The following is a 286,758-nucleotide window of genomic DNA, read 5'->3' as shown; positions in this document are numbered from 1 at the left end:
ACCTGTCGCTCCGCCGCGAAGGGACTCGGCGAATTTTCCGACCGAATTTGCTCCGACGTTTGCACGCAGCCTTCGAACATTCAGACTTACAGAAATGACACACTTGCGCTCGTCAGCGCCGGCCGAACGCGGTTAAGCGAGTCGACCGAGCGGATTCGCATCTCGAGACAATCGTTTTCTGCTGGCGTTTCCGCGGAAGAAGATTTTTCCCGCGGAAACGGCCGCGTATTTCACGGCGCATTACTCGGCGGCCGATTTGCGTAACGCAAATCGCTCGCACTCGAATGACGCGTTTTACATCGTTTCACGTCAATTCTGGGCTCGCCGAGAACTCGTTTCATTTGACGCGCTCGGGCAGAGGCGGGTGCAGCCTCCGAAGTTTCCATGGGCGTACAGGTTTTGCGCGACCGTGCATGCGAAGAAAGGTTCGTTACTCAGGGGCGTAACTGCGCCTCGCACGCACCCCGGGTCATCGGTCTCTGCATCGTTAGAAAGATGTACGCTTTTTTTTTCTTTAATGTGGGTATGACAGAATTTTTTTTTTGTTAATTTTGCGGACTTGCCGTTCGCAATTGTGCGATCTCGCAGCCTTGTGAGAATGTAATTTCACGAAACGAGAGCGTCGCATGCACGCACGCACGCACACTTTCCGCCGCACTTCCCGGCGAATTCGACCAAGAGGGAACAGACACACATAGATAGCATATACTGTTACTTTTCTTTTATTCTAATGTTATCGCTAAGATAAAATAATACGCGTGGGATGGCATTGAAGGCAGGCGCGCGCGCGCTTATTTTAATTAGCATTATTTCAAGGTTCGACCTACTTTCTTCTCGACGTGACAAACTCCCGGTCGCGTATCTCGAAGTGTCTCGTTCGTCGAAGTGTCGAGATTAATAGTTATCCTCGCATCGGGCGAGGGCAAATAACGCCAGTGTGATAAATGGCCAACGCCGGATTATCAATCTTTCGGATATCCGCCGCGAGACTTTGTCACGTATTCCCTTTTATCGCGAACGTAAAAAAAGTCGCGTCGCTTTTCACGTAAAGCATACAAAAGTTAAGATCGCGATGCTACTTGTATAAAAGGCTCAGGGGCGGTATGGTGCGCGTGTATGGGTGTGTTTATTGCGTAGGCCCGTCCCGCGTCCCGCTCCGATTCGGTCGAGTTACGGCCCTGTACCTGTCCGCGCGATAACACAGATATCGACTCGTACGCGCACGCGACGCGATGCAAAAACGACCAGCGCGCGCAGCCACACTCCACAGCGCACACGAGCGCGCACGTGTGGACGGAGAGAGAGAAAAATTAGGCTTGGTTGAATGAACCGATTTTCTAATGAAATATGAGCGAGTGAGAAATCCCGAGATCGAGAATGGCAGAACTTCGGCTCGGCTCGAGACCGCAGGTGCTGATCATTCAGGCCAGATCCCGACAACTTCAACCCGACAAGAGATCACCTCGGTGTCGTTCCGGCCGAAAATTCGTCCACTTAACCGAATCTTCATCTTCGTACACACGTAAGAGCCTGACGACGCGCGACCGGTCGACAATGAACATACTTATGCAAACGAAAAAAACCTACGTTTCGTGTCGAAAATTTGCGCAAAACTCGTCGACGCAGATCTCTCTCGCGAAATTCACAGGCTGTCCACTCTCGGCTGCGCGCGTGCGCGAGAAGGATGCTACTCCGGTCGGCGGGATAAAGCATGACTACGCACAGGACATGGCTGCTCACCCGTTTCTCCCCCGTCTCTCTCGCGCGATATAAATAATATTATACATACGTGCTTGTGGTCTCTTTGTAGCAGTCTTACGCACGGCATTGTCTGCCGGTGTTCCGATCGACATTTGTGTATTTTTCGCTTAACAATATATTAGTTCGCTCGCTAGCTCCGCACTTTCGCGGCCGCCGAGTCGCGGAAGTAACGAGTGAGGATCGCTGGCGCATTGCTATTGACGGCATTGGCAACACATGTTGTTGTAGTACTTCACCCGGCACAGGCCGTTCTTCACCACCACCGCGCAATTCGGGGACTTGTCCACGCACTTGGCTGGCTCGTGCGCTTCTAAAACGCAATGGTTCAGGTTATATCTATAAACTACAGACGGATTAGATAATTTGTTCTAGTCGATCGCAGTCGAGAGAGAGAGAGAGAGAGAGAGAGAGAGAGAGAGGGTTGAAATTGGCGTTTCAGAGACAGCCTACTCGAAAAGCCTACTTACTTTTCGGCGGTTTGTTCACCGCTGACTCCTTCTTGCACGGCTCCACGCTGCATCGTTGCTCGCCAATTGGTTTGCCGATCTCCGAGCAATTGCTGCTGCCGACACCCTCGATTATGCACCGTATGAGCCGCGTTTGCACCCCAAAACCGCACGTCGCGGAGCACTGAAAGCGAAACGTAGCGGTGTCATTTTCGGGGGAAATCCCCTTGGATGTTGATTTGAGACCGACTTCTCTTACCGTCGACCAATCCGAGGTGAACCATTCCGGCGAGCACGCCGACATCCTGCAGGCTTGTTCGCTCGCCGGCTTCGGCTCGTTGCAGTTTTTCGCCGGTAACACAGCAAACTCGTCATTCGTCCTGGACAGGCAAACGGCGCTGCGACGCTGCACGCCGACGCCGCACGAGACAGAGCACTGGAAAAGCACGAAAAATTCACGTGAGTTTGTTCAATTGCGCAACGCGTAATCTCATGTCTCGCGATTATGAGTGTTCGAGCGCTCTCCCATACAGCGCAGAAAGTCGTAGCATCATTGCTACAACGTTGCAAGAATGTTGCAATGTTGCAGCAACATTGCTACAACATTGCAGCAATGTTGCTGCAAGTTTGTTGCTGCTATGAGCTTTTTCATCGCGAGACTCGTTAACGCAAGATTCGTTAACGTTTGTCTACGGCGGTCGCTTTGACGTTTACGTGTTGCCGCGAAGCGAGCAAGTTCGGTTCTCCGAGTCATCTTGTACTAACGGAAGTCCACGGGCCGGTGAACCACTTGGCTTTGTCGCAGCTCGTGCCTCGTCCGAAACAGCGCATCTCCATGTCCGGTCTCTCTTTGGGATTGCAAAATAATTCGCTACCGTCGGCGCACGCAACTCGCCTGGTCTTCACGCCGTTCCCGCACTCCGTCGAGCACTGCGAAGCATAACGAACGGTCCGTGGTGAGCTTGGAATAGAGAGGAATATACAAAATATGCACACGGAAAAGTACATCTGCATGCAAACAAGTGCTACTTGCTTCAAGTGTTTTCAATATCAGTTCACGTATCCGCAAATCTTACATCTCTAGTGAGTTTCGAGACCTCAATCGAAAATATGAACCCTTAAAAGTTACCATCAAAGAAAATCACGTTAATGCTGCCATGGGTGAAATTTTACGATGTATATTTTTTTGTTTTAGAAATAAAAAAAGTCAAACAAATGCAATTAAATGTTCTATTATTATTATTATTAAAGATTAGATAAAAAATAGAGGAGTTATTGTTTGCAGCGGATAATTTAACACTTAATAAGATCGAGACAAAATTCGCATGGGATGAAATTTCACCTATGGTAACCTTTAAGGTTAACTTTAAGTTCACTAGTGGATCCAACATCAACGTTTTATAACCGTTTTCACCAAAATTGGTGAAAACGGATAATTTCGTATTTTATATAGAAGCTTACTTAAAAGGATCTTTTGGGTCTCTGGTAATGAATTCAGGATAGAAATGACGGACCCAATATGGCGGCCTCAAGTGGCTAACTTCCATTATGGATACGTATTAAACTCAATACGTTTTTTGCAGTTAACGGATTTAAAATATTCAATCTTTGTTGTTTAATTTTGAGTATACACTCAAGATTGGTATAATATCTTTTAAATTGTTCATTACGGAAGCAGCTTACTGTTAGTTTTTAGAAATTGCCATATTGGACCCGCCATTTTAGATTTTACCTGACTGGATTCGCCATCAGCAACCCAAAAACATAAACATATCGAATATGATCTTCATAACGAAATAATACAATGTCATATGGGATCTGCCATTTTTAATTTTGAAATTTCGACCCGAGGTCTGTCATTTTCTATAAAGAAAAATCTTCTATAAAGATTTTATAAAAATTCAAATAGGAATAGGATCAATCTTAACAAATATTCTTCAAAAACTAACAAAATTGAATATTTAGATGTCGCCATATTGAATCTGCCACGAATTTCTCGATTTTGACTCCGGATTCATAATCAACGGCCCAAAAAACATGGGTGTATCAAATTTGATGCAAATTCGTTGAAAATTGACTTCTAAAACTTTTAACGTTTAACATTTTTTTCAAAAACGTCACTCCGAGTTAATTCAGGGTATCCATCTTTCTGGCACACCATGTATATGAGTCATTATTAGTTGTGGTACTTCTTTTTCGCTCGTACATGAATCATTGCCATTAAAAGAAACATTCAGCTTGCTTTTTCTATATAAAGTATAAGATTTATAATATTCTTGTAAAGAAAATATAAATATTTCTTCTGAGCGAAGTCTTCTTTCGAGTGACAATGCAAGATTTCTTGAAATCTGCACATTTTAAATATATTTTTAGAAACTAGAATAACTCTTTCTATGTACGCTCGTTTGTATTTCGTACCTTGGAAGACCACTCCGAGTACAACCAGGGCGCGTGGTGTCTTGCGTCCATCACCATGTTACAGGCTGCTATCTCGCACGGTTTTTGGGACTCGGGCTTGTTGAGCAACGAGCAAGACTCTCCGGATGTTATGCAAGTGACCGTTCGATTTCGAATTCCGCGACCACACGTGGTCGAGCACTGAAAGGTACAATTACGTGACAAAAGCGGAAGCCGGCGGAAAGCCTTGCCGGAAGCAAGTTATTGGGACAGAATTTATATTTCCACAAAACGACGCGACGAGTTTTATTTTTTAACACGTCGACTGTCGCGGCTTTTGTATTCTCTAATGTTATCTGTCTATCTCACTTATCGGTGAAGGGAATATTACGCTTTAAAGGAATCCCTAGAAACATGTCACTTGCTTTAATTAAAATAAATAATTGTTCACAACTCCGACAATGTTGATGATTTTTCGACCTATATGTTTATCAGGACTCTTTTCCTCCATTTGGTGAATCAGCCCTTAGAGTCCTAAGCCCTTTTTTTTGAAATACCCTGTATATGCACAGTGGGATGCTTTTCAACCTTGAAATATTCAGATAACTCAAGAGGCATGTCGGCTTGCGATATACCCTACCCCGTTTTTGTGTTACATTCTTTCTGAATAAAATTTCTGTTTAACTGGAATCTTTTTCGTCCGAAAATCCTGCGCTCCAAAGAGTCAACGGACGAATAACTCACCGGGCCCCAGGCACCCACGTTCCACCTGGGCGCGTCGTGCTGCGAATGCATATGCCTCAATTCTGGACCCGTGTTAGGACACGCTGACAGGCTGCAAGCTTCCATGGTCCTTAGATCCGGCGGTTGAGCGCATGCGCTGGCTGCGACGCGCATTAACCTTCCCTCCATCTTTTGGACGCACTCCAGCTTCCGTGTCCTGATGCCGGCCCCGCAGGTGACCGAGCACTCGCTCCACGGCTCGGCTCGCCATCTAACGACGTTTCCGGCTCTTTGAATGCGAAATTGAACTTGTCCACTTACGCACATTGTGAATTACATTAGCGCCATGTGTGTCGGGATTATCGCGTGTTTCCATTCAGCTATTCAGGTTCCTCAGTGAAAGCTGCTGGAAATCGAGCGGCTTTCTTCCAAAACCGTGACTGAAGATTGTGAATTTGAGAAGCAAAGATCAGGCCTGGTAAGCCAGACCGTATTAAAAGAGCGTTTGCGATTTTATTTACGTTAATACAGCTTAATATGTTTTGGTCTCTCAATGCGGGTTGTAGAAGTTGCGTTGATTTTTAACCTCGTGAGACCGGCAAGCTGAATTTTGGCACGAGTACTTGAGGTGGTAAAAAATGGATTTTCAAGAGTTTGGCGATATCACATTAAAGTCACATTAAAATATGAACTCAACATTTTTTAAATTCAATACGACGACTAAAATCATAACTTTATTTTATCAAAATAAAACTGGACATCTGTTATGGGAAAAAGTAAATGGTAAAAATATACACAAAATTCGAAAATCTGTACACAGTTAAAAACATTTCGTACCTTGGTTAAAATTATTTGTGTGTAGAAAGTTTTGTGTTAAATTTTTTACACAGTCGTGTGTTAATTTAACATATCGCGTTGTTGTGTTACCTAGACTTTCTTGTGTTAAATTAAGATTATCTATTTTCTATCTATTTAAGTGTTGAAATAACATTTCCAGGTATTAAAATAACACAATTTATATGTAAATGCATAAATTCTTGCTATGACATATTTTATATGTTGAAGTCAACACCTAAAATGTGTTACTTCCTTCATTATAACAGTTATCTTGTGTTAAATGTAATGTAATAATTTAACATATTTGCTGTATGTTAAATTAACACATAAATGAGAGTGGATGATTTGAAACACATGAAATATGTTAAATTTAACATATCATTTCTTACAGTGTAAAGTAACCAAATATCGAAATATAACGAATAAATATAATATATAACGATAAGTTATGTAATATGTGGATAATACTTTGTTTTAGTTATCTATATTGGTTTGACGACTCGCCATTTCGAATTTCTATTTTTGAAATTCACTGTTAAAAAGAGCGACCTCGGAAACCTCAAAACCTACGACATCTTAAAGTTTTCGTAAAATTTTTACATTTCTTACAACTTGAATTTTGAATTTTCAATCTCACTGTCAAATAAAATAATCCCAGAGACCTTTGAGTGTCCAATTTTAGAAATATTCAGCTACCAGAAACATCAAAACGCGGTATTGCGTTCGCGCCAGTCAAAAGGGGTTGATTAAAGTTTGTCAGAAATCTGTCGGACAGTTCAAAACGCCCATAGCAATGCAAATTTGGCACCCTTTTTCCCTTTTTCCCGCTAAAGAAAAAAAATTATATCGCTTCAGATACCTGGGAACGCAAGGATGGTCGTTGCATCGCAACGGGGGTGGATGTTTCGGCCTTTCCAGGTTGCGGCAGCGTTTCTCGTTGACGAGCGTCTGATTATCCTCGCGGATGCACTTCAGGATCGCCGTCCGCACGCCTGCAAGCGCAAGAATGTCGCAGTGCGTCGCATAAACGCCTAACGTATCGCGTCGCGCTTCTTCTCATCCTCGGTCAATTTCGCAGGACGAATTCCCCTCCATCTGTCAGGCTGCAGCGCTGCGAGCGCGATTCGCAAAAATGATAGGAACCGGGGTGCTGGTGGATGCCTCCCGGCTATCGCATCCTGAATTATGATCGACGTGACCGTTTCGTCCCTCCCCCGTATACTTTCCGCCCGTATCGCGTCAATCTAAATTTAGGAGAAGCCTCGGACATATCGGATATATCGGATGCTGTCACGTGCAACATTCAGGCGCCGAGGAAGTGAGCGAAGACGCTGGGAGCGTGCGCCATTGACGACTTCCGGCTTCGTGTCTTAAAAACGGAAATGACCTCCCGCTTGTATGTAGGAGCTTGAATTACGTAGTTCTGAGTCCTAGCAACAGAAATTGTATTTTCAACATTCATTACTTTTTTTGTTTGATTTGAAAAAATCGACAACTGAAGCTCATGAAATGCTTGTTACAACTTATGGTGATCGAGCTCCATCGTATTCCAACTGTAAATTTTCGTTTCAACGATTCAAAAGTGGTGATTTCGATTTGAGCGATAAAGAATGTACTGATCAACCAAAAAAATTTCGAGATTCTGAATGGCAATTGGCTGAACAACTTAACGTCGATAAATCAACAATTTCTAAACGCCTACACGCCGTGGGAAAAATTCAAAAGGAAGGCAAAAATGGGTTCCATATGAATTAAGTGAAAGTGCCATTGCAAATCGTTTATCGCAATATCGCCATGGCTTTGCTTACCAGACAGAAAAGAGAGTTTTTCATGGCGAATTATATATAATATATAATTACGAGGATGTGCAAAAATGGATGTCTGCTCGGATTTCTTCGAAAGACAGATCGTTTTATCGTCGCGGAATCGCTATGTTGCCAGAAAGATGGGGGGAAAAGTCACAGCTAACAACGGAAAATATTTTGTTTGATGTGAATTCAACCATTTCTTTAAAGTAAAGATAAAAAGATTGACAAAATAAGATCAGAATTAATTCAACCTCCTAATATCTTCGCATCTACGTTTACGTCCGCGATTATTTGCGATTCGCCGGATTTCATTCGCTCGCTTTCGGTTAACTACAGGGTGAGGAAAAAAGATGGAAACCCTTAAAAATTTGGAAAGATATAAGTTTTACAGAAAAGTGTTTCAGACAAAAGTTACAAGGCTCGAAACGATGTATTTACTGATCTTATCAGTTTGACCTAAAGTGGCGTTACCAAGGTCAAGCCAAGGTCAACTTATTTTTTTTAAACAGAAACCCCCATTTTTTATTATATCATCTTTTAACATTTGACATTTGACATTTAGACATTTGACATTTAGACATTTGACATTTAGACATTTGACATTTAGATAAAAAATCGAAGCATATGCACGCCCTTGATTTGATTTATGCAAGAACGAGGGCGCAATTCGCTGTGTGTGGCAAGCCTTTAGCCTTTTCCAAGCCGGAAATTGCAACGAGATTTTTCGCGAGAGGCGTTTTCCGCGCTGCCGGAAGTCGTAATAACGCCTAGAGCGACGTCTCGTATTACGGGAAACGCCTTTTGCCGGAAATCACGCGGGCGGTCGCGATGTGCGAGAACGTTGAAAATACTTTGCCATTGATCAGGTTTTCGACTATCACGCTAAAACATTCGGTACAATAGTAGCGAAACGAACGTACGAACTCGGGTCGACCTTGCGACTTCCCACGCAACATCTCGATCGGACACAGACCAAGTCGTTCCTGTCATGACCTTTAATTGCTCGGACGCTTTTTGCCGAATTGCGCGTTTAATCGTCTCCTCACGGCGGAGCCCAAACGACGGCTCGAAATTACGCGACTTTTTATGTCGCCGGCGTTTCGGATTATGTGTGCATGTGTGTATATGTGTGTGTGTGTGTGTGTGTGTGTGATTCGACCTGGTGATTCCAAACATCGCGTGTAAAATATGAAAATGTGGAGATATAAAAACATCTTACGCGCACGAAACGATCATTCCTCTCGGACCACCTTCCTCAGTTTGCACACTTAGTTTTCAGTTCTAAACGAGGGACTCGGCTCGCGGAAAGAGCGTTGCAGGAAGGCGAGCCTCACTTCCCGTCACGCCAACGACGTATCTCTCTCGGCGAGGTGCGCTCACAGGAGGTGGACTTTCCGTCCAAGAACACACGATATCGCCGGCGGGATTTTTCCAATTGCGTGCTCACGGCACGCGATACGCGCGCCGCGAACGACGCGCGATTAATTATCGACTTACCTCCCCCGCATTCCTCCGAGCAGGGAGCGAAGTCGGCTATTTTCCAAGCGAACTTCCTCCTCTTCTTCTTCCTCGCCTTTGACTTTGGCTGATCGCCCGCCATCACCGTGGTCGGCGGATGCTTCATCTCTTCCTTCCGCCCGACGTGCTGCGTGCGCGCGGGATCGCGATCGCGACGCGTCGAAGATAAATCGCCCCGCCGATCCGATCTGGAAGGCAAGGCGAACGAGCCGTATGAACGAAGACTAATCGCGGGGCTCAGCTCCGGGGCTCGGACAAGCCGCATAGATTCCCCCGTGTCGCACAAAGGAGGAAGAGTCTCTCCATCGGCGGAATCCGAGCCGCGTGAAAAGCTCGCCCCCCCTCCCTCTCCTCCTCCCCCCCCTCCCCGGGGAGTGTATTCAACGTCGAGCAAGTTACTCCTTGAGAGTCGCGCGTTACCGTTACTCGGGAAGCAACGCGAATCGCTCTACAATCTCCGTTGCTTTTTTCTACCGGGCTTTTTTCTTGAGGGGGGGGGATGTCCGAAGAGAACGTCTCAATCTTTCGCGCACGAGAAAGAGTTCTGTACTCGTGTATCTTGCAAATAATACCGTGCGGACGTTGAGTGATCGATTGAAGAAGATTGGCGACCGGTCACGCGCGAGATGGAGCGCGCCAGGATAGTCCTTTAAATGTTAACTACAAATCGACGTAGTTATATTCGACAAGATGGCGGCGCAGCACTCTTTTTCGCTGAGTTTCGCCTGATCTACGAGCGCACGACGTTGCGGGAGTCGTGGATCGCTCGCTCGTATCGCCGATCTTCTCGAATCAATAATTCAGTGATTTCACGTGCTCGTTCGCGCGAAATGATGGGGGAACTTTTCGTTTGGTTTAATCTGATCTACATGACAGATTTGTACATGGCGGTCAGACACGCCCGGCAAAGTAACGATTATATTCGTTATCGTTACCCAGAAAATGTAACAGCTTTACCGTTACCGTTGCTAATGGGAACGAAAATAATCTCTTTGTCAAGTCGTTATCGGCAAAAAAAGTAACCTGTTGCTTCTCAGCCTTAGACGCACAACAACCGCGACGATTTTCGCGGGCGAAAATAAAACACGAGACCTAAAGAAATGTCCGAAGTATAATTATAATTGGGCTGTTTAATTAATTTTTCGATAGCCTGTCCCAAAATCGGTTTCGGATATTTTTGTTTTAGTCGAGATTGGTCGAGAACTTAAACTAACTTAGACGAGTTCCGTCTAACTGAGATCAGCTGATCACGCGCTTGAACGCCATATAGTATTTCCATTTCCAAAAATTGATATTAGCTATTAATTTTGCAATATTAGACAGAAAAATGGGCAAATTTGTTGTTACCTATTATCTTGAAAATTGACCAGCTGATCTCAATTACGGAACTCATCTAAGTTAGTTTAAGTCCTACCAACCTCATAACTGAAACCAAAATTTCCGAAACCGATTTCGGAACAGATCTGATGAGGCAGAGAGCGCATGCGTACTTACGTTCTCGTGATGGGCACTCGTATGGTCACGTGGCTCTCCGGACTAGGTATTTCATTGCCCCGATCGTTTGATCCTACAAAGAAGAACGTAACGTTACGACTTTATGGACTGTAAACAGCGATGTTTAATCGTACGTAATTGATACGGCGATAAAACAATTACCGGCGACGAGCAATGGCGGTGCGATTATCGCTTTGCCGTCCGGCACTTCCCTCATGGGCAACATATACTTGTAGAGGACGCCTGGATTTCGATCCAGCGATAAGATCTACGGCACCATGCGCGAAAAGCGATATTAACGATGTGAAGATGGGATGAAATTTCTCGAGTCAAACTTAAGTTCCAACTTCAAATCTGATCGGGCTAATTTGTTTCACCCGAAAAGTTGCGTTGAATTTATTTGGAAAACGGTTGAACTTAATTCACCATTTAATATAAACTCACGGAAAAAAAAATTTGAAAAAAAGTTCGAAAAATTAAGTTTCCAATTTCGTCGGTTTAAATCTGTTCAATTTGCGGAAAGCTGAATTCGAAAACTTCGACATGGCAGCGTGAGAGCTCGAGTCGAAAACAAAGCCAGAGAGAGAGAGAGAGAGAGAGAGAGAGAGAGAGAGAGAGAGAAATAGAGAGACAGAAACATTGCAATTATCTCAAGCCGATATACGGCTAATAAAAAACGAATAATGACGAATAAAGCAGCTCTCTATAATAAATACCTCTAGATGCAAAGACTCATTCAACGGTCCGGTTGCCAAGATGCACTCCATGCGGTTCCTATCGCCCCTCTGGTATGTTAATGTCGTACCAGCCGCTTTATAAGTGCCACTGGGACTGTAAGACCACGGTCCGTTTAGGATGTAACTGCCGTTACTGTCTCTCAACGCTGCGAGTAGATCGATCGTTTGTTAACCAGTCGTTCGCACTCTGCGTCGCGCAGTGTGTCGCGAGCGAGGAGGAAGAAAGAAAACGAAACGAGACAAGAACACGCCGCTCGTCTGGCCGACTTTCAAATGTCGAATCGTTCGCGCGAATTTCAGTCGGCAAGTGGCCGAAACGAGTGTGTCAAAATCGTCATAAATCCCACCCAAGTTCGCCGAGCGACATTCGTCACTTGTCGAACGCTGATGCCACCCGCCCTCGACACTTTCGCTTTGATCGTGCAGAAGCTGCCTCCTCGGAAGATCCCCCGAGAAGGCGTTCCTGAACACCCTGTGTACACTCGGAGAACTTTTTTACCTCGTGCATGAGACAGACGTTATCTACATTACGAGCTCGGCCCGAGAACGAAACGCGCGCGCGCGCGTCAGCTCGTCGCGCGAGCGGTGCGTGCGGTTCTAGAAGAGGCGTCCATGCGCTACCTAGAAAATTACTGCTGAACCGTAGCTCGGAAATGTTGAGCGACATGGCGCCCTTCGGAATCATGGTCACCTGCTGATGACCCTTCGGCAGAATCGGCTCCATGAAGATACCCTCGTACAATCTGCAACCTCTGCCCTGGCCACCGCACACGCCGCAGGCGTCCATCGTCGCGTCGGACCCCACCACCCCGTCGCACCCTACGGACTGAACGGCAAACATGTGAATTCCCAGCGCCACAGAGTTGCGCGCTTCTCATTCATTCATTCATTGGCCGCGTTCGGTGGAACAAAGTGATCAGAGAGCGCTCAGTGATTATTCTGTCTGTGATTGGGGCATTCTTTTAGATTCTTCATAGACCCAGAAGTATTTACCAATCAGGAGCGAGATTCAGTGGAAAATCTAGTAATGCTGTCCAAGTGTTGAGTCTGCTGAATGCAGTCATTCATGCGGAAAACATGCCCTCCGATTTCACCGAGCTCGACCTCGCTCCTGGTCCTTCGCGACGTCCTCCCTTATTCGGTGAGCTTTCCGGCTCGCGATTTTCTCTTTCTCTTTACTTCACTCGCTCGGCACTTTAGGAGGAATTAACGAGAGAGACGGGCGTTTCTCGGCTTCTTTTTGAGAAGTAACGTTTCGCAAAACGTCGTCGTCTCCGTCGGAGAGGATCCAAACCAGGAGAATTCGTCCTTTCTCGTTATTTCGTGTCATGTCGTACTCTTGAGATTTCTTAGAATGAAATTGCACTCGAGAAAGCAGAGCGCGGCTTTTCTGAGCGTCGTCGCGATTTCCCTCGCAATTGAAAAATAAATCTAAGAGCGCATTCACACCTGAGCAGAAAAGCAGAAAGCAGAACAGCAGAAGCCAAGAGAACGACAGAGAGAAAAACTCTCGCAAGAGAGAGAGAGAGAGAGAGAGACTATCAGCGCAAGTTCTGATTGGTTGCTGCCTTCCTGCTTTCTGCTTTTCTGCTCAGGTGTGAATGCGCCTTAACGCGTAGGAGCAGATTCAGACTCCACTCTGTGAGATCGAGTGAGATATTCATCTCCTCTTGCGATTTCACGAGCGGCGGTATTTTTTTATGTCGCCTCGAGCATCCAATTTCTACTCGCCTCCGAAAAACCCCGAGACAATTGACAATAACTGTTGAGCAAGTTCTTTTGCAATATAATCAAATATCAGTATTACTTTCCATCTTTTTAATGTAGATTTAAATTCGCGCCTCATTTATGACGGCTTTATGTGTTTTAGCCAACGCCATTTATATGAAAGTCCGCGCGGTACGACTTCCTTCCTTTTTTGCGCGTGCAAGCTATGCGCAAGCTATGCGCTTCTTTTGTGCGCCCCGAATAAATCATTCTTATGCATTCAGCTGTGTCCTCAAACTTTGTCAAACACACAGACTTCTATATCATACACTAGACCGATAGCATTGGCCTCCTTAACATGTCCCTTACAAGTGCGTATTTTAAAATTTCGCGCATGCGCATTGTGTACGGTCCCGAAAGGAATGTAACTGCACCGTACAGGCATTTTTGCTCCAGAAGATGTTAATATTTATCCAATATTTAATATTTCCTCTTGCAATGTCATATTCAATGACACATTCAATGTTCACGTTCAATGTTCATTCAATATATAAAGTAATTTTGCAATGCGCATGTGCGCACGATTTTATGTTTTACATAAGGGTCACTTTTATATGTGAAAACTGAAGTGAAAGAGAAAATGGAAGTTCTCAGTCTAGCTAATATATAAAAGTCTATGGTCAAACACATCGGAAGCTCGAGTGAAAATCAGAAAGGCCCGGTTCCGAGAGAGAGAGAGAGAGAGAGAGAGAGAGAGAGAGGGGGGGGGGAGGGAGAGAGAGAGAGAGAGAGAGAGAGAGAGAGAGAGAGAGAGAGAGAGAGAGAGAGAGAGAGAGAGAGCTGTTCATTGAGATAAGTGCGTATCTGACCAATGTGTCGGGCGTGCAATGAACCCCGATGCCGACAGGAAAAAGGAACGAAAGGGCCGCCGGCACCGCGCACGGCGGAGGGCCGAAAGCGTGAGCCGTGTGCACGGGTCAATAACGATCTCACCGATCGTATCGTATCGCGCGCCGGCCAACATATCGACCGTTAATTTCCGGCATCGTTTCTCTCTCGCGGGCGCGTATCACTCGCGCGCCCTATTCATGCCTACCTTGCATTGTCCGGCGACGCATAGCCACCGCTCGCCGTTGCGTTCCGTCGAAATCCCGATACCATTGCCGCCGCCGCCGCCGCCGCCGCCACGTCCGCGAAGATTCGGAGCGTCGCAGGGCGTGCCGTCTATTACTGCCGGTTCAAGCGTTGCGTAAAAACGCTCGCCGACTGCACGGCAATTGAGCGCGCATGAGTTCGGCGCTGGGGAACAGTAATCGAGATTAGGCCGCGCGGAAGTTGGCTCACCGGGAAGCGGTGTTCGCGCTTATCCGAATAGAATTGCGTATAGATGGCCGTTCAGATGAGCCTTTGCCTCCCCAACTTATCCTCCCGTCCTTACTTATGCAACAGAAAGGGTTGAGATTTGAATAAAAATTGTATATACAATTCTTATATGGATACAAATTTTTATAAATATTTATTTTATATAGATATAATTTTTGTCCATAGGAAAATTATATCTATAAAAAAACCGATATAAAATACATAAATATCTAAAAAAATTTTTATCCATATAAAAATTATATATGTAATTTAACATAATATGTGTATGTAATATATATATATATATATAAATATATAAAATTTTTACTTATACAAAAATATCTATAAAAAATCGATATAAAATACATATAAATATCTATAAAAATTTTTATCCATATAAAAATTGTATACATAATTTTTATTTTTATTATATATATGTAATTAAAAAATTATATATAAATATATGTAAAATTACATGTATATATTTTTTCACATAGGTATTTACATAGACGCGGTAGAATTATATATATATATATATAATTTTTATCTGAATCCTAACCTCTTTTGTTGCATATGTGGGATATCCATTGCTTCGCAGGTTTTTGCATATTTTTACGCACTTCATGACTGATTCGCGCGTGACATTTGGCATCATCATGTTCCTGAGACTTGTATATGTGTACATGAATATCATAAATTGTGTAATTATTTTCCCGTTGTCAGACCCTCAGTTATTCATGTAAATTAATTTGCCAGGCCTGACATTTTTCTTCAGCGTGTCCTCTTAGCGAACGAAGGTAACGTCCGGAAACGGAAGATTTTAGAAGAAATCTTTTTTCGCGTCCGAGTCTTCTTTTATCGTGCGATATTATTCTGCGATACGATATCAGACGGAAAATATGTACCTCCGAGCTGACGGTGTACAATTACAAAGCGCCCGCCGCTTTCCTTCAGAACTCACTCACCGTCTACGAAGGGCACCCAGACGTAACTGCGGCCCTTGTAGTTCCTCCTGTTGTACTTGGCGCACTGTTCCGCCCGCGGGTCTTCCGGGAAGTTCGGGCATTCCTGCACAAACGCGTAATAAATTAATTAAACTCGCGGTAATTGCAGGGTCGATCGTGAACGGAGCCGTTGCGCCGAGTCGAGAGAGAGAGAGAGAGAGAGAGAGAGAGAGAGAGAAAGAGAGAGAGAGAGAGAGAGGCGGTTCTCCGGAAGGACAAAAGAGAGAAAAACCGACGTAATCGATCGCATTCGCTTTTTACGGCACACGTCGCGCTTTTCCCAGAACGCGTGGGTAAAGGCAAAATTATTTGCGACTCGGTGAAAAACAAAAAGGGACGGACTCGCATTCCGAGCCGCCGCTGCCGAGAGGAAGTCCGTATATTCGCGCAAACATGCGAATGCCAGCACGTGTGTGGTGCTACGTGCGCGGCCGCGTTGCAATTTCCGGGTAGACTATTAATTGCCGGTGAACGAAACGGTGGTTACTTTGCCCGGGCATGTTTACGAATCACGAGTGCAGCCCGGAAATGTGGTCCCGGGTATCGGACGCGCGCGGATAAATATTTCCGCGGAAACCGCCTCTTTTTCCCAGCTAATAACGAATAACCAATGCGTGTGTTCTTCAGTCGATCTCGCTCGTAACTTGCAGCCGCGATTTTCGTTTCCCAGCTAATCGAAATCGGAAACGCGACGATCGAATATACCGGTAAAAATATCACGACAGAGGGACGACGCATTTTTTCACGGAAATACGGGATGCCCGCAAAGGCATCTCCTCGGGATGTCAAACTCACGCAGCGACGCTAACGAGGTCGAGTAGGTGAAAAAAAGCTTACGTAATTTTGCGTCCGGAAACACCCGGCAGAAAAATTATTAACGTTCAAACATTTACGAGAGTGGAATTGTTTTCCGCAACTCGTTATACAGAATCGCTGATGCGAAAAAACGCACCTTGGTGTACGTAAGGATTATATGAGTTGTTGCGGTGCTTACAAAACGCTCGAAAATTCCTCCTTCCGCGAGAATAATTTTCGTCGAACTAATAACCGCCGTTCGCCGTTCGTCGAACTAATAACCATCGAATTCCTTCGAATATTTCTACTGTACTAGAAAAGCTGGTATTCTGTTTCCATCAGATTCTTATAAACCAACCGTGGCCCCACAAAGAGGCGTCCATTCTCTGCCGGAGAACGATTTCCTCTGCAAATCTTTGTACGTCTGTAACCTCTCAATCGAGTGTTTTAGGTTATATAATTTTTTTTTCACCTACTCGACCTTGTCTAAGTTCAGCCCCGACTTTTGCGGACACCCCGTGTATTGATAATCGATCAATTTAGCTGTAAACCTTCCTTGGGTCCTTTGATTTGGGTCAAAGAGCTTCACGACCATAGACATAGTATAGACTTAGACTGCGCGTTCTCCCAAATTTCAAGGGTGGGGATAAACCTCCTGATGCACTCTGTTTTGTTTGTGCGTGTTTTCTTGCACACTCTCGATGGAGAGGGAATAGGGGAGGCAGATGTTAACCTGTACGAGCGGCTGTACCTGTATATATCTCGGGGTGAGCGGAAGGCACGGTGGTTGATCACTATATCGGAAAAAAATAAAAAAACCACGGCTATGTATTGTCGTACAGGTTAGTAATTAACTACCTCCGCCCCTTTCTCCTTCCATCTAGAGTGTACGAGAGAGAACGCACAGACAAAACAGAGTGTATCCTTTTCTACGTGACTCTACCCCCCCCCCACTCCTCGAACACGCAGTCTAGGTATAAAAAGTCTATGCTCACACCGTTTACCTGAGTTATATAACAAAATGGCCACTTGAGCCGCTCCGCTCTCGACGAGTCTCTTTCTTTCTCCCCTCGAAACCGACGACAATGTCGAATGAAAAGATGCCGAGCCCATCGTCCGGGGCCCACGATTGGGGCCCCCGCGGAGAGTAAACAGATCTTATCACGCGCTCTTTACTACCATCGAGGGCTAATCAACACCAGCAAGCCCTTCCTCCGCTCCCCTCTCGCCGACTGCAAGCGCGGCGGAGCCATCCATTAATGCGAGGGTCTTTAGTTTCGCAGGTGGTGATTATTCTTATGAATTTTAAACAACGCCACTCACACGCACGCACATCGGGATATAAATCGTCGTCGTGCGCATCCTTAATTGGCCGGCGCGATGATTTGTTCGCGACTCGTGACGCGAAGCGTCGGGAGGGAAATCCCAAAGGAGCGCGCTCTAGGTGGATATAGACGCATCCGTTGATTTATGTGGCGTCGGGGATGCTACGCGCACGAGGACGTAGTGACACGCATGAACCTGAAGAACGTGTGGATCCCCCGCGAGCCCGCGTGGCTAATTGTCGCTTCGAAGCAACTCGCCTCAACAGCCTCGCGGTGCTCGACGGGATCACTCGCCGTCGCGGGGAAACGGGAACGGACCTTCTCCGTGGGAATCAGAAGCGAATTCGGCTCCTCTCGCGAGGAGCCCGCGAGCCGCGTCTCGCTCATAGGGATGAGCATCGATAGAAAAATATCGATGTTCGTATCGTATAATGTGTCGAAAGCAAATATATCGATAACCAATATATATCGGAACAAAAATATATCGATATTATATAATATCGAAACAAAAATATCGCTAGTTTTAAATATATTGTGTAACGTTATATTTCTTTAACGTTAATATTTCTTCATCCTGTTTATTATAAACATTTTACTGCGAACTAACTTATTACGATACTTATTACGATAAATGACATTGCGATAATTACAATGACCACAGAGCTGCTCGTCTAGGAAAATGTAAAAACGATAACCTTGATAATATTTTTCCCTTTAATTTATTTCGTTGTTGAGTCCCAAAACCATTCCTCCCCGGGTCAGAAATAAAAGACTCTGATTGGGTGATTTTCTTATGCATTGTGTATTACACAGTCTGTCCCAGATACGATGAGACTGGTTCCGCCAAAGTTCTTAGCGCAGCGATATCTATGAGTGAACGATGGTAGGTGAATGTTCTACCCTTCATCTACTTAACCTCAAAATTTGAGCGAATTCGGTTGATATTTCACTGTGGTTTGACATTTTATGTAAAGTCACTTTGTGTATGCGTTATGCAAGAGTCTGTGCTCGGGCCCTTAAACTTTATACTAAATTACTAAATATTATTTATACTAAATTACTAAATATTATTGAAATTAAAAAAAAATATCGATATTCTCGATATCATATGCCCATCCCTACTCGCTCTCATCGTCTTCGCTCCCGATTCGCGTTTCCCGCGCGTCTGCCTCTTCTTTCTCCCCAACGACGTTGAATGTCGTCGGTTTACCTGAGTATTGCACGTGTGGTAGCGCCTGTACGTGCCGATGCAAATGGGCCTGACGCTGCTGGTGCCGTTCTCCGAGATGATGCTCCGTCGCCGCAAAAGCCTCCTGGAACGAATCGTCTCGCATTAGCTCGACATTGACCGCTGTGCGTTTCTCGGTAAACCTTGATCTCGATATCGAGAGATCGAGGAGAGGAGAGAGACGTTGAGCACTCTGAGAATAGTTCAGACATAATATAACAATGTAATAGAATATAAGATGTATTAGGTTTATGCAAAAGTTTTAGTCTTTCTCAGCCCTTTAGTGTAACTATTTTGAATTGAAGTATTTTCCCGCCGTTTTGTGTTTCTGTGAAGATTAATATTTGATTGAAAATACCGGCGAGAAAATATTTCAATTTAAAATAATTACATCAGAGAGCTGAAAAACAGACTAAAACTTTTGCATATACTTATATATAATAAATATAATATAATAAAAGATAATAAGAATAATATAAGAAACAGAGGGAGAGAGAGGATATAAGGATAACATAAAATATAATGATAAAATATAATGGTGAAAAAGAATAATATATGATAATAAGATAAAATAATATAAAAAAGAATGATAAAATTAAAGTGATACGAAGCAAATAAATATTACGAGTAAATGAAAATCCTTCCGTAAATTAGAAAAATATTACGCATGATTAAAGGTCAAAGTGATCAAGCTTTCCGGCAAAAGCAACTCTGTATATTTAGCTTAATATGTGCGCTATTAATTTATCAATTTATATTCACTTTACGCACGCGTCATTACCTCGTCCTAATGAGGGAGGCGACCGGGAGGCGAGTAGCTTTTTCTCTCTACTAAAATTACAGTATATAAATTATAGTGCTAAATTACAGACGCCATCTTTAGCGTCTCAACCTATGCCATTTTGTTGTCCCGACAAAAATGTAATTACGTACATATGATTAGGTATCATCGTCGTGAATCTTTCCCTCTCGCAGTGTGGTTCGTGAAAAAAAAAAAAAAGACTGAAAATTTGCCAATTCGAAAGACGCACGGAGACGTTCGCTTTTCACGAGTCTCGCGTGAAATAAACTTTCGTTCGTAGTTCTGACAGGCTTGATTTTTCCGACCTATGTTTACTTTCCTCACAATGAGCACCAGCTTACCTCGCAACCTTTCTTCCCCAACACCCCCTGCGCGTAATTCTACTAATTATATTATATAATGCGGTATAAATGTCGCTAATTGGTACATTCATCTCGCGTGACAGCGGGAGACGATTACTCAATGTTTGCTCGCGCCTCGCACGAATGACGCTGCGCATCGCGACGGTCGAGCGCACGCACTGCGCAAGTAGGTACATTCGATTATCCGGCTGCGTGAAACGAATTCGACGGGGGGGAGGGAATTCGTTCATTTTTCACCCGCTAAGTAAGTTCCTTCGTTAAGAGCCACCGTGAAGCCGTCCGGCTGTCGTTAGAGACAGAATCGCGCCGCCGAATTCAATATCGACGGCTAATCCGCGGAGGGAGAGAAAGAGAGAGAGAGAGAGAGAGAGAGAGAGAGAGAGAAACTCAGCATTCACTCGCATGCGATGTGAACTCGTCGCGAGAGATTCATACATTGCTTAGCGCGAGTCACGTAACGGCTCGCGGTAGCGCGTTACGAAGGTGTAAATGTCAGCGGCGATAACAGCACGTTTCTGCCCTCCCCGCCCCCGCCCCCTCCCGCCCCGAGAGGAGCTCGCCCGCGAGAGTCGTCGGCCTGCCGGTGTATAATCTTCTTACGCTACTGATCCGTAATTTGCACGCTGCTTTATGGTCGGCTGAGCGGGACATACAAGGTGTGCGGAACTTGCGCACTCGGCTTTTCGCTCGCCGCTCGCAACGCGAGCTTATTGTTACTGTAACAATCGGGAAATTTAAGCGTGACCGCGCTTTCAGCGAGGGTGCGGAGGTCTCTCTATGACGAAATTCCATCGGGGATGAACTCTCTCTCTCTCTCTCTCTCTCTCTCTCTCGGGGGAGGGAGAAGACACGCTCTCGATGGCGAGCGAGTGTACGACGGCCGACGAACGGCGGCGCGCGTGACAAAAGAACGCGCAAATGGCGCGCGATACGCGTGAATTGACTCGCGAACCAGCGCGTTTCCAGCGCGATATGCTGGTGCGCGATTGTCCAAGCTTCACGCTCCACCCTGCCCTTTTTGCACTCGCGTGATACGAGCGTAAGCGTCACGTAACGTCCGAGAGCGTTGCATCAATCCCGGGGCGGAGGGGGGGAAGGGGGGAGGGAGGGAGGGAGGGAGGGTAAGAAACAAGCGCGTGGACGATTGCTCGGCGCGCGAGTCACGCGAGTCGTGCCCTTTCGGCACTTAAACTTTCCTGTTTCCGGTGAAATCCATCGGAAGGCCGCCATTTCCGGTAATTTCATTAAAATTCAATATTATACGTAATTCAATTATACATAATATTAAATAAAGTAAGATATAAATGTTTGACTCGCCTCGATGGTCGCGACCATAGACATGGTATACCTAGACTGCGCGCGTCCTTCCAAATTTTAAGGTAGGGGTAGGCCTCAAGTAGAAAAGGATGCATTCTAGTTATACTATAGAAGTCTGTGGTCGCAACACTTCGTCGCCATTCGGGGACATTTCTCTCTGCTGATTTTCCTGGACGAATCCACAGCCAGCAGCCGAAGGCGATCGATCCATCGATCTCCATCGATCGGCAGATAGCTCGTAGTTCCGCGCAGTTGATGCGAAATGCAGCGACTCGCTTAGCGAGCGCCTCGCTTACGATCCAAATTGCGCGAGACCCTAACGGTACCACGAGACGTGTGATTATTGTTAGAGACGGCTGCGCATTATCGCAAGGTGCTTTGCATTCTCGCGATCGAGCCGCGACGCTCGGGGATTACCGATCCCCGGCGTGACCTCACGCGGGAGATCGCAGCCCGGCGGCCTCGCCGGGGCGAAGGTGAAGCGCGAGCCGTGGCGCGCAAAGAGTTAATCGAACGCGATGACACTCTTGGACGTCACCACGTGGCGCCTGGTGATCATCCTATCCCGCGCTAAACTTGTAGCTCAAAATTTATTTATGTGCTGTGAAAGGACGGGCTAACTTGAAAGGGGTGTTGAAAATAAAAAAGTTCTGAGAACGCGATGTACGCGTTCGTCGCGCTCCGGTCATGTTGATATTCAAATTTCAGAATCAGATGTGAACTCTTCAGTCGAATTACGCCTGCAGATCTAACGCCGCACACGTGATCGTTTATCAGATCAGACCTGACTTTCAATCCCGAGTACCTCACGTGAGGCAAGCCTCGAGCAAAATAAAGTCATACTCGTAACGGGTTTCAACGCCCATTGGAAAATAAAGTGATATCGGGACTTGCAGCAATCTCCGCCTCGCCGCGCGACCTCCATGCAACTCGATTAAGCAACAATGCTGTTGTAAGCGCCGAATCGATAGGGTGCGCGCGGCAGGATCAGAGATAATAAACACGGATAATTGCTGGGAACGCTGGCGGTGAAATTAATTGAATGAATTCGACATTTAAACGAACTCACCGTAGGGGAACGCATTCCCTAGATTGGGACTGGATACCGGTGCCGCAGGATCTGGAACACTCGCTCCACTCGCTCCACGTGCCCCAAGTGCCCCTCACTCTATTGTCACGCCCAATCCCGAACTGCGTTCTTTCTTGCAGCATGTGATACACCTGGAAAGAGGCCGTCACTCTCACATCAGTCGTCTTGCAAAATCTGGCTTTTCCAATGAGACGGCGCGGCTTCTCACGCGGAGAAATGCACATCTCACTTTCAAGCAAATCAGACTTCTTGCGGGAGAATTCATACGCAAGTTTATTAGGAGTATAATTCGATTTCGAGGGTTCCGCAAGAGATGGCATTAATGTCAGTTTTGCCGAAGACATTCCAGTCACGGCTATTGTTTCTTAATGCTCTAATATTAATCCATGATATTTTATTAGTAGTTTACTAACAATAGACGCAGTAAAAGTCGTATTAATACCATCTTAAAAATGGAGCTTCCTAAAGAGCGTCTTCGACACGCGTTGCTTTTGTTCCTTAATCGGAAGAAAATGGCGGTTAAAGGTCATAGAATTCTGAAACTTTTAGAAACTTACGGTGATGTTGTTCCATCAATTGAGACATGTGAATATTAGTTTGGACGATTCAAAAGTGGTGATTTCAATGTTAACGACAAAAATCGCTCGGGACAACCAGAAAAGCTTGAAAATGCAGATTTGCAAATATTATTGGACGAGAATCCAGCACGATCCATTTCAGAACTTGCCAGAACATTAAATGTTGATCGTGTAATGTTACTAAACGTTTATATGATATGAGAAAGATTTACAAAGAAGGAAAATAGGTTCCACACCAATTATCTGCGGAAAACTGCGAGCCGGTTGAACATTTGCATTTCGTTGATCGTCAGACGAAGATGAAGAGTTTTTTGTATCGAATTGTTAGTGGGGACGAAGAACGGATCTATTTCGATAATCCTAAACGAAAAAAATCACGGGTTGATCCAGGCTAACCAACAACATCCGTTTCGAGGCGCAATATTCACGGTTCGAAGGTATTGTTGTGTATTTGGTGGGATCAAGAAGATGTTAAGTACTATGAACTGTTAAATCCAAATAAAACTGTCACCGTCCCTGATCGTTATCGACAACAATTATACAAATTGAAGCGAGCATTGGACCAAAAACGATCACTAATCGCGAGCAAACGACGCAAAGTGATCCTTCTTCACGTCGATGCTCGACCTCGTGTTATATTATCAGTGAAGCAAACGCTATTCGAACTAGAATGGGAAGTCTTTCCGCACCCCGCGTATTCTCCAGACGTTGCTCCATCCAATTATCACTTGTTCCGGTCGATGCAACATGCTCTAGAGCAGTGGTTCCCAACCGGGAATGCTCGCACCACTCTCTAGGGGTGCGAAAAAACATTCTTGGGGCTGCGAGGAAAAGTGATTAATAATGATTAAGATGAATTCTGCAATAATCCGGCATTTTTACTATCAAATTGAAAAAAAATGTTATTAAAATTATATATTTTTTACGAATCTGTACGTATATATTCATTACCTATCACTATGCGGAGCTTGATACTATGGATAATAATTTTATAAAATTAAAATGATAGCTAATTTCTGTAAAACAATACCATGTAATAATAAATTGTTATAAATCAACTTCTTACCTTGAAATCCTAACAACTAATTTTTGCTATAAAACGTATGAATAATTTTTTTTATAAGGGGTGGGAAGATCATTAATAAATTTTTAGGGGTGCGAAATACAAAAAAGGTTAGGAAATCCTGCTCTAGAAGATATACACTTTCATAACTTGGAACAAGTGCGAAAATTTCTTGAAAATTGGATCAACTCCAAGGAAAAATCTTTTTATCGTCGCGAAATCCATCTCCAGAAAGATGGGAAATGTTATAGAAAACGAAGGAAAACATTCTGATTCAGATATTCGTTCGTTATCTTATTTAAGTAAATCAATTTTTGAAAAAAAAAAAACCCTTCAAAATCAAACTAAATCATATTTCTAATATCTGTTAATAATCTAGGATCTACCGCCATAAACGTCAGATCTGCTCAAAGTATGAATTCTGAGCCTTGGTAAAGTCTGGTACTTCAGTAGGGAATATCGATCTAATCCAGGGTTATTAAATCAAAAAGCAAAAGAGTATTAAATGAAAACGAGGCTTCTATCTGCCTCCTATAGAGTGCAAATTTTATGACATCCTCGTGCGGGAGATGAGAGCGAATTGCTCGCTCGAGTACACAACGACGAGCCTCTCTCTAAAACTTCGAGCGAGTAAATTCGAACGACCATCATCCGGAGGGGATCATCTGGCCGCAGGAGGGAAGCAAGAAACCTCTCCCGTCTCGGCGAAATGGAACGATATACTTCCCTCTGCGCGCGCGCTCTCCCGAGTCCGCCCACTCAACGACGCTGTTCGAACTGCTTTCGACGCAATTCGACACAACATCACGACCACGTCTCTCGGCTTATCTGGATTTTATTTCAGTGCCCGGTTATCGTCCCCTCGTCCGTATCGCGGGCACTTCGCGCGCGAGCACGGCGAGAGAGCGATGATGGTTTCCACGGTGGAAAAACGAAGTGCCGAGACGAGGTCTAGTACCTAGCCGGTAATTAAGCGATGAGGCTGATAATACCGCCGTCCGCTATTTCTACTCCGGTTAATCACGCGCCGGCATCATCGGGCACAGACTGTTTGTTCGGTAATTAATATCTCGCTACCGCGCGAACGAGATTCCAATTAGACCACGCGGCCACGGCGCATTTCGGTGCGTTTTGATATCGCTCGCTCTCTCTCTCTCTCTCTCTCTCTCTCTCTCTCTCTCGCTCTTCCTCCCTCTTCGGGTATCGGGGCTCTCTTGTCGTGATTAATTAAATGGCAGATCGATCGACGTATCGCACACGCGCAGTACCTACGCGCTGGATTTACGGCGCTCGATCCATCTCCGCGCGCCGCGGGCTGTCCGTGGAATTAACTTCTGCCGGAAGCTCGCCGAGGGGGTATCGTCCCGCGGGAAGAAGGGCCGCGGATTCTCACGCGAGGGCATCCCCTTCGAGGGCTCGCGCCGCCTCACATCCGATCGCCTCCTCCTGCCTACCGCCAGTCGTCCAATTAATCAAACGGACGAGTCGCGTACTCTCTCTCTCTCTCTCTCTCTCTCTCTCTCTCTCTCTCTCTCTCTCGTCTTTACGCGAGCCGCTCGCGTAATATCTCGCGTCCGGAATACAAATCGCCGATTCCGCCGGCTCGACTGCCGCCTCGGGATTGTCGCAGCGTTCCTCCGATCCTTAACGGCCTCTTAAACCCATTACTTCCCAAGCGAGCATTTTATAGTCGATTGGTTTTTGGCTCAGAAAAGTGATAAAATCACATGAAAACTAATAACAAAATATGCTTTCTCATAGTAGAAAAACCTGATCTTTCAGAATCTGGAGTCATAATTTTGGAATGATCAACTGATAATTATATATGGCGGCTCAAAGTTGAAAAGAATGTTTTCATCGACTATGAACTTTTTACTGTGGAGAATTTCGAAAAATTTTGTCGAGAGCTATCAGGGACAATTAAATTGACAGAGTTTGGCTACTCGGGGAATAAACAATGATTGTTGATTCTATTCTTCAACTGATTCAAGATGGCGGATGCAATATGGCGTCCAAATATGCGAAAATCATACTTCATTGCGATTTATATGTGTGAGTGGGCATTTCTTATGTTTTTGAAGTCGCTGAGCACGAATCTTTGTGCTCAGTTTTCAATTTTGCAAAATGGCGGATGCAATATGGCGTACGAGTGCCACGAGAATCATACTTGTGAATTCACACACTATGTGTGTGGGTACTCATTCCATATATTTTTACCAGGAACAGCGCTCGCTTTTATCTAGATAAAAGTATACAGATAATCGCCCGGATAAACTTGTCGCCAGCAACTTGGAATTATTTAGACGATGTATATATGTGTATACATTTTATCTTTGTCCGTATATTAAATTGAAAAATGTCTTCCCAAAATTATTTTTTAAGATGACGCGCATAGATAATTCAATCAAAATATTGCTGCAAATGTGTAAGATATTGTTTGCTTTTGTCTAAAGAAAATTATATATAGATGGTCAGATTCAGATAAAGTCCTGGCACTGACTTATCTCTAGATAATATATTTTAAATTGAGAAAAAGAATTATTTTCAAAAGATTGTCTAACGTGACGCTCACAGATAATTTAGTCTATGTTGCCACAAATGTGCAAAATGTAAAAATATTTGTTTTTACGTCGTGGAATTTGCATATTTCATTTTATCTTTATCTAGCTAATTTAAACATCGTCCAAGTACCTGGCTACGACATAGCAAAGAATTGTACAGATAGTGTGATAGCAATGTGATGAAAATAAAATCCCTTCCCCTCCGTTTGACCTGATCTCCCAACGCAACATAAATTTCCAGACGAAAGAGAGAGAGAGAGAGAGAGAGAGAGAGAGAGAGAGAGAGAGAAAGGAAGAATGGGACGTAAGCGGTTAATTTTTTCGCGAACACTATACGTCACTCTGTGAGAAAGTACGAATTTGGAGCTCTAGCGGGAGCTTTTAGCCGCCTTTTTGCAAGTCGTTAACCTCGAGAGCGGCGGGCTAATACTTCCTTAATGCCCGGCATTAACTCCGGAACGTTAATCACAGCGCTTATACGGTACAGCCGTGCACAAAGAAGGATATACGTACTCCGCGACGGGTATACATACTGCGCTTTTAAAGACGTTTGTGTATAATGCACCGAACAATGTGACGTTATCGAGGGGAAATTTGTGCCGGGCAACGATACCTTGCACCGAACGAGTCGCTGCTTCATGGTATACAGGGTGACTCGCGAAAGATTCAAGAAATTAATATCCCGAAGGACAATCACGCCGTCGATTTTAATCGCGCCATTCTCGAATTTCGCAGATTCTCCAGAAGTCCTCACTTTAAAAATTTAAAAACTTAATGAATTAGGAAATCACCTAGAAACGATATCGTTGTTAGCCCGATTTTTTCGGCATCACTTTTCAACACAAAAATATCTACATGCTCATTTCATGATTCAGAAAGTTTTTGGTGTAAAAAATATCGTTAAGTTGCAGCGAAGCAAAATTCCTTCATAGCCTATTCTAACTTAAAAATTAATTAATTTAATTTATGAAAAAGTAATTAAAAGTTCCTGATTCGTGAGCTTTAATAGATACAACGACATCCTCATTAATCCAATTATTTTCCGTGTCATTTTTCGGGACAAAATATTTACTTCGAATAGGAAAATTTTCTCATATAACAAATATTGTCATACAAAGCAATACTCTCTTGGCGAAATCCTATAATCTACTGCAACGTAAAAATTAATTTACTTAACTTATCAAAAAATAATTTAAAAATTCCAGATTGGTGAACTTCTTGTGCGACAACAATATTTATATATTCACTCTGCGATTCAGGGAATTTTCTTACGTAAAAATATCCTAATACATATGAAGTAGAACTCCCCTATCAAAATTTCCTGATAGCCTATTCCAACTTAAAAATTAATTATTTAATTTATTAAAAAGTAATTTAAATATTTCAGATTGATGAGTTTCAGTAGACACGACAACATCATTATTAGCCCAATGTTTTTCGCGTCATTTTCCGGGACAAAAATATTTACTTCGTGAATGAGAAAATTTTCTTATGTAAAAAATATTATCATACACACGGAGCAAGACTCTTTTGGCAAAATTCCCTGATAGTCCACTCGTTAATAATAATAAGCCTCACAGGTATACCCCGAAACGACATACCGCCTCTTTCGTGGAATCGAGACAGGGGCTCCGGCGACGCGTCCGAAACACGTCCGAAACACGTCCGGAAATACTTGCTTGCGAAGCAAAACACTCCGGCGGCGGCGAGCGGCCTTGACGGCCGGGCCGGAGGCCCGGAGGGCGATAAGGGTCGCAGGTGTGACCTCGAGTCGCAGGAATGCGTCCACGCGTTTTCTAGGGCGACCGATCTATTTTCGTGGCGGTCGTAATGCCGCAACGCTTTCCAGAACAAACGGACTCTTTAGGCATAATTATAACGTGCTGGTGACGACGACGATCGGGCCGGGGCGCCCGCGCCGCACGTGGCGCGCAGCAGCAGCAGCAGCGAGCGGAGCTCGCCTGTGTGTTTGCGCGCCTCGCACCGCGTGGCCTTGCCCGTCGCGCTCTGCGCCAGTGTAATTTAGGGACCTCCTCTCGGTGTCAATTAATTACCCTCTCGACATGCCACCCGGTATAGCGGCCACGTAATTGCGTATTAATTCCCGCAAGTGGCTCGAATTAATATGCATCGCGCGCGACGAAGCCTTCTCGTTGCGTTCTCGTCCCGAAGAGGTGAGTGTGTGTGTGTGTGAGAGAGAGAGAGAGAGAGAGAGAGATCGCCGCGATAGCCGGGAGAGCGGTCCGAGCTTGTCGCGAGCGTGATTATTTGTTGGCGTTTCATTGCTACAAACGCGGCAAACGTTCGGTGCAAATGGACGCGATATAACGCGCGGCGACTTCTCGCAGCGCCCGCCGCTTTAGCTCCGCCGCGGATCAAGTCGTTTATCTTCCGCGACTCCTCGCTCAGTGAGACGAACGTGTTTGATACCTTGTATCAAGATTCTTGGGACTTGCACTAAGATTTCGCAGCGAGACTATTTTATATTGGGACCCTTCTTACAGACAGACGTCGCGCAGGAAACTCAGGCGATTTATGACGCATTAAAGTCACTAAGGGTTGAGAAAGTTATTTTGTAATAGTATCTAGTTACCGTTACAGTTTCTTTTCTCACTGAAAAAGTTTCGAGTGAAAAAGTAGCTGAAAGTTCACAGTGACTGAAGTTACTGACCGTCAAGAATAACATGATACTGTTATAGTTATTTAGAAAGTAACGAGTCGTTACTTTTCACAATAACTCTTTTACAATAATTGTGCTATTGTTTTAAATTTCGCAATCGCGTAAATTCCTTCAATTTTACATAAAAGTAGTCTGTTGACTACTAAAAGTTTGTTAATTATAAAAGTTTGTAGATTATTACATTCCTCATATTGTATATAATTTTCGCAAATTAGATTCATTAATTTAAATAAGTAATTCATATTTATTCTTTAAGACTACTAATAACAATCGTAAGAAAGTGAATGAATTTGATGAGGATAATAAATACTAAAAGTAATCTTAAATCATCAGAAATTAGATTTTTTCACTAAAAAATATATTGATATTTTATAAATAAAGACTTACACTCGTATGTTTTCTTAAATTTGCAGTTGAAGTTCTACTTGCATGAATAATTTTTTTGCCAGCGCATATTTTGCAGAGAAATGCCCAGTTGGTCTCATTTCCAAATTTTTGTTATAACTCAAATATTTCTGCATATGCTGGCCATGGCATTTCCTTCTCCGAAGATTGAAATGTTTTATCCATTGCTTGAATTTTTTATTTAACTGAAACCACGCAGCGCAGTTCACGCTGAACGCAGGTTATGTTAACGAATAAGGATTGGCGACGTGCGACGGAAATGTCCAATAGGCGTACAATTTTTTTGAAAGAAATACAGGTTGCGTTCGGAGAGGAGACTGTCAGCGCTGTTGCGCCATTTTATCCTTATTTTACATCTAATGAACGATAAAGATAGATGACGCAATAGCACGTTTTCCAAATGCAGAATAACTTATATGCTTATTGGATATCAAACATCGCACATCGCATTATCACGCTGATCTACCAGAAACTTAAGTTTGAAATAGATAAAGTAATTATTAAAGTAACTATTAAATTAGTTACTAGTTATCAAACAAATGTAACTAAATTAAGTATTACAGTTACAGTTACAGATGGAAAAAAGCGGAACGAAGTAAAGTTATAGTTATCAAAAAAAAAATAACTTCGTAATTATAACTTCGTTACAAGTAACGAGTTACTTCCCAATCCTGAAAATTGCAAGCGACGACGACGTCAGGCAGAAGCTGCAAGGGGTAATTTTTTGCAAATTCGACGGTAGCCAAACCAAATATAATAAATTTTCAATAGATTAGATAATTTATGATAAATGAATTTTCAATAAATAATTTTTTTTTTAATTTAATCTCTTCACTGCTCGGAGACATCCAAGGCAGCCAACAATTGAGCTGCAATATTCGTAGACTAACAAACGAAGACTTACTTCCACGGGATACTTCTCGGGCATGTAGGAGGACGAGACACCGGCGGCGCTAAGCATCGTCAAGACTAGAATCGATCTGAAACAGAGATAGAGAGCAGGCATAATTGTAACCATCCATTGTAACCAACACGATGATGATCGACGGGCGCGATGAGCCGCAATTCACGCACTTTCGTGACCGAAAACCGTTCGCGCTGTGGCGAGAGCAATTGCTGCTTTATCGCGCCTGCGGTAATCATCTCCCCTCTCTCATTGGCTTAGAAATTTCAAGAATGTGATCTTAATCTTTATTGGACGACTAATGCGCACATCTCTTTCTCTACGAAATGTGCGGCGATAACGCTGCTGGATTAAGGCCGATAATGCGAGCGATAATAAATCCTCTTCGTGAAGGGCACCAACGCGCATATCTCCAGCGCGAGTAAATTAGCCGTGTGAGGAAAAACAAAGGCGCAGGGTGTTCTTCTCCTGGAGCCCTTTCGACCAGCGACAGAAGAGTGAGTACGTATGTAACACGTATGAAATATTCACAGAGGTCGGCTTATCGGCCACTGTTCAAAGTTGAACGTGCCCAACTTTGTCGCAGCGACCACTAAATGTTGCGTCTTCTAAATTTTAGACGCTAGCGAATAAAGATCAAGCGTCTGCCAGAAGTTTTTACCAGCGAATTCTAAATTTTAGAGGCTAGCGAATAAAGATCTATTGTCTAGAACGGGGGTTCCCAACTGGGGTGCGAAAAACATTCTTGGGGGTGGTAGGAAGAATGATTGCATCAATAATGATTAAGATGAATTCTGGAATAATCCGGCATTTTTCCATCAAATGAAAATAAATCTTATTAAAATTATATATATTTTTATGTATCTGTACGTAAGGAGTCCTTATTTCTCAAGGAAGGACTATGAATACGGGTATTAAGAAGCTCGCGCAGAGCGAGTAAAAGGCGCACCGTCTAAATCACCCTTAATAGTTCAAGTGTAGCGTGGCCTAGCCCGAAGGCAGAAAATGTATTTCTCGTTGACAAGCCTCGGACACATGTCGCTTCCGTTGGCGTAATCATCGTGCAGGCTTGACCGCGCGCAGCTCGGCCTGCGTGCGTATAGAGATCTCGGCGATCGATGGAGTCGATTCGCGTCGCCTTATCGCGGCTTCATTGGACAACACCACACGCACGTCCCAATTTTTGTTTCAGCGGCTAGTCGCTCTCGCTTCAGCCCGCCTCCTCGAGATCGCCCGAGATCGCTCGACATGCAATCTCAGCATCCGTTACTTGGCGGGATAACGATTGCACGCCGCGTGCATCCCCGTAATCGCTCGCTCCCGCCTGCGTCGGTTGCGCCTTCGCGAGTCTAGGTGCTCGCGGAGCGCCGCGCCGCGGCTCGATTCGTCACGCTAATTGCGTGCTATTACGCTATACGTCACGGTATTGCGCCATCGAATGGTCCGGGAGAAAAGGCTGGACCTCTGCCTGTCGGGGGTGCAAACATTTAGACGGAAGGATTCTCCTTAGGGAGGATTTCCCAAGTGTGAATCCTTTCTTAGGGAGGTATGAATCTTCCCTTAAGGAGGATTCATACTTGGGGGAAAAACAGAAACCAATCGGAGGTCGCGCTGATAGTTTATCTCTCTTTTCTCTCTCTCTCTCTCTCTCTCTCTTTCCTTTTCTCTCTCAAAAGAGAGAGAGAGAGAGAGAGTCCCTACGCGCTTCCTGCGAGGTAAGAAGGATTCTCCGTAGGGAAGATTCCCCAAGTGTGAATCCTCTCTTAGGCAGATGTGAATCTTCCCTTAGGGAGGATTTACATTTCGGGAAAAAAAGCAGAAAGCAGAAAAGTAGCATTCAATCAGAAGTCGCGTTAATAGTCTGTCTCTCTTCTATCTTTCTCTTGAGAGAGAGAGAGAGAGAGAGAAAAGAGCGCGATTTCGAGGCGACAAATTCGAGACGGGATTTTCGTCTGAATTAAAGGGAGAAACGGATCAATTTGCTGAAGAAACTGGCCGAGATAATTATCACTCGAATGCACACAGACGCGGGGTTGAATTCTAACTAACCTGAACTCCACTCCGGAAAAGTCGCAGGAGTCTGCGTAAAAAGATGAATAAGAGAGCCTCGGTAAATATATATGTTCTCGCTGTAGACCAAATTATCCGCGAACATCATCGTAGATAACCCCATGGAGATAACATTTAAGATGCAAATGAAGATAATATATATTCACATCGTCGAGCTAAAAATAACTGGCCGCCGCAATTTTACCCGCGCGCATAATTTTCTCTAGATCACAGCGAAGCCGCGCGGCGTCGTCTTTATTTATCCGTTATTTATCCGAATAATCGAACACCGTCGGATCCAAGCGAGCGCCGAGATGACTCTGCTGCCCAATCGCGTGGCGCATTTCGACGATCTGACAGCGCCACGAACTATGCGACACGCAAGAAGCGCGTAAACTGACCCCGCGTGCGTGCGTGCGTGCGTGCGTGCGTGCGTGCGTGTGAATCGCGACCGCCCGGCGCGCGCGTTTTGTTTGTCGCTTCTCCCCGCTAATTATTTATAATCACAAGCGTGAGCTTCAACGGCGCCCGCCGGGCAAGTAAACAGCGAGAGCGAGAGCGAGGGAGAGAGAGAGAGAGAGAGAGAGCGAATAGAAAACCGCCCACGGCGATGATGGACCGCGCGCCTAACAGGCAGATGCGCTCTGATGCGCGTAAACGGTTGCCGCCGTATCATTTCTCCGTAGAAGCGATGGAAAAACGGGCGAACTTTCGAGAAGACACGGAGAGAAAGAGAGAGAGAGAGAGAGCAGCGGATGCGAGATGCAGATGAGGCGACACGCTTTGATGCGCGTCGAGTTGGACGTCACCAGGCGCTGCGGATCGCGATCGGACGCTCGCGATGCGGGATTGATCATGTTGAACAAATCTCTCTCTCTCCCTCTCCCCCTTCCCCTCTCTCTTTCACACACGATTCAACACGAGAGACATGGAGCTAGTCAGTGAGTCAATGGAAAGAAGAAGGGAAACGGGGGAGGAACTAATTGCGCTGCCTAAAGGGTGCTTCACACGGTGCTGCTTTTGTATTCGCTTTGAACGAACTTTCTAATTCGTCAGTGAAAGTTTTCTCTGGATAATATATTTTTATTCGCTAGCGTCTAAAATTGAGAATCCACTGGTGAAAATTTCTTTTAGACGTTTGATTTGTATTCACCAGCGTGTAAAATCGAGAGAATGCGATGTCCAGCAGTCGCTGCGACAAAGTTGGACACAACGTTGACCATTAAAATTTAGAGTCCGCTAAATTTTAGACGCTAGCGAATGAAAATTAGAAGTCTAGAAAAAATTTCTATCAGCGAATTCGCTGGCGAATTAAAAGTTTTATTCAGAGCGAGTAAAAGCAGCGCCATATGAATTACTCTTAATCGTCGAGACGCGGCCGAATGTTTCTCGCCGACGAAACGGACAGAAACCGCGGAAAATCGTCTGAGAGTCAAGATTCCTCGCAGAATTCGCTCGCTTCGTTAATCCCGAGTTTATGAGGCCTTTTAGCTGTTAATGACGGAAGTATCCGCGGGAGGAAAAATATACGCCGCCATCATGTGTGATTCGTTACTTTCCGTCGCGTTTCGTATTATTCTCTGATTCAGTGTCCGTAATTTCGTAATTTGCGACTTTCCAGCCGAATATTCGGTAACGCTATTACACCGAAAAAAAGAATCTTCTTTTCATGCAAATTTCCAAGCAAAATTCGCAACCAAAACTTGCCTCCCTTTTTCCTCAAGCCTAACCGACCTAAAGACCAAAGAAGCAAATTTCACGAAACTAACCCTTCCTAGCGGAATTGTTATTTTCATAGAAACGATATTTAAGATTTCAGATATATAACGCGACATTTTCGAATTCTTCGCAATTTTATTGTTATTTGTAACTTTTCATAATTTCATTATTTTTTTTCCGCAAATTTTTCCGTCGTCGTTAACTTCTTGCGGACGAGTATTTTCTCCACTGATTTCCGGTAGGTCGAGCATATTTTCTATATGACACTTTTTATTTATTTTCTGTACAGATATTTTCTGTACAACAAGATAATACGTTAAAAATTTAGGGCCATTGCACACAAAATGACGTAGGTACACATGCATAGCAGATCATACGGACCAATGAGCGTCTAGGAAAAAGTTAGGTTATGTTATGTCTGTAAATCAACATGGCAATTTCTTTCTAAGTGCTCATTGGTCGAGGCGAGTTTATATTATGCATGTACATTTACGCTGTAATATATGTAATTTTGTGCGCGATAGCCTTTAAACTTCGCATCGGCGTCTCTCACTTGTTTGCCGGCGGCATTCGTCCACAAAGGAATAAAACAGCTTAAAGGGTTAACTCTCCCCGGTGTTCGGGTACGCGCGACTCCGCGCCGACGCGAAAGTCCTCGAAGGAGTCCCGTGCTCCCCCGGGTTCCTCTGATTATCGTCCAAGTGTCGCACTCGATCGATCAATCGACACAATCGATTCGTCAAGAATCGATTCCCGATCAAGAAACACCGTTCCGAATGGCGCGAATGGCCGAGAGTTGAGAGCGTAGGTGTGTACGAAGGCGCCCCGCGCGAGCAGGAAGTGCGTACCCGATCCAGCTGAACACACCCGGGGAGGGGCAAGGGGAGCGAGGTGGAAGCGAAGGGGAGAGACCCCAACTGCCACTGATCCGAGTAAAGTGTGCCACTAAGCACTAATAACGTTTCACTTGTTGCGTTTTCTCGGAAAGCTTAATTAATCATCACGACTCCGCCGCCGCCGCCGCCGCCGGGCGGCGCGAGGAGGCGCGACGGGGCGAAGGGGAGGTGGCGGCACTCGGATGCACCGCGGTGCGGCCGTGAAGCGAGGGGGGGAGGAAGGCGAGAGAGGGGTCTGCAGCAGACCGCCCGCCGCTACCACCACAGCCGAGCATTGCGAGCCGCGCATTGCGTGCGTGCGTGTGTGTGTGTGTGTGTGTGTGTGTGCGAGTGTGCGTGTATTCGGGCGAAATCAGAAAAACGCATTATATCTCCCGACTTTCCACGCGATGCGCGCGCTCGTAAGTGGTGCATCCGAACCGATGCGCACGCGAGCGACGAGACGCGTGCGTTCGTCTGGGGTCTCCTCGTGCTGCATTGGGAGCTGCGGAACATCAGAGAGAGAAAGAGAGAGAGGGGGGAGGGAAATTGCAACCGCGCGAAACGCCGCGATTATATGACTGTCGCGACGAGCGGAAACGCGAAGAGTTCCTTCGGTTTTCTGTCGCTCGGAAAACGATGAACGTGTTGCAGCGTCATATATTTGAAATCTTAAGTAAACAAAACAATCTATAAAAATAAACACACAGACATGCTTTCAAAGTTTTTGTAAAAAAAAAAGAATCAAAAATGTCGCGTCATATGTTTGAAACCTTGAATACGCTTCTGCGCAAATGACAACTTTGCTAGAAAGAGTTAGTTAAATTAAATCTTAAGTTAAATCTTAGTTACGTAGTAATTAATTAGTCACTCAGTAATCTTAAAAGCTAAGTTAAATCTGAAATGTCGCCTATGCGAAAATAACAATTTCGCTAGAAAGGGTTAGTTTTCTTAGATTTCCTTCGGTCTGCCGTCACCGCAGCGGTAAACAAATGAAATGCAAAGTTTAAGTATTTAGCGTATAATCTTATTATACGGAAAATATCTTATCAAATAAATAAAATCTTATAAAAAGTAATATCTAATAAGAATATCTTATAAAAATATTTTACAAAATATCTTATAAAGAAATACATAAAAAATCTTGTTACGTAAAAAATATGCCCGACCTACCGGGAATCACTGGAGAAAGTACTCGTTCGCACAAAGGGTTGACGACGGAAAAATCCGCGGAATGGAAAGTAATGAAATTACGAAAAGCTACAAACAACAATAAAATTGCGAAGAATTCGAAACGCGTCGCGTCACATATCTGAAATCTTGAATATCACCCAACGAAAATAAAAATTTCGCTAAGGATTAATTTCGTTAAATTTGCTTCGGTCCGCTTAGACTTGAGGGGGGGGCGAGGAGGGGGCGAACTTCGGTTTGCCTGGAAATTTCCACAGAGAAATACCGCGCGATTCTTATTGTCGGCCGACATTCAGCCGAAAAGCTGCGCGATCGCGCTGGAGTGATTGAATTCGCACATGAGACTCGTCGCTTCCCTCTTCTTGGAAAAAAAGCCACACGGTCGCTGAGCAGGTTCCGAAGGCGCGGGAAAGACGCGACAAGCGAAGAGTCGCGCGCATTTTTCCGTCGCTCGAAGAGCTACGCGCTCGACAGAGTCATCAAGTTCGCGCGTCAAACTTCTCGCTTTCCGCGTTCCCGCACTCGAAAAAAAAAGAAGAGAAATAAAAACGCCGCACGATCGCTAACCGGGTTTGCGGACGTATCGTGTTTGCCTGAGCCTCCTCGCCGACGCCATTTCCAGAAAGTCGGCGAGAAGCTCCCGCGAGCCGCGACCGGAAACGAGGAATTCCGATTTTTGCCCGCGCTCGTCGACGGCGACGACTCGCGTCGTCGTCGTCCGTCATGCGCTCGCGCGGCGGCTCGATGCGATCGTGCGGACGCTGAGAGATAGCACTTTCGATTTAATCGACGTCCCCGTTCGCCTTCTCCGCATGATTCTCCTCTCTCTCTCTCGTCCGCGCGACGGACACCCTGTGTCGCTTAAAGTAATCTCCGACGGAGATTCCGCGGCTTATCAGCCGCGACACGATCGCGCATCGCGGATCGGCTCTCCCGCCGGATGAGCCGCGCGTTCGCGATGCAAATGCGCTCCCGCCTCGGCATCGGCCTGCGATCGATCTCTGCAATGAGAGAGAGAGAGAGAGAGAGAGAAAGAGAGAGAGAGAGAGAGAAAGAGAGAGAGAGAGGGGGGAGGGGGCACGAAGCGCGGCTGCAGCTATGAAGTATCCGCGACCCGTTACGACTTCCCCTATCTCACGGCCCGTCAGCGTATCTCGCGCTTACAACAAACAATGCCGGTCTTGTGCTCAATGGCGTAGGAATGCGAAAAATCGATCAATAAGAAACGGCAGCGGAGCCCTCGGCTTATGAACCCCGGCTAGAATCCTCCTATTCAAGACGAGTACCGGCGCGTCAATGGCAGCCAGATACGCCACCGTAAAGTCAAGGGGCTTCAATGGCTGCCATTAAGGGCAACAGCGCGCGCGGGAGAGAGAGAGAGAGAGAGAGAGAGAGAGAAAGAGCCCGCTTCTTGTCGCTAGAGCGAAATTATTAGCACTCCACGCTCGGCCGCTTCCGCGAATCTCCCGGAATTCGGACCGGGAAGCGCACTCGCTGATAAATCGAATTCCGAGCGAGAGTGCGAGGCAAGGAGGGAGGGAGCAAGGTGAGGAGGAAAAGAGAGGGGGGCAAGGGGATACCATAATAACTATACATCGGCACAGAGAGCGACACGTGGGAGGCACGAGCCGTCGATGATGAGAAGAAAAAGAAAAGGAGGAAGGGGAGAAATCCGACGAAGTCGGCGATTCGCCGCGATGGGCGCCCGTGATCGCGACGCGGCGCGTCGTCAAAATCGCCGTATCACGCGGCCAAAGGACAAATTCTCCTTCTAATGGTGTATACGTGCTCAGACGTTGAACAATTGCGGGTCACGCGACGGGTTTAACGGCGCCATATATTAATACGGCTCTAGCCGCGTCTCCCCGGCCACGAACGCGCGCGCTCGACATTGTAACTTTTACGCCGGTATTATAAATAAACGGCACTTGCCCCGCAATTACGGCGGATCGTAAAAATTGCGCCGGGCCGGGCCGGCCGGCCTGCGCCCGCCGCATGACAGTTATATACGCCGTAGCGCTTAACGTCGCTCTCAAAGTCGCAGTTACGTTACGATCGACAATTTCAGACTATTACAAGGTGATGCAACGTTGACTCGCGATGATATCCGAACGACGCGTAATTCCCCGCGGATCCGCCTCGCATCGCCTCGCGCCGAATCTCATTACGAAGCGCCGCCTGGATCATCTTCCATGTGTCTTCTCTCTCTCTCTCTCTCTCTCTCTCTCCCTCTCTCTCTCTCTCTCTCTCTCTCTCTCTCTCTTTTTCGCCCTCTCTTCTTCCAGATTTCCCATTTCGATTGGAGAAATTCTTCGCGATTAGAAAAACACTACACTTCTTCGTAAAAAGGAAGTTTTCATTTTTGTATCGTCGCCTCTCCCGGAAATTGGATCATCTCCATATATACAGGGTGTCCGGGATCTTTTGGAAACAAAATATTGTAAAGATCAGTCAGGTTAAACCGAGAAGAAAAGTCATGTACCATTTTGTAAAAATCGCAATAGTTATTAAGATATTAATGATTGGAAATGACTGTATCTCGAGGTTTTTTAAATAACTTGAAAAATTATTTGCGAAGTAGTAAAGGATTTTTTTGTTCAGAATGATCTAATCTACAATTATATGACGGCTATTGTGTCTAACGACAAGTTCAAGATCCAGGATTTAAAGTTCAATATATTCATATCTATCGTTAGACACAATAGCCGTCATATAATTGTAGGTTAGGTTATTCTGCACAAAAAAATCCTTTACCATTTCGCAAATAAGTATGCAAATTTTCGAGTCATCAATTAAAAGAGCCTCTAAATGTAGTCATTTTCAATGATTAATAACTTAATAATTTAATAACTTGCAATCTTTGCAAAATGGTACTTCACTTTTCCTCTCAGTTTGATCTGATTAATTTCTTCATAATTTTTCGTTTCCAAAAGATCACGGACATCCTGTTTATCTCCCTTTTTTCTCCCAAATTTCCAACTACCGATTAAAAAAAAAAAACTCTACGCTATTAGAAGAACACTCCACTTCTTCTTTCTGAAAAGAAAGTTTTCATTTTTGTATCGTCGCTTCTCCGAAAAATTGAATCATCTCCATGTACCATATTTTTTAACTATTGATAAAAGAAATACTCCTCACGATCAAAGAAACACTCTACTTCTTTGTAGAAAAAAAATTCTATTTTCATATCGTCGCCTCCGCCGAAAAAATGGCGCGTGTCGAAATCCGGAGCGCTGCTTGTATCATCTCCGCGCTTGTACCTCCTCCTCCCTCAAATTTCCAAATTGTCACTTAAAAAAACCCCCGGTCGCAATTAGAGAAACACCTGCTTGGTAAAAAAAAAAAAGAGAAGAAAAAGAAACGTCACTTTACATTTGTATCGTTGTTTCCGCGTCGAAGGAGCCGCTGCTGCGTGTCAGATTTCAGAAATTCGCGGGGCGAATTCCGAAATAACACTCGCTGTCGGCTGAAGCAAGATTACCCGGTGAGGGAGGGGGGGGGAGGAGCGAAGGAAGGCGCGACAGGAGAGAACAAGGTGGATGCATCGTCGGCATCCGACGTCGCGGGAGGCCCGCGCATTCGGTGCCACGGTGGTCCTCGGAGGGGAATTTTCGTCGCCATCGGGGTCCGGAGGAGCCGAAACGATGCACACGCAGCGGACACAAAAAGGAATGACCGTGAAATATGATGCACGATACGCGGCACGGCATTGTCTTCGACACGAGGACCGTACTCTCCTCCCTCCTCCCTTCCTTCCTTTCTCTCTCTCTCTCTCTCTCTCTCTCTCTCTCTCTCTCTCTCTCTCTCGCCCTTTCCCCCCGAGAGAAGTCGCCGTCGGACAAGGTGAGCGTGTGTGTGCGAGTCTCGAATGGCCCCTCTAATGATACCGGAGCACCTCGATCAGCTTAAGGGAGATTTCCACTGTTGGAGACGACGGCGACAGGCCGAGTTATCCGAAGCGCGCGCGGTTAATCCCCGGCCGATCCGCCGAAGCTCCCGCGCGTTTCAGCCAGGGCGCTCCGTATCGTGGAACGTCGTTAGTGCCTTACCCGTAATCCCGCTGGAAATAAGCAGCCGCCGATGAAAGCAATTAGCGCGAGCAGCTCGGGCCAGCTATTACCCGTCGGCCGAAAATAAATAGCTCCAATGCGGGCGGGAAGTCGGCTGGCGAGAGAGTGGCGTCTAACCTCAACTTTCGCGCGGGGACGACGCTCGAGAACGACTGAAGAACTCGCTGGAGAAAACAGATCTCTCCCGCCGAAATCGGACGAGGCGACCGAATTTGCTTGAAATCTCACGGAGAAATAGCGTGTCCCTCCGGATTTACCAGACTCGCCGAGACGGAGGAAGACGTCGCTCGGACGCGACGAGCCGCGCGAGTGTAAATCGAGCTTTACGCGCGTACACGCGTCGTACGCGGCGGATATCGCACGCAGGTGCAATCGCGCGCCGAGCTGCGTGCCGCAGTTACCGTTGCAGCGTCGTCGTATGGGCCCCCCTCACCCCCCTCCCATGCGCCCTGGTATTTACCACCCACTATTGAACGGTCGCAACACCTCGTTATACCGTTCGAGAACATCGTCGCCAAAGGTGTCGCTCTTGCGTATGTCGGCAACGCGCGCACGCGAATATAAAGTGGGATCCAAAAGTCGTAAAGTCCTAAATCGCAAGGCCATAAGAAAACTGACCAATCACACTCGACTATTCTCCCCGCAGTCGAAAAATAATCAATTGCGATTGGTGAATTTTTCTTACGACTTCTAGGATTTCTATCGCAAGCGGCTTTAGAGACGCCTTCGTCGTAAGGATGGATGGACGATGTTCGAAAATATATATCGATATATTTAAAATATCGATTAATAAAAAGATTTGAAATAACATCGATTATTTTATAAAAAGAAAAAAAAAAATCGACTTACCGATTAATTGATTAAATTTGCAAAGTAAACATTTAAATTGGTTAGCATTACGATTAAACACTGCTAGGGGTGCGTTCGGAAATATCACACTCGGATGCTCTCCTTACTTACATGTTGGATGCGTTCTTAAATTCGCTTAAATAGATGTGTTTACCGGCGTTATTCAATCCTTATTTTTCACTAAATGTTAAACAAGGATGGAATGACGCCCGCAATATTTTCAGTGTTACTAGAAATCTTCTTAAAGGATCTTGCACCCTGGGCGCGACTAGCGACGTGCTATGAGTGATATCTAATGAGAGTTCTGTTTTAAGAAGAAAAGCTTTCATTTCTTCTTTAAAACAGAACTCTCATTAGACATCGCTTATTGTTCGTCGCTAATCGCGTCAGTGTGCGAGGTCTTTAACTTGGCATCTCATTTGATGTATTTTCCATGTGACGAGAGGACTAATTTTGGGAAGATAAGTGCTCTCATTGGGTCATTCGGCAACGTTCCGAAACTTATCAATAAAAACCGAACAACCCTATCGTCCATGACTGTACAATAGATGTAGTAAACTTTGAACCTTAAGAAATTAATCAATTCCAACCTATTTTTACAAGAATAATTGACTGTGGTTGGCCAATTTCTTAAGACTTAAAGCTTACTATCGTAATAGATCCGGACTTAACGTCCACGAATTCCGTCTACCGTATCTGAAAGACGACATTACAAAAATCCTCTATTTAAAGACAAATAAAAATCGGTTGCCGATGTTGAGGAAAAACCATCAAACATCGATTCATTGAGTAAAAATAAAATCATCTGAGAACATCGATTAATTGAAAACAAACTACCGGTTCTTTCGATTGATCGATGAAAATCACCCCTTCGTCGCGATATCGCGGCCACGAGGATTTTCTCGGTACCGAGCGGTCCGCGCCGAAGGCGGCAGGACGAATTTCGGCAAAGGGGTGCCAAGGGGTGCGCGCGTCGAGTAATCCTCCGAAGCGGAGGGACCGCGTTTGCCGCCGATGAGTTTGTCAGGTTCTTCAGAATTTCTTCTTGGGGAATCATTCGGGGGCTTTACAAAGGAGCGATTCGAGATGCGAGGCAACCGCGCCGAAGCATCCAACATGAAGCAGCCAAGGCCACTCGGGTCGCGCGCGCTCCATAAAGACGCTTGCTCGCACTCGCTCGCCGTTACTGTGTGCTGCATCTGTTTAAACTGACGTCGCCGCGCGCGATGCGGAGCGATATCGCAATCAGAGCAACCGCGCGCTAAGCAGTCGTTGCTGCGCTCATTATCGAACCAAGCGAGCCACCGTCTCCCGCACGCTCCAAGGTATTTTGTGACCCCGTTCGAGAACGTCTGTCACCGCGTTAACTGTTTCAAGGCGACCGCCGTTTCTCTCTCTCTCTCTCTCTCTCTCTCTCTCTCTCTCTCTCTCTCTCTCTCTCTCTCTCTCTCTCTCTCTCTCGTTTGTTCGCTCGCTTCATCTGGCCGAGTATTGTCCTCTCCGCTCTCGTCTTTCGAGATTGCCTGTAGGAGCCAACAACCCCTGCTGCTGATGATGCAAGCGGCCGGGTCCAGTAATGGGTCCGCTATTAGCCGGATATTCGGAGAACGCGGATACACCAGGCCGAAGGGATAATTGCCGACCGAGAACGCGGGGATGAAGAGAAGAATCGACACGATTAGCAAGATGTTTCAGGACCCGGGAGCAGCGCGAGGTTACCAGGTCTCTCTCGAGATTTCAGAGTCAGCAGTCGCGCGCGCGCGAGTCAGGGGGTCCCCGTCGTGATGCAAACGGTGTCGCATGCTTGGGTGATCCGCAAATTAGCTGGGCATCAGCTGAGCAGGCAAGACGAAGTGTGTAAATTCCTTTCGCCGATTTCCGCCGAACTCGAAACGTCATTTAATGTTGAGGCTCAGATCGGGAAATTAGTCGAGCGAGGAGAAAATGAGAAACGTGTCAATTTCTCCTGGCACTTTGGATCGATCATAGATGAGGCCCAAAGTGAAAAGGAACGTTTCCGTATTTTACACGTTCGATGCGATTTAGACGAAATTATCATCTTGAACTTGTCATCTTGGGTAATTTTGTAAAGATATCTTTTCTTCTTCAAAACTTGAGACGTAGCTGAAGAGTCGTTTTATTCGTATTATCCTTAATATATCCAAGGGTCATCTGAAGACTCCAGAGGATATTTTTTAATGCATTGTTGTAACTATAACGTTAAAATTGGACATTAACAATGCTCCAGTAATTAAAGTACACGCCAAACAACTCGAAAAACATAACTTCAATCAACTACAACATCAAACAATCGAATAACTCCCAAACATTGATGGGAGTTTTCAGTAAAAACAGGGTTGCTAAAAATGCATGATGAAAAGAACAACACATCATGCTTTTTGTTTAAAACTGTTTGTTACGTTTTAAATATGTTTTAAACAAGCGCAAAAAATATATTTAAAATATGGAAAACATTCATGCATTTTTAAACTGATGCGGTATATTATGCATATATTTAAAAACGCATAAATGTTATAATATACATATTATGCAGCTTTCAATATATGTGCATTTGATTTTTAATACAGTGTGAACTTTAATTTTTAATTTAATTTTTGGTGCGGTTTGAAATGTATTCGATGATTTAATAAGAAAACTCTTTTTTTAACTTCATTTAAATAAACTATAAAATATATATAAACAAGATGTGAATTATTAAGTAAGTTGATATAATATATATATATATACATGCATAAGTAATAATTAATTTTTATAAATAAGTAATAATTAATATTTTAACAATCGTGAAAAGATCAATTTATTAGGTCTAGTAGTTAATTCTTTCCGAAGAAATTTACACAGTTTAAAGCAAAATTTGAAGTTGAAATATTCTCCCGCCCTTTTGCAGTTTTAAAGTGTTGGCATTTACTTAATCGATCAGTAGTGTTCACGGTGGCTATCAACAAAGATCATATTCGATATGCGATGCATTTCATATTTCATTCAAAGAAAAACCCTTCGGAAGCAGCCAACCATGATTTGTGCTGCTTGTATAGTGAAAACACTGTGACCAATCGCACGTGCCGAAACTGGTTTGAACGTTCTCGAAGCAGTGACTTTGATCTTCACGACCAACCACGCCGCGGTCAGCCGAAAAAGTTCGAAGACGAAGAGTTGCAGAATCTACCGAATGAAAATACGGCACAAACCCAACAAGAACTTACGGAAAAGCTGGAAGCAAGCTAGAGAGCTATTTGCGATCGTTTACACCGTACGGGAAAGATACAGAAGGAAGAGAAATGTGTTCCACACGAGCTAACCATTGACAACAAAAATCACTGACTGACCACATGCGTTACTTTGCTCACCAGACAACAAAACAACGATTTTTCGCACAAAATCGTAACTGGTGACGAAAAATGGATTATGTACGAAAATTCTAAACGCAAAAAATCATGGGTAGATCCTGATCAACCGACAACGTCGACAGCACAAAACCCAAACGTTTCGGAAAAAAAGTTCTTCTTTATATGTGGTGGGACCACAGAAGGGTGTGCTGTACTATGAGTTCTTGGAATCGGGTGAAACCATTAAAGCAGATATTTATCAAGAGCAATTGATACGTCTGAGCGATGTAATTGAGAAAAAAGGCCATTTACTCGACAAGGTAGCCGTAAAGTCACCCTGCTGCACGACAATACTAAACCGCATACACCAGAAGCCACAAAGGAAACCGTCTGGGCTGGGAAGTTCTCGCACACGCGGCGTATTCTCCAGACCCAGCACCATCAGATTTTCACTTGCTTCGGTCGATGCAACACGGACCGTCCGATACACATTTTTCGACAATTGATGACGTACGAAATTTCATCGACGACTTTATAACCTCAAAGCCACCGAGTTTCCATCGTGATAGGATTCGGCAACTGCACGATAAATGGCGTAAAGTCATCGACAACAAGAGGAGAATTTCAGAAGGAATATTTCATTGATTAATCTTGTTCTTTTGATTTTTAAATAAAATTAATCAATTAAAAATTGCCGAAAATCGGAAAGAATTAGCCGGACCTGATATATCACCAATAATTTTGCGTCCAAAATTTATATAAAAAACACACACACCCGTCGTTAAAAAGAACATACGTTTAAAGTTACCGGACGTTTAGAATTTTCTTTTTCTTTCAAGCAAAAAGTTTCAAGCGTGCCAACCCCGGGGAGAGATATTTGCCGCTCGCTGTTTCCCATGTCCACTTTAATGCCTGGCCCATTTTAGCCAACGCTAATGAGCGGAAAAGTGTCTCCGAAACAGAGGGAAATAACGGGAAGACTAATGCATCCGTGAGATACATCGTGGGCGAAAAATACAGCGACCAGCGGAAGCTCGACACGACGGCTGGCCGCGCGATTTCAATAGCGGCGGCCGCAGGACGCCGCATTCCGGAAGCCGAATCGATGGGCCCTCGCGCTCGCTGGAGCCTGGAGCTTTGCCCGAGTCCCGAGGGCATCGCGCGCGCGCGCGCGCGACTCCGCAGACGCGAGTTAGACGAGGAGCTCGTGGAAATAGACGAAGGACCGGTATCGACGCATATGCGCGGTGGCGAAGACATCGGAAAAACCGGCCGGCCGCAGGCGACGCAGCGGACCGCGGCGGGGCTCGGCGGGAAGTAAAATTAGCGCGAATCGCCCGCGGCCGCCGGTATACCTACCTACATGAAGACGGGCCATCTACGCTGAAGAGCGTCTTGTTAGCTGCACGCACGACTGCGCGTACGTACCACCACGTGAAATCCAATACACCCAAGTCGAGCCGAGCCGGCCGGCTGTCTGTGTCCGGCTGGAGCGCCGAGAAACAGAGAGAGAGAGAGAGAGAGAGAGAGAGAATGATGAAGGCGGAGGGCAAGGGACGAGGCAGGATATACCCGGGCTTATGGAACCGACGGAGGATCGCGCGACGCGTGACCACACGCGTGATCTGGGTCAGTTTTTGGGGGTCGACCGTGCGCGAGCGGACGGACGGGGCGAGTGATAATGGACGACGCTTCGTGTCGCCGCGGAGCGATCCGATTGAAGCTCGCTCGCGATTACCGGGCCGGGCCCGCTCGAGAAATTGGTTATCGTCGCGGTTAATCGCTGGTAATCGTCAGACTGAGCGACGGCCGAGTCGGGTGGAGGAAAGAAGATTCTCACTCGTCCGGAGCGGGATAGCGACAACATGCGAGAGGGGAGATGGTCTGATACAGTACAATTGTTTCCCTCACAAGGATATTGATGGCGGCCAAGATGGCGGCCACAAATATGAAAAATCGCGACAATCGTGGAATCCGCCATCTTGGAAAATGAATTTTAGAATGTGGACCTCAGATTCGTAATCAGCGACCCTCAAGAACTCACCAGAGTACAATTTTAGCTAATTTAATAAGATTCTATGATCCGCCATCTTGGAAAATTAATTTTGAAATTTGGACCTCGGATTCCCGATTCAAAAAGCCCCCGAATCTTGATTTTGAGAAAAAAATTCACTCATAGTTCGCGGAAAATGATTTCTTTCTGTAAAGATGTGTATTTTTCACACTTTGTTTATTTATAATAAATGGACAACTTATGCAAAGCAACCTTTCATGCATGTTCCCATATCATGTAAAAAGCTAAAAGACGCAAAAAAAATCCGACAGGAGTCCCTCAAATATGACATATTTCGTGAAAATGTGAGAATAAATAGGTGGTAAGTATATTTATCACTATGCCTCAAAGGGTTAACGCACGTGCCGCCGTCCGAAACACATTCATGCGCGCGTGGCGGCGTCGCGTGTAAGAGAAAGAGAGAGAGAGAGAGAGAGAGAGTTGTCGCGAATCGTTCGTTATTCGATGCGCGTCCCGCTCTCGCATCCTCCCACGCTTCTATTAATATCCGCGCGCGCGCGCGCGCGCGTGTGAACAAACGGCGTGGCCGGTCGCCCATCTTCGTTGCTTTATGAATATCGTAAAGCCGGAGAAACGCGCCGTGGAATCCCGGCCTGGAAACTCGCGGCCGTGGCCTTCCTCCTGCCCGCTCGCTCCTTCTTCTCCTCGGCCATGATTACAGCACGCGAAATATTTGCCAGCTTTTCATCCCGCGCGCGCGCGAGAGACGAATTCCGTGAAAGCCCGAAGCCGCGAGCGACTTCGCAGGATCTCGCAGCGTCGTCGCGTCGTCTCTCCTAGACGACAAGAGCGACGTTGCGAAAGCTCGAGCGACTGTTCAACGTTCGACGCGATACCCAAATACGCGGCGTGTCCCCGCCGTGCCGCGACGAGGAAGCGAAAGGTGAAATACCGTCGCGGGACGGCGGAGCTCTCGAATTCGCGCGTCAATTAATTACACGCGCGGAATCCGTTGCGAGGGCCCGCCGAGGGCTGTTTACCGTTGACCGTCGACGAGGACGTTGCGTCGACCGCTCGCTCCATCTCCGTTTCGGCTGGAGGGGAGTCCCCTCGCCACCAGAATCGAGCGGTTGATGAAGAGAGAAGAGAGACGAGAAAGAAGAAGAAGAAGGAAACTCGCCATCGTTGCGGCAGCAACGGCGTGTCACTCGTCGTACGATTCACAGGCGCGCGCTCGCGTCGCGATCCCGGCGACTTATTAATATCGGGATCTGTCGAATTAAGATTCCTCCGTGCCGGAGGCAGTCACGCATAGATCATCCGATTGCGCGCGCTCGACAACGAACCGGCCGGCCGACTCGTGGCTGATTAGCGGCTGCGAGGAAGGGCCTGCTATGAATATCGATAATGATCGACAGCGCAACAACGAACCCCTTAATGACCCCCGCGGAACAATGTCGCCGCTTGATTATATTTCCTCGTTGGCGAGCGAGCGAGCTAACGGGGAGCGCGATTCAACGCACGATCGATTGAAAGCGAGCGGCGGGCGCCTCGCGCGCGAGAACGTGCTCCTTTCTTCCGTGACCACCCTGCTGAGAAATTTCTATTGAGAACTCAAGTGAGAGACTTCCGAAACATTTCCTGTATGAGATCTCGGTTATTTCATGCGATGTCTCAATTGAGATATTTTTTTTATACGATATTTTTTTTTATATGATATTTCCATCGAAATATCCTGTGAAAAATGGGAAAGCTTTTCTATTTTCCTCAATTGAAGTATGGTCATTTATTTTTTCATATGATTTTTTACACGATATCTCAACTAAGATATTATAAAAAATATGAAAAAGAGTAATGATGTTTTTCAATTAAGGTGTCGTGTGAAAGATGAAGGAGCTTTTCTATTTTTCTCAATTGAAATATCGTTATTTATTCTTTTTATACAATTTTTCATATGATATTTCAATTGAGGTATCATATGAAAAAAATAAGTAATGATATGTTAATTGAAACATCGTATGAAAAATAAGTAATAACATTTCAATTGAGATATCATGTGAAAAGTGGGAAAGCTTTTCTGTTTTTCTCAATTGAATATCGTTACTTATTTTTTTATATGATTTTTCACATGATATTTCAATAGAGATATCATATAAAAAAAAGTAAGTAATGATATGTCAATTGAAATATCATATGAAAAATGGGAAAGCTTTTCCCAATTTTTCTCAATTGAAACATCGTTATCTATTTTTTTATAATTTTTCACACGATATCTCAATTGAGGTATCATATGAAAAAATAAAAACGATATTTCAATCGAGATGTTATATGAAAGATAAAAAAGTTCTTCTGTATCTTTTTCAACTGAAATATTATTACTTACTTTTTCATATAATTTTTCATATATCTTAACTGAAATATTATTTTATATATTATTTTTTCATATGATATCTCAATTGAGATGTCATATATGGGAAACTTTTTGGAAATCTCATTTTAAAGTTTGGAATAAAAATTATTCAGTAGGGCAGTTCTCATGGGATATCGTAATATTTCAAATCGTAATAAATATTTCATATCATAATAAATATTTCAAAAACGTGATATACATCGCCGAGTGCCGATATTAAACAGCCGATGGATGAACAAGCGAGTGAATAAAGCGCGCCCGGCCGACGCGAGGAATCCGTCAAGCGTCCCCGCGTGAGCGATAAATGAAACGTCAGCGAGTACACGCTCGGTCGTGGACAACTGCAATAAGGCGTGATTTAATTAACACGCCTATTGATTAGCCGCTAATAAATCGCGAGCCCGCGGAGATATGCCTGCGCGTGACGCGAGTCTCCCCTATTACACAATTCGTACTAAAGCTCGCAGGGGGCAGCGCAGCCGGCGAGGTTAATATTCGCGAGGGAGGCAGGGAGGGGGCTTGTGGAAAAATGTTCGGTATTTTTCGCGCGCGTGGCGTTGTTTTTAATTTTAAAATTTTAGAAATATGCGGCGCGCTTCTGCCGAAAATAATGAAATCCCCGCAGCGGGCACGGTCGCATGCCGCGCGACGCGTGACGAGCAGGAGAGAGAGAGAGAGAGAGAGAGAGAGAGAGAGAGAGAGAGAGAGAGAGAGAGAGAGAGAGAGAGAAAGGGAGGGCGGCATGCATCGAGACGAGGGAGGCTCTCTCGCGCGCGAGGAAGAAGCTCGCGCTCTCTCGTAACTCGCCGACGATTCAAGTCCGCGCTAATCGATCGTCGCGATCGTCGCTATTAATCTGCCGCGGAGCGGACGCGAGAAAGGCGCGGCGCACGAGCGGGAGGTCGACCTTCCGCGGATTCAGTAGCCGAGAGCGAGAGAGAGAGAGAGAGAGAGAGAGAGAGAGAGAGAGAGAGAGAGAGAGAGCGAGCGAAAGAGAGGGGGGGACAGGGGGACAGGGAAAATACACGAGCCGACCTTCCCGGCCTTCTGCCTGCCTTCCCCCTGCTCGCTCCGCCGTTCGTCCATCGAGCCCCGCCACCGAGTGACGTGAAATTATAATTCCGTAAAATTAACGTTGCATATGTTAATTATTAAGAACCGGTCTGCGGCTCTCTCCCTCTCGCGGCCGCCTTCAAGGTTCTCTCTCTCTCTCTCTCTCTCTCTCTCTCTCTTTCTCTCTCTCTCTCTCTCTCTCCCCCGGTACCGCCGGCCGCGACATGTATACGTTAGTGCGGCCGTGCGAGTTATGATGCACACGGGCCGGTGTGCATCCTTGTGCATCGGGGTGGCGCGTGTTCGTGGCCGCCGATGGTGACGTCGGGCGGCCGTGATATCGGGACGGGTAAGGATCTGCGAGCCGAGCAGGAGGCGGCGGTGATTCTCTCCGTCGGCCGCTCACGCGCGCTCAAGCTGTTCGAGCCGCGTCGTCGTCGTCGGCTGGCGCGTCTCGTGCGAGCGGCGTCAGCGGGTTTTTCGTGAGCCCGACAGATAATGTAGAAGAGAAAGAAAAGGAGAAGAAAAAGAGAAATGGAGCGTGCGCAGCGGATCGTCTCAAGGATAAGCGACGTCTCCTCCTGCGCGCGCGGAGCTGATCTCTCGCACGCGCGCGAAGGCTCCATCGATCGCGCGCGACTCGCCGTCGATGCTCCTCTCTCTCGTTGCGCGCGCGCGCGATCCCCGCTTATGCGGGATCCTCGTCGACAGGCGGGACCGCGACGAGGCTCCTCCGAGAGGAGGATGCATTAGGTCGCGCCGCGGCTGTGTGCGGCGAGCAAACAAATCCGCAGAGTACACGGACGGCGCGATGTGTACAAAGCCAGTGTTGTCCGCCGTGTCAATAACGGCCGACGAGAAGAAAACACGCGCGTTTGGTCGGCAAACGCGAGCCGCTAAAGCGAGGAGGATCGCGCAATTTACGGCGCCGCGCGATCTCTCGGCCGGCGCGGCGCGCGCGCTCTTCGGCACGCGGCGAACAAAGCGGCCGGCCGGAACCGCCGCAGTGGATCGAAACTTCAAATTCGTGTGGACATCGACTAAAATTTTGTGCAGGAATAAGCTTTAATGAAATTAATTTTCATAAAATATTTTATTTATAATATTTTTGTATGTCATTTTAATAATAATAATATTGCAGCGAATATATATGAATATATAGTGTTCCTATTCGGTTTCAACAGCTAGCATCACGTGAAGGTAAGGAACGAGCTAGCCTTGGGCAAGTTACATCAAATCTTCTTGCATAAATTCAATTAATAAAATATTTGTTCCATATTTTTGAAAATTTTAAGATTAAACAATCTGTATGGAAACACAAGAGAAAATTGCAAGACTAGTGGATTTTGTAAAACAAAAGTCGTGTAAACAGCCAAGGATAACGATACAGCGTAGAGGTTCTTCGCAAATCCTTCGTCATTACGTGTGTATGAATAGAACTGAATTAAACGAAAGGACTTTCGAAAGGACTTCGAAATTTTGTGATTCTTTTACAATCCGTTGCAACAGAATGAAAAAAATTTATGTCTTGTTTCTTATCTGTGTGATGCTGACTTGAAACCAAACAGGAACATTTAAAATTCAATAAAAAAAAAATATTGTTATAAAAATATTGTGGAAATATAAACAGAAATTTTACTTAAATTTTCATTACAAATGATTTCTCGGCGAAATTCTGTCTCCGAGCAGAATTTTCATTCATGTACAATTGCACATAATAGGTTAGATGGTTTCTATCCACTGTACAATGTATAGGAGAAAAGATCGCACAAGATCGCAGCTGAAACCTACACGGCTTTTTACTATATGAATGATTTTTTAAAATCCTATTTAATAGATCTTGGACTGATATGGACATTTTTTTTAATTATTCAATAAACACGTATGAGTTGAGTTATGATTTCGTTCTAATTCATCAGAGAAAAATGTGTAAAATACAACAAAATCTGGCAACGGATATGATAAAAATGTTCTTGAAGAACCATAGAATTGTGTACCATAAGATAGACAAGGATCGATCATTATTTATATAAAATGCAGCGAACACAAATGAACGACTTACGCTTAACACATTTTACTTATCACAGAAACTCGAGACTTTAGACGCTTACAGTATCTAAATATATTACTCATTACTTGATATTTTCTGCATTCGGGTCATATATTAGAACTATTTTGCAATACATTCTAGTAGATGAAGTTGTGAAATTCGAACTTTTACTTTTGGCTCGATGTCCACCTTTTTCATCGTTTCGATCCACTGTGCGCCGCTCGGAGCGGAGCGGAAAATCGCTTCGACATGCGTCCGATGGCTCGGCCGCGAGTAATAGCGCGAGGAAAGTAGAAACGCGCCTTCCCGGCCGGTCGGCATTTAACGCGCGACGCAGCGCTCAGCCGGCGATGGCACACCGCGTTGCGATATTTCGCGACACGCATTCTCTCTCTCTCTCTCTCTCTCTCTTTCTCTCCTCACGGCGGTCACATTTCAATATTAATACCGAAATGGGTGTGTCGTTCAACGGCAAACTCCCGCTATTTTTTACAGAAGTTTGTACACTCGCGCACTTCGAACATCACGCGGGCAATGCTAATGGACGTTACGAAACACGCGTTCCTTCGATATTGCTGATATGATTATTTTTAGCTTACTTAATATTTTTTTTCACTTATTTTTAATATGTTTCTTTTCTTATCCATCTCTGATATTTATTCTCATCTGTTCTCAGCCGCTCTTAATACTTGTTTTTATCCCTAACATTTATTTTTATCTTTGATATTATTTATCTCCTTACCTATCTTTAATACTTAATTTTGTATTTATCTTTGATATTTATCTTCACCTGATTTTAATGTTTATGTTGATCTGTCTTTAATATTTACCTTCATCTATAATTAAAATATCTCTGATGATGATATTTCGAAATATCGGAAACGCATCACGCGAGCAACGGTAATGGATAACGGCAATGGGAATGACGAAACACGTGTTCCTTCGATATTACTGATATAATAATTTTGAATTGTATTTAATATTTCTCTTCACCTATCTTTAATATGTTTCTTTTCTTATCCATCTCTGATATTTATTTTCATCTATCTTCATCCGCTTTTAATACTTAATTTACCCCTAACATTTATTTTTATCTTTGATATTATTTATCTCTTTACCTATCTTTAATATTTAATTTTGTATTCTAATTCTAATTTTGTATATCTTTGATATTTATCTTCACCTGATTTTAATGTTTATCCTTATCCGTCTTGAATATTTACTTTTGTCTATAATAAAAATATTTCTGATGATGATGATGTTTCAAAAATACCAGAAACGCGAGCGGAAAAGCAAGATTACGCGTCCACGAACTTTCCTGAAAAGTCTACACGAATTTCGGGGGAGACTCGAGAATTGCGGGAGGGAGAATCCAAGAAGCGTACTACGCAAGGCAGCCAGTTGCCAACGGCAGCGGCTGAGGAATTAATTGCCGATGACGGCAGTCACGGTCAGGCGCCCTCGCACTTCGCTAATAACTAATTATTTCAACTCTCGGAGGATAACGAGCGGAGCATGGATACCTGGAAGCAAATTAAAAATAACGCCCGTTCGCGCTTGAAGAAAGCGGCAGTCCGGCCCGGATCGGTTTCACGGAATTTCCTTCCCATGGGAAAATCTCACACGTGTCGCGTGTTCTTCTTCGAACGGGACAAAAACGTATTCGTTGAAATAAAAGAAAGAAAGAGAGGGGGGTGGAATTTTTTTAAAAAAGGATTCTCCTCCGCGCTCTCTGAGCGAACTCTCCGCAAAATTCAAGTCCCCTGAGAATCAGCTCTCTCTCTTCCCCTCTTCCTCTCTCTCTCTCTCTCTCTCTCTCTTGATTCGGTGCAACGACCGAATAGATTGCAACGCAGAAGAGTGGACAATGGCAAGTCGGCCGAGGGAGAGACGCGGGCTCGAAGGGAGAAAAGCGAGAGAAAGAGAAAGGAAAAAGGAGAAACAGGAACAAAAATAAGGCCAGCACGCGTTCGCGCGCGCGCGCGCGCGCGATTTCTCGGTAAACGTCGCGAGATCGAAATCGAAGGGAGTCGTGATAAAGGCAGCGCTTCCGTCGTTGCGGCGGACAGGAACAAACGGTATACGTGAGCTTACCGATATACGTGCCTCGCGGTTCGTTAAACGCGACTGTCAGCGCGACCGAAACAATGGCTTGTACACCGGAGGGTGAAGGGGGAGGGCTACGTGTGTTGTGTTCGATTGAACGGGGGACCGTATGCGAGAGCGGCATAGCAAGCACACGGGGGACGGGCCGAGACGTCGTCGCCGTCGCCGTCGTCGTCGCCATCGTCGTCATCGTCATCGTCGTCGTCGTCGTCGACGGTGCCGGCGCTGGCGCCGGCGCGTACGTGTAATAACTTCCGGCCGTGGCTAATTATTTCCTGTCATCGAAACATTATAATTAAATCTGCCCGCGAGAGGGAGAGAGAGAGAGAGAGAGGAAGGCAGGGAGGGAGGGAGAGTCGATCTCGTTCCCGGCGTGGTCGCGTAGCTGCTTCTTGTCGCGCAGGACGCGCGGCCAGATCGGCGGATAAATGGCGGCTCCTTTATCGTTAGAAGCGGAGAATCACTCTCGGAGCCGCGCAACAATGTCGGCGATCTTCCAAGTTAATTTGCTTCGTTCTCTCTCTCTCTCTCTCTCTCTCTCTCTCTCTCTCTCTCTCTCTTCTCTCTCTCTCTCTCTCTCTCTCTCTCTCCTCGTCGTTTTTCATTCTTCTTTAATTATCGGAATAGCAAACCCTTTAGTATTCCGGGAAATAAACATGAGATGCGACGGAAAAGGAAGAAATGATTGGTAAGGTAATCAGGAATAAATGTCGAAGCGAGCGTTTTGTTATGACGGACTCAAACTTGTCGACAGGCGCATCGAAATGGCCGATCGTGAACGAATATCGATTAGCGGGCGTACGAGTGCGATTTACAGGATTGTGAATTTATTAATATTATCTATTATTATCTATCATTATCATCATCATCATCATTATCATCATATTATTATTATTATTGTTGTTGTTGTTATTCGGATAATAACAATAGAATGACAACAACAACAACAGTAATAATAATAATAGAATATAATGATGATGATGGTGGTGATGATGGATAATGGATGATGGATAATAATAGATAATATTGATAAATTGCAAAACTTGTAAATCTCATTGCAGTTGTTCGCTATGTCACAACGTCTTCGCGCGAATCTCACCGGCCGAAAATAAATTCTCTTAAATCTTCCGACTACACATATTCAAAAGAGCCTTAAATACAAGATTATCGTTCCGGTCAATTTTGCGCGTCGACCGGATAGGCAAGACGCAGCCTCGTCCTCGGGGAGGCGAGGGACACTCGGGCCGATTCGGAAGGATCGATTCGCTGTTAAGCATAGGTTTCGATGTAACTGCACGATCGAATGCGCCGGGTTGAGAAGTCAAGCGCGCATGAAACGTTTAAACGGCGATTACGCGCGCGCGCGCGCGTTTTGTCGGGGAAGATCGACAAGCTCGGCAAGGCAGGCGCAGCCTGCTGGCGAACAGCGTTTAGCGAGCGTAAATTTCCACCTCTCTCTCTCTCTCTCTCTCTCTCTCTCTCTCTCTCTCTCTCTCTCTCTCTCTCTCTCTCTCTCTCTCTCTCTCTCTCTCTCTCGACTTTGTGGACGCCGGATCTGCACGCGCCGCCGGGAGTATCGTGTCACGTAGGAGACGCCGATGTGCGGGAGATAACGAGCGCATGCGCGGCGTGAAAACTACGCTCCGATCGTGATCGTGCGTGCACACGTGATCGAGCCGTCGATTAGGCGCGCGGGTCGAAATCCGAAGGATTCGAATGTGCGTAACGGAACTTCCGTACAGTCAGAAATCGCCGGGAGGTAATCGCGAAGACGAGGGCGCAGGAAGGAGCGGCGCCTGGAACGTCGAAAAATCCAGCGATTCGGCGTCGAGCTTGAAGTTGATTAAAGCTGATATCTTGCGGACGTCAAGTATTTCAAACTGTTCAATGCTGATGCTTTGAGACTCCTGCGGTGTGTGGGAAAATGTTTCGTCTGCTTGCCGAGTTGCTTCTCTCTCCGAGGAAGTCAATCGGGTTACTTGGGTTGGAAAAAAGTCTGCGCGGTACCAACCCGGAAAATCAAATCAGACGTGTAAACCTCCTCCCTTCTCCTCTTTCTCTCTCTCTCTCTCTCTCTCTCTTTGTTCACCTGAAATTGTTCGCCAATTTCTGAATTTAAATGCACTCTGCTCAATTATCTCTCAAGTATCAAGAAAGAAGTACTCAGCGCTACGCTTAGCACTAAAGACGGGTTCACACCTTGACAGAAAAGCAGAAAGCAAAATACCAGAGAGAGTGACAGACGCTGATAGTTTGTCTCTCTCTCTCTCTTTCTCTCTTGCGCGACTATCAGCGCGACTTCTGACTGGATGTTGCCCTTCTGTTTTTCTGCCAGGGTATGAATCCGCCCTAACATTTAGTAGCGATGCGCGATCTCGATTCAATTTTCAGAAAATTGATCTCTCAAATCGATCCCTTTCCGTTCGATTTTTGTGCGAATCGATTTTCGGTTCGCCACCAATGTCGTTCCGTTTAACGACGACTTCAGCCGAGGTGAACGATGATTGAGAGAATCGATTTGTAGAAAAGAATCGAGCAGAAAGAAATCGACCAAGTCCACTTTTCGACGAAAAGATCGACTTTCTGCAGATCGAGTCGAGATATTGCCCGTCACTAACGTACAGCAGTGTATTTGATTGTCTTACACTGCACATGATATTATTATCCACGGGATAATAAACTCTGCCCCTTCCTCTCCTCTTCGCGAAGAAACGCGCAAAAGGCGGCGGACGTCAGCCGCGGAAGACGCGCTCAATGTCCAGTACAACGACCGAGGGGAGTCCGGGTCTTCGCGATCCGCAGCGCGAGACCGACGGCTTATTTGTGCAGACACGGCGTTAGGCGTTAGGCGCGCGATATTCCCGGTGTAACGCTAATGCACCCTCAAGAACGATCGCTGGAGGCCTGTCGGTCGCGGAAACTTCGGTTTGAGTCATAAGGTTGGTAGGCCTTAAACCAACTTCGGCCGTTCCGAAATCAGCCTTGGAAACTGCTTTTAGTTATATGAGGTTGGTAAGCCTTAAACCAACTTAGGCCTCGTTCCGAAATCGGTTTCGGAAACTGCCTTTAGTTATAATATTGGCAGGCCTTAAACCAACTTAGGCCGTTCCAAAATCGGTCTCGAAAACTGCTTTCGGTTATAAGATTGGTAGGCCTTAAACCAACTTACGGCCTCGTGCCGTAATTCCGGTCAGTCGATTAATTATCAAGATAATAAGTAATAAAAAATTGATCCATTTCTCTACCTAATGTTACAAAATTAATAGCTAAGACCAAGCTTGTAAGCAGAAATAGTACATGTGTGAATGTCCAAGCGTCCAGCTGATCAATAACGGAACATATTTAGGTTAGTTTAAGCTTATAACTAAATTTAAAACTAACTTTATAACTAAAATCAAGATTTCCGAAACCGATCGAGAGATACCTTTACTTAATCAGCAGACAATATTTTTTTAAATATTTTATATATTTTTAAATATATATAAAACAGACAATATATTTTTTAAATATTTTAAACGTTTTTCAAATATTTATTTTACATTTTTTCACATGTCTTCCATTCATTGCACAAAAATATTTATTTAACATTTATTTAATATTTTACATTAATAACTCGTATAAAATTATTTTTAACGTTTTAAAAATATTTTTTAACTATTTCGTTAATATTTTGAAAAACATTTTTGAAATATTTTTTTCTGATTGGATAGATACGTCTCGTAATTGATCAGCTAAATTATGCGTTGGTCCGAGGTCTACCAACCTCATAACTAACAGCAAATTTCCAAAATCAATTTCGGAACCAATTTCGGAACAGACTTGAAATCGCCTAACCATTTCGGAAAGCCGAAAACAGCCGGAGTGAGCGTCTCGCCGTAGCCGCGATTGCTTCCGCCATGGCGGTCGCCTCGTTGGACTTTCCGGTGGAGGAGGAAGTCGAGAGGGAAGTTTTCAACGAGTTCGGAGAGGAGACGGTTTCAGTTCAAAAACGAGCGTTCCCTCGTCCGCTCGCATTTCTCGATAGCTCGTGGACTTTGCGCTCCGCGGTGTCTGTCTTCGCGGAAGACACCTCGAGTGCCTACCGGACCTTCACAAACGCTGCTCTTCGCGCGTTTTACAACCTCTCGAGCAACCCCGCCAGCGCTTTTACGGCTGCTCGTGGAGAACTTCGCCCGCTTGTCTCGGGCTTGCGGTGAATTTCGCCGCGCAATTTCTCGACCGCTCGTCGGAAGCTTCATCCTCCGGGAGCGCGCACTGCGAAAACCCGCCTCGAGAGAGCAGCATCGAATAATTATAATAGGTCGGTTTGGCCGAAGATTTGAATTCTCCGCTTCGCGATTCTTCGCTGCGCTTTATCGCGTCGCGCCGAGCAGCGCGTGGGTGTGCGACGATATTTACTGCTAAGTAGTCGGCGCGCGATCTTGCCGGCTGGCAAGAAGATTCACGCATCTGGATATGCGTATCCGATTGCGCGGTCGGTGGATCGGCTCTCGCGACGCGCCGCGCCGGGCGGCTTCGCGCCCCGGCAATTTGGACGAGTATATTAATCTCGCCGTGCGCATGCGCGCCCGCGCTCGGGACAGATCTATGAAATAATAAACGCGATAATAACGCGAGAGCTGCGGGACAGCGGTGAATCTCGCACGCGGCCGCCCCGACATAAATGGCTTTTGTGCGATTTTTCATGGAAAACGTGCGTATTCAGAGTCCGAGAGAGAGAGAGAGAGAGAGAGAGAGAGAGAGAGAAAGAGAGAGAGAGCTCTTTGACCTTATATAATTGCAGCGAGGCCGCGGCTTCCACCCTCCCCTTCTCTCCGTTTCGCTCTTCCCCCGCGCGTAATACGCGCTCCATTCTAACACGCGAGGTTTTATTAAACGAGAGGAAGAGAAAAACAGCCGCACAGCCGTCGTAAATTTCGAAAAGCGGTGAGTATGTAGACGGCCGGTATAAACGGCGAGCGGAGAAACGCAATACGCCCTCTTCGTAATTTTTACGAGACTCCCCGCCAAAGTTTCTTTTTCCCCTCCCCGTTTTCCGCTTTTTTCTCTCTTTCCTTTTCGCCTTAAAGGCCATTCTCTTCGCTCATTCCGCGTACGCGCACGGCTCTATTGAAATCGTCGTCCGACTGCCGTAAAGTCGCACGAACACGCTCGCTATGTATAAACAAATCATAATAAAGCGTCGCTCACAGCGTCGTCCAAGCGCACATTTCCGCTAATGTTTCTGCCTCGCGTCTTTATTGCTCGTGGAGAATCCGCGATTGCGGCCTGTTCGGTCTACTCGCGCGCGACGGGAGATAAATACGGATATTTCAACTGTCATAAGCTTTCTCTATTAATTACACTTTTAATTGTTGATTCCACGTTATAATTGTCCCATCAAATTCGCCCCCACGTTGCTGATTCGCGACTGCGATCCGCTCGATCTACGCGCGCGCGCGCGCGACAAGAAATAAATACGGATATTTTGCATGTTATAATTTCTCTCTATTAATTTCACTTTTAATTGTTGATTCCACGTTACAATTGTCCCATCAAATTCGTCTCCACGTTGCTGATTTGCGACTGCGACCCGCTCGATCTATCCGCGCGTGCGACAAGAAATAAAAAAAAATATGTCGTCTGTTATAATTCCTCTCTATTAATTTTATACTTCATGGCTGATTCTACGCGCTATAATTAACCCATCAAATTCATCTCCATGTTGCTGATTCGCGACTGCGACCCGCTCGATCTATCCGCGCGCGCGACAAGAAATAAATATGGATATTTCGTCTGTTATAATTTCTCTCTATTAATTTTATACTTCATGGCTGATTCTGCGCGCTATAATTATCCCATCAAATTCATCTCCATGTTGCTGATTCGCGACTGCGACCCGCTCAATCTATCCGCGCGCACGACAAGAAATAAATATGGATATTTCGTCTGTTATAATTTCTTTCTATTAATTTTATACTTCATGGCTGATTTTGCGCGCTATAATTATCCCATCAAATTCATCTCCATGTTGCTGATTCGCGACTGCGACCCGCTCGATCTATCCGCGCGCGCGACAAGAATTAAATACGATGTCGTCTGTTATAATTCCTCTCTATTAATTTTATACTTCATGGCTGATTCTACGCGCTATAATTATCCCATCAAATTCATCTTCATGTTGCTGATTCGCGACTGCGACCCGCTCGATCTATCCGCGCGCGCGACAAGAAATAAAAAAAAATATGTCGTCTGTTATAATTCCTCTCTATTAATTTTATATTTCGTGGCTGATTCTACGCGCTATAATTATCCCAACAAATTCCTCTCCACGTTGCTGATTCACGACTACGATCCGCTCGATCTATCCGCGCGCGCGCGCGACAAGAATTAAATACGGATATTTCGTCCGTTATAATTCCTCTCTGTTAATTTTATACTTCATGGCTGATTCTACGCGCTGTAATTATCCCATCAAATTCGTCTCCACGTTGCTGATTCGCAACTGCGACCCGCTCGATCTATCCGCGCGCGCGCGACAAGAATTAAATACGGATATTTCGTCTGTTACAATTCCTCTCTATTAATTCGATATTTCATCGCTGATGCGTCGTTGTAATTTTCCCGTCAGATTCGTCCGCGCTGCAGTTCGACGGAAGAATAATCGCGGGTTCCGCGGCGAGGGAAGGACGCAACGGGACGGCGGCGTACGGTGTGTAGCGGCGATATATCGCGATATATCGCGAGCTCACTGAAAAATAAACGGTACACCGCGCCTCCGGTGCATCTCTCGACGGCGGAGCGCGCGCATCTCCTTATCTGATGCGTCCGTCGGTCCGTACGCGTGCACCCCCTCGTACGCAACGTCCTCGTATCACTCGCGGCTACCTGCGGATTCGCGGCGGATTCTTTTCCGCGGCCATTACGCCCGGCTGATAAAGCTACTCGGCAATTCGGCCGGCCGGCGATCCGTAAGGTCGCATTTTTTCATCGCCGCCCTCTCCGATCGGCCGCGGCCAACGAAACGTGCGTGCGTGCGTGCGTGCGTGCGTGCATGTGTGTTTTCTGTTTTTTCCTTTTATTTGTACGAAAGATAGGCGCATGGAACGAGAGTAAGAGGAAAAAGCGAGCGATATTTTGATGCGGTGCAGCGGACAATGTAAGCCTGCCGAATGACGTGCAGCTGTCGAGAATAATTTCGACGGGGAATCGGTAAGAATTGATGGAGGCCACTGAGAGCCACGCAAGGCAGCGGGTGATATTTATCTTTACTGCAGGATAATAATATCGACGATGCGGTGTTCCTCGTGCACACAATATATCAAATGAGAAATCGGCATGGCACCTGCAATTGGGGAGTATAAAAATATATTGACGAGCAGCAGATTGGACGATATTACGGCGGCAAACAACTTCAACAAGTTGTAGACCGAGGAAACTCTCTCATCATCGCCTCGACATTATCTTCCCCTAAAAAATTAAAAAATCACTTGCCAACGTCATCGCGTGGCTCTTATTGGCCGAAATTCATGGTCAGTGACTGAATCTCCGAGAGATTTAAAGTTGAAATTTGGATACTTGAAACAGTGGATACAATATAGCAGCCGAGTCGAAAAAAAAATAAATATAGCTTTTTTCCACGTACGTGTAAAATTTCGCACGTGAAAATGTTCGAAGCTTTTAATTTTAATTTTTAGGTTTTACTTTGAGATCTGTGGTGCCAAGTTTGAAAATATAAAAAGGAATTCAGCCGATCGAAGAATTCAATATCGAAGAAACTACTGCTACTTCTTTCATGAAATATTAGATTCGCTCTTGGTGTATTATACAATTATTTTAAATCGAAATATTTTCCTGCTCCTTTGTGTCCTTCTGAAGTTGATATTTAATTTTCTAAAACGCTATTCAAGTCACATATTTATGTTATATTATATTATATCGTGTGCGCACACAAGCCTCGGGACAACGCAACGCCAAGCATCACGTCACCCACCGAGAGCAACCGCGAAGCACGAGGAAACGAGGAAGAACCGCAGAGAAGTGCGACTGGTTATGCAACAAAGGGCTAACACGAGATATTGTCCGAGGAAGAACGTGTCGCGTGCAGGATTGAATTCTCAGCGGTGAGACATACAAGGTTGCGCGCGTCGCACACGCACCGCTGACCGGGATGACCGGGCCTCGAGCCGGTCATTAAGCCGTCCGTTTAACGACCGGCCGAAACAATGTGATTAATAACCGTGCCGCGCCCCGTGTCGTAAAGTATACCGCTAAGCAGTGCACAATGATATTCGTTGACAAACGTCGGCCCGGTTAATTACGAGTTTATACGCGAGATCAGGCGTCGGCCTACCGAATACCGTTCCTCCTGAGATTTACGCCGATTTAACTACGCGCCTTTCACATACGGAACCGTAAGTACGCGAGAACAATTCGACACGTGGATTCGGATAACGTCGTCTCGCGAGCCTCCATTTCGTTTTCTTCCGATCGTTCCTTGGATGCGTCAATTTTCCGGAGAAATATTGGGAGCGTGATTTTATGGTTTTGAGGGTCTTGCAAGGAATGGCACTAATATCAGTTTAGCGAGTTATTAAAATATATAATTTTAATAATATTCCTTTTTTAATTTGATGCCGATAAAAATGCCGGATTAATTCAGGATTCATCTTAATCATTATTAATTACAATCACTTTTCCTCGCACCCCCAGGGGGTGCGAGCATCCCCGGTTGGGAACCCCCTGCTCTAGAGATACGCGCTGTCAGAACTTAGAACAAGTACGAAAATTTGTTGAAAATTGGATCGACTCCAAAGAAGAATCTTCTTATCGTCGCGGCATCCATCTCTCGCTAGAAGGATGGAAGAAAGTTGTAGAAAACGAAGGAAAATATTTGGATTGAGGTATTCGTTCGTTATCTCGTTTGAGTCAATCAGTTTTTGAGAGAAAACTCTCAAAACTAGATCGCACCCCTAATATCAACGATTCGGAAATCCCAATCGAAAACACCAGAATTCTGCTTGACTCAACCGGGCATCTCGATCATTTCGACAGAATCCTGACGACTTAAATTTCGGGATCTCGCGTATTTCGCGCGAGAATCGCTCCATCCGACCCAACATTTCTCCCCGTCAACCGATCGCGCACGTCATGTTGAAATTATTCAAAGCTCCATCTTGGAAATATTCTTACGTCTCTCGCGAAATTCCCGTCGATCGCGCTCTGTCAGAAATCATCGGAAATGCACAAAGCCGCGTGCAAAAGCGTGCGGACGGATTGCAATCGCGAATCGCTTTTCCATTTTCCGTTTTCACGAGATTTCGTCCTTCCGAATACGATTCCGTCCGTATCGCTCATACTGCAGTGGAAAGTTCCCTCATTCTTTTTCTCGCCGTGTGAAACGAAGAAACGTTTCTTCGGAAGTAACGAGAGAAATTTCGCGAGAACACCTCGCCGCGCGCATCGACGCGCGTTGCATCGCGCTGCTGCTTCCAGAAAACCCTGCAAGCATTTTCACCCAGCCGCTTCGCACCTCCGGAAACTTCGAAACGGTTTCTGCGATCTGCCGGGTCGACTAAATTTCGCGCCGCGATATACACATCCGTGGCAATATTCCCGCGCCAGTTCGACAGCTGCTTTTGTCAGTTTCGAACAACGGAAACGCTCTCTCTCTCTCTCTCTCTCTCTCTCTCTTGTCCCCTTCCCCCCTCCCCCCTCCGCCGTCCGCCGCGTGTTATCGACAAGATATCAAACGCTGTGTTCCCATAAGCGACGTAGCCCCGTAGATCGCGACGATACCGGCTTCGTGCAGCCCGTTATTATTACACAGGCAACGTCGGAACACAGAGGCGTCAATTAGGCGCGCTCGAAGCGCGCGACGCCGTTTCCGCGCACGAATTCATTCCTACCGATTCCGAGAAACGGATTAAGAGCCTCCTAGCGAGAAACACCCGGAGACGCTCGTTCGCTCGTCGTGATTAATTTAACACGTTGACCGATGAGAGCGAGGTTCGCTCCGCGACACGGCGGCCGCGTGTCTTTAATTCGCGCGTCGGCCCACCCGACTCTCGTTTTCCTGACGAGAAAGAAAGACGGATAAGTTTCCGCTTTTTCTGTCGTCGGAAACTTCCGAGAGAGAGAGAGAGAGAGAGACAGACAGAGGCAGACAGACAGAGACAGAGAGGGGGAGGGAGAGGGAGAGAGAGAGAGAGAGAGAGAGAGAGAGAGAGAGAGAGAGAGAGAGAGAGAGCGCGTGTTGACTCGTACTGATGTAAGTACACGTACACGTGCACGTATCGTATGACCTTTGGCTATGTATGTGTGCGCGTACGCGCGCGCGTGTGTGTGTATTATATGCAGGACATTCGGACGCAGGAAACCTCGGAGGCTTCCCTGTGAGTGCTCCCGCACGCGAAATGTCGCTTTAACGCGCATCATCTTCGCGTCGTTATTACGCACTGCCCGAAATAGACGCGCGCGCGTGTGTAACGTTTCGCCGGAAATCGCTGGATTTCCTAGCTTCAAGTTGCGGTATGTCACGCACGGAGCGGTTTATAGTCACGTCGTAACGTGTGATTCGACGTGCAAGCGCGCAGGAACGCGCCCGCGATTCCGTCCGGGGCGTCTTGCCGCGAACGCGACGCAATCCAGCGCGGGCGTGATAAGTGATTTCGACTCGATCTTCACGAAGTCGATCTTTTCATCCGAAAATCGTTCTCCTTAAGTCGACTCCCCTCCGTTTGATTTACGCACGCTTGTAGCTTTGCGAATAATCACGCGGATTTCCAGTTATCGAGCCTTTGCACTCGGGATGCCAGCACAGCTGGCATGAACGTTCATTCCGGCAACTCGGAATGCCAGCTGCGCTGGCATGAAAAAAATTCAGAGAACAACAAAATGATAAAACGCGGCGACAACGTGCAGGGAAATAAAGATCCTTTCTTGTCGTTTTTTCAGAAATTTAATAATTATATTTAGCGAGTTGGTGGAAGGAAAAGTGGAGATATTCCTCGAGCGCAAACGGTTATAAAATCCACTTGCCGATTAGAGTGCAAATTCGGTCATCGACGCAGTCGTTAATTAGAGCAAAAAGAACGTCCTTCAAACATAGGGAGTACATAAAAATCCACATGACAACATGGTACAGGACAGTCTTCTGCTGACGAGAGACTGACACGTCACTGTTAACCGGAAATGCGTCACCGGGTACGAAGAGGAGCGCGACGGGCGGCCCGATTAACTTCGCGCTGAACCGCCACGCCGGTGGTCGCGATGTCGCAATTGTTGTTCGACGCGTCCACGTATTCGCGAAATCGCACCGCCGTTCTCGGCCGTCGGGATCAGCCGACACAGTGACCCTGTTTGCGCGAGCGATGATCATGAATGACTTTCCGATCTCTTCGAGCGCGCTATCTCCAGACGCGCGCGCGAACAAATAACTACTTATTACTGACCCCGGTTATCAATCAAAGCATAAATTCAGTTATAAATTCAATCAGCAACACCAAGACGAGTGAAAATTCAATTCTCGATGATACTTTCTGTACTGCTGCCACTGTTGTGCCAAATGTTGGTGCATTTTTTGTATTTTTAAGACGAGGATTTATAATGTTCATAAATGTCTTAGATCATTCATGCTCAAATGAAAGTTCTTCTTTTTACAGCGGAAGGTTATTATTTTCCTTCTAAAAAAATTGTAGATGGTTCGGAATTATTTTACACATTGTTACAAATTTTTATGATTCACGTGCACTAAAAAAAGAAAGTAAAAATTATAGGTGAAAATTCATCCGTCCACCCAAAAAAAAAAAAAATTATTTCAGAACAAGCGGAATCATTTAAATTTTAGAGGATTTTATTCTTATATGACCTCGAGAGGATTGCTCTAAGATTGAGAGGAAAATATTATAAACATATTATATTCTTACAGTTAGAGGGATTATATGTTATATGTATAATGCAAATCTTATTCATTTTAATGTAAATTTCCTCTTATACACGGATTATTTAATCTATTTTTAAGAAGATTATTATTTATTCTTACTGTATTTTATTCTTACTGGTTATACTGATTAATTTGAAAAAATTATTATAATGTATAGCGAAAAATAATACATATATAGATGTACTTCTGGCTGCAGTTCGACAATAAGTAGGCACGAATGAAATAAGATCATCGTAACAAATAAATTTCCAATCAGTTTTATTATGGACTTCATAGTTACAAAGATGGTCATCGCAACCAATTGTATGGAACATAGTTAAAAGAAAGAATATATTATTCAACTTCTTGCGACAGATTATAAACTATATTTGTCCAAATATGGGCAAATTATCTCCGTTATATGTTACAGCAACATATACATACATACCTTTTTTAAAAAACGTTCCAACTATTCTGGTCCATGAGCATATGATTATTTTTTCGTTCACGTCTAGAGGTAGAGCATGACTGAACAAAAGAAGCCGACATTCAAATCAACGTATTCCTCTTCGTATAAGAGGAAAATCAAGAGACACGGTAGTGCATATATTACGCGAAACTGCGAGTTGAAACGAGGTGAGGTATTCATATCTCAGCAATGGCTAAACCGATCGAGGTTTTCTCAGTCCCAATCGATTCGGCCTTAAAAAATAGGAAGAAAAGTGTCTTCTTGTGTTTTCTGTGTACATTGTCTCTAAGTATTTTAAGATAAAGTCCGAGTCGCGGAAAATTTCGATTCAGTAGGAAAGTAAGAAACGCCAGACCGCAGAGAAGAGGAGATTTGTGCATCTCACTTTTCCGATACCAGAGGCGTTACGAGCGCCTCTTATGTTATGTTTACTTTTACTCTTCCGAGCGGCTGGTTCCCCGTCTTATCTAACTGAGGCGCTTCTTTTTCCTCGGAATGCTCCCTCGCAATACTTTCTCCTTCAATTAACACTTTTGATGCCGTTTATCTTCCTATTACCAGGCGGCGTAAGATCAGCAGAGAACAGAGGGCGCGGGCGAATAGTAATAATAAACTAACGAAATTAAAAGTCTCGGAGCCGGGGGGAGGGGGGCAGTCCACGGAAAGAAACATTATAGATTAATGCGGAAAGTTTCGATTAGCTTGACTGGAATTAGAATCAGATCGGGAGCGAGTATATCAGCGAACTGGAATTTCGTGCCGCCAAAAGCAAATCCCATCGACGGAACCCGACCCGAGACGGAAGTTCATAAAACTACATTTGATAGGAATATTTGCAATGCACGCTCCGTAATGAACCAACTTTCACTACGCTGTAAATGCAAATGGCGACACTCGTCGTTTAATTGCTGGTCAGCTGGGACGATCTGATGAGCTGTGCTGCCGAAAAATCAATATCGCGGCTTATTGACTTGTTGTCTAGGGAGGTCGCTCTTCAATTTTAAGGACTGCTATTTTCAATAGCACGGCTGATTAGATCGTTCCTGTTAATCAGCAATCGAATAACGGGTATCATTTGTATGGGCATATACATGTATACCAAATTCAAGTTATTTTTTTTTATGTATATATATACGTAACATACCAAACTCAAATTATTTTTTTCTCAAGATATACATGTGTGAAACATATAAATGTTATATATGGTATACATGTGTGTTATATATACATAAGATATACATGTGTGAAATATGTAAATGTATATTGTGTATGTAGAGAAAATTACAAGTATATTGTAGAGTTTTATCATAGTTATAAGTTTTGTTTGTAAAACTTATAAAATTTTATTTTACATATATAACTTGAAAAAAAATAATTTGAGATTTCTAAAAATAACACAATACGTGTTGCGCGTGTTTTTGGCGCCTCTTTTTACCTTTTTGTTGAAAAAGGTAAGTTTTATATTTTTTATATCACATCTTTTTTATAGTTAGATAAGTTTTATTTGTAAAAACTTATTAATTGATACAAGAGGATCCTCTTGAAATAAGAGGAAAACAATTAGAACAATATCTAATAAATTTTAGATGAACGGTTCACTTTAACCGCTTTATCGAAAGAGGAATCCTTTTTCTGTAAAAGGCTTCGCTTAGAATATGAGACTATGGGAAAAATCGCTTTACAAATAGAATATTTTTTTTTTTTAGGTGAAGAGATAACAAAAACGTCCTAACGTTCAAGGATCAACGAGAGGAAAACAGAGAGACTGTCCTTCAGTTGGTAGAGACCCACGTGATCGTCTGTCACAGTGACAAAGACCGTAACTGATGACGAAAGAAGAAGAAGAAGAAAACGGAACTGCAACAAACGCGACAAACGACGTGGCGCTTCTGCAGGCAATAAATCGCCTCCCGCCGTCGCGCCGCGCCGTCGCGCCTCGCGTTATGTCATGTTCGCAGTCATTCAATAACTTATTAACAATTTAAATAGCGGCCCAAATATCCGCCTGTCGAGTGTCCCACAAAGATAAATCTCATTCTAAATTCCGTCGGCGATATCTCGGTGATAAGATACCGCTGCTATCGCGAGCGCGCTCCAGCTAGATACCCTTATCTCCCCCGCACTCTCCGTCGCGCTTTCGCGACGGAGATTGTCCGCGGTGTTTGGTGAATCGGCTACCGATTGCGAGATCATTATCGGATCGTCATCAACTCACGATGCACCGAACTGCAAGCGCGATCTCGCCCCCGCGCGGCGTCTCATTTTTTCTTCGCGTCGCCTGTCTTTTTTCTATTATATTTTTTTAGAACCAACGACGGCTCTTCCGGCTGCTCCGCAGGAGCGTCGCCTCCGAGCCTCGAGTCCGAGCGACGACAAAGTCGCCGACGCCGGCCTGTCGTAAAGCTCCTCGCCAGATAACAGCTCGTGTGTAACCCATTTTTTCTGAAATTATCTCACAACGCCGGCGTCTGCCGACGCGGCACAATAGCGCCATTGTTTCACGCCGCGGCGCACCGACGAGGAAGTTTACAAACGGTTACGGTCGGCTTTACGAGATTTACACTTGTTACCGGCATTGCGACGACTAGGTGAGAGAGAGAGAGAGAGTGAGAGAGAGAGAGAGAGAGAGAGAGACAGAGCGCGCGTTATCGCGGCGAACCGCACGCGAGCGACGCGGTTATGCAACGCGCGCGTTCGGCGGGCCGCGTTTGCGCTGTTAAACCGACACTCCGCGCTAATCAGATCGACAATGCGCGGCCGGTTATGCTCGCGGAACGCGATCTTAAGAGAACGCGAGACTGACGTTATTGTTCGCGATCGATCGCGAGCGCGCTCGTCCTTTTCACGTCAGAAAACCGCTCGGACGCGGCTCGAGCTAAACGCGCGATAACATTATTATTAGGTAAATCGAAAAGTTCCGTCCATCTAGCGGGGCAAATAGCTATAGCTGGAACTGTCGTTAACCGAGGGATGCCGATTTTGTTTTTTTTTCAAACAGATCAATTTAAAGATCGATTCGAATCGTGAAGAAAAAAATCGATCTTTGAAAAATCGATTTCAGAAAATCGATTTGAGTCGGTATGCATGTAAAGTGAAAATCGCTCATTAGAAAGTATATTATCTGTCGGATTTCTATACTCTAAAATAGACCTCGTATAATTCATGTAAAGTTTAATATGAATTAAAGAGGTTAAACAGATGGTACTCTTTTGGTTGTTGTTGTGTGCGGCCACAAGATAGAAAAAGATCTTTAAATCTTTATGCTAAGGATTTAATTAGTTTGATCAAACGTCAATCAAGGGTTTTTAAATGTTATTAAATAAGAAATCACGTTTACTATTATATGCATATACATATGTATACAATGTGTACTATTATATGGAGTGGCTGTGATTGGTCCGCGCGTTCTGTTCCGCTGAAAATGCTCGAAAGATGGAAAAAAGTCGTCGCTAACGATGGACAATATTTTGATCGATGTACTTTCTCATTTGGTTTCTTAAATAAAGCCATACGTTTTGCAAAAAGCGGACGGAACTTTTCGATCGACCTGATACAATATTGAATATCATTACAATAAACATGAGTTTATGATGTTTATATGTACACACACGGGGGGGGGAGCCGAGCAGCTCTCGCCGGGATAATGGCATCTCGATATTAAATCACTGCGAGATGAGGACGCGGGGCGACGTCGCGCCGGGACCGGGGGGAGGGGGGGGGCGGTAAAAAGTCGGCCGGTAAGAAGCGACGGCTCGTTCGCGAGGGCATTAATAATAATTTTCATATTGAGTGAAATTGCGCCGTGTCGCGCCGCCACCGGCCGTCTCAAATTCGATCGGGGCGAGGCGAGGCCGATCTGGAGGAGCCGGGCGAGCTAAAACAGGCCTGCCCCGGTCGATCACGCGCTGTAAATTACAGGCTCGGCGGTAAAAGTTCGTGACGAGTTTGAAGAGGCTATGTAAATCCGCTATAAATAACGAGCGGCGGCGCGACGGCGCGGCTTCCGTCAATATCCGGCGCGTGATGGGAGCCTTGTCGTCGCCAGCGCGATTAGCCGGCGAGGAGGATCCGCTCGCTCGCGCGCGGAGATTCCGAGGCTGAGTAAAGCCGTTAACGCCGGCTGCGAGCAGCGAGAACGCATGTGTAAACGCATCTTCGCCGTGAGTGGCAAATCGAGTTGATGCTTTCGACCCGCTGGATAATGCACGCAGCCCTCTAAACTCGGTTGCGCACACGTCGAGACCCCCCCCCCCCCCCCGGCGCGATTTAGAGCTCCGGCTCTCGCTCGAGCGTTTCCTCGCGGAGGACCTCGCCAGCGACTCGCGTCCCGACTGCGAGACCCGCGAGTTCGTCCCCGGAAAGTGTCGGCAGACGAACGTTTAGGTTCCAGCACCGACTTGTCTTTGTGTAATTTCGGTTTGTTTTCCGCGAAAATGAAAGACGATATTTTAGTAGTAGTTCTAAATAAATTTATTTAGAAAGAAAGGTTTGATTCTGTCAGGTATCGACTATTTTGTTCGAATACCTTTTGCCATCTTTGAGGTGATAACGCGATTCCACGCTCGTAGAACTGCTGGTCCTTATTGGCAAAGAATTGAATTATAAATGGTTCCTGACACCTTCATTGGAATTTTCGAAAAGCAATTCTGACACTGACGTTCAGTCAAGACATCCTCTCCGTACACGGTAGGCAATTTTTTTTCTCGCTTGCGCGGCATTTTTACCTTTACGATAATAAAACAGCAAAATGTGACGAAAATACTCACGTTGGTTTCCCATTTTTGATGCGATGCCGAACAAAAGCAACTTGACAGATCCCAAAACAACTCGTTTCTTCAAATGAAGTTTGAAATGTGCGTTGTAAAAATGTAAAATGATTTTCTGATTTAGAACGAGGTTAACTGCATAAAAAGGCAACTGATACCATTTATTTGAAAAAACCGAAATTTCCGAACAACTTAACAGATATACAGGTTGTTTAGAAAAAAAAAAGGTTCAAGACCCTTGCACTCGGGATGCCAGCGCAGCTGGCATGAACGTTTTCTCCTGCAACTCGGAATGCCAGCTGGGCTGGCATGAAAAAGATTCAAACGCAGAGAGCAATAAAACGATCAAATGCGACGACAACATTAAAGGAAATAAAGATCCATTTTCGTAGTTTTTCCAGGATTTTAGAAATTATACTTATAATTATCCAGTTGGCGGAAGGAAAAATGGAAATATTCCTCGAGTGTGATTAAGAGCGGTAGGTACAAAATGGTGGAAAAATCCTGATAAACATGGGTCGAGAAATTAATATTCCGTCCATATGAATATTAAAATTAGGTCCAAAATTTGCCGAGCAGGCCCAAAATTGTCAAGACCAACCTAACCTAACCTTAGACGCTGAGAATGCTCAAGGTAGGAGCCGCGGAGACCTTGGCAGTGGAGACGCGCGCGCGCGCGCGCGCGAACTAGCGCGACGCGTATTCCATCAGCGTCCGCGCGATAACCGCGGCAGCGCGCATGCCGAACGAACGCATACGATAATAGGCCGTTGTGCGGCGAAAAGAGACGCGCGGCCGCCGCGCTGCCGACAAAACCCTCGCGCGCGACTCTTCTTCTCCTCTCCAGAAAACGGGACGGCAAGAGATGCGCGAATCGATAGCGAACTGGAGGAGCAGCACGGGCGCGTTGCGGCATTAACCCCTTCGAGGCATAGTGGTAAGTATACTTACCACCTATTTACTCTCACATTTTCATGAAATACTTCATATTTGATTCTTGTCGAGTTTCTTGCGTTTTTTAGCTTTAGTGGGAGCATACATGAAAGGTTGAAAAGTGTTTTCCATAAGTTGTCCATTTATTATAAATAAACAAAATATGAAAAATACACATTTTTATAGAAAAAAAAATCATTTTCCACGAACTATGAGTGAATTTTTTGCTCAAAATCAAGATTCGGGGGCTTTTGGCTCGCTGATTACGAATCTGAGGTCCAAACTCTAAAATTTATTTTCCAAGATGGCGGATCATAAAATTTTTATATGATTAGCTGAAATTGTACTTTGGTTAGCTTTCAAGGTCGCTGATTACGAATCCGAGGTCCAAAACTCATTGTTCAAGATTGCAGATTCAAGTTGGCGGATCATGAAATTCTAATATATTTACCTGACCTTGTCTTCCGGTTAGTTTTTCAAGTTTTCGACTACAAATCTGAGGTGAAAAATGACGACTTTGAAATAGAAATTGTAAATGTCGATTTTCAAAATCGTGAATCACAGAATCCCGATATGATCGGCTGATATTGTACTCTAATCACTTGTTCTCTATCGTTTTGTTCACTGATCGTGAATCCAAAGATAAACTCCCAAACTTGTGAATCGAATTATTATAATGAAATGTGCTAAGATCCCACATTGATTGATTTCCCGCATAATTGATCATGATTTTCACGTCAAAATCTGATAACAGATTTGTAATCAGCGACCCCAAAAACCTCACAGTAGCCATTGTCACCGAAATTATCGCGATTTTTCACTTTTGCATCCGCCATCTTGGAGCCGCCATCTTGAATTTCGAAAACCTAATAACGGATTCGTCATCAGCGACCCCAGAAACCCCCATACATAAATTTTCATGTGACTCGGATTTTCTGAAAAATACGCGCCTCAAAGGGTTAAACATGCGGCCGGCTGGCTGGTCGCAGGATTCCCGAGATTCGTTTGACGCGTGCCATCGGGAATTCCGCGGCGGGCGGGGGACTCGCAATTTCAAGTTCTCCCAAACTCGCGCTCCGTCGATATATACCGGAAGTTTCCGACGACGGGCCGGTCCTCTGTCGCCCCCGATAAAGTTACGCGTTGTTACGTCCGTCGACAAGAGCGAGGAGGAGGCACACACACACAGAGAGAGAGAGAGAGAGAGAGAGAGAGAGAGAGAGGGGGGGGCAGGGGAGTACACGCGTTTCGCAGCTCGCATTGAGCCGCTGAAAAATGGCGTGTTGCAATTTCAACGATGAAAAGATCGACACAGTCGATCTCTCGCCAGTCAAGTTCGTCGCATTGTACGACACACACGCAGGTGCGTCGCACAATGCGTCCGTCTGTCCGTCTGTCTGTGCGCCGAGGAGGCGCAAAGGCGTGAATGAGCGTCAACGGGTCCTTGCGATCCCCGTCGTTGCAACTCGATGCTGCGTTTAGCGCGGCCGAACGATGACTGGCCGATGCCGGCACAATGCTGATAATGGGGCGGCTCTTTGCGAGACGCAGCGACGCACGCGATAATGACTCGTGAAGCATGCCAACGGACTCCCCCCCCTTTCTCTTTTTCTCTCCGTCTCTCCGTCTCTCTCTCTCTCTCTCTCTCTCCGTCTCTCTCTCTCTCTCTTTTTCTCTCTCTCTCTCTCTCTCTTTCTCGTCCCGACGCGCAATTCCCAAATCGCGCGGAGGAACGACCGAGTATGCTCGCGGCGCGCTTTCGTGCGCGCTGTCAAACTCCTGTCAACGGTGCGCCTCTGCGCAAACGAGAGTCGAAATGACTGGCCTGTGGCGGCGCCAGCGCCGGCGCCGTAAATAGCTCGGAGAAACGGTCGGAGAGTCGCTCGAGCGGAGAGAGAGAGAGAGAGAGAGAGCTTAGAAAATTATTAATCACCGGAAGCGCGACGGTCGAACGGATCGGCGCGCTTAAAATATTTCCCGCCTCAACCGGGGAATCTTATTATACCGCCGCTCCCCCCTCCGATTTATTTCTCCGTATATTCCGTTCTTTCTACCAGGTCTTTCCGCTTTTGTTTTCTCTTCTTTGGCTTCGCTCTTTCTCTCTCTCTCTCTCCCTCCTCTCCCTCTCTCTGTCTTTCCTGCTGTTTCACCGCCGCAACGTTCCGCTGCGCAAATAAGAGCGAACGCTCGTAAATCTCGCGAGCGAAATATTATATGTATAATGTGGCGATAGATCGAAGTCCCGGCGCTCTAACAACGTCCGCGCGCTCACCGATGATTTACCGCTCGCGGAAAAATCAATTCACGGGCGAGCGAGCGAGCGAGCGAGCGAGCGAGCGAGCGAATTTCGCCGCGAGAGCGCGACGAGACGAATGGACCAGGCGGAATCGAAGCGGGAGAAGCGAGACGCGCAATTTCCCAGCCACGGCGAGAGACGGCAGACCGTATTTCAAATTCCCCCGGTTTGCGTCGCAACCACCTGTTCGCGAGAAACAAGAAGCGCGCGCTCCGCGTCGCTTCGCTGTTCACGGCGCCCGGTGTTGCGCTCGGGTCACTTGAAAATTGCCTGGATCAAGATGAGATGGAATATGCAAATTCCTCTTGGCGTTTTGGCCCGATTACAGATGAATCTTTGTGCGATATCTCAGACTCAGTGCCGTCGTCCGATACGCCGCGATGGCAACGCGAACGTCTCTACGCCGTAGAAACAATATTTCTCGCATATTTCACATATTTCATCTAAAAAAAAAGAAATAATTTCAAAACAAGCGGAATCATCTAAATTTTAGAGGATTCCTCTAAGATTAAGAGAAAAATATTATAAATACATTATTCTCAAATTTAAAGCGATTGTACATGTTGTATGTATGATGCGAATCTTATTGATTTTAATATAAATTTCCTTTTATATACAAATTATTTAATCTTTTTTAAGAGGACTATTATTTATTCTTACTGGTTATACTAATTAATATAAAAGAATTATTATAATATATAGCGAAAAATAATACATATATTACTTTTATATTTATTTATTTATTTATTTATTTATTATATAGTATTCCTTTTCATGTAAGAGGAAAATTAATTGATATAAGAAGAAATCCTCTTGAAATAAAAGGAAAATTAGAATAATATCTAGTAAATTTTAGATGAATGATTCACTTTAATCGCTTTATCGAAAGAGGAGTCCTTTTTCTGTAAAAAGCTTCACTTAGGATATGAGATTACGGGAAAAGTCACTTTACAAATGAATTTTTTTTTGGGTGTTAATTATGTCACGTTTTATATGTTTTATATATTTGCAGTAATGTAGGCTGAATTATCTGTGAGTGTCATTTTGAATAATTGTATGAAGAAAGCATTTTTCTTCGACTTATAATGCGCGTAAAGATAACATGTGTTTATGTTATCTGGGAAAAGATAAGTCGGTGCCACAAAACTTTGTCCGAGGATTATCGTCTACATAATTTTATCTGGATTATACACAGTAAATACTGTTTGTAGCAATTTAGATTAAATTACATACTTTTACATACGTTACTTTGTAAAAATAAGACATTCCTCAAGTTAAAATACGAAAAAAGATGATACATGTTTATATCATCTACATAAAGATAAGTTTGTGTGGGAACTGGATGTTCATCTCTCTACACAATTTTATCTAAAGAAAAGCAAATACTGACAGCCAAGTTTGGCATGTTTAAAACTTTTCGTTTAAAACAAAAGTTTTAAACATTTCATAATTTTAAACTCGTTAAAACCAAACATTTTAGAAAAAAAAAAACTTATCAACCTTTGAAAATTTCAAAATCATCAAATTAACAAAAGTCAGGACGCTATTGTAACGATGTATTCTTGAGATCAAATAGAGTAAAAAAGTCTAATACCACTTTTCCTTCCGACAAATAGTTAGAGAGATATTGTAAGTTAAATGTTGAAAAAGTTATCAAGTTTTCCTTAAATATCTCAAAAAATATTAGGTAAATAAAAAAATGTTTCAGACAAAAGTCGTCTAAATTAATTGGTAGAAAAAGTAGATACGATAAAAAATTGAGACTCCATTTAAGAAAAATAAGTGAAAAATCACTGAATGTCTCGAAAATGTGGCGCCGTCTGCAAACAAAATGATACATTTGTTTTACATCCCTTTCGAAACCACACAACTTTTGTCCGAAACATTTCTTTCTAAAATACTCAGTTTTCGAGATATTTCGCCGTCCTTTTCCCGTCCATTTCACGGTGCTTTTTATACACCCCGCACACGTACGCGCGGCGTAAACGGAGAGATCAGCAAAAAGTGCTGGGCGTGTAACGTGTCAAAACATGTTTCCCTACTTTTGCTCGTTTAAAAGAAATTTAAAACATAAGAAACAGTTTCAAACAAGAAAGAAACATGATGTGTTTTGTTTTTTTCATTTCAAACATGTTTTTTACCAACCACGCTGACAGCGCCCGAAATGCAGCATCATCTGCGGCCCGTTTCCGAGGGAGGTAACGCGGCGACGTAATAACGGAGCCAACATCGCTATGCAAATTTCACGCCCTGTTATCGGACATTTAACAAGTCTCCTTGTATGAACGCGCGCAACTCCAATCGCATTCTCCGTCGCATCATTACCGTTTGCGATAGTACCGCAACTTAGCTTCGAGTATTGCATGTATCCGAAACCAAAATCGCACCCGGGACTCGTCCACAATTAGGACAAAATGTCAAGAAGAGTTTACATATCGCCGTCTTATCCTCAGCCGACTCATCTTCAAGCGTAACGTCCGTAATACACCCTCTGTGTCCCAAAAAACGGCATAGCTTAAAAAAAAAAATAGTTCAGAAATTTTAACCAAAATCATTTTATTTATTCGAAATATTCTCCCTCAGCAGAAATACGTGCAACGATTTGCACGTTCAAGAAATGCATCAAATGACTTTTTTATGTCGCTGATTCGAATGGTGTTGAGATCGCTCGTCGTTGACCGTTGAATGTCTTCAATTCATTGATGCAAAACGGTATCCTTACATCGCCAAATGCAGCTTAGGGAATAGAAAATAGTCGCAGGGTGCCAAATCAGCAGGGTGAATACGGGGGATGTTGAAGCAATAAAATTTGATTTTTGGTCAAAAAGTCAGTGACAATTGACGAACGATGAGAAAGTACATTGTCGTGCAACAATCGCCAACTTCGACCGAGGTGTCAAACTACTGCCGCTTAACCTTTTGAACCACGAACTTTTCTTTTTAACCGATTTTTATAAAACTTTGTATCCAGGGGTTTTCTGGCTCGCTGATTACGAATCCGTTGTCAGATGTTCGAGATTCAAAATGGTGAATCCAATATGACGGACGTAAAATTCAAAGTTCAACCAATTTCCGTGAAACTAGATATCTAGGAGTTTTTAACATCGCTGAATACAAATCCGTTATCAGATTTTCGAAATTCAAAATGGCGGAGAAATTTAGGTTTTTTAAAATTCTCGCTTCGCTGTATTGAATCAGCCATCGTGAATTTTGAAAATTTGATGATGGATTCATAATTATCCAAAAACCCCTCAATACCAATTTTTTTAGAAATTAAAGTTTTTTTTTAAGTTTTCCGTCCGACATATTGGATTGGTCATCTTGAATTTTGAAAATTTGATGAGGGATTCGTAATCAACGACCCAAGAGAACCCTAGTTTCACGGAGATTGGTTGAAATTTTAATTTTATGTCCGCCATATTGGATCCGCTATTTTGAATTTCTAAAATCTGACAACGGATCGTAATCAGCGCCCCAAAAAAATCCCTGCGTATCATTCCCAGATAAAAATACTTAATTCTTCGCCTTGCCATACGTTTATTCTCAAAAACATTTTATTGCATTTACTTACTTACTATCAGCAATAATAAATTTAAAGAATTTCTAAATAATCACAATTATTTTACACCAGTTAGGGTCTTAAGAAGCTAGAAAATATAATTGCTAAGAAATCGATCATTAAAACTGCTCATAAAATATAAAAAACTGACGGAATATAGGTGGGTCTCTGGGTGTCCACCTGTGCACGCGACAAAGGGTTAAATGCGTCGTATCTTGGCTTCTAGCGAACGAAATGTCATGAAATTTTTACAAGTTATTAAGGAAGGTTGACACTTCCTAACTCAACCTCTCCCACCAACAGAAGGCGCCACTAATTTCGTCAAAATAGAGTCCCAATAACCATTCCGGTTATTTTTGGGACAGAGGGTGTAGCAGGCACCGTAATAGCGTTACCTCGCGTCTTCGGCGATCAAAAAACGGCGGCATTAACGACGACATAAACTGTCATCAACGCACACGGCACACGGCATTGATAACGCGTCTCTCGTTATCGACAGAGTTCCACGATGCGTTTCTCCCCGGTGCGATCCCGTTCTTCGCGATTACTTATTCGCCTCCCGCGGCCGCTTGCTCGTGCTCTCGCGCGCGCAGCTGATGGATGCGACTCAAGTCAAAACGCGCCGAGGTGCGCTCCCTTCCTGGAAAAAAGCCCGCGAATGCGGGACACAGCGGGGCTTGAGAAAAATGAAGCGGCATATTGAGCGGCGCGCAGCGGGTCTGTTTAATAGGTCCAGATAACGACATGGAAATCGACTTACCGGGGCCACGATAACGAATTCGCGAGAGAGAGAGAGAGAGAGCCGGCGTGTCGACACTCTCGTTACATCCACGGCTCGACAAAGCGCACTCGCACGCGATCTCGCTCGGAGAGAGAGAGAGAGAGAGAGAGAGAGAGAGAGAGAGAGAGAGAGAGAGAGAGAGAGAGAGAGAAAGCGGGGAGAGAGAGAGAGAGATATGAGCTCGACAAAAAGCTACAAGCCGCCTGTGTAGCATCGACGCGAATTTCGCTCTCGCGAGATTAATGACGTCCGCGTATGACGACGAGAGCGTTCCGTTACGCCAAAAAGAAAGCGAAAACGCGCGCGGGGGAATTTGTCTCGACGGAAGGAGGTCGGCGGGAAAAAACAACCGCGGCGACGCGCGTAATAACTACAAATAATGGACGCGCACAGTAGCCGTTAGCCCGTCCTTGCGATTTTTCGGCGTGCCCACGACAAGTCGAGTCTCGTAACGGTACACAAAGTCTCTCGGGAGGAAAAAAAGGTCCGCGTATAAGAAAGCTAACCGTACTGTTCATTAGCTCCCCGATGCCGCGGCATTAACGCGCGATAAATCATCATCTTCGCCGAGCGCGACGCGATTTCCCGGCCTCGGTCGAGGTCGGTGATACAAGAGGCCGATTTTCGTAAGGCGCGCGTAAGAACGCAATCGTCGGAAAGAGAGAGAGAGAGAGAGAGAGAGACAGAGAGAGAGAGAGAATAAAACGCGGCAAAGGAGAAGCGCAGAGGCGGCCGAAGAGAGGTAATCCTTGGAGAGCCCGGCTCGGCTTATGAATAGTATTCCTTGTGTTCCTGCGCGAAACGGACGCGCGCGCGCGCGCGCGAGCTCGTCGCCGGCGATTCCATCTTCGGTCGCGATGCGATCGCGATGCGCGCTGCTCCTCTCCCGCGAGCCGGCCGATACTCGCATGGAAATAAATCGATCGGGACGCGCGGAATGGAAACGCTCGATTTGCAATTACCGGCGGTGCTCGTCTCGGGCATCATTAGAGGCCTGAAAAGTCGCGAGGATACGCGGCGGTCTATTACGCCGTCTAATGACGCTAATCGATGGCTGTCGCGCGAGTCGGCCGTTATTAATCGCGCGACTCTGCGAGTCCGCGAGCTCGCAATTTCGTTGAGAAAGCGCGCGTGTCGGCGCTGACAAACACGCGCGCGTGGCCGGCTCGATAACTCAGCCGCCTCGGCCGTTTCAGGCCCGATAACAGGCGATCGCGAGCCGCCATTTGTCTTCATCCGCACTTGTCGTTCATTCACCCACAAAAAAAGTATTCTATTTGTAGAGTGATTTTTCCTCGTGGTCTTGTATTCTTAAGCGAAGCTTTTTACAGAAAAAGGACTCCTCTTTCGGCGAAGAGATTAAAGTGAATCAGTCATGTAAAATTTATTAGATATTTATTCTGTTTTCCTTTTATTTCAAGAGGATTTCTTTTTATATCAATTAATTTTCCTCTTATATGAAGAGAGGAATATGTTGAATGCCGGCTTCTTTTGCTCAGTCATGCTTTATCTCCAGACATGAACGAAAAAATAATCATATGCTTATGGGTCAGAATATTTGAAACGCCTTTTAAAAAAGATATGTATTTTACATGTCATTTTACGTTTTAATTTATAACGGTATAATGAACACGTTTCTCTTTCTTTGAAAACGTCAGTTAGCATATTATGTGCCTTTTTACTGCGAAAAAAGTAAAACAAACGGTAAAGCCGGTTTGTGAGATCGCTGAAATTTTTTAATCGTCTCGCATCACGTTTTTGGTGAATGACAACGGAACCACCGCAGCATTTGGTGGAGACAGATGACACACTCCGCGTTTAGAGTGTCTCTTGTGGATGTCAAGGGAGTAATTGATGAATAAAGTTTCAATAGCAGTCTGTGAGACCGACATATTGGAGTTTAGAGGTTAAGCACCGCGAGGCGGCGCGCGCGCGATTTAAAATTGCGAAGCGGCACTTCGCGTTCATTGACTGCGTGCGGAAAACGCAACAGTTTAGTGAAAATTATTTTATTATTTATGATCGATGATTATTATAGATCTTTTTATTATTTATGATTTGTGATTATTTTTATTATTTATGATTGGTGTATACTTTTAGACCTACCAATAATATAACATTCTTCCTTCAAACGTTGGTCACTCAATCGTGTTCTGTCCGAACGCAGCCATTGCGACATTCTCGAGAGAGATCGCGAAAATCGAGATGCGACTCTCGTCGAGTCATTTCATTCTGATATACCATAAACAACGGTCTCTCACGACGTGAGGAACGGTCCATGACATTCTCGTACGGGCCAAACCGGCGGCCATGATCCTTGCGAATTTCCCGCCCTTGGAATATTCGAGAAATATTTTGCTCGTCGGTGAAATTCCACAACCATCCGCAACACTTCGGTCCAATCTCCGCGATAGCACGATGGAACGTGACGGTCGACACCGAAGGAGGAGAGGAGAGGAGGGGAGCCTTCACGTGCGGACAAATGGCGGAAGCGGCTCTCCGCCAGCTGAAGGACGCGTCCGCGTGAGGCAGGAGGCGAATTCTCGGCACGCGACGGTTTTCCATCCGGAACGAGCGCCCTCGCGAATTTGCGACCTGCGTTACCGACGACCCCGACAACAACGACGACGACGACGGCGCTGCATTATTCCCGACGCATCGCGTTTCGCATAAATCGTTTATATTCAGCTACCACAGCAGGCCCGCAGACTCCTCTCTCTCTCTCTCTTTCTCTCTCTCTCTCTCTCTCTCTCGGCGGAGCAGCGCGGCGCGGCGGATTAAGAAATGCGCGGCGCGAAACGCGCGGACGCGCGGCGATCCGATCGCATCTACGGGCGTCCCCGAGCATCTCTCTCTCTCTCTCTCTCTCTCTTTCTCGACGGGATGCGACATGGAAACGCGAATACTTGATCTACGCGCGTTCCGCGCGCCCGGCGGCGAAGATCAAAAGACGCTCGCACGTCGCTCGCGCGGCGGCGTGCCGGCTGCTCTTCACATTTCTGACACGTTCGTTTCGAGGCGCGGCTAATGGACGTAACGCGCACACGTGACGTTTACGTATCCGTCCGCGCGTATCCCGCGTGCGTGCGTGCGTGCGTGCATGCGTGCGTGCGATTAAGCTCCGCGAGAGCGCGGTGCGTCGTAAATAATCGATATTAATTGCGTCGCCTTCCGCCTTGCTTTTCAATTCGCACCTCCGCGGGGAGACGCGAGGAATAGCTGACCCTGTTCGCCCTGGGTCCCGGGTGGGGGTCGGCTCTCGGCCGGCCGCGGCCGATGATGCACAAAAGCTGCGCAAGGAGCCGTCGCGAGCGCGCTTTCACGCGGCCGGAATAATGGAACTCGCGCCGAAAGAATCGCCGCCGCGATTTGATTCGACCGCGGGCGGGCGCGCCGACGACCGGCCGATCGCGCGCTAGCCGGCTTGCTCGCTTTCTTCCTTCCTCTCGGAGAGTACTCTCCGAACCCTCCTCTCCCGTTGGGCCTCGGAGGACCGCCGCACCGTGCGTAATGCGTACCGCGTGTGATCCGTGTGAGCGCGCGAGCGCGCTCGGCGCTAATTACCGTGCCGAGCCGAGCTACAGATTGCTTATTGTTCGCGTCGCTTCTTTTTCTCCAGCCCGAGACACGGTGAGACACACTCGGGAGAGGACTCATCCCGCCGAGGGCGGGGGAGGGGGGGGATTAACGCCGCGGCGGCTTATGCGCGAGTTATTGTAGCTTCACGGGCGTCAGCGGCGAGACGAGCGGCGCCGAGCGAGCGAGTTTATTAGTCGCGGGCAGCGTTGGCGTATTTCAAAGCTCTCGTTTGAAACGAAGGTTCTGACCACGCTTTAAACATTCGATAATCCTGAACGCGAATCTTTCTCCTCCTTTAAGTGTTTGATATTAATTGTGGACGTGGAATTATCGATGATGGGAATATGGTCTTTTCACAAGGTGCATTTCTTCGTATTCTTACGCATTACAGGATTACACACACATGTATACGTTACTACACGTGATCGTAAAACAATTGTTACACGCGCATGCATATATTGTATCCATTTATTTAACAGTTCACTTCTTGTGTTTATATGTTTCATAGTTTATTTGAATGAAATAATTTAAAAATCTTTCCCGACGCTGCGCGAAAGTGTAATAAAAATCAAATGCATATACATTTGAAGCATGTTTATTTTTACTTGTTTAAAATATTTAAAACATAAAAACATTGTTCAAAACATATTTGAAACGAAAAAACAGCTTTAAGAGAACATGATATTTTTTTTTGTTATTTTAATTCTTAAATTAGGACGGATGAAAATTCAGCCAATGATATTTTTTAACTGTTGCCACTAAATAACAACCAATAAATAATAGCATATTATTCAGCGGTATTCTGTTAGGATTTATAATGTTTGTAAATATCTTAGACCATTTATGTTCAAATAAATTTATGTTCAGATTTCTGTTCATTTAATTAAAGCTGCTTTTTATGTTTTGAATTATTTTAAACAATGTTTTTATGTTTTAAATATGTTTTAAACAAATAATATATTTTATAATATATTTTAAATATATTTTAAACAAATAAAAATAAACGTTTTGAGTATTTACGTTCAAATAAAAGTTTTCTCTTTACCAGTGGAAGGTTATTATTTTCCCTCTGAAAAATTGTATATAATTTAAAACCGTTTTACACATTGCCAGAAATTTTTACCCAATATTTGTAATTTATATTTGCACTTAAAAAGAAATGATAAAAAGAATTATGGATGAAAATTCACTCGTCTCAGTAATAAGAGGTAACAGCTTAGTGTTCAAAAGTTAAACATGTTTTTTACCAACCTGGTTGCAGAGCGTGGAGAGAGAGAGCGCGCGCGCGCGCGCGAGAGAGAGAGAGAGAGAGAGAGCGTGCACTCGCGAGATAGCCGAGTGCATTCAACCCCCCGCGGTCCCGAATAATCTCGAGGAACAGCTCGAGGAACGTTTGACACTTTAACTAACGCACGTTTGGCCGCGCGAGGAAGCGCGATCCGCGCGACTTGCAATTTCGGAGGTTCGCCAGCTCCTCGGATGGTATATTTCGATTACTCGTAATTATTTGTTCATTCCTGGGAATTCGCTTTGCAGGCTCCATCGCGACACGGAAAGCCACTCGGTTTCAGTCGAACGTAAATACGGGAGCGAAGGAGGGACGCGATTTCCGCGCAAAAACGTCAAGTCCCCTCTTCATACGCGACTCGGTTGCGCGGTATCATAAAATGCTAAACGGAGGGATTCGCGGGGGAAAAGGAGAGAACACGCGCCACCGGAAACCGCAATACGGGCACGGTTAATTTTTACGCATCTCCAGCGCTGCCTGCCTGCGCGCTGTCGAGCGGCGACTCAACAGCGGGCGGAAATTTTCATACGCCGCGGTAATCCCGTTATAATTAAAACAAAGGTAATTAGCACTTGTCTGCAGGGCGCAGCACGGGAAAATTCGAGTTAAGAGAACACAGAGGGAGAGGAAGAGAGCCTCGCGCGGAAAGTACGTTCTCGCATATTTGCGACGTAAAATACTCGCGCCGGGAAATATCCACGCTGAACGAACAGAGCATGTAAAACCCTCTAGGAACCTCCCTCCCTCGCCCATCGTTCCTAAAGCGGGCTCAAGCGGAGGAAAATCATCCCGCAGCAGTCGATGCAACGATTCGTTACCGGTTTTCGCGACGTCGACACGCGAGCCCACTCCGGACGAGTCGAAGGCGAAATCGAGCGGAGCACGCAGGAGCCGCGCGCGCGCGCGCGCGACGCGTCCTTTCGACGGGCGCGGAATCTCGGCGGTGCCGGGCTCGAAAGGACCGCTAATTATGCAGCGCCGCATCGGCGCGCGCTTTGTAAAGAGGACGCTCGCGCGGATAACAAGGAGGGGGGGGGAGACCCTCCGCTCTCCGCCCGGAGCATCGGGAGTAACGAGAGAGCGACGATTGATGTCCCGTTCCGCGCGCTCGCGCTCGCACGCGCACACGAGGAAATTATTCCGCGCGGGGAGCGGGAGAGAGGGGGGGGAAGGGTGCTCGCGTTAAAATAAATCCGCCCGGCGTAGCCGCGGCACGGCGCGCCGGCGAAAAGAGAGATATCCTCTCGTTAAGATGACGAGTTATCGAAGGATCGTGTTTCGCGCGGGAACGGGCGCTCTCGCTCTCGTTCTCTCTCTCTCTCTCTCGTTCGTCCGGTCTTACTCGCGCCGGCGATTAATCCGGACTTGCAAAATGCATCGCGGCTCGAATTGCGCGCTATCGTTACGGACTGATCGCCGCGGCTTGATTTCTAGGCGATGGCTGTCTCTACGGCTCAATAAGGAGCCGCGGTGAAATCACTTGCTCGCGCTCTCGAGTGCGATTTTTCCTGATTTCCCGGGGTAAAGAGACCGGGGGGATTCGCCGAGAAAAGACCGTTCCCGTTGTTTTTAGGACAGAAGACTATTCTAGCCTACAAAACGCACGCATGGTCTGAAAGCTGAGATTTCAACGTGTAATTTACAAATAAAAAAAATGTTCATTTGGTTCTATTTGGTTAATTTTTGTGTGCCTCTTTGGATCCGAGAGAATGAACAACGAGAAGGTGTATTTTCGCGCAATTACGCTTCTTTATTTTCGCGAAAGTAAAAACGCGATACAAACGGCGGAGGAAATTTCCACGCGCGATGCGCGTGGCGATAGTGCTGTGAATGAAAGAATAACGCAGAAGTGGTTGAAAAAGTTTCGTGATGAAGATTTTAGTCTCGTCGATGACGAACGTTAGACCGTTTTTTTTTTTATCGACGGTTGATAACGATCGAGTTTCCAGATATGATATCGAAATGCAGCGTTGGACAACCATTTGCATCTCTTGCTATGATTGTGACATTTCAGTCAAAGAAAAGTATTCTGTTTGTAGAGTGATTTTTCTCATGAATTTCGACTTTTCGACTTTTGGAAATTTCAAAATTATTAAATTAACACAAGATAGGGCACTATTATAGTAATATATTCTTGATAATAAATAAAGTAAAAAAGTCTAATACTATTTTTTCTTCCGACGAATAGTTTGCGAGATATCGTAAGTTAAATGTTGAAAAAGTTACTAAATTTTCCTTAAATATTTCAAAAAATATTAGGCAAATAAAAAGATGTTTCAGACAAAAGTTGTTAAAATTAATTGGTAGAAAAAAAGATATAATAAAAAAGATATAATAAAAAAATTGGGCTTTCTATTTTAAAAAATTATGTTGACCTTCAACTGACCTTGAAAATGCCCTCCAAATAAAAAACTAATAATGCCACTGTCTTTCTCCTTCGAAATCATGGAACACATGTTTTAGCTTTTTTTAATATCTTTCATAGTTTTCGAGATTTTTTACCTGTTACGTTTGAAATAGCACCCTGTATATATATTACTTTTCGCTATATATTATAATAATTTTTCAAATTAACCAATATAACCAGTAAAAATAAAGTACAATAAGAAGTATATATGATAGTACAATAAGAATAAATAAAATTCCTCTTAAAAAAAGATTAAATAATCTGTGTGTAAGAGGAAATTTATATTAAAATCAATAAGATTTGCATTATAACATATAATCTCTCTAATTATAAGAATAATGTGTTTACAATATTTTCCTCTTAATCTTAGAGCTTAGAGGAATCCTCTTGAGTCATACGTAAGAACAAATCTAAAATTTAAATGATTCCGCTTGTTCTGAAATTATTTTTTTGGGTTATTTGTTCCGACGTTACGTTTTAGCCAACCCAACAATTTTCCTCTGCGCATCTCTCGGTCACGCTTTTCTTCTTTCATGACCCCCCGCGGATTGTCGTAAGGGCTCTTTTGGTTGCGCTTGAAAATTCATGCGTTTCATGCCGGATTAGGGATTAGCGTGACATGTCGCGCTTTTAATCGACTCGCTCTCTTGCTCGATGACCCTGATGAATTCATCAGCACCGGCCGAGTGTTTGAACGATCGAGCAATCTCCCGTTCTGCATACCTGCAGAACAGGAGGCGCTTAATTATATCGTAACTCACTCGCGTGCAGCAAGTTACTCCCGCCGTACCTTCCGCAAGCGCGCTTCGTACTTTGCACGCAGAAAGCGCGTTTTTTTCGAGCGGTACCTTGAGCGTGCAGCGTCTTATTCAAATGCGGCGTTTCGATGCCACACAAGATGACTGGAAAAGAAGGGGGGAGGGGCACGTATGTGTGCGTGTATTCGGGACTTGAATGTGCCCTCTACGAGAAACATCTTAAATGAATCGTTTACACAGTAAACAGCGTGTTACCTCCAAAATGTTCCACGTCCGCGAATTTGTTGCGCTTCGGCTTCCGGAATTCCTCGCGTATCGATCATGTGTGAAAAATACTTTGTCCTTGGGAGAATAAAAAATGTTTGAATTTCCTCCCGGTAACCCCTCCGAATTTGTCGGGGTGAAATTTTGCGGACAGGATTTTCCCCTCCGATTTTCGTCCAACGACTATCTTCACGCGATTAGCCATTAGACGCGTTATTCCACCGTCACATGAGAAAAACATAAACATTCACTCGCACGAGGCCTGGAATTCACTCTCTAAGCTATATTTCCGAGCGGCGGTGTTTCCGCGGCCGCTTCGAGCGAATTTTCGGCGAGGCTTCGTCCCGGCGAACTCAACCCTTAACCCTTTGTGGCGTAGGTGGACATCCAGAGGCCCATTTATTTTCCGTCAATTTTTTATATTTTATGAGCAGTTTTAATGATCGATTTCTTAGCAATTATATTTTCTAACTTCTTAAGACTCTAACTAATGTAAAATAATTGTGATTACTTATAAATTCTTTAAATTTATTTTTTTTTTTTTTTTTTTTTTTTTAATTTCTTTAAATTTATTATTGCTAATAGTAAATAAGTAAACACAATAAAATGTTTTTAAGAATAAATGTATGGCAAGGCGAGGAATGAACTATTTTTATCTGGGAATTGATACGCAGGGATTTTTTTGGGACGTTGATTACGACTCCGTTATCAGATTTCAGAAATTCAAAATGGCGGATCCAATATGGCGAATATAAAATTAAAAATTCAACCAATTTCCGTGAAACTAGGTATCTAGGGTTTTCTTAGGTCGCTGATTACGAATCCATCATCAGATTTTCAAAATTCAAGATGACCAATCCAATATAGACGGAAAACTTGAAAAAGATTGCAATTTCTAGGAAAATTGGTATTGAAGGGTTTTTGGGTCGCTAATTGTGAATCCATTATCAGATTTTCAAAATTCACGATGGCTGATTCAACATAGCGAAGCGAGAATTTAAAAAAACCCAAATTTTTCTGCCACTTTTAATTTCGAAAATCTGACAACGGATTTGTAATCAGCGACATTAAAAACCCCTAGATACCTAGTTTCATGGAAATTGGTAGAATTTTGAATTTTACGACCGCCATATTGGATTCGCCATTTTGAATTTCGAAAATCTGACAACGGATTCGTAGTCAACGACCCCAGAAAACCCCTGGATACAAAGTTTTATAGAAATCGATTAAGAGGAAAAATTCGTGGCTCAAAGGGTTGGAGGCCGCCATGGATGAACCTCACGCGAATTTTTAATCTCATTAAAAACGCAACCATGCTGTCAATACAAAGTTTTATAGGTAGCGATAACATTATGATCAAACGGGTCAATCCTCGCGCGTATACCTTGCTACAAACAATAACGAAAAAGCAAAAACGAAGAAACTTTGCTTGCGGTGACATTTGACGGTAGCTTTTAAGGGTTAAAGAGCAGGTCAGCCCGCGATGCGAACAATGCAGCGTCACTAACCTCAGATTCATCCTGGTCACAGCGGAGCCGCGCTGGCAATGTCGGCGTGAAAATCCCGCGGAGATGCGCGGCGGTGAGTCATCCTCCGATTTCCGTGAGCGGTCCATGGGAGATCTGCTCAGGCCATCCTGCGCGAAGAAACGGGAGGGCAAAGCTCATTATCAGGACGAGTGATATAGAGAGCGTAAGAAAAGGCGCCACGCAACAAATCACAGCGTCCCGTAACGGCGCGCCGGCACGCCAGGGCTGGGGGGAGGGGAGTGGAGCCGTTTGGACCGGCTGATCGCCTTAACTTTCGGAGGTTTAAGCTCCCCCGTTCTCCTTTCCTCGACCCAGCGTCGCTCGGCCGAACTTGAACGCGTCATCCGTCGGCGGGCAGGCGCGCTTTATTAGATTCGCCTCGAGTTCCTCTTTTGGCTCTGCGCGACACGCCTGGAAACCACCGGCGGTTTCAAACGTCCGCGATCCCGGCGAATCCGCGCGCGCAAGCGCGGCTGGACGTCTAAGCTTCAGCGTGAAACAAGGTAAACGTCCCAATGGCCAGACACGTCCCAGTAACCGACCACTTTGAAAAAAATATTTACTATTTATTTTAACAATAATGAGTGAAAGTAATAATTATTGCAGGTAAAAAAAAAACTCCAATATTTGACGATTAGTTGGAAAAAAAATATATCCAATTTGATACCTTCGTGTTGAAACAAAAATTAATTAAGTAAGTATGCACCTGTGGTTTGGCAAAATAACGGTCGACCGTTAATAAATTCATTAAGAGATAGCGTCTATATTTATATTACTTCCCGTTAGCACTTACCAATCTTACTTTCTAATTACGGTCGGACACTGGGACAAATTATCTCCGAAGATTGGGCCATAACCTATTTCAACTGTCCGGTCACTGGTCACATTAATGCGCTTCATTACTTGTGTGAATATTTCATTAATAATAGATGTATACATTGGTATAAATCTTTAAATAATTTTTTTCTACTTGAAGGAATCTTAAGTTTTCGAAATGTCGAATAAATGCAAATATTTATATCAAAATTGTTCTTGATATCGTATATTGTATCTTTTGTCGCGACCTACGCTTAAACGTCCGATTACTGGGACATTTGCCTGAATCCACCGGTGAGGTTAACAGGGGTTGTTCGAATTTGCCGTAATCGGCGACAATCCGAGCAAAACTTGCTAATTCGCTCTTGCGTTGTCCCTGACAATCTCCGCGATCTTCCGGAAAACGTCCGGACGCTTCGGCTTCTGGAGAAGACTCCGCGCGGTCGCGCGGAAGACTCGGTTCCGCCTCGGTTCGCGGAAAAATCGGGAATCTATGAATGAAAGATGGAAGTCGTAAAGGCAAGATCGCAATTTACGGCGCCGATATGTTGAGTCGCTACTCGCCGCGGGTATAAAGAAGCCTATGTCCCCGCGGTTTTCCGGTCGCGAAAGAGAGCGCGCGCGCGCGCGCGTTCCGTTGTGTGAACAGCTGCGAGAAATGCGAGCGCGCGTGTGCGCCGCGAAGGAAAGCACGGCCCTACGATAAATTACCGGGGAAATCTACGGTAAATTCGTCCGAGAGCTCCTCTGCATCGCGTGCGACCTCGGCACCGCCGACCCGCGCTCGCTCGAAGAGTGCTTCTCCGCGACTCTCTTTGTCCGTCAAAGAGCCCTCGAACGCGTGAACAGGTTCCTCAGATCGCGTAAGATCAGTCAAGCGAGCGTTATATCGCTCGAGCGGCGTAGTCAACATCCCGTCGGACATTCGCAAGCGAATACGGCAAAAGATTCAAACATCCTCTTCGCCTGGCCGAGCGAGAAATCGCGAACTTCGTGTCTCAGCTCTTGACTCTCCCGGGTCTTCTCGTCGCGTCTTAATATCGCGGTGAACTCCAGTCCGCTCCTCTCGCGAGGCGACACCCCCCGCTCTTCATCATTTCTGCAGCTTGTGGCAGACGTGAAAAAGGACACTCGCGCGGCATAATCTCCCGCGCTTTTCCTCGTCATTCTCGAATCGCGGACGGCGCCTGTTCGCGCTGTTCGCGCACTATCACTACCGGAAGCGTTACTCAACACCCAGCGGACTCTCCGTCCGTGTCTCGCGAAACGTGCCGCGAAAAACGAAGCTCCAGCCGGAAACTGAAAACGCATGACGACGCAGGAAGTGTCTCTCGCGTATCTTGGACTCGCTGCGTGACATTCGCTCGATTTCCGAGAGAGAGAGAGAGAGAGAGAGAGAGAGAGGAAGAGAGAAAGAGAGAGCATGCTAATTTACTCACTGTCACGGCTGCTCGCCTAATCCTTGTCGGTGATAGCAGCAGGTGGATCCTCCGGCTCGTCCCACGTGGCACACATGTCCCACGCAAAACCCCCGCACCCCCGCGCCCGACGTGGCTGGCGGTGCGAAAGTCAAAGAAACGCGGAAACGCACGGTAGGAGGCACGCGACGACGAAGAGAGAGAGAGAGAGAGAGAGAAAGAGAGAAAGAGAGAGAGAGAGAGAGAGAGAGAGAGAGAGAGAGAGAAGGGGAGAGATCGCACTACACTGTGTGTGTGTGTTTGTGTTCGAAGGGGGTGTCGACGAGGGCTGAGAGGGTTGGAGAACCCGCGCGCGACTTTCCGTCAGCCGGCAGGAAGGAACGGCCGAGCGAGCGTGTGCAGCACGCGCGCGAACGCCACCGCGACGGGAACGATAGTGGCGAAAGTGGGAGACCCTCCGGGAAATATATAGGTCCGCGGGGTGGTGGTGGATCACAGGAGAGAAGGAGGGAGCAGAGGCGCCGCGCCGCGCACGCATCCCTCCGCGCGGCGCAAGAGCGCGAGCGATACGATTAATACTTATTCCTTATTCTCGAAAATTTGTGGAAAATATCGTACACGATATTTCATCAATGGGTCAATGTAATTGGCGGAGAATCGTGAAATCTGGTGACGTCCGTGAAATATATTACGCGATATTTTTCAAGAATACCGATACCCATAAGCACAAAAGTTGCAGCAACATTGCTGCAACATTGCTGCAATATTGTAATGTTGCAGCAACGTTGCAGCAATATTGCTGCAACTTTTGTTCCATATGAGTGATATGATATACACAGAAGTGCAATGTTGCTGCAACATTGCTGCAACATCATTGCAACGTTGCAGCAATGTTGCTCCAGCTTTCTGTGCTATATGAGTACAGGCTTTGCACGTCGAGTCTGGCAATAAAAGTCGTAGAATGCTGGACCCGTATTCTTGCAAAATATATTCTATATTTCATGAATGTCACCAGATATTACGATCCTCAGCCAATTAAATTGCCCCATTGATGAAATATCATATATCATATTTTTCATAAATTTTCGAGAATAAGGGCCCCGTTCTGAGACACGTATATCCGTCCGTAATAATTTTATTTCAGTCCTGGCTTATATATATATATAGTTGGTTCTTCGATAGTCCAGCCTATCCATGGACTAAGGCTGTGTTAGTTAAAGACATTTTTCCGAAATGTTTTGATTTGGACTGAAGAAATTGAATCCTTCGGGGAAGTATTCGTAGTAGGTTCTTGTATTTAATTGTCTGACCTTTAGATATTTCGTAGCGAATGAAATGTAATCAAAGTGCGACTTTTTGAGGTTGGTATTTACATATTGAGACTCTTTCTTTTTTCTAATTGGTGACAGTAAAATTATTCTCGATGGATACATCGAATAAGATAAAGCGAAGTAGGAAGACTGATTGGACTGCAGAGAGGAGAAAAGCTTCCCGATATGAAAAAGAAAGAACATTATTGAGAAGAGACACGAGTATAGAGACACGAGCACGAATGAGAATGTCGGACAACGAACAGGAATGTCGGAATGAAATTCTCGACAATATCAATGGATATGTCAGGGCTTATACATACGCCTGTAGCAGTTGAAGGGTTGGAAAGGAACCAACCTTAGACTATCGCTACAGGTAGTTTAAATTTAATTTCCCATACAGCACAAAAGTTGCAGCAATATTGCTGCAACGTTGCTGCAACATTGCAACATTGTTCCAACGTTGCAGCAACGTTGTGCAACGTTTTTCAACTTTGTGTGCTGTATAAGTTGATGCAAGACTAAATCGTAAAAAAGTGTCTCTGAATACAAACGTCGTTAGTTCTTCTCATATTATTGTTAAACTACGACTAGACCAAAGTGCTTTTGTCTCCGAAGAGCACTCGTAAAGTCCGAAATCGTACGAAAATTGACTGATCGCAGTTGGTCAACCGTGACCGGTCGATTTTTCTCGCGACCTCGCGATTTTACGATTTCTATTGTAAACGCCGCTCAAGTTCTATTCGCGCGAGACTGGATTCGGGTTAAGGTCCGGTCAACATCGGTAGCAGCACACTCGGGCGAGAGGAGGAGGAGGAGGAAGAGCAGGAGGAGGTTCGCGTTAATTCGAGGCAACGCGTTGGCCAGCGTGAAGTAAACGCGGACGTCGGCTTGCTTTCCACATGTTCGCGTTTCGGCGACGAGTTTCGCGACGAGCGCGCGGGATCGGCTTCCCGTCGGAGCGGATATTGAGCGCTCTTTCTTGCCGTGACTTCTCGCTTCGACACGGCAGAGGGTAAAAAGCGCGATCGCGCAAAGGTACGTTCAAAGCTGCGTTCTTCCGCAAAGCGACGCTCGTGTTTTGCGCTCCGCGCGAGTTCCTCGATCAGACACGATACGATCGTATGCGGAAACCGGCCTCGTTCCTGCCTCTTCCTGAGGCGGAGGCCGCTCGAGGCGAGACCTTTCGCCGGGTGACACCCGGTGTGTGCGAGACGATTCCTACGCGACGAGCGAAGGCGCGCGCATCGCCACGGCGTTATCAGCCATTATCGTTCCCATTTCGCCGTTGAATCTCATCTAGATAATCGGCAGCATTGTTTAAAACGGCGGCTATCTGCGCGCTAAATGGACCGACGGAAATCCCGAAGAACGGCGTGCCCCTCTTCCTTCCTCGCGCCCTTTGCCCTCTCGGTTCGACGAACTGTAATTGTGGTACGGCAGCGCCGCGCCGCGCCGCGCCGCGCCGCGTCGCCGTAAAATTCAACCTGCGAGAGATTAGATTCGCGCGGCTTTCTCCTTTTATCACCCCGATGACGACGACGACGACGACGACGACGACGGCCACGCGCGGGAGGAAACCGCTCGCGCAACCGCTCCCTTTTATCCCCTCGCGCGCCTTTTTCCCGCGCGCTCGCCCTTTCTCGCTTTCTCTCGCGCGCCGCGCGACGTCTTTTTTCCGTCCCGGGCGCGACGGATCGCGCGTAAAATAGCGCGACGAATCGCGACGGTGCCGGGGAGACTGGAGAAGTGTCTTACGGCATGCGAGAGCCGCGCGATACAATGTGAGGCAGAACCAATTACGTCGGCCGATTAAGTCCGGTAATTAATCCACCGGTGATCGATGTTCGCTATAATGAACGTGGCTCTTTTTTCTCACTCGTAATATCCGAGCGCGATCTTTTCGAGGCTTCTTGTAAGCGCGTAATAGATAAAAATCTACCGTGACCGAGAGAGAATGTTGGGGGGGCGGGGGAGGGGGTGGGGGCGCGAGGCGGGGGGAGGGTTTCACGGTGAGCAAAAGAAGAAGGAAACGCGGCTGAAAGTGTGGCCGGTGATTATGATTTTTGCAATCATCGCGAATAACGAGCGAATTCAGCTGTGATTACGCGCGCCCGGTCTAAGAGAGCGACCGCTGAATAAATACGCGCCGCGTGCGCGCGCGATCGTTCGAGCCAACGCTCCGAGCATTTGTTTATTTTCTGTCCGGCGTAATGATCCGTCCGCTCATGTGTGCGCGCGCGCGCGCGCGACTTCGAGCACTGCATCTTTTTTTTCTTTCTTTTTTAATTATTGCGTGTAACGAAGCGCAGCGCGTTGCTCCCGCGGATCGCGGAACAGCGCCACTTGTGCGATTAACACGAAAAAAAAAAGGTATTTTATTTGCAGAGTGTAGAGATGTGCGAGTCAAGAATTTTTATGTCGAATCGAATCGAATCGAATGTTATTTTTTAAATTCGAATCAAATCTATGAAATCTCATTCGAATTCGAATCGAATCGAATGAAATCGAGTCGAATCGTTAAAAAATTTAACATGATTATTAAACATGCAAATAATGATGGAAGATAATTTAATATGATAACTTGAATTTGAAATTTCTAAAAATAACACAATACGTGTTGCGCTTGTACTTGGCGCCTTTTTTACCTTTTTGTTTAAAAACCTTTACCTTTTTGTTTTATAAATTTTACATGTATGTACACATATATACTTAATATAATATACATATTATATTATATCACGTGTTACATTGTAAATATATACGTCACGTACATACGTCATTAATTTATACTTGCAAATTATCTTCACCTAATTCGCGTATTACCTGCACCACTTGCGTTACAAATTGTATCAAGCGGACTTTAAAATTGAAGAGCGATCTCCCTGGACGACGCGTCAATAAGCATCGGTATGGATTTTCCGATGGCGCAGCTCATCGCATCGTCTGCTCAGCATCAGCTGACCGGCAATCAAATGACGTGCGTCATAACATACCGTGACGCATACCAATAAAGAGGAATATGTTGACTCGAATGTCGGTTTCTTTTGTTCAGTTATATTGTACCTCCGGACATGAACAAAAAAATAATCATACACTCATAGGTCAGAATATTTGGAACGCTTTAAAAAAGGTATGCTCGTTGCTATAACATGACGAAGATAATTTACTCATATTTGGTCAAATACAGTCTATAATCTATTGCAAGAAGTTGAATAATACATTCTTTCTTTTATGTTCCATACAATTGGTTATAATGAACATCTTTGTAGCTATGAGGTCCATAACAAAACTGATTGGAAATTTGTTCATCATGATGATTTTATTTTATTCGTGCCTACTTATTGTAGAACTGGAGTCAGAAATGCATCTATATATATATATATATTATTTTTCGCTATACATTATAATAATTTTTTCAAATTAACCAGTATAATCAATAAGAATAAAGTACGTAATAAGTACGGGTAATACAGTAAGAATAAATAATAATCCTCTTAAAAAAAAGATTAAATAATCTGTGTGTGTGTGTGTAGGAGAAAATTTATATTAAAATCAATAAGATTTGCATTATGCATAACATATAATCCCTCTAACTAACTTTAAGAATAATGTGTTTGAAATGTGTTTTCCTCTTAATGTTAGAGGAATTCTCTTAAGATTATATATAAGAATAAAATCTTCTAAAATTTCGATTCCGCTTGTTCTGAAATTATTTTTTTTGGATGTTCAAATTCGCGATAGAGAGTCGTTGAGGCGGCTGAAGCGACTTCCCGGTGAAATGTCAATTCGGAGAAGTCCCGGATTGAGAGACTGAAGTTGAAGTGGGAAATCTGTCGGTAATTCAGAGCGATTTCTTCAGCCGGAATTTCTGTATCGTTTATATTTCAGCAGAAAACCGGTTCATTCGACCAGATATTTTTCCTCGTCAAGCCATCGCACGCGCGCACACACACACACACACACACATACACGCACGTCATGTTGAAATTATTAAATGCTTCATCGTGGAAATATCCTCGCGTCTTGTGGAATTTGCGTCAATCGCGCGTCCTGTCGAAAGTCGGAATTGCACAAAGGCGTGCGCGAGGCGTGGGCGGCGCGCAATCGTGAATCGTGGTTTTCCATTTTCCGTTTTTACGAGGCATCGTCGAATTTGCGCCATTATGCGAGCGCATCTTGTCGAACGATCAAGCGTCTCAAGGTTGCTAACAAAGAACCAGTCATGGCGATTACCTGTCGAATGCCATTGTAAAGCGCGACATCCATAACCGTTCTTCGTGGTGGTCGGGGTTACGATAAAAGTTCAGTCACGCCGTGATTTATTAATTATAAAGCATTGTGATCCGCGAAGCCGTCCGCATAGTTGCGGTTTCACGGTGATAAAGCAACACGCGGCGCTAAGGATTTCCACCTCGAAAATAGACTCCCGACTGATCGGCGATAAACGCCTCCGCGATTTATTTAACACGGCGACTTTCAGCCGGTGTGTTAATGCGGAACAGAGAACTCTTGCCCTCGCTTTGCCCCTTATCAACATTGTCGTTCCGGAGAATTCGAATCTCTGAGCCGATAACAGTGAGAGCAAGAGTGATCAGCGGAGAGACACGCGCCCGAAACAAAATATTCTATTGGTAGAGTGATTTTTCCCATAGTCTCATGTTCCAAGCGAAGCTTTTTACAGGAAAAGGATTCCTCTTTCGACAGAGCGATTCAAATGAACCGTTCATCAGAAATTTATTAGATATTATTCTCATTGTTTTCCTCTTATTTCAAGAGAATTTCCTCTTGTATCAATTAATTTCTCTCTTCTCCTCTATCTCCTTTTCTCTACCAAAAGGGACGCTTGTCGGCGTTTTTTCTCTTCCACCCCACACATACTCCCACAGAGACACTCTCTCTCTCTCTTTCTCTCTCTGTGCATATGATGTACATATGACGATCGTCGCCATGTTTATTTTATGGACAACGTCAACGAAAAAGAAGAGAGATCGCTATTCAGTTTCGTCGTTGTTTCCTCCGGTTGTTTTGTTGTGAAACGAAGCTCAAGAATTTTTTGGGGGAAAATCAATTTAAAGACATACTGGCCCATATTTCATCGTAAGTACACATATCTATTTATCATATCGCGTTGCACACTACATTAAATACCATTTAGAGTAAATTACTTAAAATTACAAATTTATGGTTTTTCTTACTTTTTCAGCAGAAAGTCAAAAACAGTCAACTAGAATTTTTTCCGGACATTTTCATAATAATTTTCTCTCCTTTCTCTATAAAAGAACGTATAATCAGTAGGAATAAAGTACTATAAGAATAAATGACAATTCTCTTAAAAAAAAGATTAAATAATCTGCGTGTAAGAGGAAATTTATATTAAAATCAATAAGATTTGCATTGTTATACATGTAACATTAACATATAATTATATAACATATAATTCCTCTAACTTTAAGAATAATGTGTTTATAATATATTTATGATATATTATAAACCATATTATATATTATAAATATATAATATATTATAATATTTATAATATATTTATAATAATGTGTTTATAATATTTTCCTCTTAATTTTAGTGGAATCCTCTTGAAGCTATATATAAAAATGAAATCCTCTAAAATTTAGATGATTCCGCTTGTTTTGAATTTATTTGTTTTTGGATGTTAGGGACAAGCTAAACGAAGGGGGGGAAAATTGCAAATATCAAGCTCGATAGAGTCAAGCAAATTACAGGAAAATGCATCGCACTGGCGCGATTTCTCCGAATAATCAAACGAAACCCATAGATCGAGGAAAAAGATTCACGCTGCTGCGAGGCTTGTCGGACCGTTGTTAATCGAGACACGCAAACGGAAGTAATTAAATTTGAGACTGGAACGGGAAGTGGGTGAGTGACGCGTTGGAAAAAAAAATGCTGGGCCATAAAGGAATCTAGGCGACAAGATAAACAAGAAGGGGCGTCCCACAGTGGCTCATTGCTTTGTGGGCCCAGATTGCGGCCCGTATATGCTGGCCCACGGTCCCTCGACTCAAATAGTCGCGTCGTAATTCTTTGAGTAATTTCTTATCCTTACTTTTCGTCAACATCTGCATCGCTGAGCGCGTATACGTACACCGAGAGAAAGACTTCTGTTGTCACAACAAATAAATGTTTGCTGTTTGATAATTGTATATGCTTGTTGGATGTATAACTTTTAATAAAAACGTGACTCTTCTGAACTTTCATATATAGATAAAAGCATATCTTAAAGTGATTCATAAATTTTTTAAACTACTTTCAGCTACGATCCACTTTTATAGACTTTTTTATTGATAAAAGTATACTTTTTTTATTGATAAAAGTACGTTTACAGTACGAGCCTTTGTATATAGACTGAGAAAAAATTGTATTAAAATTAAACAAATATTCGTTCGAATACGACTGTGAATACATTTATTCAAATTAAGCGACTAATTTCTAAAATGAAATAATTTCTAAAATTAAATAAATGTATTCACAGTCGTATTCGAACAAATATTTGTTTAATTTTAATACAATTTTTTCTCAGTATGTACCCCCCTTCACTTAACCTTACCCAATAGTTTATTAATTTTATATAATGTGTCGTGTTAAAAATAAAGATTAATGCAATAATGCGTTGCTCTATTTCTGTCCTCGAATTCCTGCAAAACACGTACACACACACACACACACAGAGAGAACTATTATTTTGTTAACTTTTCTCTACCAATATTTTTGATTTATCAATTTATCTAATTAGATATAATGGAGCTATATGTGAATGATCTAATAATCGCGATACGCGCTAGTGTAGCATTGCATTGCGTGGTTTCATCGAGTATTTTACGTACTTCGCTGTATATTGCACGTTGATGAAGAAAAGTCAATACGACTGATTTGCTCATACTTGCTTCTTAACCCTTATTTTGCTCAACAAATTTTTTACCTTTGCTCATCTTGCTAACAAATAAAAAATTTATGATTTGTTGGATTACAACGTAACAATACCATTTGTTTCCATTATAAAGTTAGAGCAATGTTAGAGCTGGTTAGAGCAATAAATCATAATAATGAATCATTTGCGGTTACTCGCGGTGTTTTGTTGACTCAACGAAACCTTTTTTTCTCAGCTCAGTGAGATAACTCGTGCCGCGATAACCCGTCGCGAAAGCACAGACGACACAGATCGTTCGTAGATTTTCCGCTTAAATTAACACGTCGTTCTCGCGCCCGATTATCGATCGACACCGCCGCGCGATAACTCACCGCTCTCTATCTCGTATACATTGCGTATTAATTACCTTTATCAGACGCGGCGCGCGCGAGCACCTCCCGCCGCCATTCGGGCTCTTCACCTTGCTCGGCGATAAGTAACGGCGTGTAAATTAATTTCTCGACTTTAATAACAACCTCGACACATACACACGGAGACTCGGAGGCTCGCCGCGTCAGCCGCGTTGGCGCTTTATTTATTCGCAACTTGGAGGAAATAATTTATCGATGTGTTTGTCCAAGGAAGCTCTTACTTTCCTCGAGCGATCGCACCCGGAGAATTGACTGTCGATCGCGCCGACTCGATTATTGCGTCGAGCCTTTCGCCATGCGGAAAATTGAAAGCGCAGAGTCGCGCTTCGACTCTGCGACGAGCAAACAGTGAAACTCGGAGAAAAACTGACTGCCCGCGACTCCCATTAACCTCCTTGGGAGAAATCCGCGAGTGCCGACGATATTTCACAAACGAGTTTGTTATTATAATCTTTCGAAAGCGACACGTACCGCGCGCGCGAGATTGCGCGTTATATCCCCCCCTCCCCCCTCGCCTACCCTGTCTCATAATGACCCGCGGCGAAACGTGTAGAGCGAGGTCGGGACACGTGGCCGACGATTAATCCCTAATTAATTAGCCGCGTTTTAACGCGATACGATAAATTTACAGCGCTCGCGCGCGGATCAATCGCGGTGATTAAATTGCCGGCATCGACTGAAAGAGAGAATTAGGTAAATTGCACGGAACAATGGAGCCACGCTTAATTGATTCGCAGCGCGCTCTCGCCGAATGAACGTATCGCGATCGAGCGTTGTTAAGCGGCTTTCGTTCTTTTTGTTTCAAACAATGCGTGACAAATGATTTCAGCCGTGACACACCGTGTGTTGGGCTCGCGAGCTCGCCGCTGATGTAACGTTAATTCGATTTGTCGGCGGCCGAAGCTGTAAAATCGATCCTCGTCAGACTTTTCGCTCGACATTTGCACCGCGAATGGACGAATATCGACCTTTATTTATTATTCAGCGCCGCAAACGCGTTATTATGAAGTCGAATTAAATCTGGTCTTATTTTGTCAATCTTTTTATCTTTACTTTAAGCCTTTCGCTGCTACTGGGGAGTATACTTCTCACCCATTCTTGATTCAATTTTGCGTTGTAAATCACATAATTTTGAAGAACTAATCGGGGATTTGAATTTTCCAGATAACTGAATAGTTGTTCAACATACTCCAATAGGTTTTTACACCCACTTACTCATTTGTGATTATTTATAACAAATCAAAGTTGAAAAAAATGCTTCTTTTTAGGGAAAAATCGATTCCTCGGGGAGTATTGAATGTAGAGGTTTGAAATTTTCACCAAATATTTTTCTGATGTTGTACAAAAATATATATTTTTTTCAATATTTTTTTGCAGGTTAGATGTTTTTTTTATAAACAAATATTTCTATAAAAACGGCCGAAGTTTGATTTTTTGCACTTTTTAGCTCTATTTGCCTAGTTTTTTCTTTCTGTATCTCCATCTTATCCATACTATCAATATTATTTTACTCAAAAATGAATGTTTAATCTCTAGTAAGCATAAATATGCAGTATCGAACATTTTCCCACATAAATTTTTTCCAGCTCGATCGAGTTTCATTGTCTAGAATCATATGTTCTTATTACGACCTGGTCATTATTTAATAATAATTGAAATTTTCATTAATTTTGTACATCATGATCGCCATATTGAGTCCGCCATTTAAAATTTTGCAATTTTGCGCAAACTGTCGTATGTCCTAGAGGAACGTCAAATCTTTCAGTGTTGCCAGATTTCAACATTCGTGCTAAAGCATTAACTTGTTACCAAAGCCACCTATCGCTAGGGACCAGAACTAATTCGACCTCCTGATATTATTCCACCGTCACATGCTTACGTGACGCCTTCCGCGGTGGGCGAGGGGGCGGCAGAGGGAGACGCCGCGCGATATTAATCGATTAATCGGCGATCCTTAACCTTGTTAGCGGCGCGAACGAGCCCGGGCCCGGCGAAAAGCCATGATTTCGCGGAGTATCTACGAAGAGAAATGGCCGCGCTTGTTCCTCGGATCGCACCCCCGGTCCTTTCTTTTTTTCGGCCGCGCACGATCCTGCCGAACGCTCCGTCGAATTATACACCGTGACCTGTAATTTGGACACTATTTCACATGCCGTAAGCATGCAATCACGAAAAGGTGTTCCCTTTTGTAAGTGGTTCCACCTAGATGAAGAATTTATCGGCTAACAGCCCTTCCTCGAGATTATAATACACGATGCGCGCATGATCCGATCGGATCGCAGCGTCATAACGCACCGCCGTGCGAAACGCTTCATCTCCTGACCCTTTCCGCTTCAGCGGGAAGGGCTGCGAGGTCCTTGCCGATTCCACGTTGCGCGGATCACGCGAACGTCGCCACGACCGTTGTTATTCATTGGTCACGATCCATTTCCGCCAATTCCCCCCAAATTCGCCCCAAAGTGCGGTAAGTAAAAAATGCGCCTTACAAGCCCGTGGAGAAGAAGAGGAGTGAGGTGCCGGGGTCTAATTTGTCGGGGATCACGCGGAAGTGTAACGCAATGCTTAACCCGAGAGACGGGTAATATCGGGAAATCCCCTCGGCAGTTATTTCACGCGAGAATACGCGTGTTTATTTGCCCATGGATGGTCGTGCATTTCGCGTATTTACATAGGCGTATACATATGTATGTATATATATGTGTATGTCGCTGAGTGAATTGATGGATGGAGGACGGGCCGATCCAGGAAGCGCGATCTCAAATGCGGGAGACCGGAAGAGACGCAATAACATCGAGGAGATTCGATTTGTTCGAGAGGAAACAAATCTCCAGGGTGTATCATATGTGCTCGAGAAACAAATATCCGGCCGCTCGCCACGGCAAATCAGTCGGAACAAAGGCTGTGGACGTGTGTCGCGTTTGATTGCGAATTGTCCTTCGGCGCGACACGACCTTCGGTATCCTCCGGTTGCGCAATAACCTGCGGCTGCCGATCATTCATAACTGAGCGACGTCGGAGGAATATCGACGGGGATAACTCGTGGAGCGAGTAGCGCAGATTTTTCAGACGAAAGACGAAGAGGGAGAAATTATCGGGCGCGAAACTCGATCGACTGGTCCGTTAACCCTTCGAAGCATGCTGGGATCCTACAATCCCACCTTTTCTTTCGTTTCATTTTTAATTATTTAAGCTATCTGTTTGATATTTTCGTCGAATTTTTTTCACTTCTAAGATATGTTAGATATTGATATACGTACTGAAAATGTAAAATGTCAATTTTTTTTTAATTTAAGCATTCCGTAAACACACAAACAAATTGCATAAAATTATATGTTTTTCAGTAAAAATTCATTTAACGGGGTGATCTATAAAAACAGTCGTAACGAAACTTGTTCATTTTATGTTTTTGAGGTCGCCAATTACGAATCCGGGATCAGAATTTCGAAATTCAAAATGACGGATCCAATATGGTGGACAAATCCTTCGATTTCGACAGAAATAAGTACATACAGGTTTTTTGGGTCGCTGATTATGAATTTGTTATCAGATTTCCGTAATTCAAAATGGCGGATTCAATATGGTGGACAAAAATGTTCAAACCCTTCGGTTTCGACAGGTGCAAGAAGTTTTTTGGATCGCTGATCACGAATTTGTTATCAGATTTGCGAAATTAGAATCCATAATATCATATCAAAGTTAGCCATTTGAAATCGCCATATTGGATCCGCCATTTTGAACTTTTTAATTTCGACTTTGTATTTGTCATTTATGATCGAAAAAACATATATATACCGAGTTTGATACAAATCCATAATATCATATCAAATTTAGCTTTGACTTGAAGTCGCCGTATTGAATCCGCCATTTTGAATTTTAAAATCTTGACTCCAGATTCGTAAACCCAGCGACCCAGAAAACCCCTATATACATAATCGGTTTCTTTTATTATTGCATAGAAAAAATCGTGCTTCAAAGGGTTAAGTGTCGTAAAAATTTTTAATTAAAATATAATTCGTTCTCTCCCCTGGTTTCATGCAAGCGCCCCTTTCACCTTCCCTCATTAAAAGTACCGCCGTGCAGTCCCCCCCGTTACGTAACGCTCCATTCAGTTGGAACCTAAACGCATTTTTGTCCCTCTCGAGACAAAGAGAGAAGAGAAACGTGGCGTGACGTCGACCCCGCGGCTGCTCTCGCAAATTCTGACGAGGGTCGTAAAGCCGGGAGAAAAAAAGGATCGAAAATCTTCATTTAGCCGGCGATTCCCTGCGCAGGCGATTATTTGGGAAGCATCGATTAACGGACTGACCGTCCAGATTGCTTCACGGAAACAGGAAGTCCCGTAAAAAAAGCAGGACGGAACAGACCTCACACGTCGACGGCGAAACGTGTTCGCGGGGCTCCTCTTGGATCTCGCCGACTTGGACCGGCCGATGCGATCGCTCTTCGTCGAAAGGCGGCCGATCGACATAAGAGTCGCGTCACAGGCGAGAGGAGTCCTGCGGGGAGCGAACTCGAGAAAAAATCGCTGGACAGAGGAGAAACGGCGTTCGCGCGGCCATTTCGAGCGCGTCGTCTTTCACACGTAAATAGACTCGACGCAACGGTAATTTTGACACGCGCGATGCTTTCTCGTATTGTTAAACGGAGCCCGCCCGGCCGATCGACGGGCGCGCGCGCGCGCGCGAGAGAGAGAGAGCGAGAGAGAGAGAGAGAGAGAGAGAGAGAGAGAGAGAGAGAGAGAGAGAGAGAGAGAGAGAGAGAGAGAGAGAGACATAGAGAGAGGGAGTCGGGCCGGAAACCGTCGACGCGCCGATTGTCGTCGCTTAATTGTATCGCGAGTACACCCCGGGGTGCGCCGGGGGGCGCGACAATGAATCGATATTGAAATTCCGCGAGTCGCCGCGCCGGATGTGCGCGCCTAGACGAGAACACATGCGAGAACAGCTGGACCGGCAAGTCGCGAATCCGCGCCCATGAGGGCGCAGATTAAGGCATAACGCAGCTGTTCACGAGAAAGGGCACGGGAGAACAGGAGAGAGCGAGAGAGGGAGGGAGGGAGAGAGTGAGAGAGAGAGAGAGGCCGCGCAATGGGCGCGTTCCCGTGGTGTGTTCGTTCAACTCGGTCTCAAAATGAATTTATGGGCCCGTAATCGCCAATTGAGATGAGTACTTGTTGTGCGCAATCGGCTCGGCTGAGACCTTGTGGCAAAGCGTTGCACTCGCCGAACGTTTGTAGGAGAGCCGCGCGGCGTTGCACTACCGCGCGCACTCTACCGGCCGTTGCAAAATCGAGCGAGTGCACGCCAAAGTCCGTAAATAGAGAAACGGAACAAAGTCACAGGTCCTCTCATCCACTTCACACGGTTTGGCTCGAAAAGGGCGGCGATCGTGGGCTCAGTTGATTAACCACACACCGTTAGGTCAAAAGTTATTTTCGTTTTTGGCAATTTGTTGCACTATAGTCGGCATTGTAATTGTTTCTCTTCTGAAAATTCTCACTGATATTTCGGAATGTGTTTAAACTGTGTTTTGATTACTTCTGATTACATCTTAAACTATGCTTTGATTACTCTGTTCACTCACACAACTAAATACACCAACACAGATTCTCTGGCTCCAAAATGGCGGACGTGAGAGGACCTGACCTTGTTCCGTTCCTTTATTTACGGACCTTGGTGCACGCTGACGCTCCGTGGCCATCTTGCGTGACGAGGAAGTGCGAGGAAATGCACGCTAGAAATCCCCACGAGCCGCGTCGGGAGAAAAAGGATCATGTTTGCGGTATCTTTCTAAAATACTCCGGAAACTTGGCGCTTTTTCTAATAAACGGTAGATGACCGTCAAATTAACATAACCTATCTTTCCTCTTGATTGATCTCTCGCCCATCTTTGATTTCCACGCAGTCCGTATAGGAATTTTTAGTACGAATTTCTACGCTTCCGACGTCATCAAAGTTCCGCAGCGCAATCGCTTGATAAGCAAGAAACAAGCAGCAAAAATTTTCTCTTTACAGAAGAAATTTCTATTGCTCAGGTATAACGTAAATTTTCAAAGATTGTCATGTGCGCGAATATAAAGCCCGTTTCACTATCTGTTTACGTTCTTTTAGCCATTAAATACACCGACCTCTAAGATGTCTCTGCGATTCATAATATTTTAAGCGATTCATTTCTAGGAGAAAGCGCTTAATAGAAAAGAATTCAGATGTGCAACGTCCTGTAGAGCGAATTCAGCCTTGATGACGCAGGAACGGTTATGCTCGCACTCGGGCAGCGTCAAGATTAGCTGTAAGTTTAGTTAGAACCTTAAATGAGAAAGGTCCGACAGAGAGTCTGTTTTATGTAAACGGCGAGCTGAACGGAGCGCTCGCATCTGCAGATTATCGTTTCGCATGTTTGTGTTACTGCATTTCTCTCGTTTTGCTAGACACTTTCGGCGCCGCATATAGCTGGTAGCGCGCACCTCTACGAGGCGAAACGAACCGAACTCGCTAACCGCACGCGTTTAGAAAGTTTTTCGAGTCGTCCGTTGAAACAGCGGCCTCTCTCTCTTTCTCTCTCTTTCTCTCTTTCTGCGAAAATTAAATTTTCGTCGTCTGCATTTATTAGGCGCGACCGCGCGCTCAAACACGCGCTTGTCGCGTTAGACGTAATTCGTTAAACGGGTATTCGCGTTATCGCTGCAAACATACATACACACACACACACATACACACACACACACATATTCGAATCGATTCATCAATCCGTGCATGATTGCATGCGTTTTCCTGACATACGAGAGCCAGCCGTTGCCGGTAGCGAATTTTTAACGTTCCCCGATAATGGCGTACAACGACCCGGGTAACGGCTATTCTTCCGAAGGTTCTCTAATAATAGCCCATATCTGTGTGCTCACGAAACTGATTAAAAAAATCGCTCGACATGTGTCAGCCAGGATGTCCCATTAACAAATTAGCACGACACGCCATATAGATAAAAGCATCGTTACGACTCGAGCCTTATCTACGCTCGTTTAGCCATAAAAAAGTGTCTTTCTGCCGAGTGGTGTTAAAGGGATCTCCCTCGGTGACAGGTTCTTCGAAAACTTACCGGATATATAAAGTCACATCCGAACGATAGAATTTTTTATTTGCGAGAAATAAGTTGAAGAAAAGGGGAAGTTTGCTTTTCACTTGTCACGACGGAAAATACCAAGCAATTGCAACCATTGTTTTAATCAGGAATAATTTATACACTAAATTAAATAAATATAATGTATAAAATTATATTTCTTTTATTTAGTGCATTTTTGATTTTTTAGTGTATTTTTTATTTTTATTTTTTATTTTTTTCGGGAATAATTTATACACTAGATGAAATAATTAACACGGCTGAACACCATGCGGATAAAAGCATAGTTACAGCTCGAGTCTTATCTACGCACTACGTGCAGCCATGAAAAACTGTCTTTGTCGAGCGGTCTCGAGAAAAAGTTGCTAAATAAAGTTACATCAGAACGATAGAACTTCTCTTGTAAGAAAAGAGTCGAGGAAATGCATATTAAATATCCTTGTATATTTGTATCTCACTCGTCAACGTCATTGCACCCACTTTCTATCGCGAATAATTTATGTATCAAGCAATATATACAGGATGTCCGAGATCTTTTAAAAACGAAAAATTGTGAAGATTAATCAGATCAAATTGAGAAGAAAAGTCAAGTGTGATTTTGCAAAAATCGCAATAGTTATTAAGATATTAATGATTGAAAATAATCCCATCCAGAGGCTCTTTTAATTGATAATTTGAAAATTTGTGTATTTATTTTTGTGTATTTATTTTTGCAAAATGGCAAAGGACTTTTTTCTTCAGAATGACCTAACCTATAATTATATGACGGCTATTATGCCTAGCGACAGATTCAAGATTCAAAGGTTCAAAGTTCAATATACTCATATCTATCGCTAGGTATGAAAAAAATCCTTTAAAATAATAAAAATGATCTTTTACCATTTTACAAATAATTACGCAAATTTTCACGTTATTAATTAAAAGAACTTCTAAATGTGGTAATTTTCAATTATTTAATAATTATTGTGACTTTTGGAAAACGGTACTTGACTTTTTATCTCAATTTGATCTAGTTAATCTTCATAATTTTTCGTTTCCAAAAAATTCCGGGTACCCTGTATATACAGGGTGTCGCATTTTAAACGAGCCAGGCAAAAATCTCGAAAAATATGACATACTGAGAAATGTTTCTAAATTACGAAAAGTTGTTTAAATTCATTGGTAGAAAATGATGATATAATAAAAAATTGGCATTTCCACTTAAGAAAAGTAATGATCAGTGAATATGTCAAAAGTGGCGCCATCTATAAACGAAATAATACAGTTGTTTTATGATAATGAAACCATACAACTTTTGTTTGAAACGTTTCTTAGTATCTGCCATATTTTTCGAGATTTTTGTCTGACTCATTTAAAATGAAACACCCTGTATACAGGATATCACTGACCATCCGATTTTTTTATAAACGCAACATTTTGGCGAAAAATGTTTCAAACAAAAATTGTATGGTTTTAAAGGTGACATATAACAACTATATCATTTTGTTTTACAGATGGCACCACTTTCAAGATATTTGAACAACTTTTGTCTGAAACATTTTTTTTATTTGCCTAGTATTTTTTGAGATATTTAAGGAAAACTTGGTAACTTTTTCAATATTTAACTTGCGATATCTCACTTATCGGAAGAAAAAGTGGTACTAGACTTTTTTACTCTGCTTGGTCTCAAGAATATATTGTTACAATATCGCCCTGTTAATTTTGTTTTGTTAATTCGATGATTTTGAAATTTCCAAAAGTCAATAAATCAATAGAAGTTAGGGCACTATTGCAACGATATATTTTTCAGACCAAATAAAGTAAAAAAAGTCTAACGTACCACCTTTTTTCCGACAAATGGTTAATTCCGACAAATATACAGGGTGTATAAAAAGTACCAGAATGGTGAAATATAATATCACAAAAACTAAGCATTTTAGAAAAAAATGTTTTAAGTAAAAATTGTAGGGTTTCAAAAAATCTACTTACTGACATTATGAGTTTGACCTTAGGTGGTGTCGTCAAGATCAGGACAAGGTCATCTTAAATTTTTTAAATGGGACATCTTATTATAAAAAGCTCGATAACTTCGAAACGGCTTACACAATATGGAAAAAATTATAGTGCTTTGAAAAGGTATGAACAGAAGGGAAGCTACAAGAATATGCAATGAAAAATAGGGGATCCTAAAATTCATAATGTCAATAAATAAATCTTTTGAAACCCTACAATGTTTATTTGAAACATTTTTTTCCAGAATGCTAAGTGTTTGTGATATTTCATCGTCGCGATATTTTTTATATACCCTGTATATAACAATAGTGCACGAAAACTGCTGTGACGCTCAAGTACCACCGTCTCCCTCCCTCCCTTGCCCTTCGAACATGCCCATGTGCCAGGGTCGCGGGGAGAGGCTCGCGGTCTTTCTCGTTATTGAAGAAAAATTCGCGTAACTACCATCGACGGCTTTACGTGCGCGTCGTGCGTGTCAATGTGCATTACGCAAGAGACACAGCGAGACGGAGCGCGATTTATCGTCAAAGCGACGTCGAAGCATTCGCTGCGAGTCGCTCGTGGTGGAGCGACGGCGGATAGTTTCCTACCTGCAACTCGCATGGCTTATCAGCCGCGCGAGTTATGCTCGCCGTAGGAAAAACTCTTTTGATAAATCGTGTCGCATTAGTCCGAGCGTACCGCGATACACGTTACGTTGATTACGCTCATTTGAGCTTCGCGCGCCGAGTCACCTCGTACTTTATGCACGCGTATTAAAGCGCGGGGAATCAATATCCTTTAGCGGACGGCTGCCTCTCTGTGTCCTGCTGCCTGTGCATAAACGCGGCGGACCGGACACGAGTTATCGAAGCGATCCCGCACGCGATATCGGGACGCGATAACGAAAACGAATTCGACTTGCGCTCCGATTGCTGGATTTATTAAAAGCCGAAATAAGCTACCGTTTGATAGGCCGGCTAATGGAGGGCCGCCACCGTTTCCGAGAGAATATCCGCGCTCTGTCGTTTTATGCAAATCCCCGGCTGAATTTCAGAGAAGAGAGAGCGACAAGGGAGAGTAATCACCGCGGCTGATAATTGCGGCCCGACCGCGGCGGGAATTCGAAGCTACAATGTCCGCGCTCTCTCGACAATGTCTTTTTACTTCTCGCTATTCCCGATCGTGATAGGCGCCGCGAGTTTATACCGCGGCCAACGTGTAATCACTGTTATTTCATCGTGAGCGGTAATGCTCCGGCTTAAAGCCGCTCTACTTATACGCATTATCTCCCGGCAAAAGCGATACGCGGTGAGAGCGAGAGAAAAAGAGCGACAAAAAGAAAAAGAGGAGAGAGAGAGAGAGAGAGAGGCAGATCGTCCCCGGGCAATCACCATTTTCAAGCGTCATTATGAAATTGCTTCGGCAAATGAAATGCGCGGTTATGCGCGCGTACACGCTCAAATTGAGATTTATTGGAAAATCGAAAATGCGTTTTCCCGTTCCTCCTCGAGCCCCCTCCTCCCCCCCCCCTCCCGCCGCCATGGCCCCGGCAACGAATCCGGCCGTCGTCGCTGCGCCGTTGCATCGCCGGGTCGTATCGCCCACGCGGTGCATCGGATTACACGAACAGCCGGAGACGGCTGCGCGCATGCAATTACGCCCGGCCGATTCGGGGAGGCTCTTGCGGAATTCGAATCTCGCCGGGGGTCAAAATTACTTCGATTTTCGCTCGCCCATCCTGCTATCCCATCGCCGACCGCGCCGGCCGCGCGTTCAGATAACCCGCTCGAGCCGAGCGGCTCGCGAGAAACGTAATTTCAAATTATATTTTCAGCGCGCGAGAAAGACCTCTTCCCCTCCCCCCCTCTCTCTCTCTCTCTCGCTCTCTTTCTCTCTCTCGCTCTGTCGTTGAGTGCAGATTTTCATAGGCATACGCATCTCGCGGCGCCGTGCGGCGTCGTAAAGCTCGCGAGCTGCGCGTGCGAGAGTCTAATGACACAAATTTCCCCGCAGTATAATTTATACAATTAAAGAAGTTTCACTTAGGGTAGAGATATCTTACGATCGCCGCGACGGCTCTCGCAAGCCGCGAGAGGAGACGAGAACAAGAAACTCGCGACTCGCGATAAGCGGGAGAGAAGCAGCGATGTTCCCGAACTTTTCCATGCAAAAAAAAAGTATTCTATTTGTAAAGTAATTTCTCTCATAGTCTCATGTTCCAAGCGAAGCCTATTACAGGAAAAAGATTCCTCTCTCGATAAAGCGATTAAAATGGAACCATTCATTTAAAATTTATTGGATATTATTCTAACTGTTTTCCTTTTCTTTCAAGAGGATTTCCTCTTATATCAATTAATTTTTCTCTCATATGAAAAGGAATATCTTGATTTGAATGTCGACTGCTTTTGTTCAGTCATGCTCCACCTCCAGACATGAACGAAAAAATAACCATACCTATGCTCATGGGTCGGAATATTTGAAACGCTTTTTAAAAAGGTATATGTACTATATTGCTGTAATATACAACGAAGATAATTTACCCATATTTGATCAAATACAGTTTATGATCTATTGCAAGAAGTTGAATAATATATTCTTTCTCTTAACTATGTTTCACACAATTGGTTATGATCTTTGTAACTATGAAGTCCATAACAAAATTGATTGGAAATTTATGTGTGATGATCTTATTTCATTCGTGCCTATTTATTGTAGAACTGGAGCCAGAAGTACATATATATATATATATATATATATGTATTATTTTTAGCTATACGTTATAACAATTCTTTTCAAATCGACCAATATAACCAGTAAAAATAAAATATAATAACAATAAATAATGATCCTCTTAAAGAAAGATCAAATAATCTGTGTACAAGAGAAAATTTATATTAGAATCAATAAGATTTGCATTATACATGCAATATGTAATCCTTCTAACTTTAAGAATAATGTGTTTATAATTTTTTCCCTTTTAATTTCAGAGGAATCCTTTTGAGGCCATATAATAAGAATAATAAGAATATAATAAGAATAAAATCCTCTAAAATTGAGACGATTCCTCTTGTTCTGAAATTACTTTCTTTTTATGTGCAGGTGCGACATTCCGATTATTCGAGCACGAGAGTGTAATTAGAGCGCCGACGGACGAGACTCTCAGCATTTGGAAGAATCGCACGGGGAAGGAAATGTTTAGTCGAGTGAAAGGATCTTCCGCTGAAGTGCCAACGACGACACAGAAGTCCCAGTTGAAGACACAAAATTCAGTCGAAGCGATCGAGCGATTGTCGGTCGACTCGGAAACGGGACTCCGGTCTTTCCAGGTTTTCAAGCAAGACTTCTGAGTCACCTGAATATTTCAGCAGAAAACTGCTTCGTTCAAGCGGACACTCTCTTCTCCGCGCGCGATTTGATTCACGCTGCCGCGCGAGAGGACAATATTCACCTTTACACACGCGCGTGTCACACAACGCGACACTCGCGCGGCAATTCCCTGCGACGCGTTAAGCTCACCACCGCTCGAATCGATTTGACAAGCCGCCGGTCATCGCTCGGCGGCTTGTCAAATCGTCGGGGGTCACCTTTGTGTGCGGCGAATTAGCTGTGAATCGCGCGACTGTCTCAGCGGCGATCGAGGAGATCGCGACGAAGGACGGGCCGTTCTCGATCGCGCGCTGCCGACGATGAATCTCTGAACTCGCCGACTCCGCGATTGATCAAGCAGCGGGTGCCTTCAATTAGTCGGCGTAGCTAATTAATTTGACTCGATCGCGATTTACATAATTAGACACGCCAAGTACGCCCTTGAGAGCCCGGGAGCACCGTAATTGCCGCGTCGAATGCACGAGCTCATGCCGCTTGCAACTGCGAATGACTGCTGGGGGAGAGAGAGAGAGAGAGAGAGAGAGAGAGAGAGAGAGAGAGAGAGAGAGAAAGAGAGAGAGAGAGAGAGAGAGAGAGATACTGCCGCTACCTTCCTGCTTCTGGTATAACGCGAGAGGTTGATCTCGACCGACGGATCAAAGTGCGCTGATTGAAAGCCTTGCGCGGAACATTCCGCGCAATCCATAATAACACGGGGCGGTTGGTATCGACGAGTCGATCGATCCCCGCGAGATTTATTGCCCTCGTTAATGTAACGTTAATACGGTCGTTCATCACGCTTCGTCATTAATAACGTTCCGCTGAGTTTCGGCCGAGCGAGAGTGCCCGCTAAAGCCACCCCGAGAGCGCTTCGACATCAGCATTCGAATCACGCACGCGTCCTTTCGGTCTGTTTCATCTCCAAATATTCAAAGGCACTGTTGCCTCGAAAACGCCTCGTGTTAATTGATTTGACAGATTCGTATGTGTATTACATCGCATGGTTATCACACTTGGCTGTCCGGTCCGGAGAGCCATCCTTTACCGTATATGAAGTTAGCGGAAGGCCTAGTTGAAAACGCATAAAGCTATAACTTGCCAAAAATTACGAATTCGGACTGCAAGGTCCAAATCCTAGATCTTGAAATTTCGCTCCTTGTCGCCGGTAAGGTCGTTCAGGTCTGGCAACGGAAATCTGGCACGACAAATGATCCGACATACCAGAACATGTGCGATGTAACGCTGACTGCTCTTCTCCGTCCCGCTTCCTCCGGCCCGGCCAACCGATCCAGCATCGTGTTCTCCGCGTTGCGTCGTCGTAACATCTCGGCTATTCGATCGTGACACTGACACTGACACTCGCGTAGATCCGGCCAGGAGAAACGCGTATGAATGAGCGCGGTGGCAACGCGAGAGCTGGCGATCGAATATCCCGCGAGAACCCTCGGCCAAACGTAGCGATTAACCGACGGGAATTGCAACTTAGGGATGCCGATTTTAAAAATCGATTTAACAGAAGATCGATTAATCGGAGCCTAAAAGATCGATTTCAAATCGATTTTCTGCAACTGAATCGATTCAAGGATCGATCTGTAAATTCTGAGAATCGCCAACATGATTTTCTCAGTTTCTACTAATAATATAGTTATTTTTTTAATTCTTTTAGTTGTAACATTTGAGCTCACTCAATGGCTGCACAATGCACATTACGTTGCTTTTAAGCCGATGTCCCATCAGGCGAAAATTTTCAGCGGAACGGAACGCGTCAACCAATTACAGCCACTCCATGTAATAGTATACATTGTATACATATACATATATATGTATATAATAGTAAACGTGATTTCTTATTTAATAACGTTAAAAAACCTTTGATTAACGTTTAATCAAACTAACTAAATCCTTAGCATAAAGATTTAAAGATCTTTTTCTATCTTGTTCTGGCCACACACACACACACACACACAAACAACTAAAAGAGTACCATCTGTTCAATTTCTTTAATTCATATTAAACTTTATATGAATTACACGAGGTCTACTTTAGAGTGTAGAAATTTGACAGATAATATACTTTAATGAGTAGTTCACTTTACATGCATACCGATTCAAATCGATTTTCTGAAATCGGTTCTTTATAAATCGATTTTTTAAAGATCGATTTTTTTCTCCGTGATTCAAATCGACCTTTAAATCAATCTGTTTGAAAAAAAATCGGCATCCCTAATTGCAACTAACCTGTACGCTAGAAAGCAAAACGGTTACGACAATTTTTTTTCCTAGTGACGTTGGTAATCCGTGAAGTTGTGAATTTAAGAATCACTTACGCAAGAGAGAGAGAGAGAGAGAGAGAGAGAGACCCACGATTTTTTGTCTCGCGCAGTTTGGTTAAACTTGGTTTGGTTAAAGTGATTCTCAGATTCACAACTACACGGATTACCCGTGTCACTAGAAAAACAAACTTTCCAGTGTACACTGGAAAACAAAACGGTTTCGACAGTTTATTTTTTTCTAATGACATTAGTAATCCATGTAGTTGTGAATTTGAGAATCACTGCTTAACTAAACTGCGCAAAACAAAAGATCGCGGGTATTTCTAATCCTAATTATGCGTGTCTCTCTAACCCTCTCTGCAGAGAGACTTGCGATCTTTTGCTCGAGTCCTTGAGCAGTGATTCTCAAATTTTACAGCTAGACTAGTTACTAACCAAAAAAAAACTGTCGAAAACGTTTTGCTTTCCAGTGTATGTACGCGTACTTGTCACCAGACTCGGAGAGACGAAACATTCGCGAAAATGTGCCACGCGCGAAGGTAACGTTCGAACGCCTCGAAGAGCCAGAAGTACGTTCTAAATTCGGTTTTGGAAACTTTTAGTTGCAAAGTTGGTAAGCGTTAAGCTAATTTGAATACGTTCCGTATCGCGATCGACTTTATGATCGAGAGATTTGGTAATCGAGATAATAAGTAGTAAAAAATCTATCCACTTCTCTAACATTAAAAAATTTTAAAAATTTTTCATTACTTGTTATCTTGGTTACTGAATTTTCCGATCGTATCAATCAAGTGATCGATTGCGGAACGTATCCAAGTTAATTCAAGACCTACCAACCTTGTAACCAAAAGCAAAGTTTCCGATTTCGGAACGCGAGGCGAGATGTCTCGGTAACGTTGAATGTTTTAATTTCTCGCACGCGGTCGCCTAGTCTCAAACCACGAGCGTCGGCCATTGTTACGGTAGTTTTATACTTTTTCTGCCGCGCGACCGAGTGTTACATTACGTCACGAACGATGCGTGCCACCATGAAGTATGTACGAGTATATAATTTCCGTCGAGTGATTAAAATATTCTTCAGTCAGGTACTTGGTCAGTCAGGTCTTCCCACTTACACGTTCTATCTGTGACTAAGTGAGTTATGCAATTAACGCACATTGTTGGTTGAAATTGAGACTAATAATATAAAAAGATTCGGAGAGAACAAAGAACATAAATAAAATATTAAAGATAATTAAATTTTAGAGAATTCTGTGGTGAGTCGTTGAGACTCAACATGGACGAGAAACGGCATTAAATATATGTATATATAATTATTTACAGCATCAAAGCAGGAAAATATAGCTTGTGTATACGGAGTGTATACGGAGTGTATACGGAGTGTATAAAAAGTACCGAGACGGCGAAATATCTCGAAAAGTAAGCATTTTAGAAAAAAATATTTCAGACAAAAATTGCTAAAATTAATTGCTAGGAAAAGATGATATAATAAAAAATTCGGATTTCCACTTAAAAAAAGTGAATATCTCGAAAGTGGTGCCATCTGTAAACAAAATACAATTGTTTCATAAAACCCCCTTGAAACTGTACAATTTTTACCTGAAACATTTTTTTTCTAAAACGCTTAGTTCTCGAGATATTTCGCCGTCCCAGTACTTTTTGTACACCCTGTATATAGTGCTGTCAAGATTCTTCATTGATTCGACAGAATTTGCGAAGTTAAAGCGGGGAACACACTCGTGACGCGAGTTGCTCGTGCGGAGTTAGATTTCCAAATCTCTCAGTGTGCGCTTCAGAAAGGCTTTGTGATTCCCCGGCGACAATACACAAGCAAGTCTCCGCGCGGTGAATACTTCGCGTTCGTCCGGCTAGCCGAACTCGAGGAAACGTGCCCGGCCGACATGTACCTGGGACTTTCGAAGGCGCAGTATACTCCCTCATAAAGGGCTTTTCACGCCGACAATGCGACACTGTCGGCACAATGAGGGCGGTATACCGTGTCTGGGGCACCGAGGGGGCGGATGTTGCCGTCATATATAAACCGCGCGGCAATAAAACGTCCGTTAAAGGCCTCCGGAGAAAAACGCTGCGAGGCGCGAAAGGTCGCTCGATCCGCGCCTGTTCACCTGCAAAATTGTGTAGCTGGCGAGCGACACGAGCGAGGTAATTCCATACACAAAGTTGAGAAAAACGTTGCTGTAACGTTGCAACAATGTTGTTGCAATATTGCAGCAACGTTGCAGCAATATTGCTGCAACTTCTGTTCTGCTATATGGGCTGAAGAAAAGCGCTCTCGCGCAGCGACAAATAAACGTATGAGCGAGATTTTATAGAGATTTTATATCACGTAGATTTTATAGAGAATGACATTCTTGGAATTTTCTCAGAACTCGTGAAATCTTCGGGAAATTTCCTTTTTCGAAACTTTCTACCGAAGGGAAACAGTACGGTCGGGAGAACGTACGGATATTGAATAACAATTTAACAGCACGGGACTGCGAGTGATGCACGATACTGTTCTCAGTCGGTCCGTCGCGTTCACTTAAGCCTAGTTTACACGCGGAAATGCGTGCCAACGGCGCGCGAAATGATTTACAATCTGGATCGATCCAAAGATGCGTACGCTCGAAGCAACCTGTTGACGTATTCGACGCGAGACTGAGTCGTAAATGACCGGGTGCGTTAACCCTTTGCAGCGTGGTGCGGTCACGAGACCAGTCTCTCTTTCCTCTCTCCTTCTCTTTCTCTTCCTCCCCCTCTCTCTCTCTCTCTCTCTCTCTCTCCATCTCTTCCTCTCTCGGAGAAGTATTTTTAAGTCCCGTGCATGACGTTTGGTATTTCGACGTTATACCGTGCATCTCTTGTTTATTTCTCTCGGATCTCTCCCTCGCGTTCCGCCCATCCTTGGCGATCTCGCTCGGCGAGTTTCCCGGAATTTTTCAAACGCGAGAAAATCAATGTCGCGATACGCGTAAACACCGTAGCGTCCTTCTTTAATCCCCAATATCCTCGCGCTCTAGACTGCATCCGGACCACAAGCAACTATCGCCACGGCGTCGGCAATATTTTTCGGTACCGCACGTTTTTATCGCCCGGCTGCGTGCGCAATGAAATATCGACGACGTAACATAAGCATGCACGTAAGTTACTGCGTATGCCTTGGCGGTAATCGCGAGCCCCGCGGTCGTAGGAAGAATTATTTGACAAGTAAATCGTCGCTGAGAGATGCGCGTGTCACGGTCGAGGCCCGCATCGCGCAGGCTATTTCGAGGATCGACCGATTTGCAGTTGCGAGAAAAAAGCAAGGGAGAAGGAGAGGAAGAAAATGGCGGTTCGCGCGCGCGCGCGCGCGCGGTCTGGCGAAACGTGACATCTTCTCTCGCGCGAATAGCAGCCACACGGCGAACTTTTTCTCAAAATATACATCTAACCAAGTGTTTGCTTTTATTTGGATAAAATTATACAGATGATCATTTAGGTAAAGGCATCTAGAATCAACGTATCTTTACTCGGATGATAAAGATGTTATTATCTTCGGTAAAACTTTAGAATAGGGTCTTTTTCGAATTTTGATATATTTTTGCTACTTGTTGGATAAAAATCTTTGTTATGACTACAACAATGATAATCAATGGGGGACGCCCGAAGAAAATGTTACCGACCTATTTTTTTCTAGTTTTTGCGGATCTTACAAAACTCTGAAGGAAAAATGCACCAAATTTAAACTACTGAGTCAAAGTATAAAAAACTCAATGAACTTTAATAAACCAAAGACATAAACTATTCTCCGCTATAATTTAGACTTTATAATATAAATTTGTGTTTTTGATTAAAGCACAGCATGATTATGAATAATGCTCTGCTTTATTTTGCTTGTAATTTATGATACGTCCTACCTTGCGCAGGGATCTTGCTAATGTTTTCAGTATCCATTTTATTTAGTATATCGTAGACTCATCTGTTTAGTAAGGCGAAAGATTCGAGTAACAACTGTGAACGGTATTTAATCAGTATAAAATCGATATTTAAAATTTTTAATATATGGGATAAAATTTTCGTGCTTTTTCCTATAAAGATCTTAGCACCCCTCTCCCCTCTCTTAATATATATGTAAAACTTTGTATACATGTTTTTTTACAGCTAGTTTTGTAAATTACTGAACAAGAAAACGTAGTTTTTGGTATAATAGTACTTCTGAATATTTACCAAAGAAATTGTTTAAAAAATAAGTGGGTAACATTTTTTTCGGGCTCCCCCGATATTGATTATCACTGTCGGAGTCACAACCAAGATTTTTACCAGAGTAGCAAATAAATATCAAAATTCGGAAAAGGCCCTATTCTAAAGTTTTACCCTATCTTTGTATGCAATTTTACTTGCAACAAGTGAACCAGAAGTTCTACGAGCATGGAATTATGTTGTTATTTGAAAAATGCCAGAAGGTGTTGGAGCAAAATGGTCAATATTTAACGAAATAACACTTTTCTTCCTATTAAAAATATCGTCTTACATTTTCACGCAAAATACCGAAATTACTTTCCGCACAACCCAATTTAAAGTGCCGGGAGAAATTTGTATATTACATTTTATCCTCATTTAGCTAATTTTTTTTTTCTTTAATCATCCAAATGTAACACTGTACGTAAGAAAATACCTTTCGTTCATGGCCCAGGCACACACACGACGACAATGACGACGACAACGACGACTCTCACTCGTAATTTATAAGAAAGATACGTACAGTCCGATCGATAATAAGTCCGCCGACGCGCTCGTGTTGAATCGATGGACGATTGAGCGCAATTCTATGGGATGGGAGTGCCGGGTTTGGAAGTCTCGCAACGGAAAAGGCGCATCCTGTATCTTGTCAACTGACAGTTGACAATATACCGGGTGCCCGATCGGGTACGAGGACGTTTCCCCGCGCCCATGCGTTTCCCGACGATGACACGTGCCTTTATTTTTGCCTTTATTTTTATGCGTGACGCGGCTTCTCGGAGGAGAGCATTTCTTGAGAAGGAAAATTTTTATTTCTCCGGTATTGCAGTTTCAGTAGAATAAAAAACTCCCTCTCTCGCAGCTCGATAAAAAATTGACAAGACGTAGCCGCACTTTTTCTCCCGCGTTAATAATAACTTTCTTCCTCGTGAAATGCTCTATATCCACGTTTACGTATAATTAAAGAGGAGAATAATTAAAGAGGAAGGAAGTTCCCCTTTGCCTCGGTGCGTCTTTCTTTTCCTTTCGCACAGCTCATGCAGATTGCTGGATACACTTTTTAGTGTCGTAATGAAAGGTAACGTTAATCAGCTTAGACGGCAAATTTACAAAAGGAAACTAATTATATCAATTCGAGCGTTGAATAAGAAACGCAGTCGCTAGGAAATGTCAGGGAGAGGTAAGTGCGAATATACTCGCTGAGGCAAATCGGAAAACGAAGAGATGAAGAATCTCCCCATGCAGGCCGTTTCAAACTATCGAATTGGAGAGATTCCGTAGGTTTACGAGTTTCGAGCTAATTTCATATTGAACGATGTCGGATTCTTCTCGGCGTGTTGTACTTAATCGATGTCGTAACGACGCGCGATAACATATTCGGTGATGTATGCCTGTATGCGAAGACCGACCGCGCACACGTTCCACGTGACGTGGCAAATAGGTCACAGCGACTCCATCTCACGGGCGTAGATAAAAAAAATTTATCCACCCACGGGGTAGGTCCATTCTATGCGACTAAGTGCGCCCTTTGAATGGCATGAGGTACACCATTTTCCTACGTAACCAAACCCCGATCATATAGCATTATATCGTTCATTAAATTGATCATGAATAGCGTAGAGATAGTATCGTTAGAAGTTGCTCCCTCTCTCAATAATCGCATGACCATACTTTCGTGCTAATGTAAGCGACTGCGCTGACCCGTTGACCCGTGAATATGTTTACAATTGGAGCAAGTGAATTTTGTTCGCTATTAAGGGGACTGGAGGGTCAGATTGCTGAAAAATCATGCTTGTTTTTGATAATGATTTTGTGACGAACTGAATAAATGTGCAAGAATGAAAGTTTTAGGTATAGTTATACAGCATATGAAGAGTAGAAAAATTTCAGTTATTAACAAATACTCGTATAAATATACAATATATATAGCTGAAATATATTCCCCTTTTTTTTTCAAGTTATCGTTTTTGCAGTAATATCTCGGCTCTCGGTGGTCCGATCAGAACGAATTTTAGTTATAAATCTTGAGGAGGCTTATCATTATCCGGTGAACCACTAGAAAAAAAATCAAACAAAATTAACAAAATGGCAGCTACTATTAGGAAAAAATTCAAATTTTTCAGTTCTTTTAGAATAAAAATATTAATATCTCAAAATGAAATATTTTGACGGAGTTGTCCATGGCTCACCTGAGAGCCACATGAATAAATATTATTGCTTTAAAATTTCAAATCGACACGAAGCTCAGTTTCGGAGAAATCACTGCAAAAAACTGAACGATAAAATTTCGAGAAAAATGCGTTTAAAATTTAAGCGGACGTATACTTATATGAGTATTTGTTTAAAAACAAAATTGTTCTACTCTTCGTATGTTATACAAATATATGTAAAATTTTCATTCTTGCACATTTACTCAGTTCGTCACAAAATCATTACCAAAAATAAGCACGATTTTTCAGTAATCTGACCTTCCAGTCCCCTTAAATGGGTAAAAAGAAAGATCAAGCCACTTACGTAAGAGCCAATCAAAAATGGCATACAGCACAGAAGTTGCAGCAACATTGCTGCAACTTCTGTGCTGTGTGGGTCGCTCCCAGGTATTTTGTGCGTGTGGATAAATTTTCAAAATAATAGAGAGAGAGCGAGAGAGAGAGAGAAAGAGATAATTATATCCGAAGAAAAATTGCGTTGCCAACACTTTTTTACCTTATTCTCTCTCTGTACACGATATTCCATGTGGTCTTGACTTTTACTTAGCATAGTTAGCAAAAATGCTAAAGATCGTACGATTTAAGCGCAATTAGTTAATTCTAATTATATCATATTAAATATGTAATTATATTATGTCAAATGAGATTGCGCACACATGTCCATCAAGTCGAAATCACATCGGGACAAGGGCCTCACATGGCTTCGCGCTCGGGCAAGACCATCGCGAGACGATGACGTCACTGACGTCGTCGTCGATGTGTTCGATGTGTGTCTGTTGCACGCAGCGCGCCAATGGGGTCACGACGGTTCGATAGCTATCGAAGGCAAGATTAATCCTCCCATGGGGTAGGTCGGCACCATGGGGCGCATTAGACGATAGAAAGAACTCGAGTGTGATAGGGGAGGACGCGACGCGGAGAAACTGGGAATGATTTTAAATGTACGATTGAAATTCGTTGATATAAATGCGACATATTGTTACGTGTGAACGAAGCAAGAAATGCTTTCGAAGTCTCCCAAACGATGGGTACATTAGGTCGCGTAATAAGTAATTTAGAATTTTTCAGATAAAATCCAGGAACGACTATGTGTATTTTCAGTACCATTATAATTTTATGAATCAATGTGTGTAATGTATATTTTGATCTATAATTTAATTCAATCTAATTGAATTATTTTATTTTACCTGAAAAATCTGGAATCTATTTATTACTCAACCCAAATAAAAGATTAAAAAAGATGTACAGAATTTTTCTTCGATTTGGTTAAATATAGAAAACATTGTTGGTATATTTATACTTAATACTAAACCGCACGAATTTTAATAATTCGAGTGTCGAGTTGTTGAGACGAATCTCAGGGTGTGATTTATATAAAAGCACTCTCAGTGCAGTCGAATAATACAACTTTATCTAACATTTGCAACGAAAGATATAAATCAAACTAACGCAGCAATTGCCGCTTTTGTGTGTAAAAATTTGTCAGTCATGTATTGTACCTTTCAGAACCATAAACTTCGTCGTTGAATGACCGAGGACATTGTTGTCTCGTATTCCCAAAGGCCGTATTCCTAAGCTGCGCCCTTTGAGAGTTTACCATTGTGAACTCGAGAATGGGTCAATCAGCGAATACGCTCCATAGGTCGATAGGTTTGATCGGTCGATTGAAGCTATCCTGACAACTTTGACGGATACTTACAAATCCCTTCAATAGTTGATAAATATTTTTACACGAGTGAAACGACAATGCCGATGCGTACAAATATGACAATTATATTCAAAATAATACACTATAATGCCTTGGTTAAAATTGAACACACTGAAACAGCCTGCGATAGCCGTTGAGATATTTTACAAAAGGCCATTTACACCATTCTTAATAATTTTATTGTCTGAAATAAAAAGAGGACTTCAAATTTTCAATGAAAAAAATTTACTGATTGGACTAAGGAATCATATTCTAATATCTGTATATCTGTAAATGTATATATTTCCAAATTTGTACATTTGCAAATTTGTAAATTTCCAAGTATATAAACTTTCAAAATCGTATATTTTCAAAAATTCTTTTTAAATTTGTAAATTCGTAAATATTCAAATCTGCATATTTTCAAGTTTGTACATTTCCAAATTTGTAAATTTGCAGATTTTTGTACTTTCAAGTTTATATATTCGCAAATTTGTGAATTTGCATATTTGTAAATTAGCAAGTTTGTAATATTTTAAATTTACATATTTACAAATTTGTATATTTGCAAGTTTGTAAATTTTAGAATATATATATTTCCAAATTTGTATGTTTTCAAGTTCGCTTGTATGTTTTGTAAATTCGCAATTTTGTATATTTTCAAATTTATATGTTTGCAAATTTGTAAATGCTCTCTGAAGGCACCTGGTACGAATGTTCTACTCTCTGATTGATTGTAACATTGCAATATGACGATTAGCAATCAACCTATATAGACAAACACGGTGATACAACACAACTTAAAACATCACGACTTTCAAACTACAACTCTACTAAACGACTCTGCGAACGCATTGTAGACCCTGCTTTACTTTGCTTTAACACAGTATGTCTTTTGCTGGACCTATGCTACATTTCTGCCAAAGCTCGTCAAAATTAGTGATCCCAAGTTTGGCAGCAGCCCTTGTCAGATTATAGCCCAGAAAGAATTAGCCTCGCACGCGTCGCTGAGCGAGAACGAGAGCGAGAAAGAGGGAAAGATATTCTCGCTCGCGTCGCTGAGCGAACACGAGAGCGAGAAGGAGGGAATGATATCTCTCTGTCGCTCGCCGACGATTGCCGAGCGTGTGGTCCACACGAATAGACTGAATCGACTATGTGTGCGTGCGTGGTGAAGGAAATCAGAAAAGAGTCGTGGACATTGGCATCGTAGTTCATGTGCACGGTTGTGCAGAGGGCGCCTCACACTGGACTCGGCTAAAAGCAACCCGTGACCCCTCTCCTTCTTTTCTCTGGTGTAAAAGAGAAAGAGAAGGAAAGCAGAGAAGAACATGAGAGGCCAACACGGCGTTTTCGGCGACACCGACTTTCCGCACTGGGAAAAGGCGCCATCTGCATACATTTTGAGAGGGGAACTACGATGCTACATTCACTTTCAGGTTTCGGCGGTAAAACCTGCATGTGGTGGCAGTCCGTGCTACAACCATAATAGCGTACTTGACAAGCACGGTTTCGCACATTGTTACACGTTTATAACATGAATTAACATGTTAACATGTGCAAAAAAAAATTGACATAGTGATTAATATCATTATGATTAATATCATGAAGATCATACGAAATGTCCGGTAATTAGCTGCCAACCCGAAGTGTGAGGGTAGATTCGGTTGAGACAAACATAAAAGTCCCATACCGTTTTGCGAGATTCGCGATAATTATCGAGTTATTAATGACAGAAATTATAAAATGCGCGACTATTTTGTCACGCTTATATCATCAACTCCCACCCTCGATAGAGTCTCAACGCACGATCAAGCGCGAATTATGAAGATTCAGTTTCCGCGAAGAAACTATAGTCGAGGGACGTTCGCAGCCGCGGTGGAATTTAACGCTCGCGTTCGCAAAAGCCTAATATTCTACTCGCGATGGGACGCCATTGCTCCTCTTTTCACGGTGCGGATGTTCAACTCCTTTCTTCTTTATTTTCCCCGTGACGACGATACCGCGACGAGGCCCTAACGAGGCAAGTTTGCTTGTAACCAGCGTTTATGTCAAGAGCGCTTCTCGAGAACATTCCGCTCGAAGGGTTAGTCCGCGATAAAAAGTTTCCTGCGACCGGAGGCCGTTGTGATTTAAAATTAAATTGCAGCAAGAGCATTGTTATCGAGCAGCCCTGAGACGGGCTGCTGTCATCCGTCCGTGACGTCTACCGCGCGCCTTTGCGATTATCGGCAAATTCAGTTTTCTCGATTGTTCGCGTGATATCAAGTGGCCATAATATATGGCGATAATTCATGGCAATATGTGGCAACATGTGGCAATAATATATGACAACAATATACGGCAACAATATATGGCAACAATATATGGCAATAATATATGGCCATAATATATGGCAATAATTCATGGAATATATTTTTCGTTACAAAAGTCAATGCAAATTTGCGGCATGCACAATGTAATAATAAAAGAGCTCTCTGCGAGCGTTGAGTCGAACGCTCACCGATGATGATATTGATGATGTCCCGTTGCATCCAACCAGATCCACCAATGTCCGTCCATGTCCGCTATCGCTCTCTATGTCGCGCAGCATCCATCTTGCAGCGCGTCCCACGTTGATTGCTACACTTTAACTACATTTCCGCGACGCGGTCGATACTTGTATTAGAGCGGCGATATTTGCGTCAATTAACGAACGTTTTACGTTGACATCGGTGAAAACTTTTTACGCGCTTCGAAACGGACTCTATAAACTCGATCGGCGAGGAGCAAGAACCGTGTGAAAATTTATCGACTCGTCCAACGGATTTTTACGGCGTTTTTCGCGATCGCGCCTGAAAAGTCGCGAAAATGTGGGAATATCGATATTTACGAGAATATTCGCGAATGCATGCGAGGAAAGATTAGACGATTAGAAACCGGTCACTCCGAGGGAGCGCAAAGAGAGAGAGAGAGAGAGAGAGAGCGAGCGGGGCAAAGTTTTCACGCATGATAGTTCCGTCACGACGAAGCTTACGTTCGCGAGACTTTGGCGATACTTGAGAATTTAAGCTTTCTTTGTTAACAGCGCGGGTAAAAACGCGTATATTGATAACCGCGATCGCGATATTCAAAGGCACGCGAGCGAGGATACCTCAAGCTCGGCGTGCGCTGGCGCAATTTCTGCGCGCATTATACACTACTCGAGACAATAGGGATCATAATGAATGGCCAGTGTTGCCAAATAATTCTACAGCCTGTTTTGGAAATAAAAAAAAGTAGCCAATGGTCTCGGCATTTATGCGTACGAATATATTTTACACCGACAATTGAATATTGTCAAATAATTGTCGTTAAATAATTCTGCGACCCGCTTGAAAAATGAAAATAAAACAACTGATGACGATATCGCGTTTGTAGATATGAATATCTTTTATTCAGATGACTGAACATCAAGAGAGAATCATTCGGTATTTTAAATCTCGTATGTAATGCAGGCTATCGATCAAGTAATCCCCTGATTGTTTCGAGCAATGTATTTTATTCAACGTCACAAACATACATATGCAAAAATCTATTTGCAATTTGCATTGACTCGAACGACATTTTATCTCCCATAGTCCCACATCCGTCATGCGGTATTTTGTTTCTCTTTTCATTTTGTATTTACTCACCGAAACGACTTGCAGTCAGAGCCGGCCACGTTCCGCTTCAACTCTGTAACAAAAAATTCACATTCGCTCGTTAGATTTGACCAACCAGTGCGGGCGAATAAAAGTAGTTTATCCCCTGCGATCGTAATTCAAGTCAAGCCGGAAATTATATCCCAGCTCTAGATCGCCAAGGGTCAAACAGAGGACTGTAGTAAACTTGTAAACTTACCTTCAAGCCGACTCTGCTTGGCCCGAATCGGATCCTCCGATGCGGCATCCGCATCTGCCGGATTGTTGTTACTTTCCGCAACAACTGAAACAGAAAAGTAATTTTCTCAGTTGATAATCTGCGGTAGAGAGAGAATATCTTTGATCGAGACGAATCGAAAATACGGGAATATTTTGATATGGGATTTTTATCTTTATATTTTTGTTCCAACATTGAAAATTTAAATGAGACATGAAGCTTTCAAGAGAGCTGATGAGGAACAAATTGCAAAGGCAAAGATTGTAAAAGGTTGAACACAGATATGTAGGAAACTTGTAAACTTTACCTTCCGACCGACTCTGCTTGGCCCGAACCGGATCCTCCGGCACGGCATCCGCATCTGCCGGATTGTTGTTACTTTCCGCAACAACTGAAACAGAAAAGTAGTTTTCCCAGTTGATAATCTGCGGTAGAGAGAGAGTATCTTTGATCGAGACGAATCGAAAATACGGAAATATTTTGATATGGGATTTTTATCTTTATATTTTTGTTCCAACATTGAAAATTTAAATTAAACATGAAGCTTTCAAAAGAGCTAATGACGAACAAGTTGCAAAGGCAAAGATTGTAAAGAATCGAACACAGATGTGTAGGAAACTTGTAAACTTTACCTTCCGGCCGACCCTGCTGTGCCCGAACCGGATCCTCCGGTGCGGCATCCGCGTCTGCTGGACTTGCTTCCCGCAACGTCTGGAACAAAAATTTAGCGTTCTTAGTTGGTAACCTGCGGTAGAGAAAGAATGTTTGGTCGGGATGAGTGGAGAATATTCACTACGGTTTTTTTTCTTTATTGACATCAAAGTCTAGATAGGACTTGGAGCTCTTGAAAGAGCTGACGAAAAAAGATGACAACAAGAAGCGGAGACAACAGTTGTGTGCTCTCGAAAATACTCTTTTACGAATGGACATTTAAATTTAGATCCCGTAACGAGAGTAAACAGACTCGAAAGAAGCGCTGACCGAAAACAAAAAAGGTCGCGGTCTAAGAAGCGATATGACGTTGAATATTCTACACAAGACCGGTATACTCATACAGTTCAGAATTATTCAGGATGTTTAATTGAGAACATAATGAATTAGAGATCCGCGTTCATGGACCGTTATCCGTCTCTGTCTAAATCAATATCTCTTGTATACAACAACGCAATAAATAGATAAACAGACAGAGATTGACGAGAGTAATTGCAGATTCATAAAGTCATGATTACTAGTCGGATAATGACGGATTGTGAATGCCGAGCGCGAAATTCCGACTTCTTATTCCCGGAAAATTCGTAAAACGTCCGCTCTCGTTATCGGAGACCTCCCACATAATAAATTATTCCACATACCTGGAAACGTGACGTATCGGTGCCGGCGTCCTGCTTCCCGGCTGCTGGAGTCCTCCGGATTTCACTCACTCACGCTTCTAACGCTGATACTCGCAATTCGACCTTGCGGTTAATCAACGTGACGCTGACGCGATGCCGATTTGAGTATCTCGAGGACCGACGAGATACATTTCTTTCAATTACACGAGACGGAAGTGACGAGCGCGTCGCGCACGGCTGCTGTTGATGGAATGAGATCGAATACGCATGGCGCGCGAGTATTAATACGAAGGGCAAAAAGTGTCGTCGCTCGCGAGCCGATCAACACAATCGGCGCGATGTAAACATTGCGGGCCTCGGCGGCCCGCCGTTGAAGCAAGAGAGACTTGCCCTTGGGCGTCTTTTCTTTTCTCGAAGGTCCCGGGACGACGAGGAGAATGCGAGGAGGCCTTTCAACTGCACGCGACATTGATTTACTATTTATTGATTACTGAAAATAAAGAAAATTATTCTGTCGAAGCATCGGATATTTGTTAGTTTTATGTTAATTAAAGAGGAATGTGTACGATTAGAAAATGTGTTAGCAACTAATTGTACAGTGTGTCAAAGTTGTTGTGACGCCGTTTTCAGAGAATAATTAAAGGTGGTAACGTTAAAGAGTGGAATTTCATTCCATGCGAATTTTGTCTCGTTCTTATTAAATGTTAGATTATCTGCTGCGGACAATAACTCTTTTACTTTTCACCTAATATTCAATGATGATGAATAACATTTACCTAGACACTACCCATTGGACGTCTGTTATATGTCCATTTTTTTTTTACAAAAGACGTCCATAGGACGTACGTTTGTCACAATGTGGATATGGACGTCCGATGGACGTACATTGGACGTACATCTTACAGGACCGATGTCCAATAAGGACATTCTTTATTACGTCCAATTTATTTCCACGGACGTAAATCGGACATACGGACATAAACTGGACGCGAAACGTACATCCATTGGATGTCCAGTGCTATCTGGGTTGTAGCGACGTGCTTGCCACGTACGGTGTAGTCAGGGAAGTTAAAAAATAATATTTGGCAGTGAGAAATAGGTGAAAAATTTCCGCGTAACTTTGACAAAAATTATAATAACGACGTTGTTTCGGAAAAATTTAGTTTGAAGTTTTTAACTTTCAAATATTTATAATATTTTCTACTAAGGGAATTGAGTTTAATTAGAAATATCAAGTTTAATAAGAAGTTACCTATTGCATCTTCAAAAATGTTCGGCAATTTCCGCCAATTACAAGATGTCACGTGTTATTGCACTTTCGGTGGCTTGGATAAAGTTAACCTCAAATTTCTCAGGCAAGACGCATTTCTCGCTATACTTAAAATCTTGTTAAAATATTTACGATATATGAAGCATGTTTTACAAATTTATTTCTGGCATATGTCAATTGTTGCCGTATGTATTTTATATCTTATAAATAACTATAATCATGTTGATGTAACATATTTTGCCGTAATACAATGCAATAATAATTGCGTTCAGAAAACAACGGTCACAATTTGTCAATATTAATTAAAATGTAAAGATCTAACTAACTAAAAACTAACAATCACCAGCTGCTCATTGAGCGCTTTATTTTTTAAACACAAATGTATACATTGTATTTATTACTTCTTAGTATGATAAATCAAGTAACGTTATGTTCAATGAAATGAAATCTACCTTTAAAAAAATTTTAATAAATTTAATTTTTCTCCAAGTTATTATTTATATTATTAATATCACTCAATAATATGTTATAATGAAATTTCAAATACTAAGACATATTAAGATATAATGTTATTAAAATTAATTTCTTCAGGAAAACAGGAGCTTCGAGCCAACTTTGCTCAACGATTAATGCAACACCTAGATTGTGGAACCCGTGGAGTTTAACATTTGTTAGAAATAGAATGAGATATCACTTCCCACATCCAAATGAACGTATGCGAATTAAAAAGCACGGATGGCATGCCAGAATGGCAACACCAGGTGGTAGAAAAATTCTTATGAGAAGAATTTTAAAAGGTAAACATGTCTTAAGTCATTGATAAATGTATTATCAATGTAACAAATAAAACATATGGAAATGTATACTGAAAAATAAATGTTACCAATCAAATTTTAAGTCTTTATTGCAATTGTATATTAATATGCATACATATATACACGTGTGTGTATACATATTAATATATATATATCTTATAAAATATTACATATTATTTATTTTTATTTCTTCTATACTTGCATCATTAGCTTCACATGGTATGTTCTTAAACATAAGTTGTTTGCATGTCCAATTGAAAGGTTGTAGTAAAGGTGCTTCTAGCACTATATCTTCATGTTTCTTGCCAAAAGAGAGTAAATGTATACTTCTCAAGTGAAGGTGAACAGGAATAATTTCTTGCTGACGTGGTGTCAATTTTAGCAATTCTAGCAGCTGTCTATTTATCTTTGGCATGTTCAAACATGATTCGCTAAATGTATTAACTTTCATCCATGTACCCATAATTTCCTGAACCCGTGATCCATGATAATTATCTCCGAGAATCGGGCTGTATAACATAATGCTAGCAAACAACCTAACACAGTGCCATTTTCTTGCGGATGATTCTATCTCTATTAGAGAACATAAGTTATGTGTTGAATTTGACAGAAGTTTATACTTTACATTCATAATTTTAATATCTCCTCTTTTCTGTTCATTTTTAGACCAGTGTGTTATAAAAATAGGCTAAAACATATATATAAATTTGTTGCTTCAAAGGACAAATTTTTATGTCAAATATCTGTATACAAATATAGGACCTACCTTTTTATTTCCAGATTGAGATTGTTCTAACTTCATTGCTAAATAATAAGATCCCTTAATCTCATTTGGAACTCTAATTGTAATTCCCCAATATTTTCTAAATTTCTGGGCATATGTTGCTTGTGTTCTTGCTTTCATTACCTGTTTCACTACATCATTGTTAATTGCAAACACATAGACACCAGACATATATCTATCAAAAAGAAAAACTTATAATAAAATTGTTTATAAAAAATTTAGAAGTTAAAAAAAAATTTCTCAACATACTTTTCTGCACCTATACATGGTATTAAGGCAGGTACGTCTAATTCTTTTGCAATATGTGGTAAAACATTTTCTATGGAATAATCCACTGCTTTTACAATGTGATGACATTGTTTTATAGGTAAAGGTTTATCATTTGTAAATGTATTAGATAAAGGTATACCATATGGTTTATTTATCACGACCATTCCATCTGCAACAAAACATCTGCAAATCAATTTAGAAATATATTATTTGTAATAATTATGCAATACAATACAACATGCATATGTATGTGTAACAAAACAAATCAATGAATTTTATTTTCTATGCAACTTCAAATGCTTTATTATAAAATTGAAACTTTTACTGCAGTAAATTTTTACTGAAAATACTATTAATAATTAATAAAAATTAATAACTATTAACAAATTATACTATAATAAAATAATATATACTATGTAATAAAAAGAAATTTCTAAAATATACTATAAATTCTTTCGAACGGACTTAAATAAAATTGTATTCCACCTGCATTGTAAATAATGTTTTCCAACAAATATTTCCTGAACTCGTTTTCCGATTTCCACGGATGAATCTTTAGGTACGGATGTTGCTCCTTCTTTTTCGACAGTGTATATACTTCTTCTGTAGTGCAATATCCCCTATAACATGAACGATATGCCATGGCAAACCCATTGGATTGTATTATTTTAAATACTGCCATCGCACTCTTCATTTTTCTTCACGGTAGAATTAGAGGTTAACTTTGATAAACACTATTACAAGTTAACAACCGCAAAGATGAAGCGATATGGATAAAAACAGACCCCACTTTGATCGTACTCTTTTATTGTCTCTTTTATTTAATAAACTAAATAATATCATGTAACAATTTTATAGCTCATTTTATAGAATGCTGTTATACTGCAATATTCTAGACCGGTATTCTGCGGTAGGCTGCGTTCCGATATTTAAAGCCAGCGGCACACGGTGCTTGTTTTCGTGCTAGTTTGCTTGCTTTCGTAGATGAATAGTTCCATCCATCTACGGAAATGTACTAATCAGAACGCAGTATTTTCATCTAGCAAGAAAAGCAGCACGAAAACAAGCACCGTGTGCCGCTGGCTTTACTGCTAGCACTGACAATCTATAATATACGTGACATGAACTATTTCAGTACTGTATTTTCAGTACTGGTAGTGAATATCGCAACACTACCTTATGCTGGATTCACACTGCACCTGACGTGCGTCGTCCGTTATCCGACGGTACGAAGCCGTGCGAAATGCTGTTCATACTGCATACATTAACTAATACGATTTAAAGTCTGTAGGTGGCGTAAATGGTTAATGGTGACTACAGTTCCTCTAATAGTAATATGCGCATAACCTAAAAAGTTAGAATTGATATTTATTTATTCCATAGACATATATAATAGACTGAGCATAGCGGGTTTGACAGAACGGTGAGAGAGGCAAGATATCGGGGAAGTTTTCTTTCCTTGCTGCGCAGGTCGAATGCGCAATCGTCTAGTGACAGCCAATTGCACAGACTCATGACAACAAGAAATATGCATAAGCGTAGTTATGTACGGGCAACAAGATATGTGTAATATATATATATGTGTAAGATATGTGAAATATTTTTCTTCACTATTGTTAACTCTACTTTATCGCCTACTTTCCGACCATAAGAAATGTCTTGTATGAAAAAAGTCTGACATGAAAAAATGTCTTGTATGTTAAAATGTCTTGTGTGCTAAAGTGTCTCAAACTAAATAACAGAACTCTATTCTGTCTATCGACAACTCTAATGACATAAACTTTATAATATATTAAAATGAGTAAGGTATACCATCTTTTCCCAATTTTGTCCAGATTGCCCTTCATACTATGCGTTATCGTACGACAAATGTTGAATCATGACCAACATTTCGTCCGATATCGGACGATGACGGACGGCCAAGCGATCCGATGATACGAAGTAAAATCCTGCTTTTTGATTGGTTGCGGAGCGTCGTACGACGTACGTCGGATACAGTGTGAATCCAGCATTAGGGCCAGAGCACAGACTTCTGCATAACGCATAATACACAACGCATAAAGCCCGTATCAGACTATGGATTGGGATTGAGATTAGATTGAAATTTGACCAATTGAAAAAGAGAAAATAATCTCAAGCATAGTAAACTTACTCCTGATTGGTTAAATTTCAATCCAATACTCAATCCCAATCCGTAGTCTGATACGGGCTTAACTCGTTACTGGAGGTAACGACACTTTCGTTATCGTTGCGCAGCTTTTCTATGGTATACAAAAGCTGCGCAACGATGACGAAAGTATCGTTAACTCCAATAAGTTACAGAATCGCACCACAGGTGTGAATGCGCCCTTACTTTTGTGTGTTGTTTGGATTCATTTTATTCATATGTGGGGTACGTTTCGTTTCACACATATGCGTGCATTTTTTATAGTATACGTGACATAAACTATAGATGCGCGCTTATGAGTGAAACGGAACGCACCCATGGTTATTAATCAAATCTAGGGTTACTAGAAATTTTCGATCGTACCCCCTGTTGTGCATCATGACAGTTGATTATTCAATGAAATAGTAACGATATCAGAAAGAATGGTGCTTACAATGTAAAACATAAAGTCACACGTAAAAGTAAAAAATAATTGAGATATTTTGCATATCGTTAATAAACGTAAATTAAATTTAAAAACTATTAATATATAAAAATTTATCTGATTTGAAAACATCAAGAACATAATTTATTTTAGAGCAAAAAAAAGATCAGACGTCGATTCATAGGTCATATGTGACCCATCTCTAAATACGATATTCCGTGTTCGAACGTATCGCTGCATCCAGTTTTGTCGGTTCTCCGTGGTTGTGTTTGACTCTTCCACGAGTATTCGCACTGTTTCCAGCTTTACATGCCACAAATCCATTAGTGTAACGAGTGATTCTGACTTAATTCGGTCCAACGTTAGTTTCTCGTAATGTGCAACATTTCGCTTTTTATCCAACGACTTTAACAGTTAAGATTCGAATTCTGGTCACATATCGTACTTTCATCGTTGCTGTTGTCGTCGAGGAACGTTGATATAACGGCAATGTCTGTATTCAACAAGCCGAAGCGCAATATACGACGACGTCCTTTCAACGATGAGGATGAAGATAATGAAAACAGAATGGAAGTGGAGGACGCGCAACCTATCAAAATTAAAGCGAAGAAGAAGGATAAGCCAAAGCAGACGCTCCTCAGTTTCGGAGAGGAGCTGGAAGAAGGTGTATATACATATACGCATTTATGCACTATGCATTCATGCACTGCTTATGTTCAGTAGAAGTCATACTTAATCAATGTTCAGTAATTATTGTTTGTGTTTAAAATATGTTTTTATAAATTGTTATTAATTCAATCGAGTATATTAATCGGAAACCATTAAGCGCTGACTTCTGTTGAATGTAGATAGTATGTATGTATGTAAGTTTACTGTATATAGCATGTTGTATATAATTTGTACATGCATTGTATACTTTCATTGCATATGCCTAATTTCATAATACCCAATTTGTTTCTATAAAAATATAAATGACTTGTTTGTGGAATAGAGTCTGTTTATCAAATATTTTAATCCTGTATTTAATATTAAATGAAATTTTAACCTTCAGTTTTACTTATGTAATAATATTTATTTGATAGAGTGAGATATTTTTGGATATTTTTGGAAACTTTTAGTATTAACTTGTCCCATGAAATGCTTCATGTAAATCATGGATTATTGCTGAACATGAGAAAGATTCTATAAACAAGGCTTGTAACTTATATAATATGAGATGACTAATTGACTTTGTAATAAAGATATGATCCTTTTTTTTATCAATTTACTAATATAGATTTTGATTGCTTACCTTAATACTCAAATTTTCAATATCCATTATATTTTTGCTAACATATGGATATTTACTACATACATGCGTTATTTGAAATATAAGAATCATTTTTTTAACACAATGAAATATTTATGCCAAAATGTCAGTGAAAATTTATTATACAATTCTTAAAGATTAAGGATTGTATGATACAATAAATTTTCAAACTATCAAATACTTACTACAGCAGATTTAGAAAAGTCATATCTTAATTGTTTCTAATAGTGTGATCTATGCATATATAAAATTACCATTATAATCCTGATGAAAGAAGCAAAAAATGATATTCTAATATAAGTATAGTTTTTTGTTCTAGACAAATAACTTTTTTTTTAGGTAGTAGATGCTGTTTCTACTAAATTTTTAACAAAATATCAATTTTATTACTTGAGATTAATAGTTTTAATATGTTGCAGCGGACGATGGAGAAGTTTTTATAGTCAAGAAATCATCGAGGAGCAAAAAACTGATGAAACAGCTAGATCAGGAGAGGAGGAAAAAGAAAGGTGAAGAGAAAATGCAACTGGACACTGAGCAAGCGAATATGTCCTTTAAACAGGAAAAAGATTTAGAAATAAAGACAGATGATCTAGTAGTAAGCTATCTCTATGATGTTTTATTATTATTAGAATTTCTCCAATTTAAGTAACTTATCATTTAATATAGAAGATATTTTATCTCTCCATAGTATATTGACTAATGTTTCAAGATTTGGAACAACTCTGAGGGTACAGCAAGAAGACCTATTCATAATATTTTAATGTCACTTTTTATAGTTGTGTATATTTACAAATTTACACATATATTCAGCAGTTTTCTTGAAAACACGTGTTTTAATTGCAAAATTTGAATAACTTTAAATTTATAAACTATGGTTGCTTTTGGGAAATAGAATTACTTTATTATATAATGTTACTTTTGTCTTATACATAATTAACTGTGCACAAGCAAACTGTGGGTAGTCTTCCCATATTATAAACATGAAGATTACTTGTTGAGTGCTTGTTGAATTATTTAATTATCTAATTGCGTGTTGCTATATACAATCATCTTGCAGTAAGCAATTTTTTAAATATAAATTAATATAATTAATGGGTATATTTTTATTACATATTTTACACTACCATATTCTTTTGTTATGTCGGTAGGATAACTTATTTTGATTTCGGAATAATTTCTGTGAAAATTGTATCTTCGTGAAACTTATGTTGTAGAACAGTTTTAACATGTGATATTTTTTACGAACCTTGTGAATTTCTCTATCTGTCTGTACTTTTACTAAGCGATGTATAATCTTCGTTGCTAGGTTAAAATAAAAAACACAGGACCGCTGATTTTAAACGGACGCGCTGCGTTGGCAGCAGGGAAGGATGACTATACATCGGGCGAAGAGGAAGATGAGCCATGCAATCATAAATTTCGCAAAAGTACAGATAAAGCAGAAACTATGAAGATATTTCTTGAAAGTATATAATTTTCTTTTTCATGTACTAATCTCAAACATTACACACAGTAATATTATGTCTATTATAATTTATACACCTTATACAAAGTATTACAAAGTTCAGATGTATATGTAATCATTTTGCTTGTCATAATAAGTAAAAAGTATTATTAGGGTTTATTATTAATTATAAATCTTTATCGTAGTTTATTAGTATATTTTCTAGGCATTTCATAACAGAAACATGTTCTTCGTGTGTACATATATTCTATAACTAATAATTTTTAATATTATTCAGGTGGATGTATACCTGATGCGGCTATGATCCATGCAGCAAGAAAACGTAGACAAAAAGCAAGAGAATTGGGGACTGACTACATTCCTATTGAAGAGCAGAGGTAGTATTTTATCGTGGTTAATATTGCTTAATAAATTGACATCTATAAATTTATTCATAATATTATTTATAACAACTCATTTGTCTGTAGTGATGAAAAGGGCAAGTCGAGGCTAATACGAGAGGAAGATCATGATCGCAGTGATGATGACGATTCTCAAGATCGAATCGATATGACTGTCAACACAGAAGCACGCGACAAAGAGAAAAGGAGAGAAGCGTTCCTTGCTTCCCAAGTACCGATAAAACGTAAGTCTTGAGACATAATAATTATTTTGGAAGACACAGTAATTATATGATAATTAATACGAAAATATTTCAGAGAATGCCAGACCTGAAACGCTTTTGTAATTTAGTTTCAGATAATGAAAGTGAGCACGAAAATGAAGAAGAGGAGTGGGAAGCTCAACAGATACGAAAAGGCGTTACTGGTGCTCAGGTAAGAACAGGTGCTTTGTTGAAATAAATTATGATTTAATATAAAGCATATTTTTGTGACAATATGTTTTTTGTGACATATGCAGATTGCAGCAGCACAGCAAGACTCTATGTTACAACAGCAATTCACGATGGGTATGAATGTTAATCAAATGATGGGGACAGGTGTACCTTTAGAGATGGTATTAATGCCAGCACCGCCACCACCGCCGTCCATTCAACCACCAGATCCAACAAAGATTGTACCTGTTACACCGCAAGAAGTTGTAAATAGGATGCGTTCAAGGTTTCTATTCTACTCTAGACACTCCAGATCTTGCATGTTGAAACGAAGAAAAAAAATAAACTAGTAAATCTCTATATAAATACATACGCTGTTTCTTTAAAGGTTAGAAAATCTGAAAGAAGTGCATAGGCAACATCAACAAGAACAAGAACGTTTAGAGCAAGAACTACAGCAAGCCTTGAAAGAATTGGACATGGGTGAAATCCGTACACCGCATTTCGCACAACGCTTCAGATATTACCAAGAGTTGCGTGGGTATGTCACTGACTTGGTAGAGTGTCTTGATGAGAAGGTGGGTTGATACGCTGTCACGTTTGATTTATGTGCACTGGGATTGATCGTACAATATGTGGCTGGCAGAGATTTTCCGGCCAGTAAAGCATCAACGATATTAACTAATCGAATTTGAAAAATTTATCTCATTGAATTATCATACTATTCGCGATTAACACGCAACGTTAAAGCTGCAAATTTAAAACACCGGTTAAATTCGATAAAACTAAATTATTGGGCATAATGATCATAAATCATTATTTTTCAGTCATTAAAATATCGTATACACTTGTAAATCTTATATCTTGGACACTTTGAAAGTTTAAAGTTAAAGTTTAGAGATATAGAGCCAAAAGAATATTTCATTAGTTATTCTTTTAACTTCATTCAAATCAACTGACTACTGAATATTCATACGGTCTTAATTTCCACGAATATTGTTAAACAAAATGAAATCTCTAAAGCTTTTTAGTAGTATGTTAGTGAGTTCAATCGTTTGTAGAACAAAGAAGTTATGTATACATGTAACATACATATATTTCTATTGCCGGGGGTCATTATCTTCTCTGTATTATGTTATACATTTTATAAAGATACATGTACATATACACATAATATGAGTGAAATTCATTATATGTATACGAGAGCGATTAATACAAATTAATTTGATTGTGGTAAGTAAATTAATGTCTATTTATTTCATTAATGTCTAAACAGTGTTGTCATATATGTATCGAAGAGTTTTCTAAGTAATTTATAAAGTTACCGACTAAAATGAATCAACGCTTTTAAGAGTTATATATTACATTATGGAGTGCCGTTGAATTATAACGTTGAATTAAACATCGTCAATTCCGAATAACAGAATATGCTCATTGAATCAACTTAAATGTATAATTGTTTTTGTTAGCTTCCCCTGGTTATCAAATTGGAGCAACGTTGGTTGGATCTGTATGGAGAGCGCTCGACCGAGTTGATGGAACGAAGACGGCAAGACACGAGGGATCAAGCGGAAGAAATAACTACTGCATCAAGTAAACATTCATATTTATAATTTTTATATTTACTAGCATACATAGTATACAGTTGACAAAATACAATGTTTGTTACAATTATTTTCGGTTTCTAAAATGTGTTTCTTAAAGTTCTTGCGTTTTAATGACTGCGTTCAGAAGAACAAAATGATCAGTGAGCGCTTAGTGATTCTCGCTCCTGATTAGTAAATACTTCTGGGTCTATGAAGAATCTAAAAGAATGCTCCAGTCACAGACAATAATCACTAAGCGCTCACTGATCATTTTGTTCTGCTGAATGCAGCCATAGTTTCGTAACGCAAATTCTACGGTACTTTTTGCCTTGTAGGAGGTCAAGGTGTGAGAAGAGGACCGGAAGTAGAAGCTCATGTGCGACGAGCTACAGAGAGGGAAGGTAGAAGAGCCCGTCGTAGGAGAGCGAGAGAATTAGCTTCAACTCTGCCAAAACATATCGATGGCATGTCCAGCGATGACGAAGTTACCGAGCAACAAAATCTTGCGTTTAAGCAAGCAAAAGGTAGTAGACGGCGATTTTATACTGTGCTTTGGTCCTTGTAAAGTATTTCGCTTACGATTTTGCGTGCGCATCGTGATTGTACGATATCCTCTCACTTTGTTACAGATGAAATAGATAATGACTGTAAAGATATATTTTCCGACGTCTTGGATGAGTATTGTACAGTACGCGGTATTATTTCAAAGCTTGAATCATGGAGAGAAACGGATATGGATGCTTATACAGAAGCCTATGTGTCGTTGTGCATACCCAAAATGATTTCACCGATCATCAGATTGCAACTGGTCACTTGGAATCCAATTATGGTACTTTGTCCTCTTTCGACAACAAGCGGTTTTGTTAGATTAAATTATTACATTTAATTTAATCAAAAGAATATTAATAAGAATATTAAAAGAATTAATTAAAAGAATATTAATACTCTGATATTAAACTGCATCTGTGTAGGAAAGCGCCGATATAGAACGGACAAAGTGGTACAACACGTTGCTTCTGTACGCGTTGGACAGTAAAGAGACGGAGGAATCGTTGAAACGAGACCCAGACGTTAGATTGATACCGTCCACAATCGAAAAAATCGTGATACCAAAATTAACATGTAAGGACAATATTGCGTCTTGTAGTTTACGACGTTGTAAACAATTTGACATTTTTAATATTCTGTGATTTACAGCTATCATCGAAAAAATATGGGATCCAATGTCAACGTCCCAAACGTTACGTCTTGTGGGTATCATAAATCGCCTAATCAAGGAATATCCGAATTTAAATGACACGAGCAAACAACTGGAAACGTTGTTTAACGCTATTTTGGATAAAATTAAAGCTGCCGTCGAAAACGATGTTTTTATACCAATATTTCCAAAACAGTGAGTATGTTAAATGTGTAATTGAGGTAGTGGTTAATATCTCAAGTAATTTGTATCTCACCGTTCTCCTCGGCTCATAATTTAACGTAATATTGCAGAGTTTGGGATACAAAGCATCAGTTTTTTCAAAGGCAATTCGCAATGGCTGTCAAGTTGCTGCGAAATTTATTGAGCTGGCAGGGTCTACTCGGAGACATGCAATTGAAGAACTTGGCATTGGGCTCTCTTTTAAATCGTTACTTACTGGCTGGACTGAGAGTTTCTTCTCCAACTGATGCTTTAGTTAAAGCAAACATGGTATGGTGATTAACTTTTGGTAGAGACGTGTTAATCGATAGTTATTATGTATTATTATTATTAGATATTTAATGTTTCAAATGAGTTGCAATTAATTAACTTTATGTATGTTAGGTTATGAGTACTCTGCCAAGAGCGTGGTTACAGGGCGAAACTATAGAACATCTTAAGATGTTCGCCTGCCTCATTCAGCAACTTAGCGAACAGTTGGATCAAGCAAATCCTGCACACAAGTAAGTGTTGATTGTATCGATTTTGCGACTAACGGCACCTTCGGCCATTTTTGTGCTGTTGTAAATCGCGTAAAGAGGGGTCGAATGACTAAGATCAAACTGATATGTTACAGTGAAGCCTGGGAATACGCCAAGTCCATCCTGAAAATAATTAAGCCTTTATAATCAATGTGTTTAATTATATACGTATGTTTCAATGATATTTTGTCAAATTTCTTGGTTTATTAGTATTAATATGCTTACCGATAGTTTTATACATATAACGCGCGCAACAACATTCTGTACACGATGTATGCATGCATACATGCATTACGATAAATTACCAGATGTATGGTATACATCTAAAAAAAAGAAACCCAACTTTTGTATAGTAATAAACTAAATAAGACCGACGTGACACACACTACAGATGTGGTTGTACATAATTGGAAAATAAACCTGTACATAATAGAATGTCAGTGTTCGAGTCTTATCTTTGAGAGGCTATCGAGAAGCTCAAAACTCCCGTTACTTTTATCATCTTTTTGTCACAATGTAAAATAATTTAACTGGGAAATAAGCGAGAGATCACTAGACAGTTATCCGAGTTATCCTAGAATTTTTACGCTTACTTCTTAAGGCGTATTTTGTAAAATTCTTTATCATCTGTAGTACAAGCAATTACGTGTGCAGGCTTTACATAAACAAAGGTACTAATATATTTACTGTGTAATTTAAAAATTAATTTCACGCACACACTTTAGTATACGTCAACAAACATTATTACACAATATGATACGTATGTACTTTAAATGCTTCTGTTGGAGGAAATGGCCAACAATAATATGATACACGTGTGACTCATATCATTGAAGATAATACGTCGGAAGAATAATTCCTGTGTGTATGTGTGCATGAACGCCTGCGTGTGTATCCGTAGGTCACAGTGATAAGAAGTGTAAGGGTCATGCCTCGACTTGCTGGAAGTTGATGCGCATTCGTCGAACTACGATCGCACATTATGGGTCTTACAGGTATATAAGTTAATTTTATAATAGATTATTGGTGTATTTTTTGAAAGGAAAAAAAGAACAAGAAAGCGGATGAGCGATCGAAAGATGGACTGTCATAAACGATGGGTCTATCGCTAGATATTAATAACGTGTCACTGGTAATTGAAGAAACGCCGGTCCTCGTATCTTCCATCTTTAAACAGTTTCATCACCGAAACTGTTTGCTTATTTAGACGAGCGATGAGAACGCATCGAAATGTATGTGTAACTAAAAATTGCGGAGAAAAATACGAGGGCGAGCGTTTAAAAAAACTGATAGTTTAAATGCACAAGAATGTTATAAACGAGATCTCTTTATTTTGCAGATCATAACTTCGTATCCAGACGCGTGCAAGGAACAGGAGGATTATTACTTGTATTCCTACTGTTGAACGCTGGACATGTCGTGCAAGGTTTATTCAGGTCCGGGAAGGAGTATGTGTATTCTTACAATGTTGTGTCGAGCACTGGTGTGTTAGTGCCATCTAACGCAGCCGCGTCTTGGAGTCTGAAAGGAAAACTCGTAATTCAGGCGGAAGATAATGTCGTCACCGCACAGGTATTCCTGAAATTAATGCAGACCCGTTTTTCTTTTCTTGTCTCTTTCCAATAGAATTTTTTTTATTTACTTGTTAATTTTTTTCTTTTTATTACTCCCTTACTTTATTACTTCATTAGAAATATAATACAAGAACTGTCGTTTATTGTTCTTATTTGTTGCTTCATAGTAAATCTATTGTGATTATCATGTGACATAATGTCCCAAATGTCTCTTGTCAGTTACAATCGTTGAAAACGAGCATGTGGAACGGAGAGGCGAAGAACATGGGTGACAACATTGATATCATCGATGATGATGCCTTGCTGCAACTCTTGAAGCCCTTCCAATTGTCGTACAACAAGGGTCTGATCGAGAATTTCAGCATCGAGGCTGAACCCGCGTGGGCGACGAATATAAAACGGAGTATAGCCGGAATCTTTCAATTGGATCTCTTCAATTTGGTAAAGGAAACGTTTCACTCCAGCGAGGTAAGCTACGAGCACTTCCGCGTGTCGATCGATCGGGCGATATTTTTTATTCTTAATACCGGCGCATGTATATTTAATAAAAAAATTATATCATATTTTTCGTCACAATACCGGCGCTCGTACATTCAACGTAAAGCTCTAATTTGCAGATAAATCATTACGGCAAATGCAATGTCGATTACATCGTGAGTCCTGAAGGAGAGAATCAACGTTTGATAAGAAAGTCGCTGGATCCTCGGATGTGCATCGGTCATCCGAATCGTCACTGGTCGAACGTTCCTAAAGTACAGTGCACCGACGAGGATCAAGTACGTTATTGACATTGGTGCATCTTGTTCATTTAATTAACACTTTCTCGATTAATATAATTATACCATGATCCTTTTTCAGAACCCCGTCCTAAAGAGCAGCGAGAGAATTTACAGATTGAGATTTACCGATGGACTTGCCCGCGATATCATTTTTGTCAACACATCCGGTGGTATCTACGTGCAGCCTTTTCAAAGTATGGGCGAGGCGCACTACCATTTCGTCGAGTACGTTTCGTGCAAATATGTACTTGTGTTGTCTTTGAAGTATGTTAGAGCTTTGTTAAATCGGCATCTCAGCCGACATCGGCGAATCAAGAACGTTAATTATAGTTGACATTAATATTAACGTGTATTTTCGACGCGTGTTAGTCATGTAACATTCTTTCTTCATCTCTCAGGCAAACGATGGAATTATTGTCGGTGGAGGATACGACGAATAAAATAGTCGCGAACAATTTACGAACGACGGTGCTTCAACACGAGCTACCAGAGGCGGATCTCACACAAGGGAGAGGCACTCCTGACAAAAGTTTTGTCTTTCAGTCTGTAAGTCCATCTTTTCTTGTATCTTCCTTTTGCATTTTATGTTTATTTGATGCGGCGAAATTGTTCACTTCGGTTGAATTTTCATTATCTTGCTGTGTAGATAAATCGCCTGCTGGACCGTTTAAGCCAGAGACTCGAAAATCCCGGCTTGGACACTGAAATCCTTAATTTGCACAACACTACGATATCCGTGCTTCTGTACTATCTCGGTATGCTGGATCGCGTGGATCTGGGAGAAGCGTACGATCGGCTTTTGGGGACGAGTTACAAGGAGGAAACGATACGGTATTTAGGACAATCTCCATTGTACTTTCTCTCTCTCTTTTTCTCTCTTTCTCTCTCTCTCTCTTTTTTATTTCTCAGGGCAAATTGTAACTAACCTCTGCATTTGTTGATTATCATGATTACAGGAATATGTTTCTCGAGGCGTTGCCACAGGTCGGAAGTAAGGAGTCTGCGCTTTTCATATTGGATCTTATTCAAAACAATAAAGTGTCCGACATATCCGCGATCCAGCTTCTTATGCAGCTGCCGTTCCACATCAGGAAGCCGGACGTATCGTTGCTAGCCAGTCTACAGCCTTTCCTTTTTATGTCGAATAAAATTCCCAGGGAGGTGCAGAACACCGCGATCCTCGCGTACGGGACGCTGATATACAAGACTTGTTTGGCGCATTGTTCACATAAGATCTTGAACGATTACGTGCGTCTGTACGTCGACAAATTCATAGGTAAATAACCATGGATTCAACTCGGTGTATACATTTGTAATTCATGCAAGAATTTACCAATTGAGAAGCGGATTCTTCATTGATATCAATGACACATTGGGGGGGAGGGGGGTATAATTAGACACTAACATCTTGCGGTCGACTCTCAAGGTCTCGATTTCTCGTCAGTTAATTATTTGTGACGCGTGTTGTAGAAAGTACACAGTACGAGCAGAAGATGATCTGGCTGGAAGGCCTGGCGAACATACAATTAGGCAGATTCGTCGAATTTTTTTTGGAGCCTATAGTCAACGGTATCAATAATGAATCGATGAATCGTCATTTTCGAGCACTCGCTGCTTGGGCTTCTCTCCCCATAGCGCCGCTGAGGCCGGACATTGTAAGTGTTTGACGCGTTTGGAATTGAAAGAAGAGAACAAACAGAATTCGTATCGTTCATACGACTATTTGATGCAGATCTATCCTGTGTACTGGCCAATATTAGTCAACAGAACTGAACATTTGGAGATGAGAGTAGCTGCGTTGACTTTGCTGGTCGTGTCGAACCCTACTCCCAACCGATTAATATCTCTGTATTGGTACATGCAAAGCGAATCCTGCCAGCACTTGTACAATTATTTCTACACGATGTTAAAATCTATGGAACGCAGCACGTTCCCTTGTTACAAGCCCATGTAAGTACATCAATAAGTATACCAATATATCAACGAGAGGATAAAAACAAAAAATTGAATTTCTTATTACTTCTAATAATACATAGAAGTATGAGAACAATTTTTTTTTTTATGTAATGTAGATTCTAATGAGATTCGGTAATTATTCTCGTTGAATTACTTTCAGAGGCAGAATTGCGGGACAATTTGGTCGTTTGCTCCGGAAACCGCTGAATGCTAAGTATCTTGTTACTGGCAATTACCTGGTTGACTATCAAGATTCCTCCAGGAGATTCGGTGCTGTGCTACACGGAATTATCATAGCCAACCCCTCGACAAATATTCCCGAAGTAATTTACGTAACTTTGAATAATTATGGCAGTGGAACGCACATTAATCACATATCCGTGAGTATATTTTCTCAGGCAACTGTTCGCTCTTACTGTCGTAAAACGTGAATACTGATGATGATTTGGTTGGCGAACTTCCTTGCGATGCAATTTTAGTTGTACGTCAAAGCGCAAGGAATCTTCCACTCGTTAGCGACTTCTTTCGACAATCCGACAAATATAAGAGATATTCTGAAAGAATTCAAATTGGACGAGAGAAAGAAGGGCCCCGCGCACTTGGAAGTAATTATACGCATCCAAGAAAAAACAGTGTTGTGCATCCACTGGAACGAGACAAGCATCGTCAGCGGATTGAAGTGTAAGTTTATAACGACTCAAGGTATGTCATTACTGCCCATGCCACGTTCCTCATGTATTCAATCTTTCAGATCTGTCCTCTTTGTCGGACAACATATATCGCATGTACCACAACATGGAATTTCATGTCAATCAGCAACGTATCAATGTGCCCCTGACGATAGAATCGCTGCAAATGACAGATTTCGGTACCAACGTTAGACTCGCGATGATGACAACGACTTTCTTCTCGATGAGGGGAAACTTTACACGCAATTTCCCCCAACGGAACAATCATGTTATTTTACGGTAAAAATCCTTGTTCGGGATATCCGCGCACATATGATTCATTTTGTGTGCGTTCGATGGAATAGAAATAGCAGAAGTATCGTCGCCTTACGTCTGAGTTTACGGAACTACTCTACACATACATGTTCGATATTCTTTCAGCACGTCTGTTCACGCCATCGAGACAATAGAGAATTACAATCCGTTGGTTGATGCGTGGCACAGCGCTCAGAGGATTCAGTCGTTCCACGGGTACCTTCCTGTCAACATCATATTCGGATTCGAAGAACGCCTATTTATTTCCTACAATGCTTCAGGAGGTAACGATTTTATTTTATTATATTCGGACTCCCGTCCGATTTTCATCATATTCGCTGCATTGTGGATTTTGATAATTTAGTAGTTTCAGATTTATAAGAACCCGCGGAAAACAGTTAAATATGTTTTAAATATGGTTCACACTTGTCTTTCATATGGACCAAATTAAACTTCTTAGATAAAAGCCAAAAGTTAAATTAAAAAATAATTTAATTCAAATATGTTCTTAACACGCGTTCAAATTAAATTTAAATACGATCCTGCCATTAGAATAATTTTTGTCCAGGCACATACATGGATCACATTAATACTTAATATCTAACTAAAATTGAGTCCAAATTTAATTTTATATTTGGAACAAATAAGATTTTAATCAATGCTCAACTCGGTTTTTAACTGTTTTTCGCGGTAAACGCCCAAATTTTACATATCGTAAAACTCGTATACTGTGTTCTCTCTCATTCTCTCAAATTCTTTCAAATTTTCATACTTTCCATGCATGTCTTTGTCACAGAAAATCTCAAGACAGGAATTACAGCACATGCTACAACGCTCACTAGTATTAGAGGCGCTTCTGTGAAATCAAAATTGAAACAATTTTGTCCTTCGTGTCCGATAACATATACAGTGGCTAAAACGCCCATCTCCAAGACGGAGGTAAATGTTTACTGTTATCAAGTACTTATTATATTTAATGAAGATGCAATTCATCCTATTTTCATCTCATTTGCCCTACAGACGGTGGATATTTTTAACATCAAACTTCCCGAGATAGGCGGTCAGATGCAAGTGAAGATGTTCGATTGTGAAAGCATAGTGTCGTACAAAAGTCTGGTTAACGAAGTTTGGTCTTCCCATCGAAGCAACTATCAGTAAGTGACGTGTCACTTACATTAATGCATGCCAATTTAGCTTAGCACTGAAAAATACGTATACAATAATCTATTTCCTCAAAAATTATACAGAGCATGGCCGAGCATGCAGTTTGCCTTGATCGGGCTACATCTCTTAGACTACCTCACTTACATGCCACCAAAAGGCAGTTGTGGATTAGCTGCTTACATCGAGGCACTTGATCCGACACCGTCGGAGGTTAGATTATCATTTGTATCTGAGTCATAAAATTAGAGGAGTTGCGCATAAAAATGCGCCGAAAGAGTTTGCTTTTGCGGAACTGCATGTGCGCAAGGAAAAAAGTCACTGATCATAGCGACAGTGAACGTTCCTTCTAAACGTAACATAATTTACAACTACGTTTGCATCTATATCTATCATATCAAATTCTTCTTACTAGACGAAATTGGAATACTCTAGAAACAGAAATTATCACATAGTATCTTTGACACATCGCGACTTGGAGTCCTCGCAGATTCTTCACCAGTGGAGTCTGTTCGCGTTATATGAGAGCATCAGTTCTCTGTCGGATGTCGTTAAAATTAAAGCATACAAAATCGTTCCTGACGAGCCCATATCAAAGGTGAGTTTAGCAATTTTACATCAAGAATCTATGACAACACTGAATACAACAGAAACTGACTATTGATCGATTTAGTTCTGCGTAGAGGCCGAAAGGCGCACGCCGTGGCAATGGGATTTCTTGAGCAACGAACCGAGCGATCTATCTCGCATTAAGTTAAATATTGCTTGGGGACCGTCCAACACCACAAAAGGAAAGTGCCACGGATCCTCTATAATAATGGACTTAATTGGCGAGGTCAGCAGCGAGCAGCTCGAGGAAAGCAGACAAGCGGAGGGGCTTTACGGCGAGTGCAAAAAGGAATCCGCGGGGAAAACTTTTATTCCTTATACAGACTCTTGTTACGAGGTGTCGCGGGAATTGTCGACGTTGCGAAGATATAAGATCGTCGCACGCTATGAAAACGTGAGTTCGACATATCCCGTGGAACCTCATAGTGTGCACACCGCAACAACATACTAATTTTGTTCGTAATGAAAACGACAGTTGCCGGAGAGCTTGTCCAAGTTGGTCTGGAGAATGTACGCCTTATACGATCTGATCGGTGGGAACAGTAGCAACGCGAGGAACTCCGATGAACTCGTAATAACCGCGGTCTTCCCGAAAGAATCGAACGTGGGTGAACTAGAGCTTAACGGGGACAAAACTGCAATCGAGTACAACTCGCGCTACGTCGATCTTTTCTTGACACAAACGAGGATCCACCAGTACACGGAGATATCTTTATTCAAAATGTTCTGGAGTACGTGATGTTACATCAATAGCATAATGTTATTGTATCCATAATCCGGAATTAGCTGAAAATGTCACGTCAGAATGTATAACGTATATCGTGGCTTCAAAAAAGTCTTCCTATTTCATCTAACTTCAATATGCGAGATAATTATTTAACTATGACTTAAATATTACTGATTACATTTAATATTTTAGGCACGTGTATTATAACAACAGATTCGATAAAGACGGCGTATGATATGACCTATAACTTCGCTAAGAATAATAAAGTGATACTACTTGGGCAATGTTATGATGAGAATCCCAGACTAGCTTTAACGGCAACCAATAGTATGTACGGAATTGACGTCAATTTGACTGACGAGTTGGAAGTTACACGGATCACAGCCGACGAAGATGGAGGGACCTTATATAATGCTACGTCGTTCGTGCAACTGCAATCCGATTACGTATTTCATATAATGGGAACTAAGAAGTAAGTGGAAAAGTCACTTGTGTTAAATAAAATCGAATCTAACAAGAGTGAAATAAGTAATTTGTAACGTTCGTTTTGAACGCAATCTTGCGACTAAAAAAAAGTTCTTTCAAATCACTCTTGTCGAGTCTTTGAACGTTGCAATGATGATGTGTTGTAATTATTATTATTATCTGCAGGATCAGAAGACATGAGAAGACAATCGATATTTTGCTATCCAATATCTTCCTATACATGCATTGGAGGCAAGAACAAATCCTGCTTTTCTTCCCGAATCATATGTTAGACTTCAGTTGTGGAATATGCACGCTCAACAGTCCCAACATTGACAGACTGTACGAAAAACTCTAACTTCGCAGAAGACTTATGCGCATAATACAATACGATAATGATGTTTACGTTAAAGAATTTTTGACGAAGAATTCTTGTGAAGAGAGAATCAGATATTAAAATATTGCAACCAATGCAAAATGATTTTCTGTGTTCTGTTGTTTTTAATATCTCTTTTTGTTAAATGTAACGCAAATAAGGTAAATAGCCGCGAAATTATGTGCGCACCATGTTAATACATGGATTTTCGGTCGTATTAAATGTAATCGGTCAATAGTCGAGCTTCATAAATCTGTAAGTCAATAGTCGAACTTCATAAATTTGTAAGTCAAATCATTCTCAAGTTAGACAATAACAACAATCATTTCTCAAGTTAGTAAATATTATCGACAAGTAATAAATGTTAAATATAATTTGAACATATATTGGGATTGTACTATTTATTATATATTTATATATTTCGATTTATTACATTTCATACAGTGAGTTTTTTTTATAAAATTATATCAAACTATTCGTAAATCGTTTGATTAAAGCTTCAGGAACTTTTTTCTTTGTTGTTTATCAAGAGATAAATGATAAACAATTTCATAACAGAATACAAATAAAAAATGTACAGCTTATTTATTAAATAGTTCACATTATATTTTATAAATAATATTACATATAAAATAAAAAAAAATGGTACTTAAACCTCATAAATTATTAAAAAATTATTAAAAATTATTAAAAAAATGGTACTTAAACCTCATAAATTATGTGTTCCTGTAACATTGAATCTGCCTAACATATAAGACTAACATTCAGAGCTTTTATTTTACTTGAGACAAATTTGTATGTGGATGTCAGATAATATTCGAATTGAGATTGCTTTAAATTTATATTTCCTCAATGTTTAGTCAAATATAATGTTATAAATATTACCGACTTTTTTTCTTTTCAAGCAAAGTGTTTTTACATCTCCAAACATAATTAATTGTTATTTCTAATCCGTAGAATTATTTTCAAGACACGTATCTAAATGTCGATTCATGAGATTTTCTGATATCAACTCCTTACACACTGGACAGGGATATTTATCTTCAATAGAATTCTTTCCTGTAGCAGACATATTACCATCATCTTTATCATCTATCATGATTGTATTGTCGTTAAAAATGGCTCCTATGCATTCATCTAGGTGTTCACTTAAAGTTGTATCCGATGCAATCTGTGCATTGCACACCAAACATTTCTGTTCGCAATTTGTCGCACTGCTTTCACTCGCATTAATATCAATGCAAGATTGTGCCTTTGGGCTTTTGTTAATGCCAGAATTATCCGAATCAGAATTAGAAGAACTGCTTATATTGATTATGCTGTCATCTGATGCGTGAACATTTGAAGGAACTTTGTTATCTCCCCATATAGCCTCATTGTCATCTGAGAAACACTCATTAATATGCATATGAATATCATCTGCTGGAAATACTTTCTTACAAAAATAACAGCTCTTGAATTCAGTATCATCATCATAATCATCTGAATCATTTATTTCGAAATGCTCATTATCTCTATTTGTAAGCTGTATCTTCATTACATTATGCAATCTCAATGGCGTGAGAAACAATTGAACAGGCGGTATCAATTTTTTATTATTTCGAGTACGCGGTATAAATCTTTTATTATTTCGAATAAGCGATGCTAATCTTCTACTATTATTAAGCTTATCAATAAATGATGTAGAATTTGTGTTATATTTACTATCTGTCTTTTTTTCTACTTGATTTCTTGACTCATCTAAATTTGAAATTGGTTGAAGTTGTGTCTGAGAAATTGGTTGAAATTGTATCTGAGAAATTGGTTGAAGAGGCTGTGGCTGAGAATTTGAAGTAGCATTACCTGTATAAGCTTTATTGTGTCTTGAGAGACATTCATTAGTATGCAGATAAATAGTATCTGCTGGAAGCATCTTATCACAAATAAAGCAGCTCGCGTATTCAGTAAATTTTGGATCATCTAACTTCAAACGCTTATTACTTGTGTTTGCTGTTTGTTTCTCCAATGGTGTGAAAAATGGCCGAATAGGTGATGTCAATTTTTCATTACTACTATTATTAAGCTTATCAATCAATGGTGTAGATTTTGTGTTGCATTTATTATCTGCCTTTCTTTTTGTTTGACTCTTTGATTTAATTAAATTTGAAATTGGCTTATCAGCAGGCTTCCGAAAACATTCTGTGGCTGATGATAACTTTGATAATACATATTTTTCATTTAATTCATTTGGACGATTTTTACTGTTACCCACGTGCAAAAATTCTTTCAAGAGGCGACTCTGACCATTGTTACTGCCTCCTAAAGTACCGAAGCAAGAAAACATGGGAGTCTTTGAAGAAATGTGTTTTGTATTATCTTTTTCAATCTTTCCACTTGGACCACTAATATTCCAGCCATGCACATTATTGCTGGTATTACCAAGCTTTTTCACTCCCAATAGCGAATCTTGATCACTTTTGCTATTATCTTTGTTATTGGCAGTTTTACTTCTGTCTATTTGAGTAATTGTTTGAGTAAATCTTTTAACTTGATTATGAGTAAATACTTTTGGATGTTTAAATGTAAGTGACGATTTATCTATTGTTGGAGAGTTCCTTGCAAACCAATCGACAAGAGTATTATCTTTTAACATATTATTCTTTGAAGTTGACTTTGACTTATCTTTTTGCTTCGATTTGTAATTCTCTGGCTCTTTTATCTTTATGAACTGTCCATTGCAATTTAGTTTATGTTCAGCCCACCAATAGTCGGAAGGTCCAGGTGCACGATTCATAACTCGCCGCACCATTCCAAAAAATGGTGATCTAAACCGACAAGGTCCATTGCATTTCCACCAATGTTGCTGATACAGTCTTACTTCATCGTGAAAATTGTGGTAAATCTATATTTGTTCAAAGAAACCACAAAATCAAATTAAATATTGACAAAATGCTTAAGATAAAATTAATAAAAGTAAAACTCTTACTATAAATAGTGGATATAAATCATATCTTAAGTATCAAAGTAAATTAATTACTTATTATACTAACTGTTATATTAGTTCCAGCTTCTTTATTTATCCTGTACATATGTTCACAGAAATTAGGCCCATGACCATCTCTATCACGATTGTTGTTTGTCAAGAATAAGTATGCATGGATCATTTCATGCTGCAATTCAATATAAAAAAAGTAAGTTTAACGTTCCTAATATAATTTAATATAATTTTGTTTTTATGATTTAAATATAAAAAGTAAAAGTTTGTAAAAAGTAAAAGTCACACCAGTAAAGTTTCCACGAGATCTTTCCTTGGTCTGAGTTTAAGCAATGGCTCACTGAGTGTAATTACACATTGCTTATTATGAAAGCTACAAGTCCCAGCACAACTACAAAAAATATTACTTACTTATATGCTATGAATAATTACATATATACATTATGTATAAATGCCAAATTATATTTACCTTGTCATTCTATTACTCCACTTAACTTCAACAGGAGCCAAAACATTCAGAAAAAATCGTGCATTGAATTGTACAAATAGCGTATAAATGTTGGGAGTAGGATCTATTAATTCCAATGTATGGTCAACCAATGTTCTTGGCTCATAATTTTCCTGGAAATCAAAGATTTTTCTTTTCAGTTTGTGTGAAAAGAATATTAATAAGCAAATTTTTTCTCTATATATGACACTCTTAATACAATAGAAACAAAATTGACTTAATTCTTTAGGAATTGATACCTTTTCTGGAAGAATTGCATTTTCTGTTACACCTAAACAGTTGAACTTTCTGTGGACATCATGTGCCACAAAAAAATCATTCGTTTTCTGTGATGTCATTTTCCTCAATGTTTGTCCTATATTCTACAAAGTTTACATTTATTCTTTTCTACTCAAACAAAATTGTAGCGTCTCACACGATCTCACTTTCATAATACACGTAGTCTTCGAAATATATTTCTCTCTCTCTTCTTTTTTATTACATAATTAAATCTCTATTCGAGAATACAAAACCATATTTTTGAAGAATTCACAATCCGAAAAATATGGACGAATATACGTAACACATGAAAAACTTAAAAAAAACATAAGTTGTTTTATTTAACTATATCACTCATGCTATCAGATAAAAGCCCAAAAACGATAATGGCGACCATTGAGCCAAGAGTATACGGCGTAGTTGTCCTATTGTAAAAGACTACGTAGAAAATTTATAAAAGCCATCACATACTTTCTGTAATAAGACATAACGGTAAGGTTTCGACCAATCGTATTGCTCGTTTCAAATAGTTACGGTTACGGACAACCGAATCGGGCAACACGATTGATCGAGAAATAGGAAACGCGTACTACTGAATAAATAAATTTTTAGAATTCCCCAAGAATGGTTTTCCGATATTTCAGAATCCTCCAAAATTATGTGCGAAGAATTTAACAACTTTTTATTCAATAATGTATCAATATACATGCGGCAAATTCATTTTATGGCCCCAACGTAACACTTTATGCATAATTCGTAATTCGTGATTTGTTTTTATATGTATTTTTTATACTTTTCGTAATTCAAAAAATTTGACAATGTTCATGATTGGTCGCTTTTCGAACAATGTAATTCTGTATTGCACAAAGCTATTTTATTAACTATATATTATCTTAGAAAATAGCTTAGATAATATAGCAGCCAATGGAATAACTTTATGTAACACAATGGTTGCGTTTAGAAAACACAACGGTTACACAACGGTTGAATAATTCGTCAACGTTATTGGCCTGAATGTAAGAATCTAATAGTAAGGATCAATAGTTATTAAGCGCTCAGTGAGCGTTTTTTTTTTTTTTTTTTTTTTTTTTTATCAATATTGTTATTAAGCGCTCAGTGAGCGCTTTGTTTTCTGAACGCAATCAACGGCTGCGTTCAGTAGAACAAAATGATCAGTGAGCGCTTAGTGATTATTGTCTGTGATTGGAGCATTCTTTTAGATTCTTCATAGACCCAGAAGTATTTACCAATCAGGAGCGAGAATCACTAAGCGCTCACAGATCACTTTGTTCTGCTGAACGCAGCCAGTGTTTCCTTGTTTGGAAAACGGCCTTTCGATGTAACGAGGAAGGTAGTCACGTGGTAGGTCTTGCCGGTTATCATCACTGATTGTTGTGATTGTGTAAATATTGTGTATATGAATTATACACACAAATGATTGAAAATGATTATTTAATACGTTAACTGAAAATGTATTCGCTTTAGGACAGACAAAAATTCGAATCAGTTACGGATATCTTGTTCTAAAGCAAGGTTATAAAAAGATCAAGTGGCTTCTAATATTTTTGTATGTAAAATACAATTATGGTACGATATTTCTTTAGGTTTTCGTACATTGGAACGCAGTATAGGTATAATTCAAAATATTAATATTATAGCACGCTTGATTTTGTATCTAAAAAGATTTTTCTGTTTTCCTTGTGTAATGTATAACGTTGCTATGAAGAGGTGTACAAAAACAAGTTTCCGTGCCAAATATACGGGATGGTGATACCGTGCAAGGTGCTTTAGAAGCTGCTCTATTAAATATTTTGCCAAAAACTACAATTAGACCAAATATATATCTTTCTAGCAGGTATATTTTTTTATCTTTTGTATATAAAATTAACTTTTACATATAAAATTGTATTTTATAGATAATTAAAAATATTTAATATAGCTACAGTATTTAACATAACTAAAATATATAACGTGATATAAATTTATAGAACAGATGCTGGAGTCCATGCTTTATGCAACGCTGGTCATGTGGAGCTTGAAAACAAATATAATGTTTTATATAAGGATGATAATATAAAAGCATTTGTTAATCGTTATTTTAACAAATGTGGTCATACTATCAGGTAACTATTTTGAGAAACCTTTTTTATTTACCTTAATTTTTAATTACTGATTGTAATTTTTAACTTTAATTTCTAATTTTAATTATTATATAACATTTTGTTATTTTATTGTGTAACATTATGTTGTAACATTTGTTATTTGGTATATTGATTAAAACTATTCTAGATTATTGGAATTTACACCTGTTACGAACGACTTCCATGCAAGGGGATCATGTAAATCCCGGACTTATATATATAGATTTATGATACCCAAAGTACCTGGAGAACAGAGAATACCCTTAGTAGATGCACCACATACTTACTTAGTGAAGTAATTAACTAATTGACCTAAGAAACAAAAATCAATTTATTATTTATTTTATCTCATTGTAATATATATTCCAGAGCACATGATTTCGATGTAGATAGAGTCAAATGTGGTACGCAATTGTTTATGGGAGTAAAAGATTTTACTACATTTTCTTCGATGTCAATAACAAATCGGAAAATTGAGTATGTACGTGCTTTGCATGACTTTACTTTGGAAGAGGCACAATCTTTAATATCTTTTGATCCGCTATCTGAGAATTTTAGATATTTCCAGTTTGTATGTAAGGCAAGATCCTTCTTGTATAATCAGGTAACGTTTCTTTATAAGAAATATGCATAAAAAAGAATAATAAAAATGTTTCTTATTGTTATTCTGTACAGGTGAGACGAATGGTCGGTGCTCTAATATCCTTGGGACTAAGGAAAATAACAGAAAAAGATATCAATGTTATGCTACAAGTTCCTTCGCATCATAATTGGAATCCCCGTGCCTCGTCAGCACCAGCAAATGGTTTACATCTTGTGAATTTAGAATACGATGAAGAGGAACTAAAACGTTGTACCTTATCAGAGGAGCAACATGAAAAAATGTTACTGGAACAGCAGGATCAGAAAGTGCAGTCAGAAGAACAAAATCAAGATCTGCTACCAGAGGAGCAAGAAGAACAAGAGCAAGAACGACAGCAAGAATTAGCAAAATAAAAAGAAATTGTTTATATATCTGTGTTGAAATAGTTGGAAGACAATATTTAATTTCCTCTCTACTTACATTGTTCAGTTGTAACTATATTTTAGAACCAAATAATAATTTTTTCTTAGTACAATGGATCTACAAGACCTTATCGCAAAAAAGAAATTGTCACTAAAGTCTTGCAAAACTATGATAACGGATTCGTTGGGCAACAAATATGAGGTCGAGCAAGGTCGAGTGAAGAAACTAGAAAGAGGACTGCCATTTGTGGTAGATGAGAAGCCTGATCTACAAGTTGCCAGTGTAATACCGGGACTGTATCTCAGCTCTCAAGATCCAGTGGTTTGCAGTGATATATTGAAGAAATACAAAATAGGACATATTTTGAGCATAGGTATTAACATTTCTGAGAAATTTGACGATATTCGGTATTATAATTCTGATTTGTTAGACTTGCCAGAATCGGATATAATGCCGTCAATAAAGGAATGTGTCGATATCATACACGCGAATCGTAAAGAAAATATTCTTGTGCATTGTAACGCTGGTGTTTCTCGCTCTCCCGCAATCATTATTGCTTATTTAATGACGACGATGAAACTGTCGTACAATGAGGCTTATGAAAAAGTAAAAGGGGCAAGAAGTTGCATCAAGCCTAACGACGGATTCGTAAGACAATTGCAAAGTATTGAAAATACTTCTCTCGATAAACTGTAATATTCTGATATATTTAAAACGTGACAAAGATTTTATATACCTTGTTGTGCAACATCCGCGACTACTAATGTGACTACGTCCATTATTTTATTTGTGGCCAAAATCAAAGAGGCAGAAAAGAGATAATACACATGTGATAGAGCAAGTAAATGGATCAATGATGTAGTATATTGTTACAATAGAATCCACGTGTTATAACATTATTTACTTATGTGTACAGAGAATATTGTTTTATATAATTACAATATATCTTATTATATTATAACTCATTAGAAAATTATATTCATGCACAGCATCTATCAAATTCTTAGCCAAAACTAAGCATATTAAAATTTACTAATTCTGGCTCTCTTACATTTATCATGCATTGGAGATGACACATAGGTCGCCGTACCAAGTAGATTTATAAAAATTACTGTAAATCTAAAAAATATAAGTGAATTTCTGTATACATGATAATCTCCTATTATTTAATTCGCAATATAGTGTATCATTATACCCATGGTACCTATATATATTACCTATTACATATTACATATATTAATGTATAGAATAGTTATTATCAGTATCCATATATGTGTGATGTGTTATATACAGGATGTACTAAAACCACCAGATGATACTTTAAGGACGGACAGTTTTTTTTTTTCAATTTGAAATATATTATTGCTACGCGGTAGAAATATAAAAGAAATATACATATATAACAAACTATCAAGCTTTGAAACAAGTTAAAAGTGTAATTTCACGAAAATTCCTTCTCATGAAAAAAATCTTCAAGATCTCAGACGAACTCGGCGATCTCTGAAAGGACTTCATTCCGAGATTTGACTATTATAACGTTTAATATCGAAGTATGAAAGACTTCATATTTCGACATATTGTAATATAACTAAATGACATCTCTGATATTTTGGCTAAAACGGAAAAAAAGGAACTCTTCAATCTTGCCGGAGATTCCATCCTAAAAATATCAACTGATAATTTTCGGATATCCCGGATAATTTATTTATATGTATAATCTATTATTCACATTCCTCCAACAATTGAAATGAGCTGTCTCGAAGAAAATAGACAAGGCACTTGAACTGAATATCTTTTTCTTAGCTAGTTGGCCTCATAAATAGTAGAATGTAAGAATTTGCACATCAAAACTGTATACGAAATTGTAAAACAGGACAAATAAATAAAGCCGGCTATCGAAAGGAATTCGTGTATCGTTCGCTACTCGTGTAACATCGAGATAATTTGACGATTCTCTGCAACAGTGCCGATCTTACGTATTATGCTTGGTGATTTTTAAGCGGCGCGGGAGTATCAAGGCCTTCTAAATATTGCGTTCCTCGAACGTCCGACTGATGATTCGCAGGCAAGGATCAAAAGTAGTATAATTTCGGTCAGTTCAAATTACGTCGCTAAAGACGCGTTAAGAGTACGATTCCTATAAAGTGTTTGTTCGAGACAATGGAAATTTACGGCAAGCAACATAAGAGATACATATTTTTTTTCTCGTCTCCAGTATCGAAAATTCCTCTCGCTCACGGAAATTATATCGGTTTCAATCCTCGATTGCTGATCTGTCGCTCGATGATGAATATGCGTTTGATACACACACATCGACAGATTTCTCATTCATATCCTAGCGAAATCTTCAGAGACGCAAGCTGTGAGTCTGTAGAGTAATCAGTTAACGTAGTAAAAAATTACGTTAAACTCTAGGAACAAACTCTCCCTTAGAAAGCCTTTACGTTGTTTTTCCCCTCTCCTTTCTTCTTCTTCATCTTATCCTTTTTTTTTTTGATTCGCGAAGATTTTACAGTACAAATTTCAACAATCGTGATGTAGTTTTGGAAACCACCTCACTAGTGGCACAACGCAACGAGAAAATGCGATATATGTACAAAAAGATATAAATAAATTAACAAATTATTATGCTAAGTCCAACGAAAAAAACGTACGACCGTTTGCGGTCTATACGCGGGACAGAGATTATCTGAAAGTATATATAATACACGAATAAATTGGTTGGATTCTGCAGGAAAGAAACCAACGCAGGAGTAGATCCATCCCTCATTGTAGAAGACAAATTGAGAATACAGGGAACATAGAATCAATTTGCATTTTACGACGAAGAACATACGGTTGGCTTTATTTGACTTTATTTCGTTTCCTCTTTCGCGGGTTTGGTCCTTTTCTGCAGAAAACGTTCCGATTATTTCCCACGAAGCCACAGTCTTAAGTACAACATATCTGTATCTGGAAGGCATATATCAACAGAGATAAAAGCCACGAGTTGAGTCGAGAGTGCACGAGACCACACGCGCGACCGCGATTGGACTCAGAGACATGGCGATGAACTTAGAACATGCATTGCAGTTACAGATATATAGGACATCGGTATATTATGAATTGTAAATATAAACATCATCGTCAAACGTTGTGTAGTAAACCAGTGTCAGAGTCCAATAGAGTGGCCAGGTCGTATGCAGCAACGTCAGTAATGGAACAGGGAACCACCCAACACAAGTGCGTTATGCGTGTATGAGTCGTGTGTCATGTGTACATGTGTATATGTGTGTGTATGCATGCGAAAGAGAAAGAGAGAAAGTATGTGTGTGTGTGTGTATGTGTGTGTGTTGCGTGCATTCGGTGTGCACATGTGTACATGCGTATACGTATGTAATGTTTTATATATCGTTTGTCAGAGGAAAGTTATCTTATATCGTTAGTTTAACCATCGATTCGTTCCATCGACTTTCTCTAACGGATTTAATAGATCTACATTTTAACGCTTAACTCCCCACGGACCGTCCGGAGTGGCGACAGGTACGTGGGAGTAACCGGCAAACTGAGGGAATTCCTCCACGCTAGCTGTGTTCGGTGCGCTTTGAGGCTGCTGCTGCTGCTGCTGCTGCTGCTGCTCCCACGGTCCTCCCTTCACTATGAAGCCGGCGTCGTTCTCGCCGCCGCCGACGATGCCGTCGTTGCGCTGAGGCGGCAGCAAGCTTTCGCGGTACTCGTTCTCCACCACGTCTTGCATCTGCCGATTACACGCGGGTGATTTATATCGGTGTCGTTTTGTAAGTATAGGATCTCCCCCGTTTCTGCTCACGCTATGAATGCACCTCGGCGGACGATACTCACATACTCCTCCTCGAGATTCAGCAGACGATCCCTGGCATCAGCCACATTCTCCTCCGCTCCTACGATCGTCACGATGTTCGGATCGGCATCGGTCTTCCTCGGGAACTTTATGTCCACTTTAAATTCGTCCATTATCTTGCGGATGTTCCTACCCTTCGCCCCGATCAATCGCGAGTGCACGGCGGCGTTTATGTGCACTTCGTCCTTCGTCAAACCATTCTGAGGAAGAAAAAGGTACGGGGAAAATAACGAATGTCGTCAGTTTTATTGAACGTGCAACATTCTCGGCAGAGAGAATTTTTCTTGCAGCAACCAGCCAACTCACCAGTTCGTTAACAATTTTCATGATATCGTCTCGCGCGCTGTACGCATTCTTCTCGTATCCTGTTATCGTGATGATATGCTCCTCGGGCTCGCCCTTGCGCGGGAAGTTAATCTGGACGTCGTGATCACTCCGTATCTTACTAATCACGGTCCCCTTTCGGCCGATTATCTTCGGGTGATACTCCGGATCAACTTCGAGCTGCACCGTGAAGTAACGCAGTTAAATCCACATGCATAACAAACTTACCTTTATATTTAATCGCACGATCAACTAACCTTCAGTTCGAACGACTTTAACGCTCGATCCTGTCGCTCGGCCTTCAGTGCCTCACACTTCTCAAGGATAGCTTCCTTAGCGTTTTGGACACATGATGGCGTTCCGGAGATCTAAGAAATCGATGGAAAAGAGGCAAGATGTGAGATACGTATGTCTCAAGTCCAATAATTAATGCTACCTTGAATAAATCACCTTGATATAATCCAGCTTCTCTTCCGCCGGAGAGAGCATAATGTGCACATCGTACGTATTCATCAGCTCCCGCACGTCTTTACCCTTTTGCCCGATTATTGAGCGGTGGAAATCAAACGGTACGTCTACCTAAAAGCAGAAGACGACTTTGCTTGAGAACGGTTTTATCGTTGCGAGAGCAGTTCGATGCGGGAATATCAATGAACCAACTTGAATCGTAACGGGCACGAGATCGAGCAAAGCTTGCTTGGCAGCGGCAACGTTCTCCGGTTGCCCAGTGATGCGAATTATATCGCAGGCTGGGACAGTCTCTCCAGCTTCCCTGTTCTCACCGTTAATTTGTTCCGGTATCTTTTGCTCGTCTGGAAGGATAACGTATGACTGATTAGTGTTCTTCTATAAGAATGAGTCGGACGAGCTTGTATCGAATCAGTTAACGCGCTAACTAGGAGCAAAACTCGAGACTAACCGTACACATCGCGATCAGGGAACTTCACTTGTACGTCGTACTCGGATGTTATACTCTGCACTTTGCGGCCCTTGGCGCCCATCACTGTGCGATGGTGTTTCTGAGGTATTATGCACTCCACCGTCACCATTGATTCCTTAATTAATAGAACAGCGAACGTACAACGATCACAATAACATATAAAAATACATATGACGTAATATGTAATATCGAATAAATATATTCAACGTGTGCTCGTTCGTAAAGAATTTACCAATTCCTGGACAATTTCTCGCATTCGTTGTTTCGCAGCTTCTATGCACTCGTGCGAGCCTTTCAAGATGACACGATCGCTATCGACACCAGCCCGCGGAAACGAAATCTGCACGCCGCCGCATTCATCGGCGATTCGATGCAGGACACCACCCCTTCGCGCTACGAAATGTCTGTGATGCTTGGGATCGATGCGGATTTCACCCTCGGTAATGTTGTCCTAGAAAAATGCATTAAAAGAGATCTCAATTATTATTATTAACATGTATATTACGGCGTGTCTACAGGTTACTCGGAAACAGCAATCTCCGTACAATCTCCTTGATGGTAGCTTCTAACTCGGCTTTAGCCTTCTCCACTGCTTCCTTCTTGCCCATAATTGTAATCACTTCTTTATCTTGATCTTCCTCTGTCGGGAAGATAATTCGCGCGCCTGTGGACTCCCTTATCTGGAGCAATGGTCAGATTAGAAATCTACTTATCAAGCAGCATCTTGAAGTATAAATAATGTTTCCTGCACTTCACCTTCTTAATATTGGCACCATTCTTTCCAATAAGGAATTTGTGGTGTTGAACTTTGGCACGGACTTCAGCTGAGAAACTGGACAATTGCTTTTCATTGGTCAGTTCCATAAGTTGCAATTTTGCCTTCTCTACATCATCTTTTGGGCCTCTGATGCTAACCTATACGAGAATATATATATAATAAAGATTCAGTAGAAATTGACTTTCTGATGAAAGAATATTCGTAAGTTTTCTTTTTTCCTTTCCTCTTTACCTTATCGCTTTTACTTTCCGCTGTAGGGAATTTGATGGTAACACCTCCGCAGTCCTCCATGATAGAATGTATGAGTTTACCCCCAGTGCCAATGAGTGAGTTGTAAAACTTTGGTGGAATAGTGATCTCATCGGTAACAATGTTGGCCTAGTATATTTCAATGAAATGTACTTATAAATTTTCCCTAAGTATCGGAGAGAAGATATGAAGTATCATGCAAATAATTACCAATTCATTTTGGATCTTTTGTATCATTTCTTTAGCCTTCTCTACATTCTCCTTTTTGCCAGTGATGATTATAACATCGCTCTTATCACCTTCGGCGGGCAAGTCGATCTTCGTTTGAGTTTCTTCCCTAATCTGCACAGTATAATTAATATGTGTATTAGTATATGTAAGTATAAAAACTGAATTACAAACAATTTATTTAGTACAGACCTTACGGATGTTGACACCACCTTTTCCAATAACAAACTTATGGAATTGTTTAAAAATAGGTACTTCCAGCACATGATTGCTTTCGTTCAGCTCTTTCACCAGCTTCATTAGATGTTTATGGCACTTGTCAACGTCTTCCTTGGGTCCTCGGATTTTTACTATATCCCCCTTTTCACCTGCACACAAAAAGTTTCGGTCAGCTCATAGATAAAAAGCGTTGGCATTATTAGACTAATATAACATTTATCATGTTACTATAAAATGACATGATGAAATTCGCTGATACTTACCAGGTCCAGGTATGGTAATTTGTACTTGATTAAATTTATCTCTAATCTCTTTAATATTATCTCCCTTGTTACCGATTATGTTACGGTAATATCTGTGATCTATAATCACGTCCTTTTCCTTCTCATTTTCGAGTTTTTTCACCATCTCTACAAGTTCCTATAAATTATTTGTAAAATATGTATGTTAATATTTCTTTACCTGTGTATTTGACGATAAAATTGCTATTAGACAACAACATAAGTACGTACTGTTTGAGCTTTTAATACACCAGCAAGATTGCCTTCAATGCGAATAACATTACTGCCATCATTCTCAGAAATATTAATCACGACACCTGTTCCTTCCTTAACACGGTTGACTAATGAAAAAATAATTTTATGCAAATACAGATCTTTTCTGTTGTATGTTAGAGCAAAGCGGTAGAAATAATTGCAAATAATAAACGTTGAAAATAGATTACTTACCGTTGCAACCGTTTTTTCCAATGATATGCTTGTAAAATCTTGGATCGACATTCAATTCTGTGAAAGTAAGCTTGGCTATAAGATCGCTAGCCATAAGCTGCAGCTCATTCTGTGCTTTCTCTACTTCCTCAGGTGGTCCTTCTATCTTAATTTTGTCTTCCTTGCCTGTAAACTCTACATTTACCTTTGGCATCTCTTGAGTAATTCTCTTGATGTTCACCCCCTTACGTCCAATGATATATTTATGTATCCAAACCGGAGCTTCTACTACAGCAGTACGAACACTGTTTGCCTTTTCATACACTTTGTTAAGAGCTGTAAGTATAAATTTATATTTAACATTTAACTATACAGTACGATATTATTTACCAATTAAGCAGTAAATAATATTTTATTTACGTAAGTCTCTCAAAATTGCTTACCTTGACCAAGTTTTTCTTGGGGTCCTCTAAGAGTTATTGTACCAGTTGCTGAGTCAGGCGCAGGCATCTCTACGCTCACTCCGGTCGTTTGCAGTATCTCTGCTATGGTACTACCACGAGGTCCAATTACATACTTGTGCTGAGACTTGGGAACTTCTACAGATACCGTGGTACATCTTTTTTCCTACATTAAAAAATTATATGTCATCATATAGTATCATAAAAAATAATACATATCATAAAATATCACAAAAATAAGATGGAAAAAATTTCGTAAAGGTACCATGTCCTTATAAATGGCCTCAATCTTCTGTTTTGCAGCTAAGACTCCTTCTTTCTCACCAGCTATGGTAATTTCATCTTGTTGCACCGATGCAGGAGGGATATTGATGCGAGCACCAGTTTCTGCCATCATGGCATTGAGATTTTCATTGTGTGCACCATATATGAATGGGTGATATATTTTTGGCACAGTGATTCTTTCAAAAGCTTTCCTAGACTGCAATATTCATAATACAAAAATTGGTGAGCATACATTTGCAACATATCTAATTTCCAATTAATCTAAAAATTTACCTGTTCATCAGAAATAACTCTAATTTCATGTTCAGCTTTTTCAATCCCTTCTTTTGTTCCTGTAATTGTTATTATGTCTGATTGATCTTGCATACCAGGGACATTAATCTTTGTAGCAGTTTTCTGCTCCAAATCTTTCAGCCTCTGCCCTTGTTTTCCAAGAATCCAACGATGATGATCCTTAGGAATAATGATCTGCTTACTTGCCTAAAAAAAATATATATATATATAAATACAAAACAGCAATGATTTTTTCCAGACTGTAAACATAGACAAGAGTAAAATAGCTGTAGATATTGAAGAAGTTTTATGTTATGGAGATAAATATATAAAACATGTACACTTGTGAGCTTTTTAAATTTACACATATTTAGTAAATATTTACATTTGGTCGGTAAGAGCATAATACCTGAGTTTGAAATGTTGTTAGAATGCGTCGTTTAGCTTCTAGAACTTGATTTTGCTTTCCAGTTATAAGAAACGTCAGAGACTGGTCCTTAGAAGATGCAATCTCAATAATAGTGTTTGTCTCCTTCATAATAGTTTTACATGTACGAATAGATTCACGTTCCCCAAATTTATCACTATGATCAAATTTGCGCTCTTCTCCTGGTACACGGAACATCTGTGTAGAAACAGGATATAAGATAAACAAATAGAACAAGTAAATTTTTACAAGTAAATTTTTATAAGTAAATTTTTACAAGTAAATTTTTACACAAATTTAGGTTGAACATACCTGGGTAATATTTATACGTCCAAGTTGTAAGTTGTTGTTTATAGAAAATATGTTTAATTGACCAGAACTGGAGCTAGCCGATTCGGGGAGGACAGGGAATGTCTCATCGTAAGTAGGTGGCTCGTAGGCCGTTCCCTCTTCCATTACTGACTGCTGCTGCATTTTGGGGTTGTCCTGTTTCGTGCCAAGTCCTTACAGTAGCACTATAATACAAGTGAAAACATTCTGTTTTTTTCTAACAGAATAAATATCAAAAGTAAAGATGGAATAATACAAATAAATACATATATATGCAGTAATTTATAACAATATCACAAGACAGATGAAACAACTCATATTTTTATTATACATTATACATTATATTATACATAGATTACATATTATGTAGCTTTTATGGGAAATGAAAGGAAATATAGTATGCAAAAAATGGAAAGAATATAATATATGGCATAAAAGAATTATATAAAATTAACTTGACTTCAGTCTCTCAAAATGTAGAATTTTGGAGCCTTGATAATATATCCGTTTCGTCTTCCGTTAAAACTTGATTTCAGTCTAATTCTCCATAACTATATCACGTAATATCTCTCCAAAGTATTAATTTTGCGACATAATGAAGAGAAGATGGATTATCGCTGAGCAAGAAGTTGGTAGTTACGGCGAAGATAAATGTTCTCCCGAGTGACCCGATAATCGCGAGGGCCGCATCTTCGGAGATCTTAACGGACGATAATCGAGCCGTCGTACGCGATTTCGCAATGTATGCGGGACATTTTTTTCGTCTATTTAACTCATTCACAGCGAGATTCAAGTTTCCAGACGGGTCTCGCGATTCCACGCGAATTCGGTCGGTTCGCGAGTCGCATGGCGCAACGGCTCATGACATCGCAGATTTTTCAGGGCTCGCTCGAATTTTCAAACATCGGACGATCGTTAATGAGGGATCGACGGGCAAATGTGCGTTGAGTGCGAGCATGTCAATGACCAGTGTGGCTGAGACGATGACCACCATATGGAATGGAGCGTTAACTTGACACGTCACGAGACGTCGCTAACCTCTCGCGTCGGAGGAACATCTGCACGTCGCGACACCGAAATCGGACACGGGCACGGCAGGAAAAGCGCGATGGAGACGGAGACGACACGAATGGAGAACGCGACGAGTATCCGGAGTATCGCGCACGGTGCTACCGAGGGTCCGCGTACGTCGAGCGAGGAGGAGAGCACGCGTCTCACGCAGCCACCAGCAGGCAGCGAGGCAAGGACAATTTTGAAATTGGTACTTACTCTACCGTAATAAAGAAATCCGGCCCAGTAATAAACGCGTATTACGTAGCCAGTTTAACAATGGTTTGCCTGAAACATTTACAATGACGATTACGAGGGATGAACAACGCACTCCGTGACGCGAGATCTAATTGAATTAGCGTGCAACGAATTATCGCTCATTACTCGAGACTCACGACTTTCCTTACCGGTAACGCAAAGTGAAATGAGACTGAACGAGACGGAGCACCCTCGGACGGCGAAAAGTCACCAACGGTCTAGAGAATACGTACGGTGGGATTGCGTTACCGCGATACCAATGTCGCGATGGATGAATCGTCGAGAGACAAATCTGTCGGGACGAATCCCCTAAATTCTTTCGTCATCTTTCGCGTGTGTCGACTGCCGACTCGAGAGCTTGTAGGTAATCCTTCGCAAAAAATCGTAACACATGAGAACTATCTCGCGGAGGATTCACGTTATATACTCGAATACACGGCGTTTCAATATTTCAGAAAAAAAGTCGGCTGAGAGGAGATCCCAATACCACCATATCTTGCGATATCGATATCGATCATGTAGCTTTTCCCTAGACGCGGAATCGTGGACAAGTGAACAATGGCCGCGTTCAGTAGAACAAAGTGATCAGAGAGCGCTTAGTGATTATTGTCTGTGAATGGAGCATTCTTTTAGATTCTTCATAGACCCAGAAGTATTTACCAATCAGGAGCGAAATTCAGTGGAAAATCTAGTAATGTTGCCCAACTGTTGAGTCTGCTGAATGCAGTCATTGGCTGCGTTCAGAAAACACAACGGTTACACAACGGTTGAATAATTCGTCAACGTTATTGGTCTGAATGTAAGGATCTAACAGTAAGGACCAATAGTTACTAAGCGCTCAGTGAGCGCTTTGTTTTCTGAACGCAACCATTTTCACTCTTTTCAAGTGAAAGTTTCATACTTTCTTTTTGCAAAAAGTTACACGGTTGCTGAAATCGTCGAGAGTTCACGTGAAACATTTTTTCTCATTTTTCACAACAAGTTACGCGATTACATTGCTCTTCTAGGAAGCAATTCACACTGGACATTGAACGCGGTATGAATCAGCCATTACTTACAAGTGTCCCTATCACAGCTGTTACTAGTCAGCAATGCTATTTGACAGCTTGGGCTTTAATCCGTGAACAGACGGTCTCTGCGCTGATTATGTTATAACTTGAGTAAACATCCGTGGTTGCTGTGCCGTATTTTCTGTCAGAATCGTGGGATGAAATTTGGCCGATAGTTTTGCGTAGATTATGCATTAATGCATCAGCCAACATTGACGGGCGCGTGTTACCTCGATTATCACCGAACACGGTTAATAATGCAGCTGACTCGAAATCAGATGACATGAGACTTGTGCGCACAGTGATGAGGAAGCGCGATATTAATCGCTGCCAGGGATACTTGCCGTTATCGAAGAGCAAAGATGTTCGTCAGAGATCCCTGTGGCATCATATGCATTATCGTAACTTACATAGCGGTGTTTTACGCTGACTACGTTGTGGTGCGATGGATCGTGTTGCACACTATGCAAGACAGGTTTGTACGATGATTGACATTGCAGCAACTTTGTTGTCTGCACGTCGACAAATTTTGCGTATCAGAGGTAGAAGAGAAAAACTGTGATGTCCACAAGGAACACCAAGTATACTTTCATTGGTACTTGAGACGCCAAAGTATAGCGTTACTTTTCAGATTCGTTTACTCTCAGGCTTGGGAATCTTTGCGTATCTTTCTTAATTTATAGTACATAAAATTGTAATGATTTTGCCATGTATATATGTTTATAATTATTATGATCAAATCCTGATTGTTGGTTTGCAATGTTATCTTCTTCCTAGTGTATGGGGCCTCTTCCACATAGTAGCATTCAATACTGTTGTGCTTTTCCTAATGATGGCACACTTGAAAGCTGTCTGTAGCGATCCTGGTATAGTACCTCTACCACAAAGCAGAATGGACTTTTCTGACATACATGTCTCTGGAGGAAGCGATCATGATGGTGATGAGAAAGATGACTGGACAGTGTGTACTAGATGTGAAACATACAGACCACCTAGAGCTCATCATTGCCGTATTTGTAAACGTTGCATCAGAAGGATGGACCATCATTGCCCATGGTAATGATAAATTATCATACAATCCTTCAAATATGAATATGCGATACAATCTTTAAAATATTTACTGGTCTCCATGATATAATCCATAATGTTAGTATCATAAGCAGTTGGCCAATTCATTTATGAATTCAATTTTAATTTGTTTTAAGTTAGTAATAAAATGTTATGTGTTAAAGGATTAATAATTGTGTCGGCGAGAGGAATCAAAAATACTTCATACAGTTTCTGGTATATGTTGGTGCATTAGCTATATATGCTATTATCTTAGTTATTTTATCATGGATCAACGACTGCCCACAATGCAATAATGACATTGCCATCAAGCAAAATCGCATGTACGTACCTGCATTCTTACAGAGATACTTTACAACAATTGAGAGGCTTATATTGCTATGTGTCTTGCAGCTTACATTGTGTGATATTAGTCTTGGAATCGGCACTATTCGGTATGTTCGTCATAGCGATATTGGTTGATCAGTTTCAAGCGATCCTAGGTGACGAAACTGCTGTGGAGCGTGTACAAGGAACCCAGCGCTACCATAATAAGCACGCATCACGAACGTTTGCGCTTTTATCTCAAGTGTGTGGGAAAAGTCATCCGATATTTTGGTTATTTCCTTGCCACAATCCGCCGCGTTATTCTTTCAGAAAAGATGCGTATTTAATCGACCATATAGTATAAAATTAGATGAAATGTATTACATCTGCACGGTATTTTAATTTTGTATTATTATAATTTTTATAATGATTTAATAGTGATTCATTCCTTGAATTTGTGTATATTAACACACATTTGTACGAATTACTGATATATAATATAGATTCAAGACTTGTAGCTATAACGTTTCTACTGCGTGAAAATGGAGTATTTATATCCTGTCTATATTAAGAGTATCATTGCTATGAAATATATATATATATATTAATATATTAAAACAATATATTTCATTATTTATTATATATGATTACAGATAAGTTCAAACTGTGAAACCAATAATAGCTTTAATTAACGTATGCCTATTTATTTTAAAGAATGTGGCAATAATATATACGTAATTATTATATTCTACATTATGTTAATATTGAAGAGATTTTTTTATTTTTTGAAGCTGAAATACATAAGTGACATTTTAATAATAAAGATTGATTCCTTAATTTAAAACGATTATTACTAACAATTCTGTTATCTTTAAGTAATAATCATTTTATTTGTTTACGAGGAATGTGTATTGTACTTAAAAAAATAAAAGATGATTTTACTAAACTAAAAATTTGTTTTAAGTATATAATTAATATTTAAACAATTTCAATTATTTTAATAACAATTTTATCACTGTATTTTATTTTTACTGTTTGGATCTATATTTGGAACTTATTACACCCAAAAATTATTACAACTTTTATTCTGTAGCTAGTCGACTTCAAAATATTTACAAATCCCTTTGGAGTATTATTTTTAGGTATAGAAGATCAATCTTGACAATATTTGCTTAGATATTTGTAAAAGTTACAAAATTGTAATTATTTGATATTATGTTTTGACTTTATTATACAAAATATCGCAATGATGCAACATTGTCAAAACAATATTATTATTATTCGAATAGAAAATCGGCTGCAGAGACTCATTAATAAAAAAATGATAATATTTGTTACATCACTGATAAATGGTGCTACTTCTTTTGTATAAAGAATTTTGTATTTATTTCAACAGTTTTCATATTATTTTCTTCCAGGAGTTAACGATATTTTATATTAAAATTGAATTCGTACATAACTAAAAACGCGGGTGATATCATCCGGAAGCTAACGATATTTTATATTAAAATTGAATCCATACGTAACTAGAAATGGGTGATATCACTTTGATTATTTTGACATCGATTATTTTTATTTTGCAAAATCGATTATCGTATGATATTTTTCATCTTAATTATTCCCTAATTATTTCCTAGACGATAATTTTTTGTTCGATGTAACTAGAATTGTTACTAATGCCGTTTCAGTTCGTTTGTGAAAAAAAACTTTTGAACTAGTGTATATTAGTTTAATAAGTTGAAATGAAAAAAAATACATTTGTGTTATTAAACATGCTTCAAATAAAATATAACGGAGTTTATTTACTGCATAACTTTATCCCTTTATTTTTAAACACTGTAAAAATAGTTTTTCTAAATGGGGTTATTTACAATATTACTAAGATTTTAGTTACTATGCTATAGCGACATCTACAATAGTACTTGGATCCATCAGTTTCCTCTCTATATTCGAGTATTGGTTGTGAATTTTCACTGACTTGAACGGATCTCTGATTTTTGTGTATTTTTCACAATTCCACATTTTATGTGAACATTCGATGAATAGCATGATGTTTACATCAGCTTACATTGTATTAATATGAGAGCATCTTATTATTAATTACTTTAATTGAATAATTAAATATACAAATAGATATCTGTTCGCATTATTTAAAATACTAAGCATTATGAGTAATAGTGTGAGAACTTCAATTTTAAAAAAGGTATCCTTACAATTATAAAATATTAGAATTATCAGTTACATTTAATTTTTGTGGAATCTATTTCTTATATTACATTCTTTAATTATTTTTTTACTTATTTTTAGCTAACGGAATCTTTACAAAATATTAATAATATAAATGTACATAATATTGCATCTTATTTGCATCTAGAAGCAAACAAAGGAAATGGAATATATTCATTTCTACTTCCTCTGAAAAGCAAATATTTTGATATACAGAATGAAATATATAAAATCATAAATAATAATCAAGATGATATTTTCAGCAACATCAATTTAAAAAGTCATGTAATTTCTTTTAATGTCTCCAGAGAAAAATGCATTAAGAATATTTTGGAACATAATTGTTCCACAATATCAGCTCCAACTTTCATAAATAGTAAAAGAAATATAATAGTAGAATTTAGTTCACCCAATATTGCAAAACCCTTTCATGTAGGACACTTGAGGTCCACAATTATAGGAAATTTTGTTGCTAATATCAGTAGTTTTGTAGACAATAATAATGTCAAGAGACTAAACTATTTGGGTGATTGGGGCACACAATATGGTTTAGTTCAACTGGGGGTCAATATGGCAAATATTGATGAAGATGAGATGAAGAAAAGCCCTATAAAAGCATTGTACATAGCATATGTTACTGCCAATAAATTGGCTGAAACAGATCCTTCTGTGTTGGAACGTGCGAGGGAAATATTTAATGACTTGGAAACTGGAGCAGGGGTTACGGGTGAACAATGGAAAGTATTTAAACAATATACCGTCGAAGAATTAAAGCAGATTTATGGTAGAATTGGTGTCACATTTGACGAATATCACTGGGAGTCAATGTACAGTGCTAAAAGTATGGATAAGATAATTAAATTAATGGAAAAGATGCAATTGTTAACAACAGATGAACAAAACAGAAAAATCATAAATCTGGGCAATGGAAAAAATATCCCTGTCATAAAGAGCGATGGATCTACCTTATACATAACTAGAGATATCGCAGCAGCTATAGACAGATTTGAGAGGAATAACTTTGACTGTATGTATTATGTGGTGGATAACACGCAAGCTGGACATTTCTCAAATTTGCTAGAAATACTGAAACAAATGGAAATACCATGGGTAGAAAGATTAAAGCACATAAGGTTCGGCCGAATACACGGTATGCGTACAAGAAAGGGAAATGTAATGTTTCTAGAAGATATCTTGAATACTGCCAGAGACACTATGAAGCAGAGACAACTGGACTCACCCAGTACGTTAATATTAATATTTTGGATTACAATAGCTATATACAGGGTGTCTTAAAAATACCGGAACCCCCGGATAACTTTGCAGGATCAAGTTTTCATGAAAAACTTTAAGTACAAAAGTTGTAGAAAATCGAGTAACGGACTTGATGATGACTTTGAATTTGACCTTGGCCATAACCTTCAAGGTCATTTGGAGGTCAACTTGCGTTTTTTAAATGGGAACCTTTACTTTTTATTACATTGTTTTTTTCTACCAATTAATTTGTACAACTTTTGTCTAAGACATTTTGATTTGCCTAATATTTTTTGAAATATTTGAGGAAAACTTGATAACTTTTTTAATATTTAACTTACGATATCTCGCTAACTATTTGTCGGAAGAAAAAGTGGTACTAGACTTTCTTGCTTTATTTAGTCTCAAGAATATATTGTTACTATAGTGCCCTGATTTTTGTTAATTTGATGATTTTGAAATTTCCAAAAATCAGTAAGCTGCTGCCAAATGACCTCGAAGGTTATGGCCAAGGTCAAATTCAAGGTCACCATCAAGTCCGTTACTTGATTTTCTATAACTTTTGTACTTAAAGTTTTTCATGAAAACTTGATTCTGCAAAGTTATCCGGGGGTTTCGGTATTTTTAAGACACCCTGTATGTAGATGTAGTTGTATTAACAAGACTTGCTTTTAGCCACCAAGGTTCCCATGAATTTGACGGATAATAGCTCGGATATATTGGGCATTTCTGCAATGATGATTAATGATTTGAAGAAAGATCGGCAACGAGATTACACGTTCGATTGGGACGCAGCATTTGACGTAAGCTAGCCGCGGATTATCGCGAAACAATTTTACGTGCGATTTATTAATCTCTTAATTCGTTTCTTTCGTGTAAGGTCAGTTGAAAGGAAACACCGGTGTAAAATTGCAATATACACACTGCCGTCTGGTCAACTTGGAGCGCAACTGCGGCGCAATCTTAACTTCCGAGTGCGAGCCAAGCCTTTTACAAGAAGAAGTCGTCGACGATCTAATCTTGCTAATTGCCAAGTTCGATGAAGTAATATTGAAATCATACAAAGAGATGGAACCATGCGTGTTGACAGCATATCTCTTTAAACTGAGGTACGTGTAAGTTCCACCAAGTTCTCCATGTTTGACCACAGCTAAAGCTTTGTCTTCTTTTATACAGCAACACAGTTAATAGGGCTTTCAAAACGTTGAGAGTGAAAGACGAACCGACGGATGTTGCTAGCCAGAGATTGCTGCTGTTTCATGTTGCTAAAAATGTCCTCGCGCAAGGCATGAGATTACTCGGCCTAACGCCTTTGGAAAAAATGTAATGAAACGAAGAAACAAAGAAGATGAAATGTAGTGCGTAGCGTTTTTAATCCCAACGCCGTCTGTACAAAATGTTATAAGATCTGGCGTGAGCGACTGCTATGTGTCATAAAAAGAAGAAGAAAAGAGACGATTTTTCAGATTGTACAATGATACTTTTCAATAATATCGTTTCGTACGAATTTATTGTATGTAATGTGAGAAGTACATAATGTTAGGATAGATGGATCAACGTTTGTTCCAGGTGAACTTCCTTCTGGCGCCTTCTTGACCAAACTTTTTCCTCTCGCGTCTTCTCCAGTCCCTCGTTAGAAGTCCAGCTGTAATTCAAGATGATAGTTATTACATTTTTTATTATCCACGTGTGCGTGTATCTCCCTCGAACATACGTCGAAATACACTCGCAGATTTCTTTATCGGGAATCGATAGTTCCTTACCAACACGCATCCTTTCGACCATCGATTTATCAACAAAGCTACGTAAGCCCCACGAAATACCCCAACGTATAGCACCCGATTGACCAGTAGGTCCTCCATTGGCAATCGTAACTTCAACATCAATTTTATCCATCATGTTCGTGAATAATAATGGGAATACAATCTGAAACAGATGCAATAGAAAAAGGAAATCGTGTGAGACAACCTTACAGACTCATCGTGACGTCCGAGCAACGGTTAAAGGTCAAAGTTAATTAAACTGAAGAAACATACGTTACAACTCAGGTCTGTAGGAACGCGATAGTAAATTGGAAAAATCACAACAATTTTTGTACGCAATATCAATGGAAAAAAAAAAAATCATCTCATCTGCTACAAGTTATACAAGACTACATTTAATTGATTGCCAAACTGGAGAAGTCAACTTGTACACATAGTATCGATGGAAGAAAAATATTTTCTTCTAAAAATTACACAAGACCACTTTTTATTACTTAGAATAAGAGATTAAATTAAATTGTCAAGAACGTTCGTTAATAGGGATAAACAGGTGATCTCGTAGGTAATAGCGAAAAACTCGGTGATTGACTGAATTTCATGAATTATACACAATGTAAAGTTCCCATTGAACTACCGGATCGCTCTGACGGCAAATCGTCTAGTTTATGACGAGGTACGGCCTCTTGCTAATGTCGTTATAAGAGTCTTCAGCATTTTGTTCATTTCCATTAATTCCACTTTTAACAATTTCACAGCGTCCTCGTTCATTTTCACCGTGGTGACCAGTCTCTCGATCGCCATGTGCACAGCAGCGTCAGAGAGCTCCTCGTTCTGCCGCTTCACCCAAGCGACGTGATCGCTCAGGCTGACGTCGTCGTTCATGAAGGGGATGTTCTTCTGCGCTATTTCGTAAGCGGCCTTCAATATATCTTTGGGCAATCGTTTCTCCAGAGGATTCAGCGGCTTCACCACGAGCACTCGTTTTCGATTCTCGACGTCGATCTTGTGGTCCGACATCCATTTGCGGAAAGCGTACGGGATCTTCGCGTTGTGCAGTATCATTTCCGTGAAGAGTATCAGTTTCGTCTGTCTCACCAGCTTCGTGAGCCCAGCGTGGTTCCTCAGACCCTGTATATCGTGCACGGCAATGCCGACCAACAGGTTCATCAAGATCACGGTGACAAACACTATGAATAGCGTGAAAAGAATCTGCGAGCACACCGACAGAGGATGATAAATAACAAAGGAGCCAGTCGCCGGCTCGTCCGACTGATTAATGAGCCCCTCAAAGTCCAGCTCACCGGCCATCATCGCCAGGACTTTGATCAGACCGGTGAAGGGATTGCCGAATGCGGGTTCACCCGAGAATATGACGCAGAAGCTGATGGTGAAGCCGATCAGCAGTCCTGAATAGGCCAACAGAAGCTTGGCGAATTCGAATTGGATGTGAGTGAACATGGCGACGTAGGTGCCGAAGGCGGGCAGTTGGCCCACCATCAGCATCAGGTTGGTCCACGCGCAGAGTATAGCGAACGCACCCACGTAGTTCTGCCAGTCGTAAGTGCGGCCGGTATAAATGAAGGACGTGACGAATATGCTGACTATCACCACACCGTCCAACACGTTGTCGATGTTGGAGAAGTACTGGATCGCCGACTTGTGGACCATGAAGCCGATCACCTTCCGCGGTATCGTGATGCACGTTAACGCCAGCGCAAGATACCATTCGATCTCGATGACCGGTCGCCTGAAGAGGAAGGAGATCTTCTTGCCGCTGCATATCTTCGAGTTGTTGGTCTCGTGATTGTAACACTTGTAGGCGAGCGCGGTTAACACATAGGTGGTCATGCAGATCACCGTCATCGCGTACAGGAATATTCTCAGCAGGTAGACCTTGCGGATCTTCTCCCACTTGAGGTGCAAGAAAGCCATAACCAGCGGATGCGACAGCAGGTCCTTCCGGTGCTCCTGCACGAAGGTGTTGATGAAGCTGGTCTCGCACTGGTTGTTGCTGGGGAAGAGGATGTCGAAGTGCAGCTTCATCTCGAACTCCCGGTTGTGCGATACCGGCCGGGTCAGCCTGATGGAGGCGTCCAGTCGTTGGCGGAACACGTGCAAGGACTCCGGGATCTTCTTCAGTATGACGTTCAACGCGGACAGCCCGGTGCACGTGGTCGCGCTGATGTCGGCGCCGGCCCAGATGAGCGCGTCGACGCAGCGCGATTGCTCGTTCAAGGCGGCGATGTGCAGCGGTGTGAAGCCGGTCTTGTCGGCGGCGTTCACCAGAGCGCCGCGCTTAAGCAGCAGCTGCACCAGCTCGACGGACGAGTCAGTGCTCATGACGGCGAAGTGCAGGGGCGTCCGGTACTCCCGATCCACGGCGTTGATGATATTGGCAACCGCAGCGCCGGCCGACAGCAGCTCGACGCAGGCCATTGACTGGACGGAACAGGCCACGTGCAGCGGCGTCTGGCCCAGGTGGTTCTTCTCGACCACGCTGGCGCCGCGCTCGAGCAGCACCGTCACCGTCTCCACGGCCTTCGCCCTCACGGCGCTGTGCAGGATGGGCTCGACCATTTCTTGTTGACCGGAGTAATTCAGCCTGGCGCCGTAGTCCAGCAAGGTGGCCGCGGCGTGCCAGCTGTTGCCAAGGGCTACCACGTGGAGTATCGTGTAGTGGTTGATCAGGTTCTCATAGTTCACGTCGGCGCCCTTCTTGATGAGGTACTCCACGCAAGCCACCTTGTCGCCTAACGAGGCCGCCAGCAGAGCGTTCACGCCGGAACGCGACTCCACGTAGTCGTGCCGCGCGCCAGCTTGCTCCAGCTGCGGCAGGAGCTGCAGCAGGCCGCGGTAAGCAGCCCAGATGTAGGCGACGTTCCGCAGTCTCTCGCTCTTGCACGCGCTCGGCAGCACGTCGCACTTCTCCATATGCAGCAGCAGCCTCGTCTCCGCCGGGCTGACGATAGACCATATGGCCGAGCGCAGTCTGGCGCCGTTCACGTAGGGATGCCTGCACTCCCCGTTGTCGAAGAAGAGAGACTCGTCGGCCGGCGGCGGCTCGCCGGCGTCGATCTCCAGCTGACCGGCGTTCGCCTCCGCCGCGGCTCCGTCGCCGCTCGCGACCCTCCGCGGGTTGTCTCCCCTGTCGTATATGTACCTCAAGGACCTGTAAGTGGAGGCCAGTCTCACAGCGAGAGGCTCGTCCTTGAGACGGCTGTTCAAACTTCCGCTGCAGTATGTGTGTTGGTCTCTCTCGCTGACTATCGGCACTTTCAACAGGTCCAGCTCGAGGTCCACCTTCGCGTTGGCGTTCCGCAAGTTTCGCTCGTCCATGCTTGCTGGTGCAATTTTTACCTCGACTTACCCGGTGACTCTTCCCGAATCATAAGTCTGTTCTTTTCAGGTGAGCCAGGTCGGGCCGTGCGCCGTTAGACTGAAGCAAGAATGTGAACTAACGTCGAGAGGAAAAGGCACATCGCTGCAGCGTCGGTTCCGCCGAAGGGACCAGCAAGCTTCATCTGCGAAGATGATTCTGACGTCGGCAAGATCGTCCCTTCTGCGCGTTAATTTCTCCGCAGGTGCGTCCGCGCGGAGCAATTCCCGACCCGGGCTTATCTCGCCATCCGCGACGAGGCAATCTCGCCCAGCACTCCTCTGTCGCCACAGCGGAGTTATTATCGTGTGGGTGTGCGTTATTGTTCAATATTAGCGTGAGCGATTCGATAATGGAGCGTTAAGTATTATCGCACCGTCGTACGCGATGACTCGCACCGAGGAACATCCCAGTTGCCGCGTCTTCGCCGAGTCACCTCCGCCTCTCCTCGTCGCTCGCTCCCTCGGCTGTCACGTCACGTCCCCGAGTCGTTTAGGTCATTTTAAGAGAGGTCAGCTCTTATCGCGTTGCATCACGGTCTCGACCACGACCGAGTGACTTATATCCGAGCACCTTGTTGCACTGATTCGATCATGATTTGCCGCTTGCCGATTCTCTCTCTCTCTCTCTCTCTCTCTCTCTCTCCCTCTCTCTCTCTCTCTCTCTCTCTCTCTCTCTCTCTCTCTCTCTCTCTCTCTCTCTCTCTCTCTCTCTCTCTCTCTCTCTCTCTAACGGGATACGCACGCTCGGCACGCGCGAGATACGGCTAATAAGGCTGAAAGCGGACCAGGAGAGCTACTTTCTCGAAGTACCACTTGTCGTAATAACGGCATTAGGCACGTATGTTTACAAATGCTAGGACCACCTGCTCAGGCTGACTCAGGCCGACTCGGGCGATAAGACGAGCGCGAGTCTACGAGGAAGATTTCGAACGCTCGCGGGAATGCAGCCGCGCCGCCGGAGACCGTAATTGTTTCGCAGCTAACGCGACACGTGACGATTGCAATCGGACAAGGAATGCGAGGCAGGTAGTTGTACCCGCGACTGGCTCGGCCAGACACTCGCTGGTACGTCGAAACGCTGGATGATGAGTCGGCGACGTAACGTATTGTCCCGTGTTTTCTTCTTCTCACCAACACACCGACGCACTGTCTTCTCTCATCCTCGCCGCCGAGAGCGTTTGTCTTCGTCGCTTGTGTCCTTCCGTTTCGTATTATCGTATCTCGAGGCGATGATTAATGCGCGCAGAGACTGTTTGCAGTCGAGCTCTCGAAGGTGTCCGAAAGGAAAACCGATTTCGCTCATCCAGTCGCCGCGTGGAGACGATCAGCTCGTCTATCATCACTCGGCGCTCCTGCGCGAGCATTACCCACCGCGGAGGACCTATCCGGTTCGTACGATCGCGCTACAGGTACTGCATGACGCGCCCGGTGGATCGTGCGGGAAGAGGAGTTCGCGCGCGAATTCCGAGTCTGGGGGGAAGAGAGCGCAATAAATAATATATATAAACATAAAGAGATATATAGGTCGTAGAGGCGGAGGTCTGCTCCGCGCATACTAAGTCGCGAACTGCCCTTCCGCTCAGCTTCAGATTAAACCGCTCGACAGCTGAACGCCGCTCTCGCGCGATCTTTATCGCCGAGATTGTTGCTGTTGGCGTTGTTATTATTATATCAGTTATCGGTGAGAAGCCGCTATACGTCGCAGATATCTGTCGTTATCAATCGGGTACATCGATAAGGTCACACTCTCCTCGTCAAAAATTTCTGTAAAGAAATCCCCCCTCCTCCTCTCTCATCACATGTGCTGCGAATGTTTATTTGGTTCTTATTAAGTTATTCGCTGCAAACAATAGCTTCTCTGCTTTTCATTTAATGTTCAATAATAACGAAACGCTTGTGATTGCATTTTGTTTGACTTTTTTATTCTTAAAATGAAAAAAGAAATATGTACCGGGATGAAACTTCACGCATGACAGCGTTAACGCTTTTCGTTAACGATTTTCTTTGATGATAGCCTTCAAGGGTTAAGGAAGATCGTGTCCAGAAAGAATGGAGATGGTGAAGAAATTAATCGGGTTGTCGATATTGATAATCAACGTACCCAAAAAAAGTATTCTATTTGTAAAGTGATTTTTCCCATAATCTCACCTCTAAGCGAAGCCTTTTACAGAAAAAGGATTCCTCTTTCGATGGAGCGGTTAAAGTGAACCTAACCATTCGTCTAAAATTTATTAGATATTCTGTTTTCCTCTTATTTCAAAATTTCCACTTTTATACTCTTAAAATTAATTTCCTCTTGTATGAAGAGGAATATAATTGATTTGAATGTCGGCTTTTTTCGTTCAGTCATGCTCTATCTCTAGACATGAACAATAGAATAACTCATAAGCATAGAATGCTCATAGGTCAGAATATTTGGGACGCTTTTTGAAGAAAGGTATGTATGTTGCTGTAACATAACGAAGATAATTTACCCATATTTGATCAAATACAGTTTATAATCTATTGTAAGAAGGTGAATAATATATTCTCTCTTTTAACTATGTTTCGTACAATTGGTTATGATGAACATCTTTGTAGCTGTGAAGTTTATAACACCTAACTGGAAATTTATTTGTTATGATGATCTTATTTCATTCCTGCCTACTTATTGCAGAATTGGAACCAGTATATTTGTGTATATATATATATGTATAATGAAAAGTAATATATATATATATATATTACTTTCATTATACATTATACTAATTTTTTCAAATCAACTAGTATAACCAGTAAGAATAAAGTAAAATAAATAATAATCCTCTTAATTATTTTTGAAATTACTTTTTTTGGGGTGATAGTACTAGTATATAGTCTAGTATTGCAATATATATTATCTAGTATAGTATATCATCTAGTATATAATATATATTACAAATTATTTTTCGTCATACATTATAATAATTTTTTTCAAATTAACTAGTATAACCAGTAAGAATAAAGTACGAACAGTAAGAATAAATAATAATCCTCTCAAAAAAGGATTAAATAATCTGTGTATAAGAGGAAATTTATATTAAAATCAATCAGATTTGCATTATACGTGTAACATATAATTTCTCTAACTTGAAAAATAATGCGTTTATAATATTTTCCTCTTAATTTTAGAGGAATCGTCTTGAGGTCATATATAAGAGTAAAATCTTCTAAAATTTAGATGACTACGCTTGTTCTGAAATTACTTTTTTTTGAGTGACTAAATAGCTGATGCTCGTGATAGTATGTGAGATTTAATATTTCAAACGCGCTAATCTCCCCCAAACTGTACGAAAATCCACACGCAAGGCCTCAATGGACCGATTGATCTTTCTCGACTATTGGACCGCTTTTATTTCGCTTCTTCGTTGTGCCTTCCGTTTTTCTCCTTGTCCAGCTTATTCGCTCCTCGTCGGACACTTTTCAAGCGTTTTCTCCCGTTTTCGCGCCGTAATTGAATTCCTCATAGACCTTCCGAATTCAAATGCACCTAGCGAGGCGCCTTTCACTGTAGACCGCGTGATCGCGAGTGCGACATCACGACTCCTTTGCATAATCCGCGATTCTGTATTCATTTTAGATACACGCTGTATCGCGCGAGTCATCTGAACGTACGGTATATGCGAACCATTGTACATGAAATATGAGTGTATTAATAAGTCTGATATAAAAACAGCCGCGGCATTGAAATCGGAGGCGCGAAAAAACTTGTCTCGCGATCGGCGCGAGTTAACGCCGTAGAAATCTCTCGAGTGAGTGAGCGAGCGAGATATCTTCTCGTGCAATTTTTCATCTTCCAGTCGTCCAACTTGAAGGTCTGGGAGACGCAAAATTGTCCGAGAGGTAAGACGCGCGGCCGCATCCGCGCCTCGAATCGTAACCCATTAAATTCTCTTGCGAGAGATGGATTCGTGATTCGACGTCCTCGTTTGCGGACGTCGTTGCCGGGTTTACAAGCAGGTCCTATCTTGAAAGTCCGAGTTTTTTTTTTTTGCGAGGAGAATTTATGCAGATCGAAACCGGTTTCGGCCGTCGATCTACGCGTATACCGTTAATGTTATTTGTATTCTTTGAAATCCTCCTCCAAGTGAAACTCGACTAGTGAGGCAACCCTGAGACGTTTCTGCCAAAATCACTCGTAGTTTGCCCGCGCAGTTCACGTCTCGCGTCTCGTCTCGATAGAAAATTCACGGCGCTTCTCACGTTTTTCGCAAGCGCAACTTCTCACCGCGACCTTCCGACGCTTGGTTGACTTGAAGCAACTTTGTGAGCAAGTTGAGAGAGATAGATAGTTTATTCACACCCTGGGGAAACAACCCCTTAGGTAAAAAGAGAGAGAGAGAGGGGGGGGGAGAGAGAGAGAGAGAGAGAGAGAGAGAGAGAGAGAGAGAGAGAGAGAGAGAGAGAGAGAGAGAGAGAGGGGATATTCACTGATCGCGGCAGATACGTTAGAAATTACTATTGTTGAAGAATTATATAGGGTGTTCGGGATTTTTAGGAAACGGAAAATTATGAAAATTAATCAGATCAAACTGAGAGTCGAAGACCATTTTGTAAAAATCACAATAGTTATTAAATTATTAATGAAAATGACTACATCTGCGTGTCTAGCGGTAGATATGAGTACATTGAACTTTGAACTCTAAACCTTGAACTTGTTGCACAATGGCCGTCATATAATTGTAGGATAGGTCATTCTGAACAAAAAAGTCCTTCACCATTTTGCAAATAAGCATGCAAATTTTCAAATTATCAATCAAAAAATCCTCTGTGATCATTTTCAATCATTAACAACTTAATAGCTATTGCGATTTTTGCAAAATGACTTTTACACTTGACTTTTCCTCTCAGTTTGATCCGATTAATCTTCATAATTTTTTGTTTCCAAAAGATTCCGGACACCCTGTATATAAACGAGTAACAAGATAAGAGATAATAGATAAACCAACGTGAATTATAGATGTAAATGATACGCAGACGTCCGGCGTAGGATATTTCTTGGCTGCCTCGTTTATTTCTTCATCTTCTCGAAATGCGTTCCTCATTTGATGCACTCCTTTATGTAGGCGTAAATAATATAATTTATATAATATAAAAAGAGAAGAAAATATAACAGATCCCGCTCGCTGAGAGACTTGCAATTAAGAACAGTGCCGCATGTATAAGCACGTTTCCTCAAGTCCGCATTCCGGCATTCTCAATTTTCAGAGTCTCCGATCGTTGCTGAGCAATCGAATCCTCGAGACTTCGAATTGCTGTGCATTCGTCTCGACGAGTTCCATCCGTTGATCCTCTGCTACTTGTGCGTCTTCGCGAGCTCCCGAAGGAGGGCCTGATTCCTCTCGCAAATCTTCCTGAGCTCGGCGATGTCGTCCTTGAGCCTGTTGCAATCCTGCGTCAGTGTGTCCTCGTCGAAGCCACGCCGGCGGCAGCCGCTGGAGATGTCGCCTTTCATACACGCTTTCGCGTAATAGCCCGCGCCGTAGGTCTTCTTGCGCGACACGGCAAAGTTACTATGACCGTCCCCTTCCTTGGCTACTTTGTAGGCAGCCGAGAGGACGTCGCGCGGCAACCTCGTCTCCCTGGGATTCAGCGGCCGGACGGTAAGAACGGCACGCATCGGCGAAGGCAAGATCAACGCAGACCACCGAAGACACTTGATCAGGCGCTTCGGCAGCAGCGCGAAGAAGAGCGCGACCTCCACGTCGTAGATCAGCTTGGTCTGGCGGACGAGCTTCGCGAGCCCCGCCGTCTTCTGCAGGCCCTTGATGTCGTGCACGGCTATGCCGATCAGCAGGTTCATCAGCACGATCGTCACGAAGAGCAGGAACAGCACGAAGGACAGTTGCGCCGAGATCTGCAGCAAGACCCAGGAGGTGCCCTCCACGTCCGACATGGCGGTCTGAGCGATCGACTCGTTAGACGGGAAGAAGAGGTCCTCGAAGCCCAGCTCGCCGGTCATCATCGCGAGGACCTTGATGAGAGCCGTGTGCGGGCTGCCGAAGGATTTGGAGTGCGGGAAGATGACGCAGAAGCTCGCCGTGAAGCCCACCAGGAGGCAGGCGTATGCCAACAGCAGCTTGAACACCTGAGCCTGCACGCTGGTGAACATCGCGACGTAGGCGCCGAACATCGGCAGCTGGCCAATCATCAGCATCAAGTTGCTCCAGCCGCAGAGGACGGCGAAAGCGCCGAGGTAGCTCTGCCAGGCGTAAGTTTTGCCGGTGTACACGAAGGACGTCGCGAACACGCTCAAGATCACGCACCAGTCCACCAGGTTCTCCGGCTGCGTGAAGAAGTGCCTGACCGACAGGTAGCTGGGCATCACAGTGAACTTGCGGAAGGCCTCCAGTAGGGTGAGCATGACCAACGTGTACCACTGGATCCCCAGCAAGGCCGGGTGCCTGTAGAGGAAGCCGTAGAGCCCGGTGGCTTTGGCGCAGAGCGGCGGGTCGCGCGCGTGGCCGTGCGACTCGTTGTAGCAATTGTAAGCCAAGCCGGTCATCACCCAGCTCGTGAGGATCAGCACGTACAGCAGGTAGAAGAGCAGCCTGGCGGCGTAATACTTCCTGATCTTCTGCCACTTGAGATGGAGGAACGACTGGCACAGCGGGTGTTCCAGGATCTCCTTGTAGCCTTCCTTCACGAAAGCGTCGAGATAGCCGATCTCACCGTGGCGTCGGTGCTGCAGCAACGGCCGGAAGTCCAGCCGCAGCTCCAGCTCGCCCGCGACGACCCCTTGGCGATGTAGGTTCACGGCAGCGTCCAGTCGCCGCTCGAACACGTCCAAGCAGGTGGGTGTCTTGCGTAGGACGATGGACAAAGCGCTGGTGCCGCCGTTGGTCCTGGCGCTGAGGTCAGCCTCGTGCCTGATGAGCAGGTTCACGCATCGCGACAGCTCGTTCGAGGCCGCGATGTGCAGGGGCGTGTAGCCGTACTTGTCGGCCTTGTTGACGTTCGCCCTCCAAGCCACCAGCAGCTCGGTCACGTCGTCGGTCATGAGTGATCGGCTCAAGGCTAAGTGCAAGGGCGACCGACCCTCGTCGTCCTCCGCGTTCGGATCAGCACCGCCCTTCAGCAACGCCTCCACGCATTCCAGGCTGTGCGAACGCGCCGCTAGATGCAAGGCTGTGTGTCCCCGGTGGTTCTGCAGTTGGAGGCTCGCCTTCGCCTCGACGAGGAGCGCGACGTTGTCCACGCAGCCGGCTTCAGCCGCCAAGTGCAAGGCGGTGTCGTTCTTCTGGGTGGGCAGGTCCACCGGGCAGCCCGCCTTCAGCAGCGCATGCAGGCAATCTGAGCTTCCGCCATCGGCCGTGTGGTGAATAGCGGCGAAGCCGTCCGGGTCCAGCCGCTCGAGGTCCTTACTGCCCGGCGCCAACAGCGAGAGCACGCGCAAGGCGTTCGTGCGCGCCGCCACGTGCAGCACCGTCTCCTCGTCTTCCGGGCTCTCCTGAGCGGCGACGCCTCGCTGCAGCAAGTGCTGAGCGACCTCGTAGGAGTCGCCGAAGGCGGCGTAATGGAACGGTGTGTGTTTGAAGCCGGAGGTGACGCTCGCGCCGCGAGCCATCAGCAGCTTCACGCCGTCCAGGCAGTTGCGGAAGGCGCAAAAGTGCAGCGCCGTGAGACCCTGGTCGGGCTCGGCGTAGTCGACGTTGTCGGCGAGCTCGCTCAGCCGGCGGATCAGGTCGACGCGGCCGGCGAAGCTCGCCTGCAGCAACAGCACGTTGATCTCCTGGGGCTTGCAGGCCGCGAGGAACGCCTCCGTGCTCGCCTCATCTTCTGCCCTGCTCAGTTGCTCTAGCTCCTCACAGAGCTGCGACCTGCAGGCTGCCCGGCGCGCGTGCTCCGTCAAGAGGTTCCTGATGAAGTCCTCATTGATGCGCAGGGACGAGCGGTCGATCTCCGTGGAGTAGCCGAACTCGCTGATGCATATCGAGTAGTCCTCCCCAGCGTGAGGCACGCTGTCAGCAGGCACGCATTCGAAACCCTCGTCATCCTCGATTTCGCTGTCAGCTTGCTTGGGCAGCTTGGTGGAGCTGATCCAGCGGGCTAGCAGCAACGAGGTCGCAGCGTGGCGCAGTGACGAAGTCGGCGCGAGCCTCGACGTCCGTTCGCCGGCCTCTTCCATTTATATCGCCGACGAGGCGGCAGAGCGCGGCCTCAAAACACGCACGATGCTCGTACCATCTCCGCCTGTTGCCGTGTTAGGTCTTAATTACCTATAAATGCGACACGTCAATCTCACGTCATCGTATGCGAAGTTCGTTCGATGCACGAGTATTGGCGAGCGAAGCTCTCGCGGGCCGGGCCAACCGAGTTCGCGTGTAGTTGTGTGCGGGTATCATTTTCTTTTTTTTCTTTCTTTCAGCAGCACAAAATATAAATTGCGGTGCCGAAAGTAGTCGAAGAAGAACACGGCGAATCTTTCGTGCCGAATTGGAAGGAAGGCTTAGTCACGTGTTTATCTGTCGAAGCTGTGAGACCAAAATGTTAGTGCGAAATTGATAAGCAGAAATTAGCTTTTTTCAACCTTTTGCACTCGGAGACATCTCGCAGGGAACCTACCAACAGCTCGGCGGCACCTTTTTAGGAAAATATGCAAACAGGAATCGCATCGTATTAAATAGTGTAGTTTTGAAACCAAGTGTCATTTATTGTAATGATATTTGGTGATATTTTATATGAATCTTTAAATATTGAGACATATTTATGATAAAAAATCAAAGTTTTATATCTTATATTTTTCTAAAGTGTGGCAACGTGTGGCAAACAGTCACCGATATGCACTGCAGGTTCGCTTTGCCATAATTCTGCAAACCAAATAAATGAGTCAGAAATTTCCAACTGTAAATTGCGAAATCACAAAATGAAATTTATTAAAAGAATGTTACTTTTTTCCAGTTTTATTTTTCTGACTTAGTGCAGGTAATGATCTGTGCCGCTCGATACTTCAATACGATCTGCTTTCAGCTTTGAAAATCTCTTTTAGGCTACAACAGGCTTGCTTGTTTATCTTCTCAAGTGGCATATTATGCGGTATATCACCAAGAAAACATGTATTTTTGAAAAATTGCGCTCGCATAAGTTTATCCTGTATAATCACTAGAGATGTGCGAACTATTCGAATTTGAATTGAATTGAATCGAATCTAATGTAATTCGATTCGAATCCGAATAATTCGAAACTTTCGAATCGCGAAGATTCGAATACGAATCAAATATATTAGCGTTTACGTACACATTAGCTACAAAACAGGCTATCTGGGCCTGTATGTTTGAATCCGTAACTTGTAATTAACTTAACTTATAATTAATAATTATAAATTAATTATAAATTACTTTAAATATTTTAATATATATTATTTTAAATATTTTACTTTAAGATAATATTACAATATCAATATTCCCTTTCATATTAAAATCTTCCATCATTATTTGCATGTTTAGTCCATCATTATTTGCATTATTATAGTCATGTTAAATTTTTTAATGATTCGATTCGAATTCGAATCAAATTTTATAGATTCGATTCAACTCGACATAAAAATTCTTGATTCGCACATTTCTAATGATCACTAATAAAGCCTTTATGTCTTCTGAAAGGGGATTTCCGAGTATTTTGCTAGACTTACAATGTCCCCTCAGAGGAGACCTCCGAGTACGAAGGATTAATATTTTCAATCTCTTTCGCTTGTTTGTGACTCATTACTTTTTTTCAACCGCTCCTTCACGACTTTAGCGAGTTGGATGAAACGCAACGTTCTAGGACATGCACTTCTGCTTCGAAACGAAGACTATGGACCCGAACTTTGGCAACGTACACTTCAGAAACACTGTAGCATCCGTCAGAAGATACGAGACCGTGCCTCGTGCCAAGTGCGCGCGCGAGTGACAAGGCTGGTCACAACGTCGAAATCCAACGCAAAACGCAATGCGCGCGAGACTCGATTGGAAAATCGGTCAAATAACTGAGAGGAATAGCGGAGCGCTCTCTCGTCGAATCGAGGGTATTTACATCTCTCTTTTTCTCTCTCTCTCTCTCTCTCTCTCTCTCGAGAGAGAGAGAGAGAGAGAGAGAGAGAGAGAGAGACAGAGAGAGCCGGATAAAAACGCTCTCTCGTTATCGGTGTAATGCAATCGAAATCAATGCCGTGCCGATAACAGTTGATACGATACACTAATAACATCAGCAAATCTCAGCTTATTGTGAAGATAAAAGGAGAAGCGGGAGGAGCGAACGGCTCTAACGAGAAACGATATTTTTCGCACTAACGTTTCAGTTACAACGATAATCTTGCGCGAGAAACTATCTAAAAATCGAATACACGAATACAGATTATGTACGAGGTACCCTTCTTAAATATCCTTCGAAGGTAAACACGTGCCTTTTGTGTCAGACCTGTCAGTCGAGTGAAGCGGCCGGCTCTGTAATGGATGAATCAATTTTATACGGTGACGGTTCCTCGAAATTTCGGCTCTAATTTAACTGTTCGATCATCATCACGTGTGCTAGACGGAGATGGCACTACAAGGACTGCGCGCTGCAGTGAGACGGCGCGAGACGAAGCTCGGTAGGCGTTGATGATCCTCTCGATCGCACCTTGTTCTCTCGCCCGACCGGTACACACTGAGAGCGAGGAAACGGACGGCATGCAATCGTTGGTTCCATCGTACCGGTTTTAAGCAGCGAGGAGAGCTTGGGCGCTATTTGCATCCGATGCCTCTAAGCCAGATGACGAAGACGCGCGAAGCGGAAAGATAGTTTCCCTCGAAGGACAATGAACATGTTCTTGTGTTCGCGTTCTTCGCATGATGCGCATCATCGGAATGTCGAATAAATCTCCCCCTCTCTCTCTCTCTCTCTCTCTCTCTTGATAGCCTGACATACGTCTCGTTCACAACGTGTTTTCCGAAATGCCAGTGGTGTCCAATATTTCAAACCTGTCTCGGTTTATTTGTTTCTCTTTTTGTTTCCCACCTGCGATCGTGTAAACAGGATGTCTCCAGTTGTCTCCACAGGACAAACTTGATGCTCATTGTGAGGAAATCGTTGATCCCAAGTAGAGTTCGATGATGTGTTCGTTAAACTATTCAACTAGCTTGAGTGCTAAGAGCGGTGTAGTTCGCATTTATGTCTAAAGATATTTTCAATTAATTTTCCATTCCCTTATTGGCAATTTTAATAGCATTGCAATCAAGTTCGATTTTTTAATGTAAGTTTTCGTACTTTTGATTACAATAATCATGTTTTTTACTTCCAAGAAAGGAATTGAGGGAGTCAATGAAGTAACTCGTGATTATTTTTGTCATACGAGCCATTAATAAAATGAAGTTGATAAACGTGATAACATAGATATTCCGGTAAAGATGAACTGAAAATTGAATTTCACTTAGAATTTTTTTGCACTTAAATACATTACGTGAAATGTATCGGATTATTGTTCTTATTATATCGAACACGCTATAGGATCATCTTATACATCAATAGATGTATGTGTAGGAAGTTGGAATGTTTCCACACAGAAGTGTTGGAATTGGATTGTGAAACTGTGCCTTTCACCATGCAACGTATAAACACGTCAAATAAAAAAAAATAGTACATTCTTTCTCCAGTTACTCACTTTAACTTTAGCTTCTCCCGGAAGTGTTACTACCAAGACGCCTCAGGTATTATGGCGTCATTGTTTATTGTATCACGAATCACAGATATGACGTGACGCTATTCTTTTTGTTGCAGAAATTAATAGGAATTACTTTCGATCAAATTACATTACATGTTAAAAAATATTTCAGAAGGCCAACATTGAAACTCGAAACACTTTTCAACAGAAATGCTGATTTCAATGTGCAAAAATTTTATGTAGAATTTACACGCAGCTAAAGAATTGCACTTTGTGAAGCAACTGAAACTTCAGTTTCTTTCAATATCGTCGTATAAAATCTTAATTTACCTAATAACATATAGACTTTTCACATTACAAAGTTGAGGAATTTCGTAAATGTTTAGAAACAAGTTAAATTTATTTATTATTCTTGGGAAACATAAACTACAAATAAATAAGAAGAGTGATAAGAAAGAAAATAATATCAAGATATGGTACTTACCTGCTCGCGATAATGCATCTCTTTGAAATATGTGATATCTTGTCCATTGATGATCATTTTTCCAGAGCCATTACCCCAAAGTGTTACTTCACCTCTTGAAGATTTTCTCATGCAGTCTAAAATTAGAAATAATGTAAATTTGCTAACATATATGACGATATGTTTTAGTTCTTTATGAACTTTAAAACTATGTTTATTTACTTTTAACAGTGATATATGGTCTTCCTGTGCTGTCATACTCCAGCTACAAACACATAAAAATTCGTATATTAACGAATTTACTTTATATATATATATGTACTTTTTATTTAATCTGTTGCTATATATACAGACATAGACACTTACTGGTGGTATTACTATATCTGTGTGACTAATCAGTGATTTACGATATTTCATAATAAAGTCCTGCGCACGTTTTGATAATGGATGATTACTTAGTCGATCTAATGATGTAATAAGGTAGTTATACTAAAAAAATTGTCACAGTTGTAGATTAAATCATGCATACATATTTTTCACATATTGTCTGTAATATTATTATGTTACTCACATCCATGTCACTAAGAGTTTCAGATATTAATTTTTCCATATCCATTTTTTTTAACCAGGCAGAACTAATTAAATCGCTAAAAACATGGCACAATATATTTATGAAAAGCACATTGTGCTCTTTACTACATAGAATAATGTTTCTAAATTATGTATATGCATACTACAAATGTGTGTGTAACATATTCAGTAAGTATCTGATATAAAAAATCTTACATACATCTTATCCACAGGTAATGTTCCTTGTCTTATTAATGAATCTTCAATGCTATTCAAAGATTGGATTGTTTCCGTAATATGCTGTACATAAAAATATTGTTTAACATAATGCAAGATGTTCCATTTTGTAAGAATTACAACTTACATAAAGTATCTGGTAATAATTTGGTTTATACGTATAAAACATAGAATGATAAGGTCTCCCAGTTTCATCAAATTCTGCTGCTTTTTTGTTAGGAAATATTTCATTTGGATGTCGCATCATTGGCCGTGCTTTAGGATCATGTAGCCCAGATGGAAAAAGATATTCAATTGCGCTCTGGAAATAATAAAAAATTTAGTTTTACATATTATATTAGACATTGGTTAAACTGTTAAACATCGCTTACAATAACTACATACATTTATATCTTCTTGTGTAAAGAACTCTGGATCTTCACCCATCATATTAGCCAAATGCCTTTTGCCTATTTGATATTCTGTGATCTCTTTCTTCATAAATTCATCTTAAGAAATATAATTAATTAGTATATAGAATAATTTTTTAAAAGTGCTAACATTATCAATATGCTTCATAAAATATCAATTTAAAACTTAAAATAAAGTATTACCGTGCTCTTTTATTCGTTGCAAGTATGCCGTCATAGCTTTGCTCAATTTCTTGCTTGGTTTTGTCTTTTCAGATCTTAATATATTGTTGATTTCACTAACGTTTGTTGTGTATGCTTGTGATTTAATATTCTGTAATCACAAGATAATTGTTTAAATTATGAAATTGATACTCATTCAAGTACAATGAAGAATGAACATTGAGTTAAATTTACAATGTTATTGCAAAAATCTATTTCATTAATTATCGTTATTTTAAACTTACCGAATGTTGTGAGGTACCCAGAAATAAAGTGGTAACATTACTAACAATACCGATGAAACGTCGAAAAGGTGGACGTGTGAAAATAGATACAGCCATAATTGCTGCTAACAATAATTAATTAAAATAAACTGTTAATTAATTTATCGTCAATAATTTAATCTTGCACAAGTTAACCTATCAAAACCTTAAATTTGTTCCTTTTGCTTGCACTGGAACGAGAACACGCGATAAAGTTGAAAAATATATACATACTACATTGAAAAATAATTACGATGTCTGAGTGATAAATTCGTCTTAGTTTTCAAGATTTTAATTATTAATGATGCAAAATGTCGGTTACACGTTTTGTTATCTAACGATGTCGAATAGACAATCGTTTGCTGGAACTTGATTCTCAGTCAAGTGGCCAATGTTGGTTAAAAAAGGTTTGAGTCTTGAATGAAGAGATGAAGATAATTAGTTCTAAAGTCTCCGCTACAAGCCGCCACCATATACAATGAGAAGTTGCGTATTTTAAAGACTGTTGGTCTTACGGAATTTACACCTGTATTCATAGTCAGGCCTTATATTTAAGGCTTCCTTAAATTTATCTTCAGATGGTCTGTAGCCAATAAAATAATCCGTGCAGCATCTAAAGATGGATATAAGGAGGCCTCAAATATATGGTCTGTTCTTTGTAGCTGCACTGTTGAACTGGTGCAATAAGCTAGAGTGAGAACACCTATATTTGTCTCACTTTAACTTATTGTACCAGTTCAACAGTGCAGCTACAAAGAACATACCAATAAAGCCTGACTATGAATACGGGTATGGTGGAGGATTCACACTGCGTCCGATGTCCGATGTAGGTAAGGCGACAGTTCCCCGAAAAGTGGGGGGATAACGTTGGTACCAACGAAAATCTCTGCACGATATAATTTTAGTTTCTGTAGATTAGTACCACTGTTGAAGTAGTAAGTCTGTTAGTTTGCGCAAACCTTTTGACAGCTGTGCGCACGTATAAATAATACTGTACAACTATTATATATAAAAACGTAAATATAAAATATATTGTAATATTTCATTAAAATAAAATTAGGTAAAAATGACAAGTAAATGAAAACCTAAAATACGTAATAAGTGAGATAAATAAGTGAGAATATAAGTAATAAAATAATAAGTGAGCATACAAAGTGAACAAGAGAATAAAATAATAAATATTGTATTTACATAAGTTGTGTGTGTGTGTGTATGTAAGTAGATAAACAATAATTATATGTAACTAAATAATTTTAATTTTTCACTGTTTTGACATATCATAGTAAATATTACTCGTTGTTAGAGCATAGTTCTTCGCACTGGAATCAATTTACCTTCATTGTCATCAACAAATATATGTCAGATAAGTAATTTATATTTACATAAAATAAAAAATTAAATCTGCTATTCCTATATTTGGTTGGATTGGAACAATATATATTGGTCCAAGATGGAAATACTGTTACAAGATGGTAACAAACATCGAATATATCTATAGAAAACGACAATAAAAAATAATAGTAAACATCAATTTTACAAACCTGCACTCGTCAATCGGTCGTGGCTTTGCTGGTGAGGGATATTTGACATCAGAATGTAATTTCAACTTCTGTTTATAACTAGGACACAGTACCTTCACAATTTGGCAACCCTATTTCACAGAAAATTATTCTCTGGATATCAACTTTCAGCGAACATACGGATTGCTGTAGAGAGATTGATGTAGAGAGAGTCGTCAATGTAGTCGAAAATGTAGGGTTTTGAGAGGACTTTAATTTGGTGCCAGAACCAGGCCTGTATCTCTAACCGTTTAGGAGATATCGAAGATTAAAGTTTTCCAACCTTTCTCCGTTGATATTTCCGCTTCTACTGGGAGTAGAGAGTCGCCATTTACGGCAAAATGTAGGGTTTTGAGAGGACTTTAATTTGGTACCAGAGTCAGGCCTGTATCTCTAACCGTTTAGGAGATATCGAAGGTTAAAGTTTTCCTGCCTTTCTCCGTCGATATCCAGCCTTCCTCCGTCGATATCTCCGCTTCTACTGGGAGTAGAGAGTTTGCCATGTAGTCGAAAATGTAGGGTTTTGAAAGGACTTTAATTTGGTACCAGAGCCAGGCCTGTATCTCTAACCGTTTAGGAGATATCGAAGATTAAAGTTTTCAAACCTTTCTCCGTTGATATCTCCGCTTCTACTGAGAGTAGAGAGTCGCCATTTACGGCAAAATGTAGGGTTTTGAGAGGACTTTAATTTGGTACCAGAGCCAGGCCTGTATCTCTAACCGTTTAGGAGATATCGAAGGTTAAAGTTTTCCAGCCTTTCTCCATCGATATCCAGCCTTCTTCCGTCGATATCTCCGCTTCTACTGGGAGTAGAGAGTTTGCCATGTAGTCGAAAATGTAGGGTTTTGAAAGGACTTTAATTTGGTACCAGAGCCAGGCCTGTATCTCTAACCGTTTAGGAGATATCGAAGATTAACGTTTTCCAACATTTCTACGTTGATATCTCCGCTTCTACTGGGAGTAGAGAGTCGCCATTTACGGCAAAATGTAGGGTTTTGAGAGGACTTTAATTTGGTACCAGAGCCAGGCCTGTATCTCTAACCGATTAAGAGATATCGAAGGGTAAAGTTTTCCAGCCTTTCTCCGTCGATATCCAGCCTTCCTCCGTCGATATCTCCGCTTCTACTGGGAGTAGAGAGTTTTCCATGTAGTCGAAAATGTAGGGTTTTGAAAGGACTTTAATTTGGTACCAGAGCCAGGCCTGTATCTCTAACCGTTTAGGAGATATCGAAGGTTAAAGTTTTCCAGCCTTTCTCCGTCAATATCCAGCCTTCCTCCGTCGATATCTCCGCTTCTACTGGGAGTAGAGAGTTTGCTATGTAGTCGAAAATGTAGGGTTTTGAAAGGACTTTAATTTGGTACCAGAGCCAGGCCTGTATCTCTAACCGTTTAGGAGATATCGAAGATTAATGTTTTCCAAACTTTCTCCGTTGATATCTCCGCTTCTACTGGGAGCAGAGAGTCGCCATTTACGGCAAAATGTAGGGTTTTAAATCTCTGGACGTTTTATCGGAAATCTGAAATATTAACAATGTTTAATTGCAAGATAACCCTCACATATTACAAACCTCGAACATTTATTATATATAAATGTATTCTACTTACTTAAATAAGTGATATCCTTTTTTATTCGTATTATTGCAATTAACAATGCAACATGTACTTGGCATTATCTCGTTTATATATTTGCAGTTTTACTAATATAAATAGCAGTAGATACGACACATCAGTGTAGACACATCAGGTATCACATACTTACAGTACAGCACTACTACACACGCATCGGATACTCACGTACGCACTACAAACACACACCGCCGCCATGTTTTGGCGGTCTTCATGGCCGAACCGGAAAATAGGCGGGACACAGCTCTTGTATAGGTCAAAGATCGAAGTTAGCAATCTAGTATAGTATAGACATCTGTGCCTTACCCGGATGTACGATGTCCGACATCCAATAGGAGAACAGCTTTCTCAGAGAATTCAATTCTCCGATGTCCGACGTCGTACGGTCGCGGACATAACAATAAGCGCCCGTTTTTTTGCAACTTTTGGAACGCATCCCGACTTGAGAAGAATGAGAGTCACTGCTCCGCCTGCGGAGCATGCCTGCGCAGTGACTCACAACGAAAGGCGAGAAATGAAATATACGCGATGGGACATATTATAATAATACAGGCTCAGATGAAATGAATACTCCAGCATGGAAATGGAAATGAGGGAACACAGAACAGACAAGAATCATCCGATGTAAGTCTTATACTCCGGGGGGACATCCGAAAAAGGTAGAGATAAATAAACATGTTGGATATGTGGCAGATTTGCCATGATTGACATATCTGCACTATAAAATTTCTTTCAAAAATGCGATATATGCATCTTAAAGAGAAAACTTTCAAATGCATTTGTTAATGAACATTGCAACAACCAATTTATTACCTTTTTGCAATCAATCAAAGTCGAGAAGACATTTCTTGCTTCACATCGAATAGGTCATCAAAAAGAAATCATTTTAGAATCTGCAGATATGCAAATTGAAGAAGGATGAAGGAGAAAGTCTATGCTTTCAGGTCGTCCCAGCAGCTATGTGTGATATTCTATTTGCGACAATTAAGAAATAAATCTCACACGTGGAGAAATGTGTTTTTATATTTGCTTCATCTTTTATTCTCTTCAATAATATAAAATTACATACGTTAATAACACGAGATGAATATGTTACAATATTTCACAACGTAACGCGTGCCCAACGCGATTATGGGTTACGATTGGGAAGCGGTTGGGAGGAGACCATGTCTTAGCCCATGTTGAAACGCGCGACAACGATTTCATCGAGTCGAGGATGACGACCGCGGGCGGAAGTATCTGTACAACGAGACGCGTTTTGATTTCGTAACAGTTGACCGCTGCGTAAAGACAGAATTGCTCCGAATTCGACTCGTCTCGGCGGACATTTGACTTCGCGTGATCACTCGCTTCCGGCGCATGAAGATTCGACGACTCGAGGCTTCTTGAGAAGACGAAAGAGGGTAATTTGAAGCTGGCGGCAAATAGAGAAAAGAGAACCAGCCACGCGTCGCATCTCGTCGCTTGACCGGTGTAAATCGGGGATATACTTGTATAAATAGTACGAGAAACTATATTACAAAAATATACAGCGTCGCTGAGTCGACGCCACCGGTATCCATCCGCATTGAATTCTTCCAACGGCTCTGCATGTTCTCTCTCTTTCTCTCTCTCTCTCTTTCTCTCTTACGTCTACACTAATTACATAAATACATCTTATTTACATCTCTCGCGTGCGATTCGTGTTAGTTGGTAAGGTTGGCTGCGTACAATGTATGATTTGTTATCTCGATATAAAGACGCGGGGGATAATATAACTAATCAGCGGACACAATGATGTCGCATGATTCCTCTTCCTCCGTCTCACCTGTCGACAGATACATTTTACACAGAGTCTCTCCTGTGTGTATGTGAGTGAATGTTGTGTGTGTGCGTGTAGGTGTGTCGAGTTTTATATACTTTTAGAGACTTTTGGACTGAACGGTTCGCTAAGATATAGCCGAAAGTTACGATCAAATTAATCAGCGCAATTCCGTTTACCACCAGGCTTCTCTACACACAACTGAACTTGACACCTGAAAATTTAACAGCGATGTGAATTATGAAGTGAGGATATCCTTCCGAGACGCTTTTTGCACATTCGCGCTTTCACAATGAGAGACGCTAATGATCGCCCATTACGTTTGCAATGGAACTTTCTTTTTTAAGTGCCGACAAGTGCCGTGTGCAATCCGCAATTGCCCGCGACGTGAATTCGCCACTTATCGGTGTTTTCAATTTCAGAGGGCGGTGTGCATTCTACTTGGACGCTCTCGGAATCGATACACGCTCGTTTTTGCATGTTTTCTTTTCTTTCTTTCTTTTTTTTTCTCGTATGGACATATTTAACGGTCTAAGGTAGAGTTAAAATGTGTGTACCGTCGTCACTGGAGTAGCAGTTATGGCAATGAAGTTTATGATTTCGGACGCGCACGTCCGTTCCCATCAATCCATCGCCGAGACGCACGTGGCACACGCAGCACTTGAAGCACTCCATATGGTAGAACAGCCGTAGACTTTCGATTATCATCGCGGCACCTCGACCTGGTCGGATCAAAAAACAATGTGGTCAGACAATATGACAATATTCATCGATGTCGTCGAGCGCGATAAGAAGCGTCGAGTAACGTCCTCGTGCCAGCTCGATTACCTAATTCCTCTCCACAGTGCGAACATTTTTTCTTCCCACTCACGCTCAGCATTTTCTCCTGGTTTCCGCCGTTATTACTTGCGACTGGCGCATGTTGCGTTTTTTGCGGCGGTAACGCATACTGCGACGATTGATGCTGCATGGCCGAGAGATGCTCCTGGCTGTGCTCCGATCTGAAAATGCGAAGTAAATGCGTAATACGCGAGGTATGGAAAGTCTTCTCCTTCCAGCTCTGATAGTGTTTGTTTCACTGATAATGCAGTATGAGGTCGAGCATCGTCGTGAAATGCGAAACGAAGTAAGTCGTATCGGCAAGCACGACTTGCCTGTACCTCTCTCTCGATGTAGATTCTCATTTCATGCATTAAATTACATCTCTAAATATTTTCAATATTATTGCTATTCGTGTGGCACACATCAATTCACATACGAGGCGATGCGACGTTTTCTCTGTTATGTATGAATGTCGTTTCACGATTAAGATATTTGATTTTCGATTTTCTATTAGGAGTGATTTAGTGATTTTCAAGTGATTAGTTTTGAAGGTTTTTTTTCTTCTTTTTTTTCTTTTTCAAAAACTGACCTATTAAACTAGATAATGAACTGATACGTTAATCAAAATATTTTCTTTCATTTTCTACAACTTTTTCTCATCTTTCTGACAAGAGACGGATTCCGCGACGATAAAAAGATTCTTCTTTGGGATTGATTCAATTTTGAACAAATTTTTCGCACTTGTTCCAAGTTAAGAAAGTGTGTATCCTCTAGATCATGTTGCATCGACCGGAACAAGTGATGATCGGATAGAACAATGTCTGGGGAATACGCGGGGTGTGGAAAGACTTCTCCTTCCAGCTTTGATAGTGTTTGCTTTACTGATAATGCGATATGAGGTCGAGCATCGTCGTGAAGAAGGATCACTTTGCGTCGTTTACTCGCAATTGGTGATCGTTTTTGGTCCAATGCTCGCTTCAATTTGCGTAATTGTTGTCGACAACGATCAGTGGCGATTGGTTCATTTGAATTTAACAGTTCATAGTACTTAACCACCTTCTTGATCCCACCAAATACATAGCAACACCTTTGAACCGTGAGAATATTCCACCTCGAAATGGATGTTGATTGGCCTGGATCAACCCGTGACTTTTTTCGTCTGGGATTATCGAAATAGATCCATTTTTCACCTCCGGCAACAATTCGATACAAAAAACTCTTTATTTTTATCCGGCGATCAACGAAATGCAAATGTTCAACCGGTTCGCAATGGCATTTTTCCGATAATTGATGTGGAACCTATTTTTCTTCTTTGTAAATCTTTCTCGTATCATGTAAACGTTTAGTAACTGTTGCACGATCAACATCCAATGCTCTGGCAAGTTCTGAAGTGAATTGTGCTGGATTTTCGTCCAAATCATTGCTTTTGAATCCAGTCCAAACCAATATTCATATGTCTTAAGTTTCTATCATTTCTATCACAATTTCTATCACAATTCTATCACTTTCAGCTGTCGATTTTTCCTGATTAAAGTCTTACAATATGCTCTACAATAAGCTCCTTGTTTTCTGTTTCTTTTTCTTAATCTTCTATTCTTTTTGACTCAAACTTTGTGTCTCAAGATAGAAAAAGATAAAGAATATAGAAAACAGGAAGCAGGAGCATATTGTAGATTAGGCTTAAGAAACAAAAGCAACGCGTGTCGGAAATGCTCTTTAGGAATCATTTTTAAGATAATATTAACACGATTTTTACCGCGTTTATTGTTAGTAAATAACTAGATGTCATGGAGTAATATTAAAGCATCAAGAAACAATAGCTGTGATTGGGCTGTGTCTCCGACGAAACTGACATTAGTGCCAGCTCTTGCAAAACCTTCAAAACTAGATCACACCCCTAATAATTCTTCACTAATTCACAGAGAGATTATCGAATTTGTCGTTCGAGCTTTACCTTCTCCTCGTCGAGGGCGGCTTCTCCTGCGTCTTGTTTTGCACCCTTTGTGTCAGCGTTTGTATGATAGAATCGGGTAGCGGCTTGGTATCTGGCCGAGCCGGAGCGTTGTACGGCACGGAGGTACCAGTTACGTGCGGCTGGGATTTCCGCGCCGGTGACCGTTGATTTCTCTCATTAATCCTCCTGTGTTCCGCCTCCTGTCGAGGAAGTACACGTCTCAGATAATACAGGATGGCGCACGATAGTGTGTCCGTATCTCATTATACATCACACGCTGTTAAATGCACACTTTCACGATTTCACGAAAGATTTAACGCAAATTAATTGGCCACATTCGGCAAATTTGAATACAAATTTGAATATGACTTTTGCTGACACCCTCAAACATCCCCAAGGACCACAGACGAGTACGAAACGTATCTTGTTATTATCGTATATCGACATTTATCATTTTGCGGCACAAACTGTTGATGAGAAATGATGATGAGAATTCACAGCGCGATTCATAGTTGCAATCCCCCGGTTCGCTGCGAGGGCGTTCATGAATGTACACGCACCTGAATGAGCCAGTGCTGGTAGTTGAAGTCGTGAGCGCCCCTCGGCACGTCGCTTTTTCTCCGCTGCACCCACTGATCGCCTTGGACGATTCGCGGCCGCGGTGCTGCGCTCAATGCCTGTAAAGTCTGTCTGGACATTTGCTGGCCGGCGTGACTCGCGAGCGTCGTTGCCGATGCGCTCTCCCGAATCGACGCGTCTACTTGCTGAGGAATCGAGTCCGCCGATGGTATACGGCTGTTTCTGAACAGCACAAGGAAGGGCTCGGCTCAACTTTGATATGTTTTATCAGGCAACTGTTATCATGCATCGGTTACTCTCTGACTCGGTCTCGAACGAATCGACATCTCTGAGAACGCGAGGGTCAAAAGCAAAGGACTTGAAGCGCGACTAATCGGAAGGTTCAGAAACCTCTCTGTCTGCAGTTTATTTACCTGATAGTGACGTCTCTTTGTCTTTGATCTAGCATACGTGGTTTAGTAAGCGGGATTGGCGGCGGTGGTGGTCTTCTTCTTGGCGTGTCCTGAAACTGTAGGTTCGGCATCGACGAGCCATAATTCACCGTGGGCACGTGGTACTTGTACTGTTGCGTGCTCTTCATGGAGCTCTGCGCAACGTCCTGCAAGGACTTCCACTGTTCCTGCAGCTGCTCCGCCAACCGGAGCTGCTTCTGCTCGCGGTAAGCTAAATTACTGCGTTGCCTCTTCAGCTCCTCCTGCTCCAGCTGCAGCAGCTCCCTCTCCACCCGTAGCACCTCCTAAGCGTGTGTGTGTGCGAACGTTACGTTAAGTGTGTGATGTTATAATCGAGTGGCTCTTCTTCGTTACACCTACTCGTCACTCTACGCGCGCCATACATTCGAGAGACGCCGAAAGCTAATGCGTCGTTAATCTATTTGCACAAGACACTATTAAGTGAGCGGAGAGATTATTCTATCGAGAGCCGAGGACGCTGATCTCTTTTCCAAGATTAGTCAAGACACCCGACAGAGAGACACTCTGAGACTATGTAAAGAGGCAGCGAAGAAGTGCGAACGGAGAGAGTATATCCCGACGCGAGTACTTTTGTGTGACGCAAAGACTCAGTGCAGATAAGCCTAAGCTAAAAGAAGGTGACGAAAACTGTTGCCTTACCCCGGAAGGGAACTCATCTTCGTTGCCGCTCAACCCATCACCGACCAGTGCCTTGTTCTGCGAATAATTAGCAACGATCCCTCCATCAATATTTACACTACGTTGTATAACCGATTCGCAGCGCACTACCGAGAGAGCCGATCGAGTCCTCCGGGCGTTGTTGCAACGAACGAACGAACGAACGAGCGTGATGCCCCGCGCTGGATAAACACAACTATCGGATAAACGAGACGATGCCGCGGGAATGAAGATAACATCGCCCGGAGGATGATGACATCTCCAAAGCTATCGGTTAAGAAGGCGTGCTTCGCCGAAGGAAATCTGTGCACAAGTCTCAAGTTTCCCGAGCAGCACAACCGACAGAGAGACTCTAAGAGAAAAGGAGGAAGAGAGAGAGAGAGAGAGAGAGAGAGAGAGAGAGAGAGAGAGAGAGAGAGAGAGAGAGAGAGAGAGTCTCTCTCTCTTCTCTTCTCGCTTAAGACTCAACATCTACGTTACTCATAACGCCGCCGCGTCTTTCCTCGTTAGCGTCGCGCGAGAAACAAAGCCGAGATAGAGATAGAGATAGAGAGAGAGGGGGGAGGGGGAGAGAGAGAGAGAGAGAGAGAGAGAGAGAGAGAGAGAGAGAGAGAGAGAGAGAGAGAGAGAGAGAGAGAGAGAGAGAGAGAGAGAGAGAGAGGCCAATCTCACCTCTTGCTCGCGAATCTGACTCTCCATCGTCCGGATGCGCATCTCCTCCTTGCGACACGCATCGGCGACTTTCCGCTCCTTCTCCTCGATCTCGTTCTGCATCCTCAGCTGCTCCGACTGCATCTCGAGCTGCTCGTCTCTCCGCTGGTCCCCGACGTACTTGGCTTCCTCCTCGGTCGTACGCGCCGCCGCTTGGGCCTCCCGCTGTTTCGCCGTCTCATCGTGCTGTTGCTGCTGCTGCTGCTGCTGCTGCTCGTGCGGGGCCTCTTCCTGCTGCTTGCGCGCGTTGTCGTCCCGCTGCTTGCGAAACGCGTCCTCGTTGCAGCGTAGGATCACCTCCTGCGCGCGCTCCCTCTCCAGCTGCATCTTCTCCTCCTCGAGCTCGCGCAGCTTGTGGGCCAGTTTTTCGCCCAAGTCACTGTCGCGTCATCGTTATGCGTTATTCGATCGATTGTGGCCGCCATGAGGCCATCAGGCTCTCTCTTATCATCATTTAGGGAACATTTTACGGACGGCTTTCGAATTGAGAAGAGATTATAGGAGGTGGGAGAGGAAGGAGGGAACAGGAAACTATTCCTACCTGTTGAACTCGCGATTATCCCCGTAGCGCCATTGCTCCTCCTTCTCGAGGACCTCGATGATCTCCCGCTCCTTTTTGGTGATCTCGTCCTCCTCGGAGGAGGTCACGCTGGCGCCGAAGGGCTCGCTGCTCTGTCTGCTGTGCTGCGACATGTCAGGACTGACGGGCTGCTTCGTCCAATCCTCGACGTGACCCAACTCGACCCCGGAGTCTCTCTCATGACTCGAATCTTGCTCATAGTTACTGTCCGTGTCGAAGGAACGACGATGAAGTTGCTCAATGCGTCTCTCCTCGGCAAGGATAGCCGCCATGTCCGGTGGTTTGGTCAGCGTCAATACAGGCTCGAGATCATCATCGTTGACCTGCTGTGTCAATACGGAAGTGTTGTCGTTTAAAGTCAAATTTATTCAACGCGGGAATCACGGGAGCAGGCAATCGCTAAGATCAAAAGTGGACCGGAAGTTCGAATTGGCGGCCGCCGTTCGGCAAATTTCGAAAGTTCACTTAAACGGTATCTACCCAACATGCGCGTCTGAAAGGCATCTAAAAAGAAAAAGTAGGACGTCTGTAAGATGTCTTTGAACCAAACATCCTCCGCGTGCATAAATCTGTACGTCTAGTTTTATATAGCTCTTATACCGGGTGTTAAATTTCGAGCGTAACATAAAGCCGAGCACCTCGGAAACTGAATGCGGCAGACAAAGGTGTTTCAGAACAAAGTTGTAGAGTTTCAATAAATGCATCGAATAGTTCGATACTCATTTGACCTTGAGAACAGTTATGAAGAACGTCAAAGGTCAACTTTAAAATCTTAAATGGAAACTCTCATTCGCTATTATGTCATCTTGTTCTACCGATTAATTTGAGCGACTTTTGTCCGAAACATTTTTTTATCGACCTAATATTTCTTTAGATATTTAACCCTTTGTTGTATAGCAATCCTTCCAGAGTGCCACCTATCGTCCAAGCTTGTTTTTCCAGTAATTTAAATTTTTCACATATTTCTTTAGCATATTCGGTATTGTTAAACTACTAAAATGTTCCTCTAACTAATACATCAACTTTTTGAGTCATTTCAAATAAGTACTTTATTATTAATAAGCATATGCTAAACAAAACTGTTTTTAGAGAATAAATTCGTTTACATGAAATTTTAAGTAATAACGTATACTTCAAAATCATTATCTGAGGATTTTTGAGGTCGCTGGATACAAATCTGGTGTGAAAAATACAAAATTCAAAATGGCTGACTCAATATGGCGGACGGAATTTTTAAACTCAGTCGAATTCTCTTGAAATTTGTTACTCGGGGGTTTTTGAAGTCGCTGAATGCAAATTCTAACTATTTCGGTCGGAGGAAAAAGTGCTACTGGACTTTTTTGCTCCGTTTGGTCTCAAGAATATTGCGACAGTGTCCCAACTTTTGTCAACTCGATGACTTTGAAATTTCCAAAGGTCATTACGTTTGAAATTTAGCACTCCGTAATGTAATATCGGAAACGCAAACCGTTGTTGTAAACCGTAACACAAATCTGTACATCCAGATCTCATATGATAGTGCAATTATAAACTGGTATGGTCGAAAAATATCTCTTCAGAAGACGACAGCGGCCAGCAGAAAAAAGTCGCGTACGATCGGCCTCTCCGTCAAAATGTCGATAAATTCGCAACAATTTCCTCTGACGAGCGGGTGGTGTCAACCTCAATCGCAAGTGAAACACGTCCGACGGTAAAAAGAATCCCGCGCCATATTCCGCTCTCGTGCTTACCCCCTCGATGCCGAGAAAATCCGAGCGCCTCGTGCGCAGCTCTTTCTTGATCCTACGAGTAGAGTTCAATCTCTTGAGCGGCTCCGGGGGAGGATTCTCATCGTCGCTGACGTCCACCGGTGGCGGCGGTGGTTTCTCCTTGGGCGGCTCCACGCTCGTCAGCGGACTCAGCAGGAAGGGTTGGCCAGCGATGATCTCCTCGTCGTTAGACAAGGTGAGCGGCAGGATCTGCAACAAACAGCCGAGCGATGTGTCGCTCAGAGATGTCCACGTTCTCAAGATATCCGTTTCTTCACCCGGCTCTTCCACTTCTCTCCGCCGCTACCGGTCTTCTCTCTCCGTATCTATCGGAGAGATCGGACAACCTCCGGAGATGTCGCCGGGCGATCTACCAACCTGTTTGGAAATCGGCGAGGCCGGGCTCGGGATGCTCAGCGCGTTGGCCAAGTTGACTTCCTGTTTGGCCAGGCTCAAGCTCGTCGGTCTCTCCGGCAGCCGACTGGCCGTCGATGTGACAACTGCGGGCGCATCGTGCACGTCGATGTCGGCGACGCACTTCCTCGTGCTGGCGGCGGGCAAGCCGAGGCTCATCGGCGTTTCCGTTTTCTCGCGCTGCTCGTGCTGCTCGTGCTCGACTGCCGGGGCCGCCGGGCGGATCGCAGCTGCCTCCTCCTGGTCCGCTTTCTCGATAACGATCCGTTCCTAAGGAGACGAGTCGTGGTGTAGCCGAGGCACAAAGAGCACGTAAAACACGGACCGCGCCGGTCTCGCACCGCGCGCCGCCACGAATTTTGCAACGCCACATTCTATGCAAATTGCTGGAGATCGTCCAAGGTGCAGAGAGTTTCTCAAACCCGCGAGGATCGCGAAGCGGATGATGGCTTTTGATGAAGAAGACAGATTGCGCGCCTATCACGAGATTCTGATGGCTGACGGCTGCTGACGCTTGTTGTGAGAGACGCGCGCGATTCTTCTCGTCGTTTCATCGAAGTCAGTCATGTGGGATCCTCGAGACGCGCGAGCAGATGCGACGCCGGTCGAACGTGAATTTGATAATCGTTAGAAGATCGTTAGAGATCACTCGGACCGTTTCGCGTTTCGGCCAGCCGATCGCTCAGGAATATCTTTCGTAACGTCAAGTCGACGCGAAGATAATTACGTACTTACAAAAGTAATACAGGGTGTCCCATTTTACAGCCAGGCAAAAATCTCGAAAACTATGAGAGATACTAAGGAACGTTGCAGACAAAAGTTGTATGGTTTCGAGGGGGATATGAAACAACTGTATCATTTTATTTGCAGATGGCGCCACTTTCGAGATATTCATTCATCATTACTTTTCTCAAATGGAAACCCCAATTTTTTATCATATCATCTTCTTCTACCAATTAATTTGCACAACTTTTGTCTGAAACATTTTTTTATTTGCCTAATATTTGTTGAGATGTTTAAGGAAAATTTGATAACTTTTTCAATATTTAACTTACGATATTTCGCTAAATATTTGTCGGAAGAAAAAGTGGTACTAGATATTTTTGCTTCATTTGACCTCGAGAATATATTGTTACCAGAGCGTTGCTCTGACTTTTGTTAATTTGATGGTTTTGAAATTTTCAAAGATCGATAAGTTGACAAAAGTTAGGGCATAATTGCAACAGTATATTCTTAAGACCAAATAGAGTAAAAAAAAAAGTCTAGTGCCATTTTTTCTTTCAATGAGTAGGTTATCGAGATATTGTAAACCAAAATATCTAAAAAAATATTAGGCAAGTAAAAAAAATGTTTCAAGCAAGAATTGTAAAAATTAATTGGTAAAAAAAGATGATATAAAAAAAAAATAATAAAAACAATAAAAAATAAATCTTGAAAAAGTCACCAAATTTTCCTGAAGTATCTGAAAAATATTAGGCAAATAAAAAAATCACATAAAAGTTGTTAAAATTAATTGGTAGAAAAAGACGATATAATAAAAAATAATAAATCCTAAAAAGTTACCAAGTTTTCCTGAAATATCTCAAAGAATATTAGGCAAATAAAAAAATGTTTCCGACAAGAATGATTAAAATTGAAAAATGGTTCAATTTGGTAGAAAAAGATGATATAATAAAAAATTATATTTCTATTTCCATTCAAGCAATCTCGTAACGCGGATTTCTCCATTTACGAAAAGTAATGATCAGTGAATATCTCGAAAATGGTGCCATCTATAAGAAACAAAATGATACAGCTATCTTTCATAATTGTCGAGGTTTTCGCCTGACTTGTTTGAAATGAGACACCCTGCACAACTAAATAACGTGAAGAACAGAAGCAATGCCGGACTCGATCGATGAAAAAGAACTTAAGAAATTGACCGGCAAAATTAGCGTGTTAAACAATTTAGCGAAGCGCCAGCCTTCGATCGGAAGCTTCGAGCGAAATCTCGTTCCCCGAAAGTCGCTTGCAGCTCAGGCGGAGGTTGTTGCATCAGCAAACGGAATAACATGACGCGCGTGTGCTTCGGCATCGCGACGCCATTGTCACGAGGTATCTCTTCCCAGTCACAGAAGTTGCGTGAAAAATGTTGAGAAAACGTCCTGCGCGCTGCTGTGCGATTCTTGCCGTGGGAACACGCGGGCGCATTTTACCAGGTCGGTGTGCACGTTGCGTAATGTTGCGCGTCCGAGGAATCTCGCGGATCTGCTCGATTACGAACGCGTTTTTCCCTGCGACTTGGCGCGTCTCCGTGAGAAAAGGCGCGATACTAATCGACCGAAGCGGCCTCGGGAGTGACATTGAAGTTTCTCCAAAGCGGGAATTCATCCAATCTCATGCAATCTACCGGCTGCCAAAAACCTACGATTAAGGACGTTGCAAAATTCTCGCACATGTCGGCCGCTGGTAGTCACTTGAGTAATCAGCGAAATTACTCCGCGAAGTATATCCGCGCATATCAATGTGCTTTACACAATGCTGCACGTGATGGGAGGCGCATCAATCGATGCGACGCGATCACGTGTGTGACTGGCGAAGTACCGAGAGGAAACCTGGCGATTGTTAAGAAAGCACGACAGCCGAGCGTTCGCATGCGTTCTCGTTCAATGCTGTCGTCGCTTTTGCCGTCGCCGGTCCTAAAACTACAAACGACTGAGAGCGAGTAACAGCGTATTTCCCAATCAAGCGATTCGCAAGTTCTAAGTGCTGAAAAAGCGCAGAACAGATTGCCAATCTAATTTCCCGGACGTTGACGCGCCAGCGGGCCCGGCCGTGCTCGGGAGAAATTTACTTCTCTACGATCTACCTCTTTCAAAGCAGAGCAGCGCCTCGCTCGGAGGAGGGAATTATCGCACTTTTATGTACAAATAGCGTCAACTGCCGCAGCTCGTTCGGGTTTTCTCTAATCGCGTCTCGAAAGCGGCCAGCGAGCGTCTCTTCAGCTTCTCAAAAGCTACAAGCGCATGAATATTCAAGTCACGATCACGCTCTCGCCGGTATGATTTCACACACACATACACACACACACACACACACACACACACACACTGTACGGGCAGATAAAAAAAAGAAAAGAAGAAGAAAGGAAGAACAAGTCCCAACTTGGCCAACGCAACCGTTCGGTAGCGCCTCTTACCTCACGGGTCATATTCGCAAATCGCATGCAGGGGCGAGTAAAGAACGAGGGAGGAGACTACGTTCACTTTCCCATCGCAAGCGGTCGTCGTGCACACGCCTCGAAAATTGCACAGCCACTAGAAACCGTGATCTCAGGTGATGTCAGACTGGTTAAGGCATGAGCGTTGCTGTACATACGGCGCGATAAGGCGCGCTTTTCGGCGACTGCGATAAGAGAGATATCTAGCGCACGCGTTATCGGGGCTCAAACTCTCCGGGCGGAATGCAGGTGCGTGCGGCGTGTCTAATCGCGGAGCCGAGACCGATAAGAGGAGGCGGTGTGATCATCAGGGTCTACCTTGCGTCTAGGCAACGTGGACGATGCTAACGAGCGGACCAACGCCGACGCTATCGGCATGTTACGTTTCATCGCAAGTGTCGCGAGTAATTTATGAGAGTAGCCACGCGTGATATGCACACACACACACACACACACACACACACACACACGTGATGTCGCAATCTCTTCAGCGCGGCTTTACGATCTGGAATGATCGGAGATTAATTTCTCCTCGGATAACTTTTTGCCTCTTGCGCCTCCACTCGTTTTCTTTTTCTTTCTTTCTGTATCCGTGTGCGGAGCGCTTCGAAGATAGACCTTGAGTGAATCGACGTGCTAACCACACACAGAGCCATGCGTGTCTCGTGGAAGTGTCATTCTCTCGCTCTGGGTCTACTACTAGAGGAAGAAGAAAAGAAAAAAAAAGAAAAGAGGTGAAAAGAAAGAGAAAAAAGCCGCCCGTCCTCTGGGACGATACGTTCTCTGGGAGTGACACACAATCATTCAGGCAAATCACTGCTTGCTCGATGCAATCAAGTATAAGTGACGTCTTACCTCTTCGGCGCATCGAGGACGAGACATGGGGAAAGAAGAAAGCGATCGCGGTCCGCGCCGAGAGGAGCGAGCGACTGTGACCGTTGATGGAAATATCGTCGGCGGCGGCTCATGAGACTTTTTATCGCGGCCGCTACGAGCTCTTTAGCGGCGATCGAGTAGCACTGCGACTGACCTCCGCGACTCGCCGCGTCACGAGGACGACATATCTTTCGCACTTTGGACATACGCGGCTGTCGCTAAAAGCGCATATTTGCGCGGCCTGTTAACTTCGACGCGCGAACCGCGTCGAGACTTTGGCGCCGATAAGGCGCCTCCGTCGTTTGATTCGTCGCGCTGGAATTTATTCCAGCTTACGATAATCCCGCGAAGCGCGTTTCCGTCGCGTTCTCTGTCACGAACTGACGAATCGAGTACTCAATCTGCGGACAATTTTGAATCTCTACGAAGTTCCAACTGACAGGTTTGGGAAAGTTACCTTATAAAAGTGTCTAGTTACAGTCATAGTTTTTTTTCACTGAAAAAGTAACTAGTTATAGTTACAAGTTATGCTGACCTTAAAAAATAACATATTACAGTTATAGTTATTTGGAGTCGTTACTTTTCAGTTACTTTTTTACAATAATTATGTAAATTCCTTCAATTTTAGGTAAAAGTAGTTTGTTGATTATTACATACTCCTCATAGTGTATATAATTTTTACAAATTAGATTCATGAATTTAAACAAGCAATTCATATTTATTTTTTAAGACTATTAATAACAATTATAAAAAAGTGAATGAATTTGATGAGGATAATAAATATTAAAAATATTAAAAATAATCTTAATATCAAAATTCAATTTTTCCATTAAAAAAGATATTGATATTTTATAAATAAAGACTCATACTCGTATATTTTTTTTAAATTTGCAGTTAAAGTTCTACTTGCATGAATAATTTTTTCGCCGGCGCAAATTTTGCAGAGAAATGCTTAGTTGTTCTCGTTTTCAAATTTTTGCTGTAACTCAAATATTTCTGCATATGCTGGCCATGGCACTTTATAATCCTTCTCCGAAGATTGAGATGTTTTATCCATTGCTTGAATTTTTTATATAACTGAAACCACGCAGCGCACTTTACACTGAACGCAGGTTATGTTAACAAATAAGAACTGGCGACGTACGACGGAAATGTCCAATTTCTAGGCGTACAATTTTTTTGAAAGAAATACAGGTTGCGTTCGGAGAGGAGACGATCAGCGCTGTTGCATCATTTTATCCTTGTTTTACATCTAATGAACGATAAAGATAGATGACGCAATAGCGCGTTTTTCCAAATGCAGCCAGAATAATTGTATGCTTCTTGAATATCAAGTGTCGCGTTATCGCGCTGGTCTGTCAGGAATTCAAGTTTGAAATATATAAAGTAACTATTAAATCAGTTACCAGTTATCAAACAAATGCAAATAAGTTAAGTTACAGTTATAGATGGAAAAAAACGGAATGAAGTTAAGTTACCAACAAAAAAAAAAAAAACTGTAACTTCGTTACATAGACGTATAATAATTAGACCGCGCATTCGGCCGAAAAGTCGTCAAATATTAGAAAGAGAGAGAGAGAGAGCATTTGGGGTATCATTCTGTCTTCGTCTGATAATGTTTGGAGCGGGGATTACTTGTATCGTTCCACTCCCCTCTTCTTCTTTCTTCTTTTTTCGTTCCCCACCAAAGGCTTCTTCATCCTACCACGCGTCTTTAGAGAAAGACAGAATGGTGCCCGAACAGCGACTATCTCTTTCTAATTTCTGACGCATTCTAGCAATGGGAGACTTTGAGACCGCGCGATCCAGATATTATACGTCTATGCTTCGTTACAAGTAACGAGTTACTTCCCAATCCTGTCAACTGACGTCGCGACACCGAGCACGAAAAATTGCAAAATTGTCGACCGTGCGACTCGGCGAGCAAATCTGTCGGTTTTCCCCAACCGACCAGGTAGACCTTCCACGCGACAGCGAAAGAGATTTCAGCTGCTGGGGACCAGGACGACAGTGTCAAGGAGCTTTCTGAGAATCCTGTGTGCACCAAGTCTGGGAGAAGCCTCCGAGAGCCTGGCAGTCGGACGCGTGTGAGAAGAAGGAAACACGACATGGCGGATTTCGCTGGCCAGTGTATGCTTATATTTCATCGTTGCTCGTTTTCTCTTTATCGACCGCTACAATCCGTGACAATCAGTCGTAATCGCGCTCGTCGAGTGCGTCGACGAGACCCTTTGAAGCCGCTACAAAAGACCGTTACGAGTGCAACTCGAGCGTTCGCCCGAGTTTTCGGCCGCGATATTTCTTCCCTCACATCGACACGTAAGCTCTCCATCGAGCCGCGGAGCCTCCGCGACCTAAAATACGTGACATTCGGCGATTTACGGTAAGACGAGGAGCGACTGAACAGCGTTATCACAATGAGTTTGTTCTCCCTTACGAGCGATTTCAGCAACGTCAGTGAAACTTCATCCCGGCTCGCTCGAGCGTTCTCCCGTGCCTTCACCGACGGCGAGCAGAAGGAAGAAGAGAAAAAGAGAGAGAGAGAGAGAGAGAGAGAGAGAGAGAGAGAGAGAGAGACCGCAACTTTCGACGTGGACGTGGACGAAGCCGATCGAGCCGCGATGAAAGTCAGTCCTCGAGACGTTGTCGAAGCCGGCGAGCGAGTGTACCTCGTTTATCCAAGATGGCGTCGCGCGCCTAATAATCGGCAGTGTTGAAAGCGCCCGCTGCCGTCGCGCGCATCAGTCGGCGGCGTAATTGTAAACTTTATTACACACACACACACACACACACAGGTCTCGCTATGCCGTTAGAGAGTGTAGTAGCCGTTACACGGTATAGTTTCCGCGTCTAATCCGATCTAACTCTACACGGTGTGCCGGAGAGATTATCTTATGTATCTTCCGCACCTGCACGTCGCGCGTCTATATACATGATCGGCCGATGACGTAGCCTTTCTCTCTCTCTCTTACGTTTACGTAATACGTACCGCGCTCCCAAGCAAGCGCGCAAAGGACGTGGAGCCTCGTCGCTGATCCTCGCGGTAAGCCGCTGCTCGGAGGACCGGGGGAGCGGAACTGGATGACTCTCGCAGAAATGTAAACGTTCTCCAGCGAAAGCCGCGAACGAGCGCGCGCGATCGCCTCGGCGACAACTGATGTCGCACGGGTTGAACGAGAAGTCGCGAGTCGCGTTCAGAGATTAGCCTACCGGCTCGGGCGACACTTGGGGCGACGTTACATGGAAGCTATCAGTCTTGAAGACGACACGACTGCTCATGTGAGATCCTCCCTCTCCCTCCCTCCCTCTCTTTCTCTCTCTCTCTCTCTCTCTCTCTCTCTCTCTCTCTCTCTCTCTCTCTCTCTCTCTCTCTCTCGCGCGCCCTACGAGTCCGCGTGGCCCGAGATGTAATCTCTTTGTCTTATATACAAGATCTAGCACGGCTTATCTAGAGGCTGACCAAAGGAGGACAATGACGTGTTTACTTGACACGAGTCGAAAAGGCCCTGGCGCGTGTTTAGGACTTTTTCGAGGCGTTGCCGACTTGCTGCTGCTGCTGATCGTGCCTAACCTCGCTCGTCTGCTTCTCGTTGACGCGGTTCACCGTGATGAACGGCGTCACCGGCGGCGTCGTCGGTGCCTTGCCCTGAGGTACCACCACCTTCTCGCACACCTCCACCACGGTCCGACGTCGTTCCGTCGCGGCGACCGGCAGCGTCGGTTCCTCATGGCATCGCGCGCTCGCTGACGGGATTCTCGATGCCGACGTGGCGAGCGCTTCCGTCTGCGGGGACTCGACGTAGCTCGGCAGCGAGCAGGCAGCCTGACTCGTCGTCGAGGCTGGTTTGCTGCTCGCCGGATGCGACTTCGCCGGCGAGGCTTTGAGGCCGCCGGCGGACGGGCCGGGCGACGAGGTCAAAGCGGAGTCGGAGCTCGTCGGCGAAGACTTGGCGCCCTTCCGAGACAGCGGGGTAGGGATCTTGGACGCCGCGCGGGAGGGCGCGGGCTTGGAGGCCGGGGACTCCGGGCTGGGCCCGATCGTCGCTCTCACGGCGGGGAAGGACAACTGGTAAGTCTCCGCGATGCCAAGGTCCGAAGGTGGCTGGAACTGCTCCTTGGGCGGATTCTGTCGCTTCGCCGGGCCGACGAACTTTGATCGCGCCTGCTCGATCGAGAGCTTCAGGCTGGCCGACACTACGGACTCGCTGGGGCTCGGGTCCGACTCTGCTTTGAGCTCGGCCGCGTCCTTGCCGAAGGCGCGCGCTTTCGCGAGATCGTCGGGGGCGGCGCTTTCTCGCTGAGGTACTTTGGGACTCAGGTGGGCAGTCGCGCGAGGCACGGAGGTATGCGAACGAAGTGTATTAGAATTAGTAGTGGTCTCTACGTGCGTCTGCGGCTGTGATTTGTTAGTCGATAGTTCCCCAGAGGTGTCAGCGGTACCCTACAGAATCAGAGAGTTATGATCCAGTTTGTAGTTGTCCAAGACCCACAGCCAAAAGAGAAGAAGGGAGAAGGAAGGACAGATAGAGAGGAAGAAGATAGATAGATAGAGAGAGAGAAAGAGAGAGAGAGAGAGAGAGCACAGCAAGTGTGCGGGGCCAGGTACTAGAAGAGGTGTGTCAGTCAGTGGAATCTCGAGGTTGCACTTGCAGGTTGAGAAACCCGAGCCAAGTTACCGAGTTCGTGACTGCGCCTTTACCGTGCCATCGTTTGCACAAAAGTTGCGACTTACGAGCTGCGTCTGTCTGCGCACCTCATACTTGAAGAGAGCGGCAGCTCCCGAAGCTCCAGTGCGCGAGTTCATGCACAGAGCCGCGTTTTCACGGTCTCGTCAACTTGGCGTGTTTATCCCCTCGCCGGCGATTAGAACCGACGTGAGCGCTCCTACCCGGCACCTGACTTGACCTACCTTGTTCACCGCTACTGCCTCCCGATGACTGGCGAACTGGTGAGTCGTTGTCGTGCTGTCGCTCGACGCCTCGAGCGTCGTGGCGCCGCTCGCTGGCGCTGACGCGTTCTCCTGGACAGCCGCGGGTTTGACTCTGTCTTCGCTCGCGGTCTCCCGTCGCTCGACGATGCTGCTGGTGTGCACGATCTCCTCGTCGATCGGCTCGTCCGCCTGGCTGACCGAGCAGCTGACGTCCGCGGTGTGGATGCCCGAGTCCTCGCGGTCTGTGTCGTTGAGGAGCTCGGCGGACGACGACGAGGCGGGATACCGCCGGCTGTAGTCGAGTTCCTCGAGGCTCTGCACGCGCTCGAAGGTGTCGGGTCCGCTGGACGCGTCAGCGTCCAGGGAGTCTAAGCTCCTGTGGAAGATGGCGCGAGGCACGCGGTACTCCGAGTCCGGCGACGAGCTCCTCTCGCTGGGAGTCGACGTGTCGATCCTGTTCTCCTGGTCTCGGAAGCAGAGCGCGGCGTGCTTGTTGCTGGCGGCTTGCCGTTTCTCCGTCGAGTCCTTGCTCCGGGCGGCGTCCAGAGCGCTGAGGCGATCCTTGATCGTCCTGGCGGTGAGCTCGCCGTTATGCCGGCTGTCGTTCGTTGTGGTCGGCACCGACGACTCGTCGCTGCTGCTGTACTTCTCCAGGGTGGACAGCCTTTCCCTCAGAGGCCTCACCGTCTCCAAATCCTCCGTGCTGAGCTTGCGGTGAACGGAGCTCTTGCTCTCTCGCTCCGAAGCTTGCTTCTCCAGGTGGGTGAGCCTCTCCCGGATCGAGCTCATGTCGCCGGATAGTCGGTTGAGCGTCGACTTACCGCTGCCTTTGTCGCCGTTCTCCGCCTCGTTCTGCTTCTGCTTCTCGAGGCTCGACAGCCGTTCCTTGATCGACTTGGTGCCGGTGAAGTCGCCGGACAGCCTGTTGTTCGCCTTGCTGTCGTTGCTCTTCTGCGACGCCTTCTCGAACACCTCGCGCCTCTTCAGTATGTCCACCTTTACCACCGACAGCGGGGACTTGCTGTCGTCGTTCAGGCTCGTCGTCTTCGGGCCGTTCACCGACGACTTCGAAGCGGCCTCGAGCTTCGAGTCGATGCCGCTCAGGGACCTCCTCGGGATATTTTGCGACACCCGTGACACGTAACCGCGAATGGCGCCCTCGTACGTGTACTCTTCCGGCTCGGGCGAGCTTGTAGTCGCGGTGGTCGCGGAGTCGTACTCTTGGTTGTGATGGTGGAAACTACCGGCGAACGCTTTCCTCGTCACGCTGGACATCGCCGCCGTGGACGTCGCGGCTGTCGTTGCCGGCGCGATTACCGTCAGCATCGCCGTTGCCGTTGTTGACACCGCCACCGTCGCCGCCGCCGCCGCCGCCGCCGCTGCCGCTGCCGCTGCCGTCGTTGTCGTTGTCGTTGCCATCATCGTCGTTATTTCGTTCGTCGTTGTCGCGGCCGCTGCCGACGACGTCGCCGCCAGCGCACTCGTCGTTGCCGCAGCTGACGTGCTCGCGACTGTCGTCGCCGTCGCCGTCAGCGATGCGCTGCTGGCCATCGTAGATGAGGCCGCGTCGGTAACGTTGTCCACGTCCGAGTGGCTCTTTTCCATCTCGCTGTCCCTGTCGCTCTAAAATGTCACGAGTATACATGACTCTAGCTGCGAGAACAAGCTGTCCGCCGAAATAAATATTGACAAGTTCTCCTCGGAGGAACGGAGGACTTGATTCTTAACTCGTCATCCTTCCCGGTTTGATTTATTGTTATTCGCCTCATGTTTACCGCCCGACGAAATATTTGCGACAATATCAATTGGCAAACATCTTGCAATTTAAATGTAAATCAAGGACAGAAGCGAGAACGATTCTGCCGAAGATTAATGCATCGCGCGTGCGGCAATTTCTCAATTAAATTTTTATAATTAAACACCCTGCTTTATTTTTCATCTTTTTAAATTTATCAAATTAGATCAAATTAGATTAAATCTTTTTAAACTTTATTAAATTGAATTTTGTGCATATATAATTATCTTTTAAACGAAATCTGATTTTCCAATTTAAATTCTTCCGATTATATGCGAAGCTGATCGCAGACTTGGCTCCGTCAACTCTGAGACGGAGTTGCCATACTTTTGAATAATGGCGAGTGTCATTAGCTTACCAGAACGCTGTGGGTGTCGTCGTGCGTGTCGCCGCTGACTGAGCTCTTGCCGCTGCTGGTGCCGATTCCAAGGTCGCTGAGATCGTTCGCATCCTCGTCGTTATACATGGCTAAACTGATGCTGAGTTTGCGACCTCTGTTGCCGCGCTCCTCCATCATCTCCGAGAAGGTCTTGTTCCGACGACGTTGGCGGTCGTGTTCCTCCAGCTCGAGTTTCTTCACCTCCACCACTCGCTCGATTATGTGCTCCTGCCGCTTCCTCCGGCTGCTCTTCCAGTTGTCTAAATTCTGCGAGTACGGCGACACCGTCAGAGGTCAGAGGTCAAGAGTTGTTTACAAACGGACTGCCCGGACACTCGCGTGCCCGACGAAGCGACAAAGCCTTACCGACTGCCAATCTTCGGGATCATCGCGGACCTCCTGTTTGATTTTCTTCACCTCCTGAACCTTCTGAAGCTGCTCCTGAGCGGTCCGGTACAGCGAACATGGCCCGACTTTGACGAATTGCAAAGGATTGGTCGCTTGCTTAGGGGGTGTTTTCAAGGTGGTTTTCAATTTTGGCGGTTCGTGCGTCAGCTGCTGCAGAATGAAGAAAGGTCACTTCTAACATCTAGGTCGTACAAGTCTCTTTGCAAATGGCCGCGTGCGCGCTGAGAATCCCCCGTGTATGTATTTTCAAAGCTCCTCTCTCTTCCTGACTGATGACGTCAGAAGCGCGGAGAAAACACATGGCCGAAATTCCATTTGCTAATAAAAAGATATCTGCACGAAAGAAGACTTCAGGTCGCTGAAGCGTACCCTCTCTTGCAAAATGCTCCGAACATGCCGTGCTTCTTGAAAGTCAATCAACAAATCACCGTAAAATGACCGTAATTTGTGGTTGGTCATACGGAATGATTGCGCATGCGCCTGGCTAGGCCTCGTATTACAGTCATTTTATGGTTGTCGATTGACTATCAAGGGAGAATAGCGTCCGGGGAACTTTGCAAGTACTCAGGCTCCAGCGACCTGAAGAGCACAGAAATATCCTTTCGCCCGGCAATGGCGCTCCAGAGAGTTTTTCACAGCGTGTCATTTCCCTCGCCTGTGACGTCACTGTCCAATATGGCAGCCAGGAGAGCCTCGACGGAATTTACAAAGTTTTGTCAAACTTTCCAGGTGTCGATTCAGTCTCGTGTGTGCCGGGAATGCCGCAATTCTCGAACTCGTTTCTATGAAATAACAGGTTTGACGCGTTTCCCCGCACGAAAGTCGCGCCGGATATGCGACGACGAATACTAACCATCCTGTCGCTTCGCCGCTCGGTTGCGGCGGCTTGCGAAGCGGGCATCCTTCGCGCTTTCCTGCTTCTCCCGCTGTTTTTCGAGACGCTCCTCCTTTTCAGTGTTGGACGACACCTCCTTGCGCGGCTCGGCCCATCCTATGTCTTGTTCCTGCCAAACGTAAGCGTCGGAGGTTAACAGGGGACGGCGATTAACATAATCAGCAAGCTCGCGCGCGACCGAGGGGACGCGGCCGCGACTCATGAATACCGACCGAGCTGGCCAGGATCCTAATAGAGATGTGCGAACTATTCGAATTCGAATCGAACCTAATGTAATTCGATTCGATTCGAATCCGAATCCTTATGATCCGAATCCGAATAATTCGAAAATTACCAATTGCGAAGATTCGAATACGAATGAAATACATTAGCGTTTGCGCGCATCAGCTACAAAACGGGCCATCTGGTTGCCTGTATGTTTGCCCTTAACCCTTAACTTGCAATTAACCCTTAACTCATAATTAATAACTTCATTATAAATTGCTTTAAATATTTAAATATATATTTTATTCTAAGATGATATTACAATATCAATATTCCCTTTCACATTAAAATCCTCCTTCCATCATTATTTGTATGTTTAATAGTCATGTTAAATTTTTTAAATGGTTCAATTCGATTTCATTCGATTCGAATTCGAGTGAAATGTCATAGATTCGATTCGATTCGAATGAAATGTCATAGATTCGATTCGATTCGAATGAAATGTCATAGATTCGGTTCGATTCGAATTCGAATTTAAAAAATGAGATTTGATTCGACATAAAAATTCTCGATTCGTACATCTCTAGATCCTAATTAGAGCGGCGGAAAGTTGGCGCGCCCGTAACAATCGACCGTCTCGGTCCGCGCTAGCGAGTCGAGATAAGGTCCAAAAATCAGACCGACGTTCGTTGATTCCTCGGACGCATCTCCGCCGCTAAACTTTCACCCAGCAGCGGACGGTTGCCTTGAACGCGTGGCAATGTTTATCAGTTCGCGCGCGGATGTTATCGCATTCGTTGCTCATGGTTGCCCATCCGTCGTGTTATTTGCGAAAGTGTCTCAGTTCCCCCCTCCCCTACCCCCCGTCCGCACGCCCTATTTCCTCTCACGGCGCGTCGCCGGGTTCGCGACAGATCGATTGTCACTCTTCACGTGAGGGGAGAGCAACAAGTCTCTTAAGTAGCAATAACAACAACAACAATAAGAATAATAATAATAATATTAGGTGTACAAATAAATAATCCAAACCTTTTTAAACGGCTGAGAAATTAAGTTTCCAAAAATTTTCCATCAAATTTTCCCGCTCTTTTACTTTATATTTACGTAGTGTTGACGTATAGCTATTAAACATTACATTTCGTATGGCGGAAGACTTAACCTTGAATTTAGCTGAAAATTTTGGATTATTCATTCGTACACCTAATAATAATAATAATAATAATACAGGGCTACTTGAAGACTACTCGAGTCGTACACTTCCCCGGGATCGAAAACCCGCGGAAAGAACGCGCGTGTCTCCGATTTTTCGCCGACTTCCCGACCGGTCTCCGAGGCAGTCGTTTTCGCAATATTTTCAAGCGACTCGCGAATCGCATTCTTCTCGACGACCTTGTCGATATCTCGACAAGGTACAGCGTCGAGATGCATCTCGCCGATAATGGCCGTCCGTTCGCTCGAGTCGCGTTCACGGGGTCGTAGACTCCTCCGGCGCACGTCCGATCGCATCGCACCGGCTGATAGAATCCCCTGTGACACCTATGGACGCGCGTGGCATCGCGCGGTCGTCTCTCGCGACGCGCATGCATGCGTGCGTAGAAAACGCGCGCGTCGCGCGGCGGAGCGACGCGACGCGACGCGGTTTGGTCGCGCGGCGCGCCGACAGCAGCACCAGGCCTCTCGAAGGCGATTCTGGAGCGAACGGCGCGGAATGTAGTCCTCGAGGAGGAAATCGACGCGGGAAGATCGCGAGAAGTCAAGGCTGGATATTTCTGTCGTTGCCGCGCACGCGCGCAACAGTCTGTTTTCCAGCGGTTTTATTCCGCTTATTTCGCGAGAATGCCCGGCCCGATTATTTCCGCTCGTTGGACTTTGGATGCCTTTCTTATTGACAGATCCTCCCCCCCCCGTTCTCCCCCGCCGCCTGCAATGAGCGCGACCGCACTCCAGTTGTCACAAAAGGCTCATGAGATCGTGTCGTTATGTAATTCCGCGGAGCGAACGAACACGAAGGGGAGCAGCGTGCGGACATTTCTTCGAGTCCTTCGAGTCCTTCAAGTTCTTTCCTGACGAATTCGAACATTACGGCGGATAATTCTCAAATTATCGCAGCGAGATGAGAAAGCGCTCGAACAGGACGATTCGGTGGATCCCGCAGGATGCGGAGAAGACATAATGTGATTCCCCCTCCCCTCCCCTACTCTTGAGGACACATCGCATCCGGAGCACAATGTGGGACGGGTGTCTGCGGAATCTCAGCGGCGGTCGCGTTCACGTTCTGAAAATACCGCGGGGGTAAATTCGCCGGTTCGCCAGAATAATCTCGTATTTTTCGAATGTTACGAGCAGCCGCGCCTTTCTTCCTTCCTTCTTTCTCGGCGGCTCCTCCTCTCCCCTTTGTCCGTTTTGTTCCAGCCGCTTCCTGCCGTTTTCGAGTCTGCATCGTCCATGTTGTGATCGGGCACCCGCAGCGAATCGTTGCGCCTGTCACAAGACTGCTTTTATTCTCTTCGAGCAGGCTTTTTAATTCGCAGGTCAAAACCTCTGGACGTTCGATTTCTATTCGCCAGCGCCGACAACGCGAGTCGCACCGCGTAGATTTTCGCCAAGTTTTTCTGCATCGACATTGTTGCGAACAGCCGCTCATTGTTGCGTAATCGCACGATACACAGCTGTCGATTGCCTACACCGGGTGTGTACATTACACCTCAGAGGACGCATTGATACGGCGGCCAGCTTGAAGCGACACGTGAGTAAATATTTCCATATTAAGATCGAGAGTAACATCGTTCGCATCGTCGCCGGATGGCTCTTCCTCCCCTCGTCCTCTCTTTTCCTGCGTCGACGAGAGGAAGCAGACGGGTGGCTCGAAGATCCCGAGAAAAGCGTCGCAACGACGGCGACAGCGATGTCCTCTTTCTCCGTCTGCGCGAACGAGCGCTTGACCTTTTCTCTTCTCGGACGCAGGACGCGCTAACACTTTATGGTGGTATAAAACGATTGCTTTACGCCACCGATGGGGTCCGTTCCCTAGTAGCACACTTCATTGGAGTTACATTGGTGTTACATTGGCCCAATATGTAGCCAATATTGATTAGACATTAAATTACAAGATATCGCCAATATTGCACAGCATAGTAAAAAAAAAAAAAAAAAAAAAAAAAAAAAAAAAAAAAAAAAAAAAAAAAAAAAAAAAAAAAAAAGATATCGCCAATATTGCACAGCATAGTTATACCAATATTGACTTACATTGGGGTTACATTGGCCAATATTGGGGGCCGAATTTGCAGCCAATATCGACCCAACAATATGTGCTACTAGGATTGCTCGGCTTCGCTCTTTTATTAAACTATGTCAGGGTGTTTCACGATCATCGAGCGCCCCGCTCGTTGTAAAGCATTAACGCCAACGAGAGCGGTCGCTCTCGTAGAGCATCCGAATCGTCATCGTCGTCCACGCTCGGTCAACTCGTCGCACTCGCGTATCGCGGCAGAGCCGCTCTCTACGTTGTTTTTAATTTCGCCTCGCCCCTCTCCCGCCGCCCTCGCACACGTCATGGCGGCGTGGAAAAAAGCCGCGTCCGACGGAACCAGGACACGCGCGCGAACGCATTGTTATCAGCTGTTATCCGCGTCACATCACGAGTCGTAACGAGATCCGATCACCGAAGCGTAACAGCGAAACATCCTCGTTTCGTCGTCGTCGTCGTCGTCGTCGTCGTCGTCGTCGGAGAGTCACACGCGCCGCGAGAGAATTATTCACGCGCGCGCGCTCGGATACTCTTAATGCACCATTACGCCGAGAGACAACGAGAGAGTGAGGGAGACAGAGGGGAGAGGGCAGGGACGAGAGAGAAGAGGAAGGCCGGTGGGATTTACAAGGCGCTTATGTAAGCGCGATGCTGCGAGGAGATGCCTCGCGGCAAATCGACGACGAAATATCGCGCGACGGAGGAAGGCAGCTGCGGCGCTCTCGCGAGGCGAGGGCGAGCTCGTGGCTCACAGACGAGGCCGGTTTCGCTGTCGCTCCGAAGACGCGCATGCGGGTCGTACATACGATCGGTACGCACGCATAGACACGTTTTCTTCGCGGCCCGATCTCGCGTGATCACATGTGAGTAAGTGAGTGAGTGAGTGAGTGAGTGTGTGTGTGTCTGTGCGGAGGAGATACGACGTACCTACGCGCTCGCACCGGGTATTCAGCGTCTTGGAAACGTCTTGGCGACGGAGGCCTCTCGATTAGCGCGAGCTCGTCCTCGCGAATATTAGGTAAATCGGAAAAGTTCCGTCCATCTAGCGGCAAGTAGCTATAGCTAGAACTGTCGTTAATCTCTAATGTCTAAACGAAGCTGAATGGTTTGTTTTGACATCTGTCAATAACATTCAGTACATAAAGTTATACGTTCGCATCAATAACATTGTTTTTTACAGCGTCAAAAATGTCGCATCGAAATGTTTGAGCCAAATAAGCGTCATTTGCGCGAAGTGTTAATCTTTTGCTTCAATTGGAAGTAAACTGCAGCTGAAGCTCATCGAATGCTTGTTAGAAGTTTATGATAATAATGCTCCTTCCGATAAAACATGCAGAGAATGGTTTCGACGCTTTTAAAGCGGTGATTTTGATGTGGAGGGCAAAGAGCGTTCTGGCGGCGGCCAAGAGTATTCGAAGACAAAGAATTGCAGGCATTGGTGGACGAAGACCCAAACGCAACAGCAACTTGCAGAAGCATTAAATTGTCAGCTCAATCTGTCATTTCCGATCGTTTGAAAGCCTTAGGAAAGGTTTACAAGGAAGGAAAATGGGTCCCATATAAACCGAAGCCAAGAGACAAAAATCATGGGTTGATCCAGGCTAACCAGCAACATCCACTTCAAAGCGCAATATTCAGGGTTCAAAGGTATCGCTGTGTATTTTGTGGGATCAGCAAGATATTGTGTACTGTGAACTGTTAAATCCGAATGATACTGTCATTGCTGATCGTTATCGACAACAATCATACAAATTGAAGCGAGCATTGGATCAAAAACTATCACCAATCGCGAGTAAACGACGCAAAATGATCCTTCTTCACGACAATGGCTGCGTTCAGCAGGACAAAACAGTTGCAAAACTGTTGTTTGTATGATTTTCTTCCGAACGGTACTCAGAAATGGACTCAGCGGTCGCCATGTTTTTCAGCAAACTAAAAGTAAGCTGAATCTAAGCACATCATGTTGAGCAAGATGGATGCCCCCAATTTATGTGAAGCGTAATATACATATAAAGACGTTATATATAATGCAGATTCTATAGAAGTGCACGAGCAATTAGAAAAAGATATGTATAAATAATTTAATAATGAAATATATAATTATACTCACATCAAAGTATATTAATGCATATTATAGATAATGCATAGGTTAGAATAAAGCCACACAACAAAAATAAGAAGAAACGTTTCGAATTTTATATCTTTTTTAATGTAATAAGTGTATCAAATACAACAGCTGAATAATAAAAATGCACGTAGAACTATTTTACAGCAAATAATGAAAGGTTAGTTCGATGTTCACAAATATATATATATCACTCTGACGAGTACAAAGAGCGTTCAGCAGAACATCCAAACTGTTGCAATGTATCATTAAATCGTTTACAAAGCGTTGAGTTCTGCTGAACGCAGCCAATGCTCGATCTCATGTCGCATTATCAGCGAAGCAAACACTATTAGAGCTGGGATGAGAAGTCTTATCATACTCCGCGTATTCTCCAGACATTGCTCCATCTGATTATCATTTGTTTTGTAACTTTGAACAAGTGCGAAAATTTGTTGAAAATTTTGGATCGATCCCAAAGAAGAATCTTTTTATCGTCGCGGAATCCATCTCTTGCCAGAAAGATGGGAAAAAGTTGTGGAAAACGGAGGAAAATATTCTGATTGACACGTATTCGTTCATTATCTGGTTTAAGCGGATCAATTTTGGAGAAAAAGAGAAACCTTCAAAACTGAATCACACTCCTGATACTTTCCTCAATGCGGAAGCCAGTCGTCTCGCGGTGGTTATCTTCGAACCCCGATTAGCATCCGGGGGCGAGGCGAGATCTTCGCGGTAGAACTCGAGAGGGAATCTTTCTTTATATTTCATCATATCTTAGAAAATGTAAGATAGAACAATGAAGGGGCGTTATGAGAAGCATTACTTCCTCTTCTCCGTAATATAGGAAAATAATCCCTCTTCTCACTTCATTCTTCCATGCTCTTCTCCCTCTAAATACAACGAAAGGCTGTGCATATTCCTTGTGATCATCATCATCATCATTATTCTTATTATTATTATTAAGGCGCTCAAAGACTTCCAGACACGCGCCCACGTATGCTCTACGTAAACGCAATTTCCACGCGCAATCTCCTTACGAACGGCGCTCCGCGCGCGGCTTTCTGTCGCGGGTTATAAATCGCACGGGCCGGACCTCGTATCGCATTCTTCCCTTTCCTTGCGCGGCTCGCAAAAAAGCCGCGGAGGCTTATCGCGGAAAAGACCGTCGTAACCTCGCGCGCGACGCGCGCCTCGCCTCGCGCGGGGCCATGAAAAATCGCGCGTGCGTGCGTGAGTGCGAGCCGTTCCGTCGCTCCTTCGACGCGATAAACAAAGCGCGCGCACGAGAGTGCGTGTTCGCATACAGGGGAACACCCTGTATGCGCGAGCGCAGAAACGCACGCACGCACGCACGCACGCACGCACGCACGCACGTGTGCCGGAGCGCGTACAACAAACTGCGCGGCCGGATCGCGTAGGACGCTGCGCGCGTGTACACGTATACGTTTGTTTGGCCGTGGAGAGCGGTGGCTAGGTCACGGTCAGGGCGATGCCCTCTTCCCTGGGGAGAAAGAGAGGAGGCCGCGCGCTTGATGCTAAAGCTGCCTCTCGCGGCGGGCTGCCACGCGACCGGCGAACCGCGCTCGCGCGCTCGCAGGAGCCCCGATATATCGCGCGTACGTGCGCGCCGCTGTATCGCGATCGAACCCGCGGAGAGAGAGAGAACTCAATTAGAGCACGGGGAATAATGGAGATCGCTCCGGCGATCGAGACGACGAGCGAGGAGCGAGAGGAGTTTGGGCGAACGCGGGAACCCGCGGGAGCTTCGTCGGGCCGCCGACCGCCGCCGCGCCGCGCCGAGGAGGTCGAGTGTAGATTTCGTCACTCCTGACAGTGCTAATTAACAGCCGCTGTATCAGCGAAATTATTCCTCGCTCCCGCGCACGTGCTCGTTGGAAATCAATCTCGAGCCTCGTCGGTGCGTCGCATCGACTCGCCGATGGCGCACCTTCTGGAAACCACATACGTAAGATAAAAAAAAAAGAACCTGATCATCTAAAAATAATTAAAAAAAAGCTGATGGTTGATTTTTAGAGAGAGGGTTGCCGGGTTGACGCGGGTGAATCGAAGAGGGCGCTTATCAGCGTCCGCGAGAACTTTCCGATCCTTCGACTTTTGATCTTCGCGAATTACTTCTACGTTCCCGAGTGTCTCCATTTTCTTCCTCGTCGGCGCGTTCATTTTCCCCAAGCCGCGATAAGACGAGTCGCCGTCTCATTGCTCTTCGCAGACACCGACACTCACGTTTACACGCGTTAATCGTTCCCGCTGGAAATCCTGGAATTCTAGAAGCTGGCGATCCTTTTTCACCGGAATGCAGCGAAAGGGAGAGAGAGAGAGAGAGAGACCTTTGCTCTCTACCGGCTCTACCTGCGCGAGATAACAGGTGTCAAATAATTGCGCACAAAATACGCTGATTATCGCACGTCAACTTGACGAGGGAAACGTGAAGAGAGCGAGAGAGGGGCGGGGGGGAAGACTCGCTCGGGTATATACACGCCGCACTATGGACTTGTCAATGTATCGCACGCACACGCGACAGTCATAACACGCACGGCGCGTGCGCCGTGGCAGATGATCCGATCGTTAAAGGAGTTAATCATAGGATGAAGGGGGGGAGGGAACAAGAGAGAGAAGGAGCGCTCAATGGAAACACGACGAGCACATCGTCGTCGTCGTCGTCATCGTTTGCATCGAAAGAGACGAGGTTATTAGATGCGCGTCGCGCGCGGCTCGCTGCAGCAATAAAACGCGCGCTGTGTAAATACGTAGCCTTCTCTCTCCCTCTCTCTCTCTCTCCTCTCTTTCTCTTCTTGCTATCTCGTCACGGAGGCCGTCCTCCGTGTCGTCTAAATTCCTCCGCCGTGATATGCGCCCGCGTCGCCATTCGCCGTCGGGATGCACTTGAACCAGGAAATTGTCTGCATCCTTGGCGCGCGACGGCAATAAATAGACGTTCCGGCCGCTGGCGCGCGCAAAGATTAATCGGGCTGCATCGCGAGCTTCGCGACGGCGCGAGAGAGAGCGAGAGAGAGAGAGAGAGAGAGAGAGAGAGAGAGAGAGAGAGAGAGAGAGAGAGAGAGAGAGAGAGTCCGAATTCGAAGTTTCAGACGAGTGCGCAAAATTGACGCGATTACGCCTTGGCCTCGTTCGTAAAAAAATGGCCGCGCCTCCTCCGGCGAGAAAATGCAGGCGCTCGCGCGATGAAGTCTCTCGACAAAGTGTCGGCGGGACACTCGCCGCCATACGAAGTCGGCGAACGCGCCGCTCGAGCTCCGGCAACGCATAAAATCGACCAGGCCGGGGGGGAAATAAAATTTAATTGGCTAATTGGATTCAACGGAACACGCGCGTTTCGCCGATTATCCGGCTAGAATGTGTCGAGCAGACCGACCGGCTCCGACCGCAAAAGTCCACTTTGCCTCACAAATCGCTTTATTTCGCCGATTAGTTCGCTGTGTCGTTTGACATCGCGGTGTTCGACGCACGAGACGGATGTCCGAAGTCCGAGGGAAATTCGCTTTCGTTATTCGCGGGCGGTATGTAATGATATTAGGTGCAAAAGTTTTAGTCTTTTTCGTCAGTCCTCTGATGTAATTGTTTTAAATTGAAATATTTTCCCGCCGTTTTGTGCCGTCTTGTAAAGTCGGTCTTGAACTTTCTAAAACGTCATTATGATCATTGTGCACATAACTCTTAAAGATAACAGTTGCTAGAAGGAGCGGCGAAAAACTTTATATTCGACGTTGCACTCGATATGAATTCCAGCGAGGGAAAAATGCTGCTAGAGCGTGCTGAGTCCATTTACTCTATTCTGGAGAAATTATTGTGTCCCACAATACGTGCAAATATTGGTTCCGCCGTTTTAAAGACGGTAATTTTGACGTGAATAATCGTCCGCGCTCTGGAACACCAGGAAAACACGAAGCCGACAATTTGCAAGCGTTGTTAAATGAAAACTCGTCCCAGCGCAAGTAGAACTTGCAGAACAGCTCGGAGTTGGCCGAGCGACAGTTTCAAGGCGACTGCGTGAAACGGAAAAAATTCAGAAGCTCGGAAAATGGCTGCCGCGTGAATTGGCGCAAGACAGTGCGAAAAAGATTTGTTGTCGAAGACTGTTACTGGCGATGAAAAGTGGATTACATACGACAACCCGAGTCTGACTCGGGGTAAGATTTACTACTTTCAGGTCCGCCATTTTTGACCCACCATTTGGAATTTTGCAGCCACAACCTCAAATTTGAAATCAGCGCGTTCGAAAACTATTACAAAACATGAAAGTCAATATTTTCCTACGCAGAAGAAATTTAATTGAATTTAATTTTAAAAATTTTTAAAAAGAAATTTAAATTTAAAAATTAAATTTAAATTTTGATACTAATTTCTGCCAGTAAATAGAACCGCGAAAGAGGGTTAAAGCCTCCGCGTATCAGACGAAATTTTGTTTGACGCAACAAACATATTTTGTTGCAGCTTAGTTCCAACGAAACGTTTTTGTTGCGTTAAAACAAAACTTTGTTCGATCAATCAAAAAATTTATTTGGACTATTCCAAATAAGCATTTGTTAGATTCAACTAAATCGTTCTCTCTCTCTCTCTCTCTCTCTCTCTCTCTCTCTCTCTCTCTCTCTCTCTCTGTGTGGGATGGTGGCACACACGCGCTCCTCTCGACGTCCTCGCGACTTTTTGCGCTCAGGAGCGCTCGGAGCGTGAAATTCCGGCCGCGATATTCGGAGCGCTGTCGCGCTTCTGGAAAATATCCGGTATCTCGTGAGAACGACAAAGGGAGGACATCTTACGGTAAATCCCATGTCGGTTCGCACTTCGGCTCGTTCCGCTCTGGTTTCCACGACGCGGCGAAAACTCATTTCCACTTCCACATACACACACACACACACACATACATACACAAACGCACGCACGCACGCACGCACGCACGCACGCACGCACGCACGCGTCGGCAATTCCTGCGCGATATATTATTACACGGTAATGTCGTCAAACCACGGCTCGCGGCTGATTAACGCCGCGTCGTGATAATTACGGGTACCTGCCGGATTCCTCTTGCTCGCTGCAGAGTAACGGAGAACAAGCGAGGCACGAGAGACACGAGTGCGGCGTGCCGCCGCGATAAGAGCAGAACAAGGAAACGAGAAGAGGAGGAACGACCGGAAAAGACCGCGAAGAAAAGTAGAAATCCGCGCGTCGGAGAGACGAAAATTCGGCCGAGCGTGACCGCCGCCGCGCCGCGCCGGCTGGCTTTTCCGCGCTCCAAGGTGAAACGATGGATGCGCCGAGCCGGCAACGCGGGCATAATTGTATTACACTGCAACCTTACATGTTCCGACACGTGATCTCCGCACGGACGTGTGTGCGGCCGCGTATCGTAGCGTGAAAAAAAAAATTTCAACGGCCTACATTCGACGAGCAGTTACGTCACCGCATCCGTTCTCTCGTCGCGCACAATAGTTGAAACGCTGAAATTGCGCTTTAATTGCAACTCGCCCCCGCGGCTTGCAGGCTGCGTCGTCCTACCCGATCGGCTGTACCGCGTCATCAGCCAGCATCCTCGCGGCCGGCCGTCGCGAGAGGGGCATCCCGCGCCGCCCCGCGCGACGAGAATCCTCCCTCCGTTGCGGAAATCAAACCGGAACGGGCGTAGAAAGCGGATTAAGGAGCAGCTCTCCTCGTCGCACCTCCGATCCTTCGTCATTCATCCGCCGAAACGAGCTCTCGCTCACGCAGAACGTTCCTCACGAAAGTGCATCGCTGGGAGGTACGAAGGGGGTGGGGGGACTCTCCCTTCCGCGCCACCGCGGCTTAATCCACTTGTTTCACGCGAACGCGAGAGATTAGCGGAATGAAACACGCAGCCGCTGACACCTGCGCTGCTGAAAGGTCAGATTACTGACGAAACGCGTGATCGCGCAGTTGGAAAGAGAAAGAGAAAGTACGTCGCGTGAAAACCGGGAAGGCAGGTCTCGCGAATGACGAAAGAGCGATTTTCTAAAACAAACGCGGAGATACGTTGCGCGGCGGCGCGTAAAAAATGATCTCTCTCGCGTGCGTTTGCATATCCCAGTCTCGTTATCCTTGACGGGATACCGACTCGGAAACGTTACACTTTCGAATCGAAAGAGGCGAAAGAACGACAAAAATCACGCCGAGGCATGAGCGCGCTCGCGCTGATTTCGGTTTGGAGTTCCGGCTCGGGTCGACAATCCACGCCGAGCAGCACGTCGGGTGATTGTAGAAGGTGTGTCGAAAAGAAGAAGAAGAGGAAAAGCAAGTCCTGATGTCGAAACAATCTCGTGGAAATTTGATTTTGCGTTTTGGATCTTTTGATGCTACGCGACGCGACTGCCGATCGACTTCGCGCGTCCTGACGGCGACCACCGGCGACTCCTGCGGGCTCTCCACGCATTCCGCGTGGTTTGAAACCGGTGTGAAGTTGGCACCTCATTTTTTAGCACCGCAAGTTTCAACGATAGTTCTATTGGCACCCACAATAGTTCCACAATTCCTGATCTGAGGTATCTTATATCAATAGTTCCGCCGAATTAGTTAACAAAATGATAGATTGAATATATGAGGTGTTAACTTCCCGTAGCACCGCAACTTCCAAAAAGAGCCATTTCAAGCACGAAATCTTATAGTTCTAGAATAGTTTTATAGTTCCTGATATGTTTTAGCAAAAGTTTTGGCTTCTAACCAATTTTAAATAATTTTTGAAACTTAGCGCCAGCACCGCGCAAGAGTAAAGTATCAGTTTGCTGTGGCAGTTCCAGCCGACTTCTGGGTTTCTTTTACTCTCTAAAAACGACAGTTTTGTTCAGTATATGATTATTAATAACAAATTACTTACTCGAAATGACTGTAAAAGTTAATGTATTAGTTAGAGAAACATTTTAGTAGTCCAGCAATATGCTAAATATGCTAAAGAAATATGTGAAAAACTTAAATTATTGGAAAAACAAGCTTGGACGATAGGTGGCACTCTGGGAAGAAGACCACTATGCAGCAAAAGGTTAACCTTTAAGAGCTGGGTGAAACTTCACCCCGTGCGAATTTCTTTCCAATATTATTGAAAAACGTAACAACTGGTAACACGAACTTTTTAGATATTTATTTATTCATATTGTCAATAGTGGTAATATTCTTATCAAACAAATCAGTTCTCTCGCACACTTTGCTGCAAACGCAACAAGGAGGTTAGCCTGGGGTGATATTTCACCAAGGATACACCTCAAGTGTGAGTTTTACTACTATACGCGATCGTTTAAATATATAAGGGAACAAAAAGAAATTATTCATGCGGTCGACAAAGACCGAGATACCCTCTGGCGGTATTTTATGGAACGTTGAATGCGGCGGGAGGAAATAAATTTCAGGGTCATTTTTTCATTTCGCTGCGACGCTGCGATAGGGATAAAAAATCAGCGTACGACAAATTTAGCCGTTGGGCTTGGGATTTTCCCCCTGTCAAACCCAATTTTAAGAGAACGATTAAAAATTTCTTACTTTTCATATAATATTCAACAAAATAAAACGTTTAATTGCATTTGTTTTCTTTTGCCTCTTTTATTTATAAAATATAGAAATATATACCAGCGTGAAATTTCACCCTCGGTAGCACTGACGTTATTTTCTTAACTCTTAAGGGTCATCGCGATTAATCGACAGCTTTCGTCTAGACCCCCCCCCCCCATTAACGGCCGTTTTACAGTTCGCGCGTTATGCCGCGTATTGCCGCTCGACTGGCGTTGTGACAGCGGAATGAGACGCGTCATCTCTCTCGTCGCGGCCACTCCTCTCGGATCTTAGTGAGCGTCCTTTCCGTCACGTCGGCAAATTAAATCAGCCGGAACGAGCCCTCCTTGCGCGTCGATTTCAACGAGCGAGAGCACAACGGCGCTTCGTCGGCGATCCCTCGATTTCTGCCCGCGCGGCGAAAATCTCGCGGAATCCCAGCGGGGCTTCCCTCCCCCTCCCCCCTGCCGCCATATTCTGGGTTTATTTTTATCCTTACTAGTCCGGGGCAACAGGAACATGAATGAAAGGGAGCGATAGGCAGTCTGCCAAAGCGCGGGCTATTAATACAGCGATACGAGGGCGTGCTGCGGATAGAAGTCGCAGCGCGCGTCTCAATCGCGAGCGTCGCCGGTTTTCGATTCTCCGCGTTTCGATCGCGAGCGAGTCCGCATATGCAGGGAGCCGGACAGAGACAACAACACGCGGCTCTCGTTCGACGGTTCAAGGTTCAGCATATGCGGAAAAATACGCGCGCGACACTCGGGGGCGAGAAGACATGTGGCGAGCACGTGTCCTCTTCCCTCCCTCTTTCTCTCTCTCTTTCCCCAGTTCGCTCGCTCGCTCGCTCCGTCTCTCTCTCTCTCTCTCTCTTTGTCGGAGTTTGCTCTACGAGCAAGAGCAACGTGTGTCTCGTCGGTGTGCATTACCCTAGACCGAAATACGAGCGCGGCAGCGCGGAGAACAGGCTCGGCTAGCGATATATTTTTGGAATTAGTATCGCCTCCTGCCGCCGTCCGAGAGGAGCCGAGATACGACGATCGTAAAGATCCTCGATATTTATCTTGGAACGATCCGCCAGCGCCGGCGGATTCCCCGGAGACGCGACAGCGTCGCGCGCGCGCGCGCGCGCGTAATCCGGGATTCGTCTCGCAGCGCGACTTTATCGGGCTCTTTATCCCGCAGGGGGGATAGGGTAAGTCCGGGAGGGATAGGGCATAGGGGACAGATGGTCAATCGTTATAATTTTGTTATTGGGTATTAAACTTGGTACGGAGTTTTGTTTGACGCAACAAAAATATTTAGTTCCAACGAGACGTTTTTGTTTGCTTCAAACAAAACTTCGTTTGATCAATCAAAACATTTATTTGGACTATTCCAAATAAGCAAATTTGTTAGATTCAACTGAATCGTTCTCTCTGTGTATGTAGGACCGGTGCGCGCGCGCCCCTCATTCGCGTGTACCAAGTCTCAGTGATGAATATTCATAAGTAATGCCTTTTAAGACGCCAATATATGGCCCGGAGGATTTTTTCTCCTGAGCCGGAGAGCCGGAGATTTTGTGTTTCGTCCGGAGACGAAAACCGAAGAGGTGGCAACCGTGCGTATGACCATATCGAACCCGGACACCAGCGACCATCCACCTCTCACAGAATATTTTTAATACTTCGTTATTACTGACGTCCCTTGAATCTCTTTTTTCACAAAAATTCTTCTCTGCCTTGAACATTACCCTCCACTGAGTGTGTTGATACGCTGTTGATCATTTATCGCAATAATACAGATGCGTCATTTCCAATTAAAAAAAACCATGCCCATCTATCCCAGATCTAACCTACTTCACCGGAAGCTGCACGCATCGGAAACGAGGGAGAACGCGCTCCCTTTAATCCCGCGATTGTTTACCGACGCTGCTTAGCGGCGACGACGACGCGACGTCTGCGCTTGTTATCACGCACCCCCCCCCCCTCGCCGGCATCTGCAACGTTACCGATTTTCGTTCGCCATTAGTCGCGAATGCTCGAGGTCATTTCTACGAAATCAAGTGAGTGAGAGAGAGAGAGAGAGAGAGAGAGAGAGAGAGAGAGAGAGAGAGAGAGAGAGAGAGAGAGAGAGAGAGAGAACAGCGCGAAGAGCCGCACGCGAATGCTGCGCATAATGGCCGCGCGCAAGTAGGTCGTAAATTTACCTCGTTTACCTTGATAACGTAATGCGGATAAGATATGAGTCTGACCGAGGATGAGTAGACGCGCGCGCGCGCGGGTGGAGGCACAATGTCGGGAGGGGCGGAGGGAGACATTTGGTACACGCGATCGCGCGGATCGTTCATTATGCGCGGCTGGAAAAGAGGCGCCCCTCGCGTGTCGGAGAGACGCGACTCCGTTGAATCCGCCGGCGCGGCGCGGCGGAACGAATCGTTCCTCATTCGCGCCCGAGGAGACTCTTGCCGCGGCGAGGCGATTTATACAAACAGTTTACACGAGGCATCGGCCCGCGCGCGAATTTATTCGTGGGGCGAGTTGGAGCAACGGCGAGAGATTATTCTCACGCGCGCACACACGCACGAAGTACACCTCGCGGCGCTTTCACTTTAACGCGGCGACATTTCCTACGACGGCGCACGCGCGCGTCAGCCTCACTTTTTATTCCTACGACCCATTGTTTTGTAAAGGCCGCAGTAAAAATACCGTAATCCAGCGCGGCTGTTGATGAAGAGAAGCCCAGCGCGCGCGCGCGCGCGCGCAGCGATCGGGACGAAATGTATTTTTATTGCGCGCTGGAAAAGGAGACACGCAACAAAGAAGAAGACAATGTCCGCGGAAGAGCGCAGTGCATTCACCCGGTCTTACCTACGAGCGCACGCTGCGCCAAATAACCGGTCGGTTCCGCGCGCGCGAGTTCCCTCGACGACTTCCTTCTTCCTGATATCGAGCCGAATTACATCCCGACGAGCGAAAGGAGAGAGAGAGCGAGCGAGCGTGCGCGAGCGCGGTTTCAGGCGATTCCCGAACGTTTTGTTTACTTGCCGGCCGCTGCTCTCGACGAGCGAGCGCGCCATGAGCGAGAGCCGGCGAGAGCGAAGGAGGACGGAAAAAAACGAGTCAACGACATCCACGAACGGCCGTGGCTGCAGTCAGCCTCGTAAAAGAGTTTAGTGCCGCTTGTGGGACGAGGTCGTTCCCGGAGATGACGTACTAAAATTTACGGCGGGCGTGCAGCAGCCCTCTTCCGATGGCATACTTGCGCGCGCTCGTACGAGTCGGGCGGTTTCTGCCTCGGTTCGCTGCGGCCTGGAGCTTGTCCTGATCCTCGAGATCGCGGATCCTCGAGGCGTGCCTCGAGGGAAGCACTAGCGACTTTGTTTCGTCCTCGTACTCTGACTCGGTCGACACTGAGTCGTATGAGAGTAGCCCCGAATAAATATATGAAAATGAAAATAAATAAATGTAGAATGTTTATTTGAATTTTATAGATTACACATGAATATATCTTTATATAAAAACTTTTATATAATTGTAAAGTTTCTCTTTCTCCGTACAATTGCATTAAATTAATAAATATAAAGATGAAAAGAAATTTAAAATTAATATATGAAACAAATATGTAAAAATGAAAATAAATATGAATTCTTTTATTTAAGTTTTATAAATTATATATAAATACAATATCTTTATATAAAAATTGTATAAATATAAAGATGGAAAGAAATATGAAATTAATATATGAAATAAATACATAAAAATGAAAGTAAATAAATATAAATTTTTTATTTGAATTTTACAAATTATATATGAAAACAATATCTTTATATAAAAATTTTTGTATGAGCATAAAGTTTCTTTTTCCCCGTGTAATTGTGTTAAATTAATAGACATAAAGATGGAAATAAATTTAAAATTAATATATATGAAACAAATATGTAAAAATTAATAAACATAAAGATGGAAAGGCATATAATATTAATATATGAAATAAATATATAAAAATGGAAGTAAGTAATATAAACTTATTTGAATTTTATAAATTATATATATATATATATAGATACTTTTATTATAAAGTCTCTCTCTTCCCATGTGACTATATTAAATTAATAAATATGGAAATAAATATAAAATTTTTTATTTAAATTTTATAGATTATATACGAATACAGAATCTTTATATAAAAATTTTTATATAAAGTTTCTCCCCGTGTAATTATTTTGTCATGTTGAGGTATCGCGCGTCTGATAGCTGAAAAATTGTACGACAGGATTTATCGTAAGGATAAACGAATCTTTCCTCCGCCCAACAATCATAAGTGCCTCATGGACGATAATATATTATCGACGGGCTTGAAGAATGTCAAGTACGAGCGTGCCCGCGATCCACAGCTCGAAGAATCCACGGCTCGCCACATTCTCACGGGAACGTTCGGAGCGAAGGCGTGCGCGCGCGCTGGCGCCACGGAATGAAAATGAATTAATGCGATTTACATGATTGGCAATGTCGCAATTAGTCGCCGAGGCCGGTAACGGGTTCGACGTTCCGCCGCTCGTAGGAGAATGTCACCGAACATTGTAATTTCTCGAAAGTAGCGCACAAGTCCCCGACACGGCGCGACAGAGCGGTGAACGCTGAGAACGGCACGGATACCAATTAAACGGGCTGCTCGTTAACTGTTTATTTCATTGGATTATCGCGAGTCTCCCCCTCCTCCTTCCTCCGGGCCAAGCGCGTGATAACCGCTTAAAAATATCGTACGGTTCCGAAATTTTTACGCTTTTTACGCTCGGTCGCAAACCCGTCACAGTTCGGAAAAGAATTATCTCGCAATTACAGGCGAGACGTCAGCCGCGCGCGTTTCGCGCGTCTGCGGGGAGGGCGAGCAGTTCGATCGAGGGAATTAATCCGAAGTTTTATCACCGCCGGAATACCTTCGTCCGGAATTTTTTACATTTCCCTGTACGCGGCACGCGCGGCGTTTTACAGCCGCGGTAAAACAGCGGTGCCACCACGCAACGTCAAAGGGACGTTCCGTGAAAAGTCGGGCGCGTCAGCGCGAGAAACAACAAATCTTCGTCCGACTGAACGCCCAGTAACGATCCCGAGCGAGGAGCGGAATAAAGGGACCTGAAATAGCCGCGGGCCCGTCTGTTTTCGTCCGATGACCCATCTGAGCTTTTATAAGAATAGGCGTCGTATATTCACGCGAGCGCGGCTCTGCGGAGGCAAGTGACACGTGGCGCCGACTGATCTCTCTCTCTCTCTCTCTCTCTCTCTCTCTCTCTCTCTCTCTCTCTCTCTCGTCCGGGCCTGCTACTTTTAATTAAAAGCAAAAAGAAAGAAAGAAGACGACATGGAATCCTATCGCGTACATTATCCTTCTCAACGTCTCGATTACATCAAAGACGGGCGCGCGCGCCTTTCCGTTTCTACGCTCGCGCGCGCGCGCGCGCGATTATTCAAAAGTACATAATACTGCAATTTATGCTCCTTAGAACCGAGGAATTCGAAGGATGGAGAGGCAGGGCCGTTCTCCGCTCAATTATGTCATCGAGGCGGATGCTTTGGTCGCTCGCGCTTGCAGACTTCGGCCTCTCCGTCTGTCTCTCTCGCGCAACAACGCAAAGTCGCTCGAAAGACGTTCACTTCTCTCTGCAGCCCCGCTCGCCTCAAGCCGAACGCACGATCGTGGCGACCTTTCGCCTCGTTGCATTCTTTTTCCTCCGGCCCGCCGCAAAAGTTCACGCAACCCGTGTCTTTCTCCTTTGCGAAATAATGGCGTGCCGTCTCTCGCGCGCGGCGAGTCACGCGTGTTTTCTCGTTATTAAGTGCTGTCGTTGCCGCGAATTAGCGGGCCGCGCTCGTCTCGACGCACATCTTTACTCCCAAAGCCTCCCCCCCGCTCGTAGTACGCTGTCAATCAAGATCACAGAAAAAAAAGTATCCTATTTGCAAAGTGATTTTTCCCATAAGTCTCATATTCCAAGCGAAACCTTTCGCGGAAAAGAGGATTCCTCTTTCGATAAAGCGATTAACCCTTCCACTGTTAGCGGGAAGTATATTTTCTACCTTTTCTTGATTCGATTTTGCGTTGTAAATCACATAATTTTGAAAGACTAATCGGGGATTTGAGTTTTCCAGATAACTGAACAGTTGTTCAACATACTCCAATAGGTTTTTATACCCAATTATTCATTTGTGATTATTTATAACAAATCAAAGTTAAAAAAATGCTTTTTTCAAGGGAAAAATCGATTCCTCGGAGAGTATTGAATGTAGAGGTCTGAAATTTTCACCAAATATTTTTCTGATGTTGTACAAAAACATATATTTTTTTCAGTATTTTTTTGCAGGTTAGATTTTTTTTATAAACAAATATTTCTACAAAAGCGGCCGGAATTTGATTTTCTTGCATTTTTTAGTTTCTATTTTCCTAGCTTTTTCATTCTGTATCTCTATCTTATCCATACTATCAATATTATTTTACTAAAAAAATGAATGTTTAATCTCTAGTAAGCATAAATATGCAGTATTGAACATTTTCCCACATAAATTTTTTCCAGCTCGATCGAGTTCCATCGTCTAGAATCATATGTTCTTATTATGACCTGGTCGTTATTTAATAATAATAATTGGAATTTTCATTAATTTTGTACATCATGATCGCCATATTGAGTCCGCTATTTTGAATTTTGGAAATCTGACTTTAGATTTGTAATCAGCGACCCAAAAAACGTAGGACTACCAAATATTTTAATAATTTTCTCAAGGGAAGTTTTAATTCAGCAATGAAAGGGTTAAAGTGAACCATTCATCTCAAATTTATTAGATATTATTCCAACTCTTCTTTCCTCTTCTTTCAACAGGATTTTTCCTCTTATGTCAATCAATTTTCCTCTTGTACGAAGAGAAATATGTTGACTCGAACATATATAAGAATAAAATTCTCTAAAGTTGAGATGATTCCGCTTGTCCTGAAATGACTTTTTCTTGGGTGATATAACAAACACCTCCTAGTACGTAGAAGAGTCCGTGGTATGTATTTTTTTTTTCAACTATACGCGTCATTACGGGGATTCCGAGCTTCGCAAAAAACTAAAAACGCGAGGCTGACATCCGATCGCTCAATAATCCCACGGCACGCTCGACTGAATGAAGCGAGACGCGACCTTTTTCGCTATTTGTAAACAGGAAGTACGAAATGTCCCGGTCGGGTCGCGCGCGTGTTACCCCCCTCCCCTCTCACTCGCGCGCGCGCGCGCGCGCCGTCGCATTTGCAATTTATATCGCGGATTTACATATTAAGCTAATCGAACGTGATGTTCGACGACGAGATTACCGTTAGCCGTCTCCCGATCGGCCGGGCTTTCCGCGCTGGAATGCCCGTCGGTCGGAGCCTCCCCCTCCCCGCCGGGTCGATAAATTCTGCTAAGTCGTCCAGAGTGATTTCTTAGCGGGGAAATGGCCTCGTAAGGGCCGATCGAGATCGCCGCCGTTTGTAAATCGCGCGAGAGAGCCATTACGGATCGCTAGCGCGCGCGCGCGCGATATGCGATCTCGATTCTCGCGTCCGCCGCGAGCGAGGCGCGCTTTATCCGCGCGAAGGATCTCGCGAGGAGCGGCTGTCCTCGACAAGGACCGAGAATCGCGCACTACCGGAGGACTGCCTCGCGAAGCCCACGCGCGTATCGATATCAGCTTCGCCCTCGAGATAATTGATTACGTGTCTCTCCGATACGCGGCCGTCCCGAGAACGGGAATATCGATATATCGAAGCGTCTCCTCGTCTCCAGGATATTACCGTAAATTCGAAGGAATATTCTGTCATTAAGATACGCGCGCGCCACTTCGCGAGTCTCATCAGCCGAGAGATTGCTTCTCTTCGCCGCGATCGAGATCGACCGTGCACGCCTCATGAGGACACCTAAGGTCACGTGCACAACGCGGTTGTCGCCTGCGGCGGCGCGTCGTGTGAAATTCGCCGGCGAGAGAAGCCGCCGAGGAAGAAGAATCCTTGCGCTCGCAAGCTCGCCGCTCGGCGCGATCGCGATCGCGGGCTGGCCGCCTGCGAGCGGAATAAAAGGTAGGTTCGCTGGAAAGCATCGAAAGCCGGTACTACCGGCGATACGTGCACTCGCGGCGGCAAGGGTAGAAAGTGAACGTAATCTCGCGGAGTGAACGAGAGAGAGAGGAGTGGCGTTCCTCCATTCGAGAGGAAACGCAAGGACGTGGGGCACCAGCACGAGCGAATTCTTTCGCGCGCGCTCGCGCACGCGCACACACGCCTTCGATTCTTTTATCTACGCGCTGCTGGTTACACCAGCCTCCCCTCTCCGCCTCCGCTCCGCTCCGTGACGATTACGCCGGGTTATTTTATATCCTAGCATCCAGCTCGCCTCGAACTCCTCCTACCGCGCTCGCTCGCCTTTTACGATCCGCGTACGCGCGCGTATTAATTACTCCTGGCAGTTATTTATACGTTTATCGTAAGGAGCAGCGCCGTCGATGAACTCTATCTGTCTCTGTCTCGCACTCGCGCGGCGATCCTTCATCCCGTTAGCGTCATCGTGGTGAAGAGGTGAGAACTCGAGGGACTCGCGCGGGAAGAAGAAGACCCTCCCCGGCAGGACTGCCGGGGACTGTATACAGCTAGAATAGAAAGCTACCCTCTTCTGGAAACACCCGGTATATACAAATGTCGATGCTATGATCTGGCCGCTGGAGGCACTTTATGCGCGACTGCGCGCCGTCTATAAAGTACATCACATTGTGCCTCGACATTTCTGAAACCGAGACGGAAATTCAGGATGGGTGGCCAAGGCAGCATTCTTGCTGTCCCCCACCCCCCTCCCCCTGGCGCTGCGCAAAGTTGTCTATGCTTTATAGCCTGCCTTTCGCCGTTAAGATCGGAGAACTCGCGATTTCCATCGGCCGTTACAAAACGACCTTGTGCCGGTAGCATATGCCGCGTTTGTTGTCCGGGAACGCCGACGCTCTCGTCACGGCTTCACTCGCGCGGCGCGAGATTGCGACAATCGCGCCGCGAGGAAACCGCGTTTTCTACGAAATCGTGCGCCGCGCTTAGCGCCGGCATTTAAAGGTCTAAAAAGAGACGCACCCTCGCGGACACGCCTGCTGCGCGCTCGACCGGTGGCTGTTATCGCTTTTCAGCTCAAATCACCGCCAACGTCACATTCCAGGGCCACCCTCCTTGATGATCGTTGGGGCTTCGCCGACCGGCGGCGATACCTCGATCAAAATATTTTCCTTCGTCTTCCACTTCGTTTCCACTTTTTTCTTGCTAAATGACTAAACATGGATTAATATTAACCCCCTTTAAAGCATACATTCCTCTGTTGAACAGTTTTTCATGAAGATTTGCATATGATGGTTTTCGGTGTCGTTGATTATGAATCCGCTGGAGGAATTTCGAAATTCAAGATGGCGGACCAAATTTAAAAAAATTTCCGATTTCCATGAAAATTCGTACACAGAGGTTGTTGAGGTCGCTGATTACGGATTCGCTGTCAAAATGTCGATATTCAAAATGGCGGATCCAATATGGCGGGACAAATTTTAAAAGATTTTCGATTTCCATGAAAATTCATACATAGAAGTTTTTGGGGTCGCTGATTACGGATTCGCTGTGTCGTCTGTGCACAAAAAGAAGAAGCTTTGTGGCCGCCTAAAACAAAAATAAAAAGTCCAAAAAAATGAAATAAGAGGAAACAAAATATTATGAAAGCATTAAAATAAAAAAAAAATAAAAAGAAAAGCGAAAAGAACAACGACAAGAAACAAAACAAATAGCAAAAGGACAAAAGATAACAGAAAGTAGAAAACAACAACAAACGGAAAAACAGAAACAAAATAAAAAATAAGACAAAAATAATTTTTATAAGTAAAAAGACATTTTTTTTAGATTATTTTGAAATTTCCGGCATTGGATACTGTTATTTATCGGATTTCATAGGTTGGCGAAACTGCTCCAATTCTGACAGCGGATTCATAACAGCGATCCTGAAAATTTCTATGTACCAATTTTCATGAAAGTCAAAAATTTTTTTAATTTTCGATCCGTCATATTGGACTCGCCAACTTGAATTTCGAAATTCCGACAGCAGATTCATTTATCAGCGACCCCAAAAACTTCTATACACAAATTTTCACGGGAATCGAAAATTTATTTAATTTTCATCCGCCATTATGAATCTCGAAATTCCGTCAGCAGATTCATAATCGGCTGCCCCAAAAACCTTTGAATGCAAATTTTCATGAAAAATCTTTGAACAGAAAAATAAACCCCCAAAGTCTTAAAAGGTATTGCATATATGCAACACTATGCCGCAAAGGGCATTAATGCATTAAGAAACAACAGCTGTGACTTGAATGTCTTCGACAGAACTGATATCAGTACCACCCTCCTGCAAAACTCCCTCAGAACTAAATCATACTCCTAATCATTTTTCAATATCGAAGCTCGCGATTATTCGACAGGAGGAGGATGCGCGCGATCAAACTCGCAACTCGATACGCAATCTGGACCACGTCGCAGCACTCGCGAGTTGCGAATTAACAAGATCTCCTCCTCTAATCTACAGCGATGCGCCATTAATAAGACACACTTCTGCGAGCGCGCTCGGTCGGCGATATCGCTCGTCAAACTTCAGGGGGCAGTGGGCGGGGGCGGGGGGAACGAAGAACGAGTCCGAGCGAATGCTAATAATCGCAATTAAATTCCCAATGATGCGCGCGCGGAGGAGGGAGTCGATATTCCATCCAGCCATTCTACCCGGCGATATCCGGCGCGCTTGATCCTAATAAAACGAACTTTATTAGCGTTATACGCCGCGTAAACACGTAACTTGGCTGCACGTGCGAACTCGTCTATCCGCCGGAGGCCGAGTCGTTCGCAGCCTTCCCCGTCGTTTTATTTCTACGTTCGTGGTTTACGATTAATTTCATAACGTTGTCCCGCCGCGCCGCGCCGCGGCCGCATGAAATATGTATACGCGCGTGCAGCGCGCTCCCAGTATTTTCCCGGTGATTATCGAGTAATTAATCCTGCCTCAATATTACGCCTACTTTGCAGACCGGCCGCGGCGGGGTTTCCTCGGCAGCTCGGAGCTGCCGCGCTCCTTTTTGCGCGCTCCCGCTTGATAATCGTTATTATTGGCTTAATCGATAAATAATATATTCCGCTCGTTACTGTCACTTTTCAAGTGACACACCGGGAGAATGGATCTCTTGAGCCGGCAGCCGCTTAATGACGTTTAGAAACGGTCTTTGTGTCGGGAGGCTTTTTGCGACGTGAGGTAAAAAGGTGCGGGAAGCCTGGCTGAAGCGGAGGTGAGGAAGTTTTGCTCGCGTTTCTTCGCCCTCACTCGCTTTATTTTATCCGACACGGATTTTATAAGACACGGAGCGCCTAGGTTCACCGCAGGATTCTCACAGGATGTTACACACCCAAAAGACAGTAATTTCAGAACAAGCGGAATCATCTAAATTTTCGAGGATTTTCTTCCGATATATGGCCTCAAGAGGATTTCTCCGAGATTAAGAGGAAAATATTCTAAACGCATTGTTCTTAAAGTTAGAGGAATTATACATGTGTGATGCAAATCTTATTGATTTTTAGTATAAATTTCCTCTTACATGCAGATTATTTAATCTTTTTTTTTTTTAATTCTTACTCTGGTTATACCATACTAGTTAATTTAAAAAAATTATTATAATGTATATAGCAAAAAGTAATATATGTAGATGGTACTCGAGTTCTACAATAAGTACACAGTTAAAAACATTTCGTACTTTTGTTAAAATTTTTTATGTGTAGAAAGTTTCGTGTTAAATTTTTTACACAGTCTCGTGTGTTAATTTAACATATCGTTGTTGTGTTACCTAGACTTTCTTGTGTTAAATTAAGATTAACTATTTTCAAGTGTTAAAATAACATTCTTCAAATGTTAAAATACCACACAATTTATATGTAAGTGCATGAATTCTTGCTCTGACATATTTTATACGTTAAAGTCGACATCTAAAATGTGTTAATTTCCTCAAAATATATAACAGTTATCATGTGTTATATTATATAAAGATTGGATTTTTAACGTATAGATTATGTCAATTTGACATTTTCATTTCATCAAATCATAGATCATTACTTTTCCCAAATGTTGAAGTAACATTCATTGTATGTCAATTTAACACAAACTGTGATTCTTGACGGCATTCGAATGTTACATTTTTGTGTTAATTTTTTACATATTATGCGTGTTACTTTTTAACATATTTGCTGTATGTTAAATTAACACATAAATGAGAGTGGATGATTACCGAAGGTAGAATATGACTGAGCAAAAGAAGTCGACATTCAAATCCTCTTCATATAAGACGAAAATTAATTGATATAAGAGGAAATGCTCTAGAAATAAAGGAAAAACAGTTAGAATAATATCTAATAAATTTTACATGAATGGTTCACTTTAATCGCTTTATCGAAAGAGAAATTTTTTTTTGTAATAGGCCTCGCTTAGAATATGAGACTATGAGAAAAATCACTTTACAAATAGAATACTTCTTTTGAGTGCGTAGGTTATCAATCGACCACCCGATTAATCTCTTCACGGTCTCCACTCTTTCTGGACACGATCTTCCTTAATCCCTGAAGGGCTCAAAGAGAATCGCGTTAACGCTGTCGTGGATGAGATTTCATCCCGATGCATATTATTTTTTTATTTTAGGAATGAAAAGGTCAAATAAAATGCAATCAAGCGTTTCGTCATTATTGAATATTAGAAAATATATGAAAAGCAGAGAAATTATTGTTTGCAGCGGATAACTTAATAAGAGCGAAAACGAACATTCGCGTGGGATGAGAGCAGGGGCGGATTTCTCCACAGAAATTTTTTATTTTTAGAATATGAGACTATGGGAGAAATCACTTTGCAAATAGAATACTTTTTCCTGGGTGATTACTCGGACGCTAACAATATATCGCGAGGGGCTGGACGGCAGGCGGGAGGAAGCCGAGTGTTTGGTATTGGCGCGACGTAATCGCGAGATAAGAGGCTTTGCGTCATGCGAAATAAAGTACGCCGCTGCCTATGCGGCGTCGCCATTTAAATCGCCGCGTAAGAATACCGCGCTAAAAATACCGATCATCCCGAGAATGTCTGGGCGGATGCCAGGCTGAGTTCGCAAAGAATACCAGGCTAATAATGAGATCTTTCCGGTCGCCGTGAACACACACGTCGAGAGAGAGAGACAGAGAGAGAGAGAGAGAGAGAGAGAGAGAGAGAGAGAGAGAGAGAGAGAGAGGACTACGCGGGGAAAAAGCCGCCCCGTCGGAAAGCACGCGAGGCCGACGACGCCGCCGCGGTTGATGCAAGCTCCGTCGGTTTTTCCTCCGCTTCCGATCGAGCTTATCGCCGAGCGACGATTGCCGCCTGTTTCCGCCACGGCGCGGCAAAAATAGCCCTTCGAGTCATCAAGCTGTCGGTATTAACCGAAACACCACGAGACCGAGGGAGAAGAACGACAGAAACGCGGGGAACATTGCTCCTGCTTTTTCTTTCTTTCTCCGTCTCTCTCTCTCTCTCGCTCCCTCCTCGCCCCTTCCGGAATCTCTCTCCAAATACACCGAGAAAATTCGATATTGAGGAACGAGGCTGGTAAACGATAGATGATATACGATGTGTGTTCAAGACGCGCTTGCAAGCAAGCGAGCTCCACGGGCGCGTTCGTTTATCGCTCTCTGGGATTGATCTCTCCCGAGGACATGTTTGATCGGCCGTCATTTCTCCTCCCGCGCGCGCGCGGGGGTTCGTTCAAGAATCCCGGTGATGTCTCGTATAAACAGACGACGGCGAATATCCTGTTAGTCTCCGCGTACGTGCGGAGAGACAGAGACAGAGACAGAGAGAGAGAGAGAGAGAGCCAGAGAGAGAGAGAGAGAGAGAGAGAGAGAGAGAGAGAGAGAGAGAGATACATAATGGCAATCGATTAGGTCGCGCAGACGGCGACAAAATTCCTCGCGCTCCGACGGAAAAACGGCGCCGCTGTCGGCTCGAACGTAGATCGTCCTTCGAGGAATCATATGGAATCCATACTTGTACCGTATGGCGCGCGAGCGTTTCACGGCGGCGACGGCGACGGCGACGGCGACGACGCGACGTGACACACAGCCTACGCCGGAATGTTACCCTGGCCAGTGTCCAGTATCCAAGGTCCAGTTCTTCCTCGAGAGCAGCCTTTCCTTAAAGCGCGCTTCTCGGAAGATCTACCTGGAAACCGTTACGATAATACGGGCAGCGAGCGACGAGCTACGTCGAGACGGATGCGGCGAATCGTTTCGCGACCGTTTCACGGCCGTTCCGCGCGACCGGCTGGATTCTTCGGCGCGACTGCGACCACGCGCAGGGGGAAACGCGGGGATTTTTCCCGAAGAAACGCCGCCGCTCCGCCGGGATGGCGCAGATAAAATCGCCCGGAGCGGCGAGAGCGCGCGCTCGAGTGCGTTTCGATGCAATAATTAGCGAGGGAAGACGATGGCCGCCGCCGCGTCGGGCCGGCCCCGCGCATTGCCCAAGCATAACGACGGCGCGCGATATCGAGGAAACTGCAGCGGAATGCGATCGTTGTTGACATAAAAGATTGAACGCACCGCGTGAATACGAGAAATGTATATATTACTTCTCGACGCGGATATGCGCCATTTTCTTTTCTTCCAGAACTCACATTTGCTGAGACATCGCGACTCTCGGAGCGCTCCGGCATATCGCAGCCTTCTCTCGGTCAGAAGAGAAAAAGTATAAGATCATCGGTTGGGGTAGTTTGAAGGGTAACCACCCCCGCTGTGCGCATTTGCGGCGGCCGCCGTGAGACGCGCCTAAAACTCGAACGGAGAGCGGGAGAGCCGAGCGCGTTAACGGCGCGGACGAGAGACGGGACGCGCCTTGCGCGTTGCAGCTGTTGTCTAAATCCGTGACTAATCGCCTCTTCCATACGCCGCTCGGCTGTATCGCCACACCCGATCCTCTCGCTTTATCCCCGAGGAACGGATTTATCCGAAACTCAAGATCCGACAACGGCGTCCACCAGGCGCCTGCCCGCTCCTCCTCCGCACGTACGACTCCGAGTAAGAAAATTAATAGGGCTCTGGTAAGGACCTGATCATTTTTCTCCAACATTAATCGGACCCTGATAGGGATAGAAAGACAAGGACTCTACAAGATATCTATAACAAATGGTCTATAACAAATGGTTTAACAGGTCCTTATAAGGCGATATTACGAGGGCCTTGTAAGGAAATATTTTTATCGTACATTGCTTGAGCAAAAAAATTCCTTCTTTCCATTCCGAGAAATTACAGAGACTGTAATTTCTTGATTTCTTTATGACCTTGTTAGTATACAATAAGAATTTTTTACTTAAAAAATGTAGCATACTTTACAATTAAATATAGCATTTTTTATACGTAAAAATCCTGCTGCTGTTTTTATTAAAGTTTGCTGTATTTCAAAGCGAAGGCAATACTAGAAAATTCTTGGAAAAGACTAGTGAATGTGGCAACTAATAAAACTAATAAAATTTGTTTTTAATTGCGGTACAATTGAAAAATCTTTAAAAGAACCAGATAGAACGTACGTACTAAAACAATACTAAACTATGACAATTTTATTACACCCTTCAGATCTTATTAATTTTCTATAACAAAACTTGATTTTGTACACCTAAAGCATCCTTAAAAAATCCTTCTAAGACCCACATCAGTTTTCCATGTTAAAGCGTTATTTCGGAAAAGCATTCCTAAAAAAATTCTCCTAGGGCCCTCCTCAGTTTTCCTTATCAAAGCCTTACTTATTAGATCTAAGACGTCCCTAAAAAAATTCTTTTAAGGCCTTCCTCAGTTATCCCTATCACAGCCTTATCAATTACGTAAATTTAAGGCATCTTAAAGCTAAAAAATCCTTCTAAGGCCCTCATCAGGTTTCCTTATCAAAACTGTATTTCGTAAAATTTAAAGTATATCCCTCCTCTCTAAAAGATCCATCCCGGGGCCTGATGCGGTAATAATGAGGCATCCCTTTTCAGGGTATCCTACTTTCAGCCTTATCGGGGCCTTGTGTGCTTCCTCAGGATTCCTAACAATTTTCTGCTCAGGACGATGCCGTGTGTCGTTCGGTATTAATCGGCGCGGTGCTCTCTTTTTCTTTTTCTTCTTCTCGAGCACGCCAACGCGGGAACACGAGTAGATTAAAAGAGAGGAGGGCGCAGGATCGCGAGATCGGCGCAGGAGCGAAGTCGGGAGGGAATTCTCGTTCCGCGAGCGGCCGTGTGGATTTAATTACTCCGCGCGCTTAGCCCGTGAAGGACCGGAAATCCAGCCGAAAACTCGTCGTGCGCGGGATATCCGGGATCTTATTTCGCGAATCTCGGGTGACGGAAGAGTCGCGGGTAATATCATACGCATGCGAGAATATCCATGAACGGAAACCCTACACCGGATAGAAAGCTCGCGCGTGTCCGCGTTTTGTTCGCGCCCTCTGCGAATGCGAATGAGAATATCCTCTTGTCGCAACGCGACTTTCATGGTGATGCGAATTTTTACAATTTTGTACTTTGCCTTTCCCGCGATGCTTTCCCGCATGCGTGCAAGAGTCCGCCGTTAAGGCTGATTTACACACGACGCTGCTTTTACTCATTTTCAGCAAGTTTCTTGAGTCGCCAGCGTATTCGTCGGTAAACACTTTTTCCAGACGCCCGATTTTTAGCCTAAACCTTCGGTGCCTGCGGCCAATTTTGTCGCAGCGATCACTAGACGCCGCGCGCGTCTCTCAAATTTTAGACGCTGGCAAATGAAAATCGAGCGTCTGGAAGACATTTTTACCGGCAAATTCGCTGGCGATCCGAGAGATTTGCTCAAAGCGGAAACAGCACTGTGTAAATCAGTCTTTAGGTTCGACCACAAGAAACAATCGCAACAGCGACAATCTTCGTGCGACCGGACTCGTGCAAAATCGTCCGAAAATTCGCGAGTTTTGCCATTCGAGGATATTTATTTCGTTTATCCACTTCGTCAAATGTTAATTAATACGAATATGATATTATTCGTATAATTAATACGAATATTATTTATCACTCAATATGAATGCATATAACATTTTATACATATACGTATTAGAGATGTGCGAACTATTCGAATTCGAATCCCTATGATTCGAATGCGAATAATTCGAATAGGAATCAAATACATTGTCGTTTGAGTGCATCAGTTGCAAAACGGGCCATCTAGGTCTGTATATCTTTGAACCCTTAACTTGTTATTAACCCTTAACTTATAATTAATAACTTAATTATAAATTACTTTAATTACTTAAATATATATTTTACTTTAAGATGATATTACAATATCAATATTCCCTTTCATATTAAAATCTTCCATCATTATTTGCATGTTTAATTTTTGCATGTTAAATTTTTTAATGATTCGATTCGAATTCGACTGAAATTTCATAGATTCGAATCGATTCAAATTCGACTGAAATTTCATAGATTCGAATCGATTCAAATTCGACTGAATTTCATAGATTCGATTCGAATTCGAATTTAAAAAATGAGATTCGATCTGATTCGACATAAAAATTATTAATTCGCACATCTCTAATATATATGAATATATATATATATATATATGTATGTATATAATATGTAGACAGGGTTAAATTTACGAGAAGGACAGATTCATCATCCGTTTTGTCATAGCCTAAAAGGCGCACGCCCACCGGAGAGCGAACTCCATTTTTACTTTCGTCGCAATCCCGCCCGCGCAAATCACCGACGGCGCAGAAAAAGCCCGAGAGATGCGCGAGCGATATGCGAGTGTAGCAGGCGAGGAGAGCCTAATGGCTCCCCGAAACAATTATTCCAACGAGCGGAAGTAAGAACAAGCCGGCCGCTGTAAGAGCAAGCGCGTAATTAAGCCTCATTAATTTGCTTCTCACTCGCGCGCGTGCACGGTGCGACAGCGGAGGGATTTGTTGATAGGGAATTTCCTTTATCCGACCAAAGTGGAAGAAACTCGGCGCGGCGCGGCGCGGCCGATGGCTGCTGAGGCACGTTCGTATCGCCGCCTTAATTGACGTCCCGCCGCCGCGCCGTCGCCGGCCTAACGAATCGTCCGCGGATTCAAAGATCGTCGCCCACGAGAACTCGCCGAGAGGTTAATTAGGTAAATTAACGGCGCGGCGGCGTGTATGCGCGGCGTTGCACCGGCCGGAGATCGGCGACACCGATCTTATTGGATAATAAGCGAAAGTCAACGCCTCTCCAGAGCGAGAGCGAGAGAGAGAGAGAGAGAGAGAGGGGGGGGAGAGCTTGAATTCATTACATCCAGGGTTTCGTGAGAATCGAATTAACGCCGCTGCTTTAAGATCGTTATTACGCGGCCGCGATACCATCGCGCGATCCCGCTTCTGCGTTGCTTTTTGTTACGAGTATGATGAATTTCGTCAAGTTTTCACGAGACGGGAATTTAAACGGAAGAAAGATCGTATCGCGAGAGATCTAATCCGGCCGCGGTGTTGCAGCAAGGCGTAACGCGGCCTTAATGCAATATCCGAATTAGATTTTCAGCATGGATATATCGTCATGATAAATTTTCGATCGAAAGCAAAGAAAGAGAGAGAGAGAGAGAGAGAGAGAGAGAGAAGAAAAAACTAAGCGAGCAGAGCGGAAATTTGTTACTATCTATATGGAAAGTACAGATAAAACTTGAAACGCGCTTATCTGGAAACACTATTTTCTTTAACTGTCGACAACGTCGACAGATTACGCAAAATCTGCTGAACCGAATAACTTGAAATGTTTACACAATATCCAGCAGGCATGTAGTTTTCGTCCCTACCTCATACACAGTTATATTTTAATTTATTCATTTTTTCTAAACATGATTATTACATCGAAAAAGTTTCATTTTCGATACTTTTTTTTTGTACAGTCATTATTTTTCCAAACTTGGCTTCACTGCTTCCATTTTGGTACGAGCTATAATGACAACTGTATATTTTAAAAATCTTTTTCAGTTTTTGCTTTCAAAGCAAGAGAGAGGCCCGGAATTATGTCAACAGCAAACATAGATCTCGCAAACGGATGACTGTATTTTTATCTATAATTACAAATTCGATCGGTTCGTGTGATTGAATAAAATTTATTTTACATCTTGAACATTAACGAACAACACACTGCGAAAATTTCAAGTCCACTGATCCTACCGTTTCTGAAAAACTTCGTAAAAACGCTGCCCGCTCCGTGGTAATTCCCCCCTTAATAATTCACACCTTCTATCTGTATATATCATAGTTCATTTGAACGAAATGATTTTAAAAAAAGCCTGCGCCCGTGTGAGATACATTTAAAACACAAGGAACAGTCTCAAGCGAAGAAACTGTCATGTTTTGTTTTTTCCATTTTAAAAAACGTTTCCTCCAACCTCGCGGCCGCCCGCCGCACGCGACACGTCGTCTTGCTCTACGCGTCCTGCGATGCCGATGGAGAATAACAGTACGTCGCGCGAGAGAACCAGAGGCGCGAGATTATTATATTACACGAATCCGAAGTGTGTGTCGTAATCGATCGCGCGCGAGCGCGAGCGCGAGCGCAAATACGTGCGGTTTCGCGGCGGGGTTGGAGTAATAATCTCCTTCCGTGGAACGAGGAAACGTTACGCGTTCGAGGCGTGGCGTCGGCCACGTAACGTAACCACTTTCTGGCTGTAGGTAAGCGTGCATATACCTGCCCGTCGAGAGCAACGGCGCGTTATACAACTCGATACGTGCAACACGGCTCACTCATAGATAGCCTCGCCACCGCGCGCGCTCGCCGCCTGTTACTTCGGACTCTTCGGAGTTACTTAGCCTATTGCTGATGTAACAACTGTCGACACCCGCAACACATTCCGTTGGGAAAACACTCTCCCCCCCCTCTCTCTCTCGCGCGCGCGAGCGCATGCGATCCGCCCGTCGAGAGTAGTCTCTCGAAAGTCTCTCGCGTCGCTGATTGAGACGTTTCGGGCTTTTCCGCATCGTCATTTCTTCCATATTTTGGATTGGAGAAGCGAACAGTCCGTCATTTACCGTCATTTACTTAAGTTCCTCTTGGTTCCCATCTTGGCAGCCATCTTGAATGATGGCGTCAGAGGAAAGCCGTGCTGGAAAGAGGCTTTCATTTACGCACGGCAGCAACTTCTGCCTTCTCAGCAGCAGTCGGAAGCGAAGAGACGAGGCGCGCACTCGATGCTTCTCGCAGGGGGAAATCAATCGCGCTTATGACACACCTTTGCACTCGGGAATGCCAGCACAGCTGGCATGGACGTTCGTTCCGGCAACTCGGAATGCCAGCACAGCTGGCATGGACGTTCATCCCGGCAGCTCGGAGTGCCAGCTGTGCTGGCACGGAGAAGATTTAAAGACGACAGGGAACGACGGAATATAGCATAAAATGTGGCGACAAAACGTGAAAGGAAATAAAAATCCTTTTTCGTAATTTTCCTAGCGATTGAAAAAAAGTTATATTTATAATTAATTGGTGGGAAGAGCTGTGGGAATATTCCTCGAGCGCGCAAAGGATTAACAACGGGGAGAGCGCGCGGCGGCGTTATTCGCGAGTATCGCACGTCCGCGCCTCGGGCGGCCCGAGAGCGTGGAACGGTAGGAGATACCACGTGCTGATGAGCACGACGACGGCGACGGGCCGATCGTTGACGTCGGAAGTCCACGAGACACGACGGCAGACGGCAGAGGAGGACTACTCGCGCGACTGGACTCTCGAGTCCCGGTCCGCTCGATGTTAAACGACGCGTGGACAATGGACGATTTGCGCGCGCGTTATCGTATATTCCCGTGGCGACGTGGCACGGTAATGCGGGATCCAAGGCGCGCGCGCGCACCGATACCGATCGGTATGTATGTTAATTCGATATTTAAGGGAGTGATTTAACGCGCGGCCAGGTTCCAGGGCGAGCCGATGCGCCCCGATAGATAACCGCGCGAAATGAGGGAGACCGAGTCGGCCGCGCTTGTATCTCCGCGACGGGAAACGGCGGGGATACCGGTATTACCCGAGATCGAGGCGCCGATTCTCTCCCCATCGCGAGCATCGCGAGCTTGAGATCGGGAGTGGTCGAGAGCGCGTCGCTTCACCGGAGAACGGACGCTCGCTTTTCGCTCGTGTCGACGTCTGACAGAGAAAAGAAACGCTAATGGCCGCGCGGAGATTTTCCGGGATCTAGTCCGAGCTCCCGTAATCTCTACGCGGATTTAGGATTTTAGGTTAGGGACATAATGGCTGCTATTCAGAGACAACGCGTAAAACCGTAATAATCTTGTTTTAGTCTCGGCTTGGTTGGTCCTTAGACTGGTCTAACCCACTCATGGACGAACGATAAGCTGAGGTTAGGCTATGTTATTCAGAGACATTTTTTCGAAATGGTTTAACCCTTTAACGCCCGACTTTTTTTCACAAGTGTTTTAAGAATAAAATTTGAGTTTTTCTTCAACTGAGACCATGAGTAGTGATAACCAAAAAAAAATATCAGAATTTTATATTGGTAGTTTTTATTTTTATATTTTATATTGGTATTTTTATTTAAATTCAAGCTAGGTTTAATACAAGATTAAATCCTACAAAAATGCCGCTGAATACAAACGACTTTGGTTTTCTCTTCCTATATTATTGTTAGACTACGGCTAAACCAAGATCGTTTCGTCTTTGAACAGACCGATGTGAACCTGGCAAGCAACTTGATAAAAAAAAAATTCGCAATACGGCTCGATTGTACTTCGTTTGTATCTGTTTGTATCACCTTTTGTTTCGTTTGTACCTCACAGAATAAAAAGATAAGGGGAAGGGCAAATAGCCAGCAAGCAAGTATAAGATATCGCAAAAAAACGGCCAAACGCCATTCGAAAAAAATTCGTTTGTACCTCAAAGGAACCGGAAGTATAGGATCTTCAAAATATGTCGCGGAAGGTTACTTTCGTACTTCCGGTCCCTTTGAGGTACAAACGATTTGAGGCACTCCGAAAAATTTCTATTTCAATTCCAAACGAAAAACCCGCGTTTGGGATATCGGAACGACCAATCCTCGGTTGGCATCGCAAGTTTGAGTCTATTTAATGTTCGGCTTGCGGGGGTTAAATTCCTCCAAGACTCGCAGGAGGATTCCAAAAAATCTGCAAAGGGAGTGAAGCGCGCTCGGAACGTCTCCTTTCGCCGCATCCGGCAAAATCCTGAGAACTCACGGGGCCAACAGCCTAATTTTCAGGCACGCACGACGATGCACTTCCGGAATTATCTCCTCACGACCAGATGAGCGGATGTTGACGAGAGTGTCGACGTGGTAGAACACGGACAGCGATGAGAGAAATAGGCATCGCGCGCGCGCGCGCGCGCGCGACTCGAGTCTCTCGAGTTCCTCGCAACAAAGGGACGAGTCCAGATCCAAATGCGGTCGTCCTTGCTACTCCTCGCGCGCAACAATGCGGGGACACGAGCTGCAATAAAGCCCCCCCGCTCTCTCTCTCTCTCTCTCTCTCTCTCGTGCGCGCGCACTCGCGCCTCATCCGCGGAACATACACGTTTTGCGCGCACAAAGACGGGGGACCGGGGGGAGATAGATCTGCCCGCGAGGGGGGAGAGGAACCGAGAGAGCGCGCCGTATTTTATTATCTCTGGTTTATGCTTTATGCGGAACGAGATTAATTCTCGCCGCGGTTACCTTCTATCCGCATGACACACGCGCGCGTCTCAAGAAGGAGAGAAAGGAACTCGCTCTTTTTCACCAGCCTTCACCTTAGACGACGACGACGACGACGACGGCGATCGTCGCGTACGAGGCGAGAACTCGTTACGCCGGCGTATTAAATCCCGAATGATTTATGCGTGCGCGGCGGTGGCGGCGGCGGCGGCGGCGGCACCTGTGCGTCGTGCTGACGTTCGGGAACGAAAAGGATCGTCGTCCTTGGTGAGGGAAAGGCGAGGGGCAAAAGCTCCACTTTGCGTTTCGGCAAACGCCGGCCTTCCGCCGCTCGCGACACGTTTCACGCGTCGCGGCGCGATGCTGATTAAAAGATTCCAACAAGCGGCGGCGACCACCGCCAAGGTGGCGCGCGGCCATTTAACTCCATCGGTGGTGTGTTATTTAAGTCCCCTTGCTCGTCCCCCTTCCGGCCCGCCGTTCTCTCAGAGCGCGACTCTCTATTAATAAATCTCTCCGCGCTACGCCTACTACTATCCCGCTGATACAGCGGGACCGATAATAATACTCGGATAATTTGTTTCGCGCTGGCACCTCCGTCGGGGTCGTTTAAAGCAGGAAGAATCGAAGGTACGGACAGCACTTGGCAGCGGGCACGATTGATCGCATATCCCATCGGTCGTTCTCGCTGTAAATATAGATCGGGGATACCAGGTAGATCGCGTCACGGCCCAGCTTCTGGCGATATTCCACGTGGTCACACGTACCGCTCGAAACTACTAATGGAGCGATTGACCTCTCTTTCAAAATCGTACCGCGACACCACCGTCGTCCCTCTGCCACTATCGTTGCATCAATTGCAGCTGAAGCCATCGACACGCGCCCGACGCCCGAGCAAAATATTATTAGGGTCGTTCATCCTCATGAAGCGTAAGACTCCGACAAGGCTGAATGCCCTAAAAAGGGATTACTACATCAGGTCTTGAAATGCATTTTTTAGGGATACCTTACGTACCTTAGATTTTACGAAATAAGGTCTTAATAAAGGAAAACTGATGAGGGTCTTAAAAGGATTTTTTAGGGATGCCTTAGGTCTAATAAATAAGGCTTTGATAGGGAGAACTAATAAAGGCCTTAGAAGAATTTTTTAGGGAATGCATGTTTTAGATTTTACGAAATAACGCTTTCACATGGAAGACTGATGTGGGCCTTAGAAGGATCTTTTAAGGACGCTTTAGATGTACAAAATCAAGTTTTGTTATAGAAAATTAATAAGATCTGAAGCGTGTAATAAAATTGTTATTGTTTAGTATTGTGTTACGCTCTATCTGGTTCTTTAAAACATTTTTTTATTATACATTTCTTGTTGCAATTAAAAATAAATTTTATTAGTCTTATTAGTTGCCATATTCATTAGCCTCTTTCAAGGATTTTGCTCTCGTACTGCCCTCGTTTTGCAGCAAACTTTAATAAAAACAGTAGCAGAATTTTTATGTGTAAAGAATGCTATACTTTTAAAATAAAAGATTCTTGTTGCATACTAATAAGGTTATGAAGAAATCAAGAAATTAGTCTAAATTTCTTGGAATAAAAAGGAGTATTTTTATTCAAGAAATGATAAAAATACTTCCTTATAAGACCCTCATAATATTGCCTTACAAGGATCCGTTGAACCATTAGTTACCCATCTTGTAGGGTCCTTGTCTATCCATCTCTACTAGAGCCCGATTAATGTTAGAGAAAAATAATCACATCCTTATCAGAGTCCCATCAATTTTTCTACTCGGGCTCTGGGCCGATTTTTCGTCTCGGCATTATCAACAGTTGAGGTTAAACGCTCCGTAAACATTTTTCCTATTCTTTTTTCTCTCCAAGTTGACTCGGAGAATTGGTAAAAACAAAAGTGTATCTAGCCCTCCCTCCCTCCTTCTAAATCGACCTTTTGAAATCTAAAAAAAAAAAAGAATTGTCGAGCCCTTCAGGGACCCCTTGGGGATCTTTTGGAATTCCCCTGCGAGTGTCAGAAGGATTTAACCCCCGCAACTTGAAAATTCAGATAAATTAAAAAAGATTTGTCTGTCCCTTCGAATCTGACGACGGCGGAGGGCCACATGTGGCTGCCTACGCTAAGAAAATTGCGGAAGAAAGACATGCGCCTCTTCCTTGATTTCTGCCAATTTCCGATGGCCTCGCGCGGAAGATCCTCCAAGAGAAGGAAGCGCCCTCGAGCGAACCCACTTTTTAATATCGCTCGCTCGCGAATGAAAGTAAGACCGTCAGCCGTGGCGGGTGACGCGACCCCCGGTGGAATGCGCGTGCGTCACCGGTACAGAAATGACACGGCGGTGAAACGCGTGCCGGCAGGGAATACTAGAATACTCAAATCAAGGCTGCGAATTCAACCGGCGGCGCAGCGCGGCCGCCATTAGCATCGTCAAAATCCCATCTTTCACAGCGCTACTCCTCGGCGCGCGGGATTCGGTTTCACTCGGCTTTTCCGTTTCTTACTTACGCGCAAATGCGCATCGCGGGAACATCAACTCTCACGACCTCACCGCCCCTCCTCCTCCTCACGGGTCCCCCCTCGGTTCGCTTTTTCCCGCCGCTTTCCAAAGCCGCACGTGCACCTCGCGCTCGCATTGTAGCCGCCTGCGTGTGCACACGCCGACGCGGATCGTGGGAACTGGGCCTTCAGGAAAGTTGTTCCTAGGCATCAACAAACAAGCGGCATAACGAGCCGCTGTCGCCGCACAGTGGATCGAAACGGTGAAAAAGGTGGACATCGGACCGACCAAAAATAAAAGTTGGAATTTCACAACTTCATCTACTACTAGAATGTATTGCAAAAAAGTTCTAATATATGATCCGAATGCAGAAAATATCAAGTAATGAGTAATATATTTAGATACTGTAAGCGTCTAAAGTCTCGAGTTTCTGTGATAAGTAAAATGTGTTGAGCATAAGTCGTCCATTTGTGTTCGCTGCATTTTATATAAATAATTATATAAATAATCGATCGTTGTGTATCTTATGGTACACAATTCTATGATTCTTCAAGAACATTTTTATGATATCCGTTGCCACATTTTGTTATATTTTACGTATTTTTCTCTGTGATGAATTAGAACGAAATCGTAACTCATTTCATACATGTTTATTGAATAATTAAAAAAATGTTCATATTTGTTCAAGATGTACTGAATAGGATTTTAAAAAAATCATTCATATAGTAAAAAACAGTATAGGCTTCAGCTGCGATCTCGTGCGATCTTTTCTTCTATACATTGTACAGTGGATAGAAAACATGTAACTTATTATTGTACATGAATGAAAATTCGGTTCGACAGACAGAATTTCGTCCAGAAATCATTTGTAATGAAAATTTCAGTAAAATTTCTGTTTATATTTCCATAATATTTTTATAACAATATCTTTTCCTTTTAAGTTTTAAATATTCCTGTTTGGTTTCAAGTCAGCGTCACATAGATCAGAAACAAGACATAAATTTTTTTCAATCTGTTGCAACGGATTGGAAAAGAACCGCAAAATTTCGAATAGTCCTTCCGTTTAATCCAGTTCTATTCATATACACGTAATCAAAGGATTTGCGAGGAATCTCTATGCTGTATTGTTATCCTTGGCTTGTTTTCACGAATTTTGTCTTACAAAATCCACTAGTCTTGCAATTTTCTCTTGTGTTTTCATACAGATTGTTCAATCTTAAAATTTTCAAAAATATATAACAAATATTTTATTAATTGAATTTATGCAAGAAGATTTCATACAACTCGCTCAAGGCTAGCTTGTTCCTTACCTTCACGTGGCGCTGTTGAAACCGAATAGGAGCACTATACATATATATGTATATTTATATATATTCATTACAATACTATTATTATCAAAATGGTATACAAAAATATTATAAACAAAATATTTTATGAAAATTAATTTCATCAAAACTTATTCCTGCACAAAATTTTCTTTCCGCAACAGAATTTTAGTCGATGTCCACAGAATTTGAAGTTTCGAATTGAAGTTTCACTGTGCGCGCCGCCGCGCCGCGATCTTTTCGTTTTTATCGCGCCGTGTTACCTCATCGTGTGCGTGCGCCCAGAAGAGCACCCGGTCTCTCTCCTTGCTTTCGTCCGACCGACTCCGGCTGGGAGATCGGGTCCCCGCCGGTGAACGCGGGAAATCGCGAGCCGTCCACTTTCGAGCGACGTCGGCCGATTGAAATTCGCGCATTTCGAATGCTCGCCCGGAGAAATCCCGCAACGAAGTCTCTCTCGGCGCGACTCACTGGAAGAAAATGCTGCTGCCCCCCTCCCCCTGCCCCGCCGACTGCTCTTCTTGCCGTCCCTCTTGTCGCTTTTTCACTTCACTCCGCTTCGCCTCGCTGCGCGTTTCACGAGGCGTTATGAATATTTATAGTCGTTAAATATCGCGTGCTCCTTTAAAAGTATAATGTCGCGCCGGGTGAATGGTCTATTTAAATTGTGGACATTCGACGACAGCGCGTCGGTTACATTGACGGCCCCTTCCCTTCCCCTTCTCTCCCCCCTCCTCCTCTGCCCCCGGCTACTCGTTACTTTCCATCGTTGCAGTTGTTTGTTTTACGCTGCGGTTTTCGTGTCGCATTTGCATCCACGGGCCGAGCGATTCCTGCTTGCTCCTGCGGTTCGTTCGTACGTTTCGATTTTACGCATTCAAAGATACGTCGATTTACGGTAATAAGAATCTTCATTCGCGGGAAAAATTCTTTAGTATATTGCTACAATAGTGCTCTGCTGACTTTTGTTAATGCGTAAACTTTTGGAGATTTCGAAATTATCAAATCAACAAAAGTCATATTGTAACAATATATTCTTGACATCGAATAAAGTAAGAAAGTTTAGCACCGCTTTTTCTTCCGACAAATAGCGAGATATCGCAAGTTAAATGTCGAAACCAAGTTTTCTTTAAATATCTTAAAAAGATATTAGGCAAATAAAAAAAATATTTCAGACAAAAGTTGTTCAAATTAGTTAATAGAGAAAAATAAATGTAATAAAAAATTAGGATTTCCATTTAAGAAAATTGATGATCATTGAATATCTCGAAAATGGCGCCATCTGCAAACAAAATGCTATCGCCGTCTCATGTTCCCTTCCGAACCAAACAACACTTGTCTGGAGCATTTTTCTCTAAAAATGTGTTTACGAGAAGATCGGGTAGTCTTGGACTTCCTGTATAAACATATACTATAATATCGCAAAAACTAAAATGGATGCGAGAAATATAAGAAATATAAAAAAAAGCACGAAGAAAAAGATGTTTAGTCGGAAGAACTAATTCTCCGATGAAGTGCGAACGACTTGCGAGAAGCTCCAGAATTTCCTGGTCCTGGTCGGCCAGAAATCCTGAGGCGAATCCTGGACTCCTGCGACGACAACTTCGACAGAAATTCTCGCGTCGTTCGTGTTTCACCAGAAAATTGCTTCATTCAACCAAACAGCATTTTCCACGCGGGTACCAAGTATGCAATTACAAGCATTACAAGATCGCAGCAATGTAAAAACATTTGAGCCCGAGTTCGGAATCGGAGTTTCAAAAGGTCGCGACGCGTTCACGCGCGCCGTTAAAATTCCTTTCCTTTGGTCAACTTAAAGAGAATCGATTCGTTCCGTTCGTCAAAGCGATAAACTTTAATCACCGAATCACTGCCCACTTGTGTGATTTCGCCACAGTGCGCCTACTTAATCCCTTGACACACAAAGACGTCTGCTGGGAGACGCTGCGTTTGTTTCGTTCCGTGCTCTACGCGACTATCGAGTCACTTGTTACTCGCTACTATTTTACTTTATTTTACTATTTATTTGTTATTCGCCACTTCATTGTTGCTCGTTAATCTTACCCATTGTTTTATGACATCTAGCAACGTACAAGTTGGGCTGCATCGAGTCCTGTTTTGTTTACATGCTAAAGAGTTAGGGCGCTTAATTAATTAATTAATTGATGGCGATTAATTCGCGCGTTAAAGCGACCGGAGCTCGCTGGATCCAAAAGTCGCTACTATACGAACGATAACGAAGCGATAACGAAGCCTGCGAGATAAGCAGGAGAAGCACGGGGCTCTGCTTAACCCTTTGTATCCTGAATTAACTTGCCTCATGAAACTTTCGCGTAATTAAATAGCCTTCGGCGTGCTACAAACACAAGGTACGGGGAAATGAATTCTACGACAACTTGATGATTAAATTCTAAGGCAGCGTTTCTAAGCACCGACAGGGGAATGTAAGGTGAAATACGAAAAGAAAGTTTAAAACACGAGCGTTCACAGCGAGCGGTGCTCTCAGGCACCATCAGGAGGACACAAAGCGTCAAACTCAGCGAGTCGTCTCCGCGAGAAGGGCGGTTGGAGCATCCGATCTCGAGGTCGTCAAGGTAACGCGCACTCGAATCCCTCGCCCTTTTTTCGGAACGCCTCTCTCTCATCGCCGAGAGGACCCTTCCCGGCCGGTTCTACCGATTATAATGCCGAGGGGAGCGGCCTCCCTCTCCCTCTCCCTCTCGCTCTCTCTCTCTCTCTCTCTTCTCGGCATCCTTGAAAGGCCGAAGGAACGGCGCTTTCCGCCGCTCTTACGACAATCACGCGCCTACATGATTGTTGCACGCGTGGCGTCGCAACCTCACGCTATTTCGTCACATCGCGCGCGTATCAGCCGCGAGAGAGAGAGCGAGAGAGAGAGAGAGAGAGACCGAGTATCGAATATCTGGAACGAGTCGGACGGGACGGGGGCGAGGACGGGGGGAGGGGGGGGGGGACGCCGACTGCGCGGAGTCGCTTCGACAATGAAGCAGGTGTCCGCTTTACGTAAGTCACACTTGCCCTCTTTCCCCTCCCCCCGCGCCTTTGCACCTTTTCTCCTCCGCGCTCCGGCTCCGCGACTTGAAAATAGCCGCGAGACGACGATGCTGTCGCGGGGCTTCCGCGCATCCTCGTGAAAGCGCCGTTCCGCGTCGCAAGTGCGCGCCGAGCGAGGAGGAGGCCCGGGCGTGGCGTGGGAGAGGAAGCGTCTCGGCTTCCCTGCTGCGCCAACTCGCGCGTGATTAATTCCGCCGCTGATGAACAAGCGAGTTTTCGGCAAGGTTTCGGCTGATAAGCACGCGCGCTGACGAGCAATTCGCGTCCGTCGTGCCTCGAGTCTCCCTCAACCCCTCAACGTCGTCGGCCTCTTCTCGCGAGAACGTTTAGGTTGCAGCACAGCAGCTCCGCACCGGCGGCGGAGACTTCGGTGATAAATCACAATGGCGACGTGTCGCAGGATGCCTCCGATAGACGGTGAGAGCGTTTGCGACGGCGATGTTGCGCCGATCAACGCCGCGCAATTCCCCCCTTAAAGTTAGAGGGGGATTATGTTATATATACATATGCAATATGTATGATTGATTTGAATATAAACTTCCTCTTATTTACAGATTATTTAACCTTTTCTTAAGAGGATTATTATTTATTCTCATTGTACCTTATTGCACATGCGGAGCAGGCCGTTTTCAAGGATACTTTTGCGAGTCCTCCTCCTCCGCATGTAATTTCCCCCTCAAGAATAATGTGTTTGTAATATCCTCTTTATCTCATCCTCTTTCATGTTTTTCTTTTGTTGTCAATTTGTCTTACAATGTCATGTCGTATTTAACACAAATTTATCTTTTATATGTACTTACATTTATATGAATGTTTTGCAAAATAATGGCTATTTTGAATTTTCGCTCGAAGAACGCTCCAAACCTCAACGTCGTCAAAATTGAGATGATTCCGCTTGTTCTGAAACTATTTCTTTTAGCTGGCGTATTTTCCGGACGCAGCCTCGGCGGCGGTTCAGTCGCCGGCCGAAGCCGCCGAGCGCAGCACGCTATCGCGAACGTCACGCGCACCGGCCGTGCCCGTTATAATGAAGCGAATCGCCAGATGATATCGTGCCGCGCGCGCATACGCACTTCTTCTTCCGATGCAGTTCTTAAATGCACGCGCGATAATGCGCACTCGGACCAGCGCTGCGTTCGAAGTCGATCAGGACGGATGGCGAAAAGAATGGCGCCCGCGCGCGCGCGCGTTTTCATCTGCGGAAATGCTCCGTTATTCCTTTATTACTGCCGACTGCCAACGAGCGTAGCTTTCCGTTACGCGCGCGCCGGCCCGACGAGAAAAAGCGGAGCTCTCTCGAGTGCGTCCCTTTGGCGCATCAACATTTTCGCGTGCACACGGGATAACGGGCGGCGAAGGCCTCTGCACCGGCGATTAAAATAATGGAGTTTACGCGTTGACAGAAGTAGAAGAAAATCGTCTTCTGAAAATGCGTCAATATTTCATACCTTGTCCATTAAGGATCTGGTTAGGATTCCTGATATCGAAAATATCGCTCGGTACAATTGTAGGTAATCTCTTTTCACCTTCATAAAAAAAAAAAAAAAAAAATCGTCCCAATCGGTTGAAAATTGAATGCTGTGACCTTTTTGAACATCAATTTCCTGTATCACAACACTGTGCGGCGGGTAGTCGGCGAAATCGGACCGAGAGAGAGAGAGAGAGAGAGAGAGAGAGAGAGAGAGAGAGAGAGAGAGAGAGAGAGAGAGAGGAGTTGCGAAAATCCGCGCTCAGCGTGCCGAGGGAAATGCAGACGCGGATTAGCGCGAAAATCATGTCGTCGCGAGTGAGCGATCTTATGTAACACTTAAGCTTATCATTTTCGAAGGATCAACTCGCCATTGCGCGAGCGTAGCTAACGGTAATGTTGCGCCAATGCGGAGTGCAACCAGCCGGGCGGCATTTAACGAATTTCCGATACGCCGGTCGAAAAACGAAGCGAAGCTACGCATCTCGCTCGTCCCTCTCCGGGCTTGCGACAGGGTCGATGATAAGATATCGTTAGTAATCTTGCTACATTGTTTTTCATGTGCGACGTATAAAAAAGGATACTCGCTTCCTGAACTGCTGCTTCCTCGCGGCGGCCATCTTGAACGACGCCGTCAGAAGCGAGGAGAAATCCGCGCTAGGAATTCTGGCGGATTTCTCGTTCAGATCAAAAGGCATATCCGTAGATAGGAAGCTTTTCTTTCGTCGAAGCGAATTCGAATTAATAAATAGACGAAGAGTCACTTTTCTTACGCGAATGTAATTTCCGTAGCAATTTTTAGTACAGATTTCTTTGCTCCTGACGTCGTCAGCCGAGAGCTCCGTGGAGTGGAAAAACCCTAACGATTCTGAATTCTTGGACACCAGGATGTTTTTGTTACTTCCTATTGCTAGGATGAGTTTTTTCACCCATATTTTTTTTATTACTCTTTTTGAGTGTACATGGACTATAAATATTTGGTGAAAATTTGTAGTAGTGTGTTTTGAAACAGTTTTAAATCATATGCAATTTTTTAAAGGAAAGATAATAATAACCTTCTACTGTAAAAAAAAAAAAAAAAAAAGTTCCTTAAATTTGCTATCTAGCGGCGACAGTTAAAAAATACCATCGAGTAGATTTTCACCCATAATTTTCTTATTTTTTTTTTGAGTGTGCATCAACTATAAATATTTGGTAAAAATTTGTAGCGGAATGTAAAATAGTCTCAAATCGTATATAAAGGTTATTTTTCAAGGAAAATAAAAAAAAGAAACAAAAAAGAAAAAATTCTTTCGTTTGAGCTGCTATCTAGCGGCGACAGTTAAAAATATTGTTAGGTGAATTTTCACCTATATTTTTCTTATTATCTTTTTAGTGTACATGGACCATAAATATTTTAAATGGTAAAGATTTATAACAGAGTGTAAAACAGTCTCAAATTGTGTATAAAGGTTATTTTTCAAAGAAAAAAAAAACTTTCTTTTTATTTGAGCTACTATCTACTGGTGGCAGTTAAAAAATATCGTTGCCGGTGAATTTTCACCCATCGCGGCGTTTAAAGGTTGATGACTCAAAATAAAGACAGGACGATAATAATTCACGCGAGAGCGAATTTCTGGAGTCGAGCCGCGGGAAAAGTGCAAAATATCCCTCGCTGGCAACATTCCCGTTGATAGCATTTCCCGTCACGCCGAGCACGGCTGCACCCCCGTCGCTGCAGACAGGCGAGCGGGCGGGGGAGGGCCGGCTGGCCGGCGCGGCGCGGCGGCAGCCGCGAAAATCGATACGACTCGGCCGAGGGCAGGCCGAGATTCGGCGAAAAGCCGCCCGCCGCCCGTCGGTGCGCACGTTTCGTCAGTCGTCGCGAATATCGGCGTCCCCGTTAGCGCTCTTAACGGGTCGCCGTATTATCGAGCGCGCGCGCGCACGTCAGCTGCCGATGAAAGCGCGGACGCGACGAGCGATTAATCCGTTAATCGGCCGGCCACATCCTCGGCGAGTCTATCGGCCTAAGTCCGCGCCGAGAACACGAGAACGCGCGCGCATACAATCCCGAGAGCGACAGCTGTTTACGCGCGAGCGAGTCTCTTTCTCTCCTAGCGGCCGTGCGAGTGCGTTTTCTCATCCGACGGCGACGGCGACGGCGACGGCGACGGCGAGACGACGACGCGCGGCCGGAAATGTGCCTCGTAACGAGCAGCGGATTACGCATGGGAACTTTTGATCGCGGATCGACCGGCTAGCCTGCGAATAATTGCCGCGTCGTTTACCGTCGCTTCAGCCGGCCGAGGGAACAAGCAAGTAATCGCGACAAGTTCGCCCGGTAAACACTTCCGTGTTTTCAAGCACGGTCTCTCTCTTCGCCGGCTGCGCGCGCTCGACGCTCGGAGAGCGGCTGACGCTAACGACTCTGCGCGCGGCGCTGCGTCTTTTTGTCGCGGCCCGTAATGCCACGTTATTACGTGGTTATGTTATCGGATTTTCTCGAAACAGGGTGGCATCCTAATCGACACACACACACACACAGAGAGAGAGAGAGAGAGATGTGCGCACGCGCACGCGCGCGCTCGACGGAGCGGACTCGAGAGCGAACTAATTTTGGAACGCAAAGTGTGCCGGAACGAGCGACGCCACGCGACGCGGCTGAAGCCGAGTAGCAAGTGGTTTAAACCTATCAATACTTTAACGCGATCCCTCCAACACATGTCCCGCCTGATTTCCGCGCTATAAGCTACAGCGGATTATGATTAAATCCGTATCCAAGCGTATAAACTTGGCCGTCTCTCGCTCCGCAGAATCATTTTACGACGTACCGTTATGTACGCGCGCTCGCACACCGCAGCCGCCGAAAGCGCCGTAAAGTCGCGTAAATAAGCGGCCGCGCGCGCGCGCGCGTGTCATCGCCGAGTGCTCGCCTATTTGAAAATGTTTCAACGAATTGCGGCTACTACTTTGTTGCGCGCCGCTGCGACTCTGCGTGCACGCGCGAGAGAGAGATGCGCCCGAGCGAATTCTTATGCAACGCAACGGGAGTACACACGCATGCGCGTGTCGACTCTCGCGTTTAAAAGCCGGCGGATCCTGCCGGCGCGTTACGTATCTCTCGTGTTATGCGTGTGTGCGTGCGTGACCGTTATGCAATTGCACGAGCGCCAACCGAAAGCATGAAAATAAAACGCGACCGCTGCTCTCCCTCTGAGGTGAAGGACGCGCTGGAATGCCGCGACAAGACGAGACGAGACGAGACGAGACGGGACGAGACGAGACGGGACGGGACGGGACCAGGCACGACACGACGCAGCGCTGCGCAATGCGACACGACACGACGCGTCGCGTCACGTCGCGTCGCGTCGAGTGACGAGGAGGAAAAATCTCTCCGCAAGAGAGAGAGAGAGAGAGAGAGAGAGAGACAGACTATCGGCGCGACCTCTGACTGGATGCTGTCTTCCTGCTTCTTCTGCTTTCCTGCAACGTGTGAATACGCCTTAAGGACGGAAAAGCAGAAAGCAGAACGGCAGAAGCCAAGAGAGTGACAGAGAGAAAAACTCGCGCAAGAGAGAGAGAGAGAGAGAGAGAGAGACTATCGGCGCGCGACCTCTGATTGCATGCTGCTTTTGTGTCAACGTGTGAATCCGCCCTAAGGGCGCATTCACACCTGGGCAGAAAAGCAGAAGCCAAGAGAGTGACAGAGAGAAAAACTCGCGCAAGAGGAGAGACAGACTATCGGCGCGACCTCTGGCTGGATGCTGCCTTCCTGCTTTTCCTGCTTTCCTGCCAACGTGTGAATGCGCCTTAAGGACGGAAAAGCAGAAAGCAGAACAGCAGAAGCCAAGAGAATGACAGACACTGATAGTCTGTCTCTGTCGCAAGAGAAAGGCTGTCAAGCGCGGCTTTTGTCTGGATGTTGCCTCTCTGTTTTCTGCTTTTTTGCCAAGGTGTGAATTTTCCCTCAGGGTGTATTCACACCTGGGCAGAAAAAAATAGAAAGCAGGGAGGCAGAAGCCAAGAGAGTGACGGAGAGAAAAACTCTCGCAAGAGAGAAGCAGACTATCAGCGCGAGTTCTGATTGGCTGCTGCTGCGCCTTTCTGCTTTTCTGCCCTGATGTGATTCACACTTGAGGGAAAAAGCAGAAACCCATCAGAACTCGCGCTGGTAGTCTGTCTCTCTCTCGATCTCTTTCTTAAGAGGGGGACGCAGACTATCAGCGCGAGTTCTGATTGGTTTCTGCTTTTCTACCAAGGTGTGAGAATTCGTCCTGAGAGCTCTGAGAGGCGTCGCCGAAAGACCCGTCTGCGGGCGATGCACCCTGCACACACTCTTTGCGCAATTCATACTCTCGGGACGGACGCGCGAAGACCCGCCGGATTCTGTCCCGGCTCTTTCGGAGAGGCCAAAGGTTACGGGAGAAGCCAAAGCGCGCGCGCGCGCGGCTGTGTGAGAGAATCGGCACCTCCCGCGGGCTGCGACGAGCGAAGTAATTCACAGCACGAGTGGAGAGGAGCGAGGAACGAAAACGGCACCGTCACGATACCGCGCCGACCTCCGCGCGCGGAGTCTTCTCGCGCGGAACGCGCGCGGGAGGAAAGAACGAGCGCGCTCGCGTTGCGCCGCCGCCGCCGCCGCCGTTAGCGGCGCGGAACAGGTGCATCTATGTCGGTGACTCGTGCCAACGGTATCTCGCGTGTGCGTTTTTGCGTCTTAAGGATCCTAAGGATCCGAGGTCAACGACATCCTCTCGCGGTGCGCCGCGCCGCGGCGGTGACAAACCGCGCGCGGCGCGGGGAGTCGCCGAGTCGGCGAGCGCGACGTCGATCAGATTGGCTCTATGAAAATATTGGGCAATATTTAACGTAACATTGGGTGTGCTGCGTTGCGGCTTATAAAAGAAAGCATAATATTGGATATACAGCGTGTTTGAAAAAAGATTCAGGGCTTTTAAGGGCAGGCAGTGTTCAAGAGTCCCGACAAACGTGAGTCGAAAAATTAATATTGCCGGAGTTATGAACAATTATTTACTCGAATTCGAGTAATTCACTTGCTCGCTTCTGATGTGCTTTTGTTGATGCGCTCCGATGTAATCTGGCTATGTCATTTATCGCTCAAGAGAGCACCATACTTTAACCCTTTGAGACATAGTAATAAGTATACGCTTACCACCTATTTATTCTCACATTTTCATGAAATATTTCACATTTGATTCTTGTCGGGGTTTTTGCGTTGTTTAGCTTCTTATATGATATGGGAACAAATACGCATTTTTACAGAAAAAATCATTTTCCACGGACTATGAGTGAATTTTTGCTCAAAATAAAGATTTGGGGGTCTTTTTGGATCGCTGATTACGAATCTGAGGTCCAAATATCAAAATAAATTTTCCAAGATGGCGGATCATAGAATTTTTATTAAATTAGCTAAAATTGTACTCTGGTTAGTTTTTGAGCTCGCTGATTACAAATCTGCGGTCCAAATTCTAGAATTTATTTTCCAAGATAGCGGATCATAAAATCTTTATATGATTAGCTAAAATTGTACTTTGGTTAGCTTTTAAGGTCGCTGATTACGAATCCGAGGTCCAAAACTCATTGTCACCGAAATTATCGCGATTTTTCATATTTGTGGCCGACATCTTGAATTTTGAAAATCTGATAACGGATTTGTAATCAGCGACTCCATAAACCCCACAGTACCCATTGTCACCGAAATTATCGCGATTTTTCATTTTTGCGTCCGCCATCTTGAATTTCAAAATCTGATAAGGGATGATATAAATTTTTATGTGATTCGGATTTTCTGAAAAACACGTGCCTCAGAGGGTTAAAGGAATCCTTACGAAAAAGTCTCTTCGCTCTTGCTCGGGATGTAAACAAACATTTGTTTTCTTCCCACTCGCAAACACGCTTCACCAAGCAGTTGTCAGTCGTTCTTTATGAACGGTAAAAGACTTGCAACGAGCTATCGCAAAGTTTCCACGGTACGGTAAGAGTGACCGTATCGTATTATTCTAACCGCGAAACAGCCAGGAAGCGAGTAAGTGCAACTTGCTTCAATTAAAACAAATAATTGTTCATAACTCCGACGATATTAATTTATCGACCCATACTTATCAGGACTTTTCCCCCCACTTTGCGCGTACCATCTTAGAGTCCCGAATCCTTTCATTTCAAACACCCTGTATAAAACAGACGAGAGTGCAATTTGTCTCACTCGATCGGCAACGGTGGGAAATACCAGAGACACCGCGGCGCTTTGACTTCCCTTCGAAGACGTTGATGAGCGCAAAGACGACGGACGTCTGCTCGAGTAATTTCTAGTTTCAGGTGAAACGCCAGCCGAGCGTCGCCAGGCAGAGAAGAAGCACGGACGCAGCCCGTGAAATCGCGGATCCAATGTTGCGGATCAAAAATCCGACGGCTTTTTCTCTCTCTCTCTCTCTCTCTCTCTCTCTCTCTCTCTCTCTCTCTCTCTCTGTCTCTCCTTCTCCAGCCGTGTCCCCCGTGTACCCATTAAACGAACGAGAACGCAACGTCGAAACGGAAGAAAGCGGAATCGCGCAGGGAGAGGAGAGGCGGGCGGGCGGGCGAGAGCGCGCCTCTCCGTGGCGGTTTCTAGCCGCGAGGTAGAACGCGCCTCTTCGCGAGCGGCTATCGTCGATAATTGTTACGCGCGAGGACTACGCTTACGCGATAGGCGCATCATGTTCCGCATCGTTCGTTCCAGCTGTCCTCATTTGCTCGCTTACTGGCTCATTTTCAACGTTTCCCGCATTTGCGCTTCCGCGAAGCATCGGCAAGATTTATCGGTCCGCGGACGATATTAATTGCGAGCGGGCCGGATTTTTTTTGCGCGTTTTTCGGCGCTCGCGCGCTGCGTCATCCCCCTCTCTCTCTCTCTCACTCTTCCGCCGGCGACTCGCTGATCGCTAATAAGCACACTCTAAAAAAAAAAAAGATATTTTATTTGTAAAGTGATTTTTCCCACAGTCTCATATTCTACATGAAGCCTTTTACGGATAAAGGATTCATCTTTCGATAAAATGATTAAAGTGACAAGAGTCCATCTTATTTTATTAGATATTTATTATTTTCCTCTTCTTTCTAGAGGATTCCCTCTTGTGTCAATCAATTTTCCTCTTGTATGAAGAGGAATATGTTGACTCGAATGTCGGCTTCTTTTCTTCAATAATGCTCTATCTGCAGACATGAGTGAAAAAATAACCACACGCTCATGAGCTAGAATGTTTGGGACGCCTTTTAAAAAAGGTATATATGTGTTGCTATAACACATAACGAAGATAATTTATCCATATTTGGTAATACAGTTTATAATCAAGTACAGTTTATAATCTATTGCAAGAAGTTGAACAATACATTCTTTCTTTTAACCATGTTTCGTGCAATTGTTTATGATGAACATTTTTGTAGCTATAAAGTCCATGACAAAACTGGTTGGAAATTTATTTGTTATGATGATCTTATTTCAATCGTGCCTACTTATTGTAGAATAGGAGTCAGAAGTACATCTATATATATGTTACTTTTCGCTATACATTATAATAACTTTTTTCAAATTAACTAGTATAACCAGTAAAAGTAAATAATAATTCTCTTAAGAAAAGATTAAATAATCTGTGTGTAAGAGGAAATTTATATTAAAATTAATAAGATTTGCATTATACATACAATATATAATCCCTCTAACTTTAAGAATAATGTGTTTATAATATTTTCCTCTTAATTTTAGAGAAATTCTTTTGAGGCCATATATAAGAATAAAATTCTCTGTAATTTAGATGATTCCGCTTGTTCTGCTGAACCCATACAGCACAAAAAGTTGCAGCAACGTTGTTGCAACGTTGCAACAATATTGCAATGTCGCTGCAATTTTTGCGCTGTATGGGAAATTATTTTTATTTGGGTGCACAAGTCCTCGAGATTCGACTTCGTCGCGACCTCGCGAGCGGAGAAAAAGGTCTACTCCGATTAGCCGCAAGAAGAGCGACGGAAGAACGAAAACGAGTGTAGAAAGTGTGGCTTTGAGAAACAACAGATCGAAAGTCTGCCGCTGTCAGCATCGGTACACTTATCAATGTAATAGCGGGTTATCCGATTCGATTAGCATCCTTTTTTCCAGCCGGATGTGTTAAGTAACCAACTTGTGCCGGTTGACGCGCCGACGTGATTAATTTCGATCACTCGGAATTGAAGCGACTTGCGAAAACGAGTGCGTAAAGTCCAGTAAAAAAAAAAAAAAAAAAAAAAGTAAAACGCGAAATGCGCGTTCGCCGTACTGCAACATTACCGAGAGCGACTTATTTCCAAGAGTTACCGCGATAGAGAGAGAGAGAGAGAGAGAGAGAGAGAGTATCTCGCTGAGCAACGAGGACAACGAGACAACAAGATTGGCGTATACACATCGTTCTGCAAAACAAAAACACTGCGATGTTAAGAGTCCCGCCGTGCGGTTCGAACGATATTTCGCGGGCATCTTGAATCACTCTCGTAGACGCATTTTGAATGAGTCGAAAAGGACTTACAGGCTTAAACACCTCCAAGCTTCGAAACGAGCGCGAAAATACGCCCCGGCCGCGCCGCGAAGACGCGCGCGAGAGATGCGAGACGGAGACGGAGACGCGTTCGACGAGCTAAAGCAGGTCGGTCGGAAATAAGCACAAAGCCTGCTGTCAGCTGCCAAAAGATTTAATCTTCCGTGGATCGCATTGTGCGGCCCTGCCTAACTTCTGAAGATTCAAGAGTAGCGCGGAAATTGACCGGTGACGATTCCTTGCCGCGAGCAATCGAGAAACGCGTGAGAATGGAAAGAGATCGAGATCGCGCCAGAGAGAGAGAGAGAGAGAGAGAGAGAGAGAGAGAGAAAGAGAGAGAAAGTGAGCGACACCGAAAGGCGACATTTAAAAACGCGGCGACTTAAATATTTGTCAAATCTGTCCGCGAGATCCCTGCTGCATTCCCGTTTTTAGTAGCGTTATCATCATCATCATCATCGTCATCAACATCATCATTATTATTATCCACATATTAGGCATTTAGTGTAACTATTGAATACGCAAACTATTTATACTTATATTTACATTTGTTATCTTTCTCTGTCCTTTGTATTTTATTTTTTCCTTCACATCAAAACGTTTTCTTTTTCTTTTTGGTCCTTTGTAATGGCAGTGTTATTAATATAATAAAACTACATGCAGCGCATTGTACCAAAAGAAAGGTCTTCCTAAAACCTACGATAAATAAATAAGTAAATAAGTAAATATTTCATCTCGCGAAATTTCCTCGAGAAGAGTTACGTGCGAAAGCTCTCTCCCCTCGCCTTCCAGCCTCGCGTCTGGCATTCGCGAATGAAAATATTTCCCAAGAAAGTGTACGATCCCCCCTCCCCCCGTGACATTTGCCCTGCGAAAACATGCAAGCGCGCACGCGTTCGTTTACGTTCATCGCGCGTGTAATATTCTCAAAGACATCCCAAAGACACCGTCTCGTTAAGGTAATGAGATATCGCGGCGCTGGGAAAAATCAAGCGGAGATCGCTCTCGGATGATTCGTTAACGTGCTTCGAATAACTAAAACGCAGCACGGAGGACGTCGTTAAATATATCTCCTCCCAGCCGAGCGATCTGACGAATAAATCGTGCGAAAGAGGATTCGCCTCTATATCGCGGTATTTTAATAAGAATCGGCTGCTCTCGACCTCCCTCCCCCTCTCGCCCCCTCTACCGCCCCGCTCTACGCGGCGCGGTAGAAACGCGATCCTCAGATCGCGCGGTGGCAAAGCATTACGCGTTTAAATCGAGCGAGCAGTTGGCGAGGGCCCAATCGTTGATCCGATCGTCTAATGAGACTTTAATCGCCAGTAGATTAAATTTAAATTACGACCGAGCCACGCGCGCGCGCGCGCGCGAATATTCCGCGGCTTTGCCCTCCCTCTCCTTCCTGCCGGTGTATCGACGCGTCGTCGTCGGACGCGGTATTTATTTTTTTCTCAAACGAGGGTTAGGTCGCGGGTCCCGCGTAATGCATTCAATGCGCGCCGGAATGTGGTTCAATCTACCGACGACGCCGCCGCTGCGCGCTGCTACTGATTTATGCACGGTGGAGACTCTTAGCGGCAAAAGCGAGCGATGCAAAATACGAGGTTCTCAAAGCGAGTGTAGCGCGCGCGTCGCGACGCGATCCTCCGCGTCGCTCACAGCGGCGCGCATTTCTCCGGGAGCGGCAGTTTCTGTCGGAAACGTCGTCGCGGCGGCTTTTTGTCCCGCTCGCGCGGGTTGATTTGAAGTGCGCGACGAGAGAGAGGGGGAAGCGATGATTCCGTCGCCGGACGGATGATCGTCTAGATAAGATCGCGGTTTATTTCCTCCGAATGCAGAAATATGCATTGCTTCGTCTAAAGTTGAAAAGTGCGTTATCTCGACGGAGTTGTCTGAGATGACACGTCCTTGCAGATAAAACTCGCTCTTAATTCGCTGGTAGGAACTTCTTCTACACGCACGATTTTTATTCGCTGGAAACTAAAACTTGGAAGATGCGACGTCTAGCGGCCGCTGCGACAAACTTGGACATGTTCAACTTCGATGCCGCGTCTGGAATTTTAGACGCTAGCGAATAAAAACCGAGTCTAGAAGACGTTTTTATTAGTAAATTCGAGACATTGGACACTGGAAAGCAAAACGATTTCGACAGTTTTTTTTTTTTATAAATGTTAGTAACTAGTCTCTGGTTGTAAAATTTGAGAATCGCTGCTCAAGGACTTGCGCAAAAGATCGCAAGTTACTCTAATCCCAACTGTGTGTGTCTCTCTCTAACCTCAACGCATAATTCGGGTCAGAGAGACCCGCGATCTTTCGGTTTGTTTGCAGTTTGGTTAAGCAGTGATTCTTAAATTCACAACTACACGGATTACCAATGTCACTAGAAAAAAAAAGAACTGCTCAAACAACTGTTTTGCTTTCCAGTGTACGCGCTTCCCTCAATGTGAATATCACGGTTTAGAGAGCGAGCTTTCGCGGAGCTTTCGCCGTTTCCACGGCCCCGCCGCGAAACACAGAATTCGATAACCGCCATTGTAAACTTCGACGAGACCAGGCGCGATTCTCGCGGCGCGGCGCCATTGTGTTGCTCCTCCGAACTTCTAACCGCGTTTTTAACCGGCGACTGTCGCCGGGAGCTAACTGTACCTCACCGATTGGGAAACGTCCCGCTTCTTTCGCGCGCATTTTCTCAATGTCGGCCGAGCGTAGCTCTCTCGGCTTGCCGTAAATCGTCCTTCTGCGACGGCGGAGTCGGAGGAAAATGGAAATGGAGACGCGATCACGAGCGATGATTTGACGTCACGTCGCGAAAGATCGCTCGCCGACTCCGTCCCGGGCTCAGCATCAGTCGCGGAAACGCGGCGCGAGCTGAGATGTGTGGACGTCGCTTTAGGAGACGACGGTCGCGGCTAATAAAACGGGCGAGACGCGCTCACAGCTGTCGTTCGGTTCTCTCGTTACATCCCCGAAGTCCTCGGATTCCTGCGCGCGTAATAGCGGACGACAGGCCGATGACTATAATTATCGTATCTACGCGTAACAGGTGTCGCGCACCTAGCCGCTACGCTTTTATCAGCGCGAAACACCGCGAGAAAACGAGCCAGTAATCGTCGCTCGTGCGCGCGGAATAAGGAGCGGCGGCTCCGCCGGATAATCGCCCGCTCGAAATTTACGTCCACGTCCGCGCGTCCGCGAGAACACCGTCGTCGAGTCAACCTTCTCTTTCTCTCTCTCCCCCTCAATCGCGACTAGCGACGGGCGATTTTCATCGATTAATCGAAAGAACCGACAGATTGTTTTCGATCAATCCATGTTTTCAGATGATTTTATTTTTACTCCTATTGATCGATGTCTGATGATTTTTCCTCTCGACATCGGCAGCCAATTTTTATTTCTTTTTTTTAAATAGAGGGCTTTTGCAATATCGTCTTTCAGATAAACGAAATTCAGATAAATATTAAGTTCGGATCTGTAATAGGTAGTAGTAATAGGTAGTAAGCTTTCAGTCTTAAGAAATTGGCCAACCACAGAGTCAATTACTCTTATAAAAGTAGGTTAGGATTAGTTAATTTCTTAGGGTTTAAAGTTTACTACATCTATCGTATAGTCATGGACAATAGGGTTGTCCCACTTTTATTGATAAGTTTCGGAACGTTGCCGAATGGCCCAATGAGAGCACTTATCTTCTCAAAGTTGCTTCTCTTATCATATGGAAAAATACATCAAACGAGATGCCTCGCACACTGAAGCGATTAGCGACGAACAATAAGCGATTTCAGCCAACGAGAGTTCTGTTTTAAAGAAGAAATGAGAGCTCTTTCTTCTTAAGACAGAACTCTCATTAGATATTGCTCACAGCACGTCGCTAGTCGCGCCCAGTGTGCAAGATCCTTTAGGAGGATTTCTAGTAATACCGAGAATACTGCGGACGTCATTCCATCCTTGTTTAACATTCAGTGAAAAATAAGGATTGAATAATCAGCCGGTTGCATCTGTTGCTAATTTAAGAACGCATTCAACATGTAAGCAAGGAGAGCATCCGAGTGATGTTTCCGAACGCACCTCTAGCAATATTTAATCTGATGCTAACCAATTTAAATGTGTTTACTTTGCAAATTTAATCGATTAGTCGGTAAATCGATTTTTTTTCTTCTTGAAAAGGGGAAGATTTTTTTTTTAGAAAACAATCGATGTCATTTCAAATTTTTTTTTATTAATTAATTTTTATTAATGTTTTAAACATCGATTATATTTATATATAAATATAATATTATATTATATTTAAATATTCGAAACATCGATATTTTAAGGATCGATGTATTTCCGAACATCGCCGATCCCAAGTCGCGACTTTTGGCGCGAAATCGATCTCGACGGAGATCCTTCTCCGAGCGACTCAGATTAGCTTACACACGATGTGAGGAATCGACGTCGGCGACGAGTGAAATGGCGGTTTACGGTACAAAATTCTAACATCACACTCACAGTCGTGAGATTCTGCAGATCGCATCGCGCGATTTCATTAAATGCCGTGGCTCCGCGTAAATTATGGCCGATACTTTCGTTATCCTACAAAAATGCGACTTCTGTGCGGACAGGAGGGCAAAGGTCCGACACACACGTTCGCCGAAACACGCTCGTCGGGTCATCTCTTCGGCATCTCTTTCGGTCCTCTTTGTCATCGCCGAGTATTAGCATATTAGCATAACACGAATACGCAGTGGAAGAAGAGAAAAAGAACGCGCCGTAAATATCCTCTGCGAGGCGGGTTCCCGAAAAGTTCAAAAGTTACATCGAGCTGTTCGGCGCCCGGTATCCCCCTCTCCCCCCCCTCCGACTAGCATTTTTTCTAGGCGAGGAGCAAAGATCCTACATAGAGCTTCGCGTGACAATTGAGAAGCCGTATCTCGCGAGAGAAATGTCACGTTCGCGTAGCACGAATGTAACTTCTGAATAACGCCGGCCTGATGGTCACCTCTCGACGTATGTAATGCGCGTATTAAGCCCGATGCACAGTCCGACGTGAACAAAGGATTTACGGTCGTGCCTATAACTGTACACGTTGATCTGTCGAGCGAAGCTTTGTGATGAGGGAAAAAGAAACGGAGGAGAAAAAGTCGAAACGGAGTTGTATCGATATGAAGGAAACTCGAGTTAAAAAAAAAAAAAAAAGAGAAAGAACATGGTGGACGCGATATTTACTTATCGCCATAGACGAATAATAACTAGACCGCGCATTCACCCGAAAAGTCGTCAAATATTAGAAAGAGAGAGAGAGAGAGAGAGAGAGAGCACATTTTGGAGTATCATTCTGTCTTCGTTTGATAATGTTTGGAGTGGGGATTATTTGTATCGTTCCACTCCCCTCTACCTTCCTTTTTCGTCCTCCACCAAGGGCTTCTTCATCCTACCACGCGTCTTTAGAAAAAGATAGAATGGTACCCGTACAGCAACCATCTCTTTCTAATTTCTGACGCGTACCAGCAAAGGGAGAGACGTTGAGAGAGACCGCGCGATCTAGATATTACAAGTCTATGCTTATCGCGACGCACATTTCTCCGCGCGCGAGATAAAATTCCACTTGTCCGACTGACTTTTCATCGTCTGGGAACGAAAATTCGGCCGTGGAAGACCTTCCTGTAGATTTGCGTGCAGTCAACTGCTCACACAGCTCAGCGGAGAGCTCGCAACGCATTCAGAGTAGGGATGCAACGATTTCTTAAAATACCGATAACGATATTATCGTCATTCAGAACCATCGATAACGATAATATCGATAATTTTGAAAAATATCGATACTTATATAAAAAAATGTTTACGTATAGGGCATACGCATATAAAGGGTATGCACGAAAAATTTGTAAAGATCTTTCAAAAATTTTTATCTTCATATAATTTATTGTCGTATTCTTATTAGAAAATATATAATGAACCGCAGTCATTTGCCGGAGATCACCGCATACATGGAGCAGGAGATCTATTACGGTCATCAACGATTGAGGTGGAAATGATAAAAGTGAGCGAATTTACTAGATATCGAGCAATTACATAATATATATTCTAGTGAATTCACTCACTTTTGTTATTTTCATGTCGGTTGTAGAACCGTAATAGGTCCCCCCCCCCAGAGCTGTAACTGAAAAATACGAAAATCAGTAAAATTCATATCGATATCTCGATTTTATCGGAGACAAAAAGATATCGATAAATATTCGATATTTGTTTCTCGACATATCGATATATTATCGATTTATCGTTGCATCCCTAATCCAGAGGAATGTTCTCACGAGTGATAACAGGAATATCGTTTCTAGTCATCGAACTGTCGTCAAAGTTCGTCGTCGCGCGAACCGAGACCGTCTCTCTCTCTCTTTCTCTCTCTCTCTCTCTCTCTCTCTCTCTCTCTCTCTTCGCGCACAGAGTTTAGACTCATCGCAGGCACCCAGATGTCGCCGCGAGTTTTATCCTCACTCCCCCGCTCAACTCTGTAATCTTTGTCACCAGTCCCCCCTCCTCGTTATGAGCACACCTAAGGGGCCGAGTTCTCATGCCGCGGAAGGATCGCGGAAAGGTGGAGAAAATGCTAGGGAAGATGGAAGGACCGCGTGCGAACCGCGGTTTCATTTCAGCTCATTGAGAGTTTTCTCGCAGGAGAGTGAATAGCCGGCGGTGTGAGAAGGAGGCCATTTTCACAAAAACGAGGGGAAAGCTCGCCTCGCTGTGAGGCAACGCCGCGCGCCGTGCTCGCTTCGCCGCCGACGATTCCCAAGCTTATCTCGGCTTATTGTGTGCTCAGGACGCGCGCCTCCAAAATAACTCTCTCGCGCGCGACATCGTGCGAAGTATCCTAATTGTGGTGTTCGTCCGCCCGGTCGCAGGAGCGGAGGCAACCTTCAAAAGCCGTTAGCGCGCTGCGACGAGTAATCGTACATAATCTCAACGAGCGAGCGAGCGAGTGAACGGACGAACGGACGGGCGGACGTCGTGCGAAGGCTTGACCTCTGTTTGATGCGATTTCGCTCTTTCGTCCTGCCGAGATCTATAATTTATCATTGTGATGATTAGGCTCGCATGAGGCCGCGCGGTGGAAACCCGCGGTGTAATCATACGTTGGAGGCGCCGTAAGAAAGAGCGAAATTCTGTAAATCACGCGTTTGAGCGAGCATAATCTCTCTCGAGACTCCTCGACGCTCTGCGGCGTCCGAGGACGTTGCAATAATTCACGGCACTGCCAATTAGTCATGTATATCCACTCTCTCGTCGCACGACCACAATGAATACCCCGGCGCGAGCGAGATAACGTTAACGTTTGCTTTGTTACCTGCGTTATTACTCCCCGCCAGTTTCGACAGCCGGAATTTATCTCTCGTCATTTACTCGCTCACTCGTTCTCTCTTTCTCTCTCTTTCTTTCTGCGGTTGTCGCGACTATCGCTTTAGCGAAACTGCCGAAAACCTTTTTATCGCACGGCGCCGGCGGCTAAACTCCGTTTAGTAGAGGTCAATCGAGTAGACCGTCAATGCAATTATCTCATAAAGTCCCAATGAGACGACGGACATCTCTCTTATTGCACGGCACAGATGAGAATTATGAATACGAATTAGCGCGTTTAAGTGATAGCGCGATACTGTGTGTCGTGATACTTTTTTTTTTCGGGTTGACAAACCTAAAAGCAGATGCGACCGACGAAATTATAGCTCGAGTTGGATAATTTAGTGCGCATTTGAGCAATACACTCGAATTATTTAACCTTGAAAGCAGTAGAGTGCTTTTTGTTATTTATAGACCAAGTTATAGAACGAGTGAATTTTTACCTGTAATTTTTTTTGTTTTTTTGAGTGTGTATAAATATTTGGTAAGAATTTGGCAGAAATCTGTAAAATAGTTTTAAATCATGTACGATTTTTTAAAAGAAAAATAAAGGAAAGATAGCCTTTCACTGTAAAAAGACTGCCTTTCATTTGAGCTATCTAGTGGGAACAATTAAAAAATATCATCGGATTTTCATCCATAATTTTTTAATTATTATTTTTTTTGAGAGTATATGAACTATAAATATATTTGATAAAAATTTGCAGCAGTGTGTAAAAGTTTTAAATCATATACAATTTTTTCAAGAAAATATAATAACTTCACAAATACAGTAGAAAAAATCTTTCTCGAGCTGCTATTTAGTAGCAGTTAAAAAATATCATCGGATGAATTTTCACCCATAATTTTCTTTTTACATGAACTATAAATATTTGGTAAAATTTTGCAGCAAGGTGTAAAACAGTTTTCAATTATATATAATTTTTTAAAGGGAAAATAACCTTTCATTGAATAAAAAATCCGAACTGCCATCTAGTGGCAATAGATAAAAAATATCATCGGGTGCATTTTCACCCATCCTACTACGTTTAAGGATTAAATTACTTAAATCATCGGTCGCACACTCGAAACTTTTGTATTGTCTCGAAGGGAAGCTCAATTATGCCATTAAAAATTTTTCCACTCGATTTCATATCATCTTTCGTTCTCCGTTTCTCAGCAGTACGCTTTCAGCGAACGCAACATCGAAAGAGTTCTTGAGGAAAGAGCCTCCTCCAAGATCGCGAAGAAATTCTGCCGTAGATCGCGAGATGCGGCTTCTGTGTACGTGTGTGTGTCTTCTTCTCTCCCCTTTCCGCCACTCGTAATTACCCAAGAATTAAAACAATACTCGCGGACGCGCGGCATGGAAATTCGCTCGGCGACCACCGCGACGCGCCAGAGAAAGTCAGTCGCGGCGATGCGACTTGCTTTTTCATTATCTCCCGCGGTATGTCGCGCTGTCGCGAAGACAGCTCGAATCGCCGGTGACAAGAAAGTAGCGGATCCAGCGAGCAGCGCGCGTCTCCGCTTGCAACATGGTCCGCGCAAGTGCGCACGCACTTCGGCGGTGAACCGGTTTTCTAAACTGGAAGAAAATGTCGAATGCAAATGCGTTTATTAATTAAGGCGGCGCGGTAATTTAATATGTCCCGCCGCCCCCTGAACGATCGATTAATCAGTGCCCTCGGACCATCTATAGTTAGATATTCGGTAATCTCCGTAGACGCTTTTTTCCCGCGAGAAGCCGCTGCTCTTATCAATTTTTAACCCTTCGTTGCACGTTTTTTTCTAATGAATATAATTTTATGAAACTTGTTACTCGGGGGTTTGTAGGGTCGCTGAATACAAATCTGGTGGAAAAAATACGAAATTCAAAGGGGCCGGGGGCCCAATATGGCGGACGACATTTTCGAAATCAGCTGAATTCGCTTGAGATTTGTTATTTAAGGGTTTTCGAGGTTGCTAATTACAAATTTGTTATCGAAAATTCGCGATACCGTTATGACGGGTATATACGGCAAAGTTCGGTTGATAACCGGTCAGTTCGCCCGGTTCTCAAAAGCGCAGTCAACTTGTTTCATTTCTATAATTATGTTCGCCATATGAGATCCGTCATTTGGAATTTTGTATTTTTCACACCGGATTCGTATCCAGCGACTTCAAAAACCCCCAAGTAACAAGTTTCAAGCAAATTCGGCTGATTTCGGAAATTCCGTCCGCCATCTTTAATTTTGTGTTTCTCACACCGAATTTGTATTCAGCGAGCTCAAAAACCCTCAGATAATGATTTTCAAGTATATGTTGTTACTTAAAATTTCATGCAAACGACTTTACTCTCTAAAAACGAGTTTTATGTTCAGTATATGCTTAGTTGATAACAAATTGCTTATTCGAAATGATCTCTAAAAGTTGACGTATTAATTAGAGGAACAGTAGTCCAACAATACCAAATACGCTAAAGAAATATGTGAAAAATTTAACTTATTGCAGGAACCAGCTTGGAGATGATAGGTGGCACTCTGCGAGGACCGCTATGTAGCAAAGGATTAATCGCCGAGGCAGGACAAGGCCCCGCTTTCGTTTGACCGACGAATGAAGAAACCCTTTGCGAAGTTTCGGCTCGATCCGACGACGCGTTGTTGTTTTTGCATCGCGTAATTTACTCCTCGATGCGAACGCGGATTCTACTCGCCGCCGGAGAACTAATTGCTGACCGCATCGAGTCCATTAACATCTTCGCCGTCCGGGAAACCGACAAGTCACTCCGGACTGACTGTCATCCGAACTGACGTAGTGCTCTTCCTCTCTCTCTCTCTCTCTCTTTCTGGATAATGTTCTCCCCGCGGAATATTTCGCGGACGTCTCTTTACGGTCATTCTCGTGCATCGACCTCCCGCGGTCTACTTCAACAATGTTAGGTAAAGATATTAAGTTCTCGGGGATAACCGACGCCGAAGAAAGTACAATGGTCGTGAAAGCGCGACAGCCGACTACTTCCCTCCGTGACTATCAAAGCGGACAAACGACCGGCCCAAGCAAATCATCGATTTCTACCGGCGGCTGTCCTTCCTCTCCTCCACGTCCTCCACTAACCAGCGCTCGCGCGCGTTACGTTCGTCGGAGAGGTTTCCGGTATCGGGACGTTATAAAGAACGGGAAGCGACGCGTTTCCTCCATCTGCGCGTTCCGCATTATGTAGAGCAAATCACGTCGATTACTCGGCGCTCGTTAAAAACGAGTCGTTCGTTTTTTCCCCACCAGGCAGATTCTCCAAGCAGAGGCTGCTGCCGCGAGAAGAGTCGCAGACGCAGTTTCTTCGCCGTCGAATGCGTCGACCGGCAGGAAATTCAATACGACACATAAAAATGTGCACACGACGTAATCGATTCTCCATTAGAGAGAAAGGGAGAGAGAGAGAGAGAGCAGTCAGTCGTCCGCGCGATGTTAGGTTAGGTGTAATACACTCGATTGAGATGTCGTGATAGAACCGAACGTTCAACTCTAAATAACTAGCTGTTTGTGAGCCACGTTATTACTGAACATTCGCGGAAATGACGACGTCGATGAAAAACTCGGATTGAACTTCTTTAATTTGACAAAAATATTTTATCTTGAGGATAAATTGAATTTTTTTTAAGATCTGTGAGAGCAATAAGACTAATCGGAAGCAGGAAAGATAAAATAAAATTTATCTTTTAATTTTTATGCCAAAAATTTATATTTTAGATATAAAATATTTATGTTTGTCAGCGATAAAAACCATTTAGATGTTAAATATTTATTTAAATATATATATTTATGGAGTTTGTATTTTAATTTATAATAATCTTATTTGAAGTTACGCTTCCTATTTGAATTGATTGATTGAAACATTTGGAACACCCAAAAAAGGTATTCCATTTGTAAAGTGATTTTTCCCATAGTCTCATATTTCAAGCGAAGCCTTTCACAGAAGAAGGATTTCTCTTTCGATAAAACGATTGAGGTGAACCATTCATCTGAAACTTATTGAATATTATTCTAACTATTTTCCTCTCATTTCAAGAGGATTCCTCCTTATATCGATTAATTTTCCTCTTATATAATCCCTCTAACTTTAAGAACAATGTGTTTATAATATTTTCCTCTTAACCTTAGAGAGAAATTCTCATGAAGTCATGTGTGAGAATAAAATCCTCGAAAATTTTGATGATTCCGCTTGGTCTGAAATTACTTTTCATTGGGTGAACAAATGTCGCGATCATCATGTTTACGAAAGGTTAGTTAGCCAGGGTTAAGACGTCGAAGTCGAAGCAACGACTCTCGCGAAAACCTGAGCGACACGCGGTTGTGAGAGAGAGAGAAAGACCCCGTCCGTCCGTCTCCGACGTGTTCGCGCGCGTGTTCCTCGACGTGAAAGTCTCCGATGCATATCTACCGAGTGTGTTGGAGCGAAGCTCTAAATTCTAACGTTAAATCGCGAGGAAGCGCTATTTGCATCGGGACGCGGATGGCACAGCCGGCTTTCTAAATTTGTATCGAACGCTAAAGCGTCACTTTCACCGACTGATCGATAAGCTACGTGCCGTTGGACAGCCGCGGGAAGGACGGCGGCTCGCAAAATCGCCCCGCGAATTCCAACGGACGAGGGGAGTAGGGGCCGAGGAGGAGGGCTGGAATTAGCGATGCTCATGTCACAACAATCCGGCGACTGTCGCAACAGCGCCAATTCTTCTCGGGTCCCCGCCGAGTCTCGGGCGGGAAAATACCGCGCGATCGCACGACCGTTTTGCCCGAGTCGAGTATCCACGACTTTGGCGCTTTGACGGCCGTTTCTCGCCGCAACAATGGCAAAAAAAAAAAAAAAAAAACAAAAAGACGCTGATACTCGAGAAGCACCTCGGCGCGGTGTTCTCGATGAGAACGACAAGAGAGCGCGAATCACGCATCCGGGCGGTCCGCGCGAGCTCCGACGCTCTCCGGATGACGAGGTGATAATCCTCGCGCTCCTTAAATTCCGACGCGCGACGCTCGCGAGTCGACACGTGTTTTTCTTTTTAATCAAGCCGTCAAGCGGGAGCCCAAAAGAGACATCTCCCTCTTATCTCGTCGGCCGGGAAAACAGATTGAATAAATCAGACGGTCTCGTTAGAGACCGTCTCGGCGAGATCTCTCGCGCTGATAACGCGTTATCTGTGTGTGCGTGTGTATATGTGTGTATGCGTGTAACACAAATCCGCGTTATTATTCCGAAAGAGACACGTGCGTGAGGGGCCGTGCGTGACGAGCGGGCGATCTCGCGCGCGTGCTTGCCTCGCTCCGTTATAAATCGGCTGCGATTTAACGGAGCCTATTATGTAACCCGGCGAGGTAACACGCGAAACGCAGAGGACGACGACGACGGCGGCGGCGCGCTAATGGAGACGCGCGCGTTTCCGCGCGCGCGAGACGGAGAGCGAGCGGATCGTTAATTATCAGCTGCTACGCAGCACCAGCCGCCTATCGATCTCCGATGACCCGGCCGACCGACGGCCGCGAGTCGTCGACGACAAAGGGGCATTTGCACCAGCGGAGCCGCATCGGCGCATCCGCGGCGACGACGGCGACGGCGACGGCGACGACGATAACGACGACGACTCTTCTGCCCGCGTCGACGCTTGCGAGATCTGTCCGAGCGAGCTTCTGTTGTCGCTAATAATCCGGAGATAAAGGGAGGAAGGTTACAAATCGGTCAGTCACTCTCAGTTGACTCCCGGAGGCCGCTCTGGTGCGATTCGGTGCGGATCGCCGCGATTAGAAGCGACTCCTCCGTCGGCACCGGGGATGCCACTCGATCGTGTCTGCTTCAAATCGGATTTGCGCGCAGCAAGCAAGTCGGACAGCGAGAGCGAGGAAACGGCCGAGAGCGCGCAGAGTGCACTCGTGAGATCGCCACGGAATTGGAATTGTCGGGCTCCCCCTGCCCCCCTCCCCCCGCTGCTTCTCGAATCGGCGATTCTCCGGCGCGGCGGTCCGCTTGTCGTCGAGCGACTTGTCAAGCAGAGTGCACCTGGTGCACGACGCACGTTGGAGTGAGACAAAGTACAACTCTGATCGGGGAAGTCTCTCGAACACACGAGACTGACCCCTCTCTCTCTCTCCGTCGACTTTGAATCCTTCGACAATCCTCTTTGAGTAATCGGCTGAAATGAGATGGCGTCTTGCGACGCCTCGCACCGCTATCGGCCGTCGCGCGATCAGCCAGCTCGCTAAATCTACCTATGCCCTCTCTCTCTCTCTCTCTCTCTCTCTCTCTCTCGAAAATAACGGTCAGCGAGCGGCTATTGGTCGAAGACGAATCGCACGTTCGCTCACACAAACAATACACAGGATCCGTAGAGGCCTTTGAGAAATGTCTCTAACGAGCATTCCATAGATTACGACGTCTCTTACACTTTTGTCGGCCGAGCGCGGCCCGTTACCGCGACGACGACGACGACGAGAGACCACCCTCGTCACAATAGCCGCGCGTTACATTGTCAGGCTGGCAGGATCGCGCGTAGCTTCTCACGGAGGAGGCCGAGAGCGACGGGTACACGCGACTGTACTGTACGGGATCCGCCGCGAAGCATCGAATTAAAAGTGGATTTGGGTCACGGAGACGAAGACGGAGACGCGGAGAGCAGCGCTAACAATAAGTCGAATTACGTAGCGCGCGTTACGATCTCTTTCCGGAGCGTTCGTCCGCTTCCTTCTTAGCTAGCTAGCTAGCTAGTTCGCTCGCTCGCTACGCTGCGAGTCCGCAGCGTGAGACGTGAGAGTGACTTACTTGCGAGATATGTTATCCTGCGTCGAGTAATATCCACACAAGGCAGGGGCACCGGGAGAGAATCCGAGAGACGAAAATGCGGCGAGCGCAGGAGAGAGACGGCAGCTGTATGGCGGCTCACGGCGGCGCGGCGGGCCCGGTCTCGTGCGCTTGTCAAACCAACTTATCGATCGCACTGAATCGCCGTACGCGCACGGCCGCTCGCACGATCTCTCGCCGCCACTCGAAGAAGATCACTACTACTACTACTGCCGAGAGCGCGGCGCGCGCCGGCCGTTGTTGGCTTCGGAATCCGAGGCGCGAGGATCAGAAGCGCTCCGTGACGAGGCTAGGCCAGAGGCGAAGAGGGAGAGAGAGGGACGCGCGCGCGCGCGCGGCGAGAACGAACGACGCGAAAGAACCGAACGAGCCGGTTTACCGTGAGGGACTGACTGGGCGGGTTGTTTGGTCCGCGGCAGCGAGATCGGTCGTTTACGGCGCGGCTCGGCGAGACTCGAGTCTCGTCGGGGGACCTCGCGGCTCACGCCGCGGAGAGCGTACGGCGCTCGGCCCGCCTCGGCCGTCTTCGGGCCGGCTCGGCCGCATGAACAACCTCAACGAACTTTTGTACGGGTCGAGGCCGCGAACGAGGTTTCCCGTGGCTTCCCGTTCTTACAGGCCGTTACACAGCCACCTTTCGATCTATCTCGTTGACTCCGCCGACGATTCGTCACTTTCTGCTGCTCGCTAAATGAAGCTGTAGACGAGCGCGGACGGCGAGGCGAGTCATTATCCGCCTCGTGAGAGACGGCAAGAGGAAGCGCCTCGCGACGGGAGCGCCTTCTTCGCGCGCGCGAGGGAGCCTTTGTTGAAGGCCGGCGAGCGCACGGTAGCCGCATCGTGAAAATGTACGCGGTAAGGTATGTCTTGATTTATGTATACAATGTATTACGCGAAAGCGGAACGGCCGAACGCGCGCGCCGCGCCCGGGAATGCAATCTCCGCGTCGCGCTCGAGTTCGATGCGAGATCCGAGTCGCTTGACAAATGCACGTCCATCTTTCTTTGTCGCGACGCGACGGCGTGAAGCCGTTGCAGAGGCGCGAAACAGGCGTGCGTAGTCGCTATCGTCTGTGTTCCGTAACTTTTAACGAGATTGTCGTTGTCGTTACATCGCTGTTGCCATCGCGGGTACAAGATACGGTAGGAACGAGGCGTAACAATCACGATGTACGCGGTGCCGTAGACAAACCGCCGAGCGATCAAAGTGGCCGCCATTTTTTACAAAAGTCGCTGCAATTTGCACAGCGCCGCGCGAACGAGGAGACACGAGAGTCAACATTTTTGCGCCATTTCGATCGCTTCGGCGGCAAGGGACCGCGTTGATTCTTGCATAAAATGTTGTAAGATTGTCGCCCACCGGCTCTCTTCCGGCCGAGAGGTTAACTTTGCGCGCGACAATTGAGAAAGATGTATTTCCGCGGACACGCGGAGAATAGGGATGGGCGATTTTCATCGATTAATCGAAAGAACTGATAGTTTGTTTTCAATTAACCGATGACCTTTTTTTTTAACATCAGCAGCCGATTTTTATTTTTTTTTTTAATAAAGGAGTTTTGTAATATCGTCTTTCAGATACGGTAAACGAAATTTATGAACGTTAAATCCGAATCTACAATAGATATAGTAAAGTTTTAAGTCTTAAGATTAATTGTCCAACTACGATCAATTATTCTTGTAAAAGTAGGTTGGGATTGGCTAATTTCTTAAGGTTTACTACATCTATTGTACACTCATGGACAATAGGGTTGTCCGGCTTTTATTGATAAGTTTCGGAACGTTGCCCAATAACGAATGGCCCAATATAAGAGCGCTTATTTTCCTAAAGTTAGTTCTCTTATCATATGGAAAATGTATCAAATGAGATGCCGAATTAAAGGCCTCGCACATCACTGACGCGATTAGCGACGAACAATAAGCGATATCTAATGAAAGTTCTGTTTTAACGAAAAAACAAAAGCTCTTTCTCCATGAAACTGAACTCTCATTAGATATCGCTCATAGCACGTCGCGTCCAGCGTGCAAGATCCTTTAGGAGGATTTCTACTAACACTGAGAATACTGCGGGCGTCATTCCATCCTTGTTTAACATTCAGTATAAAATAAGGACTGAATAACGCCGGTTACATCCGTCGCGAATTTAAGAACGCATCCAACATGTAAGCAAGGAGAGCATCCGAGTGATGTTTCCGAACGCACCCCTAGCAGTATTTAATCTGCTGCTGATTTAAATGTTTACTTTGCAAATTTAATCGATTAATCGGTAAACCGATTCTTTTTTAGAAAATAATCGATATCGCTTCAATCTTTTTTTATTAATCAATATTTTAAACATCGATTTCCGATGAGTCGCCCATCCTTACTGCAGAAGCATCTGCGTACGGTCGTAGAAGATAAAAAATTTCTCACGAGGAGCGATATGTGGCGCTCGCGAGAATTGCGCGAGGTCGGCATTGCCGAACTGTTATTCGCGTGCCGGGCTGTACGCGGCCGTAGGAGCGGGTTCGCGCTTTAAATTATGGACCAGGAAGATGGTTGCCGCGTTCTCCCCCGCTCCTTCCCCCTCCCCCCCGCCCGTTTCTTCTCCTCGCACCATCTGGATCCTTTGTTTCAGATCTCGCCTCTCGTCCTTCCCTAGACGTACGGCGACACGTGTGTCTCTCCCTTCCAGACTGGGAATGAGGAACGTCGAGAGCAAGACTCGTTTCGCCGCGCTTTCGATGTGTGGAAAACGCGGCTGTGCGTAGAATCGAAAAAACTCCGCCGG

At 43.8% G+C, this 286,758-nt stretch overlaps 15 protein-coding genes and 2 long non-coding RNA genes across 33 annotated transcripts in view; 8 read left to right on the top strand and 9 right to left on the bottom strand.

Annotated features, from left to right (window-relative positions):
* Positions 1 to 91,855, bottom strand: part of LOC105192436 (thrombospondin type-1 domain-containing protein 4) — a 93,300-nt gene extending 1,445 nt beyond the window's left edge. The window contains exons 1-19 of one of the 2 annotated variants that reach the window (XM_011156580.3): positions 91,424 to 91,855; positions 89,148 to 89,275; positions 30,905 to 30,980; positions 22,693 to 22,844; positions 19,125 to 19,227; positions 15,756 to 15,858; positions 14,525 to 14,727; positions 12,343 to 12,547; positions 11,701 to 11,867; positions 11,147 to 11,252; positions 10,985 to 11,057; positions 9,470 to 9,678; positions 7,024 to 7,156; positions 5,349 to 5,598; positions 4,626 to 4,805; positions 2,973 to 3,137; positions 2,467 to 2,643; positions 2,229 to 2,391; positions 1 to 2,071 (exon numbers count right to left, since the gene is read on the bottom strand). The exon at positions 1 to 2,071 is cut by the window's left edge and continues 1,445 nt beyond it. In XM_011156580.3, the coding sequence (XP_011154882.1) occupies positions 1,956 to 2,071; positions 2,229 to 2,391; positions 2,467 to 2,643; positions 2,973 to 3,137; positions 4,626 to 4,805; positions 5,349 to 5,598; positions 7,024 to 7,156; positions 9,470 to 9,678; positions 10,985 to 11,057; positions 11,147 to 11,252; positions 11,701 to 11,867; positions 12,343 to 12,547; positions 14,525 to 14,727; positions 15,756 to 15,858; positions 19,125 to 19,227; positions 22,693 to 22,844; positions 30,905 to 30,980; positions 89,148 to 89,254 (2,688 nt within the window). In that variant the 5' untranslated portion in view covers positions 89,255 to 89,275; positions 91,424 to 91,855 and the 3' untranslated portion in view covers positions 1 to 1,955. Of the gene's footprint in view, positions 2,072 to 2,228; positions 2,392 to 2,466; positions 2,644 to 2,921; positions 3,138 to 4,625; positions 4,806 to 5,348; positions 5,599 to 7,023; positions 7,157 to 9,469; positions 9,679 to 10,984; positions 11,058 to 11,146; positions 11,253 to 11,700; positions 11,868 to 12,342; positions 12,548 to 14,524; positions 14,728 to 15,755; positions 15,859 to 19,124; positions 19,228 to 22,692; positions 22,845 to 30,904; positions 30,981 to 89,147; positions 89,276 to 91,423 lie in introns of those variants that run through there. The other variant, XM_011156581.3, reaches the window with a different exon arrangement.
* A 34,678-nt stretch (positions 91,856 to 126,533) lies between these two features.
* On the bottom strand, positions 126,534 to 127,074 carry LOC112589028 (uncharacterized). Its single transcript, XR_003113200.1, has 3 exons — positions 127,053 to 127,074; positions 126,728 to 126,811; positions 126,534 to 126,562 (listed from the first exon to the last, which is right to left on the bottom strand). It is a non-coding gene; the product is annotated as an uncharacterized LOC112589028 (long non-coding RNA).
* Positions 127,075 to 129,274: 2,200 nt separating this feature from the next.
* mRpL34 (mitochondrial ribosomal protein L34) lies at positions 129,275 to 130,231 on the top strand. 2 transcript variants are annotated; one of them, XM_025300748.1, is made up of 2 exons: positions 129,275 to 129,431; positions 129,938 to 130,231. In XM_025300748.1, the coding sequence occupies exons 1-2, from the start codon at positions 129,346 to 129,348 to the stop codon at positions 130,164 to 130,166; spliced, it is 315 nt and encodes a 104-aa protein (XP_025156533.1). In that variant the 5' UTR covers positions 129,275 to 129,345; the 3' UTR covers positions 130,167 to 130,231. The 2 variants fall into 2 exon arrangements, with proteins under 2 accessions (XP_025156533.1, XP_011154885.1); XM_011156583.3 differs by having other exon boundaries at positions 129,388 to 129,531.
* Positions 130,232 to 130,312: 81 nt separating this feature from the next.
* LOC105192449 (mitochondrial RNA pseudouridine synthase Rpusd4) lies at positions 130,313 to 132,277 on the bottom strand. 2 transcript variants are annotated; one of them, XM_019845663.2, is made up of 4 exons: positions 131,702 to 132,277; positions 131,195 to 131,384; positions 130,928 to 131,120; positions 130,313 to 130,849 (listed from the first exon to the last, which is right to left on the bottom strand). In XM_019845663.2, the coding sequence occupies exons 1-4, from the start codon at positions 131,907 to 131,909 to the stop codon at positions 130,328 to 130,330; spliced, it is 1,113 nt and encodes a 370-aa protein (XP_019701222.1). In that variant the 5' UTR covers positions 131,910 to 132,277; the 3' UTR covers positions 130,313 to 130,327. The 2 variants fall into 2 exon arrangements, with proteins under 2 accessions (XP_019701222.1, XP_025156532.1); XM_025300747.1 differs by having other exon boundaries at positions 131,195 to 131,398; positions 131,702 to 131,873.
* A 1,668-nt stretch (positions 132,278 to 133,945) lies between these two features.
* LOC105192438 (PAX3- and PAX7-binding protein 1) lies at positions 133,946 to 141,359 on the top strand. Of its 2 annotated transcripts, XM_011156584.3 has the most exons (16): positions 133,946 to 134,470; positions 135,535 to 135,713; positions 136,425 to 136,584; positions 136,861 to 136,960; positions 137,051 to 137,208; positions 137,316 to 137,398; positions 137,484 to 137,683; positions 137,786 to 137,975; positions 138,867 to 138,990; positions 139,319 to 139,507; positions 139,613 to 139,812; positions 139,955 to 140,105; positions 140,181 to 140,376; positions 140,475 to 140,673; positions 140,788 to 140,906; positions 141,020 to 141,359. In XM_011156584.3, the coding sequence occupies exons 1-16, from the start codon at positions 134,296 to 134,298 to the stop codon at positions 141,069 to 141,071; spliced, it is 2,475 nt and encodes an 824-aa protein (XP_011154886.1). In that variant the 5' UTR covers positions 133,946 to 134,295; the 3' UTR covers positions 141,072 to 141,359. The 2 variants fall into 2 exon arrangements, with proteins under 2 accessions (XP_011154886.1, XP_025156517.1); XM_025300732.1 differs by lacking the exon at positions 133,946 to 134,470 and having other exon boundaries at positions 135,535 to 135,624.
* A 381-nt stretch (positions 141,360 to 141,740) lies between these two features.
* On the top strand, positions 141,741 to 149,926 carry LOC105192439 (uncharacterized). The gene is made up of 22 exons (XM_011156585.3): positions 141,741 to 141,919; positions 142,264 to 142,496; positions 142,718 to 142,966; positions 143,116 to 143,274; positions 143,357 to 143,502; positions 143,676 to 143,823; positions 143,924 to 144,108; positions 144,234 to 144,553; positions 144,748 to 144,932; positions 145,010 to 145,227; positions 145,394 to 145,613; positions 145,713 to 145,914; positions 145,985 to 146,201; positions 146,343 to 146,500; positions 147,013 to 147,155; positions 147,237 to 147,370; positions 147,464 to 147,590; positions 147,793 to 147,975; positions 148,051 to 148,380; positions 148,462 to 148,717; positions 148,906 to 149,185; positions 149,365 to 149,926. The coding sequence occupies exons 1-22, from the start codon at positions 141,907 to 141,909 to the stop codon at positions 149,534 to 149,536; spliced, it is 4,278 nt and encodes a 1,425-aa protein (XP_011154887.1). The 5' UTR covers positions 141,741 to 141,906; the 3' UTR covers positions 149,537 to 149,926.
* A 313-nt stretch (positions 149,927 to 150,239) lies between these two features.
* On the bottom strand, positions 150,240 to 153,783 carry mh (DNA-dependent metalloprotease SPRTN). 2 transcript variants are annotated; one of them, XM_011156589.3, is made up of 6 exons: positions 153,276 to 153,777; positions 152,998 to 153,149; positions 152,817 to 152,919; positions 152,584 to 152,703; positions 151,397 to 152,435; positions 150,241 to 150,937 (listed from the first exon to the last, which is right to left on the bottom strand). In XM_011156589.3, exons 1-6 carry the CDS (start codon positions 153,372 to 153,374, stop codon positions 150,501 to 150,503), a joined length of 1,950 nt encoding a protein of 649 aa, XP_011154891.1. In that variant the 5' UTR covers positions 153,375 to 153,777; the 3' UTR covers positions 150,241 to 150,500. The 2 variants fall into 2 exon arrangements, with proteins under 2 accessions (XP_011154890.1, XP_011154891.1); XM_011156588.3 differs by having other exon boundaries at positions 150,240 to 152,435; positions 153,276 to 153,783.
* A 795-nt stretch (positions 153,784 to 154,578) lies between these two features.
* On the top strand, positions 154,579 to 156,470 carry LOC105192441 (tRNA pseudouridine synthase-like 1). 2 transcript variants are annotated; one of them, XM_011156591.3, is made up of 7 exons: positions 154,579 to 154,656; positions 154,780 to 154,925; positions 155,021 to 155,149; positions 155,283 to 155,417; positions 155,584 to 155,730; positions 155,805 to 156,039; positions 156,111 to 156,470. In XM_011156591.3, the coding sequence occupies exons 2-7, from the start codon at positions 154,879 to 154,881 to the stop codon at positions 156,429 to 156,431; spliced, it is 1,014 nt and encodes a 337-aa protein (XP_011154893.1). In that variant the 5' UTR covers positions 154,579 to 154,656; positions 154,780 to 154,878; the 3' UTR covers positions 156,432 to 156,470. The 2 variants fall into 2 exon arrangements, with proteins under 2 accessions (XP_011154893.1, XP_011154892.1); XM_011156590.3 differs by lacking the exon at positions 154,579 to 154,656 and having other exon boundaries at positions 154,664 to 154,925.
* Positions 156,471 to 156,508: 38 nt separating this feature from the next.
* LOC105192444 (dual specificity protein phosphatase 19) lies at positions 156,509 to 157,786 on the top strand. Its single transcript, XM_011156596.2, has one exon. The coding sequence runs from the start codon at positions 156,553 to 156,555 to the stop codon at positions 157,135 to 157,137; it is 585 nt and encodes a 194-aa protein (XP_011154898.1). The 5' UTR covers positions 156,509 to 156,552; the 3' UTR covers positions 157,138 to 157,786.
* A 291-nt stretch (positions 157,787 to 158,077) lies between these two features.
* Positions 158,078 to 167,172, bottom strand: Dp1 (satellite-binding protein 1 Dp1). 3 transcript variants are annotated; one of them, XM_011156593.3, is made up of 23 exons: positions 166,979 to 167,172; positions 166,791 to 166,859; positions 165,504 to 165,706; positions 165,174 to 165,389; positions 164,765 to 164,971; positions 164,472 to 164,687; positions 164,189 to 164,372; positions 163,767 to 164,081; positions 163,551 to 163,660; positions 163,302 to 163,458; positions 163,012 to 163,187; positions 162,802 to 162,933; positions 162,574 to 162,720; positions 162,321 to 162,479; positions 162,110 to 162,244; positions 161,797 to 162,015; positions 161,544 to 161,679; positions 161,285 to 161,436; positions 161,075 to 161,203; positions 160,882 to 160,992; positions 160,607 to 160,804; positions 160,282 to 160,500; positions 158,078 to 160,177 (listed from the first exon to the last, which is right to left on the bottom strand). In XM_011156593.3, the coding sequence occupies exons 3-23, from the start codon at positions 165,663 to 165,665 to the stop codon at positions 159,923 to 159,925; spliced, it is 3,735 nt and encodes a 1,244-aa protein (XP_011154895.2). In that variant the 5' UTR covers positions 165,666 to 165,706; positions 166,791 to 166,859; positions 166,979 to 167,172; the 3' UTR covers positions 158,078 to 159,922. The 3 variants fall into 3 exon arrangements, with proteins under 3 accessions (XP_011154895.2, XP_011154897.2, XP_025156512.1); XM_011156595.3 differs by having other exon boundaries at positions 159,923 to 160,177; positions 165,504 to 165,738; XM_025300727.1 differs by lacking the exons at positions 166,791 to 166,859; positions 166,979 to 167,172 and adding an exon at positions 166,560 to 166,772 and having other exon boundaries at positions 159,923 to 160,177.
* A 580-nt stretch (positions 167,173 to 167,752) lies between these two features.
* On the top strand, positions 167,753 to 169,826 carry Dnz1 (DNZDHHC/NEW1 zinc finger protein 11). The gene is made up of 4 exons (XM_011156597.3): positions 167,753 to 168,353; positions 168,656 to 168,934; positions 169,111 to 169,269; positions 169,340 to 169,826. Exons 1-4 carry the CDS (start codon positions 168,241 to 168,243, stop codon positions 169,614 to 169,616), a joined length of 828 nt encoding a protein of 275 aa, XP_011154899.1. The 5' UTR covers positions 167,753 to 168,240; the 3' UTR covers positions 169,617 to 169,826.
* Positions 169,827 to 171,419: 1,593 nt separating this feature from the next.
* ArgRS-m (arginyl-tRNA synthetase, mitochondrial) lies at positions 171,420 to 174,239 on the top strand. Its single transcript, XM_011156608.2, has 5 exons — positions 171,420 to 171,455; positions 171,560 to 172,721; positions 173,408 to 173,535; positions 173,618 to 173,841; positions 173,909 to 174,239. Exons 1-5 carry the CDS (start codon positions 171,420 to 171,422, stop codon positions 174,057 to 174,059), a joined length of 1,701 nt encoding a protein of 566 aa, XP_011154910.1. The 3' UTR covers positions 174,060 to 174,239.
* A 348-nt stretch (positions 174,240 to 174,587) lies between these two features.
* LOC109503579 (transient receptor potential channel pyrexia-like) lies at positions 174,588 to 177,944 on the bottom strand. The gene is made up of 2 exons (XM_011156602.2): positions 175,130 to 177,944; positions 174,588 to 174,658 (listed from the first exon to the last, which is right to left on the bottom strand). Exon 1 carries the CDS (start codon positions 177,829 to 177,831, stop codon positions 175,159 to 175,161), a length of 2,673 nt encoding a protein of 890 aa, XP_011154904.1. The 5' UTR covers positions 177,832 to 177,944; the 3' UTR covers positions 174,588 to 174,658; positions 175,130 to 175,158.
* A 4,359-nt stretch (positions 177,945 to 182,303) lies between these two features.
* Positions 182,304 to 189,985, bottom strand: LOC105192446 (transient receptor potential channel pyrexia). Of its 2 annotated transcripts, none has more exons than XM_025300730.1 (2): positions 188,276 to 189,985; positions 182,304 to 186,110 (listed from the first exon to the last, which is right to left on the bottom strand). In XM_025300730.1, exon 2 carries the CDS (start codon positions 186,017 to 186,019, stop codon positions 183,188 to 183,190), a length of 2,832 nt encoding a protein of 943 aa, XP_025156515.1. In that variant the 5' UTR covers positions 186,020 to 186,110; positions 188,276 to 189,985; the 3' UTR covers positions 182,304 to 183,187. The 2 variants fall into 2 exon arrangements, with proteins under 2 accessions (XP_025156515.1, XP_011154902.1); XM_011156600.3 differs by having other exon boundaries at positions 188,290 to 189,985.
* On the bottom strand, positions 186,627 to 191,733 carry mRpS9 (mitochondrial ribosomal protein S9). The gene is made up of 11 exons (XM_019845662.1): positions 191,638 to 191,733; positions 191,375 to 191,504; positions 191,166 to 191,269; positions 190,909 to 191,082; positions 190,765 to 190,844; positions 190,546 to 190,621; positions 190,341 to 190,463; positions 190,197 to 190,239; positions 189,996 to 190,111; positions 186,849 to 186,982; positions 186,627 to 186,735 (listed from the first exon to the last, which is right to left on the bottom strand). Exons 1-11 carry the CDS (start codon positions 191,731 to 191,733, stop codon positions 186,627 to 186,629), a joined length of 1,185 nt encoding a protein of 394 aa, XP_019701221.1.
* Positions 191,734 to 195,377: 3,644 nt separating this feature from the next.
* On the top strand, positions 195,378 to 196,082 carry LOC112589030 (uncharacterized). Its single transcript, XR_003113202.1, has 2 exons — positions 195,378 to 195,499; positions 195,785 to 196,082. It is a non-coding gene; the product is annotated as an uncharacterized LOC112589030 (long non-coding RNA).
* On the bottom strand, positions 195,854 to 284,399 carry smash (smallish). 8 transcript variants are annotated; one of them, XM_025300740.1, is made up of 17 exons: positions 283,954 to 284,399; positions 217,020 to 217,170; positions 216,125 to 216,316; positions 215,738 to 216,025; positions 213,564 to 215,207; positions 212,226 to 213,095; positions 204,544 to 204,849; positions 204,148 to 204,375; positions 202,379 to 202,743; positions 201,799 to 202,216; positions 201,109 to 201,165; positions 200,410 to 200,732; positions 199,978 to 200,218; positions 199,418 to 199,617; positions 197,470 to 197,642; positions 197,199 to 197,363; positions 195,854 to 196,855 (listed from the first exon to the last, which is right to left on the bottom strand). In XM_025300740.1, the coding sequence occupies exons 2-17, from the start codon at positions 217,065 to 217,067 to the stop codon at positions 196,833 to 196,835; spliced, it is 5,541 nt and encodes a 1,846-aa protein (XP_025156525.1). In that variant the 5' UTR covers positions 217,068 to 217,170; positions 283,954 to 284,399; the 3' UTR covers positions 195,854 to 196,832. The 8 variants fall into 8 exon arrangements, with proteins under 8 accessions (XP_025156525.1, XP_025156530.1, XP_025156531.1 ...); XM_025300745.1 differs by having other exon boundaries at positions 216,125 to 216,313; XM_025300746.1 differs by having other exon boundaries at positions 202,379 to 202,740; positions 216,125 to 216,313.
* Between the last annotated feature and the right edge of the window lie 2,359 nt (positions 284,400 to 286,758).

Source organism: Harpegnathos saltator, unplaced genomic scaffold (assembly GCF_003227715.2).
Source record: "Harpegnathos saltator strain DR-91 unplaced genomic scaffold, Hsal_v8.6 scaffold381, whole genome shotgun sequence".
Classification (NCBI taxonomy): Eukaryota; Metazoa; Arthropoda; class Insecta; order Hymenoptera; family Formicidae; genus Harpegnathos; species Harpegnathos saltator.
Note: the sequence above shows the minus strand (reverse complement) of the source record. Positions and strands in the feature narration are given on the sequence as shown.

Bases quoted from the DNA above. Each gene is read 5' to 3' on its own strand.
- LOC105192439 (XM_011156585.3), top strand. The intron at 143,824-143,923 runs GTAAGTCCATCT...CTTGCTGTGTAG, and splicing joins AAAGTTTTGTCTTTCAGTCT to ATAAATCGCCTGCTGGACCG. The intron at 147,371-147,463 runs GTAAGTGACGTG...AAAATTATACAG, and splicing joins TCCCATCGAAGCAACTATCA to AGCATGGCCGAGCATGCAGT.
- LOC105192438 (XM_011156584.3), top strand. From the start codon at position 134,296: ATGTCTGTATTCAACAAGCCGAAGCGCAATATACGACGACGTCCTTTC. The intron at 134,471-135,534 runs GTGTATATACAT...AATATGTTGCAG, and splicing joins CGGAGAGGAGCTGGAAGAAG to CGGACGATGGAGAAGTTTTT. The intron at 137,209-137,315 runs GTAAGTCTTGAG...TTTGTAATTTAG, and splicing joins TTCCCAAGTACCGATAAAAC to TTTCAGATAATGAAAGTGAG.
- Dnz1 (XM_011156597.3), top strand. From the start codon at position 168,241: ATGTTCGTCAGAGATCCCTGTGGCATCATATGCATTATCGTAACTTAC. The intron at 168,354-168,655 runs GTTTGTACGATG...TCTTCTTCCTAG, and splicing joins TTGCACACTATGCAAGACAG to TGTATGGGGCCTCTTCCACA. The intron at 168,935-169,110 runs GTAATGATAAAT...TATGTGTTAAAG, and splicing joins ATGGACCATCATTGCCCATG to GATTAATAATTGTGTCGGCG.
- LOC105192444 (XM_011156596.2), top strand. From the start codon at position 156,553: ATGGATCTACAAGACCTTATCGCAAAAAAGAAATTGTCACTAAAGTCT.
- mRpL34 (XM_025300748.1), top strand. From the start codon at position 129,346: ATGTTCGGCAATTTCCGCCAATTACAAGATGTCACGTGTTATTGCACT. The intron at 129,432-129,937 runs GCAAGACGCATT...TAATTTCTTCAG, and splicing joins GTTAACCTCAAATTTCTCAG to GAAAACAGGAGCTTCGAGCC.
- mRpS9 (XM_019845662.1), bottom strand. From the start codon at position 191,733: ATGGCTGTATCTATTTTCACACGTCCACCTTTTCGACGTTTCATCGGT. The intron at 191,505-191,637 runs GTAAGTTTAAAA...TTGTGATTACAG, and splicing joins TGGGTACCTCACAACATTCG to AATATTAAATCACAAGCATA. The intron at 186,983-189,995 runs GTAAGTACCATA...GTGATTATACAG, and splicing joins AGATGCATTATCGCGAGCAG to GATAAACTTATGCGAGCGCA.
- LOC105192441 (XM_011156591.3), top strand. From the start codon at position 154,879: ATGGTACGATATTTCTTTAGGTTTTCGTACATTGGAACGCAGTATAG. The intron at 155,150-155,282 runs GTATATTTTTTT...ATAAATTTATAG, and splicing joins AATATATATCTTTCTAGCAG to AACAGATGCTGGAGTCCATG. The intron at 156,040-156,110 runs GTAACGTTTCTT...TATTCTGTACAG, and splicing joins GATCCTTCTTGTATAATCAG to GTGAGACGAATGGTCGGTGC.
- LOC109503579 (XM_011156602.2), bottom strand. From the start codon at position 177,831: ATGGACGAGCGAAACTTGCGGAACGCCAACGCGAAGGTGGACCTCGAG.
- LOC105192449 (XM_019845663.2), bottom strand. From the start codon at position 131,909: ATGAAGAGTGCGATGGCAGTATTTAAAATAATACAATCCAATGGGTTT. The intron at 131,121-131,194 runs GTATGTTGAGAA...TCTTTTTGATAG, and splicing joins CCATGTATAGGTGCAGAAAA to ATATATGTCTGGTGTCTATG. The intron at 130,850-130,927 runs GTAGGTCCTATA...TATATGTTTTAG, and splicing joins CTCAATCTGGAAATAAAAAG to CCTATTTTTATAACACACTG.
- LOC105192446 (XM_025300730.1), bottom strand. From the start codon at position 186,019: ATGGAAGAGGCCGGCGAACGGACGTCGAGGCTCGCGCCGACTTCGTCA.
- mh (XM_011156588.3), bottom strand. From the start codon at position 153,374: ATGACATCACAGAAAACGAATGATTTTTTTGTGGCACATGATGTCCAC. The intron at 152,704-152,816 runs GTGTGACTTTTA...ATTGAATTGCAG, and splicing joins ATCTCGTGGAAACTTTACTG to CATGAAATGATCCATGCATA. The intron at 152,436-152,583 runs GTTAGTATAATA...GAACAAATATAG, and splicing joins AAGCTGGAACTAATATAACA to ATTTACCACAATTTTCACGA.
- ArgRS-m (XM_011156608.2), top strand. From the start codon at position 171,420: ATGAGTAATAGTGTGAGAACTTCAATTTTAAAAAAG. The intron at 172,722-173,407 runs GTACGTTAATAT...ACTTGCTTTTAG, and splicing joins GAGACAACTGGACTCACCCA to CCACCAAGGTTCCCATGAAT. The intron at 173,842-173,908 runs GTACGTGTAAGT...TCTTTTATACAG, and splicing joins GCATATCTCTTTAAACTGAG to CAACACAGTTAATAGGGCTT.
- Dp1 (XM_011156593.3), bottom strand. From the start codon at position 165,665: ATGCAGCAGCAGTCAGTAATGGAAGAGGGAACGGCCTACGAGCCACCT. The intron at 163,188-163,301 runs GTAAGTATCAGC...TTTTGTGTGCAG, and splicing joins AATTACCATACCTGGACCTG to GTGAAAAGGGGGATATAGTA. The intron at 162,934-163,011 runs GTCTGTACTAAA...TATACTGTGCAG, and splicing joins GTGGTGTCAACATCCGTAAG to ATTAGGGAAGAAACTCAAAC.
- smash (XM_011156604.3), bottom strand. From the start codon at position 217,067: ATGCCCGCTTCGCAAGCCGCCGCAACCGAGCGGCGAAGCGACAGGATG. The intron at 213,096-213,563 runs GTAGGTCAAGTC...CTGATTCTGTAG, and splicing joins AGGCAGTAGCGGTGAACAAG to GGTACCGCTGACACCTCTGG. The intron at 202,744-204,147 runs GTAAGCACGAGA...GTATTGACACAG, and splicing joins ATTTTCTCGGCATCGAGGGG to CAGGTCAACGATGATGATCT.